The sequence below is a fragment of the Eurosta solidaginis genome, chromosome 2, assembly GCF_040869045.1.
Source record: "Eurosta solidaginis isolate ZX-2024a chromosome 2, ASM4086904v1, whole genome shotgun sequence".
Taxonomy (NCBI): domain Eukaryota; kingdom Metazoa; phylum Arthropoda; class Insecta; order Diptera; family Tephritidae; genus Eurosta; species Eurosta solidaginis.
This window is the reverse complement of record NC_090320.1, coordinates 82,065,634-82,307,504: the sequence shown is the minus strand read 5'-3', so window position 1 is coordinate 82,307,504 and position 241,871 is coordinate 82,065,634. Positions and strand designations below refer to the sequence as shown.

The following is a 241,871-nucleotide window of genomic DNA, read 5'->3' as shown; positions in this document are numbered from 1 at the left end:
GATGCTCCGGCCAAGAAAGTGTTTCTATCGGAACCCGCCTATGGAAGCAGAGGTAGAGGGCGGTCCCACTCCGTTGGAAGGACCAGATGGAAAACGATTTAAACACCCTTGGTGTGACCAATTAGCGCCGGTTGGCGGAGCGAAGAAGCGACTGGCGCGCCTTGTTGGACGGCCATAACCGTTTAGACGGTTAAGCGCCAATTAAGTAAGTAAGTAAGAATTTAATAACTTTTTGTAGATTTTATTCATTGTTTTGGATACGTTATGACTAGCATACTTAGTTTTTGTGGAATATGTTTAAAATTTTTTGCGTTTTATTAATTTTTATGAAAATTTCACGATTTTTACGTTAAGGCACCATTAATCGATAACAATGTATCGTATATGGTTACGTTAGGGATACGACTACAGCGATACGACAAACGGCATCAATGACTCCGCCATTGTGAATGATAACTAAGTGTGATAACTTCTGCATAGACGTTAAAATTCTAAAGTGATTGGATCACCTGATTTGTAATTGACTATCGCTGTCTCATTCTGTATCTCTTTCTATCACCCGCTGAAGATAGGCGCCGCCATATTGAACACCCTGTCAAAACGCTAAAAAGTAGCCATATTGAACATCCTGTCAGGCAGTTGACAGATAAGATATCACACTTAGTCATCATTCACAATGGACTCCGCTTTAAGGTCGTAATCACGGTTGCTCCTTTGCGTCCATTTGGACCAAAAATGGTCCCTTCCAACCCCATTTAGTCCGCTGGTCCCTTTTTCAATTTTTGATCCTTCTTAGGCAGTAGCCACGATTTTGGTACTTTTCTTCTTTTTTCACTGAGGTTGAAATTCACAATTCTGCCCGCAACATTTAGCATACTTTCGTTACACATATAATTGTCAATTTACTTATGTATATGGAAATCTTACCACAAAAATTGTTCAGTCAATAAAATGTACCAGACCAATGGCATTTCATAGGAGATATTTTAGGCGAGGCATTAATAAGAAAAGTGATGGGTTTAAGGCCAAACACATTACACGGACTTATCAGAAAAAAAGTCTTGTTTTAGTATTCAGATATTTCGATCGGTTATCAAACACTTTTCGTGATAGATCTTTTTCATTAGTTGAGCTAAGAAAATTTTTCTCAAATGCACGTGTAAGAAATTTGGCAGGACTTTCCACTTACGGAGCCATTACGATGGCCGTCGAGTTAAGATTTGAATTGAAAACTAAGCAAAATAATGAAACTAATTGGTTTTATTTTTGGTAACACTTCAAAAATCCCACTTACTAAATCTAGGCTTTGGTATGAAGTTTCAACGTTCAGGGGAAAAAGTAAGCATCATTTATGATTTACTGTGTTTGCTCATAGTTCGGCTACACCAAAACGCGAATTATTGAGCCTTTTCTTACTAAAACCTAACTGCGCTATATATTTTATTTATTTCCACTTAACAACATATTGCTGGAACTAAGAACTTTGCCAGCAAAACTACATTCAAAACGTATAGTTAGTGAAGGCAAAGACTTATCTTAGAATTTTGAAAATATAATACCTAAAAGTGGTGTTTTTGTTTGCGCAGTTTGAATTAAGTCCCATATTCGCTAAGTTTATTAAAATTTTGTATAGGAAACCATGGAAACATCCTGAAATTTTATATTTAACAACGACTACGACACTTTTGTGAATTGCTTATATCACAATCAAATAAAACAAAAATTTGGTCCTTTTTTCTGAAATTTGGTCCTTTTTTTGGAGATTTCGTCCTTTATTCGATGAATTTTGGTCCCAAATGAAAACATGGTATGGCAAGCGTGGTCGTAATCGTATCCATGATACAAAAAATGGAGGTAGTTCCATTTCGTGTGACATTAGCCACTTGACTTTTGCGGGGACTATGACAATTCCATAAAAGTCTAGTTACCAGATTGAAAAATGTTATAATTTTTTGTGATTTTGATGGATTTGAAATCAACATATACTAGTCAAATATTTTAATTGTTTAAAATGAGCTGTGTGCTTTGGAAATGCGCAAATACAAAATACCACTGCAAAAAAAAAAGTTATTTCGTTTTTCAAGTTCCCAAAAATTCCGTTTATAAAACAACAATGGCTCGAAGCATGTGAAGTAAGAGAAGAAACGCTTCCTAAATGTCCTTACGTTTGCTTCGAACATTTTGGTTCAACGGACATAAGTAATAGTGGGAATAAAATTGTTGTTTCAAAAAGTGCAGTACCGCGGAATAAACGGTAAGGAAAACATTCCTTTATGGTTTGAAATGTTAAGTGTACATGTGTACATTCTTTTCCAGTCAAGACTGTGGCGAAGTTTTCGAACAGGAAGAATATTTAAATGAGTATATTGAGTTTATGGAAAGGTAAGTCTTTGAACAGTTTCAATTATATACATACACATGTTTTAACATTTGCATTATTATTTCAAGGCAAAACAAGACAACAACATGCGATGCAACAAATGGTATCTCATGGAAGGTGAAGCGGAAATATAATACTTCTATCAGCACACAAACAGCTCATATTTGAACCTGCCTTTAAAAATATGAAATATATATATATATATATACTTATTTATAGCGAGCCCCGCAGTAAATGCAAGTCGACTATGAATGTAGAGAAAAGTCTTGAAAACAATTCAAAATATCCGCGCTGCAACTTGGAGCAGATCTCATCTGCAATGTGCATGTATTCTGCAGGTCCTCGCTGTTATCGACTTTTAAGAAAGAAAGAAACTCTTCCCTTACCATCTACATCAACTTTGCGCAGGTGGGCGTCGAAGTTATGTGTAGAACCGGGGTTGCAAGTGCAAATGCTATCGCATATGAAGTTATGTGATATACCATCCGAAGAAAAGCTGTGTGTTTTGTCATTTGACGAGATGAAAGTCCGGGAAGAATGGGTTTTGATCGAAAAGTTACGTAATTTTGCCCCCATCGCGAGAGGGAGAACATTTTTTCGTCTTCGTCATTTAAATTTACATCAAAAAAACTAACATTTATTATGGAAATAACAAAATGAGAAAAATCACAACTTGATGGTATATTTGTCAAGTATTTAACTTATTGAATAAAAAGGTCATAAAGACGCACCTACGAGTACATATGTACATGTATTTTTTTTCCAAATTTAGGGTCAGGCTGCCATGAAAGTAAGTATATAAAACATATTTATGAATCATTATCCATTTTTTTCTAAATAAAATTACATGTTTTACTGCATTTTCAATATATATATATGTAGATAAATCGTGCTATAGCATATTATTATTGTCTCAGATGACCATTGCGTTTTCATACTGAAGGAAATTTCCATCCCGAAAATCCACAATTTCGCCTTAAATTGTAACGGTATGACAACGCTTCTAGCAAAACAACAAACATTTTAAAACTTCAAAAGTCCCCAAATACGTCAAAAATTTTTGAGTGGAACTACCTTCTTTTTTGTATCATGATCGTATCGTCATTGTGAATCAAACTAAGTGTGATATCTTCTGCATAGACGTCAAAATTACAAAGTGATTGGATCACCTGATTTGTAATTGACTATCACTGTCTCACACTTTGTTTGATTCACAATGTGTATCATAGCCAACCAATTGGTTTTTGGTTTTTCGCCATATCCATAACCTAAAAATATTTGAGTTGGTGAATTTAATAACTTTTTTGTAGATTTTATTCATTGTTTAGGATACGTTATGACTAGGAGACTTATTTTTTGTGGAATATGTTTGCAATTTTTTGCGTTTTCTTCATTTTTATGAAATTTTCACGTTTTTTGGGTTAATGCGGCAGTTACCCACCGACGTGTGCCGTACGTACGGACGTTTGTCGTACGAAGCACGTTTGACCGAATTCTCAAACCCGTAGAAATCAATGTGTGCGTCTGTGTACATGTACATAACATATTTGTGTGTGTATTGTTTACAACAAAGCACTGTTGCCATTGGCCAGTTTTCATGCATGCTTATGGAAACATCAACTTTTTCCAATTTAATTTTTGATATTGTAAAAGGCCGGAATAAATATTAAATAAGTATAAATAGATTACATATTTATAATCTGCACTTGTACATAATTATTTCGAATTATTTTCACAATTTTTCAAACTTTAATTATGTGTTTTTGCATAAAAGTGCAAACGGTCAAAAATTACCGCACAAAAGTTTACTAGGCAACTCTGTCTAGTGAGAGAGCGATCAGCTGACACGTTCTTACGGAAAAAATTAAAATTGTTTTGATTTCTACGTTCCGGCTACGTACGTACGGGCGTTGCACGTCGGTGAGTTTTCGTTTACATTGCACACTCATAAGATAGGTCGTGTCAGCTGACACGTTTTTGGTACATACGTTCGTGAGTAACTGCCGCATAAGGCAATATTAATCGATAACAATGTATCGTATAGGGTTACGACCACAGCGATATGACAAGCGCCACCAATAGCCACCATCCGGTGGCAAAGATCCTAAGCCAGATAAATAATTTTGCATGTAAATGCTTCCCTAATACGCCAATTACACTGCTCAAGTTTCTTTGTGTCAATTACCAATTTGCACAAGGATTTGCCTGGTGTGTGTACTGGTTGCGCTATTTCCGCAGAGAACTGCGCTAAAATCAAAACGATTTTGATATTTACGCATGGCTGCAAATATTGCACATGCTTTTTTCTTCATGTGTGGTGAATTTTACACAGTTTACCTGTGGTTCCTGATAATATAACATCAGTAATTATTGCTTAAAAATGTTAATATCGAAGGCGTAAGGACCATCTCTAGCTTGTAACAGGAATTCACACAAATTCAATAATACATAATAATTTTTTATACAATTAGAACAAATGTTTCATTTGTTGCGCTAGTGGAAAGATGAATATTGCGCAGTGCTGCAATGAGTTGAGCTGGTCTTGCAATTAAAATATATATTTTATAAAAACAATGGAAAATAAACGCTTCGGGTGCGAGTTTTTCGACTTATACCGTGAATTACCAGCACTGTGGAAAATAAATAATGATTTTTTATACAATTAGTGCCTTTTTTAAACAATTAAAACACATGTTTCATTTGTTCCGCTCTTTTAAAAATGAATATTGTGCAGTGTTTTTGAGCCGTGTATGTCAAAATTTTCATTTGCACAAATTTCGTCGTTTTATATTTGCGCATGGTTTTTGTCATGTATGGGCCGTCTAACCCTTCTTGACCACTCTAAAGCCTTTGACTCTGTTGACCATACCCTACTATGTAAAAAGATGGAAAACATGTTTAATTTTTCCAGTCATGCAACCAACCTAATCAGATCTTATCTAGACGGCAGAACGCAGGCAGTATGTGTAGATAATAGAAAGTCAACCTTGTTAGACGTTTCTCGTGGTGTACCCCAAGGGTCAATCCTTGGTCCTTTGTTGTATGTATTGTACATTAATGACCTGCCTCGTGTTCTTAAATATTGTGACGTCCACATCTATGCTGACGATGTTCAATTGTATACGTGCTGTCCTGTCGATTGTATGAGTTTATGTATAAGTAACTTGAATCAAGACCTTAGTCAAATAGGTGTATGGGCTTCCATGAATGGTTTATGTCTAAATCCTAGAAAGTCGAAGTGCATTGTTATCCGTAGAAAGCCGCTAGCTACAAATGGCTTAAACAATATTATGTTAGAAAATTCTGTTATAGAATATGTTGACACGGCAAGAAATCTTGGCATAGTTTTTAACAAAACATTGTCCTGGAGAGACCATATCTTTAGAACCGTAGGAAAAGTGTACGGTATGCTCCGTACACTGTGGTTGACACAGTATTTCACTCCGCTATATATTCGACTATTTTTATCCAAAGCGTACTTAATACCTACGCTCCTCTACGGCTGTGAGATATTTTCTAACTGTGACGCTGTGAGTAAAAAGAAGCTTAATGTTGCCTACAATAACATTGCTAGATACGTTTACGGGCTGAATAGACTTGATCACGTTTCCTGTTATTCTGCAAAGTTGCTAGACATTTCTTTTGACAATCTTTTAAAGTTTAGAACACTTATTACCTTGCATAAGATAATCTGCACGAAGGAGCCTTATTACCTATATCGAAGGCTTCAATTTCTTCATTCTATGAAGACAATGGTTCTTGCCCATGTTAAACACCGTATGCTAATTTCTGAACGCCAATTCTTCGTTACTTCGTTCCGTCTTTGAAACTCCCTTCCAGCCAGAATAAAACAAATAAATAATGCACTGCATTTCAAAAAAGAATTAATCTTGTTCTTTAATTGACTCACCTCTCCTTCTTCAACTGACTCTCTTTACTGATCTTCTATCCGTTTTTCTTTCCACCTCCTATTTCCTCAAAGGATAGAACCTAATATTATTACTGTACTACCTACCCTTGCAATGTCCCCTTTATTCTTATTTCTGTTCTGCGTCCCTAGGCTAAGCTCTTTAAAATTTATTGTGACCATTAAGTCTTATTTTACAAATTATCTATAGTTTATTCTAAGTTATTGAAACATTTTTTGAATTTTCGCATTTGTTCTGTCACTGTTCTGACTAGCACTATGAAATAATTTTCTCAAATTGTTGTCTTAGGAAAAAATTTAATAAAATACAAATACAAATACAACGATTTGAGCCAGATAAATCCAGATAATTTGTTAATTACTTGTCTTTAGTTTGGCAACGCTGCCTTTAATAAACCTACATTTTCAAATATAGATGTCGCTGCTTAGCCTTTCGCCGTATGAGTTAAATGAAAAACAGCGGCGACATCCGCCTAACACGTTTCGCGAAAATATCACGACCTCTGCTTCTCAAGTCTCTCAATGATCCAAAGCATTCCCGTGAGAGTTGAGCGTGATCCTGAGCTGTAAAACTCACTGGATGACGGGTAATGAATCCGCTTTAATATTTTATAGAATCGCATGAAATTTAAAGTGAAAATTTTGTGTGCAAATGAGTTTTTAATAAGTGTAGTTTTTCACAGTTAGGGAATTGACCCCCAGGAATCCCGCAAAATTCTTTACAATATGGATACTTCAAGTTTGCCCCGAGCTTTTGCCATTTGCTGCGATTCGCATTGCCTCAGGTGTAGACGTGCAGTATGGGACGATTATAACAGTTTTTCGAGATGTGTTTCGTTGATAAAACTTATTAAAATTTTTAAAATTTGGCAATCATGGGCGGGAAAAGCATTCATACAAGCTTTCGATTTGAACGTGCGTCCATCCGCCATTTGTCCGTTGAAGTTAAAGCGTGTTTTTATAGTTGATGTGAATAAGTGCACATTTTTGCAATAGTAATTTTTTTCTATTGATAAATTATAAGGTAAGTGTAAATATTAGTGACACTTGTATACAATTACTTCAGTTCATGTGTTCTTTCGGCACACCTACGGTTAACGGTTCTTCACGTAAATATGTATGTAATTTGGGATTGTTACTAAGCGGACATAAAAGTTCCCACAATGTTGAAAAGTGTGTTTATTTTGACTGAAAAAGCATATAGCATATATCAATTGTCGATGTCTTAGCAGGTTAAATTTTTTGGTTTTAGCCACAGAAGCTTATATTGTTCTTTTAAATATAATACGGATGGATATGCCAAAGTTATTTTCGGTGACTTTTTATAAGACGGTGCACCACCCAATTCAATTATCAAAGGTGGTATTAAACGACGCGTCTGGACATCCGTTTTTAGAATCCGAAAGCGGAAATAAAAAATTTTTATTTCTCGAAAGTTATTTACAAAAAACCCGTAAAATTACCCCAAGAGCGTCTGAAATATGGAGCCCGATCCATAGTTTTTTTGTTTTTTTTTTGCATAGAACACCTTTCTGCGTTGGCGGCCTTTGGCCCCGCTTCTTAAAAATTACCCTGGGTGGATCCGACACCGGTTTAGGGATCAAAAATTAATTTCGCTTGAGCGAGGGAAATAATTGATATTTCAAGTGTGTAGAATTATGTAACTTTTATGACAGAACTAGTAAATACTAATAGGTTGCGACCTTGGCAGGATTCGTAACCGGTTGCGCGAAGTGCAAACTGGAGAACATTGTGTTAAAGTCCACAACAGGAGTGGATTGCTAATGCGGGTCCAAAAATACTGGACGGATGTAAAAATACACGTCTTGACCTTATCCAAATAATCCGAAGGCGAATTTTTATTTTTTTTTTTTTTCTAGACACACATGCAGAAATTGCGTTTTGCGAGGAAATACTTAGGCGAATGCCACGAGAGGCAATGCTGTCTCGACCACGATCAATATTGACCGGGATTCAAGGGGTTGTGTAGCGCAATATATAGCTTCTCCAACCCAATTGTCAACCTCACCTTCGAGCGGCGAATCCCGTTTCACTAACAGACGAGGCTCTGGCGCCCCAAGCTACTCATGGAACTTGGGGGTGGGGAGGGAGGGATGGCCTGAAGGTTTAATGTGGCCATATAAATCGTTCCCGAGATGGTCGGGCCAGCACCTTAATGGTGCTGTGTTACCGGAGCGTATCGGATCTGTATCCGACAAAGGACCATCACATCGATAACACTCCCCAAAACCTTCGGGGAGTAACTAATCGCTACAACAACATCAACATCAATATTGACCGATTTCAAGATGTTCTGCAATCCGGACCACGATCCATCAGTTTTTTCATTCTTAAAGTACAGCTTGATCTACTGTTGGATCGTAGTCCGGCTCGCAAAATATATAGACATTTTGAAATCGTCAATATAGATCGTAATCCAGCGTTGCCTCATCATGTGACATTCGCCTTGGGATTGCGTTCCAGGATTTTTTTGGTAATAGAACAACGGCAGACTGCTACACGCGCCCAAAAATATCGCAAGGGGTGTCTAAAAATGTGGTTTGACTCTATATCATTTAACCAAAGGTGAAATAAAAATGTTGCGTCTATCACAAGATATTCACAAAAAACCCCTAGCGGGTTAGGGGGCTTAGAATTTACCCGCTGCAGGTATGCCTGTCTAAGAGGTGACTAAAATAACAAACTGATTCAAGGGGTTGTGTAGCGCAACCCTTTCAAAATGTTGCCAGCGCAAAATATAGCTTCTCCAACCCAATTGTCAACTTCACCTCCAGTGGCGAATTCTGTTACTTTAAGAGCCGAGGCTCTGGCGACCCCAAGTTCCTCATGGATCTAGGGGGTGGGATGGCCCTGAAGGTTTCATGTGGTCATACTGAATCGTACCCGAGATGGTCGGGTGCCTTAATGGTGCTTGTTACCGGAACGTACCGGATCTGCATCCGACAAAGGACCATCAACACCGATAAAACTGGGGTTACACTCCATAGCACTACCTCCGCGCTAAATGCCATCAGCACCCAGATAAATTGCGGTTTAAATCAAAACCCCCACCATAGAACAGTACTCGTAGCGCTAGACCTATCAAAAGCTTTTGATACGGTCAACCATGGCTCGTTACTGCAAGACCTGGAAGGGTCTACCCTTCCCCCATGTCTTAAAAGGTGGACCGCAAATTATCTGGGTGGTCGGCAGGCATCGGTGCTATTTAGAAACGAAACATCAAAGCCAAGGAGAATTAAACAAGGGGTGCCACAGGGTGGTGTCCTATCCCCACTTTTGTTTAATTTCTACATATCTAAGCTACCTTCACCACCGGAAGGAGTCACAATCGTTTCCTACGCCGATGACTGCACAGTAATGGCCACAGGCCCAGGCCCACAGATCGATGAGCTATGCAATAAAATAAACGGCTACCTCCCTGATCTCTCCAGTTTTTTCGCCTCGCGAAACCTGGCATTATCACCGACTAAATCTTCCGCGACCTTATTTACAACATGGACGTCCCAAATGTCGACCATTTTGAACATCCACGTCGATGGCTCTACGCTACCGACTGTCCTACACCCCAAAATCTTGGGTGTGACGTTTGATCAGGATCTACATTTTGGTGAGCACGCAGCCGCAATTGTTCCGAGAATTCAGAGCCGTAACAAAATCCTCAAATCCCTTGCTGGCAGTACCTGGGGAAAAGATAAAGAAACGCTCATGACTACATACAAAGCAATTAGCCAGCCGATTACGTGCTACGCGTCACCCATATGGTCGCCAAGCCTAAAAATTACCCACTGGAAGAAGCTACAGGCCTGCCAAAATACTGCTCTCAGAATTGCCACGGGCTGTCTTCTTATGTCCCCAGAACACCATCTACATAATGAGGCGAGAATACTCCCCATCAGGGAAAGAAACGAGATGCTGACCAAACAGTTCCTGTTGAATACCCAGAAACCTGGGCATCCCAACAGACATCTGATTGACGAGCCAGCACCGCCTAGGAGCTTAAGGAGTCATCTCCGTAAGCATTTTGAGGAAATACGGCATCTGAGAACACAGCCGTATGAAGCGAAAAAACATAAGCAGGTCCTTGGTGAACTCCACAAACAGGCGTCGGACCTTTATGCCGGGAATTGCCCGGTGAACCCAGTACTCAAAGTAAAGTATCCAAAACTTGCGGAAGAGGAACGCATACTCCCCAGGGAAACGCGTGTCACTCTGGCTCAACTTCGTTCTGGATACTGTAACAGGTTAAACTCTTACCTATCCAGAATCAACCCCGACATACAAAATGTATGCCCCGCTTGCAATGTGTCCCCACATGACACCAACCATCTCTTTAATTGTAATGTGGAACCAACGCCTCTAACACCCCTTTCCCTATGGTCCACCCCTGTTGAAACAGCAAGTTTCCTTGGACTCCCGTTAGAGGATATTGATGACAGTTTGTGATCGGTCGCGTCTGTTAGGTGGGGCGAAGCACTGCTACAACAACAACAACAACAACCGATAAAACTGCCCTAGGCCCTTATCTCTACAACAACAACAACGAAAAACCGAAAAATTGCCTCACCAACGGAAATCGGGGTGGGATCCATAGTATATTTGCGCAAAATATCTGTGCATTGGGTCCTTCGTCCACGATTACGAAAAAGTACCCTGGCCGGTCCAACATAGTTCGGGATAGAAATCTTTTTTGTCGTTTTTTCCTTACAACAAATAATTCAATAACCACATGAATATGTTCAACTTCAGTCACAAATATTCGACAGCATCTACCGATATTTTTGGGCGCGTATTAGCGGTCGACCGATGCTCTAGACTTTTACTATTTTCTTTATAACGGTGCAGAAAGCAGCCCCACTGCAAGGTATACGCGATTGTGTGGGATTTCACACCCAGTTTTTGAGCGGTCGATTTTCCTCTTTTTGGGAATATCTCTTGGTAGATGAAGAATTTTTTATTTACATCTTCGGATTATTGATACTAAAAACGCGCCCTTTTGACACCTTTCACGAGACTTTTTTGGACAGTGGAACTTCCCTACAGTGAATTCGCACGGGACCTGAAAATCAATTCACTATATAGAAACTTCATTATATAGAAACTTTAATTTTTTGTTTGTAATTTTATTTAAAATAATCAGTAAGATTGGATTCAGTTTTCAATTTTCCATTTTCAATGAAAGCTTACAAATCATGTAAAGAGTTAAAAACATTAATCGGCACGTCACTCCTCATCTCCACAAAGGTAATGCTTCCTCGGCTTCTGCCAATTCTTCAACGGTCAAATCGTCTTCACCGTTATCTGAATATGTACAAGTGGAAATAATATTTACATATTAAATTATTATTTTTGACTAAAAAAATAAATGCTTACCAGGTTCAGCTGGAACTCCCCGACTTTCTAAAACGCTGATGAGAATATCTTCTTCGGATGGGTTGTCCCAGGTCTGCACACCATTATCAACATTTACGTAGTCCTCAAACGATGATTCAGGCTTTGCGACCTTTTTAAATGAAGACTGTAATTCAGCCAAATCCGATATTGAAAGAATATCCTCTTCATCCCAATGCTCCAATGGAATGTGTTTAGCGTCTTTTGACAATCCAGCCTTTCTAAAACAGTTGGCATTTGCTTCTCGCTTAACATAGACATTCCATACAGTGCTTAGATTTCGAATCGCTTGCAGCAAGTCTATGACCATAATAGAACTTCCCTCATCGTCTGAGTCAATATATTCGTTAAAATTCGTTTTCTGTAATGTTGTTTGATGTTATAGATGATGTCTGGGTCCATTGGTTGCAGTAGCGAAGTCATGTTGGGAGGAAAATAAGTTAGATTAATGTTTTTCAACCTGTCTTTTTCATCCTTAGCATGGAGGCAAAACACGTATTTTGACACCTCTCTAGTAAATTTGGACGCGTATTAGATTAGTTCCGAACTAATGAAGTTGACCACGGTTAGAAGCGTTTCCCGTCCAAAAGCTGCAATTTCAGTGAAATCCCATTTAATTCATTGCGTCCCTCAAAAGATATTGTCATATTGTCAAGGACCTGTTAAAACTGCTGGTTTCTTTTGACTCTCGTTATAGGGCTTTGGTGAAAATTTGTGAGCGGTCGCACCTATGGAATGGGGCGAAGCACTGCTAACCCAATCACAACCAGGATTGTAAGCAAGATCACGTTTTATTTCGGTATACCCGCCCGATTACGAAGTAGTGAATGTAAAGTAATACAATCGAACTGCTCTCAGAATCTCCACGGGCTGTCTTCTTATGTCCCCAGAACACCATCTGCATAATGAGGCGAGAATACTCCCCATCAGGGAGAGAAATGAGATGCTGACCAAACAGTTTCTGTTGAATACCCAGAAACCTGGGCATCCCAACAGACATCTGATTGACGAACCAGCATCGCCTAGGGGCCTAAGGAGTCATCTCCGTAAGCATTTTGAGGAAATACGGCACCTGAGAACCCAGCCGTATGAAGCGGAAAAACACAAGCAGGTCCTTGGTGAACTCCATAGACAGGCGTCGGACCTTTATGTCGGGAATTGCCCGGCGAATCCAGTACTTGAAGTAAAATATCCAGAACTCGCAGAAGAGGAACGCATACTCCCCAGGGAAACGCTTGTCACTCTTGCTCAACTTCGTTCTGGATACTGTAACAGGTTTAACTCTTACCTATCCAGAATCAACCCCGACATACAAATGTATGCCCTGCTTGCAATGTGTCCCCACATGACACCAACCATCTCTAATTGTAATGTGGAACCAACGCCTCTAACACCCCTTTCCTTATGGTCCACCCCTGTTGAAACGGCAAGTTTCCTTGGACTCCCGTTAGAGGATATTGATGACAATTTGTGATCGGTCGCGGCTATTAGGTGGGGCGAGCATTGCTACAACAACAACAACAACAACCGCGAGACGTCCCTGAACGCAAACAGCAGAGAGCCACAAAGGTTTTGTGTTGCCAGAACATTCTTTATCTGCACAGAAGTGATACAAAAAAGCAAATTTAACAATTCCAAATGCTTTGCATGTGGAAGAGTGGGCCACATCGCCAAAGTGTGTAAGACCAATTTAGATCAGATTTCAGAGGATGAATGTGAATCAGTTCAAAAACTAAACAGTGTTAATGCATGCAATGCAGTAGATAGAAAAATGGTTCCTATATATATATAGATGGGAAACAAATTCAGATGGAATTAGATACGGGTGCACCATGTGCAGTAATGAATTGCAAAACGTTGCGTTCGATTAAACCAAAATTTAGGCTGTTAAAGACAGATCGCCGATTTACAAGCTATACGGGGCACAAGGTGAACTGCATGGGACGGGTCGTAGTAACTGCGACAATGGGGAAAACTTCACGACGACTTAATTTGTATGTCGTTCAAGGAGATTGTGATACACTTTGCGGCCGAGAATGGATATCGCAATTCGCCCGAGAAATAAACTTCACTGAACTGTTTTCATCGTCTAACCGAATCAATACTATAAATTCAACAGCACCAAAACTATCAGTAAACCAACAAACGCACTGCAACATCTCATTACACATTTTGAGGACATATTCAGTACGATAGCTGGGAAGTTGAGTGGGCCACCTGCAAAAGTAGAGCTCAAAGCTGGAGCAACACCAGTTTTCGCGCGAGCGCGCGATGTACCGATGGCGGAGAGGAGTATGCCCAGGAAATAGATCGTAAAATTCAGTCAGGTTTTTACCAGAGAGTGAAGCATTCAGAATGGGCCTCAACAACACACGTAGTAGCAAAAAAGAATGGGGGTTATTCGCATTACCGGTAATTATAAGCCCACTGTCAATCCAAAAATGATCATCGACGAACACCCGATTCCAAAAGCAGAAGATTTGTTTAATAAAATGAAAAACGCTACAATATTTTGTCACTTAGATATAACAGATGCATATACGCATTTAACAATTGACGATGAGTTTGCGCAAGTATTGACATTAAATACAGTGACGCATGGGTTAATACGACCTAATCGTGCGGTCGGTATATGGAGCAGCAAATATTCCAGCTCTCTGGCAAAGAAAAATGGAGACTGTGTTACAGGCAGTCCCAAATGTTTTAAATTTTTTTGATGATATCTTGGTGTTTGCTGAAAACTTCGAGCAGCTACTGATAGTTTTGGAAACGACACTAAATAGCAATAAATCACATGGTTTGCATTTGAATAAGTCAAAGTGTGTCTTTGCGACACCATCGGTGGAGTTCCTTGGCCACCGCATCGACGAGCAGGGCATACATAAATCCGAAAAACACATTGAAGCGGTACTAAACGCTCCAAAGCCAACGACTTTCGAAAAGTTACAGTTGTTTTTAGGAAAAACCACGTATTATAGCGCATTTATTCCAGATTTGGCCACAAGTGCACGGCCATTGCGGGATATGCTGAAAAGAGAGAAATTTTACTGGACTAAGGAGGCAAACGCAGCGTTTGCCCTATTGAAAGAGACGTTGGTTTCACCTCAAGTGTTGATGCCATACGACCCAAAGAGGCATTGGCAATTGTGTGGGCGGTTCAGAAATTTTTCAAATATTTATACGCGCGTCATTGGACACTAATCACCGATCATAAGCAATTGTCACAAATATTGCAACCTGACAAATCGCTTCCAGTATAATGCATAAGTAGAATGGCGAACTACGCAGACTTTTTAAGCAGATTTGATTTCGAGGTAGTGTACAAGAGCTCAAAGGCGAACGCGAATGCCGACTATCTTTCACGCCCCCACTTTCAGCCACCGAAATCATTACAAATTAAGCAGTTGGAACAGACAGCCATGACGAATCTAGACGAATATGATGAGTTCGACCACTTCATGATTTGCCAAATCAACCAATTACCACTAAGTTCAGAACACATAGCAAGAGAGTCCAGAAAAGATGAACGAATGGGTAAAATAATAAAACTACTGGAAAGTGGCCAGTGCTTGAAAAGGGCAGGGTACAAATCCCCAGAAGTCAATTATAACGTTCGAACATCGTGTTGTTGTTCCACCAAAATATCGAAACAAACTGCTTGACAATTTACACACGGGCCATTTAGGAATTGTTAAGATGAAAGGGATTGCTCGCTCATTCATATACTGGCCGGGCATAGACAATGATATCGAGAATATTGCGAACCAATGTGATGCATGTGCAAGACAAGCAAACAAACCGGCAAAAAGTGAGGATCATCATTGGGAATACCCCAAGGGACCATGGGAACGTATTCATATCGACTATGCGGGACCTTTCGAGGGAGCGATGTTGCTGGTAATCTCGGACGCATACAGTAAGTGGTTAGAAGTGAGATTTACTAAATCTATAACAGCAACGGCGACAATTGCGTTGTTGGACGAAGTGTTTGCGGCTTACGGCGTGCCGATAACTGTCGTTTCTAACAATGGAACAAATTTCACTTCTGCAGAATTTAACAATTTTCTGACAGCAGCTGGTGTTAAATATCACAAATATTCAGCGCCGTATCACCCAGCAACTAACGGACAAGCAGAGCGTAGCGTACAAACAGTCAAGAAAGCATTGAACGCGATGGGTACTACGAGTAGTTCATTAAAGACAAATTTGAATGAATTTTTGAGGCAATACAAAAACGCACCGCATGCAACCACAGGGCCATCACCAGCACTACTATTTATGGGGCGACAGTTGCGCACAAGGTTGAATCTGATTCGACCAGAGGAAATTTCAAAGAAGGTAGAAGAGAAGCAATACGTAAAGTCCAAGAAAACTATTAGAGAGTTTGAACCAAATCAAAATGTTTACTTTTTGTCTGGAAATCCACGAATTTGTAAGTGGCTCAGGGGAACCATAAACGCACGTCTAGGTGATCTGCAGTATGAAATACTCTTCAATGGGAAAAGTGTAAAACGGCATGTGGACCAAACACGCAAAGCCCCGGTTGGACTTGATAAAACAGCTCGGGAAGTTGATTATTACAAGGCGAGGCTGCCAACCGAAGACAACACTAATGAAACCGAGGCATCAGCTGAAGTAGATAGACTGAAGCAATAACGCAACCGGTGGTTACTGAAACGGCGCAAAACGAATCGTGGGGATCGGAAGATTTTGAAGGCTTTGCTTCGGCCAATAGTACAATAGCGCAAAATCCTACATCGACACCGCATACAACACCCGAAACAAGTAGGATACCACAAATTCCACGGAGATCAACCAGACAGAGAAGGGCACCTGTCGGATACTCACCTTAGCCCTTGCAGAGGAGGGAAAAATGTTATGTATGAAACGACATGGCAGCGCCACGACAATAAATTATTTATATATACATCTGGCAACTGTGTTGCCAGAACATTCTTTATCTTCTTCTTTATTACTTTTTTATCTTTCAAAAACGCATTAACTTTAAAATGTAACAATTAACTTATTTCATTAATTAAATAAACACTCATATATAAAATATTTGTATTTATTAGGCAATTCATCCCAGCACAACAATTTGGCAAAAATTAATTTATAGTGCTAGTCGGTAAAAGGGATAAAATAGGAACAATTTCAACTTGTAACTTAAAGCTAATGACTATGACTAAGAAAAGGATACAATAAATAATCTATTTAATAAATAATAAATAAATAAATAAACTAATGATAGAGTACATTTGCTTAAAAGAAATCAGTATTTTAATTGTCTAGGTTATTATAGAAACTTGTTAATTCTTTATTGAAGAGCAGAGCATTGCTTACAAGCCTAAGTCTAGAAGGGAGCGAGTTCCAAAGACGTATGGAAGTAATAAAGAACTGGCGATCAGATATTAGCATACGCTGTCTGAAGTGGGTAAGGAGAACAGATCTAGACGACTGGAGAAAATTTAGCCTCCGATACAGATAGTCAGGTTCCTTCATATATATTAATTTATGTAGCGTAGTAAGCGTAAAAGTTCAATAAGGTTATCGAAAGAAATTTTTAGCAACCTGTAAGCATGATGAGAGACGTGGTCAATTCTTTTCAACCCATAGACGTATCTAGCAATGTTGTTATAAACAACATTAAGTTTCCTATTACATACATAGTCACAATTAGAGTAAATCTCACAACCATAAAGGAGCGTAGGTATTAAGTACGCTTTTGCTATAAGTAGACGAATATGTAATGGAGTAAAATATTGTGTAAGTCAGAGTGTACGAAGCATCCCATACACTTTTCCCACTGTGCGGAAGATGTGATCTTTCCATGTCAAAGTTTTGTTTAAAACTACACCTAGATTTTTTGCCGTGTCAACGTATTCTATAATAGTGTTGTCTAAAATTAAATTTTCCATACCACTTTTATCTAGTGACCTTCTATGAATGACTATACATTTCGACTTCTTAGGGTTAGGACATAAGCCGTTAATAGAAGCCCACGTACCAATTTGACACAAATCGTAATTTAAGTTATTAATGCACGAACTGGTACGATCACTAGGACCCCAGCGGGTCGGGATCGGAATATACCCGCGGTAGGTATGCCTGTCGTAAGAGGCGACTAAAATACCAGATTCAAGAAGTTGAGTAGCGCAACCCTTCAGGTTGCCAGCGCAATATATAGCTTCTCCAAACCCAATTGTCAACCTCACCTATCCGCGGCGAATCCTGTTTCACTAAAACACGAGGCGCTGGCGACCCCAAGCTCCTCATGGAACTTGGGGGTGGGGAGGGAGGGAATGGCCTAAAGGTTTAATGTGGCCACATAAATCGTTCCCGAGATGGTCGGGCTAGCACCTTAATGGTGCTATGGTACCGGAGCTTACCGGATCTGTATCCGGCAAAGGACCATCACATCGATAACACTCCCGAAAGCCTTCGGGGAGCAACCTTATCGCTACAACAACAATAACATCACTAGGACAGCACATATACAATTGTACATCGTCAGCATAAATGTGAATATTACAATACTTGAGAACACCAGGCAAATCGTTTATATACAAAACAAATAGCAGGGGACCAAGGATTGAGCCTTGTGGGACGCCTCTTAAAACACTGACGAAGTCAGACTTTCTGCTACAAACACTTACTGCCTGAGTTCGGTCGGCCAAATACGATCTGATGAGGGCTGTTGCACAGTTGGAGAAATTAAATAGGTTGTCCAGCTTGCAGAGAACGGTGTGGTAAACCGAGTCAAACGCTTTTGAATGGTCGAGAAGAGTTAGCAAAGTGGTAAAATTTGTGTCAACTTGGTCTCGAATATCCTCTATCACCGATAGGACCGCCATTTTACAGCTACGATTTGACCTGAATCCAGACTGGGAATCTGTGAGAAGTTTATTATCCTGCACACAAGTATTTATCTGGCAGTGCAAAATTCGTTCGACGACCTTGGAAAGGAAAGGCAGAATAGCTAGCTATAGGTCTATACTCCTGGTTTTGCTTGGGGATTGGGATTACCTTAGCAACTTTCCAACATTTAGGAAATACACAGGACTTCAGCACAGAGTTAAACAAGTAGGTTAAGTGAGGAAGGATTTTAGGAAGAATTATTTTTAAAAATTTCGGACATATACCATCAAACCCCATAGCATTAGACGTTACTGAAAGAATGGCTTGAACGACATCACAATTATCGACACTAGCAAACTCAAGAGGACCAAAATCAACATTAGCGCGAATACAATAATTGTTAGCACATATATTGTCAGTTGAGATTGACAGATTTACAAAATTTATATTTATCTCGTTAATGTCTACATCAGGGAGGACAGAAATATCACATTTGGATTTTCCGATACCAATATCTTTATTCGACTTCCAGGTTTCCTTCGAACTCAAAGCAGCACTAAACTTGTTATTATAAAATTTCTGCTTAGCTGACCTAATGGCTTTGTTTGCAGCGATCCTATCTGCTTTGAAGCAGTTGTGAGCCTCCAGGGTTTTTTATCTTTTCCATGAGTAAGCAAGGTTACGCTGGCATTGAACCAAGGGATATTATTGTGTGTAGCAGCTTTGAATTTCACTGGCACATGGTTGTCGAAAAGCCTAATAATATGGTTCTGTAGGAATGATGCCTGATCATCGATCATGTCAGCGTACGAACCACGCTCCATTCGACCGACTTCACCGCTGCATTAAGGGAACTGTAATCTAAAACATTGGATAAACATTGGATGTGTGACGTTTGAAAGTTGTAACTAAGAAACATCAGATCGTGTTTTGAAAAGCAAGATGCAGATAATTGATAGTAGTGGAGCAATTTCAGGGGATCATTCACAAAAAATACATCCAACAAAGAAGAATTTGAGTCAGTAAAGTGTGTAGGTGAAGTTAAATTGGTGAGAAAAAGTCCAAGAGACTCCATACTTAGCTTTAGAGTTGAGTCGACGAGAAGATTGGAGTTGAAATCCCCAGCGATGATTATATTTTCATAGCTTATAAGTAGAGGCTCGAGAAATTCAATAAAGCCAGAGAAGTCAACTCCACGATTAGGTCTGTATGCACAGCCGATAAGAAGCCCTTCATTATTTACAGAGAACACGTCTACGAACACATATTCGACAGAATCACTTGGACTAGTACTACAGCAAAGCTTACAGGATAAACTACTTTTAACATATATAGTAACACCACCACCATGACCACGTCTATCAGCCCTGAAAAGTTGATATCCATTTAGTTGCACCAAATCATTTTTGTGACATGAAGAAAACCAGGTTTCGGAAATACATATAACATCCATATCAGAACCTTCAGATATGAATCTCAATTGTTGTTGTTGTTGTAGCAATGCTCGCCCCACCTAATAGCCGCGACCGATCACAAATTGTCATCAATATCCTCTAACGGGAGTCCAAGGAAACTTGCCGTTTCAACAGGGGTGGACCATAAGGAAAGGGGTGTTAGAGGCGTTGGTTCCACATTACAATTAAAGAGATGGTTGGTGTCATGTGGGGACACATTGCAAGCAGGGCATACATTTTGTATGTCGGGGTTGATTCTGGATAGGTAAGAGTTTAACCTGTTACAGTATCCAGAACGAAGTTGAGCAAGAGTGACACGCGTTTCCCTGGGGAGTATGCGTTCCTCTTCTGCGAGTTCTGGATATTTTTCTTCAAGTACTGGATTCACCGGGCAATTCCCGGCATAAAGGTCCGACGCCTGTATGGAGTTCACCAAGGACCTGCTTGTGTTTTTCCGCTTCATACGGCTGGGTTCTCAGGTGCCGTATTTCCTCAAAATGCTTACGAAGATGACTCCTTAGGCCCCTAGGCGGTGCTGGTTCGTCAATCAGATGTCTGTTGGGATGCCCAGGTTTCTGGGTATTCAACAGAAACTGTTTGGTCAGCATCTCATTTCTCTCCCTGATGGGGAGTATTCTCGCCTCATTATGCAGATGGTGTTCTGGGGACATAAGAAGACAGCCCGTGGCGATTCTGAGAGCAGTATTTTGGCAGGCCTGTAGTTTCTTCCAGTGGGTGGTTTTTAGGCTTGGCGACCATATGGGTGACGCGTAGCACGTAATCGGCTGGCTAATTGCTTTGTATGTGGTCAAGAGCGTTTCTTTATCTTTTCCCCAGGTACTGCCAGCAAGGGATTTGAGGATTTTATTACGGCTCTGAATTCTTGGAACAATTGCGGTTGCGTGCGCACCAAAATGTAGATCCTGATCAAACGTCACACCCAAGATTTTGGGGTGTAGGACAGTCGGTAGCGTAGTGCCATCGACGTGGATGTTCAATATGGTCGACATTTGGGGCGTCCATGTTGTAAACAAGGTCGCGGAAGATTTAGTCGGTGACAATGCCAGGTTTCGCGAGGCGAAAAAACTGGAGAGATCAGGGAGATAGCCGTTTATTTTATTGCATAGCTCATCGATCTTTGGGCCTGGGCCTGTGGCCATTATTGTGCAGTCATCGGCGTAGGAAACGATTGTGACTCCTTCCGGTGGTGAAGGTAGCTTAGATATGTAGAAATTAAACAAAAGCGGGGATAGGACACCACCCTGTGGCACCCCTTGTTTAATTCTCCTTTGTTTTGATGTTTCGTTTCTGAATTGCACCGATGCCTGCCGACCACCCAGATAATTTGCGGTCCACCTTTTAAGACATGGGGGAAGGGTGGACCCTTCCAGGTCTTGCAGTAACGAGCCATGGTTGACCGTATCAAAAGCTTTTGATAGGTCTAACGCTACGAGTACTGTTCTATGGTGGGGATATTGATTCAAACCGCAATTTATCAGGGTGCTAATGACATTTAGCATTCATTCAGTTTTTTATATAGGCTTTGCGCATTGAGATGGGTGACTTTGAGCCCTTTAGTACGTTTGCTGAATACACACAACAGTGTATGTAAGCAGTCTTTGGAACTAGATAATCTATATTCTAGGACCATCACTATCTATGACATGATGGAATTATAGAAGACGGCGGATGAAGCAGTTTCTCGCTCTAACGCCGCCATCTTGAACGCCCTTAGAAATAAAATATTGTCGCTTTATAAAACTACTTTTTTATTCAGAGGAAAAAATGTATGTAAAACTAAACAAATAGTTATACAACGGCATCACTTTTTTTCTCAAGTTCCATTTGTGTTGACTTTTATAGGATTCAAACGTGTGACAATTCTCATTTAATAATTTTGTTTATTTGAACAAAGTTATTAAAACTAGAATATTTTCTTAATTAAATTATGGTAAGATGTTGCAATATTAATATAAAATCGATAATAAATGTTTTAAATATATTTTTGCAGGTTTCCTTGTAGGTTTTGCGGTAATTCTTCTTACAACTGGTAAAACTGGGAAGTGGTGTCTTCATTTTTTCTATGCTCAGCTTTAGCGGATTTTTTTCTTGGATGAATGCCCTCTACTCTTTCGTGTGAATATTACAAATATTTCCATTTTCTTTTCGTGAAGGAATGCCCACATGTTAGCAGTCCAACATAGCCTTTAGAAATTGTCTTGAGGCATTTCATTAACATTGAAATATCAACGACCAGCTTCCGTATCTTATTAGCGGACAGCCTTTGTTGTAAGGGTTTTTGAAGTTCAGGTCATTGGATTCTTCTACAGTGGTATACTCCCAAGGTTGCCCAAATTTCATATATAAACATTTATCTTGTTTGGTCCAGTCCTACTCACCTTAATGGGAAACTGTTGCGAGAAAGATTTCCAATGATGAAACCTCCAGTCATACCGAGATATGTATATCAAGCTCAGGGCTCAATCAAGGCCAACATATGTACCCTGTTGACAATTTGCAATTTGCATTCACGTATATATACACACGAGGACACATATCGATCACTTGTATCACCACCTTCGCAAATTCGATAATAAATGTTTTTAATATATGTTTTAAGTATATTTTTGCAGCTTTCCTTGTAGGTTTTGGGGTAATTCTTCCCCCAACTTCTTAAACTCGTTCCAAAATATCGGAAGTGGTGTTCAAAGACGCGCTTTGGACCCAGGACCACGAATCCGAAAGCGGAAATTGAAAATTTGATTTCTTTCGAGAGTTATTTGCAAACCGTGACGTATCTCATTCACCACCATTCTGAGACGAACTCTGCGCCTTTCTTTGTTCCATCTATCGCATCTATTGTATGCCGATGTTATCATCGCTTTCCTTGGCACAGACGCCGGACAATGGCACCACTGCCCTCAATGGACCGGACACCAACCATCTCTTTAATTGTAATGTGGAACCAACACCTCTAACACCCATTTCCTTATGGGCCACCCCTGTTGAAACAGCAAGTTTCCTTGGACTCTCGTTAGAGGATATTGATGACAATTTGTGATCGGTCGCGGCTGTTAGGTGGGGCGAAGCATTGCTACAACAACAACAACAACATGGACCGGAAGTTAATGACCTCAAATCATTGGGGTTAAAACTTTTGTCATGGTCAGCATCAAAAGTGGCAGTAGCCGGGGCTCTTGTGGTTGTTTGGTTGTGTTGGAGTTTAATATAGTGTAACGAATTTGCTACAATTCCCCTTATTTGCAATCTTCTGCCAACGTTCGTATCGCTAAATTGTTGAATGAAAAATGGCCTTTATTAAAGTACTTCACAATAACACTCAAACTGTGCAACGAATAGCTTGCTTAATAGCCAAACTGGTTGATAGCTCAAATGAAACTCTACTATTCAAAATAATACTGCTCTTGCTTGCTAGATAGCGTCTTAGTCGAAACTGCTTGACAACTCAAATCAAACTGAATTCCAGCGCCTCTACAATTGCTGCCTTTTATACTCTTTGATTTCAACCTGCGCATCTTCTAGGCGCTTCCAGAATCTACTAGTCCAGCAGCTCTCAAACTTCTCAGCTGTAACTACAATTGCACAATTTTATAGTTTTTCTCATTGCATACTTATAGGAGATCTCAGATATATGCATGTGTTTGTGCATTGACTCTCCGCTGCTCGTATACGTACATGTACATATGTGTAGACGCAATTATTGTTTCGTTTATGTAGATACATAATGATTGATCTATGGATGTGAATTCTCGTCACTGCTTAGCATCGGCTTAGAGATGGCAGCACTCCTTACTTACTTACTTAATTGGCGCTTAACCGTCTAAACGGTTATGGCCGTCCAACAAGGCGCGCCAGTCGCTCCTTCGCTCCGCCAACCGGCAGCACTCCTTAGTTTTGCTAATATTCGTAACACTGCCCTCCACCCAAGTCTGATCGTCCCGATTAGACAAATCTCCCGATCTAAACGTTGTCAGCCTTTCCAAATGGACCACTTTCATTTTGGTTCGTGGTTTACCGATGGTTTGTATGCGGTGCACTACATCGTTGATCCGTTTTACAACTTTGTATGGGCCTTCCCAATTACACTGCAATTTCGGGGACAAACCTTTTTTACGTTGTGGGTTGTATAACAGCACCAAATCTCCCTCCTGAAAACCTTTTGAATTAATTGCTTTATCGTATCTGGCTTTCATCTTGTCACTCATAATCTTTGTTCGTTGCCTTATCAGATCATGTATTTCTCTTAGCTCTTCTTCCAAATCACTAGTGGATTTCTTGACATTTCTCTCCGCATTGGCATCTATCCCAAACTTCAAATCAGCTGGCAGTCTAAGGTCATTGCCAAAAATTACTTTTGCAGGGGTTTGGCCCGTTCTCTCATGCACTGCTGATGGGTAAGCCATCAAGAATAATGGTATGCGGGTATCCCACTCTTTATGGTATTTGTCTACTACTTTCCTTAAGTGCTCCTCCAATGTTCTATTGAATCGTTCTACCATACCATCGGATTGAGGATGCAATGCAGTTGCTCGTGTTTTTCGAATGCCCAATGATTTACACAATTCCTGGAACACAGCTGATTCGAAATTCCTGCCTTGGTCAGAATGTAACTCCATTGGTACACCATACCTTGCAACCCATTCGTTTTTAACCACTTCTGCTACTGTTTCTGCTTCTTGGTTTGGGATTGGGTATACCTCTGGCCATTTACTGAAATAATCCATAACCACAGTACGTATTTGTTTCCGCGGTTGCTAATAGGAAATGGACCTGCGACATCCATAGCGATCCTTTCAAATGGTGCACCTGAAATATACTGCTTCATCTGGCCATGACTTCGGGTTTTGGGCCCTTTCGCTCTGCTGCATACCTCGCAGTTGGCAATCCACTCGGTGACCGACTGACAGCAACCAACCCAATAGAATCTGCTTAATTTTCTCGAGTGTCAAGATGACCTCCACTTGGACCATTGTGCAGCTCGCTGAGCACGTCAGGAATCCTCTTTCCGGGAACAACTATCAGTTTCTTCTTGCATTGACCATCCTCACTCTCCCATACTCGATGCAAGCAACCCGATATCAATTCTAAACTGTTCCACTGTGCCCAATATGACTTCGCAATGGGACTCTCTGCTGACATCTCCTCTCTGCTTGGTCTTTCGTTTCGTTCGAGCCCTTGCATAACATGTGACAGATCTGTATCTTCTATGTCGTAAATCTATATATTCTATGCTGGCAGACGGTGCAAACGGAGGTAGGGACTAAGAGTGTTTCCCTGACCTGTGAAAGGTGTCCATCTTGGACACCAAAAATGTTCTGCACTACACACACACTTACGTTTCGTTGGTTTCCTTTTTTAAATAAATGTTTGTTTAGATTTTTTTTAAGTTTAATTGTTTTATTTAAAACTTTGTTTTTTCTTTTACACGTTTTAGTTTTTCAGTAGTGCACTTAGTTTTAGTTTCTAGGTTTTAATTTCTACTCTTACTTTAGATTTTACAGTTTATTCGCGTGTGTCATTTGCCGGTTCTCTAACAACTCTAAGCATGTATCCACGCTGCGTTGCCATTTTTCCCTATAGCTGAATGCAATTGCCACTGCTGAGTGCAATTGGCATTGCTGTTCAGCAACAGCTGACGACGATGCCACTTGCACGAAGGCAAAGACGGGCAACGCAGTGCGGTTATACCACCCTTCCTTAGAAAAAGAAGAATCTGACAAGTTGATCAGATTTGTCATATTCTTCTTGTTCTCATGACTTTCAAATTGTTTTGGTTGAATGAATGTATGATATTAGGGTGTTCCTCCCCTTTTTTCTCATTCGTTCAATCAGAACAATTTTTTCTTTTACATATGAAATTTTGTTAACATTAATTCAATTACTTACATATAATTTGTTTTCTAATTTCTATTGCACTAAATTAATGTATTATATATGTGGGAAATTTTCTTACCACTGTTCAATTTAGTGTTCTTGCCTGACGAAACACTTAGGGAGATAATTTTCCGGTAAATAAAAAAGTCGGTTTAATATTGATAACCTTAACTTTAATTACTTGAAAGTTTTCTTTAAAGGAAAATTAGCGCGTGTTCTACAGCTTGAGTACAAAAATCGTATAATCAAAAAATGTTCAGTTTTGCTAACTGTAAGGAAAATACTTGTAATTTTTTCGATCAGTTCGAATTAAGATTTATATGAATTATTTCAGGCTTGGCTGATCCATTTATTTTGGTGCAAATGAAAGAATTCAATTCACCATTCTGGCAGAAATAATTCATATAAGGAAAATATTTTATTTTGGTAAAAGGACTTGGCTGTTGATAACGGACGCACCGCTTTATTAAAAAGATCTCAATATGTTTGTGCTATTACGGACGCACCGTTTTTATTAAAATTGTATGGTTTTATTTTTATAGATACGGGCGCACCGCATCTTTTCAAATGTGTAATATGAATGTCCTCGGACGCACCGGGATTAAAAAAATTTCATTGGTTTTGTACGGAACCACCGTTTACGCAAAAAAAAATCTTTTTGGTTAATTACGGAACCGCCGCTTTATGCAAAAAAATATTAATAATGTTTTTTTTGTTTGTATTGTTTTTGATGGAGCTCACTGTAGGGCAGAGTGGGATTAAAACCGAAAAATTGATAAAAGTTATTTAATTTGTTGTTTTTTTTTTGAAGATGGCAACTGCTTTTAATTTTTTTCAGAAAATTTACCAGTTGAACTGGTTAAAGGAAACTCAAAAAAAAAAAATTTTGGTGTTTTTCCAACTCTGTCCCACTGTGCCTACCCGTAAGTTCACACATATACATATATGTGGGGTTCAAAAGGGATTAACACGCTCTTTTCTTTAAAATTACGTCAAATTGTTTGTATTTCGTTTATTTTGGTTTTACAATTAACATTTCAAGTTCGTATTGTTTTGCGTTGTACGCTACTATTTTAAGTTACATAGACACGTTTAGTTCACATTTACACATGTATTAGTTCAAATTTATTTATTTAGTTAAACATTTTTACTTTGCACTTATGCTTCGGCATATACAAAAAAGAAGTTATTTTTACTTGCCGTGGCTGAGTGCAATTGGCATTGCTGTTCAGCAACAGCTGACGGCGATGCCACTTGCACGCAGGGGTGTGTTTTGTTGCGTAAAGGCGGGTAACGCAGTGCGGTTATACCTGCACGATTGCTGCCGGAAAAGAGGGGGGGGGGGGGGGGGGGAGAAGACGGGGGCAGGGGCTGATGCTCAGCATTGCTACCAACTCTACTACGAAGGTAGTAGTTATGAGTGGTATCAGCTGTTTGAGTTGTTGGCGCCGTGGGGCGCGAGCAGCAGCGGGTCGCTTCCCAAGGCAGTCGGTTCTATGTACCGGAGCGACTCGGGATTTTCCCGACCAAGTACTATCATTTCAGTGTGACCCCATCTAATTTGTTTTGTCCCTCCCACAAATTGTCATCCTCCCAGCAGCTCCTTGCAGCAGGACTGCTCCATATTCTCTTACTCCGGGAAAGCATCGAATCCAATCCGGGTCCGTCTCCTGACCCCGGTCCTAATGGTTTTGCTGCATCTGCCGGAAAAGAATCTTTTTAGGACGGTCATACTCTGTTCAGTGTGTCTCGTGCACGGGATGGTTGCATCGGACAGGTTGTTCTGGGCTTGATCCCAAAATCCGACGTCCACGTAACTTTTATAAATCTTTTGTGGCTCCTTGCTGTTCGCGCCCAAGGGCGTCCCGTAGTCTACGCCTAAAGCTTTTGATACGGTCAACCATGGCTCGTTACTGCAAGACCTGGAAGGGTCTACCCTTCCACCATGGCTGGCAGTACTTGGGGAAAAGATAAAGAAACGCTCATGACTACATACAAAGCAATCAGCCAGCCGATTACGTGCTACGCGTCACCCATATGGTCGCCAAGCCTAAAAATCACCCACTGGAAGAAACTACAGGCCTGCCAAAATACTGCTCTCAGAATCGCCACGGGTTGTCTTCTTATGTACCCAGAACACCATCTGCATAATGAGGCGAGAATACTCCCCATCAGGGAGAGAAATGATATGCTGACCAAACAGTTCCTGTTGAATACCCAGAAACCTGGGCATCCCAACAGACATCTGATTTATGAACCAGCACCGCCTAGGGGCTTAAGGAGTCATCTCCGTAAGCATTTTGAGGAAATACGGCACCTGAGAACCCAGCCGTATGAAGTGAAAAAACAAGCAGCAGGTCCTTGGTGAACTCCATAAACAGGCGTCGGACCTTTATGCCGGGAATTGCCCGGTGAATCCAGTGCTTAACAAAAATTATCCAAAACTCGCGGAAGAGGAACGCATACTCCCCAGGGAAACGCGTGTCACTCTTGCTCAACTTCGTTCTGGATACTGTAACAGGTTAAACTCTTACCTATGTCGATTTCTTGGCATTCTCGCCTTTGCCCAGTACCTCACACACTCTCCCTACTCCACATCTGGTTACCACTCCTGCTAATAAACCTGTTAACACCGATCCTAAAATTAATGCTGCTACAAATACAGACAATACTAATACTGCCGCGATCAGTAGTGCGCTGTCAATTAACCATGCTACTAATACGGTTGAATCTATTTCTGCTGCTCCGTCTGCAGGGCCTGCTGCTGTTTCTACTGACGGCTGCCCTGTCTCTCCGGCTGCGTCCCGACGAATATACTCTGCAAACATCATTGGCATAACTGCTGCTGGCATTTTAGGCCAAGATCTTAATCATTTGGCCTCCATTTCAACACAGCCTGCTGTTTTTCAGAATGTTCGAAGAGAAGTGACAGCCGTTCCGCCTCGTAAAGTGATCTTTGTATCAAGGTTGCATGCATCACTATCGGAAGAAGACATTTCTAATTATATCTGCACTAAGCTTGGAGTTGAAAATAGAGGCATCAATGTCTTCAAGTTTACTTTTAAATATGCGAGAGATATATCTTCCTTCAAAATATCGGTTCCTGATAAATATTTTGATAAGGTACGTCAAAAAACTAAGAGTCCTGTGCTGTGAGAGCAGCACATACCTTGATAGCTGTCTACCGTCCTGTTCAAAAGGTCAAGGAGTTGATAATATTTCCATAAATGGCACCCAAAAGCAATTGAGTGTACTTTCAAAATGTCTCTGGAATGCGAACTAAGTCTAACGTAATGTACAATATGAGTTCGCTTGTCGACTATGACGTGTTTGTTCTTATTGAAACCTGGCTAAATCCTGAGTTCCTTGATGCTGAGTTTTTGACTCTAATCTGTACACTGTCTATCGCAAGGATCGCGATTTTTCCAAAACTGGACTCTAGAGGCGGCGGAGTTTTAATTGCCATACGCCGGCACATCAACTCGTCGCTTGTGGAGCTGAAGGATCAAGACTCGCTTTTGGACCAACTGTGTGTCTCAGTTCGCGGCATCTCTGAAATTTTTATCTGTGTGTCATACATTCCACCGTCTAGTCTAGACTCACTTTATAAGTCTCATATAGATAATATTACTGATTTAGTTCGTTCTTGTGATAGTGGTAACTTTTGCATATTGGGTGACTTTAATTTACCTAATATTGAATGGTCTTACGTCGATAATAACTACTCATTAGTTCCGAACAATGTAAACACCACGTCTGAGATTTACCTTATTGACAGTTTCTCAAGTGTTAGTCTTTCTCAGATCAACGGCTTCACCAATCAACTGTCGAGAATTCTTGATCTTGTCTTTCTTAATGATAATTTTAGCTGTACGGTCACCGAATGCTTGGAACCGTTGTCGTGCTCTGGTTTGCACCACATTCCGCTTATCCTCGAAGTAGAATTCTATAACTTCGAAAGTATTGGAACTCTGAATGAGGATCCTACTTTTTCATTTAGACGTGGAAATTATGACTGTATATATCAGGAAGTTTCTTCCGTTGATTGGGAAGCCCTGTTTTGGGGATGTGATCTTGCTCGATGCTTCAACTTATTTAAAAACGTTGTAAATTAAATCTGCATGAACAATATACCTCAGAAAATGAAGCGGTGTTACAGAATACCATGGTATACTAGAAAACTAAAGAGGCTTAAGAATCAGAGGAATAGGTTTTACAAAAATTCAAGGCCACTAAGCTAATGGCGTATAAAGAAAAATACCTGCGTTATTCCAAATCGTTCAAAGCGTTAGGCAAGAGGCTCCATGGTAACTATGTTCGTAATTTTGAATCCGACATTAAGGAAAACCCTAGGGCATTCTGGACTTATGTAAAGTCCAAAAAACGATGCTCAAGTATCCCTGCCTCAGTCATCTATAATTCTGAGCATGCTTCATCAACAGCTGGAGCGGCCAACCTTTTTGCAGCCTTCTTCTGCTCCAATTTCGTGACACCACCGGAAGACCCGCAGGAGTTGCCCACTGTGGTTGACAGTCCCATTAACTTTGGTGCGCTGACTCTATCAATTGAAGATATGGTCGATGGAATCCAGAATATTAAATCATCTACCCATACTGATATTGACGGCTTATCGTCTTATCTTTTGAAAAATTGTTTGGCTCTGGCATTTCCCCTCCTTTTAATTTTCAACAAATCTTTAGAGTGCGGCGAATTTATTGATGCGTGGAAGATAACCTTCATCAGCCCTATTTTCAAGTGTGGTAGCAAGAACAATGTCGCGAATTATAGGCCCATTGCAAAATTATCATCTGTTTCAAAATTATTCGAGTACATTGTGAAACAAAAAATGTACTTTGCTGTTAAACCTCTAATCACTGAAAATCAGCATGGTTTTATCGCCGGTAGATCCACTGTAACAAACCTATCTATCTTCTCTGATTTTTGCATATCTTCTTTTAATGACCGTTGTCAAGTTGATACTGTGTACACCGACTTCTCAAAAGCATTTGATAAAGTTAGTCATTCTATCCTGATTTCTAAATTGAGTCGCGTGGGCTTCCACTCGATGTTTTTATCATGGATTAAATCATACCTCCACCAGCGTAGCTGTGTTGTGGTTATTGACATAACTCTTCAAACACATTCACAGCCACCTCCGGGGTGCCTCAAGGTAGCATACTTGGCCCATTACTTTTTGTAATTTTTATAAACGATATTTCCACCTGCTTCCAGCACTCTAATTTTCTATTATACGCTGATGACCTAAAGGTTTTTAATACCATCGCAAACTCAGACGACGTGAGTAAAATACAATCTGATTTAGACAACGTTGCTGTTTGGTGTCGTGCCAATAACTTGCCACTAAATGTTGGCAAATGCTTTCTTGTAAGCTTTTCTAAATCACGTGGCCTCATTCCCACTTCCTACTTTCTCGATGGTATCCACCTCTCAACTCTTAACGAGATAAAGGACTTGGGGGTTGTCTTCCATTCGAAATTTTCTTTCACGACTCATATAAATTCTACTATTGCTAAGGCGTATTCACTTCTGGCTTTTATTAGGCGTTCCTGCACAGACTTCACGGATCCCTACACCCTCAAGTTATTGTTCACTGCACTAGTTCGTTCGAAGCTGGAATATGCCTGTTTTATTTGGAGGCCGTATCATGAATGCCATATTGTTAGGCTTGAACGTGTGCAGAAAGCGTTTGTTCGGTTCGCGCTGCGCTCGATGAACTTTTCTGAACCGATTCCATCTTATGAATCCAGGTGCTCACTTATCAAATTAGAGTCCCTGGAATGCAGAAGAACTGTCCTATCGCTCACGTTTGTTTATGACATCATTAATGGTGTAGTTGATGCACCTTGTCCCCTCAGGAGTCCCCAATTCCATATCCCTATAAGGCCTCTTCGCAATATACCGATTTTCTATACGGATTGTGTCCGAACCCTCTATGCCTCAAACGCACCTTTGCTTAGAGCTATGACCGACTTTAATCGCATCTCTGATTCTTCAGCTATTGATTTTGCTCTTTCTAAGTTTACTTTTAAAACTATACTTACTGATATCTTTTCAAACAGATAAATGTACTGGTCAATCTCGTTATAGCATGTAAGTTTTATTGTGTCTATACTCAACTTATGTACTATACTATTAAATAATTATCTAATTTTAATTCAACATTGTTATCTAGTCTGTAAGGGCTTTAAATGCCATAGACTGAAATAAAGAAATATGAATCAACCCCGACATACAAAATGTATGCCCCGCTTGCAATGTGTCCCCACATGACACCAACCATCTCTTCAATTGTAATGTGGAACCAACGCCTCTAACACCCCTTTCCTTATGGTCCACCCCTGTTGAAACGGCAAGTTTCCTTGGACTCCCGTTAGAGGATATTGATGACAATTTGTGATTGGTTGCGGGTATTAGGTGGGGCGAGAATAGCTACAACAACAACAACAACAACAACAACAACAGCAGCAGCGGGTACTTGTTGTGGCTTGCTGAGCAGCGGGGCTGCTGGAAGGTAGTGGGGTGGGGGGCGCTTAGGCGTAGACTACGGGACGCCCTTGGGCGTGAACAGCAAGGAGCCACAAAAGATTTATAAAAGTTACGTGGACGTCGGGTTTTGAGATCAAGCCCAGAACAACCTGTCCGATGCAACCATCCCTTGCACGAGACACACTGAACAGAGTATGACCGTCCTAAAAAGATTCTTTTCCGGCAGATGCAGCAAAACCATTTCTCAGGACCGGATTAAATGGGGTCACACTGAAATGACAGTCCTTGGTCGGGAAAAATCCCGAGTCGCTCCGGTACATAGAACCGACTGCCTTAGGAAGCCGACGGGAAACCGACTGCCATTGGAATGCCAGAGATGGGGGTGAGGGGTGAAATCGCCGAGGATAAGACGGTTTTCGCCACAGAGTAGCGTACTGATATCAGGGCGATAGCCACTTGGACAGCAGGTGGCTGGGGGAATATAAATGTTAATTATTTCTAGGTCAACATCGCCTGATCGGATAGTTATGCTGACCTTAACCTCCAGCATGAAATGCTGAAACAATTACCATACTCAGTGAGAGCCAGGCCGCACTCAAATCAATTTCGTCGTTTGCAATAAAAGAGCACACAACGTAGAACTGTTGTGGGATCCCAGGCTACAGGGGAGTGGAGGATAATGAGCATGCGGACAACCTCTGGGCAGAGAGCCAGCAACTGCACAACCCATCAGTCTCGAGCCGTTCCTGCCACTTGGTCCACAGGAAATTAGGGGGCATATATTATTATAAGAGAAGGAATAGAGAGTAGAATACTGGCACAATACGTCAGGTTTGAGGCAATCTAAGATACTGTAAGGAGGTTATAGCACAAATCGCTATAGGGCAATAATAGGCCTCTGAAAGATAACCTAACATAAGAATCCTAACTGCTATTCTTTCAGAACCTTGTGGAACACATGTCGATTTTGTGATCGATGAGCGGAGACGGCGGACCATATCCTATTTGAAATCTCAAGACGGAGAGTTTATAGGCTTCCCATGGCCAGAGCATTCCCACATTCAATCCCTAAAGCCAAGAGAACTGCTAGGGTTCATCAAGTAAGTCGGCTTGGATGAGGTGCTGTGAAGGCGATGAGGGCATAATTGATCAAAGGTCGCAGTGCAATCCTCAATAAATTATCTTCCTTGTTTTGACACGAGCTTCATTTTCACGAAACATTTAGATTATGTTATTCCTAAGGCATGGCATACTCGTCTCTTGCTTTTATTAAAAAAAAAATAGCCGCGAGTTTAACGACCCGTATACAAAAAATGGATTATAATGCTTTTGATAGATTGAAATTGGAATCGCCGCCTTGGTTTTGAACCCGCTAAACGGTATCCGTTTATCGCATTTAAACTTTAATTTACCTACACCCACCCTCATTAATTTCTCGCTGTAAACTAATTTATTTGCACACTCTCACGAGTAGATGGTTAGTTGGTAGTCTGTTGTCCTTGCAGGGTTTGCTATTTGGGAGGATTGATTCCCCCCTTGCTACAACTCATAACATTGAATGTTCCAAGTCGATCTTTACGTCAAGCAGATCTTTTTGATATTGATTGTTGTAGGAGTACTTACTCTCTAAATGAACATAAAAAATAAATAAATAAATGTAAGGCGCGATAACCTCCGAAGAGATCTAAGGCCGAGCTTCTCTACCAATTTGCGTCGTGCTCCTCTTGATTTTCCCTACAAATTGGCCGGAAGGGACCTACATGTTTTATGCCGACTCCGAACGGCATCTGCAAGGCAGATGAGTTTTCCCTGAGAGCTTTTCATGGCAAAAATACACCCGGAGCGTTTGCCAAACACTGCCGAGGGGCGACCCCGCTTAGAAAAATTTTCTTCTAATTGAAAAACCTTATTTCTAAAATTTTGATGTTGCTTTGCGCGGGGTGTGATCTCGGGGTATACGGTGTGGTAGGCGGAGCACGCTACCATCACACCAAGGTGGCCGCCAAAATGAACATATAGTGACGAATACTAGCAACACTAAGGGATACTATCATCTCTTAATCCGATACTAAGTACTGACTTGTATGCACATAAACAAATCAATCATTATGTCTACACATATGTCCATACAAGCAGCGGAGAGAAACGCACAGACACATGCATATTATATCTGAGATACTCCCAAAAGAAGGCAATCAACGCTGGAAGTATCACTCACATATACACGCGCATATGGCTATGTGAGAAGCTATAATCGTGCATCTGTAGTTATAGCTGAGAAATTTATAGCTGGTAAACAAGTAGTAAATTCTAGAAATAGAAACGCCTAGAAATATGCCAACGAGGAAACCTAAGAGTATAAAAGCAGTACCAGCTGAGGCACAATCAATCAGTTTGTTTTAAACACGCTATCAGTTGCGAAGTGAAGTTTAATTGTGCAGTACTTTCAAATAGTATAATAAAGACCATTTTGGGTTGTTGAATATTGGAGTTATTTATTCAACAGCATAGCGATACGAACGTTAGCAGAAGGTTGCAAATAAGCGGAATTGCACTAAATTCGTTACAATATTACTCGAATCATTTTTGATTTTTGATGGCCTTGTTTATTTAAAAAATGTCGGGTTTTGTGAGCTCGAGGCCTTGCTTTGAATAAAACACTGTTAATATTCATACATTTATTTGGTCGATATTTCGACTTCAATCTGAAGTCATTTTCAAGATTGCATGTAAATGCCTGATCGACATTCGACAGTCGAAATATCTACCAAATAAATGTATGAATATTAATATAGTGTTTTATTTAAAGCAAGGCCTCGAGCTCACAAAACCCCATATATTGCTAGAATGTTAAGGATTGTTAGTTTTAGTCGACAATATTAAATTATTTTTTATTTCGTTATCAAATGATGTAAGGTCTTAGGTTAGGTTAGGTGGTAGCTGCCCTGATAAGAATAGCTCACTTGGACAACACGAAGGTCCGTTGTGATACCACATACACCAAAAATAACGGTGACTTAGATCTAGCTACTTAGAGAATCATTGGGTAGCAACGATAAAGCTCCGAATGATACCGATCTCAACTTTGGATAAATCCTCGGGAGATCCAGGTGAGTCGCGACGGAACTACTTTCGCCTAGTTCTGGCAAAAGCTGGGCAATCAAGCATAAAGTGATTTGGTGATTCCACCTCATCATCCTCCATACAGCTGCAACAGGATGGAGTTTCCAGTATATTGAGACGTACCGCATGGATACCCATGGGGCAGTGCCCTGTCAAAACCCCAATGACCATTGATAGGTGAGCCTTAGTGAGGTCTTAGTACAAAGCCAAATTTTCAATTGGAATTTTAAGTAAGACAATTATTCATATACTTTTTATGAAAAGTCTGGACGATACTGTAAATTATAATATGGTTATATAAAAATCCGAAAAAAATTATACATATATACACTTAGTGCGTTTAAAAAAAAAATTCCTCACTTCTTGTCTAATCATTGACATTTTGTCACACAGTCTGTAAGGTTTCTTTTAACAAGGTTACGAATTGATGCCATTATTATTGCAGTTCAATTCTTTGAATTCTGCTTTTGTTTGTTACCAGGACCGACCGTCACCTTTAAATTATTCCAGTAAACTAAAACTGCCTTCTTAAATTTTATCAAATAGGTTTTTATTTAAACGATTTTTCGAACTTCCTTGGGTCAAAATACATTTCAAAAACTTTTTTTCATACTTTACGCCTAAATTGTAAGCACTCTGCTTGGATGGTTTTTGTAAACTAGTTAAAGAATAAATACAAATTAAAATCTTCATTTTAATATTAAATCTTTCTTTGTATCATGCTACAGCTACTGTCGTAGTTTTTTTCAAGTGTTTAATTTGTATGGCTAGAAAAACGATTATTTTTGAATAGGCATACAATACTACGCGCCTATACCGTTTAGATTAATAAGCTTTTTTGACCTTTAATAGTAGTGTGAACTTTTATTTGCCTTTAAATTATATTTGGTAATACAATTAGGAAAGTTACAATAAAATGATATTTGCTTTGCATGAGTGTGATGATAATGATGGTTCATATATTTGCTCCACTGCATGGGTATCTTAATTCATGTGATATCAAATACATTTTTTTAATTTTTTTTGATTTTGCTTTAACAAACTTCCTAACGTAGTTTGCGGATTGGTTATTTTGTTTTAACTGCTAGAATTTTGCAAAACTTGAAATCGTTTTGAGAACATTAGAAAGTGCATGTGCTCCCACTTTCGCTATCATTTTGTAATAAACAAAACTTTTAATTTAATCACAACAAAAATATACACAATTTATTAGCAGTAAGACTACTAAATTTTATATAAACGACAAGTGCTTTTGCATTGGCTATGCTGGTGTGGCTCTTGAATTAACTGATTTATACTCTTTGTATTGAAATCAATTGCTTTTTGTTTTACTTGTTCGTACGCTTTGACGTTGTTAGGCTCCGTTACTAATATAAGATATTAATAAAACGGTACTGAAAACAAGTAATAATATATATTATATATATGTTGGTCGCTCTTGTAATTCATTAACTTGTTTTAAGTTTTTTCATCGGTTTCTGTTATTTTTCTTTAATGTATGGTCATTAAATTTTATGAAGTTTTAAACTTTTTTAATTTGTAATTGTTTATTATTTGCTCTGTATTTCCATTTGTTTAATATTTAAGTATATCTTTTCGATATTAGATCTGTTTCATATAATACAGAGTTTTTAAGCCAATGTTGGGAATTGACTTTCGTCGTTGACTTTTGGTGCAACATTTTGTTGTCGAAGACCACCGAAACCACGTTTTCCGCCTCGACCGGCATTGACACTACCACCACGCCCACCTACAACTGGCCGTTCCGAACTATTAAAATTAGTGTTGGCGTTGGGGACACCACCACCAGGACGAGGACCACGTCCACGCCCACGTCCACCGAAACCAGCCCCACGGCGACCGTCATTAAAATTGAATTGTATATCAAGTACACGTTGTTGGCGTCCAACTCTTTGTGGATACATGGCAGGATCATATTCAAGTTCCTCTTCGCTTTCGTTGTCCTTTTTCTTATTGTTATTTAAGACAATCATTTTCTTCCATTGAGTTGTGTCTTCGCCTAAAATAAAAATCACAGTTTAAGAAATTAATATTTCTGTATGTATAAGGGTATTATTACACTAACTCACCTTCACCGGCTTTACGTATATTAAAAGTTGGCTTAGCTCGTTGTTGTTTTTGCGCCTTCCATTCATCGAGTGTTAATTCTTTGGTTTCCTCTTCTGCCAGCGTTTGGTCAGCTTGTTCGTTACCGGATTCTTCAGCCTTATCAGTTACATTACCAGCTTCGACATCGCTTTTATTAACATCATCAATCGCTTCTTTCACTGATCCCCAGTTGTGTGCACCAGCACCATCACGCTTGTCAACAGCTTTCACACCTGAATATGTATTTGTTTTGGAATATAACATGTTTTGTTTAGAATTCATTAAATATCTATGCAGTTGTAGTGAATGAGGTTTGCATACACGTCGCTAAAAGTTGACATTTAGGACTATAAAGTGTTAAAGCAATAGTAACCCAATTCTAGCCACTGTTCCACCGTACCTGTCACATGTGGGACATACTTCTTTAGTATTAAGCTTTTTTTAACGGAATATCGGATATTAAAATAAAAAGTTTTCTACTAGGAACATTTTAACAAGGATTCCAAAATTTACAATTTCAACTTTTGTCTCTTAGCATGGGTGGGACAAACCTAAAAATTACCCCCGGAAGTTATAATTCTTATAATTCGTTTGGGTTATGAATCATAAATTGTTTCACAGCCTTTTCAAAACAAGCTATTTCAACCTCACCGAACTATATACATACTTAAATAGTACTTGATTTTAACTATAACAATACTTTGTACTTTATATTCTTTGGCTGATTATAAAGGTTTTTATCCACACACGAATAGGTACTTTGTTATAAATTTCCCCCATCAACATCATTTAAGTTTAATTTCTTATGAAGTTTTCCTAAATCTACTTCACAAAATAATTCGAATTTATTGTCTATATATTGTTTTTCCGCAGCGCTTCTATGTATATTATATTCTTTATATATAGGTGTGTATATTCATACGCAATAATTTTGATTAACACCAATACATAGATATTATTACAAATTAATATATATATCGCACACCTGGGTCAGGGTCAATAGTGAGCTAACTCAAAAATTAGAATTTTCGAAGCTAAGAATACAGATACGTCCGCTAATCAGCGAGAAGACTGTAAAAAGTAAAAATTGCTTTGCAGTCAGCTTTTGGCGTTTTCTGAACATTGCCATTTTTTGAGTTGATCGATGTTTTAATCTAGGTGTGCAATATGTATGTGTACACATATGTATATGCGTAGAACATGGGATTTAACTTACCAGTTTTATCAGATCCAGACTGGCGGTCGAACTCGCGTTTTCCGCCTCGGTTACCACCCTCAAAGTTTCGGTTACGAGGAGGACCCCGATTTTCTCGGTCCCGAAATTGTCGTGGCTGCTGCTGCTGGGATGATCCACCTTCAATTTGGGTTCCAAAATTACTAGAAAAGCCATTTTCTCGTACATTTCGTCGATTATTGCGTTGTTCACGAGTTTCGTCGTTTTGTTGTCTAAAATTTAAGTTCCGTGTTCCTTGTTGCTGCTGTCCACCTTGACCACCATCACTGGTGGGGCCAGTACGTTTACGATTTGATGAATTAGCTGCCGGAGCACCAGCTTGTTGCTTATTGTTTCTATCTGCAGCAGCACCTACCGTTTGCTTCTTATTCGATTCATTTTTGTTCAAGGCTGATGGCTTATTTTCTTTCTCGGCTTGATTAGGTTTTTTGTTCGATTGTGCTCTTGCAGCACCTTCGACATTTTGTTTATTCGATGACTTTGTGGAGGGTGCACTACCCCCACTGCCACCAGCAGTCTTAACCTGCTTTTTAGCTTTGCTCGCAACATTATCTAATGGATCACTAATATCATCGTCCATGAACAAAAGTTCATAACGATTGTTTCCAGAGCCATCCATATTCGGCGTTTTTTGTTAATTGTTTTTTATTCTTGGTTTTTTTGCCTTTGGTCAATTTTTTATGAATTTAAACTAACCTTAATTTCTGCTTTCTGCTGCACGATAGTCAAAAGTAAGAACACATGCCTAACATTGAAAATGCATGGTATACATATAAGAAGAAGAAGATTGCTGTCATTTTTGACATATATTAGATGTGTTTAATAAGCATTATAACAGCCGAAAGAAAATTCTAAAGCTAAAGATAACTCAAATATAGATGACGCACAAGCTTGGAAGAAGAACCGCTAATAGATAAAAAAGATTTACCGTTTAAAAGAAATATTTTGAGAAAATTTTTAACATTTTTTTCAACATTTCTGATTCTTGAATTTTAAGGTAAGGTGTTCATATAACAATCTGCGCAAGATAATTTGCCATGTTTTTATTATGTGTGCAGGGAATAACATCGCTAGTAAATAGAAAATAAGATGTAAGGCGAGGTAAAACAAATCTTTGGGCAAGTGTTCTTGGCCCCCCTACTGGAATATATCCATAAAATTATTGTGTTGTACATATAGGACAATATTAGTAATGTTTTACAACACGGTGCACCAACTGCTAAAACTCGCCCAAAAATATCGGAAGAGGTGTCAAAAGACCGTTTTGATCACTGTATTAATGCGGCGGAAAAAAATTTCGAGTCGGTGAGAAGACATTTACAAAAAACCGAAAAATAGCCCCGAGTCCCTCCGAAACCGGGGTGGGATCCATACTGTTATGGCGTACAACACTTCTGCTTTGGCGGCCATGTTGTTGTTGGTGTTGTTGTTTCTGTGTTCAACAAAATTACAACAACCACGTGAAAATTGGCAACTTCATCTGCAAATATCTCCAGAGAACGTATGTCGGGGTTGATTCTGGCCAAGTAAGAGTTTAACTTGTTGCAGTATCCAGAACGATGTTGGGCCAAGGTGACTCGTGTCTCCCTTGGTGCTTTCTTGTTGTTGTTGTAGCGATTAGTTACTCCCCGAAGGCTTTGGGGAGTGTTATCGATGTGATGGTCCTTTGTCGGATACAGATCCGATACGCTCCGGTAACACAGCACCATTAAGGTGCTGCCCGACCATCTCTGGAACGATTTATATGGCCACATTAAACCTTCAGGCCATCCCTCCCTCCCCACCCCCAAGTTCCATGAGGAGCTTGGGGTCGCCAGAGCCTCGTCTGTTAGTGAAACGGGATTCGCCGCTCGAAGGTGAGGTTGACAATTGGGTTGGAGAAGCTATATATTGCGATACAACCCCTTGAATCCCTTTCTTCTCAAAGGGTGCTTTCTTCTTCTGAAAGGGTAGGATATTGCATATTAATAACGGGGTTCACCAGGCGCGTCCTGACAAAGGCGTTTACCGATTCTGTGTGGATTTGGTTAAGGGCCTGCTTATGCTTGCCTGGATCTAACGACTGTGTTGGCAGGTGCCGGATCTCGTCATAGTTCTTTAGGAGATGCTCTCGCTTCCCACGGCAGCCGGTTCTCCGTACCGGAGCGACGCGGGATTTTTTTCCCCAACCAAGGGCTGTCATTGCAGTGTAAGCCCATTTAATTGGTTTGTTTAGTCTTCTTTTTCGCTTTCGAATACCTCATCGCGCGAGCGCCTCTTTTCTTATTTGTGCGAAAACTAGAAGCATCCGGAAGATAAATAAATTTGTTTTGCCATATAGAAGGGGATCCCACTTACCAGCTTTTATTTATATTTGCTGTCAAAGCGGGTGCACCAATAAAAACTACAAAATTACAACAACCACATGAAAGTCTGACATCAAAAACTTTACTTTTCTGCCTTTGGATTCATAATAATCATATTGTACTTATATATATTTTTGATAAACGAAATGAAATGACACCTCGTAATGTGTAGCTTGATACTCCCATCGACAATTTTTGAGACAAGTTAGGCGATGGATGCACTGTCTTGTAAAGCGTTACGAATAATTTAAAGAAAGACCTGGTCTTGCGTCCACCACTGTATGCTCACATGTGTTTTGTGACATTTCAGCACTTTGAAGTGCATTTGTTTACAAACTAAAAAGCGAACGCTAAAACAATTGGCGGTTTATTAAAAATGAGGTTTCATATTACAAACCTAAAATGCAGCGTTATCGTGAACACAGAATACTAAAAAATTGTTGTCGCCAAGTTACTAACCAAGCTTTTAACCCATTTACAGAAAATTCGAAGACAATGTCGGACTGGGGTGATGAAGAAGTAAGATTGAATGTTACTTAAATGTCGAAATTTTTCATAATGCACACTTTTTCCTTGTACAATAGGAGACTGGCCGTGGCTTTAGCAGCAGTGGTAATCAATACAAAGGAAATAATGACTTCGGCGACGGAGAAAATGGTGATAATGGTTTCAACGATGAGAACGTGGACGATAACAATCGAGGATTTGGCAATAGAGGACGAGGCAGGGGTGGTGGAAGAGGTGGAATATTACACATGTATATATACTTATAGCGATATTTACTAGAACTCTCAAATATATTTTAGGTCGTGGTGGTAGAGGTGGTTATGGCGGTGGGCGTCGAAACAATGATGATGATAGTAATGGTGAGTACTACTCATAAGTATGTGTAGTTAGTTATAGAATGTGAAATACTTAATTCTATGTGATTCAATTGCAAAAAGATGAATATGTATATTTTTCCTTTACATGTTTAAGAGCGTAAAATAATGTTGTCCTTGTTGTTGTTGTAGCGATGAGAACACTCTCCGAAGGCCTTAGGGAGTGTTATCGAGCCGAATGCAGATCCGGTACGTTCCGGTAACAACCACCATTACGTTATTAGCCCGGCCAACTCGGGAACGATTAGATATGATCACATGAAACCTAGGGCATCGCTCTCCCACCCCCTAGATCCATGAGGGATTTGGGGTCACCAGAGCCTCGGCTATTAAAGAAACAGGATTCTCCACGGGTAGGCGAGGTTGACAATTAAGCTATTTATTATGATGGCAACCCCGAGAAATGTTTGCGCTATACCGCCCCTGGAATCAATTTGGTATTTAAGCTTCCTCTTACGACAGGATTACTTGTACCCCAGCGAATTAGGGGGTTAGAATATAACCGCGGTAGGTATGTGTGGTGATTGAAACCACGTTTTAATTTAAAAAAACTTTAAACTATATTTTTCAATACGCTTATATATATGCGTATGTTTGATTTTAAATTCACAATAATCAAAGTTTTTGAAAATTGAAAATTAAAATATTGATAAAACATTTTAAAATTACAAAGTTCAAAGTAACTAAAATACAAAGTTAAATATGGAAATTTAAACCACGTTTTGCGTATATATGATTTTAAATTTTTCACAATAATCAAAATTTTTGAAAATTGAAAAATCAATATTGAAAATTAAAATATTGATAAAACATTTTAAAGTTACAAAGTTCAAAGTAACTAAAATACAAAGTTAAATAAAAATAATAAGAACCCTACAGTATGCCTACCATAAGCGGTGGCTAAAATACCAGATACAAGGGGTGGTGTATCGCAACCCTTTCAGGTTGCCAGCGCAATATATAGCTTATCCTAACCCAATTGTCAACCTCACCTATCCGTGGCGAATCCTGTTTCATTAACAGCCGAGGCTCTGGCGACACCGAACTCCTCATGGATCGTGGTCATACTAAATCGTTCCCGAGATGGTCAGGTTAGTACTTTTGGAACTTGTTACCGAAACATACCGGATCTGCGTCCGGCAAAGGACCATCAACATCGATAACACTCCCAACGCTTCCCAAGGCAGCCGGTTCTATGTACCGGAGCGGTCGATAACACTCCCCAACGCTTCCCAAGGCAGCCGGTTCTATGTACCGGAGCGACTCGAGTTTTTTCCAGACCAAGGGCTGTCATTTTAGTGTAACCCCATTTAATTTGTTGCGTCCCTACCACAAATTGTTATCCTCCCAGAAGATCCTTGCAGCGGGACTGAGCCATACTCTCCTGTTCAGGGAATGTATCGAACCCAATGCGGGACCTATACCTGATCCCGGTCCGGAGAAATGATTTTGCTGCGTCTGCCGGAAAATAATCTTTTTAGGACGGTCACACTCTTGTCAGTGTGTCACGTGCAAGGGATGTTCTGTGCTAGACCCCAAAACCCGACGTCCTCGTAACTTTTATAAATCTTTTCTGGCTCCTTGCTCCTCACGCCCAAGGGCACCTTAGAGTCCCCTACTACCTTCTAGCAGCCACGCTGCTCAGCAAGCCACAAGTACCCGCTTCTACTCGCGCCCTATGGCGCCATCAGCTCATAAAGCCGCGCCCACTCATGACTAAATTCTGCGTAGTAGAGTCGGTAGCAATGCCGAGCATCATCCCCCGTCTTCTCCCCCTCTTTCCGGCAGCAATCGCGTAGGTCAGGGAAATATACTCTTAGTCCCTACCGTTTGCCAGCATACAATATATACGTTTCCGTCATCTGCCCAATGCAGCTCCTGTCTTGGACGGTGCCACTTTCCTAGATGGTGTGGTCTCCTCGACGGCAATCCCCCGACGGGTTTCATTGCACCATGCTGCCAGGCCGCAAACCCAACTACACCGGGTATCCCAATGCTTACCCAGGGACGTCCAGTCCCAGGACCACAACATCAATTGCGTCCTGGCCTCCCTCAACTCAGGCGTAGTCACCCGTCACTTACCCCTAGAGTGACGACGTCCCCCTTTGCACTTCAGAATTCTGCAATTAAACTGTAATGGATTAACTGGGAAGATCACGGAGATAGTTGATTTCATGAAGCATCGATCCAAGAGACCAAACTCAGGCACTGGAAGAAGCTACAGGTCTGCCATAATACTGCGCTCAGAACCGCCACGGGCTGTCTTCTTATGTCCCCAGAACACCATCTACATAATGAGGCGAGAATACTCCCCATCAGGGAGAGAAATGAGATGCTAACCAAACAGTTCCTGTTGAATACCCAGAAACCTGGGCATCCCAACAGACATCTGATTGATGAGCCAGCACCGCCTAGGGGCTTAAGGAGTCATCTCCGTAAGCATTTTGAGGAAATACGGCACCTGAGAACTCAGCCGTATGAAGCAAAAAAACACAAGCAGGTCCTTGGTGAACTCCACAAACAGGCGTCGGACCTTTATGCCGGGAATTGCAGGAGCTGCATTGGGCGGATGTCGCAAACATATATATTCTGTGCTGACAAACGGTGCAAACGGAGGTAGGGACTAAGAGTCTTTCCCTGACCTACACGATTGCTGCCGGAAAAGAGGGGGGGGGGAGGCGGAGGCAGGGGCTGATGCTCAGCATTGCTACCGACTCTACTGCGAAGGTAGTAGTTATGAGTGGTATCAGCTGTTTGAGTTGTTGGCGCCGTGGGGCGCGAGCAGCAGTAGGTCTGCAGGAAGGTAGTGGGGGGGGGGGGGCGTTTAGGCGTAGACTACGGGAAGCCCTTGGGCGTGAACAGCAAGGAGCCACAAAAGATTTATAAAAGTTACGTGGACGTCGGGTTTTGAGATCAAGCCCAGAACAACCTGTCCGATGCAACCATCCCTTACACGAGACACACTGAACAGAGTATGACCGTCCTAAAAAGATTCTTTTCCGGCAGATGCAGCAAAACCATTTCTCAGGACCGGGGTCAGGAGACGGACCCGGATTGGTTTCGATGCCTTCCCGGAGTAAGAGAGTATGGAGCAGTCCTGCTGCAAGGAGCTGCTGGGAGGATGACAATTTGTGGGAGGGACATAACAAATTAAATGGGGTTACAATGAAATGACAGTCCATGGTCGGGAAAAATCCCGAGTCGCTCCGGTACATAGAACCGACTGCCTTGGGAAGTTTTCAATATCTTCGCTACGTGTGGAAGGAGTGATATCGGTCGATTTTTCTCGCCTTCGTTTGCTGGTTTCCCAGGCTTTAGCAGTGTAATTTTCAATGTTCGGGAATGACAAAAGACTTCAACGGCAGGTTGAAAACGTGCGTTAGGTAGTTTATTTCCGGACATCGATGGGAACCGGAAGAGCAGCAAAATATTGTAGGTGTCTTCGGACATTTTTGCCTTTTTACTTTATACTTTTAGTATCTATAGTACTTTATAGTTTTAGTATCTTTTAATACCTTTGTATCTAGTCTTTAAGATTATTTTTGATCATAGACTGAATAAACTAAACTAAATAAAACAAAAAAAAAAAACAATAACAAAGCTTTTGACAGTCAACCACGACATGCTACTGCAAAACAGAAGGTTCCTTCCCCCTTATCTAAAAATATGGACCGCGAATTATCTGAATGGTGACAAGCATCGGTTAAATTTAAGAGCGAAACCTCAAAGGCGAATTAAACAGGGGGACCGCAGGGTGGTGTCCTATCCCCGCTTTTGTTTAATTTTTACATATTAAAACTCCCTTTCCACCAAAAGGGGTTACTATTATTTCCTACGCCGATAATGGCAACGGGATTTGGCCCTTCAATAGACGAACTAATTTCTACAATAAGCAGCTATCTCTCCTCTCTAGTTTCCTCACCTTTCGCGACCTGGCTTTACCACCGACCATATCCCAGCTCAGACGTGGAAGGTACAAATGACGCAAATATAATACTCTCACCGTCAAAACGCATGCCATCGAAATTGTATCAAAAGTACAAAGCCGCAACAAAATCCTCAAGTTGCTTGCCCGCAGCACCTGGGGAAAAGATAAAGAAACGTTGCTAACCACGTATAAAGCAATTGGTCGTCCGCTCATGAGCTACTCACTAGTCTGGTCGCTTGGTCTAAAAAAACACATACTGGAAAAGGATGCAGGCCTGTCAAAATACTGCAATCACAACTGCCACGTGATGTCTCCTTATGACCCCTGAACATCACCTAAAAGTGAGGCCAAAGAGCTCAACATTAATGAGCACATCGATATGCTGAACAGGCAGTTTTTGCTAAACTAACACAAACTGGGACACCCTAGCAAACAACTTCTTGATATAGTCTTGCCTCCACAGGGGGTTAAGGGATCAACTCCATAAGCCATATGATGAGATCCGGCACCTGCCGTTTGATCGAGACAAGCATTAGGAGGCGCTAGGCAGAATTCACACAGAATCGGTAAACGCCTTTGCCAGGGTGCGCCCGGGAGACACGAATTACCCTGGTCCAACTTTGTTCTGGATACTGTAACAGGTTAAACTCTTAGAACTAACCCCGACATACGTAATGTGGAACCTATGCCCCTAACACCAATCTCCCTCTATGGTCCGCCCCTGTTGAAACTGCCTTGGACTCCCGTGGTTTTGACGAAAATTTGTGAGTGATTGTGCCCATTGAATGGGACGAAGAGGGTTAGGGGGTAGAATATACCCGCGGTAGATATGCCTGTCGTAAGAGGCGACTAAAATACCGGATTCAAGGGGTTGTGTAGCGCCGCCCTTTCAGGTTGCCAGCGCAATACATAGCTTCTCCAAACCCAGTTGTCAACCTCAGCTATCCGTGGCGAATCCTGCTTCATTGACAGCCGAGGCTCTGGCGTCCCCGAACTCCTCATGGATCTAGGGGGTGGGAAGGCGGGATGGGTTAGAAGGCAGCATGTGGTCCCGAGATGGTCGGGCTTGGTACCGGAACGTACGGGATCTGCATCCGGCAAAGGACCGTCAACTCGATAACACTCCCCAAGGCCTTCGGGGAGTGTCCTTGTCGCACAACAACAACAAGCACTGTTAGCACAACAACAACCAACTTCTTCTCATTTGATTATTCTAAAGCGAATTTTGTTGACTTCAGTAATTTGTCTTTTTGAAAACTAATCAACCCACTAAATAACTAAATATATAAAAGTTTACCAAGTTATGTGCATATTAATTTTATGTTCTCTGTAATCACAGTTTGAGCATGCTTCACTTTTCTGTTTTAACACGCTTATATTAGCTTCACTTGTATGTATGCTTGTTTGTGACTCGCTTCCCAAGGCAGTCGGTTCTGTGTACCGGAGCGACTCGGGTTTTTTCCCGACCAAGGACTGTCATTTCAGTGTGACCCCATTTAATTTGTTTCGTCCCTCCCACAAATTGTCATCCTCCCAGCAGCTCCTTGCAGCAGGACTGCTACATATTCTCTTACTCCGGGAAGGTATCGAACCCAATCCGGGTCCGTCTCCTGACACCGGTCATGAGAAATGGTTTTGCTGCATCTGCCAGAAAAGAATCTTTTTAGGACGGTCATACTCTGTTCAGTGTGTCTCGTGCAAGGGATGGTTGCATCGGACAGGTTGTTCTGGGCTTGATCCCAAAACCCGACGTCCACGTAACTTTTATAAATCTTTTGTGGCTCCTTGCTGCTCACGCCCAAGGGCGTCCCGTAGTCTACGCCTAAGCGTATCCCCACTACCTTCCAGCAGCTTCGCTGCTCAGCAAGCCACAACAAGTACCCGCTGCTGCTCGCGCCCCACGGCGCCAACAACTCAAACAGCTGATACCACTCATAACTACTACCTTCGTAGTAGAGCTGGTAGCAATGCTGAGCATCAGCCCCTGCCCCCGTCTTCTTCTCCCCCTCTATTTTCTGGCAGCAATCGTGCAGGTCAGGGAAACAGACTCTTAGTCCCTGCCTCCGTTTGCACCGTCTGCCAGCACAGAATATATAGGTTTGCGACATCCGCTCAATGCAGCTCCTGCCTTGGGTGGTGCCACTTTCCTAGATGTTCTGGTCTCCGCGACGGCAACCCCTCGACGGGTTTCATCGCGCCATGTTGCTAGGTCGCAAACCCAAATCATCCGGGTACCCCAATGCTTGCCCAAGGGCGCCCAGTCCCAAGGCCACAACAGCAATTGCGTCCTGGCCTTCCACAACCTAGGCGTAGTCACCCCTCACTTACCCCTAGAGTGGCGGCGTCACCCCTCATGCACTTCAGAATTCTGCAGTTCAACTGTAATGGACTAACTGGGAAGATTACGGAGATAGTCGATTTCATGAAGCGGCACAACATCCGCATTGCTGCGATTCAAGAGACTAAACTCACAGCAAGATCTGCATTGCAGACCTGCTCTGGTTATAATGTCCACAGGAAAGACCACGAGAGCGGAAATGGAGGCGGCCTCGCGTTTATCATACACCACTCTGTGCAATATCATATATTTGATCCTGGCATCGACCGCAGTGACAATGTCTTAGAACGTCAAGGCCTATCTGTCCGGTCAGGCGATGCAAATCTAGAAATCATCAACATCTACATCCCTCCTGTCACATGTTGCCCCAGTGGATACCGCCCTAATATCGAGGCCTTACTCACTGGCAACAATCGCATTATCTTAGGCGATTTCAATGCTCATCACGACCTATGGCATTCAAACTTGCTGGCGGACAGTAGGGGTGAGATGTTGGCGGATCAAATAGACGAAACGACGTTCTGCACAATAAACGGAGACGCCCCCACACGTATGGTAGGAAGCTGTCACAGTTCGCCGGATATTTCAATCGTGAGCGCAGAACTCGTAAACTGCGTCAACTGGCAGCCGATGGTAACATTGGCATCCGACCACCTGCCCATACTTATTTCGTTCGAGCATACCGCCGACTTCATCGTCACCGAAAAACGCACTTTCATAAACTTCAAAAAAGGAAAGTGGGAAGAATATAAATCTGCAACAGACAGCAGCTTTGCTGCCCTCCCTATCCCGACTGATGCCCGCCAAGGGGAGCGTGCCTTCCGTAAGGTCATTGAATCCGCCTCGGCACATTTCGTTCCCGCCGGGAGAATTCCCGAAATCCGGCCCCACTTCCCGGCGGAGGCCGCGAGCTTAGCGAGGGAACGCGACCTTATAAGACAGCTTAATCCAGGCGACCCCCAAATAAGGGATATAAACCAACGCATCAGATTGCTTGTGGACGAACACAAGCGGGCGAAATGGGAAGAGCACCTAAGAGGTTGTAACCTCTCTACCGGTGTAGGTAAACTTTGGTCCACCGTAAAGTCCCTATCGAATCCGACTAAGCACAAAGACAAAGTTTCCATCGCCTTTGGCGATAAGGTGCTGTCGGATGCGAAAAAATGCGCGAGCGCTTTCTGCCGACAATATATAATGCATCCTACGGTCGACAAAGATAGACGGAGAGCCAATAGACACGCACATAAACACAAACTCAGCGCGTCACCAATTACCATCACCGCTAGAGAGGTTGAGGACGCCATTGGTCGCGCTAAACCATCCAAAGCAGTGGGCCCAGACGGCATAGCCATGTCGATGCTTAAAAACCTAGGGAAAGAGGGTTTCAAATATTTAGCGCATGTCTTCAACCTGTCTCTTTCCACCTTTGTCATACCCGAGAAATGGAAAATGGCCAAGGTGGTCCCGCTACTAAAGCCTGGGAAACCAGCTAACGTAGGTGAGTCATATCGTCCGATATCTCTCCTATCGCCAGTGGCAAAGACGCTTGAAGCCATTTTGCTCCCTTATTTCCAAGCACATTTGCAGCTAGCCCCTCATCAGCATGGCTTCAGAAAACTCCATAGCACTACCTCCGCGCTAAATGTCATCAGCACCCAGATAAATTGCGGTTTGAATCAATATCCCCACCATAGAACAGTACTCGTAGCGTTAGACCTATCAAAAGCTTTTGATACGGTCAACCATGGTTCGTTACTGCAAGACCTGGAAGGGTCCACCCTTCCCCCATGTCTTAAAAGGTGGACCGCAAATTATGTGGGTGGTCGGCAGGTATCGGTGCAATTCAGAAACGAAACATCAAAACAAAGGAGAATTAAACAAGGGGTGCCACAGGGTGGTGTCCTATCCCCGCTTTTGTTTAATTTCTACATATCTAAGCTACCTTCACCACCGGAAGGAGTCACAATCGTTTCCTACGCCGATGACTGCACAATAATGGCCACAGGCCCAGGCCCAAGGATCGATGAGCTATGCAATAAAATAAACGGCTATCTCCCTGATCTCTCCGGTTTTTTCGCCTCGCGAAACCTGGCATTGTCACCGACTAAATCTTCCGCGACCTTGTTTACAACATGGACGCCCCAAATGTCGACCATATTGAACATCCACGTCGATGGCACTACGCTACCGACTGTCCTACACCCCAAAATCTTGGGTGTGACGTTTGATCAGGATCTACATTTTGGTGCGCGCGCACCCGCAATTGTTCCAAGAATTCAGAGCCGTAATAAAATCCTCAAATCCCTTGCTGGCAGTACCTGGGGAAAAGATAAAGAAACGCTCTTGACCACATACAAAGCAATTAGCCAGCCGATTACGTGCTACGCGTCACCCATATGGTCGCCAAGCCTAAAAACCACCCACTGGAAGAAACTACAGGCCTGCCAAAATACTGCTCTCAGAATCGCCACGGGCTGTCTTCTTATGTCCCCAGAACACCATCTGCATAATGAGGCGAGAATACTCCCCATCAGGGAGAGAAATGAGATGCTGACCAAACAATTTCTGTTGAATACCCAGAAACCTGGGCATCCCAACAGACATCTGATTGACAAACCAGCACCGCCTAGGGGCCTAAGGAGTCATCTCCGTAAGCATTTTGAGGAAATACGGCACCTGAGAACCCAGCCGTATGAAGCGGAAAAACACAAGCAGGTCCTTGGTGAACTCCATAGACAGGCGTCGGACCTTTATGTCGGGAATTGCCCGGTGAATCCAGTACTTGAAGAAAAATATCCAGAACTCGCAGAAGAGGAACGCATACTCCCCAGGGAAACGCGTGTCACTCTTGCTCAACTTCGTTCTGGATACTGTAACAGGTTAAACTCTTACCTATCCAGAATCAACCCCGACATACAAAATGTATGCCCTGCTTGCAATGTGTCCCCACATGACACCAACCATCTCTTTAATTGTAATGTGGAACCAACGCCTCTAACACCCCTTTCCTTATGGTCCACCCCTGTTGAAACGGCAAGTTTCCTTGGACTCCCGTTAGAGGATATTGATGACAATTTGTGATCGGTCGCGGCTATTAGGTGGGGCGAGCATTGCTACAACAACAACTCTAGGCTAGGCGCGCAAAGGAAGTTAGACCCGTCTAGATATTACATTGCTGAGCTTTACTTGTCAAGGATGAACGCCGATCGTTTAATAAAAATTATTTGTTGAACTAAATAAGGCTGGGTGCGAATTCACCCAAATTTTAGGTACCTAAACTAATATTCCAATGGATCTTTCCAGCACTGCAACAATTTAGGTAAAAAGCTGTCATAACTTTGGGAGTTCTTTTGACAATCTAAATTGTTTTTATGCTGAAAAATAAAACAAATAACAAAAACCTGTATTGTATTTGCAATGTGCAGACATATATGCTTCAAATAGACATGGGCCACGGAGGATCCACGGTAGGAATTCCGAGACCGAAAACAAACATGGAAATGCTGCCGGCGACAATTAGAGGTGCTGATTGATTTAACGCCTCCACACATAATAATTGAGCAGCCAGCCAGGAGTACTTTAGTAAACATAGCTAAAGAGGGATGTGGATGATGCAAAGTGATACAGTCATGGAACACTCATCCAACTTCTCAGGGATGACACGAGGAAGCTAATTAAGTTTCAGAAGCGCTTCAAAATAGAGCTGAGGAACAAGTGTACGTGGGACACCTCCAGAATTGAAGCGCTTCACCAGGAACACTATAATATGGTACACCGATGGCTCGAAGACACCGGAGGGCATAGGAGCGGAGCTCTTGGCCCCCGAACCAAAATGTCAGTACCACTCTGAAAATATCGGAGTATCTTCCAAGCCGAAGTTTTCGCCATAAGCCGGTGTGCAGAGATAAATTTACAGCGTGGATATACCTACGAGAGAATCGCTATACTAAGCGACAGTCAGGATGCGCGAAAGGCCCCCTGTTGATACAGCAAGTTTCCTTGGACTCCCGTTAGAGGATATTGATGACAATCTGTGATCGGTCGCGGCTGTTAGGTGGGGCGAAGCACTGCTACAACAACAACAACAACATGCGCGAAAGGCACTATCTAGATTAAATCATCAACAGTCTAGGGGCCAAAAACACCATCGGTTTACCTGGACACAGAGGAGTGGATGGTAACGAGCAAGCGGACGAACTTGCCAGGTTGGCAGCGGCCGAAAACCCAATAAAACGGAGCCCATCATGCCGATTAGGGTCACACACAATAAGGGAAGAGTTCAGCCAAAGGGAGGCGTGCCTCAGAGAACAACACCGGCGCAAAAGTCCAGGACTGCGGCAGGCAAAGGCACTAATAGGAGGGTACACCTCAAAGCGATATAAAGCTATGATAAACCTCCCAAAAAGTAGCCTCAGAATTTTAACAGGAATACTCACAGGTCACTGCAGACTAAAGAGCCACATGCATAAACTGGGCATATCATCTAGTAGCCTTTGCCGATTCTATGATCGCGAAGATGAGACTGCAGAACACATCCTGATGAAATGCGATGCAGTCACGAGAGGAAGGCTTAGGATCCTAGGATCACCAAAAGTAGAAAGTAGTCACATACATGAAGCCGAGAACCATTCTGGACTTTCTCAGAGAACTCGGTTTGGACGAGGTGTTGTGAAGATAATGAGGGCACAATAGACTAATAGGTCGCAGGGTTTAACCTAACAACTTACATATCTATCTATCTATCTACCGATAGTTTCCAGTGATTTAGGTTTTTTGTGTATTTAGGTAAGGAAGAAACCTGTTAATCCAAGAAATTTCCTTACCTGGGTAACAGTCATCGGCTGAGGAAACTCTTCAACACATATAGTCTTCATTTTCCTGGGAGCTATACCTGCTTTATATACCTCGTGACCCAAGAAAATTACATCGTTCGCAAAGAATTGGCACTTTGATGGTCGTGACGTAAGACCATCTATCTTAATCGTTTCCAACACCTCTCGTAAAACTATTATTCCTTCCTGGACTGACGGGGTAGCTATGATCACTTCATCCACGTAACTGTTACATTATTTCTGTGCTTCAATGACGACATTACTCGTACTACCATTTCTTGAAATACCATCGGTGCATTTACTAAGCCAAAAGGCATCAAGTTATGTTCATACAATCCCTCATGAGTCAGAAATGCTACCCCAGCGGGTTAGGGGGTCAGAATATACCCGCGGTAGGTATGCCTGTCGTACGAGGCGACTAAAATACCATAATCAAGGGGCTGTGTAGCGCAACCCTTCAGGTTGCCAGGGCAATATATACATAACTTCTCCAAACCCAATTGTCAACCTCACCTATCCGCGGCGAATCCTGTTTCACTAACAGACGAGGCGAGTTGCAGAGCAGACGAGCGCAGAGCAGACGAGCTGGCCAGAAGAGGCACCACCGACTATATCCTTCCGGGAAATGATTCGGTAGGAATACCCATGGCCACTTTCAGGCTTCGTGTGAACACAAGCACTATAAAAATCGCAAATGGACTATGGTCAGTCATATCATCGTGTGAGACATCCAGGCAAACCTGGCCCTCATATGACAAGGGGCGCACAAAAGCGCTTATGATTTTAAACAAATCAGTTCTATCGTCCCTGATAAGGGTTCTAACAGGGCATTGCTTAATAGGCACGCATGGTGCTAGAATGGGGGTAACGACCTTCGACTATTGTCGCAGCTGCAGATGTACAGAAGAGGAAGAGACTGTCCAGCACCTTCTCTGTCATTGTCCAGCGCTTAGTAGGTTGGCCATCCTTGGTAAACCTTTTCTACATGACCTCGCTGAGGTTTCTAGCTATGAAGTAAAGGCTCTAGCAAAATTTATAATTTCCACGAGGTGGTTAGACCCGCTTTAGGCAGGGTAGGGGTCCTCTTTGAGACCGTATAGGGTATTACAATGGGCCCATTGGTGGCCTAAGTAGTGAGCTGTTACCATAGTGTCCAGCTCAGCCCTTGAAACCTAACCTAACCTAACAGACGAGGCTCTGGCGACCCTAAGCTCCTCATGGAAGTTGTGGTTGGGGAGGGAGGGGATGACCTGAAGGTTTAATGTGGCCACATAAATCGTTCCCGAGATGGTCGGGCTAGCACCTCAATGGTGCTGTGGTAACGGAGCGTACCGGATCTGTATCCGTCAAAGGACCATCACATCGATAACACTCCCCAAAGCCTTCGGGGAGCAACCTTATCGCTACAACAACAACAACAACAACAACAGTCAGAATTGCTGAAAATTTCTTGCAATCTTCTTGAATCGGGACTTGATAATATCCGCTAGTCATATCCAAAGTTGTAAAAAATTGTCCGCAACTTAACTGCTCCTCAACCACTGACATTGGACTTTGTTATCAACACTAAAGACGCGGCGTGTGGATAAGAACTGTGTCGAAAGTTCACATTGTTTTGCAAATGGTACCTGGTATCGTTTACCCAGTATAGGGCTCTGAGTCATAACATGTATGTCCATTGATGTAGTTTTGGATCTTCCCAGAGTAGATATGCCAGGCCCGACGTTTCTGAGGGGCCCGCGATTTAGATGTACTAACACATTTTATTTAATTCAGGAGAGTCTTTAGTTGTTCCATGTGCAAATTTTAAGCCGAATTTGAAAAGCAACGAATATTGATAATGATTTTTTGCCTGGGCCTTCGAACAGTGAGTAGACAATAAAAACATCAAACAAAAATGTATGTTTACATGAATCCGAAATCGTAAAGTTTCGTAGTGACACTGAAGAAGGTTCATCTTCAAAAAGTCTTCCAACAATACCACCAACTCTGTATCAAAATCCAGATTATATCGATATCAGTACCGTGAATAATGAGTTTTTGCGATCTGAAGAAGTCAACGAAATAATTCGTCGAGGTCATCAAAAGTGTCCTGTTATTTTTCCACATGATCGTCATGACGACGCATTTCCCACCTCGTTGTTAAACAGAATCTTGCCAAATGGAGAGAAAGTGGAGCGTGACTGGTTGGTGTGGAGTGTCAGTAGCAACGCTTTTTATTGCCACCATGTCGTCTATTAAGCACCAATACTTTAAATTGACCTAAACTTTCTTATCCTGGCGGATATTCGAAATTGCAGGTGTGGAAGAAGCTATACGATAAACTGCCACCACACGAAAATACTCAAGATCACATTAAATGTTATATTCAATGGCGATCTTTACAAAATCTAATTCAAAAGGAGGCTACAATTGATACACTTATCAATGAAGAGCTAATCACTTAATCGCTGAAACTAAAAAGTGGAAAGACACTATTTATTTTTGGGTGAAAGAGGCCTAGCTTTCAGAGGCGAAAGTATATACATTAGACTGGGTCGATTTATTAACATATATCGCGCCATCGATTTTTCGATAGGATTTGGGCTCTGGAAAAAAAAATTCCACTACGCATAACCAAAAAATAATTTTCGAGCCTGCAAAAAAGAAAAAGTGGCGTAAGGGTAAATTTTTCGACCAAAACACTCCCCAAAACCCAAAAAATAATTTTTTTTTCTCCTGTTATCGCCAACGTTCTTACAACAGTTTTTTGAAAAAAAAAAAAAAAAAAAATATTTTTTGGGTTTTGGGGAGTGTTTTGGTCGAAAAATTTACCCTTTCGCCATTTTTTTTTTGCAGGCTCGAACATTTTTTTTTGGGTATGCGTAGTGGAACTTTTTTTTCCTGAGACCAAATCCTATCGAAAAATCGATGGCGCGATATAGGTTAACTTTCGTCCATACAAATCGACCCAGGTTAATATACATATCTTGGTGAACGAAACAATGGAAATTTTTTGGGCATTAGAACTCATAAGCCATTATGATCCGATACTTAGAGATCATTTGGGGAAAGTTGTGATTTCACAACAGCAGCACAAACTTTTACGAGTTCACTATCTTTCCCCAGACATTCAGAACGAGTTTATAGAAATTTGTGCAATACACGTGAGCGAAACTATATTAGATCAACGCAAGAAAGCCAAGTATTTTGCTATTATCGGTGGTGCTACGCCTGATGCTAGTCACGTTGAGCAGACTACGATCATTTTGCGCTACCTCCATTTCAATTCGAAAGCAACAAATTTTACAATTTAAGAACGGTTTTTGGCTTTCGTGGATTGTAACCAAAAAACTGGTAAGGAAATGGCGGATTTAATTTGCTATACTCTAGGTAAACATGAAATCCCATTAAAAGATTGTCGTGCACAGGGGTACGATAACGGCGCCAATATGAAAGGAGTTAAGAACGGAGCACAACGTCACATTCTCGACAAAAACTCGAATGCTGATTACTCGCCTTGTGCAACCCACAGTCTCAATTTATGTGGTGTTGATGCTGCAGAATGTACGACTGCAATTACTTTCTTCGGAGTTGTACAAAAATGTTTTACTATTTTCAGCAGTAGTCCACAACGATGGGACATCCTAAAAAAAATGTACCGGGCTCTGTTCACAGTCTTTCAAACACTAGGTGGTCGGCTAGAATTAAGGCAATCAGACCATTCGCAAACCATGTTTCAGGACTAACACGCGCACTAAACGCATTATTTAAGCTAAATTTGACTACACAAGCATACGGAGATGTTACCGGCATTCTAAAGTACATCAACAAGTTCGAATGTATCTTGCTGTCCTCAATTTGGTTCAAAATACTGACAACCATTAATGAAAGAAACGTCGTACTCCATCCAAGCTAGAGACGCCACCATAGATGTTGAGGTGCGACGCTAGATGCCTTATTAGCTGATTTGAAGTTGATCAGGAACCAATGGGAAACAATTTCAAACGAATGCAAAACAGTGGCTATTCAATTGAACATCTCGCCAAAATTTCCGGACATTCGAAAGAGAAAACCCAAAAGACGTCTTGAAGATAATGGAAATGAGATAATTACGGATGATCCAGAGTCTGATTTTAAAAACAATACCTTCCTGGTGATCGTTGATTCGGTAATCACTGGCATTACTGAACGATTTGGAGCTATGACAAATTTGGGCGATACGTTTTCCTTTTTGTGAGAATTTGAAGACGTGGTGAAACTACGGTTCGGGCGAGCGCAGCAAAATTGGTCGAAAAATACGTACATTTCTCAAATCTTAGAATGCGAAATAATTCTCTTTAAATACAATTACGAAGCAAATTTTGATAAAGGTCTGTCACGATTGGACCCCCCAGCGGTTTAGGGGATCAGAATATACCCGCGGTAGGTATGCCTGTCGTAAGAGGCGACTAAAATACCAGATTCAAGGGGCTGTGTAGCGCAACCGTTCAGGTTGCCAGCGCAATATATAGCTTCTCCAAACCCAATTGTCAACCTCACCTATCCGCGGCGAATCCTGTTTCACTAACAGACGAGGCTCTGGCGACCCCAAGCTCCTCATGGAACTTGGGGGTAGGGAGGGAGGGAATGGCCTGAAGGTTTAATGTGGCCACACAAATCGTTCCCGAGATGGTCGGGCTAGTACCTTAATGGTGATATGGTACCGGAGCGTGCCGGATTTGTATCCCGCAAAGGACCATCACATCGATGACACTCCCCAAAGCCTTCGGGGAGCAACTTTATCGCTACAACAACAACAACAACGATTGGAATTGCTAAATGCCATCTATGTTCAAAATCTGTATACAATTTTCCCCAACGGTTGTGTTGTTTTACGTATCTTTTGCACTATACACTGTAGCTAGTGCAGAAAGTTCTTTCAGCGTCTGTTCAAGAATCAAAAACTTTCACAGATCGTGTTCATCTCAAGAGCGAGTTTCAGGACTTGCCCCGCTTTGTGTTGAATCCGTTTTGGCAAGACAGTTAAATTTTGATATTATTATAAAAAATTTTGCAGCAAAAAAAAGCAAGAAAAGCCACTTTTTGATATCCGAACCTTCTATATTGAATAATTAATATTTTTAATCATCATTATATTTATCAGAAATGTACTATATTGTTACAAAATAACTAAAAAGATTATTTAAAACAATACGTGGCTGTTAAAAGGGAATTTTATTTCTACGATAGAACAGTATAAATAGTAAATATTCTGTGTTAATTATTGTCAGCTCTTAGTCCAAAAATCCTTTAGTTGATGTTGCAAAAAATTTGTTTGATGTAACCGTAATCCATCAATATTGATTAATGACTTGAGACGCCATTAAATCAAATTAAGCGAATGTATTAGTGGATTTTTTTTATAGGGGGCCCGTAAATTGTTTAGTCCCGGGCCCGGATTTTCTCTCTACGGCTCTGAGATATGCCTTCTGCAAAACATTCGTCATAATAATTTAATAATGTGAGTACTTCCTGCTGATGTTTCTGAACTAAATTCTTGTTTGCATTGAACTGTTCCGCTTTTAATTTCCAATACTATTGATCCGGAATCAATTATCAAATCACGATATTGATCGCATAGCACATCCCTTCCCAGCAAAAAGTTCCAACTCTATGATTGCGTTTTTCTGTTCGGCTTTATTGAAAGATTTTGATGCAAAGCAAATCGGTAAATCATTATCTCCATGTTTTTGGCTTAATATAGCGCCACAACCACTCTTAGATGCATCTACAGTGATAATAAATTCTTTTGAAAAATCAGGGTATTGTAATAGTTGAAGAGACATTAATGATAATATTAATTTTTCGAAAGCTTTTTCGCAAGCATCATCCCAAACAAATTCAACTTTTTCCGATTTAGACGATTTAAAGGGGCTGCCAGGGACGCAAAGTTAGGTATAAAACGCCTATAATAATTGCAAATGCAACGAATCGCCTAACAGCGTCTTTGTCTTTAGGCTTATTATATTTTTTAATTGCGTCTATTTTTGAGTCATCTGGCAGCAGGCCTTTTGAGGTGCATTTATGGCCTAAAAAAGTTACTTCAGAACGAAGGAAATTGCATTTGTTGGGATTTAACTTTAGATTGAATTTTCTACAAGTTTCGAAAACTTTTTCTAAATTTTTGAGGTGATGTGTCTCGCTACAACCGATGACGATAACATCGTCAATGTACATAAAAGCTTGATTTGGCGAAATGCCTGAAAATGCTAATGACATCATACGTGAAAAAGAGTTTGGTGCTATATTTAAACCGAAAGGTAAAACTTTCCAACGAAAAGCTCCTCGATCTGTACTGAAAGATGTAACGTCTCTAGAATTGACATGAAGTGGTATTTGGTGAAAACCAGAAAAAAGATCTAAAGTCGAAAAATATTTGGCTCTGCCAAGATTGTCGAGAATGTCGTCTACACGTGCCAACGGAAATTTGTCTGCGATAAGCTTTTTGTTGACTGCTCTGAAATCAACGCACATACGATAAGACTTTTGGCCTGAAGGATCTTTTTTCGGTACCAGAATTAAAGGACTGTTATAATTAGAAAAGCTGGGTTCTATTAAATCATTTCGCATTAAATTTTCGACTTGTTTATTAATTTCTTCGCGTTGTGTATATGGTAAACGATAATTTTTTATATATACTAGATTTTTAACAGTTAAACGTAGTTTTTGTTCGTAAAAGTTATTTAAAGTCATACGATCAGTTTTTAAAGCGAATACATCGGCATATTTTAAGCATAAGTCTAGCAATTGTTTTTGAGCATAACCTGGCATTTGATTTTTCAAAATTTTCGTTAATTCCTCTAAGCGTTTTTGATCTTTAGAAGTTTCATTAATTTTGTAGACATTGTAGTTGGTGATATCTTCTGTTACGATATTGCAATTGTTGACATGTTTTACTTCGTCAGTAACATTTAAAATTTTTAGAACTGGATCATTTGTGTCAACAATGCACTTTGCCGTAAAAACACCACTACAGATTTCTTGTGAGTCTACAAAAACAGAATTGTCGCATTTATTAATTTAAATAAACGATAAACTTCACATCTCGGAGGAATAACTAAAGAATCGGTACTTGTACCGTGCAAAATTGGAATATTTTGAGTTTTTAAGCCGGTATTAATAGTTATGCTATCGCTTGCGTAATTAATAATGCATTTATTTAATTTTAAAAAGTCTTTGCCGAGTATTCCGTTTGAAGGTATATTGAAATCGTCGTTAACTACATGTAAAGTATGCGGTATTAAAAAATTATATGCAATTAAGTTAGTTTTTAAGGTTCCTAAAGTTGAAATTGTTTCTGCTGTTACGCCTGTTATATTATTAATTTCATTACTATTAAAGTTACAATTTTGAGATAAACTTGAAATTTTGATTAAAGAAATGTCTGCTTGAGAATCTACTAGAAAAGTACAAGGTTTGTAGGAATCGCTACATTGAAGTTTAATAAAATCTGAATAATTAAGGTTCAAGCAGTAGAAGATGGATTTTAATATTTTTGAAGAAGATTCGTTTAATTGTCTAAATCGTGATTGTTGTTGTTGTTGTAGCAATGCTCGCCCCACCTAATAGCCGCGACCGATCACAAATTGTCATCAATATCCTCTAACGGGAGTCCAAAAAAACTTGCCGTTTCAACAGGGGTGGACCATAAGGAAAGGGGTGTTAGAGGCGTTGGTTCCACATTACAATTAAAGAGATGGTTGGTGTCATGTGGGGACACATTGCAAGCGGGGCATACATTTTGTATGTCGGGGTTGATTCTGGATAGGTAAGAGTTTAACCTGTTACAGTATCCAGAACGAAGTTGAGCAAGAGTGACACGCGTTTTCCTGGGGAGTATGCGTTCCTCTTCCGCGAGTTCTGGATATTTTTCTTCAAGTACTGGATTCACCGGGCAATTCCCGACATAAAGGTCCGACGCCTGTCTATGGAGTTCACCAAGGACCTGCTTGTGTTTTTCCGCTTCATACGGCTGGGTTCTCAGGTGCCGTATTTCCTCAAAATGCTTACGGAGATGACTCCTTAGGCCCCTAGGCGGTGCTGGTTCGTCAATCAGATGTCTGTTGGGATGCCCAGGTTTCTGGGTATTCAACAGAAACTGTTTGGTCAGCATCTCATTTCTCTCCCTGATGGGGAGTATTCTCGCCTCATTATGCAGATGGTGTTCTGGGGACATAAGAAGACAGCCCGTGGCGATTATGAGAGCAGTATTTTGGCAGGCCTGTAGTTTCTTCCAGTGGGTAGTTTTTAGGCTTGGCGACCATATGGGTGACGCGTAGCACGTAATCGGCTGGCTAATTGCTTTGTATGTGGTCATGAGCGTTTCTTTATCTTTTCCCAGGTACTGCCAGCAAGGGATTTGAGGATTTTATTACGGCTCTGAATTCTCGGAACAATTGCGGTTGCGTGCGCACCAAAATGTAGATCCTGATCAAACGTCACACCCAAGATCTTGGGGTGTAGGACAGTCGGTAGCGTAGTGCCATCGACGTGGATGTTCAATATGGTCGACATTTGGGGCGTCCATGTTGTAAATAAGATCGCGGAAGATTTAGTCGGTGACAATGCCAGGTTTCGCGAGGCGAAAAAACTGGAGAGATCAGGGAGATAGCCGTTTATTTTATTGCATAGCTCATCGATCTCTGGGCCTGGGCCTGTGGCCATTATTGTGCAGTCATCGGCGTAGGAAACGATTGTGACTCCTTCCGGTGGTGAAGGTAGCTTAGATATGTAGAAATTAAACAAAAGTGGGGATAGGACACCACCCTGTGGCACCCCTTGTTTAATTCTCCTTGGTTTTGATGTTTCGTTTCTGAATTGCACCGATGCCTGCCGACCACCCAGATAATTTGCGGTCCACCTTTTAAGACATGGGGGAAGGGTAGACCCTTCCAGGTCTTGCAGTAATGAGCCATGGTTGACCGTATCAAAGGCTTTTGATAGGTCTAGCGCTACGAGTACTGTTCTATGGTGGGGGTTTTGATTCAAACCGCAATTTATCTGGGTGCTAATGACATTTAGCGCGGAGGTAGTGTTATAGAGTTTTCTGAAGCCATGCTGATGAGGGGCTAGCTGCAAATGTGCTTGGAAATAAGGGAGCAAAATGGCTTCAAGCGTCTTTGCCACTGGCGATAGGAGAGATATCGGACGATATGACTCACCTACGTTAGCTGGTTTCCCAGGCTTTAGTAGCGGGACCACCTTGGCCATTTTCCATTTCTCGGGTATGGCAAAGGTGGAGAGAGACAGGTTGAAGACATGCGCTAAATATTTGAAACCCTCTTTCCCTAGGTTTTTAAGCATCGGCATGGCTATGCCGTCTGGGCCCACTGCTTTGGATGGTTTAGCGCGACCAATGGCGTCCTCAACCTCTCTAGCGGTGATGGTGATTGGTGACGCGCTGAATTTGTGTTTATGTGCGTGTCTGTTGGCTCTCCGTCTATCTTTGTCGACCGTAGGATGCATTATATATTGTCGGCAGAAAGCGCTCGCGCATTTTTCCGCATCCGACAGCACCTTATCGCCAAAGGCGATGGAAACTTTGTCTTTGTGCTTAGTCGGATTCGATAGGGACTTTACGGTGGACCAAAGTGTTCGCTCCTGAGGGTCGTTCACGTTTAAAGAGCGTACATTGGCATTACTTCGCGAATTTGAACGTCTATTATTATTATTAGCATTATTGTTACTACTACTAGGCTGATTGTTTCTATTAGTGCTATATCTGTCATTATTACTTCGATTAGAATTATTGTACCTGTAATTATTATTGTTGTAGTTATTTCTATTGTTATTGTTGAATCTTGTGTTTGGATTGTTGTACCTACTATTGAAATTAGTACCTCTATAATTTCCTCGAAAACTACTTTGCCAATTACCACGAGAACGAAATGCTAGTACTTGTCTTTCTTTTACCTCATTATTACGTTCAACTATCATTTTTGCAACTACGTCTTTTGAATCACTGAAGGTAGTTGAAGCCAGAATGGATTTGACCAATTCTGAACGAGTGTTCCACCTGCACACATTCACTGTTTGCTCTACGGCCATTTCATGTGCCTTGGCTTGTGTCATACCTTCAATAATCAAAGAACGTTTCAATGCGTCGGATAGTTCTTCAACGCGCTTAGCAAAGTCCGAGTAGTTATTATTGATGACATGTAAGGACGCGATTTTACCAGAAACAACTTTCGAGTTGTCCGGTTTTATTCTATTTCTCAAGGCATTCTTTATGTCATCAACTGAGTTTATCTCGGTTGGCAATGCTTCGCGTGCTTTTCCCTCAAGTTTGGATTTCAAAAATGCAATAAAAGTGCTATTTAAATTTTGATCTGAGAAGACTTCAATTAATTTTATTTTGTCGATAAAAGATTCTAATGCCAGCGGGTCCCTAATAATTGAGGCGCAACTGGTAATGAACAACTTTTTCTGTTCTGAGGTTACCATGATAGAAATATTGTTATTCGATTGTAAATCTGAAGAATTATTTAAAAATAAATGTAAGGCGCGATAACCTCCGAAGAGATCTAAGGCCGAGCTTCTCTTCCAATTTGCGTCGTGCTCCTCTTGATTTTCCCTACAAATTGGCCGGACGGGACCTACATGATTTTATGCCGACTCCGAATGGCATCTGCAAGGCAGATGAGTTTTCACTAAGAGCTTTTCATGGCAGAAATACACCCGGAGCGCTTGCCAAACACTGCCGAGGGGCGACCCCGCTTAGACAAATTTTCTTCTAATTGAAAAACTTTCTTTCTAAAAGTTTTGATGTTGCTTTGCCCGGGGTTTGAAACCAGGGCATCCGGTGTGGTAGGCGGAGCACGCTACCATCACACCACGTTGGCCGCCAGAATTAAGAAGAATTATTTGTCGAAGGTAAATTAGAAGAATTCGAAGTAGAATGAGAATTGAAAAAGTCAGCTTCTGACTGAAAATTGGAAGTGCTAGTTAGTAGGTTGTCTGAATTATTAGACGAATCTGCTGAAGGCTGAGTGTTTATATATTAGTTACTGACTGAAAATTTGAATTATTATTTTCTGCGATATCTGAGTCATTAAATCCTAAAAAATCTTCTTGACGAGCTAGTGAGCACCTTCCTTTAGAGCTTGATTTATCGCTGGAATTGCCCTCAGAATCGGACATGTGCTTGAAACAGGGTAATTTTATTGAAAATTATTTTAAAAGAAAAATTTTGTAAATCAGGTAAATATTTTGTAAATCAGAGTATTATTTGAAAATCCGGTTAATATTTTTTGCGTTGGGTATTATATTTTTTTTGAATATACGGTAGTGTTTACGTTTACGGCCACACCGCTTTATATCGGAATTATAGAAAAGGTATTTTGTTTCATGGACGCACCGCTTTATATCAAAAAAATCTTCTATAATATCATGACCTTAAATAAAATTTCAAAACTGTTTCTCTAATGTCTATAGCAACCGAGAAAATATTTTAATTTCCCATATCAAATTCACTTGTTTTATATAAAGGCAAAAATTTCATTTAATGGCATATCAGAAAATTAGGGGAGCTCAGGATTTTGTGCAAATGGTCAGTGTGGTTACAACCTGGTGTAGCACTGTTACACGAAACGCCAAAAATTTATATGGCTATGCATTAGCAACATCAAAACCGAAACTGCACAAAACTCAGAACTGCCTTAATGTAATTTTAATTACTTAAATTTTTATTTATTTTTTCGTATTTACAAAATATGTTACATTCCAGCAGTAATTTCTCAAAAATGTTGTTGTTTTTTTTTTTTTTTTAATAAATAAACAAATGTAAGGCGCGATAACCTCCGAAGAGATCTAAGGTCGAGCTTCTCTTCCAATTTGCGTCGTGCTCCTCTTGATTTTCCCTACAAGATGGCCGGACGGGGCCTACATGTTTTATGCCGACTCCGAATGGCATCTGCAAGGCAGATGAGTTTTCACTAAGAGCTTTTCATGGCAGAAATACACCCGGAGCGCTTGCCAAACACTGCCGAGGGGCGACCCCGCTTAGACAAATTTTCTTCTAATTTAAAAACTTTATTTCTAAAATTTTGATGCTGCTTTTTCTGGGTTGCGAACCCAGGGCATACGGTGTGGTAGGTGGAGCACGCTACCATCACACCACGGTGGCCGGCCTAGAGACCTAGAAAATTGGCTGTGATAAACGATTAATTCAGTAAATTCAATTTTAATACATTTTAATTTAATTTAAATGTTGATAAGTATTTAAGCTGTACAATGTAAATTGTAAATGTTTACAAAAATTACGATAATTTCTTTTTCTGACTTGGAAATTTAAAAATTTGGAAATGGCAATAATTGAATTAAATACAAAATTCATTATTTAAAAGCATTAGAAAAATATTTGCAGAAAACTGTAGAGAACGAGAAGTTCAATATTAAATTTTTAATATATTTTGATTTTTTTCAAAAGCGTTTTGTATTGATGGTAAATGTACAAATAGAAAAGTTTACCGCTTTGAAAAGCATGCAAAAAATATGTATAAAAAAATCTTTATTTTAGCAAAAAATGTTTTCGCTTACGATTAAAATAAGATATGTTTTTAAAATATAATATATACTTTGCATTAACTTCACTTCGCCAGTTTCGTTGGTATAAGATGTGCTGAGTGCTGGTTAAAAATTCCGTTTATAGATCTGGTCTGGAAAGCTTCTTCTCCTAGTTCCTCGTGGTTCATCTCCCAATTCATATGCTCACCATTACCTTGTCTTTGATTGTAACATAGCTGTTGCATTGTATCCACGCTGTTCGCAGCGCGATGATAGTACTGCCTTTAATTTCCATGCCAAAATATGTATTTTATTTGATTTATATTGTTCACAGGCTAAATTATTCATAATGGGCGTAGGTTGACGCACCCATAGTCTAACAATAGCATCGATATTTGCACCATTTTGTAATTGTAATTTTTCACACAAATTAGAATGCAAATGCGTCGGCTTTATGACAAATGTTTTTGTACGTCACAAAATATATGAATATGTTTTAATGATAATTAAGAATTCGGCATTTTATTTCTATAATTTTTAGCTCAAGGACGAATGTCACGGTCGCCATGTAAAGTGCCATTTCGATGCTACTTATTTTTGGGCTTGCAGCCCCCAGCGCACGCACACTCACAAACAATAAAAACTAATTTTAATTTCTTTCGATTTAGTTAAGTTTTATTTAAATTTCTTTATTTGTATTTTAACGCCCGATTCTAGTGTGGTAACAATATTCTTCACCACGGTAACGAAATCATGTGGCAACTTTTACAACCTTTAGATATTCTACCCGCGAAAGTAGCCGGATAATTTTTTACCCACAAAAGTAGGTGGTTACATCGAAATAACCACACAACAGCTGTTGTTTAGAAAAAGTCAAAACTCAAAAATAAAGAATTGTAAGCGCAAATAAGTAAAGATAATAGTAAAAAAGTCTTGCCCCTTGCTATACATATTTGTTTACATTATGTACTTTCACAGAATAACTTACAATATACTTTTGTAGAAACTTATCATGCATAATATGCATATACACATCCTCCCGTTTATTCGTTTACCTCGTATCTACAAGTGAGACATTTTCGGTAAAGCGAACACGGTAGCCACACTCATGTTTTCATTTGGGACCAAAATTCATCGAAAAAAAGGACCAAATTTTGTTTTATTTTATTAGTATACAATACAAAATTTTAGGATGTTTCCATATAAAATTTTACTAAACATAGTGAAGACTTTCCTTTAATTCAAGCTGAACAAACAAATATATGTGCACGCAACCAAAAATGGTACTATATTTTGACATAGGAAAAGTCTATGTCTTCCACCAACCAAACGTTGTGAACCTAGTTTTGGTCACAAAGCTTTTGGTTCTAGCATTATGTTGTTGATTGCAATGAAATAAAATTTATAGTGCAGTTAGGTTTTAGCATATACATATGTGTTTGGGAATGTACCTAGCCTTTTGCAGCAATATATGAGTATTACATATATGGGTTTTAGTAAGAAACGGTTCAAAATTTGTGTTCAGGTGTTGCCGAACTATGTATGTGGAAAACTCAGTAAATCATAAATGAAACTATGCAATTTTGTTAGTGCTATTTTTATAGGTGCTTTCTTTTTCCCTTAACGTTTAAACTTCATATCAGAGCCTCAGACGTCCTGCTAGCACCTACGGGAATAATTTTATACAAAACATTTTTTCCGAAATCAAATCTCTTTTGTATTTGCTTCCTTCTGTCTTTGAGTTAAAATATTTCTTGTGGCAAGATACTTAGTTTTCAATTACCTTGCGTGGCTTAACACCACAGTAGTCCTGGAATTCCTTGAACTCATTGAGCTGGGTGAGAAAGATTTAAATATCAACGTGCCAAACGAGAAGTAATGCATAGAATTTCTTTGTATAAGGTTCGAAAGTGTTAGGCTTTTGGTAGAGTGCTCGCTATAAGCTATGCTAGGCGAGAAGCAATTTTTATTTTCATATATTTTACATAGTGTTGTGTAACCGATCGAAATATCTAGCCGTTATTAATATTATTATAAAACAAGAGTGTTTTTTGATTAATTGGTTATTTTGTCAACAATTAACGACAATGTGTTTGCAAACACTTTTATTTTTAATATCTGGCATAAATTATATCCTAGGTGAAATGTAATTTTTCTGGTACATTTTATTGACTAAGCACTTTTTATGGTGAGAGTTCCATTGAAGTAAATTCAAAATTATATGGCGGCTAACGAAAGTGTGGTGAATTTTTGGGCAATATTGTGAATTTTTACCTGAATGAAAAAGAAAGAAAAGTACCAATCGTGGCTAAAAGGACCAAAATTGAAGAAAAGGGACCAGCGGACCAAATGGGGTTGGAAGGGACCATTTTGGGTCCAAATGGACCAAAGTGGCAACCGTGAAAGCGAAGAAAACTACCTTTCAAATTTCTCCACAGACACTGGTGAGTTTTTCGGTAATGACAGCGTAACCACTTGGGCCAGAATCGCGGATAAAAGAACTGGTAACGATATTCGGTTACATAATGTTCTGGGTACTATTTTACCGGTAACGCTCAGAATCGGGGCGTAAGTGACATTTAGTGTGAAAACAATACTCTTCACCACGGTAACGAAATCATGTGGCAACTTTTACACCCTTTTGGTATTCTACCAGCGAAAGTATCCGGATAATTTTTTACCCACAAAAGTAGGTGGTTACATCGAAATAACCACACAACAGCTGTTGTATAGAAAAAGGCAAAACTGAAAAATAAAGAATTGTAAGCGAAAATAAGTAAAGATAATAGTGTAACGATTTTTACTTGCAAATCCTCTTATTTGCAATCCTCTGCTAAGTTCGAATCACTAAACTGTTGAATAAATAACTCCAATTTGTAATAATGCAAAATGGCCTTTATTAAAGTACTTCACAATAACACTCAAACTGTGCAACGAATAGCTTGCTTAATAACCAAACTGATTGATAGCTCAAATCAAACTCTACTATTCAAAGTAATACTGCTATAGCTCGCTAGATAGCGCTTAATCGAAACTGCTTGCCCGCTCAAATCAAACTGAATTCCAGCGCCTCTACATCTGTCGCCTTTTATACTCTTTAATTTTAACATTCGCATCTTCTAGGCGCTTCCAGAATCTACTAGTCCATTAGCTCTCAAACATCTCAGCTGTAACTACAATTGCACAATTTTATAGTTTTTCTCATTGCATACTTTTAGGAGTATCTCAGATATATGCATGTGTTTGTGCATTGACTCTCCGCTGCTCGTATACGTACATGGTACGTATGCAGAAACGATATAATATAGAGACATTGCATAGACGAAAAATCGTGTGAGGCAAGCTTCACAAAATTCTAGTAGGTCACATTCACCACTTACCACAGCAGAATTTGTTAAACTACCACTGTCTGTATTTGTTATTTAATAATTATTTGTACACTTTTTAGTCAGCTAATGTGTTCAGAATTTTAACTTTTACTCACTAAAACTCCAATCAGTGTATATCTGTGCTTAAATTATGTTAAAAATTGTGTTAAAGTTTTTGGTGTTGTGTAAGTGACCTACTAGAATTTTGTTACGCTCCGCTGCTTTCCACCGAAGTTCGCGCATGCAATATCTTTATACTCAAAAATCTTTGACATATGTGTAGACGCAATTATTTATTCGTTTATGTAGATACGTAATGATTGAATTATTGATGTGAATGTTTGTAGTTTACAGTCTCTCGCGCACACATAGGCGTATAGCAAAAAATTTTTAATATAAAGATATTGCATGCGCGAACTTCGGTGGAAAGCAGCGGAGCGTAACAAAATTGTAGTAGGTCACTTTCACCACACCAAAAACTTTAACACAATTTTTAACATAATTTAAGCATAGAAATACACTGATTGAAGTTTTAGTGAGTAAAAGTTAAAATTCTGAACACATTAGATGAATAAAAAGTGTACAAATAATTATTAAATAACAAATACAGACAGTGGTAGTTTAACAAATTCTGCTGTGGTAAGTGGTGAATGTGACCTACTAGAATATTGCTATACATATTTGTTTACATTATGTACTTTCACAGAATAAATTACAATATACCTATGTAGAAACTTATCATGCATAATATGCATATACACATCGTCCCGTTTATTCGTTAACCTCGTATCTACAAGACATTTTCTGTAAAGCGAACACGCCACACCATGTTTTCATTTGGGACCAAAATTCATCGAAAAAAAGGACCAAATTTTTGTTTTATTTTATTAGTATAAAATATAAAACTTTAGGATGTTTCCATATGAAATTTTACTAAACATAGTGAAGACTTTCCTTTAATTCAAGCTGAACAATGTGCATGCAACCAAAAATGGTACTATATTTGGACATAGGATCAGTCTATCAGCCCAGTTCTAAACGAAAATTCCGTGCAAGTTTTTTTCCCTTCTCCCATTCCTCGTATTCTAAATAAAAATTCCTTGTGAGTTTTTTCACTTCTCCCTTTCCTCATATTCTGAACAATGTTCGAAAAAGCGGAAACCGGTTATGGGAGAAAAGTAGGTATTATGAATGTGAGGGAGAGGGAGATTTCTCTGCCATTTCATAGGAGTTTTTTCACTAGTTAAATTAAAGGGAATTCATCAAAATAGTTAAAGGAAATTGGTTATTTTAAGAAAGAACACTTATTTGTACAAATTTGTGCTAAAATATGTATTTACATTCTACCACAAACTCACTGTTAATACAACAACAACAACCACAATATTCTTTATTTTAAGTCGAAAAGTATATCATAAGCAACGGAAGAGCTCTTCGCATATTTGATGCAGCCATCCAGAAATTGCGCAAGGATTTTTTAAGAAGCCTTAAATAGATTTTGGCATATGGCGAAAGGCGAACTAAACTCGACTTGGCCGCCAGAAAATTGCTTTGCGTAATGAATGCAGGCAACTCCGGCGGATTTGTGTTATCCCGCCGGCCTTCTTCTTATGCTACTCTGTTGATGTTGCTGTGGCACCAATTCATTACTCATTTCAGTGAATACCACATGAAATGCAATAATGTGCATTGTTTATACCTTATTTCTTAATTTCAAACAAATTGGCAACAATAATTAAACTTTACAATTTTTTAAACAAAATAAGAAATGCGCAACGAAATTTCAATTGACAAAACAGCTGACTTCGAAAATTCGAGATTTCTATTCCCCAATTATTTTTCTCCCTAGAAAAAAATGGGAGGAATTTTTCCGCGGGAATAAAAAAAAAATCCGCGAGAATATTTACAATTGGTCTGTATTATGTCTTTCACCAACCAAACATTGTGAATCTAGTTTTGGTAACAAAGCTCTTGGTTATAGCATTGTGTTGTTGATTGCAATGAAATAAAATGTATAGTGCAGTTAGGTTTTAGTAAGAAACGGTTAAAAATTTGCGTTCTGGTGTTGCCGAACTATGTATGTGGAAAACTCAGTAAATCATAAATGAAATTAGGCAATTTTGTTAGTGCTATTTTTATAGATGCTTACTTTTCCCCTTAACGTTTAAGCTTCATATCAGAGCCTAGTAGATTCAGTAAGTGTGAGTTTTGATCCCAGGCTTTAGAGGTTCTGCTAGCACCTACGGGAATAATTTTATACAAAACATTTCTTCCGAAATCAAATCTCTTCCTTCTGTTTTCGAGTTAAAATATTTCTTGTGCCAAGATACTTAGTTTTCAATTACCTTGCGTGGCTTAACACCACAATAGTCCTGGAATTCCTTGAACTGTGGTTGTTGTTGGAGCGATAAGGTTGCTCCCCGAAGGCATTGGGGAGTGTTATCGATGTGACGGTCCTTTGCCGGATACAGATCCGGTACGCTCCGGTAACACAACGCCATTAAGGTGCTAGCCCGACCATCTCGGGAACGATTTATATGGCCACATTAAACCTTCAGGCCATCCCTCCCTCCCCACCCCCAAGTTCCATGAGGAGCTTTGGGTCGCCAGAGCCTCGTCTGTTAGTGAAACAGGATTCGCCGCTGATAGGTGAGGTTGACAATTGAGAAGCTATATATTGCGCTGGCAACCTGAAAGGGCTGCGCTACACAGCCCCTTGAATCTGGTATTTTAGTCGCCTCTTACGGCAGGCATACCTACCGCGGGTATATTCTGACCCCCTAACCCGCTGGGTGCTGGAGAAAGATTTAAATATCAACGTGCCAAACGAGAAGTAATGCATAGAATTTCTTTGTATAAGTTTTGAAAATGTTAGGCTCACGGCAGAGTCCTCGCTATAACTATGCTAGGCGAGAAGCAATGTTTATTTTCATATATTTTACATAGTTTGTATAACCGATAGAAATATCTAGCCGTTATTAATGTTATTATAAAACGAGTTTTTTTTTGATTAGTTGGTTATTTCATCAACAATTAACGACAATGTGTTTGCCAACACTTTTCTTTTTAATGCCTGGCATACATTATATCTTAGGTGAAATGTTATTGTTCTGGTACATTTTATTGACTGAGCAATTTTTTATGGTGAGAGTTCCATTGAAGTAAATTCAAAATTATATGGGGGCTAACGAAAGTGTGGCGAATTTTTGGGCAATATTGTGAATTTTTACCTGAATGAAAAAGAAAGAAAAGTACCAATCGTGGCTAAAGGACCAAAATTGAAGAAAGGGACCAGCGGACCAAATGGGGTTGGAAGGGACCATTTTTGGTCCAAATGGACCAAAGTGGCAACCGTGAAAGCGAAGAAAACTACCTTTCAAATTTCTCCACAGACACTGGTGAGTTTTTCGGTAATGACATCTTAACCACTTTGGCCAGAATCGCGGATAAAAGAACTGGTAACGATATTCGGTTACATAATGTTCTGGGTACTATTTTACCGGTAACGCTGAGATCGGGGCATTAGTCTTTTAAGTTTTCTTTAATGAACGTATGTAGAGTTTTTATTAGTTGCGGTTACAATAACCGAGCGCAATTTAACACAATATCGCGTCGTTGACTAGGTGCCGGTTCACTTCAAACTGAAAACTAAAAACTTAACTGCGCTTTCAGCAGCAACCATCTCGGTATGCATTTTTGCGCATAACGGGAAAATCGTATGATGCGATGGTGAGATAGATTCGAGTAACGGGAGATTCAACCAATGGGGTTGAATCTCCGCGTCCTTCCACTCTAACATTTTAAGTGATGCCAAGTGTTAATATGAGCGTTGCATCTTTTTATTTATTAGAGGGGGAGTTGCCTGATTTAAATGCAGTGACCCAATTTGACACTACAAATTTGCCAAACTCCATACTAACTCCTGCAGCTGATTTAATGGTTGCTCTCATGGCTCCGCAAAAGAAATCTCCTCAATCTCTACCTCATCTGAACTCAACTCTTCCAATAAATCCGTAACTTTATGTGACTTACGCCCGGGTTTTCAGTACAAGTTCAACTCAGTTTGTCAGTTAAACTACGCTTAAATTTATTCTGCAGTTTTTCAGTCTACTTTAACTGAAGTTTAAGCTGAGCTTTAAGCGGCCAATCTAGCAGGGTTAAACTCTAGTTAACCTATCAGTTATTTGCGTTCGTTCGAAATTGCGTCGAATATACCCAACAAGCATTTGGGCTTGAGTACTATTAGAGCTCATGTTGATAACTGGGCATACTTCTAAAATCTCAAGAGTTGTTTCGAAACAGTGGCTCAACGCGAGATTCATAGTGTACCCAGCAAAAGAGGGAATTTTTTATAAAGCGAAAAATGCTATTACTTAAGTTGAAAAAATGTAATTAGCAACTTGTGTTTCTCTAACTGGACTCCATACTATTCACGTATTTTCACGAAAATAAAATGAAATATTTATAATTTACAAAATAAATAAATGTGAGGCGCGATAGCCTCCGAAGAGATTTTAGGCCGAGTTTCTCTTCCAATTGGCGTCGTGCTGCTTTTAATTTTTCATGGCAGAAATACACTCGGAGTGCTTGCCAAACACTGCCGAGGGGCGGCCCCGCTTAAAAAAATTTTGTACGAATTGAAAAATCTTGTTCTTAAAATTTTGATGTTGCTTTGCCCCGGGCGTGAACCCAGGATTTTGGATGTGGTAGGCGGAGCACCCTACCATCACACCACGGCGGCCGTCTATATAATTTATTTTTTATTAACTACGCTTCATTACTGCTATCAACCAGGTGTTTAATTCTCACAATAAACAGCTGTTGGTTTTGGTGGTAACACTTAGGAGATTTGTTTCAACTCACCCGAACTCGATTTGCAATGTAGGATATCAACGGGAGAAATGTGTTGAATATTCATTTGAAAACTGTACATTTCTCAAGATATCTCGAAATTCGGATAATAATTGGAAAATATTAATGACATTGGAGATCAACTCGAAAACTTAATTTTACAAAATTTTTCAAAAGTTGGATAGTATTGGATAATGAAGTTGGATATCAACTCGAGAACTATCTGGTTTAAGAATAATTAAATAATGATGATGGATATCACTTCCGGAACTAGTAATACATATATTTCGCTTGAGAATTTTTTTCCGTGTTTGTTGGGTAAACAAAATCCAGCTGATGTCGTATCTACAAATTATCTAGATAATAAAAAAACCAATGTTGTCGCATAAAAAAGCATACCCCAAATGCGGCCTTCAACTGTGACTGTAAAACTGCTCAGTAGTTTGACTGGAGTTTATTTATTTATTTTAATAGAGTTTAAGCAAACTTAGTTTAAGCTTAGCTTAACCAACTACTGAAAAACCGGGCCTTAGTGCCACTAATCGCGATATCGTTTTGACGCAATAGTGCGTTTAATTGAGCTACATTTAGGATGGATAATTTCACCATCATTCTATACCGTTTAAATTGTATTAATGTTTAATGTGCGATGCATGCACAATGTTTCAAATTCTATGAATTATTCTTTTGAATACGCTGCTAATGTTCTGTTTCACTATTTTATCAAATCCTGTGACACAGTATCTTACATATGTAATGCACGATCAGATATGCATTAAAAACATATACCATACATTTTCTGCGGAAATCGGTAATAAAACAGTGCAAGTGCGGCAGAGGAGGTGAAAGTGGCGAATTTCAAAATCAAGAACTTGAATATTTTTTTAATGTGTCGTAATGAAGTTTCCAAGTCAATTAACGAAAGTGTAAAAATTGCTGAGGAAATAGATCTGTTTACTTTACGTCAAACAAACAAACCGATTTGTCGGAATTGTTGTTTTTGTCGACAATTTAAAATGCATCCTTTAGTAGGTTAAGCGCAGACGTCGTGCAAACAGACTGGCACATAAACCCGACGTGTCACCCATTACAGTCACCCGTACAGATGTCACCTCTACAGAGGTTGAAGAAGCCATCTAAAAGGCCAAGATCTCTAAATCAATAGGCCCATACCGAATAGCCATACCAATGCTAAAAAACTTTGGTGCTGTGGGAATAAACTACCTAACGCACGATTACAAAAAAAATCGTTATCGGGTTAGGGAATTAGAATATACCCGCGGTAGGTATGCCTGTCGTAAAAGGCGACTACAATACCAAACACATTCATGGAGTTGTGTAGCGCAACCCTTCAGGTTGCCAGCGCAATATGTAGCTTCTCCGAACCCAACTGTCGACCTCAGCCGAGGCTCTGGCGACCCCGAACTCATGAATGGGTGGGAGGGCGGTACGGTCAAGAAGGTCGCATGTGGTCATAACAAATTCCCGAGATAGTCGGGCATGGTACCGGAACGTACCGGATCGGCATCCGGCAAAGGACCATCAACATCGATAACACTCCCCAAGGCCTTCGGGGAGTGTCCTTATCGCTACAACAACAACAACGCACGATTTCAACCTGCCGTTGAAGTCGTTTGTCATTCCCGAATACTAAAAATGGCAAGGAAAATTTCACCACTAAAGCCTGGGAAACCAGCTAACGAAGGCGAGTCATATCGATCGATCACTCCTTTCGCCAGTAGCGAAGACATTGGAAACCGTCTTGCTCCCTCATTTCACGGCAAACCTTGCCTTCGCCTAGCCACCCACCAACATGGCTTCCACAAAATGCCCTAAACACTTACATAAATTACGGACTAAATCAGGAAAAACCCCATCATAGGACGGTGCTCGTGGCACTCGACATGTGAAACGCTTTTGTCACAGTCAACCACGGCACACTACTCCAAGACACAGAAGGCTCACAACATCCCCTTGTCTAAAATGAAGGATCGCAAATTATCTGAATTGTCGGCAAGCGTCGGTTCAATTTAGGAAAAAAAACCGCAAAGCCTAGGAGAATTAAACAGGGTTGGTGTCCTTTCTCCGTTTATCTTTAATTTCTACATATCAAAGCTCCTTTCCCCACCAGAGAAGGTGTTTCAATCATTTCCCATGCCGACTGCATGATTATAGTAACAGGACCTGGCCGTTCAATAGATATATTAGTTTCTAAAATATACAGCTGTCTACCCGGTTGTTTCTAGTTTCTTCACCTCGAGCAACCTGGCATTATCACCGACAAAGTCCACGGCCACTCTGTCTACTACGTGGAAGGAACAGATGACGCAAATATTGGACGTTCACGTCGATGGTGTCACGCTACCGACTGTCAGTCACCCAAAGATCTTAGGGGTAACGTTCGATAATACTCTCAACTCAAGGTGCATGCCACCGAAATTGTATCTAAAGTATAAAGCCGCAACAGTACTTCAGTATTTTGTCTTTTTGAAAACTTGTCAACTCACTAAATAACTATAAATATATAAAAGTTTACCAAGTTATGGGCATATTAATTTCATGTTATCTTTTTTTGTAATCACAGTTTGAGCATGCTTCACTTTTCTTTTTTAACTCGTTCGTTCATACTCGTATTTTCTAGCACATCTCACAAATGAAATCGAATTAGCCGCTAGCTGTTTTGTACCCGATAATTTTATGATATCAACTGTTCGTAAATTCATACTCGACGTGCCAAGCCGTATACATGAAACAAATAATATTGCTGAGCTTTACTGCATTGTCAGATATGTATTAGAAACATATAAAATTTATTTGTCTGCGGAAATCGATAATAAAATCACTGCAAGTGCGGCAGAGGGAGGTGAAAGTCACGAATTTCAACATGAAGAACTTGACTTTGATCAAGAATATTTTTTTAATGTGGTTCGTAACGAAGTTTCCAAGTCAATGAACGAGAGTGTTCAAATTTCTGAGAAAATAGATCTGTTTACTTCACGCCAAACAAAGCAAACCGATTTGTCGGAATTGTTTACAGACACACAAGAAATTTCAAAAACCGCACCGAAACAGAAAACAATTAAAAGCAAGTCCAACGACAGTGTTGACTGCCAATATGCTGCTCCTAGAGTAAGAAGCACGAAAGTTGTTTCAAATATGATGCCACATGTAACCGAACTAGAATACGCCTTAAGAAAGCGATTACCGATGCGTAAATTTCTTAAAATTGTGGAAAAGCAAAAACAAATAGATGAAACCGCTTGCAAGACCGCATACAGTTTATTTCCGTTAGAAAACACTTGGACAAACAACATAATAGGCTTTGATGAATTGGTGCTTTGTAATGATGATCATACCCAATCGGAGGATTTGAGTGCTGGAACGTCATCAAGTATTAATGTTGCCCGACATCATGTCTCCGCAACGTCAGCTTCGGCACTCCCAGCCGTGCAATACGCTCAATCACAATCAGATGGCCAATCGACACAAGTTTTTGAAGATAATATTGATACGCTTCAAGAGATTAGGGATGCTACGCAGCACCATACAGAAAATACGGGGTATATCACTTTAATTAAATTAGGACCTAAGTGAAGATGAAACAATTCAGATACTACTTAGGAGGAGGATTTTTTCTATACTTTAGGTTTAGCTCAAAATACGTCAGCCTTTGTCAAACCTGATTTATTCAAATAGTATTTTTGAACCGATTTTGTCTGCCAGGCGATTAGTTCGTCTATTTGTATTGTGTAAGTAAACGTTCGTCTGGCCACACGAAAACAGATGATCGTTATATGATTTTCTTTTAGGTAGGTAGTTAGTAACTCGAATACAAGACGAAAGATAGACGATAATTGTTCAAAATTGATGAAAGGCTATTAGTGATCGTCATAATGTTGGTAGAAGACTTTCGTAGTTTTGGGGAAAATCACAGCATGCAAAGCATTACATTTTTTTTTGTATTTTTGGATCTTTAACATATATGTAATACTCCTATGTATATTGCTAATAGAAAATGCTCGCAATGTGTTTTAAATTCGAAATCAAAACGACAGCGTATACGATTTTTGTGATTGTAGCAGCATAAGTGTGACAAGAAAAAATTAAAATTTAGGTACATTCGATTATTGAATACAAAAACGAAAACGTTCAAACAGTAATATATCAACAATCTGATGTTTGGGAATGTACCTAGCCTTTTGTAGCAATATAGGAGTATTACATATATGCTTTTAACAATTATATCAATGTGATTCAGTGTTAATAGAGATGAGAATTGAATTGCATGTTCCAGTTTACTATAAAAAGTTGATAAGTAGCATTGTAAACCTTAACAAGTAGCGCTCAAAATTAGCACACATACACAGACATGACTGGCCTAGCCACAAATTGTGATAATTTTGGAATATCGTCACCCGCTTGCCAGAAGCATGAATGTACCAAAATGAAAATATTGGGAAATCGAGTTTCAAAGTTTATTGCTGCCTTAAAATTAGAAGTATTAGTTTTTAATGTAAAAATTTATCAACAATTTATTCTCACAATATGCTCTTTCAACTGAGATAACTGTTTTGCTCGCATCCTTTTTATTCTCCGAGATTTAGCACATTCACTTTTCTGGCACAACAAAAGTTTTAAAAACTGATCTAATTTTTTGTTAACACAGCTATACAAAAAAAAAATCAAAGTAGTCGGATCACGTAATGCGGCTCATGTTTTCTGTGCCTCTTTATGCGCTGAGTCCGAAACCGCTATAAGAATTGGTCCAACTGGTCATGGTATGGCTATGGCCTTACCTTCAAAAGAAGTAAAAAATTCCTGCAGGCCAATTCCGTTGGCGGATTCGGGTTCAGAGCATCACAATACTTTGGAAAACATCCGTGGCTGTTACTAATAGAAAGTATGTAAATGAAGATATTATTACAAACGTAGAACTAGTTCTCATTTTCGGAATCAGAATCTTCTGAAATGTTGCATTCGGATAAAGCGTCACGAACCTCACTGGTGCCCTTTACATTTTTATAAAAAGAATGATATTCTTTTAGTATAACTAGTTTTTCGCACATTTTTCTCAAGTCTTTTAGTTTTACATTGGCGATAGGCAACGGCTTCAAATAAACCGGCTTGCCTTCAATTAAACAACGACGACCTTTTTTTCAGATAGCGTTGCTATAGCACAGTAATTATCAGCATTTTTTTTTAATTATTATAGAAATAATTAAATATTTAAAATAATTAAAATTATTAGTAAATATTGTAACGAATTTACTGCAATTCCCCTTACTTGCAACCTTCTGCTAACGTTCGAATCACTAAACTGTTGAATAAATAACTCCACTATTCAATAATGCAAAATGTCCTTTATTAAAGTACTTCAGAATAACATGACTATTGCTCGCTAGATAGCGTCTTAAATCAAACTGATTGTCGTGCCTCTACTGTTGCTGCCTTTTATACTCTGTAATTTCTCATTCGCATACTTCCAGGCGCTTCCATTTCTATAATTTACCAGTTGGTTATCAGCTATAAAATTACTACGTTTATAGCTTCTCATATGCGCGTGTATATGTGAGCACAATTATAATTGCATACTTTTGGGAGCATCTCAGATAAGATATCTGCATGTGTTTGTGCGTCTCTTCTCCGCTGCGTGTACGTACATACATACATATGTATGTGTAGACATAATGATTGATTTATTGATGTGCATGCAAGTCACTGCGTAACATCGGCTTAGAGATGATAGTATCCCTTAGTGTTGCTAATTTTCGTCACACTGCCTTCCACCTAAGTCTGATCGTCCCGAGGGTTTGTCCATTAGGGTTTGTCAATGCCAGTGTTTTTCTCGGAGGTACCTTTGGTGTTGATTTGTTTGGCCCATTCGTTCCATCAACCCTTGCCCCATCTGCTGCCTTTGACTTTTGTGTTTTTGTCGAATCTCTTTCACCAGCACTCGATTACTGCTGAACCCTTTTTCCAAACTGAAGTTAAGTGGCACATCCAGGTTCTCATAACGCATCACTCTTCTCTGCATATCGATCTTGATGTCATGGTCAACCAAGAAGTCCACTCCCAATATGACTTCATCAACGATATCCGCCACAACGAATTTGTGTAGAACTGTGACCTTTCCCATTAAGACTTCACATATCACTTCTCCCTTGACTTGGTTATACTCGCCAGTGACCGTACGCAACCTTGCTCCAGGTAACGGTTTTACTCTCCTGTTGACCAAGTCAGATCGGATTAAAGAATGAGATGCGCCCGTATCTACAGTCAGTACACGTTCTTTGCCATCCACATTCCATCTGACGGTGAGACTGCTCTATTTTCTACCAATTTGCGACACAGATATCACAGGACATTCAATAGATGGAGCTATCTCGATCTCTACACCTTACTCGCACTTGCTCATCCCCTCCAGCTTTGTTAATAAGACCACCCATGCTGTTGAAACCACTAGGATCAAGATCGCAATGACGTGCAATGTGACCGGGTTTCCCGCATTTGAAGCATTTGATAACTCTTTCACTCCGCTTTTGCGATCCTTTCAGCGCCTCCAATATTGCGCCTACCCACTCTGGCCTTTTTACTTCCACACGGCGTGCTTTGAAAACTGGCTTACACAGAAGCGACGCTGTTTCCTTAATCAGAGCATGTGATACCGTTTCTGCGAATGTTGGCTTTGGGTTTGCGTATGTAGCTCGCTTTGTTTCGACGTCCCGTATGCCATTTATAAAGCTCTTAATCTTTACCCTTTCAGTGTATTCCACGGGTGCGTCCGCATTCGCTAAATGTGCCAGCCTTTCAACATCCGGCGCAAACTTTTGCAATGTTTCACCAGGCCTCTGGAAGCGGTTCAGTAACTCCATTTGGTATATCTGTCTCCTATGCTCAGTTCCGTATCGTCTCTCTAGAGCGCCCATCAATGCTCCATAACAGTTCCGTTCGCCCTCTGGAATTGTTTGTAAAATCTCAGTTGCAGGCCCTTTCAACGCCATGAACAGTGCAGCAACTTTATCTTCAACATTCCAGTTGTTCACTGCTGCGGTTGTTGTTGTAGCAATGTTTCGCCCCACCTAATAGCTGCGACCGATCACAAATTGTTATCAATATCCTCTAACGGGAGTCCAAGGAAACTTGCTGTTTCGACAGGGGTGGACCATAATGAAAGGTGCGTTAGAGGCCTTGGTTCCACATTACAATTAAAGAGATGGTTGGTGTGATGGGGGACACATTGCAAGCGGGGCATACATTTTGTATGTCGGGTTGATTCTGGATATGTAAGAGTTTAACCTGTTATAGTATCCAGAACGAAGTTGAGCCAGAGTGAATCGCGTTTCCCTGCGGAGTGTGCGTTCCTCTTCCGCAAGTTTTGGGTATTGTTCCCTGAGTACTAGATTCACCGGGCAATTCCCGGCATAAAGGTCCGACGTCTGTTTGTGGAGTTCACCAAGGACCTGCTTGTGTTTTTTTGCTTCATACGGCTGAGTTCTCAGGTGCCGTATTTCCTCAAAATGCTTACGGAGATGACTCCTTAAGTCCCTAGGCGGTGTTGGCTCATCAATCAGATGTCTGTTGGGATGCCCAGGTTTCTGGGTATTCAACAGGAACTGTTTGGTTAGCATCGCGTGTTCTGGGGACATAAGAAGACAGCCCGTGGCGGTTCTGAGCGCAGTATTTTGGCAGGCCTGTAGCTTCTTCCAGTGGGTAGTTTTTAGGCTTGGCGACCATATAGGGGACGCCTAGCATGCAAACGGCTGACCAATTACTTTGTTTGTGGTAATGAGCGTTTCTTTGTCTTTTCCCCAAGTACTGCCAGCAAGGGATTTGAGGATTTTATTACGGCTCTGGATTTTCGGAACAATTGCGGCTGCGTGCTCACCAAAATGTAGATCCTGATCAAACGTCACACCTAAGATTTTGGGGTGTAGGACAGTCGGTAGTGTAGTGCCATCGACGTGGATGTTCAAAATGGTCGACATTTGGGACGTCCATGTTGTAAATAAGGTCGCGGAGGATTTAGTCGGTGATAAAGCCAGGTTTCGCGAGGCGAAAAAACTGGAGAGATCAGGGAGGTAGCCGTTTGTTCTGTTGCAAAGCTCATCGATCCCTGGGCCTGGGCCTGTGGCCGTTATTGTGCAGTCATCGGCGTAGGAAACGATAGTAACTCCTTCTGGTGGCGAAGGTAGCTTAGATATGTAGAAATTAAACAAAAGTGGGGATAGGACACCACCCTGTGGCACCCCCTGTTTAATTCTTCTTGGTTTTGATGTTTCATTTCTAAATTGCACCGATGCCTTCCGACCACCCAGATAATTTGCGGTCCACCTTTTATGACGTGGGGGAAGGGTAGACCCTTCCAGGTCTTGCAGTAACGAGCCATGGTTGACCGTATCAAAAGCTTTTGATAGGTCTAGCACTACGAGTACTGTTCTTTGGTGGGGGTTTTGATTTAAACCGCAATTTATCTGGGTGCTAATGGCATTTAGCGCGGTGGTGGTGCTATGGAGTTTTCTGAAGCCATGCTGATGGCAGGCTAGCTGCAAATTTGCTTTGAAGTAGGGAAGCAAAATGGCTTCAAGCGTCTTGGCTACTGGCGATAGGAGAGATATCGGGCGATATGACTCTCCTATGTTAGCTGGTTTCCCAGGCTTTAGTAGCGGGACCACCTTGACCAATTTCCATTTTTCGGGTATGACAACGGTGGAAAGAGACAGGTTGAAGACATGTGCTAAATATTTGAAACCCTCTTTCCCTAGGCTTTTAAGCATCGGCATGGCTATGCCGTCTGGGCCCTCTCCTTTGGATGGTTTAGCATGACCGATGGCATCCTCAACCTATTTGGCGGTGATGGTAATTGGTGACACGCTGAACTTATGTTTACGTGCGTGTCTGTTGGCCCTTCGTCTATTTTTGTCGTCCGTAGAATGTGTTATCTATTGTCGGCAGAAAGCGGTCGCGCATTTTTTCGCATCCGACAGCACTTTGTCGCCAAAGGCGATGGAAACTTTGTCATTGTGCCTAGACGGATTCGATAGGGACTTTACAGTGGACGAAAGTTTACCTACACCGGCAGAGAGGTTACAACCGCTTAGGTGCTCCTCCCATTTCGCCCGCTTGTGTTCATCCACAAGCAATCTGATGCGTTGGTTTATATATCTTATTTGGGGGTCGCCGGGATCGAGCTGTCTTATAAGGTCACGTTCTCTCGCTAAACTTGCGGCCTCTGCTGGGAAGTGGGGCCGAATTTCGGGATTCTATCGGCGGGAATGAAACGAGCCGAGGCGGATTCAATGACCTTGCGGAAAGCACGCTCCCTTTGGCGGGCATCAGTTGGGATAGGGAGGGCAGCAAAGCGGTTGTCTGTAAAGGATTTGTATTCGTCCCATTTTCCTTTTTTAAAGTTAATTAAAGTGCGTTTTTCTGCGACGATGAAGTCGGCGGAACGCTCGAGCGAAATAAGTATCGGCAGGTGGTCGGATGCCAATGTTACCATCGGCTGCCAGTTGACGCAGTTTACGAGTTCTGCGCTCACGATTGAAATATTCGGCGAACTGTGACAGCTTCCTACCATACGTGTGGGGGCGTCTCCGTTTATTGTGCAGAACGTCGTTTCTTCTATTTGATCCGCTAACATCTCACCCCTACTGTCCACCCGCAAGTTTGAATGCCATAGATCGTGATGGGCATTGAAATCGCCAAGATAATGCGATTGTTTCCAGTGAGTACGGCGCTGATATCAGGGCGGTATCCACTGGGGCAACAGGTGACAGGAGGGATGTTGATGATTTCTAGGTTTGCATCGCCCGACCGGACAGATAATCCTTGACGTTCTAAGACACTGTCCCTGCGGTCGATGACGGGATCAAATATATGATATTGGATAGTGTGGTGTATGATAAACGCTGGTGTATGATTTCCGCTCTCGCGATCTTTTCTGTGGACATTATACCCAGAACAGGTCTGCAATGCAGATCTTGTTGTGAGTTTAGTCTCTTGAATCGCAGCAATGCGGATGTTGTGCCGCTTCATGAAGTCGACTATCTCCGTGATCTTTCCAGTTAATCCATTACAGTTTAACTGCAGAATTCTGAAGTGCATATGGGGAGACGTCGTCACTCTGGGAGTAAGTGACGGGTGACTACGCCTGGCTTGTGAAAGGCCAGAACGCGATTGCTGTTGTGGCCCTGGGACTAGACGTCCTTGGGTAAGCATTGGGGTACCCGGTGTATTTGGGTATGCGGCCTGGCAACATGGCGCAATGAAACCCGTCGGGGGTTGCCGTCGCGGAGACCAGAACATCTAGGAAAGTAACACCGTCCATGGCAGGAGCTGCATTGGCGGATGTCGCATACGTATATATTCTGTGCTGGCAAACGGTGCAAAGGGAGGTAGGGACTAAGAGTCTGTTTCCCTGACCTACACAATTGCTGCCGGAAAAGAGGGGGACGCGGGCAGGAGCTGATGCTCGGCATTGCTCCCAACTCTACTACGGAGATTATAGGTATGAGTGGGAGCAGCCGTGTGAGTTGGTGGCGCCGTGGGGCGCGAGCAACAGCGGGTACTTGTTGTGGCTTGCTGAGCAGCGGGGCTGCCGGAAGGTAGCGGGGGCGCTAAGGCGCAGACTACGGGACGTCCTAGGACATGAACAGCAAGGAGCCACAAAAGATTTATAGAAGTTACGTGGACGTCTGGTTTTGGGGTCTATCCCAGAACAACCTGTCCCATGCAACCGTCCCTTACACGAGACACACTGACAAGAGTATGACCGTCCTAAAAAAACTTTTCGGGCAGATGCAGCATAACCATTTCTCAGGACCGGGATCAGGAGACGGACCCGGATTGGGTTCGATACCTTCCCGGAGCAAGAGAATATGGAGCAGTCCCGCTGCAAGGAGCTGCTGGGAGGATGACAATTTGTGGGAAGGGACGCAACAAATTAAATGGGGTTACACTGAGTTGGCAGTCCTTGGTCGGGAAAAATCCCGAGTCGCTCCGGTACATAGAACCGACGGCCTTGGGAAGCGAAACACTGCTGCGGTCTTCTCAAACTGTAGCTGAAAAGGAACAGAACCTATTCCTGGAAAGGAACAGAACCGTCAAAGGATGGTGTTTTTACCTTTGGATTACTCGCTGAAACTGTTGGCTGATTTAGTTGCAACTGCTCCATACGACCTTTTAAATCATCGACTTCTGCCTGAAATTGAGCGATTTTTGCATCCTGCGCTTCCAGCTTTGATGTTACCCTTGCTTCCTGTGCTTCTAACTGCGAAGACATTTGTGCCAGCTGCAATGATAAGCGCTCCTCTAGTTCTTCTATCGTGGATGTTATACGTGTCTCTTGCGATTCCAGTTGGGATGCTATACTTGTCTTCTGTTCTTCCATCTTGGATGTTATACGGTTCTCCTGCGGTTCCATATATGTCTTCTGTTCTGCCAGTTGAGATGACACCGTCGATGCTTGAGCAGATATTGCAGCTAAAATCATGTTCAAGTCTGTGCTCGTAACTGTCTGCGATGTTTCGTTTTTCTCTTCAATTTTTGTTGTTGTCTCGTCGACATCAAGATGAAAGACATACTCTTCCACGTTAATTCCTTCTGCTTCCATTGCATCTCGTAGCCGTGCCTGAAGTTCGAGTTTAACGCCGCTTGTATTCAATCCACGGCTCTTCAACTCCTTCTTCAGTTGCTGGATCTTCAATTCACTCCACTTTGCAATGTCCAAGTTGTATTCGAAGTCTTCGGAATTTATTCAACAATTCCTCTTCTGACACCAATTGTAACGAATTTACTGCAATTCCCCTTATTTGCAACCTTCTGCTAACGTTCGAATCACTAAACTGTTGAATAAATAACTCCACTATTCAATAATGCAAAATGGTCTTTATTGAAGTACTTCAGAATAACACTACTATTGCTCGCTAGATAGCGTCTTAAATCAAACTGATTGTCGTGCCTCTACTGTTGCTGCCTTTTATACGCTGCGATTTCTCATTCGCATACTTCTAGGCGCTTCCATTTCTAGAATTTACTAGTTGGTTATCAGCTATAAAATTACTACGTTTATAGCTTCTCATATGCGCGTGTATATGTGAGCACAATTATAATGCATATTGGGAGCATCTGAGATAAGATATCTGCATGTTTTTGTGCGTCTCTTCTCCGCTGCGTGTACGTACATATATGTGTAGACATAATGATTGATTTATTGATTTTCATACAAGTCACTGCTTAGCATCGGCTTAGAGATGATAGTATCCCTTAGTGTTGAATATTCGTCACAATATGAATGAGTACGAATGTGTGCTATTCTTACATTTTTCAAACATTATACATTCATGACAACGACATTGCAAATTACTGGGTTTCCATGTAAGGTGGGAAGCTGTAGATTTAAGTAGAACCTAAAGAATCTAAAGGGTAATCCAACGAAGCTTCTAACACAAAATCGGAAAATTTGCACATTCAGGCTTCTGGCTAGCGAGCGACGATATATAGCTTTAAGGACACCTTAATTGCAGTAATAATTGTCAAAAATTGTATAATGTTGATACACATGTCCTTGAAGTATGGTAAAATTTTCAGCTGAATTCATTGTTTACTTCGTCAGTGACAGCTGCTAAGGTTAGACGTATTTTTATGAGGTCGGCGATATTCGCTTGTTTAAAAAAATGGATCAAGGGATTTGTATCAAATTTTGCGGAAAGAATGAAATAAAGTGTAACAAAGTGTGCGAAACGTTAACAAAGGCCTACGGTGAGTCTGCAATGAGTAAAACAGTGGAGGCCTTTTGGATCGCCAAGACCGAAAAAGGTTCGACAAATGCGGTCGAACGTGAAGGTTATGTTCACAGTATTCTTCGATTTTAATGGCATAGTGCATCATGAATTCTTGCCACGAGGTCAAACGGTCAATAAGGAGTACTACCTACAAGGTCAACGCCGTTTACGTGAAGCAATCCGAAAGAAACGCCCGAATTTGTGGCAAAACAATTCATGGCTTTTGCACCACGATAATACACCTGCTCACACTTCATTGCTTGTTCGTGAATTTTTGGCGAACAATACTCTAACGATGCCCCAGCTTCCATATTCGCCAGACATGGCTCCATGTGACTTTATCCTATTTCCAAAAATAAAGAGAACCTTGAAGGGCCGTCGTTTTACAAGTATAGAATGCGTTTGTAACCATTTCAACTATCGTAGGAGTGCGGGTTTGAATCCCTCTCCCGGGAGAAAAGGCTTTGAAGAGATTTACAAGGTATAATCGAAACAGCTGTCGCCTTGTCCGTCCTGATGTCACGTTGTTTAAATTTTTCCCAAATTATTAAATAAATAAATAAATTATAAAATTAAAAATTACTTGAAATAAATGTTTTCATACAGTTAAAGCAATACGGCCAATCCCCGATTAACTCATACAAAGCATAGATGAAATTAAAAGCGCATCGCTGAAAGAGCTGAAGGCTATCCTAAAATACGCATGATATAGAACTACTTGAAGATGCAACTAAAACATTTTTGGTACTTTTATTGGCATTCGAATTTTTGCTCACCTGGTTACTTGTCGATTGTGTTACCTTAGCATTTTGCAGATTTTCCATCATGCGCCATCGCTTCTCCAAAAACGATGTAAATGAAGTCACGTTGGGCAATGTTTGTGTAGGCAAGTCTTCCTCCCACTTTTCCTGCGTCTTTTGATCAAACTTTCTAGCGACAAGATGTATGAGTAATCCATCCAAGGTGTTGAGAGCGCGAAGATGTGAATTGAATTCACGCTCAATTCCCGCAAATCAGTAGTAGAGCTTTTATCAACCATCTTGTATCCAAACATCGCCTTTATATGCGCCTGAAGAATAAGTAATTTGTTATCAAACCTCTTTTTTAGAAGAGACAGGACCTTTTCATAATTTTCTTCCACTGGTTCGAGTGAGCATATTGTTTCTAAAGCAGCTCCTTGCAAGCTGGCGCGTATATGTCAAAGCTTTTCCACTTTGTTCAATTCAAGATCGAGTTTGAGAAGTGTTTCGAGGATTGGAAGAAGCGCTGGCACAAGTGCATAATATCTAAAGGGGACTATTTTAAAGGCGACAACATTAATGTAGATGAAGAAATAAATATCTTTTTCAAAACACGAAAATTCCCGTTATTTTTTGAACACACCTCCGTTCATTAATATTGATACAAAGATTGGAGGTATATTGATGCAATGCAACACTGCTCTTCCTGCCGTTCTTCATTCCACTCCTTTCGACTGCCGTCCACTTTTTTCGCAATATAACCTCAATTTAAGCTGCCCAACTATATAGTAAACAATGATAACTAGTTTTGTTGTTTGTTCTGAAATTCGCTACATATTTAAAAAGAGTTCTTCTTAGCAGAAAACTTAATGGGTCGTGTGAATCAAAAAAACCGAAATTTTTATCTCTTATCCTCTTTCCGGCATTAGCACTCGAGTAGGTCAGGGAAACAGACTCTTAGTCCCTACCAAATTTTGCACCGTTTGCCAGCATGCGACATCTGTCCAATGCAGCTCCTGCCTTGGACGGTGCCACTTTCCTAGATGTTCTGGTCTCAGCGACGGCAACCCCCATGGGTTTCTTCGCACCATGCTGCCAGGCCGCAAACCCAACTACACCGGGTACCCCAGTGCTTACCCAGGGACGTCCATTCCCAGGGCCACAACAGCATTTGCCTCTTGGCCTCCCTCAATCCAGGCATAGTAACCCGTCACTTACCCCTAGAGTGACGACGTCTCCCCCGTTGCACTTCAGAATACTGCAACTGTAATGGGTTAACTGGGAAGAACACGGAGAGAGTTGATTTCATCAAGCATCGATCCAAGAGACCAAACTCAGCAAGATCTGCTTTGCAGACCTGCCCTGGGTATAAGGTCACCAGAAAAGATCGCGAGAACGGAAACGGAGGCGGTCTCGCATTTATCACCCACCAATATAATATATTTGATCCAGACATCGGCCGCAGGGACAGTGTCCTGGAACGTCAAGGCATATCCTTCCGGTTAGGCGTAGTAAATTTAGAAATCACCAACATCTACCTCCCTCCTGTCCCTGCTGCCCCAGTGGATACTGCCCTGACATAAGCCTCACTGGCGATAATCGCATTATCTTAGACGATTTCACTGCCCATCACGATCTATGGCATTTTAACCTACAGGCAGACAGCAGGGGTGAGATGTTGGCGGACCAAATGTAGGAAACGACGTTCTGCACAGATGAAAATTGCTATCTAAAAGTGGAAATATTTTTCTACTAAGTGTATGTACCCAATAGGTACTACTGCCTTCCGAGCAACGCAAGGCTCCAAAAGTATGATTTAAATTGTGTTCACCACATCATTAGCAGCCTCACACGTTAGGCGCCAAAATTTTTTGTAACAACCTACAAGGAGGTAGGTGGTGATGAATGAGTAGGTTAGCTGGTTCCTAGGTGGTAAAAATAGGAAAGGGTATAAACCCACGGACAGTTGATGGGTCCCGACAGTCGAAATCTTCTGGTGCCTCAGCTCTTTCTGCGTGGGGTGGGTTTTTGCCATACCTCAACTGCATTACCATAAATTTTATTTAATTGGATTCCTAATGGAAAGTAACAGGGCATACTAAAAGAATTGCAAAATTTTGAAAGAAATTTTAAAAAGGAAAAGGAGAACGCCCTAGTGTACGTCATATTAATTGATCAGCGATGTCTATGATGTTAATTGACATTCGCTACCCAACTAAGATCTTCGCAATAAAAATATTAAAGAAGATGCCTAGAGAAAGCAACTTTTCCTACCTCCCTGTCCCACCGTATAGCGCCAAGAAAACTAATAAATTTAACACATTTTGTATGCGAAACAAACTCACATTAGATTATGTTTATTAAATTTCCAGAAATAATTATAAAAAAAAAAAAATAAAAGTAAAACTTATTGATAATGATTCAAATACAAATTGACTATCATCGAATATCTATGCGTATATACTTGTTCACTTTGGATCATTATAACATTTTCTAACCCACTCGTATGGTAGGAAGCTGTCACAGTTATACAGATTTATCCATCGTGAGCGCAGAACTCATAAACTGCGTCAACTGGTAACATTGGCGTCCGACCACCTACCCATACTCCTTTCGCTCGAGCAATCTGCAGACTTCATCATCACTGAAAAACGCACTCTCGTCAATTTTAAGACAGGAAAGTGGGATGATTACAAATCCTTCTCAGAGAGGCAATCGCTTTGCTGTCCCTATCCCGACTAATGACCGCCAAGGGGAACGTGCTTTCCGCAAGGTCATCGAATCTGCTCGGCTCGTTTAATTCCCGCCGGATGAATTCCGGAAATCCAACCACATTTTCCGGCGGAGGCCGCAAATTTAGCGAGAGAACGTGACCTCATAAGGCAGCACGACCCCGGCGCCCCCCAAATAAGGGATATTTTATACAGTATTGTAGACTTAAATTACATCTATGAGATCTCTATGTTATTGCTAATTGATTTTTTGGTTTACATCATTAAATTATCTAAAATGCATTGTTTTGCAGCAGTTGAACAATAATTTCTTAAATTGATTGATATTTCGACATTGTTTTATATCATTTGGTAGCTCGTGGTATTCTCTTATTCCATCGCAATATATATTTTTTTGTGTCGAATTCGGACAGCTGGCAAATGAAAATTGTTTCTGTTTCTCGTATGATAAACATGAACCTCATTATTATATAACACGCGGTCGTTCAAATATGTCGGCAGGTTGCCTAGTTTCATATTATGTATAAATTTTAAAGTGTAGTACACAGTGAGTTGCTTCACACTCAGCCAATTTAGGCTATTAAGCATTTCGTGTATTGGAGTGTCGTATCGTTTTTTGAGGATGAACCGCATATCTTTATTTTGCTTCACGTGTAGTGTTGTAATGCTGGAGTCCGCTTACGTAAATTAAATTGTAGGGCAATATATGAAGTGCGGTTCAACAATAGACCTATAGACCATTATTTTGTAATATTTGCTCGCGTGCTTGCACGTTCCGAACATACAGTGGCTCCCAGCTTATTTCGTGCAGCTATAGAACATAACAAAACTTGGCGGCCACCGCGGTGTGATGGTAGCGTGCTCCGCCTACCACACCGTATGCCCTGGGTTCACACCCCGGGCAAAGCAACAACAAAATTTTAGAAATAAGGTTTTTCAATTAGAAGAAAATTTTTCTAAGCAGGGTCGCCCCTCGGCAATGTTTAGCAAGCGCTCCGGGTGTATTTCTGCCATGAAAAGCTCTCAGTGAAAACTCATCTGCCTTGCAGATGCCGTTCGGAGTCGGCATAAAACATGTAGGTCCCGTCCGGCCGATTTGTAGGGAAAATCAATAGGAGCACGACGCAAATTGGAAGAAAAGCTCGGCCTTAGATCTCTTCGGAGGTTATCGCGCCTTACATTTTTTTTTTATAGAACAAAACTGGTGAGCTATATAGAAAGGAAACTAGTGACGGTGTCACAAAAATTCAAATGCACAGTTTTAATAAAAATATGCTTTTATTTGAACAAATACCTAATTTTCATCTGTTTACACGTTTGTGCTAATTATTTAATAAAAACTAAAACTATCTCAAAAACTAAGGTCAAAGCTTATTTCGTGCACTGCGGCCTGCCCTAGAAAAAACTACTTTTTCTTTATTTTAGTACCTCGTATGACTACCTTTTTGTTAAATAACATCTTCAAGATGATTTTCCATAGATGCAATTAGTTTTTGAGCGTCTTCGGGCGGCACCTCTTGGCTTTTTTCGACAAGAGTAGTTTTTAAACCGCTAATCTTACTAATCTACCTTTGCCGTGTAGCCGATTCCAAAATTGACCACACATTTTCAATGGCATTTAAGGCGAGAGATTGTGGAAGTGGATTCATGAGGTGTGGACAGTTCAATATTACCCATGCCTGCCCAATCCCGAATTTGTGTTGAAAGGTATTTGTCTTGGTTATTACGAAATCGATTACGTACACCTAAATTAGGGGCGATTCGCAACAAATTGCCTTTCGTAAGGTTAAATGGAAATTTTTGTCGATTGTGGCATCAAAGAAAGTTATTTTGCCAACTCCAGAAGCAGCCAAGTAGGCCCAAACCCATCACACTTCCACCGCCATACACTACAGTTGGCCTTCAAAATTTTATTTTTGAGCTCTTAAATTGCTTCACACCGCACCTATCATCTCTGAATCAATATTTTTATATATTTGGCTAATATAGCATGATTAAAGCGAGGTGTAAAGCAAATACAGAGCTCAAAAATAAAAAATTGAAGGCAACTGTATGGTATGGCGGTGGAAGTGTGATGGGTTTGGGCCTACTTGGCTGCCTCTGGAGTTGGAAAAATAACTTCCTTTGATGGTACAATGGACAACATTTTTATTTAACCTTACCAGAACATAATTTGTTGCAAATTGTCCCTAATTTAGGTGTACGTGATCGATTTCGCAATAACCAATACAAATACCTTTAACACATATCCAGGATTGTGCCGATATTGTGCAGGCATGGGTAATATGGAACTGTCCACACCTCATGAATCCACTTCCACAATCTCTCGCCTTAAATGCCATTGAAAATTTGTGGTCAATTTTGGAATCGGCTACACGGCAAAGGCAAATTAGTAAGATTAGCGGTTTAAAAACTACTCTTGTCGAAAAAAGCCAAGAGGTGCCGCCCGAAGACGCTCAAAAACTAATTGCATCTATGGAAAATCATCTTGAAGATGTTATTTAACAAAAAGGTAGTCATACGAGGTACTAAAATAAATAAAAAGTAGTTTTTTCTGAGGCAGGGCGCAGTGTACGAAATAAGCTGTGACCTTAGATTTTGAGATAATTTTAGTTTTTATTAAATAATTAGCACAAACGTGTAAACGCGAAAATTAAGTATTTGTTCAAATAAAAGCATATTTTTATTAAAATTGTGCATTTGAATTTTTTTGACACCGTCACTAGTTTCCTTTCTATATAGCTCAACAGTTTTGTTCTATAGCTGCACGAAATAAGCTGTGAGCCACTGTAAATCCAATTTTTTTTATATTTTTGCCTCTTTATATTTCAGATGCCCATCGAACTTGAGTTTCTCATCAATTATTTTTTCAATATCTAGTTTTAACTTATTTTGGCACAACCACATATACATACATACATATAAAGCATCCAAATCCGCTTGCATTTTGGGTACAGCTTTTATCTCCGTTGGACAGCTTATGGTCAATAATGCATCATCTGCGAAAAGTCTTATGTTGCAATGGCTAAGACAGTTTTTAATATCGTTTGTCAATAATGAACAAAATTGCTGCAAGTACAGATCCCTGCGGTAGACCTATTTCAATATCAATTTCCGGCGACTGTACATTTCTGATTAATGTTTTTTGTTTTCTTCTAGTAAGGTAGGTTTTATACTAATATCAAGAGCTCAATAGGATGACCCTGTCAATTGTTTTAAATGCTCTTTTTAGGTCTAGGAAGACGGGAACTGTTATTAGTTTTTTTGACATGGCTTCTTTCCATTCCGCTATTACCAGGTTAAGGCAGTGCTCATTTATTATAATTTTCTGTTTGTTCAGGTACCCTAGAAGCTGGTCCTTCACAATTTTCTCTATAATTTTTTCATCGCTATGTGAATCACATCTAATATGATTATAGCCAACCATATTTATTTCTGACTCACTTATATTCAATGTGGTATGGGTCTCGGCACATAAAATAATATTTGGCATTTCTTCTTCAATCATTCTTTGTACTTCATTTTTGTTGGGCGTAAGGATATTGAGATTGAGGTATATACAATTTATATATGTTTTATTTTGTTGCTTATTTTTTACTTTGAAATTAATATCTTCATTATCTTTTAACTGCTAATACACGAGTCTTTGTTTTTTTATTTGTAACTTATTTACATAGCATGGACACTGTCAAATGTTTCATGATTAATGTCTATTTGTAAACTCAACTTTTCTTTTGTCTTTATGCAATTTAAGCACTTGTTTATCGGAGTTTCATTTCATGTTTTCGAGCTATGTTTCCCGTGGCATTTATGACACGCTTCATTGTTTTTGCACTCTGAGGCTTTATGACTGAAACCTTTAGATTTGTAGTACATCAGTACGTTTATCGCATCATACACTCTGCATCTTTCCCATCCAATGCTTATACGCTCAGCAGCAAGGATCTTAGTAAAGCTTTCTTCGTCAATTTCCATAATTACATCTTAAACCGTTGTGTTACTTCGCTTTCTCTCAATTTTTTTAAACAATTTTTAGGGAACTATTGCTTATATTTGTATTTTGTTTTTTTTTTTTTTTATTGTGTCAATTAGCATATAATTATCATACTCGCAATTCAAGCGAGTGACGAATCGACTCAGGTACTTTTATTTCATATTCCCTACCAATATTATTTTCAACAGCTACTTTTATTTTTTCACGTTCATCAATATTTTCACTACGGATCACCATCACTCCATTACTTTTTGTTGCGATATTCGATATCTTTAGATTTTTTGGAGCAACCTTATTATTTAAATCTTGCTGTATTTTTTCAATTGTTTGTTTTGCTTTGGGTTTCACTATTATTGCAACGTCTTTTTATACTCAGTTGAGCAGAGCTCACAGAGTATATTAACTTTGATTGGATAACGTTTGGTTGTACAGGTATAAAGGAATCGAGATAGATATAGACTTCCATATATAAAAATCATCAGTATCGAAAACAATTTTGATGGAGCCATGTCCGTCCGTCCGTTAACACAATAACTTGAGTAAATTTTGAGGTATCTTGATGAAATTTGGTATGTAGGTTCCTGGGCACTCATATCAGATCGCTATTTAAAATGAACAATATCGGACTATAACCCCGCCCACTTTTTCGATATCGAAAATTTCGAAAAACCGAAAAAGTGCGATAAGTCATTACCAAAGACGGATAAAGCGATGAAACTTGGTAGGTGAGTTGAACTTATGACGCAGAATAGAAAATTAGTAAAATTTTGGACAATGGGAGTGGCACCGCCCACCTTTAAAAGAAGATAATTTAAAAGTTTTACAAGCTGTAATTTGGCAGTCGTTGAAGGTATCATGATGAAATTTGGCAGGAAAGTTACTCCTAATACTATATGTATGCTTAATAAAAATTATCCAAACCAGCCCGCTTAAAAATTTTTTTTTTTAAAGCAAATTTTAACAAAAAATTGATTATCTTTACAGTAAATAATGTCAACATTCAACTCCAGTAATGATATGGTGCAACAAAATACAAAAATAAAAGAAAATTTCAATATCGGCGTGGCTCCGCCCTTTTTCATTTAATTTGTCCAGAATACTCTTAATGCCATAAGTCGAACAAAAATTTACCAATCCTTGTGAAATTTGGTAGGGGCATAGATTCTATGACGATGTTGTTGTTGTTGTAGCGATAAGGTTGCTCCCCGAAGGCTTTAGGGAGTGTTATCGATGTGATGGTCCTTTGCCGGATACATATCCGGTACGCTCCGGTAACAACCATTAAGATGTTAGCCCGACCATCTCAGGATTGATTTATATGACCACATTAAACCTTCAGGCCATTCCTGATTGGGTTTGGGGAAGCTGTATATGGCGCTGGCAACCTGAAGGGTTGCGCTACACAGCCCCTTGAATCTGGTATTTTAGTCGCCTCTTACGACAGGCATACCTACCGCGGGTATATTCTGACCCCCTAACCCGCCGGTGGTTATGACGATAACTGTTTTCTGTGAAAATGGGCGAAAACCGGTTGAAGCCGCGCCCAGTTTTTATACACAGTCGACCGTCTGTCCTTTCGCTCGGCCGTTAACACGATAACTTGAGCAAAAATAGATATATCTTTACTAAACGCAAGTTCACGTACTTATCTGAACTCACTTTGTATTGTTATAAAAAATGGCCGAAATCCGACTATGACCACGTCCACTTTTTCGATATCGAAAATTACGAAAAATTTAAAAAATGCCATAATTCTATACCAAATACGAAAAAAGGGATGAAACATGGTAATTGGATTGGTTTATTGACGCAAAATATAACTTTAGAAAAAAACTTTGTAAAATGGGTGTGACGCCTACCATATTAAGTAAAAGAAAATGAAAAGGTTCTGCGGGGCGAAATGAAAGTATTACATATATAAATAAATTAGCGGTACTCGACAGATGATGTTCTGGGTCACCCTGCTCCACATTTTGGTCGATATCTCGAAAACGCCTTCACATATACAACTACCACCACTCTCTTTTAAAACCCTTATTAATACCTTTAATTTGTTACCCATATCGTACAAACACATTATAGAGTTACCCCTGGTCCACCTTTATGGCGATATCTCGAAAAGTCGCCCATCTATAGAACTAAGCCCACGCCCTTTTAAAATACTCATTAACACCTTTCATTTGATACCCATATCGTACAAATAAATTCTAGAGTCACCCCTGGTCCACCTTTATGGCGATATCTCCAACCTATAGAACTAAAGCCCACTCCCTTTTAAAATACTCATTAACACCTTTCATTTGATACCCATATCGTGCAAACAAATTCTAGAGTCAGCCCTGGTCCACCTTTATGGCGATATCCCTAAATGGCGTCCACCTATAGAACTATGCCCCACTCCCTCTTGAAATACTCTTTATTATCTTCCATTTGATACACATTTCATACAAACACATTCCAGCGTTACCCTAGGTTCATTTTCCTACATGGTGGTTTTCCCTTATTTTGTCTCCATAGCTCTCAGACCTGTTAAATTTGAATTAGCATTAGTAATCAATTAACTAGATGCATATTTTAATGGCCAATGATGATTTCAATTGTTTTCCGAAAAAAGCAATTACTATTTGATTACCATTAGAAAAAAATCAAGATTTTTTCAAATTATTGAAAAAAATCAAAAATAATCAAAGTGAGTACTTTTGATTATTTTTGATTTTTTCGATTATTTTTGATTATTTTTTTTTTTAATTTTTCTTGATTTTTTAAAATTATTTTTGATTATTTTTCCGCTTTGTTGAAAGAAAAATTTTCGTTTGTTGCATGCACGGGATAATTTCTACATACCAAGTACATTTTAGGATGCAATAGTAAAGCGTAAGCGCTTATCGAGGCGAATATATTCATACATGCAACATATTGGGCGAATAGTATATGAGCGTTGATTCAAACATATTCTCCGGTAAGTATACACACATCTGCATATTTTACTACACTCATTTTATAAAATAATGTGGGATCGAAAACGGCGATTTTTCTAATTACCCAGACAATATGTAAAAAAATGTTGGGTTCATAGTGTAACGAATTTACTGCAATTCCCCTTATTTGCAATCTTCTGCTAACGTTCGAATCACTAAACTGTTGAATAAATAACTCCAATATTTAATAATGCAAAATGGCCTTTATTCAAGTACTTTCAAAATAACACTTCTATTGCTCGACAGATAGCGTGCTTAATCGAAACTGATTCTCGCGCTTCTAATGTTGCTGCTTTTATACTGTGTGATTTCCTCGTTGCATCTTCTAGGCGCTCTCATATGCGCGTGTATTTGTGAGCGACACTTCCACAATTATAATTGCATACTTTAGGGAGCATCTCAGATAAGATATCTGCATGTGTTTGTGCGTTGTTTCTCCCTGCGTGTACGTACATATGTGTAGACATAATGACTGAATTCGTTATGTGCATCAAGTCACTGCTTAGCATCGGTTTACAGATGACAGTACCCCTTAGTGTAGCTAATATTCGTAACACTGCCCTCCACCTAAGTCTGATCGTCCCGATCAGACAAATCTCTCGATCTAAACGCCCTAGCATCTCCAATGGTATCACTCTTCTACTTCGTGGTTTCCCAATTGTTTGTATGCGGTAGATGGTATCACTGATGTTCTTCACAGCTTTGTACGGGCCTTCCCAACTGTACCGAAATTTGGATGGAACACCTTTCCGCCGGTGAGGGTTGTATAACAGTACCAAATCTTCCGCCAAGAAACTTTCCGAATTATTGTTCTCATCGTACCTGCGTTTCATCTTACTACTCATTATCCTGGATCGTTCTCTCGCACTCTGTTGTTTGGCCAATGAACTACTTCGCAGAGCTAGCGCTTGACGGATTGGCTTCGCATCATCAGTATCGTTCCCACGTTTCACAACAGTGGTGCGCCCTGGCTTGAAACTACCGTCGCATTCCTTCTGGGAATTTCTTTCCTTCGATTTCGAGTGTTTCTCTCGCAGGTACTTTTGATTTCGCTTTATTTGGCCCATTCGATCCATCAACCTTTACCGTTGACTTCCGTGGCCTTTGTCGAGTCTTCTCCACCAGTACTCGATTACTGCTGAACCCCTCCTCCAAACTAAAGTTAAGTGGTACATCCTGGTTCTCATAACGCATAACCCTTCTCTGCATATAGATCTTGATGTGATGGTCAACTAAGAAGTCCACTCCCAATATGACTTCATCAACAATCTCCGCCACAATGAATTTGTGTAGAACCATGACCTTCCCAATTAAGACTTCACATATCACTTCTCCCTGGACTTGGTTATACTCGCCTGTGACCGTACGCAACCTTGCTCCAGTTAATGGCTTTTCTCTCCTATTGACCAAATCATAAGGAGTGAGACGCGCCCGTATCTACAGTCAGTACACGCTCCTTGTCATCCAGCTTTCCTTTGACGGCAAGACTGCTCGATTTTCTTCCAATTTGCGAGATATATATCACAGGACATTCAACAGCTGGAGCTAGCTCTTGATCTTTACATCTGGCACGCTCTTGCTCATCTCCTCCAGCTTTGTTATTAAGACCACTCATGCTGTTGCAACCACTAGGATCAAGATCGCAATGACGTGCAGTGTGACCGGGCTTCCCGCATTTGAAGCATTTGATAACTCTCTCACTCCGCTTTTGCGATCCTTTCAGCGCCTCCAATATTGCGTCTACCCACTCTGGCCTTTCTACTTCCACACGGCGTGCTTTGAAAACTGGCTTACACAGAAGCGACGCTGTTTCCTTAATCAGTGCATGGGATACTGTTTCAGCGAATGTTTGCTTTGGGTTCGCGTATGTGGCTCGCTTCGTTTCGACATCCTGTATCCCGTTTATAAAGCTTTGAATCTTTACCCTTTCAGTGTATTCCGCAGGTGCGTCCGCATTTGCAAGATGAGCCAATCTTTCAACATCCGAAGCAAACTCCTGCAATGTCTCATTTGCTTTTTGGTAACGGTTTTGCAACTCAATTTGGCATATCTGTTTTCTGTGTTCGTTTCCGTATCGCCGTTCTACAGCAGCCATTAATGCTTCATAACTGTTACGTTCGTGGGATGGTCTGTAATATCTCAGCAGCTGGTCCTTTTAAAGCCACGAACAATGCAGCAACTTTGTCTTCAGCATTCCAGTTGTTCACTGCTGCGGTCTTCTCAAACTATAGCTTAAAGACCTGGAAAGGAACAGAACCGTCAAAGGATGGTGGCGATTTATTTGCAACTCCTGTATACGACCTCTCAAAGCATCCACCTCTGCCTCGAATTTTTCTTCAAACTGCATTATTTTTTCGTCCATGCGCTCTTCGTGTTTTGATGATATACGCGCCTCTTGTGCTTCTAGTTGTACTGTTATGCGTGTCTCTTGTTCTTTCAGTTGAGTTGCCATATATGTCTTTTGTTCTTCCAGCTGTGATGACATATTTGTGGATATTTGTGATGACATTTCTGTTATACGTACCTCTTGCGCTTCCAGTTGGGATGCCAATTGCGACGACATTGATGCTACTGTCGATGTTTGTGCAGATATTGCAGCCAGTATTATGTTCAAGTCTGTGCTCGTTACTGTCTGCGATGTTTCGTTTTTCTCAATTCAAAATCTTCAATTTTTGTTGTCTCGTCGACATCAAGATGCCTCTCGTAGTCGTGCCTGAAGTTCGAGTTAAATGCCGGTTGTATTCAATCCACGGCTCTCTAACTCCTTCTTCAGTTGCTGGATCTTCAATTCACTGAACTTTGCCATGTCCTTGTTGTCCTCTGGAATTTATTCAACAATTCCTCTTCTGACACCAATTGTAACGAATTTACTGCAATTCCCCTTGTTTGCAATCTTCTGCTAACGTTCGAATCACTAAACTGTTGAATAAATAACTCCAATATCACTGGTCGACGGCCAAAATTTACCAGAGACGCCGTTATGAAATTCGTATGTAAAACCACCCCCTGATTTCGAAAATCGAGTTCATTTTTGATTCTATGGTACCGTTTTTGAGATATTTGCAATTTACGGTTATTCGAAAAAACCAAAAAGATTGCTCCCTTTAATTACGTATATCTCACGAACAGGTCAATCAATTGCAAAAAAATTGCAGAATCGGAAAGACGATAAAATTTGCTATAAATGCATCATACCTTGTTTTTGCTCAACCAGATAGTTTTCGAGATATTAGCTTATCATTTCAGATTTTTGTTTTTTTTTTTTTATGAAAAAATATGATATGAAAAAAATTACTCTGCGAGGGCAGCATTCCAAAACTACAACTTTTTTTCCAGATATTTTTTCTTTACGTAAAGCTCTGTTTAATTAGAAAAAAGATAAGCTATCATCGAAGAAAATCGATGCAAAACTACGTAAGTTATAAAATTTGCTATAAATGCATCATACCTTGTTTTTTGCTCAACCAGATAGTTTTAGAGATATTAGCTTATCATTTCAAATTTTTGTTTTTTTTTTTATGAAAAAAATGTGAAAAAAACTACTCTTTGCGAGGGCAGCATTCCAAAACCACAACTTTTTTCCACATATTTTTTCTTTACGTAAAGCTCTTTAATTAGAAAAAAGATAAGCTATCATCGAAGAAAATCGATGCAAAACTACGTAAGTTATAAGCGATCAAATAAAAATACCCAGGTTGCGCAATTTCAACGTATACCTCAAAGCGTATGTATGGTATAAAGAAGAGTGAAATATCTAGCTATGCTCTGTTTCTATTTAGTTAAAAGTTCAATTTATGAATGAAATTACCCATATTTTTAACTTTTTTTTAATTTATTTACGTTTATACTATATTCTAACAATCTTTATCTTAATTTGATTTTACTATGTAGTCGAAATAATTATGTGTTCTACTTTGACGCTTATTCAGTTTAGGATCGGTTTCTCTTATGAGAAACCAGCAGTACTCACCCATCATTGCGACGTCCCAGAATCCTTGATATCGATTCTCAATTAATTTCATTTGCTGATGAAACCTTTCGCCAAGTTCGTCACTTTCGTCGCCAAGATTTGCCGGAAAAAAGCTCAAATGTGAGTGCAGAAAGTGAATTTTTAAGGACATATTTACGCCTGGAAAGAAAATATTAGTTAGGTAAACAAGTTATAGAATTTTGGGGAATTAATTTTAATAAGCCGTTAATATTTACCCATTTTCGCATAATTATTGATTAAGTCGTTCACTATCTGCTCGTAGTTGGGGCTTTTGTGTCTACCGAGAAAAGAAGCAACGACCTTTTCAAAGGATTCACACGCTGCTGCCTCAACTGATGAGAGTAGTCCTTTGAATTGATTATTGTTGATCAACTTTTTTATTTGTGATCCAACAAAAATACCGTCTTTTATCTTGGCTTGAGAAATATCTGGAAAAATTGTTTTCAAATAGTCGATTGCTTCGCCTTCTTTGTTCAAAGCCTTAACAAAGTTTTTAATGAGACCGAGCTTGATGTGTAAGGGTGGAAGTATGATTTTCTCTTTCTTGACAAGAGGGGTGTATTTGATGTTATCCACACCAACGGTAAACTCGACTCTTTCCGGCCAATCCTTTCTGACGTAGTGGTCCTTACGAGCTCGGCTATCCCACTTGCAGAGGAAGCAGCAGTGCTTGATGTAGCCACTTTGTAGGCCGCATAGCATTGCAACGACTTTGAGATCAGAACATATTTTCCAATCATGCTCTTCATATTTGATAAATTCGCGTAGTTTTTGCATTTCCTCGTAGGTTTCCTTTGTATTTACTGCATGTGCGATCGGGATAGAAGGCTTTTTGTTACCAATATGCAATAATACAGCCTTCAAACTCAGTTTATTGCTGTCTATGAACAATCGCCACTCTTTTGAATCATATGTTTGACCAAAATCTTTGAATAAACCAGGAATGTCGTTGCAGTAGCATTGGTATAGTGTTTGGAAAATGGTTCGTGATGAGTTCTACAATATATCACCTTAACATCGGATGACACAAATTTAAATTTTTGCATACTAGAAGTGTGGATCTCGGCCTTTTCCTTAGATAGTTCCAAATCTCTTATGCAATCATTAAGTTGTGCTTGTGACAGAACGTTTCTCTCGTTTCCCTTGCGAAATTCAGTACAACTTGATTCTACGCACTCAGATATTACTGTTGACAATTGAACTGGATCCGCAACTGCCGTTGAATGTAGTACTGGTAATGTCACTGTAGGTACGCTGGCATAGGTTACTCTTCTTGATCTTCCAACGCCAAGTACTTTTGTTTGACAAATATAACACTCTATTGAATGGCAAGTAGGTTCTCTCCATATCATTGGTGTATCAAATTTTATTTGTTGTCCTGATTCCGACTGAATCAATTCTACTCGACACGATGTACACAAAGTGTTCGGTGTCCATGGTTTTTCAGCATTTTTAGGCTCAATGCCAAAATACTTGGAGTATAAAGTTTTCATATGATCTGAGAACACTCGTCGACGCCTTATGATAGTATATTGGCCACACATGAAACAGAACATATCTGGATCGTTATTACACTCAAATTCTCGCGTCCTTTTACTCATGTTATTTTCTTTAATAAATCACGGTTTTGAAATTTGACTTATGAACTAAACTATCTCCGGCGAGCCTTGCAGATGTTATGAAGTTTCAAGGCGCATTAACTCATATTTATACTCGGAACAAGAAAAAAATTGAAAAAATCAAATCTTACCTAGACAGAAAGGTTCCTTTTTATACGAAGCCGGGAAAAGAAAATACTACGTGCTTTAGATGTAGGCTTTAAAAATTTTCTGTGTCTTATAATTTTGAAAATCTACCTGCATACTTACCCATAAGTGACGGAAATACATGTTTATAACTACATGCCTGCGGCAGGTTTCGAACCCAACCACTCTTCCTTTCGATACAACCACTCTACCTACTATAAAACAATTCGAGTATTAAAAGTACTATTTGATTTATTTAAAGAAAAAGTATTATCATTGTTATGGTGTTATTCGTTTATCCGGATAATATCCCATTTGCACTTTATACCTTTAATGTATGTATACATTCATTGAAGTTGCGCAACCTGGGTATATTTATTTGATCATTTTCTTCGATGATAGCTTATCTTTTTTCTAATTAAACAGAGCTTTACGTAAAGAAAAAATATCTGGAAAAAAAGTTGTGGTTTTGGAATGCTGCCCTCGCAAAGAGTAATTTTTTTCATATTTTTTCATAAAAAAAAACAAATATCTGAAATGATAAGCTAATATCTCGAAAACTATCTGGTTGAGCAAAAAACAATGTATGATGCATTTATAGCAAATTTTATCACCTTTCCGATTCTGATTTTGCAATTGCTTGACCCGTTCGTGAGATATATGTACGTAATTAAAGGGAGCCATCTTTTTGGTTTTTTCGAATAACGGTAAATTGCAAATATCTCAAAAACGGTACCATAGAATCAAAAATGAACTCAATTTTCGAAATCAGGGGGTGATTTTACATACGAATTTCATAACGGCGTTTCTGGTAAAGAGAAAAAGTTGAAATTCGTGGTCCAGTGTATTTAATAATGCAAAATGGCCTTTATTCAAGTACTTTCAAAATAACACATCTACTGCTCGACAAATAGCGTGCTTAATCGAAACTGATTCTCGCGCCTCTACTGTTGCTGCTTTTATACTGTGTGATGTCCTCGTTGCATCTTCTAGGCGCTTCCAGAATTTACTTAGTTATTGGTATATAATTATAACTACAGATGCACGTGTGTAGCTCTCATATGCGCGTGTATTTGTGAGCGGCACTTCCCCAATTATAATTGCATACTTTAGGGAGCATCTCAGATAAGATATCTGCATGTGTTTGTGCGTTGCTTCTCCGCTGCGTGTACGTACATATGTGTAGACATAATGACTGAATTAGTGATGTGCCTCAAGTCACTGCTTAGCATCGGTTTAGAAATGACAGTACCCCTTAATGTAGCTAATATTCGTAACAATAGGTTGGCGTCCAAAAGATTTCATTTAGCAACGATCTTTTATGGTTTGATTAAGTCTAGCCAATTGTATATATCCAAAATATATATACATATATCCACTATTTTGGATTACGTTATAGCTATGCACTGATTATTTTGTACATACAAGTACGTCGGTGGATGTAACGGTATGTCGTGAGCGCTTATCTAGGCATATGGGTACATACATACCCACCTACATATTATCGTGTCTCTAGATGTAACCGCGTATTGTTTTACGACAAAACAATATGCTCAAACAATATGTATGAGTAATACTACTTAGGTTGAGCGATCCTCTAAGTTGTCATTCATCATCATGATCAGTTGTCTAACCAAAAGTTTGTATATCCCAGATATTGTTATTAACCTATGTCCATGTACATTAGGTTGAGACTTGTTTTTTGATTTCCTATGATTACTTCTAGAATCTATAAAATTTTATGGTTTGCAAAGTGAGCCATATTTTTAGTACTAACAATGGAAATTCCAAACACATTCTTTTGGACATGGTTGGATATTTTCCAAGAATATATATATATATACTAGAAGACCCGGCAGACGTTGTCCTGCCCTAAATTTGGCCAATCTGCATACATTTTAATAAGCTTTTTCCGTCTAACTCTGCCCTCCTCCCCTCTTCACTTTTTCCTAATCCTTTTATTCACTCCTCCGGGTTTTTCGTTTCATCTATCTCCATCTTCGTCTCATTCTATCTCTTTCTCAATCTCCTTCTCTCTTTTCTCTCAATTTCTTCTCATTCTTCTGCATCCCTTAATGCCTGTCCCAGAAGGTGGTATGTATTTTATTCCAGTCCCGGTCCCAGTCCTAGTGCTAATCCCAGTCCTAGTCCGTCTCTGGATAATATATTACTCTGTACTAAAGCACTCATCAACAGCTTTCATTTGATATCCATATTGCATAAACACTGTCTAGGCATTCACTGGCCCACGTTTTGGCCTATATCTCGAGACCCTAGTCACCCAGGGGTATGAAAATTACCCTCTACCAAAGTACTCATCACTCTGCTAAAGCACTCATCCACAGCTTTCATTTGATATCCATATTCTATAAACACATTCTAGGGGTACCCGGGTCCACGTTTCGGCCTATATCTCGAGACCCTAGTCACCCAGGGGTATGAAAATTACCCTCTACCAAAGCACTCATCAACAGCTTTCATTTGATATTAATATTCTATAAACACATTCTAGGGGTACCCGGGTCCACTTTTTGGCCTATAGCTCGAGACCCTAGTCACCCAGGGGTATGAAAATTACCCTCTACTAAAGCTTTCATCAACAGCTTTCATTTAATATCCATATTCTATACACACATTCTAGGTGTACCCAGGTCCACGTTTTGGTCTATATCTCGAGACCCGAGTCACCCAGGGGTATGAAAATTACCCTCTAACAAAGCACTCAACAGCTTTCATTTGACATCCATATTCTATAAACACACTCTAGGGGTACCCGGGTCCACGTTTTGGCCTATATCTCGAGACCATAGTCACCCAGGGGTATGAAAATGACCCTCTGCTAAAGCACTCATCCACAGCTTTCATTTGATATCCATATTCTATAAACACATTCTAGGGGTACCCGGGTCCACGCTTTGGCCTATATCTCGAGACCCTAGTCACCCAGGGGTATGAAAATTACCCTCTACCAAAGCACTCATTAACAGCTTTCATTTGATATCAATATTCTATAAACACATTCTAGGGGTACCCGGGTCCACTTTTTGGCCTATAGCTCGAGACCCTAGTCACCCAGGGGTATGAAAATTACCCTCTACTAAAGCACTCATCAACAGCTTTCATTTGATATCCATATTCTATACATACATTCTAGGGGTACCCAGGTCCACTCGAGGGTCCCTCGAGACCCGAGTCACCCAGGGGTATGAAAATTACCCTCTAATAAATGGGACGAAGCCCACTCACATAGTGGGGGTGATACGAAACTAATAACGAACAATATGATAAACTTTGATAGCCATAACTTAATCCAAAATAGCGGATATATTAATTTTAGATACAAAACAAAATTAGCTTGACTTAAGGATGAAACCATTATTATTTTATATAATGAATGTAATAATGCGCATATGTATATATGTACTTACCTGAGAATATGTTTCAATCAACGCTCATATACTATTCACCCTATATGTTGCATGTATGTATATATTCGCCTCGATTTACTATTACATCCTAAAATGTACTTGTATGCATGCAACAAACGAAAATTTTTCTTTCAATAAAGCGGAAAAAAAAATCAAAAATAATCATTACTTTTGATTATTTCTGTTTTTTTTTTATTTTTTATTTTTTTTTTAATCAATTCAAAAGTAATAATTAAAAATAGAAAATAATGGCAAGTAATCATTAAATGGCGTTTCAAGAAAATAATCAATGGAACGGCTAATCATTACCATTAGTAATCATTATTTAACAGGTCTGCTCTCAGCTGAGTATGTAATGTTCGGTTACACCCGAACTTAGCCTTCCTTAGTTGTTTCAACTGTGGTACTTCGATTTTTGCATTTTTATTTTTTATAGCCCCCGCATATGGGCCTTGCTTTTCATTATTGTTGCTTATTTTTTTTATTTCACTATGCACTTTTTCATTACCTTTACCAATAATCTCTGCCTCTTTTTTTTACTTCTTCAACTATATTTTGCTCTTTTTCACTGTCTTTGCCAATTAGATCAGTTTTGTTTTTTAAACGGTTTTATTTAGCTTGACTTCACAGGCAGGCCGCATGCACGGCCTTTGTGGACGAATTTTGTAATTGAAATTTAAGTAACTTCCCGATATGCTACAAGCTATAGTTCAGAACCCGATGACAATGCAATAATAAGAAAATAGGTGGCGCAAGGATCGAGATACTCACAAAAATCGTATTTGTGGTCCGATTTGACTCATATTTGGAACACATAATACGTACAAGAATAGAAAGCGACCTATGAAAAAAATTACCGATATGGCTCATATTTGGAACACATAATACATACAAGAATAAAAAGCGACCGATTTGGCTCATATTTGAACAAATATTACATACAGTCCGGTAGAACATCAAAATATTTTGGAGTTGGAGGAGGGACAAGCATACGTGGCGCAGAGTCGAGCAAAGGCTTTGGAAGGATTATGTATTGAGGACTTAGATTGTAACAAATTGTCAGGAAACAGTCCTTGTAATAACGAGTCACTAAATGAACTAAATAGAATGACAAATAATAGGCGATTAAATAAAGACTAAAAACTTGAAAATAAAATAATTAAAAAAATTTTTTTAAGTTAAATGGTTTTATTGAAAGCAATACTTACATGAAGTAATAATAATACTAAAAGCTAGAAAATAATTAGGCAGGTCCTAGGTACTAGTCATCACACTCCTCATCAATCTAGGGCGTTGATCAGACAATTAAATAAAAGCGTTGGACGCGTCAAATTTCTATTGATAGTCATATATAAGACCAACTGAACCTTAATCAGGTTATGCTACGCCTTACATTTTTAGAAATTTCATGCGCCCAACGCTTTTACTTAACCCTTTCGACCCCAAAGTTGCTTAAAAGCAACTTTGACTTTTTGTACCGTTTCATATGAACCAAACAAAACTAACTCTTCAAGTCATGCATCGAGCTGGTTATTAGAAAAGAAAACCAACAAAAAAGTGTAATTTGTGTGGTCATTAACGTAACGGTGATGTTTTATTCGGAGTTTAGTCGATCATATCGAGCATGCTGAAGTTTTAGTGCAAAACAAAAAAAATTATTAAAAATACTTATAATTAGTTAATTAAAAAATTAAATACGCAGTTGTAACACTAAAAGGTGAAATAAAAAGTAAGCATTAAAATATTTAAAAACAAGTTGCATAGTTGGAATCTATAATTTTTTCTTTTCTTAAGTTGCTTGTAAGCAACTTCGGGCAACGGTGATAGCAAAAACATTAGAATCGAAGATATGAATGAACAAGCCACGCAAAGAACTTTCTGAAGCAGATATAAAAGCAGCTCTGGAGTTTGATTGGGACGAGTCTTCTGATGAAGAGTGCGAAGTTGATGAGGCTGAGATTTTAGAAAAAAATTTGAGCGAAATTTTGGAAAAAGGTGAGGAACTTTTTAGGAGCATCAGCATTCAAGCAATATAATTCCGCCAAACCCCATAAATGGGGTATGAAAATGTTTACACGTGCAGGTTCATCTGGAATTATATATGGCTTCACCCTCTACGTTGGTGATGGAACTTCATATGGTCTTGGAATATCATCTGACATCGTTTTATATTTGGAATCCTTGGTCCCGAAGTTCAAAAACTACAAGCTGTACTTCGATAATTGGTTCACTTCAGTCAGTCTTCTTGTGTCGTTGAAAGAAATGGGAATATTTAGCCCCCTTCAAGCTCTTTGCAAAGAAAAACAGGAAGGCCCAGTGGAAATAACGTGGAACTATAGAAAATGGATTCGGTACCATCACCTCCGTCTCCTTTTGCACCCAGTTCTAGTTCCAAACGACGCACAGTGTTTCGTGTAGAACAAGCTAGCTGGACAAAATTATTTTATGAGATTTTCTGTTTCATATGCAGTCATTTATTACAACTACGCCATTTTTTTCAGCCATATGTTCTTTTTTTTTATTTTTTTCCAAAATTTTACTTCATATGCATACATTTGCTTATTTCATATACAGTAACTCATGTGAATAAGTGACATAGATCCAAAAAAATTTTAAGGACTCAAGAATATTACTTTTTGTACTTAAATTGAATGGACTACAAATCTCAATACTCTAAAAAATTATAAAAATTCGGAAAAAAAAATAAAATTTTTTACGAAAATTCGTCGAATTTTTCCAGGCATGCTTAACCAACGAACCGATATCATTTCGTTACGATAATTAACGCTAATAAACGAAACAAATTCATTTCGTTTCGTTTATTAACGTTAAAAACGTCAAATTAACGAAATGATTTTGCTTCGTTTTCTGCCATATCAAAACGAAATCAAATCGTTTATTTTGATTATTAATTTCAAACTATGCTGGCAAAGCTGATTGATGGCGGAGTCATTAAAGGTGAAAGCATTAGCCAAGCTGATTTCAACTTTGCTCACGAATTTTGACAGTACGAACATTTCTCAGAGTATTTTTGACATTACCACCAACGAATTACACAAACAAATTACATGGAGTTTGTGTGTGTATGTCCGCTCGCTGTTACCACCTTACGGCTTCACCATGGCTATAGCATTGCCAGCACAATTCAAACATAAAGTATCACGTTTTTGTTAACGTTTTTAACGTTAACGAAAGCTTTTCGTTTCGGCTAAAAACGAGATACAATTTATCTTGATAATTTCTTTATCGGTAATATTTCGAAGTGTTTCAACGGAAACGGTGGAAATTTTTTGATAAACGATTAGCTTAACGTTAAGATGCATCCCTGAATTTTTCAAACATTTTTTAAATATAATTTAGGTTTTTTTATAGATCGTGACAAATTTTCTTATGGGAAATTAGTTAAAATATGAAAATTCGTCGAATTTTTCAAACATTTTTAAATATAATTTAGTTTTTGTTATAGATCGAGACAAATTTTCTTATGGGAAATTAGTTAAAAAAATTTGCGAAAGCGAAAATTGTAAGAATTGTCCAAAAAGGGGTGTCTACTTATTTATGTGAGTGACTGTACATATGTACTACATAGATAATTTGCATTTTTTTGAGTATTTGTCCTGGCACTACAAAATTATTTTATAGTACCAGTCAGGAATGTAAAAGTAAATTACAATAATAATAATAATGTAAATAATTAAATTAATTATGTGAAAATTACTTATTACAAAAACTTAAAAGTAAAATATCATACAAAGTAGAAAAGACTCTATAGTCTTAAATTAAATAAAACCTGATCCAACAAAAAGTTATAGGGTAGGTTATCTTTTATAATTATGTTATTATTCGCTATCATCACTTTCATTCGATGAGTCACTTGTGGAATAGTCATGAGCATCAGCAACACTACTGTGAAAGCTTGAAACAACTGCGGTATTTATTGACTCCTCAACATTATCGGGGGACAGTAAATTTAAGACTTCTGAATTCAGACTTGCATTTTTTCTTAGGTATCTCCCTAAAACTGTTAACTAAAGGATCCGATGTTATAAGCAACATATTCATAAGATCTCTATAGTGGCTTCAAGCGACTGCTTTTGTGTGTTATCATCCCTGAATCGTCTCAAATCTTTGTTACGGGCTTCCTGTGCTTCCTCAGAAAGTTGACCAATAGGTAAAATTGCTGATTTTATAATATCAGTACTATGCACTAAGATTTTATGAACTGTAACAGGCATATTAAACCATGGATAGAGATCTATGTATAGTTTTTTAGTCTCGACCGCAAATTTTTCAAATCTTTGGATATTTATATTGTAACCAGATGCTAATGCGCGAAGGAGAGTGTTGAATCTTTTGATGAGCGTAACAATCCCGTAATCTCAGCACTAGCCTCAGAATTTTCGAAAAACCTACGAAACCTGGTTTTGGTTTATCTACTATCAATACAAGTTGTGCAGTATTTATATTACATTCAGGTATTGGCGTAGATGCTACCAAATGGGGTTGTTTTGTGTAGCGTTCCTGTGTGGTTATACCTGCATTAGGATTGCTTTGTATGTACCTGTTTGTATGCCTTGATGACTGGTGCGGTAGGTTGTGGCAGGTTGAAGTCAGTGATCTTCGCCTTTTTGCTTTTGGTGCGCTCTTGTTGACCTTGCGCGTTTATTTTTGTGCGTTTTATGGCTACGTGTTTGTTCCCTGTACCTGGGAATTGGTTTTGCCGTTTGTAGATCAGCTTTAATGGTTCAAATATCTCGTCGGAGCTGGTACGTACATACATCCTATTTTATATGTAGAGATAACTAAATCTGCAAAAAAAAAATTAAAAATGGATGTGCAAAGAATTCGCAATGGTTTTTCTTTCTACTATTAGAGAATACTTGCGACTATAACATATGTAAAATTTAGCCCGGATGTCCGCGGATGTATGTAACTTTTTTGTCCCTAAATTTAAAAATATAGAGAAAAAAAGCTTTTCTTCTTAATAACGGAATGTTAAATATATTGAAAATACTCTAATTGCGAAAGAATTACTATTAAAAAATTTTGCTTACCTTCGAGCTTAGAATCCACCAAAAAAATTATATAAAAGTATTCACTTAAAATAAATATGAAGCTTAATATTCAACAAGAATTTTGCAAATTAATCAATGCATTTTACGGCCACTCCTACCTTCTTACTTCAATTACTCAATATATATGTGCAAAAATATCAAAAAACAAGTAAGGAAGGTTAAGTTCGGGTGTAACCGAACATTACATACTCAGTTGAGAGCTATGGTGACAACATAAGGGAAAATAACCATGTAGGAAAATGAACCGAGGGAAACCCTGGAATGTGTTTGTATGACATGTGTATCAAATGAAAGGCATTAAAGAGTATTTTATGAGGGAGTGGGCCATAGTTCTATAGGTGGACGCCATTTAGGGATATAGCCATAAAGGTGGATCAGGGTTGACTCTAGAATGCGTTTGTACGATATGGGTATCAAATGAAAGGTATAAATGAGTATTTTAAAAGGGCGTGGACCTAAGTTCTATAGATGGACGCCTTTTCGAGATATCGCCGTAAAGATGGAACAGGGGTGAATCTAGAATGCGTTTGTACGATATGGGTATCAAATGAAAGGTGTTAATGAGCATTTTAAAAGGGAGTAATCCTTAGTTCCATAGGTGGACGCCGTTTCGAGATATCGCCATAAAGGTGGACCAGGGGTGACCCTAGAATTTGTTTGCACAATATGGGCATCAAACGAAAGGTGTTAATGAGTATTTTAAAAGGGAGTGAGCCTTAGTTCTATAGGTGGACGCCGTTTCGAGATTTCGGCATAAAGGTGGGCTAGGGGTGACTCTAGAATTCGTTTGTGCAATATAGGGATACAAACGAAAGGAGTTAATGAGTATTTTAAGAGGGAGTGGGCCTTAGTTCTATAGGTGGACGCATTTTCGAGTTATCGCAATAAAGGTGGACCAGGGGTGACTCTAGACTTTGTTTGTACGATATGGGTATCAAATGAAAGGTGTTAATGAGTAGTTTTAAAAGGGAGTGGGCCTCCGTTTTATAGGTGTTCGCCTTTTCGAGATATCGCCATAAAGGTGGACCAGGGGTGACTTTAGAATTTGTTTGTATGATATGGGTATCAAATGAAAGGTGTTAATGATTATTTTAAAAGGGCGTGGGGCTTAGTTCTATAGGTGGACCCCTTTTCGAGATATCGCCATAAAGGTGGACCAGGGGTGACTCTAGAATTCGTTTGTGCAATATGGGTATCAAACGAAAGGAGTTAATGAGTATTTTAAGAGGGAGTGGGCCTTTCTGGACCAGGGGTGACTCTAGACTTTGTTTGTACGATATGGGTATCAAATGAAAGGTGTTAATGAGTATTTTCAAAAGGGAGTGGGCCTTCGTTCTATAGGTGTTCGCCTTTTCGAAATATCGCCATAAAGGTGGACCAGGGGTGACTCTAGAATGAGTTTGTACGATATGGGTATCAAATTAAAGGTATTAATGAGAGTTTTAAAAGGGAGTGGTGGTAGTTGTATATGTGAAGGCGTTTTCCAGATATCGACCAAAATGTGGACCGTGGACCAGGGTGACCCAGAACATCATCTGTTGGATACCGCTAATTTATTTATATATGTAATACCTGCCAAGATTTTAAGGGTTTTTTATTTCGCCCTGCAGAACTTTTTCATTTTCTTCTACTTAATATGGTAGGTGTCACAACCATTTTATAAAGTTTTTTCTAAAGTTCTATTTCGCGTCAATAAAACAATCCAATTACCTTAACATATTTCATCCCTTTTTTCGTATTTGGTATAGAATTATGGCATTTTTTTCATTTTTCGTAATTTTCGATATCGAAAAAGTGGGCGTGGTCATAGTCGGATTTCGTTCATTTTTCATACCAAGATAAAGTGAGTTCAGGTAAGTACGTGAACTGAGTTTAGTAAAGATATATCGATTTTTGCTCAAGTTATCGTGTTAACGGCCATGCGGAAGGACAGACGGACGACTGTGTATAAAAACTGGGCGTGACATCAACCGATTTCGCCCATTTTCACAGAAAACAGTTAACGCCATAAAATCTATGCCCCTACCGAATTTCAAAAGGATTGGTTAATTTTTGTTCGACTTATGGCGTTAAAAGTATCCTAGACAAATTAAATGATTGTTGCACCATATCATTACTGGAGTTGAATCTTGACATAATTTACTAATATACTGTAAAGATATTAAATTTTTTCTTAAAATTTTAGTTTAAAAAAATTTTTTTTTTAAAAGTGGGCGTGATCCTTCTCCGATTTTGCTAATTTTTATTAAGCGTACATATAGTAATAAGAGTAACGTTCCTGCCAAATTTCATCATGATATCTTCAACGACTCCCAAATTACAGCTTGCAAAAGTTTTAAATTACCTTCTTTTAAAAGTGGGCGGTGCCACATCCATTGTCCAAAATTTTACTAATTTTCTATTTTGCGTCATAAGTTCAACTCATCTACCAAGTTTCGTCGCTTTATCGGTCTTTTGTAATGAATTATCGCACTTTTTCGGTTTTTCGAAATTTTCGATATCGAAAAAGTGGGCGTGGTTATAGTCCGATATCGTTCATTTTAAATAGAGATCTGAGATGAGTGCTCAGGAACCTACATACCAAATTTCATCAAGATACCTCAAAATTTACTCAAGTTATCGTGTTAACGGACGGACGGACGGACGGACATGGCTCAATCAAATTTTTTTTCGATCCTGATTATTTTGATATATGGAAGTCTATATCTATCTCGATTCCTTTATACCTGTACAACCAACCGTTATCCAATCAAACTTAATATACTCTTTGAGCTCTGCTCAACTGAGTATAAAAAGCAAAAATCCCGTTATTTTGTTTGTTTTCTTTCATTTCTCATTACACTTTTCTTGGAATAGGAACTTTGTTTTTGTCCAGCTAGCGTGTTCTACACGAAACACTGTGCGACGTAAAGTTACATATGATCCACCGAAATCGAAGAGATGTGATGGAAATGAACATTGGAGTGTATGGGGAGATAAAGGTCGATGCCGTCTTTGTAAGGCAGGAACACACTTATCAAAATGTGAAAAAAGTGGTATCCACCTATGTTGTAATAAAAGTAAAAATGTTTTCTAGCGTATCATAAGTAAGTGATTATACTACCAAACAATATTCTTAAAAAATAAAGGATTAAAAGATAGTTTTCAAAACCTCGCTTTCATTTCTAATGGCATGAAATACTTCTTCAACGGCCCAAAGTTGCTTATAAGCAACTTTCAATATCTAGTGATCCGGTTAATTGTCTGATCAACGCCCTAGATTGATGAGGAGCGTGATGACTAGTACCTAGGACCTACCTAATTATTTTCTAGCTTTGAGTATTATTATTACTTCATGTAAGTATTGTTTTCAATAAAACCGTTTAACTTAAAAAAATTTGTTTTAATTATTTTATTACCTCTTCAACCATAATATATAAATTCTTCTTTTCAAATTGTTTTTGTGACTTCTATCATCGCAGCGCGTTGAGTGTATCGACTCTCTCTACTGCTTCTAATAATGCTTTTATTTCATTTTGACTTTTTTTTCATCACATTTTCAAATTCAAGCTTATACTCATTTTGTATTGAGTAATTTTTTTTCACATTCATCTGTATATCTTGTGTTCGCATATATGTGTATCGTATCCCATTGTCTTTTTGACCAATAATTCTCACGCTGCATTTGTCCACTCCAGAGCAATTCATGTTCTCATGGTATACTTAGTCGCACATATTATGCTTGAAACACAATGCCCTGACGCCGTGAAATAAACGCGACGAGCTTCGCTTAGTCAAAAATAGAAGCCCCGTAATTACATGAAGGTGAACACAATGAAGAGTGAGATTTGCGCGACGTCATTTTCATATTTCTGGGTAGCTTTTAGGCACTAGTGCATCTGCTATTTTAGAAAGTTTTTCGACTCGACAACCCATAAACTTTTACTTCAAGTCTGAAAACAAATTATTAAGGGCATAAAAGAATTAAAAATAAATATAATTTATAATAATAATGATAGAAAAACTATACAGTTTTTATTTGAAAAATGCAAGAACCACAACATAATGTGTAACAGCTTTTTGCAGAAGTAGAATTTTTAATATCAGCCTTGTGACGATTGTTATGCAGATCAAAACGTTTTTTGGTACCTCTCCCGATATTTTTGGACGTGTTTGAACCTACCCTTTTGTTAATCAATAGTACTTTAGTTTGATAATTTGTTTTAACTTTTTAAATAACATTTTATGGAGCGTTTTAGGAAAAAACTGTGAGAATAACAGGCACCATGCTGTTGTTGTTGTTGTTGTTGTTGTTGTAGCAGTGCCTCGTCCCACCTAATAGGTGCGACCGATCCTAAATTGTCATCAATGTCCTCTAACGGGAGTCCAAGGAAACTTGCTGTTTCAACAGGGGTGTACCATAATGAAAGGGGTGTTAGATGCGTTGGTTCCACATTACAATTAAAGAGATGGTTGGTGTCATGTGTAGACACATTGCAAGCGGGGCATACATTTTGTATGTCGGGGTTGATTCTGGATAGGTATGAGTTTAGCCTGTTACAGTATCCAGAACGAAGTAGAGCTAGAGTGACTCGCATTTCCCTGGGGAGTATGCGTTCCTCTTCCGCAAGTTTTGGGTACTGTTGTTTGAGTACTGGATTCACCGGGCAATTCCTGGCATAAAGGTCCGACGCCTGTTTGTGGACTTCACTGAGGACTGTTTTTTTGCTTCACACGGCTGAGTTCTCAGGTGCCGTATTTCCTCATAATGCTTACGGAGATGACTCCTTAAGCCCCTAGGCGGTGTTGGCTCATCAATCAGATGTCTGTTGGGATGCTCAGGTTTCTGGGTATTCAACAGGAACTGTTTGGTTAGCATCTCACTTCTCTCCCTGATGGGGATTATTCTCGCCTCATTATGTAGATGGTGTTCTGGGGAAATAAGAAGACAGCCCGTGGCGGTTCTGAGAGCAGTATTTTGGCAGGCCTGTAGCTTCTTCCAGTGAGTAGTTTTTAGGCTTGGTGACCATATAGGGGACGCGTAGCATGCAATCAGCTGGCCAATTGCTTTGTATGTAGTAATGAGCGTTTCTTTGTCTTTTCCCCAAGTACTGCCAGCAAGGGATTTGAGGATTTTATTATGGCTCTGGATTTTCGGTACAATTGCGGCTGCATGCTCACCAAAATGTAGATCCTGATGAAACGTCACACCCAAGATTTTGGGGTGTAGGACAGTCGCTAGTGTAGTGCCATCGACGTGGATGTTCAAAATGGTCGACATTTGGGACGTCCATGTTGTAAATAAGGATTTAGCCGGTGATAATGCCAGGTTTCGCGAGGCGAAAAAACTGGAGAGATCATGGAGGTAGCCGTTTATTCTGTTGCAAAGTCATGGATCTGTGAGCCTGGGCCTGTGGCCATTATTGTGCAGTCATCGGCGTAGGAAACGATAGTAACTCCTTCTGGTGGCGAAGGTAGATTAGATATGTAGGAATTAAACAAAAGTGGGGATTGGACCCCACCCTGTGGCCCCCGTTGTTTAATTCTTGTTCGTTTTGATGTTTCGTTTCTAAATTGCTCCGATGCTTGCCGATCACCCAGATAATTTGCGGTCCACGTTTTAAGATATGGGAGAAAGGTAGACCCTTCCAGGTCTTGCAGTAACGTGCCATGGTTGACCGTATCAAAGGCTTTTGAGAGGTATAGCGCCACGAGTACTGTTCTATGGAGGGTTTTGATTTAAACCGCAATTTATCTGGGTCCTAATGGCATTTAGCGCGGTGGTGGTGCTATGGAGTTTTCTGAAGCCATGCTGATGACAGGCTAGCTGCAAATTTGCTTTGAAGTAGGGGAGCAAAATGGCTTAAGCGTCTTGGCTACTGGCGATAGGAGAGATATCGGGCGATATGACTCTCCTATGTTAGCTGGTTTCCCAGGCTTTAGTAGCGGAACCACCTTGGCCATTTTCCATTTTTCGGGAATGACAAAGGTGGAAAGAGACAGGTTGAAGACATGTGCTAAATATTTGAAACCCTCTTTCCCTAGGCTTTTAAGCATCGGCATGGCTATGCCGTCTGGGCCCACTGCTTTGGATGGTTTAGCATGACCGGTGGCATCCTCAACCTCGTTTGCGGTGATGGTAATTGATGACGCGCTGAATTTATGTTTATGAGCGTGTCTGTTGGCCCTCCGTCTATCTTTTTCGACCGTAGAATGCATTATATATTGTTGGCAGAAAGCGCTCGCGCACTTTTTCGCATCCGACAGCACTATCGCCATAGGCGATGGAAACTTTGTCATTGTGTCTAGACGGATTCGATAGGGACTTTACGGTGGACCAAAGTTTACCTACATCGTCAGAGAGGTTACAACCGCTTAGGTACTCCTCCCATTTCGCCCGCTTGTGTTCATCCACAAGCAATCTGATGCGTTGGTTTATATCCCTTATTTGGGGGGTCGCCGGGATCAAGCTGTCTTATAAGGTCACGTTCTCTCGCTAAATTTGCGGCCTCCGCCGGGAAGTGGGGCCGAATTTCGGGAATTCTACCGGCGGGAATGAAACAAGCCGAGGCGGATTCAATGACCTTGCGGAAAGCACACTCCCCTTGGCAGGCATCAGTTGGGATAGGGAGGGCAGCAAAGCGGTGTTTGTAAAGGATTTATATTCGTCAATCTTTCCTTTTTTAAAGTTAATTAAAGTGCGTTTTTCTGCGACGATGAAGACAGATAATCCTTGACGTTCTAAGACACTGTCCCTGCGGCCGATGTCGGGATCAAATATATGATATTGCACAGAGTGGTGTATGATAAACGCGAGGCCGCCTCCATTTCCACTCTCGCGATCTTTTTTGTGGGCATTATACCCAGAACAGGTCTGCAGAGCAGATCTTGCTGTGAGTTTAGTCTCTTGAATCGTAGCAAAGCGGATGTTGTGCCGCTTCATGAAATCGACTATCTCCGTGATCTTCCCAGTTAATCCATTACAGTTTAACTGCAGAACTCTGAAGTGCATGGGGGGCGACGTTGTCACTCTGGGAGTAAGTGACGGGTGACTATGCCTGGGTTGTGGAAGGCTAGGACGCAACTGCTGTTGTGGCCCTGGGACTGGACGTCCTTGGGTTAGCATTGGGGTACCCGGTGTATTTGCGTATGCGGCCTGGCAACATGGTGCAATGAAACCCTTGGGGGTTGCCGTCGCAGAGACCAGAACATCTAGGAAAGTGGCACCGTCCATAGCAGGAGCTGCATTGGGCGGATGTCGCAATCATATATATTCTGTGCTGGCAAACGGTGCAAAGGGTGGTAGGGACTAAGAGTCTGTTTCCCTGACCTACACAATTGCTGCAGGAAAAGAGGGGGAGGGGGGGGGGGGGGAAGTCGGTGGCAGGGGCTGATGCTCGGCATTGCTCCCGACTCTACTACGGAGATTGTAGGTATGAGTGGGAGCAGCGGGGCTGCTGGAAGGGTGTAGGGGGGCGTTAAGGCGTAGATTACGGGACGCCCCAGGGCGAGAACAGCAAGGAGCCACAAAAGATTTATAGAAGTTACGTGGACGTCTGGTTTTGGGATCTAGCCCAGACCAACCTGTCCGATGCAACCGGAGCAAGAGAATATGGAGCAGTCCCGCTGCAAGGAGCTGCTGGGAGGATGACAATTTGTGGGAGGGACGCAACAAATTAAATGGGATTACACTGAAATGACAGTCCTTGGTCGGGAAAAATCCCGGTTCGCTATTCGTTGATTGCTGCCAACTCCCATAGTACTGATACGGGTCGTTCCAATGAGATTTGATCATGATCCAGAGCTGGATGGCTTATTGGGACGCCCTAATAAAAGATATGTAGGAAATTAAAAAGGTCTCCTATTCACCATATGTGTTACAATTTTCACCATATGTTTAAATTTTGTATTGAAAACCATGGAAGCAACTGATCTTATAATTTTACATGAATACGACACTCTTGTGAATTGCCCAATAATATTGCAAAAATAAAATAATTAAAGAATTTTTTTAGTTAAACGGTTTTATTGAAAACAATACTTACATTAAGTAGTAATAATACTAAAAGCTAGAAAATAATTAGGTAGGTCCTAGGTACTAGTCATCACACTCCTCAGTGATCATAAAACTAAATAAATGCGTTGAACGCGTAAAATTTCTATTCATAGTCATAATTAAGACCAACTAGACCTTAATCAGGTTATGCTACGCCTCACATTTTTATAATTTTTTTTTTCATATGTCGCTTTGTGTGTTCCAAATATGAGCCAAATCGGACCACAAATACGATTTTTTTTTTTTGAATATCTCGATACTTGCGCCACCTAACGGCGATTTTTTTCATAGGTCGCATTCTATTCATGTATGTATTATGTGTTCCAAATATGAGGCCAAATCGAACCAAAAATTCGATTTTTTGATTTATTTCGATCCATGCGCCACCTATTTTGAACCCGCACTCCTACGATGTTTTGTTTATGTAAAATTTTTGAAATCTTAAAGATAAAGCTTTTGCTTTTTTTTTATTCACACGACTCATTAAGTGTGAAGTATCATTTTTAGGTAAGTAGCGAATTTCAGAACAAGCAACAAAACTAGTTATCAACTTTTTTATATTATCTATTAACACTAAATCATATTATCATAATTGTTAAAAGAACCCAAAAAAAAAACAATTAATACTGTAACGAATTTACTGCAATTCCCCTTTTTTGCAATCTTCTGCCAACGTTCTATCGCTAAACTGTTGAATAAATAACTCCAATATTGAATAATGGAAAAATGGCCTTTATTAAAGTACTTCACAATAACACTTATACTTTGCAACGAATAGCTTGCTTAATAACCAAACTGATTGATAGCTCAAATGAAACTGATTCTCGCCTCAACTGTTGTCGCCCTTTTATACTGTCCGACCTCCTCATTGCATATTTCTAGGCTTTTCTAATTCCAGAACTTACTAGTTAGTTATAAATTTCTCAGCTAGAACTACAGATGTATAATTTTTATAGCTTCTCTCATACCCCATGCGCTTGTATATGTGAGCGACACAATTGTAATTGCATACCTTTAGGAGCATCTCAGATAAGATATCTGCATGTGGTTGTGCGTTGCTTCTCAGCTGCGTATACGTACATATGTGTAGACATAATGATTGATTCGTTTATGTAGATACAAGTGACTGTCTGCTTTATTGTTATTGCGACTTTATTTACTTAGCATCAGACTAGGGATGTGAGTATCACTAGTGTCACTCATATTCGTCACACTGCCCTCCACTTAAGTCTGATCGTCCCGATCAGACAAATCTCCCGATCTAAACGCTGCCAGCATTTCCAAATGAACCACTTTCATTTTGGTTCCTGGTTTGCCAATGGTTTGTATGCGGTACACTACATCGTTGGTCCGTTTTACAACTTTGTATGGGCCTTCCCAATTACACTGCAATTTCGGGAACAAACCTTTTTTTCATAGCTTTGTAGTCGCTCGATCCACCGTGCCAATTGTCCTTCCGGATTACGGAACTGCAGAAGCCATTTCAATGCTGCGTGATCTGTCCTGACGCGGAATCGCTGGCCGTAGAGGAATTTGGGGAAATTTTTAATACACTCTACCAATGCCAACAGCTCTCTCCGTGTAACGCAATAGTTCCTCTCTGGTTTTCCAATAGAACGGCTGTAATATGCAACTACCTTCTCCTGTCCATCGACCAGTTGTGATAAAACGCCTCCTATAGCATATCCGATCGCATCTGTATCTAGAATAAACGTTGCTCCTGGAATCGGATATGCCAACATTGGGGCAGTGCACAAACGCTCTTTCAATGTTTGGAAAGCTTTATTTTTTCTTGTTAGCTCGTGGAGACTATGGGTTACGCTGGCAAAATTTGGTACAAATCGGCGGTAATATGTGCACAGCCCAAGGAAACTTCTCAATTCATGCAGATTCTGTGGTCTTGGCCAATCCTTTACTGCCTCTATCTTTTCATTCGCTGTACGGATACCTTCTGTCGTTACCTTGTGACCCAGATAATTTACTTCCTTTTTAAACAGCGCACACTTTTTGGAACTTAACTTAAACCAGCGCCAGCTATTCTCTGGAAAACTTCCTCTAAGTATTTAAGATGTTCATCAAAATTCTTGCCCAATACGATGATGTCGTCCAGGTACACCAAGCATGTTTTCCAATGTAGTCCTTTCAATGCCTGATCCATGAGTCTCTCGAAAGTAGCTGGTGCATTACATAGTCCAAAGGGCATTACTGTAAATTGCCAAAGACCATCTCCGACGCTGAAGGCTGTTTTATTTTTGTCTTCCTCCTTCACCTCCACTTACCAGTAGCCGCTTTTCAAGTCCAGTGTGGAAAACCATTTCGTACCAGATAGCGAGTCCAGAGTGTCGTCAATTCTTGGCAATGGGTAGCTATCCTTTTTCGTAACGTCATTCAACTTCCGGTAGTCCACGCAAAACTTCATTTTTCCATCCTTCTTCTTTACAAGTACTACCGGTGAGCTCCAGGGACTAGCTGATGGTTCGATGACGCCGCTGTCGCCCATTTCTTGTATAATTTGACTCACAACTTCCCGCTTCGCCGGTGGAACACTACGTGGAGCTTGACGTATCGGCCCGCGTCTCCAGTGTCAATTTGATGTTTCACAACATTGGTGCGGCCTGGTTTGGAACCATCCTGGTCAAATATGTTTGCTTACTTTAGGAGCAGTTGCTTTGCCTTACTCTGATAATCTTTCTCTAGCCCCTCCGTCCATGCCGTGATGTCATTTGAAAGATCAGTATTACTAGATGAAACGTGTTCCTGGAGCTGTTCACTGTTAATAATTACTTCAGCCTCTTGGCATCTTCCCAAAATAGCTCCTTTGGTCAGTTTGAGTGGTGACTTGAACTCATTGAGTACTCTTACCGGAATACGTCCATCTTGTTTTGTCATAGCCAGGGTTTTTCCTACAAGTATGTTCGGTGCTGATTTGTTTGCTGCTTCGACAACCCACAATTTGTTTGTCCCACAACCTCCATCAACCTTTGCCCAGATGACTGCTTCGGATTTTGGTGGTATTTGCTGACTCTCTTCCACCAGTACTCGTTTACTGCTGTAGCCTCTCTCGTAGCCGAAATTAAGTGGCACATCCATGTTCTTATATCGCATCGTCTTGCTTTGCATATCGATCTTGATGCCTTGGTCGATTAAGAAGTCCACTCCAATTATGATTTCATCAACAATCTCTGCCACTATAAAATTGTGTACAACCGTCACGTTCCCAATTGCGACTTCACATGATACTTCTCCTAGAACCGTGCTATCTTCTCCAGTGGCTGTACGCAATCTTGCTCCATGCAATGGTTTTATCTTCTTGTTGACTAAATCCGTTCGAATAATGGAATTCACCCGTATCTACAGTCAGTAAACGTTCCTTTCCATCCACATGTCCTCCAACAGTAAGATTGCTTGACCTTCTTCCAATTTGTGAGATAGAGATTATGGGGTATTCAATTGAGGGAGCCAGCTGTCGCCCCTTGCGGCTGACTCGCTTTAGTTTAACGATTGATTGGTCTTGGAGATCTGCTCATCTCCTTCAGCTCTGCGTTTACGACCACCCACATTGTTGGAACTGTTAGGGTTGGTGTTGCAATAACGCGCAATGTGGCCTGGCTTTCCACACTTAAAGCATTTGACTGCATCATTATTCTTCTGCTGCGTACCCTTCAATGCTTCCAAATTGTGTCTACCCAGTCTGGCCGTTCCACTTCCACGTGATGAGCTTTGTATGCGGGCTTACTCAAAAGCGACGCTGTTTCTTGAGTCAGTGCATAGGATACCGTTTCTGCGAATGTGGGTTTTGGGTTTGCATATGTCGCTCGCTTCGTTTCTACGTCCCGTGTGCCATTTATAAAACTCTGGATTTTTACCCTCTCGGTGTACTCCACGGGTGCGTCCGCATTTGCCAAATGTGCCAACCTTTCAACATCCGAGGCAAACTCCTGCAAAGTCTCATTCGCTCTTTGGTGGCGGTTTTGCAACTCAATTTGGAATATCTGTTTTCTATGCTCGCTTCCATAACGTCTCTCGACAGCGGCCATCAATGCTTCATAGCTGTTCCGTTCTGTAACAGCAGCCTTATGATCTTACCCTGTTTCCCACTAGGTGCAACCCTGTTGTCTATTGTGAATGGACAACAGGTGTTGAAACAGGTTGGAAACGGGGAGGTCGGCAAATGAAAAAGGCGGCCATCATTATAATTTTGGACATGTTAAGAAAAACACGAAGTAAGTGTCTGGAGAACTAAAACATTTTAATTGAAGTGTACAAACTAAAATACAAATTTTAAAAAACTCAAAAACATTTATTGTACTACAAACGAAAACTGAATAAAACAAAAGTACATAGAGTTAAACTTAAACTACGTGTTTGGTTTTCGATAAGTGCGTGTGTGCATTAGAGTTCGCACAAAAACAATTTTTCTGAAGGAGTTCCATAAGGAACGCCACAGTTCGTACTCTGGAATAGTCTGTAAGATTTCGGCAGCTGGTCCTTTCAATGCTATGAAGAGTGCAGCAACTTTATCTTCAGCATTCCAGTTGTTCACTGTTGCGGTCTTCTCAAACTGTAGCTTAAAGACCTGGAAAGGAACAGACCCGTCAAAGGATGGTGTTTTTACCTTTGGATTACTCGCTGAAAAAGCTGGGCGATTTAATTGTAACTGCTCCATACGACCCTTCAAATCATCGGCTTCTGCCTGAAATTGACCGATTTTTGCATCCTGCGCTTCCAGCTTTGATGTTACCCTTGCATCCTGTGCTTCTAACTGTGAAGACATTTGTGCCACCTGCAATGATAAGCGCTCCTCTTGTTCTTCCATCTTGGATGTTATGCGTGTCTCCTGCGATTCCAGTTGGGATGCCATATATGTCTTCTGTTCTTCCAGTTGACTTTCCATCTTGGATGTAATCTGTGTCGACATTTTTGACATACGCGTTTCTTGTGCTTCAATCTTCGATGTTATTTCTGACGACATTTCTTTTACTGTCGATGTTTGTGCAGATATTGCAGCCAAAATCATGTTCAAGTCTGTGCTCGTAACTGTCTGCAATGTTTCGTTTTCCTCTTCAATTTTTGTTGTTGTCTCGTCCTCATCAGGATAAAAGACATATTCATCCACATCAATCCTTTCTGCTTCCATTGCCTCTCGTAGCCGTGCCTGAAGTTCGAGTTTAACGCCGCTTGTATTCAATTCACGGCTCTCCAACTCCTTCAGTTGCTAGATCTTCAATTCACTGAACTTTGCCATGTCCTTGTTTTCCTCTGGAATGTATTCAACAATTCCTCTTCTGACACCAATTGTAACGAATTTACTGCAATTCCCCTTATTTGCAATCTTCTGCCAACGTTCGTATCGCTAAACTGTTGAATAAATAACTCCAGTATTGAATAATGGAAAAATGGCCTTTATTAAAGTACTTCACAATAACACTTATACTGTGCAACGAATAGTTTGCTTAATAACCAAACTGATTGAAAGCTCAAATGAAACTGATTCTCGCCTCCACTGTTGTCGCCCTTTTATACTGTCCGGCCTCCTCATTGCATATTTCTAGGCTTTTCTAATTCCAGAACTTACTAGTTAGTTATAAATTTCTCAGCTACAACTACAGATTTATAATTTTTATAGCTTCTCTCAAACCCCATGCGCTTGAATGTGTGAGCGACACTTCCACAATTGTAATTGCATACCTTAAGAAGCATCTCAGATAAGATATCTGCATGTGGTTGTGCGTTGCTTCTCAGGTGCGTATACGTACATATGTGTAGACATAATGATTGATTCGTTTATGTAGATACAAGTGACTGTCGGCTTTATTGTTGTTGTGACTATTTACTTAGCATCAAACTAGGGATGTGAGTATCACTTAGTGTCACTCATATTCGTCACAATACTTTACATGCTGTGCCTTTCCTAAAAACAACGAACATTTTCCACCAACATCATGACTATCACTAATAGCCTTTCATCTATTTTGGACGGTTATCGTCTATTTTCGTCTTGTATTCGAGTTACAAAACACCTACCTAAACGAAAGCAACGTAACGATCTGCTGTTTTAGTGTGACCAGACGAACTTTCACTTACACAATACAAATATACGAACGAATCATCTGGCAGACGAATCGATCGTTCGCTTCGAGATACGCAATAAGCTGATAAATATTTTCAAACAGAATACGAAAAGTCGCTTTTTTTTTTTGGTAACCGGTTAGAAAAATGCTTTTGTCAGTCTAGGATTAAGGCGTTGATGACGTATTGCCTTTATGGCTACAACCACAACAACAACAACAACGTAGTTGGAAAATATTGCGAGCCACTCTAAATAGTGATCTCTTTCTGAAAAAAAAAATTACTTGGTTGGTCTTCAGTAGAGCTGCAAAAGTATCGATATTCGGTATAATCGATATTTAAGGAGGGTATCGATATATCGCGATATATATCGAATTTTTTGTTATAGTGAAAAGCGCTTACTCAATTTAAAAGCAATATCAGGTATATATCAGACATTTATGTAAATATAATATATACATGTACATATATATATATGTAATATTGTCTTCATAACTTCGAAACGATCATAAAACACATTCTGCAAAGTTGTCCGCGATGGTAGCTTATACAGCGAAGCGCGGGTATATACAAAGTTACGACACCCTTTGTCATCCACTATGGGAAAAAGTCGAACGTCTGCGGTGGCTAAACCCCAGTAGGGTGCTGGCAAAAGCCTTTTACGTGATGATGGATCTTCATATGTTTTTTCGTATAAAAATTAATCTTATTTGGCGAGCTATGTGAATTTGCAGTTGTATGCGATCGTTCTAGATGGTGAAACAAATTGGACGTATTACCACTAGTTGTATAACATTTTTTGCAATAGTATTACTGATTTTGTCAAAATGTGTCCAAATGCTTGACTTTGTACTTCTAGATATACGAATACATGTATATATGTGTATATAATATGAAAAAAAAAAAATAACGTAACTTTCACATTGAACTTTTGTAAGAATTTTTCAATATTCAGAGCCACCAACTTGTTAGGTATTCATCTAAAATAAACACAAATCTGGCATAATGTATGTAATTTTATTTATTCATGTTTTATTTGTCTTACCAAGGCTTAAGACGATGGTAATTCTGTCGCTAGAAAAAGGAATAAGAAATGAGAATAAAGTACTCGATATTTAGAAAAAAACATCGATAATCGCACCACGAACCTGGTATCGATGTATCGATATTTATATCGATACTTTTGCAGCTCTAGTCTTTAGTGGCAAAAATTGTTTTCGGGGTTTCTTATCTAGAAGTGAAGATTTTTTGAATCACACGAAAATAGCGCTTTACACTTCTCAGTAAAAGAAGATAATTCGCAGAAAATAAATATTGTATCAGTAATCAATTTATCATATAAACTACTACTATATGCGTATGTGACGGACGTGTCCACGGAATGTGTCCATAGTGTTACTGGAATTTGTTTGCCGACCAAACGGGGAACCCCAATATATTATAAAATACCTCCATTCTCTTGGTAGAAACTAGAAGTTTTCTAGTAATTGGCTTAATTTCTAACTCGAGAACTGATAGCTATGTCATTTCTAACAGTTGGAGTCTAATATAGCGCGGGACATGAGCCTAGTACGCGCTAGATCATTGCCCCTGCAGCTCGCACTTCCAATATCTATATTACAATGCGTATGTCGGGGTTGATTCTGGATAAATAGGAGTTTAACTTATTGCAGTATCAACGACCAGTTTCGGGTATTGGGCACAGAGGACTTTGACGTTTCCTTATGTCGATTTCTTCATAGTGCTTACGGAGAAGTCTCGTTGTAGTCCTTGGGGGCGTGGCCCATACATTAGTTGTCTGTAAGGATCCCCATGTTTTAACGGAAACACTTTTTCGGGGAATGTTTTACCTCCTAACTGTGTAGATATGTTCTGGCGACATAAGAAGAACCCGTTCCTGTTCTGAATGAATAGCCATGAAACTTCCCGTAGTGTGTTTAATTTAAGCATGTTGACTATATTGAAGACGCGTATCGCCTCTGCCCCTTGCTGCCAGCGCGCTTCGATGCACCCCTTTTCTGCTCCACTAATGCAACTCCGTGGTTCGTTGTTGAAGTTGTAGCGATAAAAATACTCTCCGAAGATTTTGGGGAATGTTATCGATGTTGATGGTCCATTTCCGGATATAGATCCGGTACGTTCAGGTAACAAACACCATTAAGGCACAAGCCTGATCTCGTGAACGATTTAAGACCACATTGAACCTTCAGGCCATGTCGCCCCCCACCCCTATTTATTTTTTCTATGTTAGCCCTCGTTTTCGAGCTTTTGACCAAAGAATGACCTTAAGCTATCTTACGGCAACATCAGTGCCACACGGAAGGTGTTTAGGCTATCAATATGGGACGTATTTAATGTATATAGCAACCTGTTGTGGATACATCGATCAAAATGCACTAAAAACTAACCATGTCACTATCGTTACATTTTAAAATGCTTATTAATCAAAACGCAGTATCAATAGAAAAAATGTAAAGATTAGATATGGTAGGGCGATTTTAGTGAGATTAGTGGGTAAATTTTGCAGTGTATGGTATGGAAATTTGTTTCAAGCAATTTATCAATTATATAACGGCCGTTAAGCTCTTCTTGGTTCTTCGCTGGGCATTACCTAGTTAATTTTTTTAATTGTAACTAATCAGACTATATTTCTTAATTCTTGTTGTGTTTTTTTTTTTTGCATATAATAAACCAACAATTTTTCGACAGTTTTCTTTAAAAGTTGTACATCAAAAGTTTTTCGACCGTTCCACCTTACAAAGATTCCTTAGGCTTGACAATTGCAGTAAATACCCAATAAGAAAGTACAGAGTATAGAGCCCCATGTGAATGCTAGCATCCTCTTGCATACATATAGTGCCGCGGGAGACTTCTTCACTCTTCCACAACAATTTACTAACTAGTATAATTGCTAGATATTTTGCGCTGTGCTTCTGTTGTAGGGTTACTCCTCCCTACTTATGCCGAGTCCAGTTGGGGACGTTATACTCTCTGGTAAGCACAACCTCCATTTTTTAAAAGACAGAGCGAGAAAAATTCAAAAATAACACAACTACAGAGGTAGATAGTATCTTGCCAAATTCATATTTTTAATTTTTCAGAAGTGTTTTGGAAGTTAAAAAAGTAGACTAAATGAAATCAAGCGTTTGGGTCCTAAGTTAAAAACTTTTAATTGTTTTTTAGATCTGCGTACGGAGAATGCGATGATGTCGGTGACAACTCAGATCCGTCCATCTTCTCGTAGCAGTGGTTGGGGAAAAACTCGGTCCCGTTTCTGTGACCGTCAATTTCGACCTAACTGGACTTTGTTATTGCTTGTTGTCACATATTTATTTATTTTGTTTGTACATAGACAAAGATGAACTTTTAAATTTCCTTCACTTAGGTCACTATTAATTTTATATAAAATACAGAAAAACACATGTTGTCTGCAGTTGTTATAACTGATACACATAACAACTTTGTCACTAATACAGTAATATAGGGAGCAACGTAGTATCGGGATTAAACATAGATAACTCTTTTCTCACTCCGGGTCGTATTGAAATGCCATCAAATATATCATCAAATTCTGGAGAGAATCCATTGAAAATTCAGCAGAAGAAGTTATCTTCCATACGCGAGGAGGAACTTCGAGGTAAATTATTACGAAGTACACGAGAACGAGAAACTATTCCCTCTTCAACGCCATTGCGCCATTCGGAGGAAGCAATTGATGAATCAAGATCAATAAGAGTTCAACGTAAAAATTGGCTTGAGGTGCTTCGGTCCCCAAACTTGAACCTCCACTATGTAGATCATGGTAGGAGGGTACAACTACGACGGAAGAAGCGACGTCATATACCGACGGAATCAATTATTGAAACGTTAGTTAGTAATAATGAAAATACTCGGAATGAGATTACTGAAATATTCCAAGCACTGTCTCCAGTGAGCAATCAAACGCCGATTGGTGATTTGCGTGATAACATTACTGCAGATGTTCAACTACAACGAGAGCCAATACAAGATTTGACGTTCACTTCCAAACACGTGTTGGAAACACGAGACACGAATTCCCCAAGAAACGTAAATAACGAGATAAGAACTGAGGATATTAAAATGAAACAACAAAACGAACAACATATTTACGAGGATATCGAATCAATTTCCACAATTTCAGATAATTTATTGGAATGGAAACGTGTAATAAGATTATTTAATCGAGAGATTTGTCAAACTTCGTCAGTTGGCATATTACGAGCAACTTTTGCATTTGACGTGAATATCATTCTTGAGGCTAAGGTTGAACGATTGCAAATAAAACTAGATGTATTGAAAGATATTATTTGTAATGTATCTTTTAATATCTTTAAAACTAATTTACTACGAAGCAGGAGCCTTGCAGCAGTGACTTATAATTTTTTAAAAGAACTTGAATCCGCTGACATATTACGAATAAAAGATAATGGACATTTTGTGGAATTAACCTAATTCACTCCATATAAAATAATTTTGAGCTAATAACACAAACTATTTTGTATAGCTCTGACAGTATTGATGCATTTTTTGTTGTTTTGTCAAGTTTTGAAATGTTTTTGACTTTTTAATTCTTATATTTTTTTCTTTTAGCCCTATGTAGTATGAATTGTACTAAATAGTATTTCCACATATGCGTGATATGCGCCAAGTACTTTTACCCTTATTTTTGGCAAATGCTAGGAAAGCCAAACTATGTTTTTATACGCAAACTAAACGTCCAGTTTATATTATTTGAGTCCATATATTATCAAATTTTGCCTTCCAATCCGGGCCCATGTCGTGTTATACGATCACGGATAAAAAACCAAAGTAACTCAAATCAAACTATTTATAAAAATTTAAATAAAACCTGTATCTAATGAGTAAGTATGGTCACAAGTAAACATTTGTTATTCAAAGGATTTACCATTTCAAACCAAACAAATGGATTTCGATCACGGAACGTATAACATGATACGGTCTACGGTTTGAAAAGTAATCTTTTTCGATTCGATAATCAGTAAATTATTATTTTTTTTTTGTCATTTAAAAAAGTGCGTAAAATTCAGGAAAAAAACTGTACAACTTTCGAACGAATAGGGACAGCCATTTTTTTTCAACTTATCTAACTATGACTTGCCTAACTGATCACAAGATTGAATATTTATACATAAGTATATGTTATTTAATTCGCCGTACTAACCAAAAAAGGCGTCAGCAAAAATCAGAAATAAGGAACACCTTTACAGCGCTGTTTGCACCTATGATCTTTAAACCTTATAATAAGGTAATTCATGTTATTATATTGAAGACTATAATATTGTATACTTTCTTTTAAAGCAGCTATTTATCAAATTTTCGATCAAAGGAATATTTAAAAACTGCTATTATGATTGCCTGCCAACCCAACTAGGTAGCTTCTCAAAAATTAAAATGTTAAGTATTTTAAACCTAAAACAATTATTCGAGCGTTCTGGTTTGTGCTGATTAAACTTACCAAAAATAAAAGTATTAAAAACTTGAAAATAATAAAACTATAGAGGTTTCTTTTTGGTTATCTTTTTGGACTACGAATAATTTATAATTTCTGTTTTTTGCATAGTTCCAGGCGGAAAATTACCTTTTTCTTTTCCCGTGGTCTTCCCCGTTCTTTGTACAAAGACTCTCTGAGAGCACTCCTAATACAATTTTCCGATAAATAATTTTCTGGAGAATATTAACCCAAAAGCAACCTCTTAAATAGTATTGTACCGATTTTACTGAAATTCCCCTTATTTGCAATCTTCTGCCAACGTTCGTATCGCTAAACTGTTGAATAAATAACTCCAATATTGAATAATGGAAAAAATGGCCTTTATTAAAGTACTTCACAAAAACACTTATACTTTGCAACGAATAGCTTGCTTAATAACCAAACTGATTGATAGCTCAAATGAAACTCTACTATTGGCCGCCAGATCGCGTGCTTAATCAATAACTGATGGATAGCTCAACTCAAACTGAATTACTTCTTACTCACCTGCCCCGCTTTTATAGTTTACGCTGCATACTTCTGGGCTCTTCGATTTCCAGAACTTACTAGTTTGTTTCGGCTACAAAGTCGCCAGCCACAACTACGTGCACAAATTATTGCTCTCTCTTGTGACAACTCAGATAAGATATATGCATGTGTTTGTGCATTGCCGCTCCGCTGCTCTTATACGTACATATGTGTAGACGCAATTATTTATTCGTTTATGTAGATACATAATGATTAGGGGGACTCATGTAACCGTATAAATGCCTTATAAAGTGTGTAAACGTATAAATTTATTTAGTTTACGCACGAGCTGTCAAATTTTGTATGAAAAATCATTTACACAATTTGTATAAATTTACGCGCACACTTCATTGTGTAAACGCGGTAAACTCAAAGGAATGCAACCTTGCAGACATTACAGACGGAATTTTCATCAAAAATCTCCAACATCAGCAAGTAAAGGCGTTTTAGTTTTGATTTTTCACTTAATCTTGGTATTTTTTAATTTGTATAACAATCAAAAAAATTTTTTTGGAAATAATACAGCTGAAAAACAATCAAGTTTATAAAGAGTATTACTAGGTGCGTTCATATAACCGCGTGTGTAAATGAATATAATTTTACACCTTATAAGTTTATATGCTATCATGAGTCCCCCTATTGAATTATTGATGTGAATGTTTTTAGTTTACAGTCTCTCGCGCATGTATAGGCGTATAAGTAAATGCATCTGTGTGTGACTTATTTCGGCTGCCTTATATATGTGTATACATGATTTGATTATTGACGTAAATACTGCTTATCGTGGCCTTAGCATCGCCTTAGTGATGCTAATATCCGTGACAGTATTTTCCGAATTTTTTAAAAAGGGAGCCAAACAGACAAATCGCACGTTTTATTGTAAACAGAAGTAATCAAACATTTAAATTTTTTGGGAAAACCCAAACAAAGATTGATTTTTAGAGAGGGTTCTAGTAAAAAAATGAGATTCAAAGGCATCTATGGCCGCTATTGTGGTATTTTTGGGTATTCAATAAACGTCAGCATAATCTCTTCAGGTGATTATCTTCGTAAGCCATGATCTCTAAAAACAAAAAAAATTCGATATGAATTAGTTTACAATAAGACGTGCGAAATGACGATAGCAAAATAAAATTGACAGAATTTGGCAGAGCAGGGCAGGTATTAGCTAAGGGTCTTGATCTGGATCTTTTGCACTGTGCAATAATTGTTCATCAATTTTTACTTTTCGTCATGAGGCAATTTCGTAACGCGTGCTATTTTTCAGATGATTTATCCAGGATACTATGATTTAAAAATGCTCTCCCTACCATAAGACCAAGCTACTGCTTTTGTTTGCTCGTTCAGTTCTCATCTTTATACCAACACAAAATGAAGAATGAGTTTTTTTTATCTCTATACTACTTTCAGTTTCTATTCAGGAATTTGCAAGTAATATGCATAAGATTGCAAATCATATTCAGAATTTCTATTTCATATTCAGAAAATGATAATTTATTTTCATAAAGTTGCAACTCATATTCAGAAAACCACAATTAATATTAAGAAAATTACAATTCATATTTAGAAAGATGTTCACGTATTTTTGTAAACCTAGTAGGTTAAGTACATAAAATATATATGCGCATACGTAGAAGAGTGGTTAAGGAATGCATTTCATTTGGAATAATTTATCAGAAAAAAAGAATATTGACAAATATTCCTTTTATTATTCACTGGATTGCATTTATTGGATTGTAATACTGAAAGGAATGCCTTCCGCAATTCTCTCCTTTTTATGATAACATTACATTTGCTCTTTTCTCAAATACATTTGTAGAGGTACAAAAACTAAACATTTGTATATGACTTCCCTTCTATAAAAAAGTGTCGTTTTGGTGTGGATCTCCACTTTTGGCCTTTTTTCAAACACATTTTCCCTTTTCTCAAATTCATTTGCTCATTTCTCAAAAACATTTGAACTTTTTCTAAATATAGTTTAAACAGGTGTAGTTTACCAATTTCAGTCGTGGTTTTTAAAAGGAAATAAATTGAGTTAAATTCATATCCGTTTTATGTCAAAAAAATTATTTTCGCAGTTACAACCTTTTTAACCGGCCTCTTAAGATATGACATTATTACCACAATGTCTGAGATACGTCCCTGCAGTCACATTTTGTTTGCTTTTACAAATAAAAAAATCTTAACATTTTTGTTTTAAACATTTGACCTTTACATTTAGCTCGAAAAAATTCAAAATTTTCTATTTTGCACTTCCTTACCGACAGTTTCCAATAATTTAGATTTTTCCCAATTTAGGTACAATTTAGACATTCTCGCACCTAGAATAAATAACATAAAAAAAAAAAAAAAGTAAAAAAACACGCCGTAGCTATTAAGCACAACTCGTTTTGTAGCTAGTTATTTAACCACTGCCGCGAGTCTTCAATAATTACCGCTAGATGGGTCTAACTCTCCTTTGCGCGTCTAGCCTAGAGAGTTACAAACAAGCACACATACAAGTGAAGCTAATATAAGCGTGTTTAAAGCTTCCCTATTTGGTACATGTGCTCTACATCTAGGTATTCAGTGCTTCAGGAAACTTTTTTGCAGTCCTCGACGCACGTTTTGTGTCGATATTAAAGTAACATAAATGATTCCAGATATCTTTTACCTTCTATAGAGTGGTGTTAAAAGAATTTCATCTTTTCAATTTGCCAATGGACTTATCAAGAGGTAAATAATGGAAATATGAATTTTCAAATCCCAACACCACTTGTACATGCATTTCTTATTATATATTTCGGATTATTATGATCTTTCCTTGGGAAGGATTTGTGCTTCAGGTCTTACCCATCGTGAAAAAGATGTAATAAGTAGCGTAGTAATTATGTGAGCAGTTACAATATGCATCTCTGCGAAACAAACATTTTTAACATAAAGGGAGATGCAACCTGGAACTTTATTAATTCGTTTTAATTGACACAGCACGGTTTTTGTATAATGCAAATTAAAACTATTATACTGCTATGCTACTTCGTTTAATGAAATTTTAATTGATGTCTTATTTCTGTTGAGCACAAATGTAGGGGTGCGTTCGAGCTGCAATTGATGCAGCAGTGTTACTTTTGACGGAAGAACATCACGTTCTGCTGCAAGGTTTGAGCAGCTATGGCAGCGTCACACGTTCAATGAATAAATTTTGAGAATCATCACTAGCTAATTATAGACAACATAAAAAATTTCACTGTTCTATTGCAGCACATTATCATCTTGAGCAACAGCAATATTCCATCAATTAAGGAGCATTTCAGGAATGTCGCTGTTATTATCTGGCGGCTCGAACACACCCTATGCTAAATAATACAATCCTTGCAAACATTCGGAGCCATAAAAGAGTCAGAAAGGAATCGTAAATTGGAGCGTGTACGTATACACCAATTTTGGAGTCCGAAATACGCATATCCGTGCCTTCTTGTGATGATCGGCCGATATCAACCTAATATCACCCCCTGATTTCGAAAATCAAGGTTCTTTTTAATACTATGGTAACATTTTTGAGATAGATATTTACGAATAACGGTTTTTTCCAACAACAAAAAAAAAATTGGGTCCACTTAATATATATCTCAAGAACGAATTGAGCAATTCCAAAACGGTTTGAAGCTTTTAAAAGGTAATAAAATTTGCTATAAATTGTTTTTTCAGTAGATTTACACTTGCTAGGCCCTGCAGATTCAAAGATAACTAACAATAATTACGGATTTTTTCCATTTTTTTTTATAAAGATATAAAAAAAATTTTATTTTCCGAGGAAGGATCTCGAAAACTTTGTATTTCTTTGCAGATTTGTTGTTTCTCTCTGAGCTCTGTTTTATTACAAAAAAATAAGCTTTCATTCAACAAAATCGATGGACTAAAACAAAAGTTATAAGCATTCATGTAAATATTCCCATTTAATACTTAAGTACCCTACTGGTACATATGTGTTAGTATTCGTATATCAGTTAGTTAGTTTTTGCAGATTTTTTTGTTTTCTCTCTAAGCTCTGTTTAATTACAAAAAAAATTAGCTTTCACTCAACAAATACGATGGACTAATACAAAAGTTATAAGCATTCAAATAAATATATCCGTTTAATACTTAAGTACCCTACTGGTGCATATGTGTTAGTATTCGTATATCAGTTAGTTAGCTTAGAGAGAAAAAAACAAATCTGCAAAAAAATAAAAAGTTTTCGAGATCCTTCCTCGCAAAGTACAAACTATTTTTATATTTTTACAAAAAAATGGAAAAAATCCGTAATGATTGTTCGTTATCTTTGAATCTGCAGTGCCTAGCAAAAAGTGTTGTATGCACAGTTTATAGCAAATTTTATTACCTAAAGCTACAACCCGTTTTGGAATTGCTCAATTCGTTCTTGAGATATATATATGATTAAGTGGACCCAATTTTTTTTTTTTTTTTTGGAAAAAAACGTTATTCGTAAATATCTCAAAAACCGTTACCATAGAATTAAAAATAACCTTGATTTTCGAAATCAGGGGGTGATTTTACATAGGAATTTTATAATGGCGTCTCTGGTTGAGAAAAAAATTGGAATTTGTGATCCAGTGTATTCAGAAACATAAGTACGTAGCACCATCAACTTCATATATGTACATACGTATATGCGTTCAACGCAATCTCATGCATGATGAGGAGTAGATTGCACGTATTTTTATGGATAATGGCAGATCGAGCGACATTAGCGCCGCTGACATACCAATGTTGCCACTCCTCAACTTTTGCTACATGGAAAGCATAATAAGTAGAACTCGACATTTGCTTTGGCTATGAGTGCGAAGTGTGAGCAGGTTCAATTTGGCACATTTTTCACAATAAAAAACTGCATTTTAACAAAAGTATAATGGAGAAAATATGTACCCCCAGAGGGTTAGGGGGTTTGGAATATACCCGCGGCAGGTATGCCTGTCGTAAGAGGCGACTAAAATACCAAACTGGTTCAAGGGGTTGTGTAGCGCAATACTTTCAAAAGGTATCCAGCGCAATTTATAGCTTCTCCAACCCAATTGTCAACCTCACCTACCCGTGGTGTTGACAATCCTGTTTCTTTAGCTGCCGAGGCTCTGACGACCCCAAGTTCCTCTTGGATTTAGGGGGTGGGAGGGCGCTATGACCGAGAAGGCTTCACGTGGTCATACTAAATCGTCCCCGAGACGGTCGGGCTAGTACCTTAATGGTGCTTGTGATCGGAACGTACCGGTTCTATATCCAGCAAAGGACCATCAACATCGATAACTCTCCCTCGTTATCGCTACAACAACATAAATATGCTATGTTGTATTTTTATTGTTTGTATAGCGAGCATGTTTATAACAGTGCTTCGCGAAATATTTTATGTGAATGGGCAAGGCAAAATAAGTTTCAATTGTCTGTTCCTTTCTATTTAGAAACGCAACATCTTCCGTGATTGTGACGATGTTACTGTCATGCATAAGTTTGCGTTGAACGCACTTATGTATATAAAAAAGTTCATCCTGAAGTAGCCATTGCTTATGACGATTATATATTTTTCGCATTGCAATTTGAGAATCAACACCGAGTGGATTCATGCATGCGTAAGTGGGAGACATGCATAAAGGGCGGCCTACACAGCAGGGCATACCACGGAAAAAATTTTGTGGTCCCAAAATGTTGCCTATACATGGACTTTGAAGATGCAAATTATTAAAGACTTCCAACGGCAATAAAAAAATAAGCTTCCAAGCCAATATAAAAAACAGCAAGATAACATATTGTAAAGAATTTTGGGAAATTCCGCTTATTTGAAACCTGCTAACGTTCGAATCGCTAAACTGTTGAATAAATCACTCCAATATTCTGTATTGCAAAATGGGCTTTATTAGACTACTTTGGGAGTACTTCACAATACTTCACAACTCATTGCGTGTCTAAATCAAACTGATTACTCAGCTTGCGCTGTTTTTATACTCTCCGTTGCTTCATTCGCATATTTCTACTAAATTCTAGACGTTTCGCCTTCTAGAACTGCTGTATCTCCTGCTTAGTAATTGAGCTACATATATGCGTGTGTATGTGTGAGCAACTACTCTGTCTGATGACTACAAGTGTGTGCGTGTGTAATTGGATTAAAATGGATTAAATTCATGTATTCATGTACCCAAGAGTGGCAGCTTGCTTTATTGTTGTTGTGCCTTTATTTACTAACAGCTTAGTGATACTAAAATTCTCCACAACGAATTTTGGGAAATCCCTGTTATTATACACCTTCTGCAAACGTTAGAATCGCTAAATTGTTCAAAAAATAAGTCCAATATTCAGTAATGCAAAATGGTCTTTATTATACTAATTTGAGAGCAGTTCACAATAACACATACTTCAAACTAATTGTGTGTTTAATAAAAGTGATTACTGATTACTCAGCTTGCCCTGCTTTTCTAATCTCGTTTGCTTCATTCGCATATTTCTACTAAAGTCTAGACGTTCCGCCTTCTAGAATCTCTTGCTTAGTTACCAGCGATATACATGTATATTTGTAGTTTATGCGTTTCCCATAGTCATATGCGTGTATATGTGTGAGCACTACTTCGGCCGATGACTACATGCGCTTGTGAGTATCTCTCCGTCGCCTTGTATGTACATATGTTTGTAAATGATGATTGAATTGTTTACGTACATACAAGTCACTGCTTAGTATAAGCTTAGTGATACTAGTATCATAATATTCTTTACAATATATAAAAAAAATTTGTTGATTCGGATAAAATATTGTAACGAATTTAGTGAAACTCCGCTTATTTCACACCTTCTACTAACGTTCGTATCGCTAAATTGCTGAATAAATAACTCCAATATTCAATTATGCAAAATGGTCTTTATTAGACTACTTTCACAATAACACTTCTACTTCTCAACAGATAGCGTGCTTAAATCAAACTAATTCCTGATTCTCAGCTTTACCTCCTTTTATACTCTGTGTAATTTCCTCATTCGCATACTCCTAGGCGTTTCTAGAATTTAACTTAGTTACCAGCTATAAAATTATCAGCTGTAGTTATAGCTGCACGTTATAGCTTCTCATATGCGCGTGTATATGTGAGTGATACTTGCACAAATGATTGCCTACTCTTGTGAGCATCTCAGATAAGATATATGCATGTGTTTGTGCGTTTCTCTCCGCTGCGTGTACGTACATATGTGTAGACATAATGATTGATTCGTTTATGTAGATACAAGTGACTGCTTGCTTTATTGTTTTTGTGGCTTTATTTACTTATTAGATTACAGATTAGTGATGTGAGTATCACTTAGTGTCACTAATATTCGTCACAATATGAATATTTGTTCGGAAGTGGACGGACTACTTTCTGACTCTTAAATTATGTGGGCTCCAAAAATGTTTGAGGCGATTGTACACATGTGTATGGATATATGTATATACGAGATACTTTAATTTATCATCACAAATTTAATTAAGAAAATGGAGAACGCAACGGTGGAGGTTTTCGTGGAGGTCGTGGCGGACGTGGTGGTGGAGGTCGTGGAGGCCGAGGCAATCGGAATGGTTTTGGCGATCGTAATGACTTTAATGGTGGTGATAGTGAAGATCATGGTTTCAACAATAATAAAGGCGAAAATGATAGCGAACAAAAGCAACGAGAATTTTACATCCCACCTGAACCTACGGATAATGAAAATGAAATTTTTAATAGTGGGATATCCTCAGGAATCAATTTTTCAAAATATGATAATATTCCAGTTCGGGTAAGGACAATCTCAATCACATTCTGATGGGCGAAATGACAGTCGTTCGATGAAAAGTAAAAAAAAAACACTGTTGTTTTACCTTATTTCATATAGTAGTATTTCCCTTTTTTATGATATCGTGAAATTGCACATGCCTATATAGAGAAATTTGAACAAGCACCAGCATGCAAAATCGTCGTAAACGAACTCGTAATTAAAAGTTTTTTTTTTTTAAATATAAGATACAAATACGTTTGCGAAACCCTATGCATTCGTCTGCAAGTGCCCATTTTAGAAATTGGTTAGCAATTACGAGCTCTTGTGACAAACATAATACTTTTGTGATAATAGCTTTTCACATGTGACACATAGTAAAATTTTGTATTGAAAAATACTTGCGAAAATAATTTGCAAATCTTTTTTCTTAATTGATTGTTTTTTGTTTTTAATAAGAATAGAAAAAAGAAAAATTTTCAGACAACTGCCATAGCTGGTTGTATATAGATAGACGTTTCGAGGGCTTCTAAATACCAAAGCTCATCAGCAGGGCAGCCAAAGTTATAAAAATGTACGCATTCTATAATCATTAATGTACTCAATAGACAGAATCAACAAACAGAGGGAGCTTTTTGTTTTTATGAAAACTTAGTAGATTATGGAAAATAGCTGTGATAGCCGAATGGTTAGCAAATCGGCATCCAAAGCGGATAAAATTATCGCTAAATACTGTAAGCTATGATTTAGCGCTAAAAACTAGTTTATGTATTCACAAAAAAAATAAAATAAAAATACAACTCATGTTATTTATGGCAAGACTTTTTTATTTTTCATTTGTTTGTGTGCTTAATTTCTGCTGCTATGTGTACTATGGGATATACATTTATGACTTTTTAAGAACGACTCATTTCGCGATCAGACCGAATATATCGAATAAATTGGAATTGATTGAATATTGTGCATTTTTATATAATTTTTATCCGTTTAAAATAGGTATCTGGCGAGAATGCTCCACCACCAATTCAGTCTTTTGACACTGCAGGTTTGCGCGAACTTATAATGAATAATGTTAGTAAGTCTGGGTATAAGGTGCCAACGCCTATCCAAAAAGCAGCTATCCCAGTGATTATGGATGGTAGAGATTTAATGGCTTGTGCGCAAACAGGATCAGGAAAAACAGTAAGTGTTTACAGAGAGTATTTATTGATTCGCCTCCATTTTAGATTTTCTGATGCATTTCATTTCAGGCTGCATTTTTGCTGCCCATTATAAATGGAATTCTTGGTGAGAGCTGCGATTTGTCAATCGGTAAACCGCAGGCGGTTATTGTATCTCCAACTCGCGAATTGGCTATACAAATTTTCTCTGAAGCTCGAAAGTTTGCATTGGGCTCTTACTTAAAAATAAGTATAGTGTATGGTGGCACGTCAAGTAAACATCAAGGTGAAAACGTTGCCAAAGGATGTCACATTTTGATTTGCACGCCCGGTCGTTTATTAGACTTTGTTGAAAAAGGATTTATTACTTTTGAAGAGACACGGTATGTAGTACTCGATGAAGCAGATCGGATGTTGGACATGGGCTTTAAAGATAGTGTAAACACTGTTATGAATCATCCGACAATGCGTCCAATGGAGGAACGTCAAAATTTGATGTTTTCTGCTACATTTCCTGAGGAGATACAACGGCTAGCCGGAGCATATTTGTCAAACTATATATTTATTACTATTGGAGTTGTTGGTGGTGCGTGTTCTGATGTTACACAAGAGATTATTGAAGTTAAAAAGTTCCAGAAAAGGTCAAAATTAATGGTGAGATATGGAATATAGAGTTAAGTTTTTTTAAATGCATTTTTCAAATACAGTTTCCCAAGTGTTCAGCTTATAGGCTGTTCATGCTCAGCTCGCATTATAGCATTTAGCCCAAAATTCGAAATTTTGACAGCAATGCGGACGCATTTTAGCCTTAGTATTATGAATGTCAAAAAGCAACCTTGCATTCTTCGAAAAATTTCAGAAAAAGTTGTTAATGCTGATTATTTTGCTTTTCATTTTGTAATATTGTATTGTAAAACACTTTGAAATATTGTATACAAGTTTTGGAATTTAGACACGGAAAGCTTTGTATATCTTGGGGGATTCGTTTCAATTTGTTTGGAAAAAAGCTAGACGTTTTTAATAAAGAATAAAAATATATAATTGGATCTGATTGTAGTCTTTACAATTCAGAAGTGGGGTTTGATACATTTTCACGGCCTTTACCATAATTTGTAATTGTCTTTATTTGATTAACGCGAAATAAAAATGCCTTTACGATCGGAGACACGCCATGAAATGGTGAAGGAGTTGCTGAATGCCGGCGTTGAGCCTCCGGAGAGTGCTTCTATATCTCAAATACGTACATTATATGAGAACACTTTTGGCCAAACGGGACAGTCAAACGGAGAACCAGTTGAAAATTCTTCGGAGAGACCTCGTCACAGGTCATACAACGTATATTACAAAAATATTTCTGCCACCGCTGATGTAAACGAAAGCGATAATTCAACATGTGCTGATGTGCCGGCTGTTAACAACAACGTTATGTTTGATGATAATGTTACAATCATGACCGCTCCAGCACCTAGTAAGCCTGATGCTATTACCACTGCTGTTGTTTCCAACACTACTGTTCATAACGTTGCTGCTGCAAATTACTCAACTTCTGTTATGCCCGCTGCTAACACTGGTTGTTTAACCGCTGCTGAAAACACTGCTGCTAGTTTGTCTATAACCCCACTGCTGTCAATTCTGCATCAGGTACTTCTAATGTAAGTTGCCTGACAATGGAAGCTATGTTAGCGGAAAGCGATCGTTTAAAAATGCAACGAGAGCTGCTTTTATTGAGAAAAGAGGTGGAGTCACCTCAGACCAAGGGACAGGGAGTTCCGCCTGTAGATATGGTAGCTATTAACGCTATGGCGGTCAAATATACCGAAGATGTGGGTTTTGATGTTTATATGTAGTTTAGTGATTTGGAGGATATATTTGAGCTGTTGCTGACGAGCGTAATAAGTTAGTTTGCACACGACGTTTATTGGATGGCACTGCTAAACTTTTTGAGCGTACTATCACCGCCACCCCGTACATATGTAGTTTTGAAGAGGGCAATTTGTGATGAATTCTGGCGAAAACATACTCTATTTGAAGTTTACGAGCAGTTGAAGAACAGGAAACGTAAACCAAATGAGAGTGCTCAGCGATATTTTATTAAAATGAGGGTAATCGCTAGTAAGGCAAACATTCCGGAACGCGATTTGGTGGATGCTATCATATCTGGATTGAATGAAAGAAATTCTTTAATATCTATTTTATATCAAGCAACTACTGTGGATCAATTGAAAATACAATTTGAACGTTATGACAAACTTAGAGGCAAATCGCAGCCGAACATAGTCAAACCGCAGACGGCGATTCGTCGAGAAAAATCAAATTCTTCTGATGAAGTTATACGGTGCTTTAAATGTTCACAGCTAGGCCATTATCAATCAAAATGTACAAAACCTCTACGTAAGCCAGGTACGTGTTTTAAGTGTGGTGAACTTGGTCATTTTCACCAAACTTGTCCTAAAAAGAAAGTGGTAGTTGCAGCTATTGACAATAACGTGAAGTCGAAGGACGCAGATTTGGCTGAGGCGGTTGATGCAATGCAAATGGTAAGTGTCACTGTGCTAGGAAAACAAAGCGAACGCACTGTTCATATTCTTTCTCTTCTTGATTCTGGTAGTCCGAGGAGTTTTATTAAACGTTCAATCGTACCTTTCAACATGGGCAACAAATTAAAGCCAACTGAGTATCGAGGTGTTGGTGATAAGCAACTTTATACGTGCGGAGAAGTTTTATGCAAACTTAAGTTAAAGGGACAGAAAATAGCCCATCGATTTTTAGTTTTAAACGATTCGGATCTTTCTATTCCTATGTTGATTGGGCGAGAACTGTTAAGTAAATTTCGTATATTTTTGTGTAAGGTTAGATCTAAAATTCAGTACTCAAAGAAAATGTTAATGGATCTAAAAAATGAAATAAAATTTAACCATACATATTGTTCAAAGAAGAGTGCGCTTGATTTGTTTTGCCTCAGGAGAAATTGTATTGCATGCTTGGTGTATCCGATTGAGGGTGTGGTGTCTTCCACGGACGATTCGATTCAACCAAGTCCCCTAATAGATTTGAAAAGAGGAAGTATTTTAACGGAATACACAATGCACATTTGTGGAGTGGAAGTAAACAAACAAATTTTGTCAGGTCAGTTAGGTACCCATACTGGTAACAAGGATATTGATCTTGTCTCACAAGTAAAGTCTTTAAGTGAGCTTGATGTTAGTTCTGAACTTAATGCACAACAATTCGGTATATTAAGAAGGGTTAGTTATACTAACTGTTATTTGGAGCCTGAAACAGAAACACGGATTGTTCCCCTTGACTATAGAATGAAAATAAATTTAACGGACGATACTCCTTTTCTTCGTGCACCACGGAGACTTTCTTATTCGGAGAAGGCTGAAGTGCAGGCAATTATTAATAAACTTCTTTCTGAAGGTGTTGTAAGGCACAGCAATTCTCCGTATGCCTCTGCTACGGTTTTGGTAAAAAAAAAAGAGTGGTGAGGGAAGATTATGTATTGATTATAGGTTTTTGAATAAAAAACCATTCGGGATAATTTTCCAATGCCACTGATAGAAGACTGTTTAGAATATTTGTCGGGTAAGACAATTTTTACGGTTTTGGATCTTAAAAGTGGATTCCATCAGGTTCAAATCGATAATGATTCTATTAAATATACCTCATTTGTAATCCCTGGAGGACAATATGAGTACACAAAAATGCCCTTTGGTTTAAGAAAGGCGCCAGCGGTGTTTCAACGTTTTGTTTGCGAAATTTTTAGAGATTTATTACAGTCCGGAAAAATAGTAATTTTTATGGATGATATTCTCGTTGCTACATCTGATTTTGAAACTCATGTAAAAATTTTAAGTTGTGTGTTAAGTCGGGTTATATATGAGAGGTCTTGAGTTGAATATGAAAAAATGTAAATTTGGCTATTCAGAAGTAAATTTCTTAGGATATCATGTGAGCAGTGAAGGTATCCGTCCGAATGAAACACATATTGAGAAAATAAAGAATTTTCCAAAGCCACGAAATTTTAAAACGCTTCAGCAATGTCTGGGTTTATTTTCTTATTTTAGAAAATTTGTTCCTTCTTTTTCATCAGTTGCAAAGCCTTTAACCAATTTACTTAAGAAGAATGTTTCTTTTAATTTTTGTGAGCAGTGTGATAGAGCTTTTGAATCTCTTAAGAGTTGTTTGATGTCAGCCCCGGTACTTGCCATTTATAATCCCAGTAAAGAAACAGAGTTGCACACCGATGCTAGTATGATAGGGTTCGGGGCTGTGTTTATGCAAAAGCAAGATGATGGAAAATTTCATCCCGTGTCTTACTTTTCCAAAACAGCGTCCGAGTCTGAATCAAAATTGCATAGTTTTGAGCTAGAAACGTTAGCCATTGTTTACTCGCTCGAAAGATTTAAGACCGAATCGAAGGGTATTGCTTTTGTCATAGTCACTGATTGTAGTGCTCTTGCCTCTTGTTCAGGCAATGGACAAAAAACAAATAAATCAGCGCATAGCGAGATGGGTGTTCAATTTTGAAAACTTTAATTTTAAAATAAGGCATCGTAGCGGTTGTTCTATGGGCCATGTTGATGCTTTAAGCCGTTGTCATTTAAATATTCAATCACTCAAAATAGAGATATTGGTATAAAAACTTTAAGAGGAAAATTAGAGGAGGGTCCTGTACAGCATTACGAGCTTAAAGATGGTCTTGTTTTCAAATCCGATCCAAAGTCATCTCACCTTCAGTTGTATGTGCCTATGGAAATGGAAACTAATATCATCAGGATAATGCATGAAAAAATTGGACATATGAGTGACGCAAAACAATAGATCAGATAAAAAAGAATTATTGGTTTCCAAAACTTAGAAAGAAGGTTGAACATTATATCATAAACTGTATTAAATGTATAGTATACTCACCTGCTGCACGTTCAAATGAACATAATTTATATAACATTCCTAGGACACAAGTCACTTTTGATCCGTACACATAGACCACTTCGGTCCACTTCCTTCAATTCGCACGACTAGAAAACACATTTTAGTGGTTGTAGACAGTTTCACGAAGTTTACTAAGTTGTATGCAGTAAAAACCACTAGCACCAAAGAGGTATGTGCATCTCTGCAAAAATACTTTGACAGTTATAGTCGACGAAAAGAAAGAGGGTTTCAAATATTTGGCGCATGTCTTCAATCTGTCTCTTTCCACCTTTGTCATACCTGATAAATGGAAAATGGCCACGGTGGTCCCGCTACTAAAGCCTGGGAAACCAGCTAACATAGGTGAGTCGTATCGTCCGATATCTCTCCTATCGCCAGTGGCAAAGACGCTTGAAGCCATTTTGCTCCCTTATTTCCAAGCAAATTTGCAGCTAGCCCCTCATCAGCATGGCTTCAGAAAACTGCATAGCACTACCAACGCGCTAAATGCCATTAGCACCCAGATAAATTGCGGTTTAAATCAATACCCCTACCATAGAACAGTACTCGTAGCGCTAGACCTATCAAAAGCTTTCGATACGGTCAACCATGGCTCGTTACTCCAGGACCTGGAAGGGTCTACCCTTCCCCCATGTCTTAAAAGGTGGACCGCAAATTATCTGGGTGGTCGGCAGGCATCGGTGCAATTTAGAAACGAAGCATCAAAACCAAGGAGAATTAAACAAGGGGTGCCACAGGGTGGTGTCCTATCCCCACTTTTGTTTAATTTCTACATATCTAAGCTACCTTCACCACCGGAAGGAGTCACAATCGTTTCCTACGCCGATGACTGCACAATAATGGCCACAGGCCCAGGCCCAAAGATCGATGCGCTATGCAATAAAATAAACGGCTACCTCTCTGATCTCTCCAGTTTTTTCGCCTCGCGAAACCTGGCATTATCACCGACTAAATCTTCCGCGACCTTATTTACAACATGGACGCCCCAAATGTCGACCATTTTGAACATCCACGTCGATGGCACTACGCTACCGACTGTCCTACACCCCAAAATCTTGGGTGTGACGCTTGATCAGGATCTACATTTTGGTGAGCACGCAGCCGCAATTGTTCCGAGAATTCAGAGTCGTAAGAAAATCCTCAAATTCCTCGCTGGCAGTACTTGGGGAAAAGATAAAGAAATGCTCATGACTACATACAAAGCAATTAGCCAGCCGATTACGTGATACGCGTCACCCATATGGTCGCCAAGCCTAAAAATCACCCACTGGAAGAAACTACAGGCCTGCCAAAATACTGCTCTCAGAATCGCCACGGGCTGTCTTCTTATGTCCCCAGAACACCATCTGCATAATGAGGCGAGAATACTCCCCATCAGGGAGAGAAATGAGATGCTGACCAAACAGTTCCTGTTGAATACCCAGAAACTTGGGCATCCCAACAGACATCTGATTGATGAACCAGCATCGCCTAAGGGCTTAAGGAGTCATCTCCGTAAGCATTTTGAGGAAATACGGCACCTGAGAACCCAGCCGTATGAAGTGAAAAAACACAAGCAGGTCCTTGGTCGTCGGACCTTTATGTCGGGAATTGCCCGGTGAATCCAGTGCTTAACGAAAATTATCCAAAACTTGCGGAAGAGGAACGCATACTCCCCAGGGAAACGCGTGTCACTCTTGCTCAACTTCGTTCTGGATACTGTAACAGGTTAAACTCTGACCTATCCAGAATCAACCCCGACATACAAAATGTATGCCCCGCTTGCAACGTGTCCCCACATGACACCAACCATCTCTTCAATTATAATGTGGAACCAACGCCTCTAACACCCCTTTCCTTATGGTCCACCCCTGTTGAAACGGCAAGTTTCCTTGGACTCCCGTTAGAGGATATTGATGACAATTTGTGATCGGTCGCGGCTATTAGGTGGGGCGAGCATTGCTACACCAACAACAACAACCCCGTCGTATTATAAGTGATCGGGGAACATGCTTCACTTCAAATGACTTCTTGGAATTCCTTAAAAGTAACAATGTACAGCATGTAAAGATTGCCGTCGCTTCGCCGCATGCAAACGGACAGGTAGAAAGGGTGAACAGAGTTTTAAAGGTTATGCTAGCAAAGCTTACAGATCCAATCGGTCATTCAGATTGGTTGGGCAAACTTATCCAAGTAGAGTACGCAATAAATAACTCTGTTCACGCCTCGACTCAGGAATCACCGAGTAAATTATTGTTTGGAGTGGAACAGAGAGGGCGAATCATCGATGACTGAATATTTACAAGAAAGCCGGGTGTAGTTGAATCACCGAATTTAGAGAAAATTCGAACAAAAGCATTGAATTATATTGAAAGGTCTCAGGAATATAATAAGAATTATTTTTTAAAACATAGTGTTCCAGCAAAGGTTTTTAATGAAGAGGATTATGTAGTGATGAAAAATGTTGACACTACTGTTGGGACTAAAAAAAAATGTATCGCTAAGTACAAAGGCCCTTATGAGATTTCCAAAAAATTGCCAAATGATCGGTATGTTTTGAAGGACATCGAAAATTTTCAGGTAACGCAAATACCATATAATGGTGTATGTAGTTGAATCGAATCGATTGCGTATGTGGATAACACCAGATATTGCATCGGATCCTTTGGCTGCGAAGAAGCACAGTGACACGTAGAAGGTGACGGAAGTGGTCCCGATCGAGTCGATCGAGATGTCAGGAAGGCCGAGTTGTAATACTGTATTGTAAAACACTTTGAAATATTGTATACAAGTTTTGGAATCTAGACACAGAAAGCTTTGTATATTAGGGGATTCTTTTCAATTTGTTTGGAAAAAAGCTAGACGTTTTTAATAAAGAATAAAAATATATAATCGGATCTGATTGTCGTCTTTACAATTTCTTTCACCCACTGCCATTCGTTGTTCATTTACTTACTTGCAACGCGCTAGTTTGTTTTAATTTTTTACAATAATTTGTGTTTAAAGAAATTACTGTTATATTTGTGGAAGTTTGTGTGATCCCACATAGTGAAAAAATATACATTTTCCTTAAAATTTAAGGATAGTCAAGGTTCGATTCGAGCTCAAGGCCAGAACAATAATTTTTTTCTAATGATAATTATTGTTATTTTTTAATTTTTCTAAATTTGAAAAATTGTATTTTTGTTTTTGGAATAGTAAGTAGAAAATTTTTCAGACAACCTGCCATAGCTGCGCAGATAGATCCATTTCGAAGGGTGCTAAGCCTTCATCATCAGTACGCTTTAGGCATGCTGTGCTAACCATTTAGCTATACAGCGGTGGTGTGTTTGACTGGCAAATTTGCTACTTCTATTCCTTTTTACCAACCATATTTATTCAGCGTTGCGCCATCTGGTGCAAATCACTGATAATGTTGGATTTTTGTTTATTGTCAATTACTTTGTTTGACATTCCCAAGTGCTCATGGTTTATTAACAATTGTTTTTGTTTTTATCGGCCTGTTGATAAATGAGTCAAGGTTCGATTCGAGCTCAAGGCCAGAACAATAATTTTTTTCTAATGATAATTATTGTTATTTTTTAATTTTTCTAAATTTGAAAAATTGTATTTTTGTTTTTGGAATAGTAAGTAGAAAATTTTTCAGACAACCTGCCATAGCTGCGCAGATAGATCCATTTCGAAGGGTGCTAAGCCTTCATCATCAGTACGCTTTAGGCATGCTGTGCTAACCTTTTAGCTATACAGCGGTGGTGTGTTTGACTGGCAAATTTGCTACTTCTATTCCTTTTTACCAACCATATTTATTCAGCGTTGCGCCATCTGGTGCAAATCACTGATAATGTTGGATTTTTGTTTATTGTCAATTACTTTGTTTGACATTCCCAAGTGCTCATGGTTTATTAACAATTGTTTTTGTTTTTATCGGCCTGTTGATAAATGAGTCAAGGTTCGATTCGAGCTCAAGGCCAGAACAATAATTTTTTTCTAATGATAATTATTGTTATTTTTTAATTTTTCTAAATTTGAAAAATTGTATTTTTGTTTTTGGAATAGTAAGTAGAAAATTTTTCAGACAACCTGCCATAGCTGCGCAGATAGATCCATTTCGAAGGGTGCTAAGCCTTCATCATCAGTACGCTTTAGGCATGCTGTGCTAACCATTTAGCTATACAGCGGTGGTGTGTTTGACTGGCAAATTTGCTACTTCTATTCCTTTTTACCAACCATATTTATTCAGCGTTGCGCCATCTGGTGCAAATCACTGATAATGTTGGATTTTTGTTTATTGTCAATTACTTTGTTTGACATTCCCAAGTGCTCATGGTTTATTAACAATTGTTTTTGTTTTTATCGGCCTGTTGATAAATGAGTCAAGGTTCGATTCGAGCTCAAGGCCAGAACAATAATTTTTTTCTAATGATAATTATTGTTATTTTTTAATTTTTCTAAATTTGAAAAATTGTATTTTTGTTTTTGGAATAGTAAGTAGAAAATTTTTCAGACAACCTGCCATAGCTGCGCAGATAGATCCATTTCGAAGGGTGCTAAGCCTTCATCATCAGTACGCTTTAGGCATGCTGTGCTAACCATTTAGCTATACAGCGGTGGTGTGTTTGACTGGCAAATTTGCTACTTCTATTCCTTTTTACCAACCATATTTATTCAGCGTTGCGCCATCTGGTGCAAATCACTGATAATGTTGGATTTTTGTTTATTGTCAATTACTTTGTTTGACATTCCCAAGTGCTCATGGTTTATTAACAATTGTTTTTGTTTTTATCGGCCTGTTGATAAATGAGTCAAGGTTCGATTCGAGCTCAAGGCCAGAACAATAATTTTTTTCTAATGATAATTATTGTTATTTTTTAATTTTTCTAAATTTGAAAAATTGTATTTTTGTTTTTGGAATAGTAAGTAGAAAATTTTTCAGACAACCTGCCATAGCTGCGCAGATAGATCCATTTCGAAGGGTGCTAAGCCTTCATCATCAGTACGCTTTAGGCATGCTGTGCTAACCATTTAGCTATACAGCGGTGGTGTGTTTGACTGGCAAATTTGCTACTTCTATTCCTTTTTACCAACCATATTTATTCAGCGTTGCGCCATCTGGTGCAAATCACTGATAATGTTGGATTTTTGTTTATTGTCAATTACTTTGTTTGACATTCCCAAGTGCTCATGGTTTATTAACAATTGTTTTTGTTTTTATCGGCCTGTTGATAAATGAGTCAAGGTTCGATTCGAGCTCAAGGACAGAACAATAATTTTTTTCTAATGATAATTATTGTTATTTTTTAATTTTTCTAAATTTGAAAAATTGTATTTTTGTTTTTGGAATAGTAAGTAGAAAATTTTTCAGACAACCTGCCATAGCTGCGCAGATAGATCCATTTCGAAGGGTGCTAAGCCTTCATCATCAACAAAAACAATTGTTAATAAACCATGAGCACTTGGGAATGTCAAACAAAGTAATTGACAATAAACAAAAATCCAACATTATCAGTGATTTGCACCAGATGGCGCAACGCTGAATAAATATGGTTGGTAAAAAGGAATAGAAGTAGCAAATTTGCCAGTCAAACACACCACCGCTGTATAGCTAAATGGTTAGCACAGCATGCCTAAAGCGTACTGATGATGAAGGCTTAGCACCCTTCGAAATGGATCTATCTGCGCAGCTATGGCAGGTTGTCTGAAAAATTTTCTACTTACTATTCCAAAAACAAAAATACAATTTTTCAAATTTAGAAAAATTAAAAAATAACAATAATTATCATTAGAAAAAAATTATTGTTCTGGCCTTGAGCTCGAATCGAACCTTGACTCATTTATCAACAGGCCGATAAAAACAAAAACAATTGTTAATAAACCATGAGCACTTGGGAATGTCAAACAAAGTAATTGACAATAAACAAAAATCCAACATTATCAGTGATTTGCACCAGATGGCGCAACGCTGAATAAATATGGTTGGTAAAAAGGAATAGAAGTAGCAAATTTGCCAGTCAAACACACCACCGCTGTATAGCTAAATGGTTAGCACAGCATGCCTAAAGCGTACTGATGATGAAGGCTTAGCACCCTTCGAAATGGATCTATCTGCGCAGCTATGGCAGGTTGTCTGAAAAATTTTCTACTTACTATTCCAAAAACAAAAATACAATTTTTCAAATTTAGAAAAATTAAAAAATAACAATAATTATCATTAGAAAAAAATTATTGTTCTGGCCTTGAGCTCGAATCGAACCTTGACTCATTTATCAACAGGCCGATAAAAACAAAAACAATTGTTAATAAACCATGAGCACTTGGGAATGTCAAACAAAGTAATTGACAATAAACAAAAATCCAACATTATCAGTGATTTGCACCAGATGGCGCAACGCTGAATAAATATGGTTGGTAAAAAGGAATAGAAGTAGCAAATTTGCCAGTCAAACACACCACCGCTGTATAGCTAAATGGTTAGCACAGCATGCCTAAAGCGTACTGATGATGAAGGCTTAGCACCCTTCGAAATGGATCTATCTGCGCAGCTATGGCAGGTTGTCTGAAAAATTTTCTACTTACTATTCCAAAAACAAAAATACAATTTTTCAAATTTAGAAAAATTAAAAAATAACAATAATTATCATTAGAAAAAAATTATTGTTCTGGCCTTGAGCTCGAATCGAACCTTGACTCATTTATCAACAGGCCGATAAAAACAAAAACAATTTAAGGATAGTTATTTCATTTGACAGTTAGCTCAAGTCTCCGTTCATAAAATAATTTGTTGTTGTTGTTGTTGGTGTTGTTGTATTAACGATAAAGACACCCCGAAGGTTTTGGGGAGTGTTATCGATGTTGATGGTCCTTTGCCGGATATAGATCCGTTAACAAAGTCACTGATCGTAAAACGTAATACTGGCCCTGTATATACCAATCTAGAGGTGGCTTCCACCGGAGTGTACCAACATCACCTATCCAGCAAAGCCTTCGAAATCTCGTTTGTTCTGTTTTGCACAGTTTGAGGTATACCGATTAATAAGAAGGCCGTTTTCGGGCTCTTGAGAGTTATTTTGGAAAAGATGGCGAATGCTCTCAAAGATTCTGAGAATGGTGAAAATATGGCGGAATGAGCTCATATATGTTCGGCTCAGTCTTTTCAATAACCTAGGCTATTTGAGAGCTTACGTAACGTAAAGTCACTATACAAAGATATTTTGGGTAGATATTTTGCTCCATTGAGATAAGTTTATGGTTGATTGTATATCTTTTTTTTTATTAAAAAGGTGTCTTCACTGTTAGAGTAGTTGTGATCCAAAAAAATACGTTAGTGTAACAGGATATGTTTTACAGTACTAAAAGTTCGAATTGGGGTAAAAATACGAACATTGTCAAGACGGTTAAAATTATCTGAATATTGAGAAGATGCATTTTATGTACATATGATAATTTTTTTTTTTTTTTTTGTAATATAATTTTAATAGTATTCTTAAATATAATCACACTAGCCGAATCCCGAAATGACAACGACGCGATCCTAGACGGATCCAGAGAAACACACAGTGTGTTCCAAATATCAATAGAAAGCGCAGTGGTCGTAAAGGAAAACAACGTACCTCCTGCTCGCTGGTTCCTCGCAAAAATAATTGAGACATACCCGGGTAACGGGTGCAGGATAGTTCCATTTGTGTTGAACAGGGAAAATAATAATTTTCTTACAAACTAATGTAGGTTAAGGATATTTTATTATGAAATGCAGAAGGCTCCCATCTAAAAGGGCTTTGATATATGATACCTCAATTAGGTCAGTAATTGTTGTATTTGTAGGCGTACCTCAAAAATATGTTTTACATCTTCTGAGTTTAGTATCAGGGGATTTGTGATTCCTATCTTTGCAAGGGTTACGGTTGAGATTAAAGTCTCGATTTCGGTTATATAGATTCTATTTCTTACAAATGATTAGTATCGATCTGTACAGCCTTTGAGTTGTTAATAATTTGTTAACTGTTTCCGTTAGCTGGTTTATTTCTTCCTGTCTCCTTGTGTTTATTTCTATCTGATGTCCCTCTGATTCTATTAGCTCTTGCTGTCGAAATTTTAAGTTTTCAAAGTCTTCGAAATCGGGTGTTTCTGTAATCACTTTTAGAGCAGTACATAAAATGTTAATGCTCGTAGCCTGTTATGGTGAATGTCCAGTGTTTTTAAAAGTACTTTTATGAGTCGAGTAGCATTCTCATATGGCATAAAGCGAAATGTGTTGTTAGTCCTTTCGTTTCTTCTGCTATTTCTTTGTATACCGTAATGGAAAGTGGCATGCTGATGCCACTCAACTTTGGGCTTGCAGCCCCCAGCGCACCGACACACCCACAATAAAACTATTTTTAATTTCTTTCGGTTTAGTGTGTTTTATTTAAAATTTCTTTAGTTATCGTTTCTTTAGTTAAACACGCACTCTTTTCTTTCTTTAGTCAATTATAAAAAAACCACTTTTACTTGTAATTTCTTTTTAGTTCAAACTATTTTCAATATTTTATTTCTACCTTCACTTATTTCTTTAATGCGCGCTTAAGTGACACGTTCACCGGCTCATTTCAAACTCTCCTCTCTCCTCAAAAACTGCTGACGCTTCAAAGCAGCCCTGCCGCTATGCCAAAAGTGCATAGCGGTAAAATCGCATGATGCAATGGCGTGATAGAGTCGAGTAATGGAAGATTCAGCCAATCAGAATTCTCTCCGTCATTCGACTTTCACCCAGTAACGCCAAGTGCATACATGCATGGTTGCATGTGGGGGGTGATGCCAGCTATTTTAGTTTTTAGTTTTATTTTTAGTTTTTAGTTGGCTGGCACTACATGACACTACATCATCCCCCTTTAGAAAAGAAGAATTTGGCAAGGTGATCAGTCCTGCCACATTCTTCTTTAGGCTTTACTAGGATTAAGATTTAAATTTATAAGAAAATGAAATATGTAAAAGATAATGTTTTAGTTTGAAGTGAGCCGTTACTATTTATATGCTTATTATTAAATTGAGTATATATTAAGTATTTCAATTTAACATTTGAATTTTGTACATTGGGCCGTATTAAGAATTAACATTAATAGTTTGTTTAGTTTGGCCTTCATTGGCGTGTTCTTAAAGTAGGTTTATATTTAAAGATTATTTTCGGCTATCAATTAAATTAATTTTTTGTATACGATTTTTGTGTACAATTTTTTCAATTTTATTAATTTCATCAAAAATTTTTACATTTGGTCCATCGATATTCTTTATTATGTAGGGACCTTGATATATATTTCTATGTTTATTTCTCGGTTCTGTTTCTACTAAAACCCTATCATTAATTTTAATTTCTAAAGGCTTAGCCGTTTTATCATATAATTTTTTATTTCTAATTTTATGTTTATTAATCAAATTTGTTGCCATTTTATGAAATTTTTGCATTCTATATTTTAGCTCTTTTGTATAATTTTCTACATTATAGATCGGATCGATTTGTTCCTTTTGTAATTTATGTGGCAATGTAGATTTCCTGCCAAATATTAATTCGAACGGAGTAAATTTATTATTGAAAACCGAACTACTTGTAGTATTATGTAAAAATGTAAAATACTTCAAATACGTATCCCAATCTGAATACGTTTCATCTAGATATGCACGTAAATATTCGTTAAAGACTCTATGGTTTCTTTCAACAGTACCAACAGTTTCGTGGTGATAAGCTGTTGAGAAATCATGATTAATTTTTAAAAGTTTTGTTAATTCCGAGAATAATTCATTTTTGTATTCCGTCCCTAAATCGGATCTAATGGCTTTCATTGTACCATATGTTAGTATAAAGGTTTCAAAAATGGCACATGCGATGGTTTTTGCTGATTTATCTGGTACAGCTACTGTTACCAGGTATTTAGAAAAGTCACAAATCATAGTAACAGCGAACTTGTTACCATAGTTTAATTCTGGAAGTGGACCTATTGTATCGATAATTACTATGTCAAATGGTTTACAGGGTGTTGGGGTAAGGACAAGATTTTCTTTTGTTTTTGGTCTCACTTTATTTAAAAGACATTTATTGCAATTTTTCACAAATTTCGCTATATCACGTGTCATGTTTTTCCAGTAATATTTAGTTCTTAATTTGGCATATAACCTTTTTGTTCCGCAATGACCTCCTAACACTGGATCTTCGTGATAAATTGTCATAAGTTTTTGTTTCTGTCCATTGTCTGTTACGGTCTCTACAGGGTCCGTCAATATTATTTGTAATGATTTTAAATTTTCATTTCCGCGGATTTTAAAATTCGTAATTGAAAAATTATTGAAAAAGATACCATTTTTTGGCCATTCTAATTGTTTAATATTGTGATTGTCGGCTGCTTTTTCCAGCCTCGAAAGTAAGTCATCTAAATTCGTTATTTCGTTAACAGTCACGATATTAAGTAAATTATATTTTTTATGCTTTAAATGCGCATAAATTTGTAAATTGGAGATCTCCTTATTTTTATTATATTGTATATTCGATTTTACTCGCGGTATCTTTTTTGAAAAATCGTATGAAAATTTATCATACTTGTACTTTATTATCATTAGAAGTCGTATCATTTAAACTTATTTTTTCGTTTTGTAATTCTTGTTTAGTCTGTGATCGCGTTTTAACGGCTAAAACGTGTTTTGTCGAATCTTTAATCTCGTCTATACTTATACGCGAAAGAGCATCAGCCACAACATTCGATTTTCCTTTAATATATTCAATTGTAAAATTGTATTCTGATAAATCTAATCTGATTCTAGAGAGTTTCGAGGAAAGATCTTTCATATTAAATAGATAAACTAATGGTCTTTGGTCTGATTTTACCGTGAAATGTGTACCGTAAACATACGGGCGAAAATGTTTTATAGCAAAATATATTGCTAAAAGTTCTAATTCTATGATTGCATTTTTCTGTTCGGCTTTATTGAAAGATTTTGATGCAAAGCAAATCGGTAAATCATTATCTCCATGCTTTTGGCTTAATATAGCGCCACAACCACTCTTAGATGCATCTACAGTGATAATAAATTCTTTTGAAAAATCAGGGTATTGTAATAATTGAGGAGACATTAATGATAATCTTAATTTTTCGAAAGCATTTTCGCAAGCATCATCCCAAACAAATTCAACTTTTTTCCGATTTAGACGATTTAAAGGGGCTGCCAGTGACGCAAAGTTAGGTATAAAACGCCTATAATAATTTGCAAATGCAACGAATCGCCTAACAGCGTCTTTGTCTTTTGGCTTATTGTATTTCTTAATTGCGTCTATTTTTGAGTCATCTGGCAGTAGGCCTTTTGCGGTGCATTTATGGCCTAAAAAAGTTACTTCAGAACGAAGGAAATTGCATTTGTTGGGGTTTAATTTTAAATTGAATTTTCTACAAGTTTCGAAAACTTTTTCTAAATTTTTGAGGTGATGTGTCTCGCTACATCCGATGAAGATAACATCGTCAATGTACATAAAAGCTTGATTTGGCGAAATGCCTGAAAATGCTAATGACATCATACGTGAAAAAGAGTTTGGTGCTATATTTAAACCGAAAGGTAAAACTTTCCAACGAAAAGCTCCTCGATCTGTACTGAAAGATGTAACGTCTCTAGAATTAACATGAAGTGGTATTTGGTGAAAACCAGAAAAAAGATCTAAAGTTGAAAAGTATTTGGCTCTGCCAAGATTGTCGAGTATGTCGTCTACGCGTGCCAACGGAAATTTGTCTGCGATAAGCTTTTTGTTGACTGCTCTGAAATCAACGCACATACGATAAGACTTTTGGCCTGAAGGATCTTTTTTCGGTACCAAAATTAAAGGACTGTTATAATTAGAAAAGCTGGGTTCTATTAAATCATTTCGCATTAAATTTTCGACTTGTTTATTAATTTCTTCACGTTGTGTATATGGTAAACGATAATTTTTTATATAGACTGGATTTTTATCAGTTAAACGTAGCTTTTGTTCGTAAAAATTATTTAAGGTCATACGATCAGTTTTTAAAGCGAATACATCGGCATATTTTAAGCATAAATCTAGTAATTGTTTTTGAGCATAACCCGGCATTTGATTTTTCAAAATTTTCGTCAATTCCTCTAAGCGTTTTTGATCTTTAGAAGTTTCATTGATTTTGTAGACATTGTAGTTGGTGATATCTTCCGTTACGATATTGCAATTGTTGGCATGTTTTACTTCGTCAGTAATATTTAAAATTTTTAGAACTGGATTATTTGTGTCAACAATGCACTTTGCCGTAAAAACACCGCTACAGATTTCTTGTGAGTCTACAAAAACAGGATTTTCGTATTTTGGTAATTTAAATAACCGATAAACTTCACATCTCGGAGGAATAACTAAAGAATCGGTACTTGTGCCGTGTAAAATTGGTATATTTGTGTTATCTAATCCGGTATTAATAGTTATGCTATCGCTTGCATAATTAATAATGCATTTATTTAATTTTAAAAAGTCTTTGCCGAGTATTCCGTCTGAAGGTATATTGAAATCGTCGTTAACTACATGTAAAGTATGCGGTATTGAAAATTTATATGCAAATAAGTTGGTTTTTAAGGTTCTTAAAGTTGAAATTGTTTCAGGTGTTACGCCTGTTATGTTTGTTATTTCGTTACTATTAAAGTTACAATTTTGCGATAAACTTGAAATTTTGATTAAGGAAATATCTGCTTGAGAATCTACTAGAAAAGTACATGGTTTGTAGGAATCGCTACATTGAAGTTCAATAAAATCCGAATAATTAAGGTTAAAGCAGTAGATGGATTTTAATATTTTTGAAGAAGATTCGGTTAATTGTCTAAATCGTGATCCTGATCCCCCAGTGTTCGCTCCTGAGGGTCGTTCACGTTTAAAGCGCGTACATTGGCATTACTTCGCGAATTTGAACGTCTATTATTATTATTAGCATTATTGTTACTACTACTAGGCTGATTGTTTCTATTAGTGCTATATCTGTCATTATTACCTCTATTAGAATTATTGTACCCGTAATTATTATTGTTGTAGTTATTTCTATTGTTATTGTTGAATCTTGCATTTGGATTGTTGTACCTATTATTGAAATTATTACCTCTATAATTTCCTCGAAAACTACTTTGCCAATTACCACGAGTACGGAATGCTAGTACTTGTCTTTCTTTAACTTCATTATTACGTTCAACAATCATTTTTGCAACTACGTCTTTTGAATCACTGAAAGTAGTTGAAGCCAGGATGGATTTGACCAATTCTGAACGAGTGTTCAACCTGCACACATTCACTGTTTGCTCTACGGCCATTTCATGTGCCTTGGCTTGTGTCATACCTTCAATAATCAAAGAACGTTCCAATGCGTCGGATAGTTCTTCAACGCGCTTAGCAAAGTCTGAGTAGTTATTATTGATGACATGTAAAGACGCGATTTTACTAGAAACAACTTTCGAGTTGTCGGGTTTTATTCTATTTCTCAAGGCAGTCTTTATGTCATCGACTGAATTTATTACGGTTGGTAATGCTTCGCGTGCTTTTCCCTCAAGTTTGGATTTCAAAAATGCAATAAAAGTGCTATTTAAATTTTCATCTGAGAAGACTTCAATTAATTTTATTTTGTCGATAAAAGATTCTAATGCCAGTGGATCGCCGCTGTAGTTGTCCCTAATAATTGAGGCGCAACTGGTAATGAACACCTTTTTCTGTTCTGAGGTTGCCACGATTAAAATATTGTTATTCGATTGTAAATCTGAAGAATTATTTGTTGAAGGCAAAGTAGAAGAATTTGAAGTAGAGTGAGAATTGGAAAAGTCAGCTCCTGACTGAAAATTGGAAGTGCTAGTTAGTAGGTTGTCTGAATTATTAGACGAATTTGCTGAAGGCTGAGTGTTTATAATATTAGTTACTGACTGAAAATTTGAATTATTATTTTCTGCGATATCTGAGTCATTAAATCCTAAAAAATCTTCTTGACGAGCTAGTGAACACCTTCCTTTAGAGCTTGATTTATCGCTGGAATTGCCCTCAGAATCGGACATGTGTTTGAAACAGGGTAATTTTATTGAAAATTATTTTAAAAGAAAAAATTTTGTAAATCAGGTAAATATTTTGTAAATCCGAGTATTATTTGAAAATCCGGTTAATATTTGTCGCGTTTGGTATAAATTTTATAAAATGGTAAGTCTGGTTAAGAAAATTATATAATTTGTTTTTTTTTTAAAACAAAGGAACATCCGGTCTGCGGATTTTCTCTAAATTATAGGCTAGAGAAATGCCTACCCCCTTCCGTGCCGAACTTAGTCGAACTTACCGACTGTCCCCCACTAGGTTAGCCCCGCTAGCTAACCAATGGACAGGCTGTCCTAAAAAGGACACTTGGTCTGTGGTTTCTCGCCCCACAGAATGGGCTTTGCAAAAGGAAATAGGCAAGCGTGTTCCGGTTTTCTTTTATTTTGTGAAAAGCCGAAACAGGCTGGTATATTTTTTTTTCGGACTATTGGAAAAAAATATAAAAAAACCGCACTTGTTTTCACAAGCCTAACCAAAATTTTTCCGAATATACGGCGATGTTTACGACCACATCGCTTTATATTGAAGGTATGAAAAGTATAACGTATATTATATCACGGACGCACCGCTTTTAATAAAATTTCCAAAATGTTTCTATAATTCCTATAGCAATCGAACGAAATGAATGAAAATATTTTATTGTTTCCAAGTTAAATTCAATTTTTGTATATGAAGGCAAAAATTTCATTTCCTGGCATGTCAGAGGACGATTTTATTATAAAAATAATAAAATTTTTTTGATTTAAAGAGGCTTAGAAACAGATTTGCTGTGATAATAATATAATAGCGTTAATTTTATGTAATAATGTTTCATATATTTTAATTTTCCCAAAAAACAATTTTATAAGCGTTGGAAGAACTGTTTATGAATATCTTAACTGTGAAATTACGAAAAATACGAAAAACTATTGCAACTTTTTGACTTGGAAAAACAGAAGTTTAGAATTTTTAGTTTTTATATGAAATTATTTAAAATATTATTTAGCTAAATGAAGTTACATGAAATTGTTGTCCTGTCACGGTCGCCATGTAAAGTGGCATGTTGATGCCACTCATCTTTGGGCTTGCAGCCCCCAGCGCACCGACACACACCCGCAATAAAACTATTTTTAATTTCTTTCGGTTTAGTGTGTTTTATTTAAAATTTCTTTAGTTATCGTTTCTTTAGTTAAACACGCACTCTTTTCTTTCTTTAGTCAATTATAAAAAACCACTTTTACTTGTAATTTCTTTTTAGTTCAAACTATTTTCAATATTTTATTTCTACCTTCACTTATTTCTTTAATGCGCGCTTAACTGACGCGTTCACCGGCTCATTTCAAACTCTCCTCTCTCAAAAACTGCTGACGCTTCAAAGCAGCCCTGCCGCTATGCCAAAAGTGCATAGCGGTAAAATCGCATGATGCAATGGCGTGATAGAGTCGAGTAACGGAAAATTCAGCCAATCGGAATTCTCTCCGTCATTCGACTCTTTCACCCAGTAACGCCAAGTGAATACATGCATGGTTGCATGTGGGGGTGATGCCAGCTATTTTAGTTTTTAGTTTTATTTTTAGTTTTTAGTTGGCTGGCACTACATGACACTACAGTAAGATTGGTGCTATGCTTAAGGTAGCCGAAGCATGTCCAAACTGTTACGTCGCCATCCTGAATCGGTATATAATCGGAAGTCGAGTAGTCCGTCATGCCGTTTGAATGGAGACCATCACAATGGCGATCCTGAAAGATGGGGGAAAATAACCTTCTTTTAATTTAACTTATAATATTGAAAGACACTCCACGGTTTTCATCTCAGGTTGTCCTTATGGACCACCATCCCTTTTATGAGAACCGTGGTTCCTAAATCTGCTTCAACCCTTTCTTTGACATATAAAGGGGACAATTTATTTCCCAGTCGTCTATTCGTCTTTACCAATACGCGCTCCCCTACGTCGAACATCCTATTCTGTCTCGAAGGGTTATTTCTCTCCATTTGTGCCTGTTGGGCTTTCATTATTTTCATGGTTATCTCATTTCTCATGTCGGTCGGTGTAGCGTGAACTATATCAATCGGGTTTTCGTTGGTCACGTCACCGAATGAATCTTTCGGTTGTATTCAATTGTTGCCAGTAATATAAGGTCTGTCGTTTCGCAAATTTTTCTGTCCAATTTCAGACATCTGGCTATCTTTAAAAGTATACTATGGAGGCGTTCAACCTGCCCATTCGAGGTGATATGAAGAGGTGGCGCGTTGACGATGTCAACATTGAAGCTAGTTTTTAGTAACGAGGTTATCGTTTCAAAATTAAAAGAGTCCTCGGTATCACAATAAACAGTCGTTGTCCCTGGAAATATAGTCATTAGTTGAATAATTGGGTATTTTATATCTAAGATTGTTCGAGATAATATAGGCTGTACCACAGCAAATTTCGAAAACTTGTCGAGACAGGTCAAAAAGTATTTTTTATCTGTTGAGAATATGTCAATGTGCAGAATTTCTCCGGTATGGGATGGGACCGGTGTTACACCATACTCCTGCCTTCGTGGGTGCTTACCGTATTTGGCCTTACTGCAGATCTTACAATTCGCGACCACTTCGTTTGCCAGTTTGGTCATTTTTGGGAAATAATAGTCACAAAGGATTTGCTTGACATTCTCCTGGGCAACTCTGTGAGCTCGATTATGTTCAGCAACAACAATCTCCCTCTGTTCGTCTTTATTTACAATGTCGGTCACTATATTCTTACATTGCCAGAAATTTGTTGCCGGAAAGCACCATATAAGTTCATGTTGTATGCTGGCCATTATTGGCAAATCGCAATGTATGGCGTTTACCACAGCTATTTTAATTTCTTCAATGAGATTATCTTTATTTATGAATTGAATAACATGACGAGTTCTCTCGCCGAAATATATAAAACTCCGTTTTAGGTTCAAGTTGGCTTCCTCCAAAGCAATTTGTTTCGGAAACAGTTTAGCGGTTTTTCGGATGCTTCCACCGTATAAGATAGCGATATTTCGCTATGAAATGTAGCTAAATCTGATTGACCCTCCTCTTCTAGAGTGTGGATGTTCTGTCGTGACAGAGCATCGGCAACAGGGTTTTCTTTACCGGGTTTGTAAAAGATTTGAGCGTTGTGCTTGTCGATAAACGCTTTCGATCGTTTAATTTTCGCATTTAGGTTTCGGTCTAAAATCGCAAATGTCAGTTGATGATGATCTGTAAAAATATTTAAATTCTTTACGCCATAGAGATAATTTCTAAGACTTTTTAAGGCCCAGACTATGGCGAGTATCTCGCGTTCGTTAGTTGCGAAGTTTTGTTCACGATCTTTCAAAGTTCGTGAAATAAAAGTAATTGACCTACCGTCCTGCGACAACACTGCCCCCAAACCCAAAGATTAGGCATCCGTCGTTAGATCAAATGGCCTCTTAAAATCTGGGTAGAGTAACATGACGTCCTCTGATGTGAGGACCTCTTTTAATTTATTAAAAGCTCGTGATTGTTTTTCGTCCAATTCCACTTTTATTTTATTTTATTTTATTTTTTTGATTGTGTGCCATTGTCTCCCTTCAAAATATACGTTAGTGGTTTCGCTATTGAAGCAAAATCCTTTATAAAGCAACGGTAATAGCTTGCCAGACCCAGAAATGATCTGACGTTGAAAAGAGAGGAGGGTTTCTCATATTTTTGAATAGCGTCTACCTTGCTAGGGCTTGTTTTAATGCCTACTCTAGATACTACAAAGCCCATGTATTCAACTTCCTCTTTAAAAAATTGCGATTTTCCGCGAGAAACCCTCATATGAGCCTCATGTAACCTTTTTAAGACCCACTCAATATGTTCGAATGTTCCTCTTCGGTTTCTGAAAATATAATAACGGTCGTCGATCGCCTTTGAATAATGCTGGGTGCATTATTCAGACCCAAGGGAAGCCTGCAGAACTCATATTTCTTGTTACTTACTGAGAAAGCGGTATTTTCCCTATCGGATTCCGCCAACGTTATTTGATGAAATCCTGATTTTAGGTCAAGTGTTGTAAAATACCTGGCCTTTCCTAGATTTGATAGTATAACCGTTACGTACGGGATGGGATATTTGTCGTCGATAGTTTTTTTGTTCAGTTTTCTGAAGTCTTTTACAAGTCGTTTTTTTACATTTTCTTGTGCGTCCCTTCCTTTTTTATCTACAACCCAGAGTGGGTTTTTATATGGTGATCAAGACGGGCTGAAGATACTGTTCTTCTGTAAATCGCGAATTTCAGTATTCTGCTACGCCCATGGGATAGGGGTATAGCTTGGAATAAACCGGATCGTCACTCTCGGTGCGAATAGTGGCGACTCTGTTTGTGTTAAATGGGAGTGGCTCGTTGGGGTCAGAGCAAGCTTTTAATAAATTTTTTACCGTTATCTGAAATTTCTCCCTTACAATATCAGGAACTTCTATGTCCTCTACTCGTGCGAAATTTACATTAGCACATTTTAAAAAATTTATACTTTCTGAACCAATATTTGTTATTATTTTGTTTTTTTACTTTAAATCTATAGTCGCGTCTGACAGCGTAAGCAAATCCAGACCTATTATTCCGTCGAACGTTGAAAGAGAAGGAAGAATAGAGAAGATACTATTTATGTTAAAAAGGTTGATCGCACATTTTTCTTTAATGTTAGTAAAGCCATGAATTGACTTTACCAAGAAAGACTTTTCGACCGGTGTAAAGTGCATAAGGAATTTTAAGGGTTTTATATAATTTTTTGATGCATCCGTATATATTAGTAATTTTATTTTCTTCCCTTGAAGCTTGCTCCGTAGAGGTCCCAATTAGACTGGGCGAGATTAAACGAAGGCGAGAGGTGCACATGATCGACCAAGCGGGAATGGCGTGGGTTCAAGCGCGGGGCTGTAAAGTGTCGAAGATTATGTGTAGGTCTTACATCCTTAGACTAACAAAGTTGCTTCTATCATTAAAAAGAGAGGACTGTAGACTCATGAAGGGTATTCTGACTGGACACTGCCTTCTGGCGTCGCATGCCTTTATATTAGGCTTGGTCAGTGATAGCATATGTGGGAAGGGCGGGTTGGAGGAGGAAACGATCGAGCACGTTCTGTGCTCGTGCCCTGCACTTGCCAGGCTAAGACTCCAGCTATTAGGAGTGATACAGCTGTCTGATCTAGAAGCAGCAAGCGGCTTAAATCCGAGGAAGCTTCTAGTATTTGCCAAGAGGACGGAGTTATTTTATAACATAGGTCCTGGTTTTTGATAGGGGATTTCAGTTTGGTCGTTAAAACAAACTTCTGGTAACACTACGGACTCAATCAGTTTATGTGAGGACCTCATGGATCAGCCAGCTCAACCTAACCTAACCTCCCTGCAATTATTCTTTCAATGAACGGTAGCAGGGAGTTTTGTTTAAAAAATTTATCTGGTCGGGATCGTTAGTGTCGCCCTCGATTGTTGATGTTTCCGCGTTTGCCACATCATTGTAGGTGGAATTTTCTTTATTAGAAGAGGATTTTCCGCTTGAAAGGCAGTTTATTCGTTGTTGCTTTGATCCTGTAAATTTTCCAGAGCCATTCAGCCTTATTTTAAACTTCGCGTGAATGCAATTCCCAATGGAAAAATTCCCACATTTCTTCTGTTCTCATTGTGAACTTCACATGTGAAAAATTTCCCATTTTCGAAAAATTACCCTAACCATCAACAAATTTTTTTCCACGTGAATGTATAGAATTTGTTCACAAAACTGAAAGTGGGGAACAGCACTCGATAAAATGTAAAAAAAAAAAAAATAAAAAAAGGCCGTTAATTAAAGACAAAAACTAAGTTTTTCCTTGTTCTCCTACACGTTTCGATGTTTTTACGTATTCTTCAGGGAGCCTGGTTTATTTAACATAAAACAAAACAAAAATGACAATTATTAATATTTTCACAACAACCAACATTCATCAATATTTCACTTACATTAATTTGTATAATTACACACATTAAAATATAATTTAATTGTGAATACAACAATAATAATAAATAACACAACATTCTGCACATTTAAAAAGAACCACTGTGTCCATTGCCTCGTACACTGTAATTGATTGCAGTCGCGTAGGCGCAGTTTATGTTATCCACATCTTCTTTGAAATTCATCGTTTTGTTTACTTTTTGTTGTATGCGCAGCCCTTCTAATGTTAATCTCGTTTTCTCTCTTCTCTCAATATCTATAATTTTCGTGTTTTCAAAATCTGCTGTATGGCCTGTGCTAGTCAGGTACTCAGCAAGCGCTGTAGTGGTTTTTTTGTTTTTCGCGTCGGTTTTATGTTCATTTATTCTTATGTTTAACAATCTCTTCGTGGTTCCAATATATATTTTATCACATTCTTCTCCTATTGCTCCATTGCACTTTATTTCATACACTACGTCGTGTTGTTGGTATTTGCTTATCTTGTCCTTTGTTTGTGTAAATATTGTGCTAAGTGTTTGGTTTGGTTTGTGTGCAATTTTTATGTTGTTGTTCTTTGTTAAGCTTTGCATTGATTTGTTGTCTGTTAGGCCTGGTATGTATTTGACGCCTGTGTATATTTTCTTTTCGTTTTCAGTTCTTAAGCTTACATTATTTCGCGCATTGTTAGGTATGTTTGCCTTGGTTGTTGTAATCCATGCGTCTATGAGTTTATTAGGGTACGCATTTTTGTATAAAATGTTTTTAATTCGTCGTTCGTTTTCTTTCATGAACTCCTGTTCGCTTAAGTTTAGAACTTTCTTAATAAAGTTAATTGTCGTATTTTTCTTCTGCACCCATGGGTGGTTGGAGTGATAGTTTATCATCCTTGATGATGCTACGGCCTTGGAGTACCAATTAGTTTTAATTTTATTGTTTGATTTTATTATTTCAACGTCTAGGAAGGCTATTTTGTTTTCTTTCTCCTTTTCTATTGTAAATTGGATTTTATTATGTTGTCTGTTTAGAGTTTTTAGTATTTCTTCCGCGTCCTTGGTTTTTATTATTGCGAATATATCATCTACATACTTATTTATGTATTTGATATATATGTCCTTAGTTTTTAATTCGGCAATGCTGTCGTCAAGAATCTTATCCAGCACTATATCAGCTACAGTTGGTGACAGTGGGTTGCCCATTGGCATTCCGTAAACCTGTTGGTAGAATTTTCCATCGTATGTAAAGTAATTATTATCCCTCAAACAAAATTCCAAGCAGGTTTGAAATTGTTTGTTTGTTAACGTCGTGTGATCTTTTAACGTTGCCCATTGTCTCATAATTGTGCAAATAGCCAATTATACCGGAATGTTGGTAAAGAGGGATGTTACATCGAACGATATTAGCATTTCGTCATCTTCCACCGTCACATCTCTAAGGTTGTTCTTTAGTTGTACAGAATTACTTATGTTTAGGGTATCACTAATTATGTTTTTCATTATTAGTCCTATGTGTCTAGAGAGTTTATAGCATGGCACACCTACGGAAGATGATATTGGTCTCAGAGGGCTGTTCTCTTTATGGATCTTTGGAAGTCCGTATAGCCTTGGTGCAGTGGCCGCTGTGCAAGTGAGCTGTTTTTTAATTTTAAGATTAATATTTTTCTGTTTATAGATGTTGTTTATTATATTATTGTTTTTCCTTAATAAATGTTGCGTGGGATCACTTCTTATTGTTTTGTATGTGTTTTTGTCATTGAGTAATTGTTCCATTTTTTGTTCATAATCCATTTTGTACATCATTACGGTTTTGTTTCCTTTGTCTGCGTTTGTAACGATTATTGTATCTTTAAGTTTTTTAAGAAAGTTTCTGGTGTTTTCAAATATTTTTAAAATAAATTAACTTTATTAAGAAAGTTCTCAACTTAAGCGAACAGGAGTTCATGAAAGAAGACGAACGACGAATTAAAAACATTTTATACAAAAATGCGTACCCTAATAAACTCATAGACGCATGGATTACAACAACCAAGGCAAACATACCTAACAATGCGCGAAATAATGTAAGCTTAAGAACTGAAAACGAAAAGAAAATATACACAGGCGTCAAATACATACCAGGCCTAACAGACAATAAATCAATGCAAAGCTTAACAAAGAACAACAACATAAAAATTGTACACAAACCAAACCAAACACGACGCAGTGTATGAAATAAAGTGCAATGGAGCAATAGGAGAAGAATGTGATAAAATATATATTGGAACCACGAAGAGATCGTTAAACATAAGAATAAATGAACATAAAACCGACGCGAAAAACAAAAAAACCACTACAGCGCTTGCTGAGCACCTGACTAGCACAGGCCATACAGCAGATTTTGAAAACACGAAAATTATAGATATTGAGAGAAGAGAGAAAACGAGATTAACATTAGAAGGGCTGCGCATACAACAAAAAATAAAACAAAACGATGAATTTCAAAGAAGATGTGGATAACATAAACTGCGCCTACGCGACTGCAATCAATTACAGTGTACGAGGCAATGGACACAGTGGTTCTTTTTAAATGTGCAGAATGTTGTGTTATTTATTATTATTGTTGTAGTCACAATTAAATTATATTTTAATGTGTGTAATTATACAAATTAATGTAAGTGAAATATTGATGAATGTTGGTTGTTGTGAAAATATTAATAATTGTCATTTTTGTTTTATGTTTTATGTTAATAAACCAGGCTCCCTGAAGAAGATGTAAAAACATCGAAACGCGTAGGAGAACAAGGAAAAACTTAGTTTTTGTCTTTAATTAACGGCCTTAAAGCTCTGAAAATCAAAATATTTACATTTCAACAATTGGCCCAAAAATTATTAAAGTTAAGAATTATTTTATATCACATGAGGTCTATAAACAAAACTCAGTTGACTTTCTTGGTAAGCACTATGGCCGAAAATCCTGAAATAGGAAAGGGCTTCCAAAAAAAAATAAAGATAAAGTGCTGGCTTTTTGGAAGAAATTGAACAATTCCCTCAATAGCATGGGCCCACCACCAAAATCAATCTCCGAATGGAAAAAGGCGACTATCAATGCAATGCGGCTATGGAATGTGCCATAATTTATATAGCCATTGCTTACAGGTTTGGATTGATCAAAAACGATAAGTACGAAACAAGGCTGTCGAAAATACCAAAAATAGGAAAGACCGGTGGAGGACCTTGCAAGCAACATGTTTTTTCTTTATTAGAACACTCAATTTTAGATATAACTGCGTCAGTAGCAGCTGCGGAAGGTGTCTAAGATGGCAAGCCTTTTGGTTTGAATGCAACGAAATCAACTGGTAAGCAACGTGAAAATAACAGTAGTGATGAAGACAACAGCTTTAGTGAGGACTCTGAAGTGGAACTTAGTTGCATGGACAATAACTTGGACGAAAATAGCACCGAAACTGCCGGTGACACGCAAAGGGAAAGTGCTTTGCCTGCACAAAAAACCAGCCAGCAAACTCGCAAAAAAATTAACCCTTCGGAGATATTAAACATTGAACTAGATGCTCAAAAAGAAATGAATTACGTCAGAAAGGGCTTGGAAATCCAGAGTCATCTCTATACTGAAATAGAAGGCCACTTAAAGGGATTAAACCAAGGCCTCGAAAACTTTCAAAACAGTTTACTAAAGGAAACAAAACGCCACAATTCGGAAATTGAACGGCTCAGAAAAATTGAAGTTGGCCGTAAACTCATACTTATAAACAGCCAAATCGAGGTTCAAAATTTGAAAATACTAGCTGCAAAGAAAAGCTTAGGCATTAATTAGAATGTTTCGAACGTTTTTGTAAAAAAAAAATGAATTTTATGTACTTTATTTTTTCAAATTGGTAAAGCAGGATTAACAATAAAGCTGCTTTTGAGCTAATACAAATCAGACATTTCTTTGAAGAGTGTCATTCAATTATAAAAACATTTTGTCATAAATTTACATAAGGCAATTGCCCATATTTGCTCTAATACGCATAGCCTCATTGAGGTATGATGAATGCGATTCAGATTCTTCAAACTGCACGTGTCCAGAAATTTCCGGTTGATAAGCTCTATTTGAAATAAAAGGTGTGTCATCGCACCGATACTTTAAGCATATATTGTGCAACGCGCAACAGTGCCTAGCAAGTAATCCTGCTCCATTGAAACCCTCAATTCACTTGTATTCCAAATTAATGAGTTATTGCAGGCTCCAGCGTGTGTAGCATCGACGTATCTTATTGCCATTTTTTTTTTTATCAAATACCTGCAGATAAAATTATTAACATTCGTAAAAGCATACACAAATTTTACTAATCTACCAGCAAAACATTCATACTATAGTAACCCTTTCTGTTATAATATAAGTGTTTATTATTCCTAGGGCCTATAATTCCAACGTGTGTGCCATCAATGCAGCCAATAATGCCTGGGATATTAAATTGTTGATGAAAATCCAAAGCAATTTCACGCATTTCGTCTTAAATAGGCCATTTTATCCACTGATTGCAAAGGCACTCCTCAAAAACATTCAATACTTCAGACAAGACGTGGCTAAAACTTGACTGCGATAAGCCAACATCCACTTGTCTCCCTACTCATTTTTGATATGCTCCTTCACCATAACGATACGAATTTTTTGTTCATGGGAAATAAAAAATTCATGGGATTGATTTATTCACATGAAGTTTACAATAAGGCTGATTGTTTGGCCTTTTCACTGCCTACGAATATTTTTGATTTGGATTACTTTGGTATCGATAAGAGGCAGTGTTTTCCTGCCTTGCAGTAGGTTGACGGAAGCGTTGTGACGTGTCGACGTCCATCGATTCTACGTTATCCAGTTTCTGGGTAGTCTTGTTTTTGAAGTCCCGAGTTCTGTTAAAGTAAGGGTTTTTTGAGTGATTCATATCGTTTGTTTGGTATCTTCCCCCTGTAACTTTCTCCCAAGAGTGTGGTTTTGAGACTAGCCCTTGCGTCTTACCTCCTGTGCCAGTGCTAAGGCCGAAGGCAGATCTTTAGGCCGGTCTGAGAATAGTACATCGCTAAGCGGTTTCTGGTTCCCTGATATAAATACGCGCAATGCGTCTTATCTGTATTTCTTATTAAGTTAAGCAGTTATTGACTTTTCGTAAGTCATTATGGTTTTGTTGGTCAGAAGCGTCAATTTCTTTTCTACTTCGTCGTAGTATTGGAGAAGAGATAAATTTCCCTGCCGGAGGGTTGACATTTCCTGCTCGATCAAGTAAATTGGTCGTTTGTCGGAATAGCTAAAGACGGTTAATTATCGCTTTGAAGTTAAAAACGGTGTTAAATGAGGCCAAACCATGTTCGTATTCCTGAAAAACTTTGTAGGCGGTGTGTGCTGCCTGTCTCCATGATACGTAGTTTTCTTATTTACCATCGAAATCTGGTCGAGTTTTAACGATGTCGAGGGGTTCCTCACATTTGATACCTGGAACAATTTGTGCTTCAGAATATGTTTCTATTGTGGGTGCACTAATGCTAACGTCGTTTAGACGCTGGTTTATGGCCGCCAGTCTTTGTTCGAAACTTTCTCTTTGTACTGCAAGTGCATGAGCCACTGCAGTGTCCACAAGAGCTTTTAATTGATCTGGTTCTATAGCCATTTTTCGTTCTTCAGTCATCACTATTATTCGCCCGCCAATTTTCCTGACCACTGTTACGCTGTCTTCTGTTTACCACTATGTTCTCAAATAGTTGATCCGAAACTGAAACAGGTAACCTGATAAATTTGGTCCACGAAACACATCTAATTCTACCTAACCCGTGCAATGAGCGCCAGTTTTACTGATTCATGTAATCCATTAAAAGTCATTTGCAGTTTAAAGTTTATTAGAATAATACGTTTTATTCATTGTCATACCAAAAACTAACTGAACTTACTCTCTAAAGTGCCTACTTAAAAAAATCCTGCACTTTTGTATCGAAGGCAGCGAAAGCGACACAGTAGCTTGCGTTCTTAATTGCTGTCAGCGCTGAGCTTCACCTGCTAGCGTGTGAATGGATATTCGCTGGCACAGGCCATGCGCGGACAAAGTTATTGAGAAGCAGTACCTTGTGTTAACCTATATATAGCTAAATCGGTTGCGATGCATGGTGGCAACACACCATTTGTTGAGGTGATAATAGAATTAATGTAGAAGTGAAACATAGGCACATATTTCAGTTACATAAGAGGAGTACTTAAAATTTGACGCTTAGCAGTCCATATAAAGTTTAAGCGTAAACGTTTATAAATGTAAAAGAAAACAGAATAGAAATATTTCCTATTTCCGACTCCCCAAACTGGAAGAGTTCTTTTCTTCTATTTATTTCTTCAAGGCTTATGATATTATCATTGATTAACCCGAGCAGAATATTGCACACATAATATGAACAAATGCCTTCATAAACGTCGTGCATTATATCATTTCCGTGACATGAAAATATTCTAAGGTGTCAAAAATACATTTATTTTTAATCCCGGTTTCGTGAACGTTGTTTTTTAACAAATCTTCTGCATAGTTATGTATGTTCCTTTGCGAGAAACAGCTGTTCACAGCTGTTCACAGCTGTTTTTTTTTTTTTTTAGTCATAAGCCACCTTTTCATAGACCGGGTCACATATGTTATTAACGGCTAAGTTATCCCCAACTATTACACCCAAAACAAAGTGAATCTTGCGTGTTTTTCCGTCTGTAACTATCCCCAGTGGATTATTTATTTGAAAATCTTCAAAATAAAGGGTGTACGGAATGTCTAAATCGGATTGAAACTGCTGTTTTTTTTTCTTTTGAATATAGTTCCACTTGAATTTTAGAATATTCTTTCGTACATGACAATGTGGCGTCTAAAAGTGCAGGGATCTCAAAAATTCCCTTAAAATTTAATTTCAATGGCATAATATAAATATCAGTATATTTCGGTCCAAAAGTTCGATTACTATGATAAGTAATCTCGGTAATCGACTTGGTTGATATAAAGTGCCTTGGGTGATTGACCATTTCCATCCATAACCTTTTCAATTTTATATTGTTTTTCTAAACGAACACGGAAATATGTAAAATTTGAAAATGTTTGGTTACAATTGTTTTGTACGCAACGAAGTTTTAGAAATTTGGTAGGCATTAAGTGGTCAACCTTGAAATGGCAAATTAGGTTTTTGGGTTCAGAAAAGACTTCGAGGCAACGAAAGCGAGAATACATTACCTATTCGCTCTTCGAATTGTTATTCTTTTTACTTTGTAAACAAGTTTTGTCTTTTATAAATATTTATTCATATAATAGAAAACAGTTTATAAGTTTAATTTCGTATTAAATCTTTACACAGTGCAATATACATAGTGGCTTTTTGTGCAATTTAAACATTCAGTCTGTGTGTTCATATATCATAGATTTTCACGAAAATTTGTGATAACTGCATACCTTTTTGTTGGTAGCTGCTATTAGCAAGTCATTGTGTGCCCTTTTTGCTTTGTGTTGTGTTCGCTGCTAGCTATACGCTGTCTTGCGATTTGCATCCAGTGCTCCAAAATAACTCTTGCCCATAATTTTTGAACAGCTGTTCAATTTATCTTATACTTATAGTTTCTTTTGCCTATTTTTCTTTTGGGTTTGTTTAACTTTGCAATTATGTTGGATTGCTGTGTCAAGAAGTGCACCAATCAAAAGAAAATTTCCCGTGGTGATACTTATGTTAGTTGTTGGCTCTGTGATAATATGGCTCATGTTATCTGTGCCGGTTTCTCTCACATAGGTGGTCGGGTGGTTGACCTAATATCTAGCAAAATTGGACTGAACTGGACATGTCATGATTGTCGTTCCGTAGAAAATGACATGCGAGCTTTTATGAGGCAAACTCAGAAAGAGTTCAACAACATTTTTATTGGGTTTCGTGACCTTAACGAAAGATTCAAAACGATGGAGGCTCACTTTAAAAAATTGAAAGTGATATCTGAATCCCCAAAACGAAAGAAATGTATGCCCAACAATGACTCCAACTTGTCTTCGAGTCAGGGGCAAAGCTGTCCTCCTACGAATGTCCCTTCAACCGCGTTGACTAATACGAACAGGCTAACCAAAGACGTTATGAACAATGCAGCTCAGGAGTCTCCACAAGAATCTACACAAGGTTGTGTCGAGACTTCCAGTGAGACGATCTATGGCAAATTAAACGATGCACGAACTAATAGTGGTACTTTTGCGGCTGTTTGTTCTACGTCACCAATGTTGATTTCGCTGGACTCCCCAATTCATCCTACACCTCCACCGGTATCTTTAGCTCCAACAATAACAGTTACCGATACTGGGGTTGTTGCTAGCGATACAAGTGTACCTGAAAAAAATAGTACGGGCTCGATAACCAACGCTATAACGGCCGCACCTTCCCAGCTCTCTGGTGCGCTATCCGCTACTCCTTTGCAGGTGACTGCCGTGCCACCTCGTAGGGCTGTATTTGTGTCCCGATTACACGCCTCGCTTACCGAAAATGACATTGCTCATTACGTTTGCTCTAAACTTGGTGTTGCACCCACTAGTAACATCAATGTGTATAAATTTAACTTTAAATATGAGAGAGACATCTCCTCATTTAAAATATCCCTTTCAGATGAATATTTCGATAAGGTACTTGATTCCTCTTTTTGGCCCAAGCATACTGTGGTTCACTTGTTCACGAGAAAGGCGAGGGCCGAACCTGTTTTATTACAGCCAAAAAACGGTATGACGAACCCAGTAATAACAACACAAAGGTAATTGCTGATCTGTCCCGTCTTCTCATTAATTATCAAAATGTTCGTGGTTTACGATCAAAACTTGTTCCATTCTTCCTTAATTCTTTCAACTTTTCTGCACAAGTTGTAGCTTTTACGGAGACCTGGCTAAAGCCTGATAATTACAATTCTGAGGTTTTTTCAAATAAATATGCTGTTTATCGGAGTGATCGCATCTCTAGAGCGGGAGGTGTCCTTATTGCTGTTGAATCTAACCTATCGTCTGAGTTGATTTCGCTGGACAATATCTCTCATATCGAATTCATAGCAGTTAGGCTTTCATTCGGTAGCTATAGCGTAATTGTTTGCTGTTCGTATATACCACCTCGTTCGGATATGGATGTTTATGCTAGTCATAGCTCGGCCATCTGTGATTTGCATTCGCAGTTGGGAGATAACGATCGACTTGTTGTTGTTGGTGACTAACTTGCCAACAGTTAGTTGGGTTAATATAAGTGATTCAAACTTTTTAACTCCCACTGCTCAACATGAGTTTCTCAATTGCTTGTTAGACTCATCTCTTTTACAGAGTAACAATGTTCCAAATAGTGGAAATAAAATGCTGGATTTAGTATTTGTGGATGGCTCGGTGGGTACTGCCCTTACGCAAATACCACCTTTATCCCTTCCAGAAGACCCTCTTCACCCTACGCTAGAGATATCACTTGATATCAGCCTACCCCGTAGGATTCAAGTACAGTCTCTTCCCCGATCTAGATGCTTCTACAAAGCGAATTTCATTATGCTCAATGATCTGTTGGCTTCCCATGATTGGTCGGATCTCTATGCTTGCACTGATGTCGATTCGGCTATCTCTATATTTTACAGTACGCTTGATAGCTTCTTTTATACCTGCATTCCTACTAGCTATACCCTATGTTCGAATAAGCCCCCTTGGTTTTCAAGGCAACTTATCAGACTTAATAACATCAAATCTAGGCTTTATAAGAGGTTCAAGAAATCTGGAGCATCTGCAGACCTCTCTAAATATCTAATAGCTCGTTCTAAATTTCACCGTCTTAATCAGCTTTGTTATAAAAATTACTTGAGTTGTTGTAAAGCCCAATTTTTTAGAAATCCAAAAAAGTTTTACAGTTTCGTAAATTCAAAGCGGAAAACTTCTGGGTATCCTTCCTCATTAACCTTTGGAGGTAAAAAAGCTTGCACTGATGACGACGTTGCTGAACTATTTTCTGAGTTCTTTAAGTCCACGTATTCATCCAGTGGTTTTCATTCTGGTCAATATCCCTATCGCTTAGATAGCTCGAATTACATTAGGAATCCTGCTATTGATGGTAATATTGTTCTTCAGAGTCTTCAATCTTTGAAGCCCACCTTTTCTCCGGGACCGGACGGTGTTCCTAGTTGCGTGCTTAGGTACTGCGCCGAAAACATGAATGAGCATATTTTAAAATTATTTGAGCTATCTCTGGGATCTGCGTCATTCCCGGCACTTTGGAAACAGTCTTTTATTATACCCCTGCATAAAAAAGGTAGTAGGTCAAAAGTTGAAAACTACAGGGGTATTGCTAAACTTTCAGTCATTCCTAAAGTCTTTGAACAGATTGTCACCAATCAACTGCAATATCAGTGTTCTAGTCTTTTATCTCCATGTCAACACGGTTTTATTCGTCAAAGGTCTACCACTACAAATTTGCTTGTATTCACCTCTATAGTTATGGAAGGATTTTTAGCGAACAAGCAAACGGATGTCATCTACACGGACTTCAGCAAAGCATTTGATACCGTCAACCACGAGTTGCTTATTCATAAGCTTGATTTACTGGGCTTTCCGTTTCACCTATTAATTTGGCTGAAAAGCTATCTTTCTAACCGGACCCAAAAAGTCCTGTTCAAGTGCAATCTGTCGGAATCGTTCGGAGTTTCCTCCGGCGTACCCCAGGGAAGTCATCTAGGCCCTTTGCTCTTTGCCCTTTTCATTAATGACTTGCCACAGACAATATTATATTCCCATACTATAATGTATGCGGATGATGTAAAACTTTGCTACACTTACTGTCCTACCGATTTGAGTTCCTTGGATCTTCTTCAGGCCGACTTGGACTCGTTCCAATGTTGGTGCACAACAAATTTACTAGCTTTAAATTGCTCTAAATGTAAGCATATGACATTTCACCGAGTGAAGCCAGCATTGAAATCTTATGTAATAGATGGTACGCCTTTGGAGCGTATATCTATTGCAAATGATCTAGGTGTCCTTTTTGATCCGAAATTGAATTTTAACATGCATATTTCATCTATAGCCAACAAAGCGTTGGGTTTACTTGGATTTGTTAAAAGATGGGCTAAAGAGTTCGATGATCCGTACCTCACTAAGGTTCTTTACACATCGCTGGTTCGTCCAATACTCGAGTATTGCTCATGCGTTTGGTCCCCTGTTTCTCAAAAGCATATAAAGCGTCTTGAGTCAGTTCAAAAGCAATTTTTGATATTTGCATTGCGCGGCCTTAATTGGGACTCAAGTCTCCACCTTCCTCCATACAGAAGTAGACTTCTTCTTATTAACTTACCCACTCTGGAAAATCGGAGAATATTACTGGGGGTATTGTTCATCCATAAATTGGAGAAATTGATTCCGCGGACCTCCTCAGCCGCTTGTTTTTTGCGGTTCCCCCTAGAGTATCCAGACACTACGTTCCTTTCTATTTACCCCTTTGTCGACGAAACTTTGCTAAAAATAATCCTCTTCTTATCTGGTGCGCGCACTACAATGACTTGTATAGCTGCATCAGTCTTGAATGTACTTTTGCCACTATACGTAATGCAATACTTGCCTATCTAATTTAAGAGATACAAGCTAATTTAATTTGCCGGCATTTTATTCCTTCGATAAAAAACAGGAACTATCTCGCTTAAGGATGGAGGAACATTTATCAACATGTATCATTAAGAAGGAACAAGACAGTACTGTGTTGATTGGAATCTGGTGCATTCCAACAACGTAAAAAACATCCTTTTTCATGAGTCACTGACCGGAATCGTATGCATTCCGGCAGTATAATCTTATGGGTCAGGCATCGAGCTGATTGGAATCCGGTGCATTCCAACAACACAGGTCATGTTACTTTTTTATGCCTTGTGATGGCGTATCCTCATTACACTACTCTTAGCACTGCCGGATTCCCATGACATGCTGATTGGAATCTTGTTGCATTCCAACAGGGAGATTGGAATCCACTGCATTCCGAAATCATGCTGAGCGGAATCTGATGCATTCCGCCAGTATAAGATTTCGGCATAAGATCTTATTTCTGCTCATATTTCTTATTATTATTATATTCTGAAATTAAATAGTAATGTTCATTAATATTTCTTTGTTTGTAATATAACATTGTTGAAAGCTCGATATATCTTAAATTTTATCTTTTGAGTTGTATATTTATATATCTTTTATATTATGCAGTCGACCATAGTTTGTCGTCGACTTTAAATAATAAATAAATAAATAAATATTATTTTTCAATTAACTTACAAGATGAGTGATATCTGGTGACTTTGTATCATAAGTGGTGTTAATTTCGAAAAAATATTGTTGTATAAAAGTCCACGGATACTGACACGTTTTGGGGTATTTCAGTGAAAATATTTGAAAAATTTTAAAACAAAAGTCCAAGCTTTCTATGAATAAGCTAAGTTTCTATAAAATGCTATCAAAATAAATATATTAACCCTTAAAATCTGTTTCAACTGAACCCTCAACTATAAGAAACGGCTGCAAAGTTAACCCAGCTGAAAAATATTTGTTGATAATATTTGTATTCTATTCGAAAATTTGTTCCTAGCACAACAATTCTGACAAATTATTTAACAGTGCTAGTCATGAATAGCATGAGCTATACAAATTGAACATTTATAATAATAAATTAGATTAATCAAATTAAATTAAATATAACAGATAATAGTTAAATATTTATAAATTTTTAGATATAATAATATAATATAACTAAAGAAAAGTAATTAATAAATATTAAAAGACAGCAGTAGTGATGATAACCCTTGGCTGATTATAGATAGAATAGTATTTAACAAATAAAGAAAGAAGACTCAGAGAAAGGAAAAGGGACTTAGAAATGAACATTTTAACAAAAAGTTGAGATTAAGTTTAACCCATTTTCTCCCGATACTAGATTCCGTGAAGGAAATCGCATGAAATTTTGTGTGCTTGCTATTATAGGACTACTGAACGCTATTACAAGTTTTTAGGCTGATAGGTCTCCTGGATGCGACAGGAGAGATTGTTGCGAAAACGCAACGTTGGGAGAAACGCTGTAAAATGTAATGCACTTAAATAATCAAATAAATTCCGAAGTCTAGTCAATAATGATTTTGAAAATGTTTTTAGTTCAAGTACTTTATTTTATAAAGTTAAAAATATTTTTATTTTGTAATAATTAACCTTGTTATAATTAACATAGCCTTTTCTTACTGTCCAATTTTGTATGATATTCATCACAACATTTTGGGTGTAATCTCAAATTGCATTTTTTATATTCAAAAACAGTTTGCGAATCGCACATTGCACATCTTTTACGTTTGTTGCCTGAAGGTTTCCATACTACATAATCACGGACGTTAGTTCGAGGAAGATGAAGTGGTCTCTCTGCTTTTTCAATGTCTGATGTGTATCACTACTCTCTCGATAAACTTCTTCGCAATATAAAAGCAGAGATAGTGCTATTTCCGTTTTAAAGCAATTTGATCTACTAACCAAGCAATGAATTTTCCATGCATTAACAGTAACAGTTGTACTTTTCACTGAATTAGTCCATAGGGGCCACTACCATTTTTTCCACGAATGCCAACACGGTAGTTAGCTACTGCATTATCATGGAGATCTAATCCCCCCCCCTTATGTTGATTATAGTCCTTATAAGTCCATGTTTTTTAGCAGTTTTAGACCAACGGTGTGATTCTATTACAGGATCAGTTAAGCATTATCTTGCCATGGAGCTACAAAAAGCTTGTTATTTATTTCGGAACAGTAGTCAAATTCATGTTTCTTAAGGTTTCTGCCAGTTTTGAGAATTTTTTCAGCACCTCTAAGACGACTTGCCCTGACAGTTCCAGTCGCTCTAAAACGTTTTTCGTTCAATAAGCAAAACAAATAATATGACGAAAAGAAATTATGAAAATAAATTGCATGATGATCTGGATTTGTAACATTTTCCAGCAATGATAGCGCGACAGATGCTAAACCTACTTTCTTGTCATATGGTACCATCCGAAATGAAATTCAATACGTTTGGTTTCCTTCCATTTGGGTGCACCGAAATCTTTTTCTGCAGTATGCGTGATGTTTTTTCCAGAACAAGATGGTCCGTCGTCAGGTGTTTCAGATAAATATGGTGGCGGTGACCCAAAATCTTCCACATCTGATTCAACCTCGACTTCTAGCTCTCCACATACATCCGTCATAGCCGGTACATCTGTTAGCAACTCATTATCATCAATAAGTTCTTCATCACTCACTCAACATCTGCTGGGGGAATGTAAACAACAGAAGTTATTTTTTTCGAAACAACTTTATCAATTTTCCTTCGTTTAGCAGAAACCGATGTTTACTCACCTTCATCCTCACTGATGTATTAGTATAGGATTCAATTTGCCCAATTGTTGAAAAAAGCTGACGATTCATTGTTTTCTAATAAATATATTAAAAATCTAACCAAAATACAAGTAAAAAAAAAAAAAACTAAATACCCACAATATTTACTAAAAACGATGAAAAAGATCTCCGAAGTGTCTTTCCTTAAATTTTCCTTTGCATAATAGGATAATGTTATATCAAACTGATATAAAAATCAATTTTCGCGCCAAATAAAATGTCATAAAAGGCTAAATGTCAAATGCATCGTTTTAGCCAGCGTTGCGTTTTCGCTACACCTACTTTTAACAGCTGATTTTAAATAGAAAACAAAGGCTGAATGGGCAGAAGTTTGACAAACATAAAAATTTCATGTTTTCTTGTATAAAAACTTGAAACAAAACTAGATTTTTATTTTTTCTCTTTACTCAGCCAACAACATAAAAAATTCATTATTTTTAAGACATTTTTCAAACATGTGGTAAATCGATACAAGACCAAGGTAATACAAATTTAAGCCATATCTGTAAACATAAAATTCCAAATTTTATTGTAAAGCTGAAAAACTAACAAAGACCTTTTATTTCATAAGAGTTTTAAAGTCTCGAAGTTGCTGTTGCGAAAACGCAACAGCGGTAGAAAAATGATGTTAGCTCTTTTTTGAAGTGTAGAGTATTACTTAAGAGTCGGAGACTTGTATGTAGGGAGTTCCAAAGACGTATTACAGTAACACAGAATTGGCGTTCAGAGGTTAGCGTGCGGTATCTAATGTGCGTAAGAAGAAGCACCGATCTGATTGCAGAAAAATAAGCTTACAATATAGATAGTCAGGTTCCTTCGTGTGTATCAATTTATGGAGGAAGGACAGTGTTTTGACTGTTAAAAGATTTTCGAAAGAAATGTTTAGCATCCTTTCAGCATCTTGTAATACGTGATCAAGTCTTTTCAACCCATAAACATATCTAGCAATGTTGTTGTAAACAACATTTAGTTTGTTCTTGCACGCATAGTCACAGTTTGAGTAAATCTCACAACCATACAGTAGCGTAGCTATTAAGTACGCTTTAGCCAGAAGTAGTCTTATGTGCCAATGCGTGAAATACTGTGTTAACCATAGTGTACGAAGCATTCCATACACTTTTCCAACCGTTCTAAAAATATGGTCTTTCCATGTCAAAGTTTTGTTAAAAATTATACCTAAGTTTTTCGCCGTATCTACGTATTCTATAACGGAATTGTCAAACACTACATTCTCTAAATCATTAGTGGGAAAAGACCTTTTATGAATAACAATACATATTGACTTATTCGGGTTTATACATAAGCCATTCATAGTAGCCCATGAAATTATTTGATTCAAATCGTGGTTTAAGTTACTTATGCACAAACTAGTTTGATCACGAGGACAACACGTAAACAACTGCACATCATCAGCGTAGATATGAACATTACAATACTTAAGGACATCGGGTAAGTCATTGATATACAGAACAAATAACAGAGGACCCAGGATAGAGCCTTGGGGAACGCCTCTTAAGCAGGGACGGAAAATAATATTTTTTTTCGGAGCCAAAAAAGTCCGGGTCAAAAAATTGTCCTAGGTGAAAATGTTTGAGTTCTCAGGTATCCAATATATATACTATATAGCAGTATAGGTATAGCAATATCATGTCGAATCATGCATCCTTTTTATTTTTCGAACTTTTTCCATAAAAGTCCACATATAAAAGTAAAATCTGTATTTTTATTTTTTGAGTCCGATAGAACTAGTTAGGCACGGATTTTAAAGATAAAAGTCCGAAAGTAAAAGTTAAATCCGGACTTTTATTTGTTAAGGCCAAAATAAAAGTCCGGCTTGATAAAAAAGAAACGGCTTATCCGAATTAAAAAAAATTTATTTCGGATAAGTCGTTTCTTTGTTATCAAGCCGGACTTTAATTTTGGCCTTAAAAAATAAAAGTCCGGATTTAACTTTTATTTCCGGACTTTTATTTTTAAAAGTTCGAGTTAAACTGGTTCCATCGGACTTAGGTAAGTAATAAAAATCCGAAAATAACTTTTATCTTGACCCAAATAAATTAAAAGTTCAATATTAATAGTTTTGCAAGGAATTACATATATTATAAAAGGAATAGAGTAAGTTAGGGTATTGTGATATAGGTTGGTAAAGTGATATACCCGCGTGTTTTCTAAAGTATGCACATCTGTACAAGAATCTCTTCGGTAACAGAATAGTAACGGTTAAAAACCGTTACTGCAAAGGAATGGCTGGCGTTGATCGCTTAGATTGCTATCGGTGTGCTAAAATATTTTATCGCGTGTAGACGTCAACAATTTTGCGTGCGTTTCAAAAAGGGATATTTCCAAAGTTTGCGAAAATTTTCCACTTTTTATATTTTATTTTGCTTTCTTGTGGATATATTCAACAATACTTAAGGTAATTACTTATAATTTATTAATAATATTCTGTGAAAAAAATTTTCGTTCTTGAAAGCTCTAGTTTGGTTAATGTGATATGTTAAAAGTTGTTTAATGTGATATGTATATCACATTTTACACACATTATATTACATTAAACAAATAAAGGAACCTATTTATAAAAGTAAAAGGCAGCTCCAATTATACCCGCAGGCCATGCCAAAAAAGGGAGAAATTCGTAAGTGGAATGCAGAAAACATGAAAAAAGCCATCCAAGCTGTTAGGGGTGAAAAGATGGGAATATTGTTGGCGTCGAAAACGTATGGTGTTCCATTTGCAACTTTGCAAAGAGCTGCGCGTAGTACTAAAGAAATCAATGATATACCAGCCACCCCATTGGGTCGAAGACCAGGTTTTACGAAAGACAGGGAATTAGAACTGGTAAGGTATTTAAAAGATATGGAGGCAAAATTTTGGGGACTCACGTCTCGTGATGTCCGCTCGCTTGCATTTCAAATTGCAAAGCGGAACAATATTGAGAACACATTTTCTGTAATGAAAGAATGTGCTGGAAGGGATTGGCTGCGCGCATTTCTACGCAGGCATAAGACTGAAATAAGCCTTCGCAGTGCTACCGGGACTTCATTGAATAGAATAAAAGGCTTCAATGAGGAGAACGTTAACAAGTTTTACAGTTTGTTGGAACAGGAGTACGAAAAGTATAACTTCAGCCCGACTAGGATTTGGAACGTTGATGAGACAGGAGTGTCTATCGTTCAAAGCAAGCAGCCAAAAATTTTAGCTGCCAAAGGCAAAAGGCAAATTGGATGCATGACATCAGCAGAAAGAGGATCTCTCATAACGGTTGTTAGCTGCATGAGTGCTGCTGGTGCTTTCGTTCCACCCTTTTTCATATTTCCAAGGAAAAAACCCTCTCTACTTTTGATGAAACATGCTCCTCCTGGCTCCGATTCAGCTTGTCACATATCTGGATGGATACAAATTCCCATATTTACAATGTGGTTTGATCATTTTATGCGGTTCGCACATTCTTCAAAGGAGGACCCAGTTCTGTTCATTTTAGATGGTCACTACAGCCATACAAGAAATATTGAAGTTCTTGATAAAGCTCGTGAAAATGGCGTTGTGATAATATCATTGCCACCACATTGTACCCACAAGATGCAACCTTTGGACAAAACATTTATGGGCCCTCTGAAGACATACTACAATGAAGAAATAAGACGATTTATGCGCGAAGAAGGTGGAAAAGTGACTCAGTTCGATGCTATAGAACTTTTTGCTAAAGCTTATGTTAAAGTTCAAAATGCACAGATAACGATTAACGGATTCAAGTGCACTCGTATTTATCCGTTTGATAAGAACAAGTTTCAAGAAAGCGATTTTATCCTTCAAAGCCAAGAAAATGTCCTTGAAAACGCACAACTCAGAGACGAAAGCGTATCAGACGAACCAATAGCTAGCACGAGTAGAACAGCCTTGATGAATTCCATCACACCATGGGAGATTTCTCCGCCACCTAAGCTAAAACAGACAACCAGCTCTAGAGGCAGACGTTCAGAAGCAACAGTACTAACAACATCTCCGTACAAGGCATCTTTGGCAGCAAGCATCAAAAATGTTGATAACCGAAAAGAAAAACATCGATCAAGCGAGACATCGAAACCCCGTAAAACTGCAAAAGTACCAAGGATTAAGCAAGCTAGGAAAAGCTCATCAAGCGAGTCGGAAAAAAGTTTGCTTCTGCCAAGTTCAGATGAAGAATGTTGGGCCGAAACACCACCTTCTAAGGATACGCTGTGCGCTTTTTCCAACAAATCATTTGGGGCAGATGAGGAAACAAAAACTTGGATACCATGTTTGCAGTGCGACTTAGTTTGGGCACATAGCAAATGCCTGCCTAAACGTCAAGCAATATTTGTTTGCGAGTCTTGTGACTAAACCTGTAAAACAACTACTATATTTATGTATTTTATTTTTATTTATTTATGCTGTAAGAGTATTTTGTTTTGTTTGTTTTTTACTGAATTATTTTTGAAAAAATATTAAATATGTTTTTGTTTTAAATAAATGAGCTAGACAGCAATCATTCCATTAATGTAACCTGTCATTTTAAACATTTAAAAGTTATTTTTCTCTACGCAGAGCTTGTGGGTAATGTGGTATGGTATATCACATTAGCTCATATAGTATATCACATTACCTCCCCAATTTGACAAAACGACTTTTTTGACTTTTAATGGTTTTATAGAAATATCTTCCGAAATACTTAATATAATGTAATCTTGTTTCAGGATATGGTGCATAATGCTTGAATTTATTGAATTTCATTATTTTTTATCAGGTCGCTCAATGAAACGTTGAGTAGTAGTCAAAGAAATTATACCCATATCACAATACCCCAACTTACTCTAACAGTTTCCGCCCCTGCTCTTAAGACATTTAGGAAGTCAGACTTTTTCCATCTATACATACTGCTTGAGTCCTATCGCCAAGATATGATCTTATAAAGGTAACTGCATGACCAGAGAAGTTAAATAAGTTTTCCAGCTTCCTACAGAGCACAGTGTGGTCTACAGAATCAAAAGCTTTAGAGTGGTCAAGAAGTGTTAAGAAGGCAATGTAACTTTCATCCACTCGCTCACGAATTTCTTCTGTCACAGATAACAGTGCCGTTGTACAGCTTCGCTTTGACCTGAAACCGGACTGACTGTCTGACGACAGGAGCTTGTATTCATGTACATATGATACGATTTGCCCATGTAGAATACGTTCAACGACCTTAGAGAGTAAAGAGAGTATGGCTATTGGTCGATACTCATTATTTTGTTTACGGATTGGAATAACTTTTGCAGCTTTCCAGTATATTGGGAAGAAACCGGTCGTCAAAATTGAGTTGACCATGTAAGCAATGTGGGGAAAGATTTTGGGAAGAATGACTTAAATACTTTGAAAATATACCATCCAACCATTGCGTTAGACTTCACAGAAATTATGGCTTGGACAACGTCACAATTATCGACACAAACAAACTCAAAAGGGCTGGTGTCAACATTAACACGCACGGAGTAGTTATCAATACACACATTGTCGGCTGAGTTTGGTAGTCTTACAAAAGTATTATTTATTTCGTTGATGTCAACATCAGGGAGATGAGACAGGCCACTTTTGGGCTTTCCAATTCCTATTTGTTTGATTTTGTTCCACTTTTCTTTTGTATCCAAAGCAGAACTAAACTTATACTTAAAATAATTTGCCTTGGCCAACCTTATGGCTTTGTTTGCAGTAATCCGAGCTGTTTTAAAGCAGCTATGCGCTTCGACTGTTTTGTACCTTTTCCACCGTGAGTAGTATTATTATTGTACTAACGTGTTTTTATTTTTAGTGGAACGTGACCATCGAATAACTTAATAATGTTATCCTGCAGAAACTTTATCTGGTCATCAACCGATGTTAACGTGTGAATCAAGCTCCATTCAATCGACTCTACGGACTCAGCAAGAGAATAATAATATATAGTTCTGTAGTCGCGATACGTGAATGAACTTGGCCTACATGATGTTTGCAAGTTGTAATTTAGGAATATCAGGTCGTGTTTTGAGAAGCTGGAGGCGGATAGTTGCGTGTAGTGAATTATTTTGTGAAGATCATTGACAAAAAATAAATCTAATAGGGAAGAGTTAGTATTTGTGAAATGCGTTGATATTGCACAGTTTGTGGGAAAAACTTCCAGAGATTCCATGCTCTGTTTTAAACTGGCATCCATTAACTTTAATTTAGTAGTCATCTGCAAAACAAAGCTTTCTTGGGAATCTATTATTGTGACTTTCTTACTGCGCTTACCGTCCTCGTTTTTAAATCGTGCTGGTGATGGGAAAACCGCATTAAGTAATATCGCACATAGGTAATCCTGGACGTCTAATAGAATAAAAATTTTAAAATTTTTATTACAAAAGTATTTGTATTTAATAGTACCCTTATTCGTTGACGTCTTTACTTGCTGAAGTAACTGTTTACAAAATTCATTATGGATATTATTGGCTTTATAGATAAAACTATATATTTAAAAGAAAAACAGTAGTTCCGTGTTTAAAAGAATTTTTAATAATAATAAAATATATTTTTCTTTGAGAAGACAAAATTTAAAAAGATAGAAGTGTAAAAAAAGAATTTTTAAAACAAAGTAAAAATTGGTAAGAGTGTTTGCCACATTACACCCTTCCTAATTTAACATAAATTAAACTAAACAGATTTAAACTTTGTATTTGTACAAACTGATAATGAACTTAAAAAATTAGTATTGTTTACCGACAAAGATTCTAAAAAACTGGTTTTAATCTGTCGATGGAAATTGTATATTCTTTTTGACCAGCTTGAATTTTAAAATATTTGGAATTCCGCTCAACAACTTTGAAAGGTCCATTATATCGAAAATCTAACCCCTTTTGATGCTCTGATCTCACCCACACATATGTGCAATCTTGTAAATCTTTATAAACAAAAGACTTGGGACTTGAATGGTTACTTGCTGGAATAGGTTTCTTTTCTGCCATGAAACGTCGTAAATTGCTGAGAACTTCACCTTGCATATCTAATCGTTCAGATAGTGTATCAGTAAAAAATCACGAGGCAAATGAATCGTCTGACCATAGACCAGTTCTGCTGCTGTTGCTTGAATGTCCTCTTTAAAAGAAGTGCGTAATCCCAACAACACTATTGATAATGCTTTCGTCCATTGTACATTTTCATGTGAAATAAGAGCTGCTTTTAAGGGTCGATGTAGACGTTCTACCATTCCATTTGATTGCGGATGAAAAGACGTGGTGTGGTAAAGCTTACAGCCTATAATTTTAGCAAATTGGAGAAAACATTAGACGTAAATTGTCTACCTCTATCCGTATGAATAGTACTTGGACAACCAAAGCGTGCGATCCAATTATCATAAAATGCGCGACAAATTTCCTCTGCAGTAATTGTACTAAGTGGGATTACTTCCATCCAACGGCTGAAACGATCTCCCATAGTAAGCAAATATCTTTTACCTTCGGAAGGAGGTAAAAGAACAACTAAATCCAAATGTATACTAGAAAATCGATGTGTTGGCACTGGAAAAATACCATGAGGTGACTTAGTATGTCGATAAACTTTTGTTGCTAGACATTTTGAAAAAAATTTAACCCATTGATTACTTACTTGCTCGTGGGTCTGGTGCCTAGGGTATCAAAACTTTATAAAGCGTATTAAGTCAGTACAGAAGCAATTCATTATATTTGCACTACGTGGTCTTAACTGGGATTCTAGTGTGCATTTGCCACCATATAGAAATAGGCTTCTCCTTATAAATCTGCCAACTTTAGAAAATCGAAGAACTATACTCGGGGTAATGTTCATTCACAAGCTCATTATGGGCGAGATCGACTCACCTGATCTTGTTAGTCGACTAAATTTTGCTGTTCCTGGTAGAACGTCCAGGCACTTTGTGCCTTTTTATTTACCACTTTGCCAGCAAAATTTTGCCAAAAATAATCCACTGCGAAGCTGGTGTTCGCACTACAACAACTTGTGTAACTGCATCAGTTTTGAATGTTCGTTTTCCGAGTTACATAATTCAATACTGTCACGTCTGGCCTGGTATTTTGTACTTTCTTTCATATGTATGGTTGAATTTAATTATTTTTAATTGTAACGTTAATTTTATATTTTGTATATCTTAGTAGTCGACCGCATTGTGTCTGTGTCGACTTTAATCCAAATAAATTAAATTAATTGGCGCTTAACCGTCTAAACGGTTATAGCCGTCCAACAAGGCACGTCAGTCGCTCCTTCGTTCCGCCAACCGGCGCCAATTGGTCACACCAAGGGAGTTTAAATCGTTTTCCACCTGGTCCTTCCAACGGAGTGGGGGCCGCCCTCTACCTCTGCTTCCATAGGCGGATTCCGATAGAAACACTTTCTTGGCCGGAGCATCATATTTTATTCGCATAACATGGCCTAGCCAGCGCAGCCGCTGCGTTTTAATTCGCTGGACTATGTTGATGTCTGCGTATAGCTCGTACAGCTCATCATTAAATCTTCTTCGGTACTCGCCAACGCGTAGAGGTCCATAAATCTTTTGAAGAACTTTTCTCTCGAACACTCCCAAAGCCGCTTCATCTGCTGTTGCCCTCCAGTATCCCTCTTCTTGTGGGCTGGGCAAAGAACACTTAGATTCCAACCGTCGGGCATACACTCGTCAGCCAATATTTTGCTAAGAAGCTGATGCATGCACTTTACCAACTCCTCGCCCCCGTACTTGAATAGCTCCGCAGGCAATCCATCAGCGCCCACGGCCTTGTTGTTTTTCAATCTGGTAATTGCTATTCTAACTTCGTCATAATCGGGCGGGGGGACATATATTCCATCATCATCGATTGCGGGATCGGGTTCTTCATCTCTGCGCGGTGAATTGCTGCCTCCATTTAGGAGAGCAGAGAAGTGTTCCCTCCATAATCTGAGCACTCTGTGGACATCAGTTACAAGGTCGCCGTTTTGTTCCTACAGGAGTTTGCCCCAGTCTTAAAACCTTCCGTCTGTCGCCGTATTTTTTGGTAAAATTTTCGGGCGTAATTCCTGGTGGCTAGCAGCTCAAGCTCCTCGCACTCGCGCTTTCTGCTTCTGCTTTTTTTCTTCCTGAAAAGGCGTCTCGCTTCCCTTTTCAACTCACGATAGCGTTCACACACTCCTCTTGTCGCGCTCGCTTTTAACGTAGCCCTGGCAGCGTATTTTCTTTCGGTTGCAACGCGGCATTCTTCATCGTACCAGTTGTTTTTTCGTGGCCGCCGGTAACCAATTTTTTCCTCGGCGGCAGTACGAAGTGCTTTGGAGATATGCTTTCACTGCTCCTGTATTCCTTCAGGATGAGTTCCGCTCTCAGAGAGCAGGTGTGAGAGTCGAGTTGCGAAATCATTGGCAGTCTGCTGTGATTGAAGCTTTTCGACGTCTAGCTTTCCTTGTGTTTTTTGTTCCTTGGTTTTAGCCGCGCTGAGACGGGTGCGTATTTTGGCTGCAAAGAGATAATGGTCCGAGTCGATGTTAGGTTCTCGGCTCGTGCGCACATCTAAAACACTGGAGGCATGCCGTCCGTCTATCACAACGTGATCGATCTGATTGCGAGTATTTCGATCAGGAGACAGCCATGTATCTTTTTATGCATGAATCTCGTGCTGAATATGACCATGTTTTGAGCACCAGCAAAGTCAATCAGCATCAGTCCGTTAGGAGAAGTTTTATTGTGTTGGCTGAACTTTCCGTCTGTAGGGCCAAAAGCACCTTCTTTTTGCCCACCCTGGTGTTAAAGTCACCATGCACGACTTTTATATCGTGACGGGGGCAACGCTCGTATGTGCGTTCTAATTGTTCATAAAAAGTGTCTTTCACTTCATCGTCTTTCTCCTCTGTCGGCGCATGGGCGCAGATTAATGCTATATTAAAAAATTTTGCTCTTATTCGGATAGCGGCGAGACGTTCGTCCACAGGTGTGAACGCCAGAACTTGGCGACAAAGTCTCTCTCCCACCATGAATCCGACGCCGAAACTGCGCTTATTCGTATGGCCACTCCAATAGATGTCACAATTTTTGATCTTCTTTCTTCCTTGCTTCGTCCAACGCATTTCTTGAATGGCGATGATTTCAGATTTTGCTTTGACGAGAACATCAACCAGCCGGGCATCTGCACCAATCCCATTCAGGGAGCGGACGTTCCAGGTGCATGTCCTCAATTCATTGTCCTTCAAACGTTTGCCATGGTCGTCATCAATGGAGAGTGTATTTATCCGAGGCTTGTTGTTATATTTCATTGGAGTATGGTTTTAAGTGGCGGGTCCCAAGCCCAGCGCACAACCCGCTCAGCGGGGGTGAAAATATTACTTGCACGTTTATATAGCAAGCCGCTTGCTCTAAGACAGACGCCCACTTGCAGCCCCACCTAGAGGTGTACAGACGCTGCCGATGAGATCTCCCCCCGGCTGGCCCTTAAACCGACTATGTCAGAGCGGCCTAGCCAGGGTGTCGCCTTCTCACATTACCTCATACTTGGCCGCAAGCGACCGGCAGTAGTGAGCTGCTTGAACCGCATGCAAAAGAATCGCTCTGGCCATTCCCAGGTGAATGGCTGTCAGAAGCTTTCCCCCACTTTCGTGGACTTCTACACACGGCTCCACCCCAACCCATTGATTGCAATTCTTATTTATAGAAGGCCATAAGGATCTTTGAGTCAACAAGTGTTGTGTTGCTTTTATTCCAGGGTGCGATAAACTATGTAAGTTTTCGAAAATGACTTCTAAATTCCATTGGGATATAAGGTCTTACGTGTTGAGTTGACACATCACAAAATATTTCCACTTCCGATTCGGGAATTTTCAGAAGTTTAAGTTGAAGTCCTCTTGGATTTTGTAATAACAACTGTAATTCCTTGTCACTATTCCGAGCTTGTGCGATATGTTGATAGTTAATTACTGTTATTTCACCAATTCTAGACAACGCATCCGCCACAACATTATCTTTTCCTGAAATGTGACGCACATCCGTTGTGAATTGAGCAATGAAATCCAAATGTCGAAATCGACGTGGAGTTGCATTTTCAGACTTCCTTTGCTTACACGCAAAAGTTAAGGGCTTGTGATCCGTATATAAAACAAAATTTCTTGCTTCCAACATATGACGAAAATATTTTATTCCACAATATGCTGACAAAAGCTCTCTGTCATAAGTGCCGTAGTTACATTCAGCATGCGACAACTTTCGAGAGAAAAAACCTAACGGCCTCCAGTTCTTACCTTCTTTTTGTTCAAGGACTGTCCCTATAACGATATTTGAGGCGTCAGCTTTAAGACATATTTCTAGTTCTGGATTAGGATGCACTAATATTACTGCATTTGCAATACTTTTCTTACAATAGTCAAAAGCATCATTTAACTCTTCAGTCCAATACATTTTCGTCTTATCATTTTTAATTGCACCTTTCCTTAAATTATTAAGCTTTAAGGCGTGGCATATTATTTAAGAGCACATACGTTAAATGACGAACACTTTTGTCTATATGTGTAGACAAAACTATGTATTTAAAAGAAAAACAGTAGTTCCGTGTTTAAAAGAATTTTTAATAATAATAATTTTTCTTTGAGAATACAAAATTTAAAAAGATAGAAGTGTAATAAAAGAATTTTTAAAACAAAGTAAAAATTGGTAAGAGTGTTTCATAAAATATCAGCACTCGTTCTTTACATAGTACTAAAATCAATTTTTATCTAAACTTTATAGATTTTAAAATTGTTTTGGCAATTTTACAAAATCAAGAGCCCTCGAATCCATAACTTTCGGCCATGACTGCAAAAATTCATTACTTTTCATTGACCTCAAATCTATTTGTCGAATAAGAAAGGTTTTCTTCCACTTGTCGCATATTTCGGTCCAGTCAGCACTATCTCTATTTAACGAAGTTTTTAAGCCCATAGCTATAGATCCGTCAATTTCCAAATCTTCTAAAATTGTTTCTTCAGATTCTATTTGTTGCTTAACTTAAAGTTGGACGGCACACTTTCGCATATAGAGCCTCCAAGTTTCTTTTTCTTGGTCCCTTGGTTCCTGTATTTCGCATACAACTTTCCCCCTGGGTTATTTTTTCCCTTTCGCGGTATGAAATACTAATCCTATAGACAATTTTGGTTTAGCATGTAATAATAAAATTCATAAATTTCGGTAAAAATTGAAATCAATTAAACGAAGAATAAATTAGCCTCAGAAATTCTTTCGGTAGGAAAAATTGTGCAAATTTCATTTACCAAAGTTGAAAAACCATAGGCTTTAAGCGTAATATTGTTGACAACAGTTTCTTCAACAATTATGTTGATAATTTCATCTCTGAAGGGACTTATTAGGGTGTTGTTCACTTTGTAGTACTCCATTATATTGATTACTTTAGATGTCTGCGTCAGTTTATCAGTTATATCCTAAATAAATATTTAAAAAGTTGTTTCAGTAAAAATAAAAATTATAAATAACAATACCGGCAAACAAAAAATGGTATAAATATTTAACCGGGCACACATGTATTTCAACATGACATGTTGAGACCGAATCTGGGCCCGTATTACGTGTTACGATCCGTGATCGAAACTCATTTTTTAAATCACAATAGTTCTGAAATGGTGGATCGGATTAATGGCATATTTGAACTAGCGACAAATAGTACTCGTTAGATCCATAAAAAAGAAAAAGTTTGACGGTTGCATAGTTATCGCTTAAATGAAAATGGTTTTCAGTCACTGATCGTAACACGTAATACGGCCCCCGGGTAGATGTGTGTTGTGGATGAAATGAGGGTAAATGGGTTTGGTGAAATGTCCAGGCGAATTTTGTGTCTGTGTGATTAGTACGTTCTAACCTTATTAAAAAGTCGTGTGGACATAATGGTGAGCTTGTTGATGATAGGCAAGCAGTTTTACTATGACCATCTGCGCAGCCTTTGAATCAGTCATGTATTTTCGATGGCACCGACATTGTTTCGTCTTCAATTCCAAACTTTAAAAATATACCATAATTATTATACTCAGTTGAGCAGAGCTCACAGAGTATATTAAGTTTGATTGGATAACGGTTGGTTGTACATATATAAAGGAATCGAGATAGATATAGACTTCCATATATCAAAATAATCAGGATCGAAAAAAAATTTGATTGAGCCATGTCCGTCCGTCCGTCCGTCCGTCCGTTAACACGATAACTTGAGTAAATTTTGAGGTATCTTGATGAAATTTGGTATGTAGGTTCCTGAGCACTCATCTCAGATCGCTATTTAAAATGAACGATATCGGACTATAACCACGCCTACTTTTTCGATATCGAAAATTTCGAAAAACCGAAAAAATGCGATAATTCATTGCCAAAGGTGGTTAAAGCGATGAAACTTGGTAGATGGGTTGACGTTATGACGCAGAATAGAAAATTAGTAAGATTTTGGACAATGGGCGTGGCACCGCCCACTTTTACAAGAAGGTAATTTAAAAGTTTTGCAAGCTGTAATTTAGCAGTCGTTGAAGATATCATGATGAAATTTGGCAGGAACGTTACTACTATTACTATATATGTGCTAAATAAAAATTAGCAAAATTGGATGAAGAACACGCCCACTTTTTAAAAAAAAATTTTTTTAAATTCAAATTTTAACAAAAAATTTAATATCTTTACTGTATATAAGTAAATTAAGTCAAAATTCAACTCCAGTAATGACATGATGCAACAAAATACAAAAATAAAAGAAAATTTCAAAATGGGCGTGGCTCCGCCCATTTTCATTTAGTTTGTCTAGAATACTTTTAATGCTATAAGTCGAACAAAAATTTACCAATCCTTCTCAAATTTGGTAGAAGCATAGATTCTGTGACGGTAGCTGTTCTCTGTGAAAATGGGCGAAATCGGTGGAAGCCACGCCCAGTTTTTATACACAGTCCACCGTCTGTCCTTCCGCTCGGCCGTTAACACAATAACTTGAGCAAAAACCGATATATCTTTACTAAACTTAGCCCACATACTTATCTGAACTCACTTTATCTTGGTATAAAAAATGGCCGAAATCCGACCATAACCACGCCCACTTTATCGATATCGAAAATTACGAAAAATGAAAAAAATGCCATAATTCTATACCAACTACGAAAAAAGGGATGAAACATGGTAACTGGATTGGTTTATTGACGCAAAATATAACTTTGGAAAAAACTTTGTAAAATGGGTGTGACACCTACCATATTAAGTAGAAGAAAATGAAAAAGTTCTACAAGGCGAAATCAACAGCCCTTGGAATCTTGGCAGGAATACTGTTAGTGGTATTGCATATATAAATAAATTAGCAGTACCCGACAGATGATTTTCTGGATCACCTGGTCCACATTTTGGTCGATATCGCGAGAACGCCTTCACATATACATCTAAGGGCCAGTCGCTTTTAAAACCCTCACTAATACCTTTAATTTGATATCCATATCGTACAAATACATTCTAAAGTCACCCTGGCCCACCCTAATGGCGATATATCGAAAAGGCGTCCACCTATAGACCTAATGCCCACTCCCTCTTAAAATGCTCAGTAACACCTTTCGTTTGATACCCATATCGTACAAACATTCTAGAGTCACCTTTGGTCCACCTTTATGGCGATATCTCGAAAAGTCGTCCACCTATAGAACTAAGGATTACTCCCTTTTAAAATACTCATTACCACCTTTCATTTGATACCCATATCGTACAAACACATTCTAGAGTCACCCTGGCCCACACTAATGGCGATATCTCGAAAAGGCGTCCACCTATAGACCTAATGCCCACTCCCTCTTAAAATGCTCAGTAACACCTTTCGTTTGATACCCATATCGTACAAACATTCTAGAGTCACCCCTGGCCCAGCCTAATGGCGATATCTCGAAAAGGCGTCCACCTATAGACCTAATGTCCACTCCCTCTTAAAATGCTCAGTAACACCTTTCGTTTGATACCCATATCGTACAAACATTCTAGAGTCACCCCTGGCCCACCCTAATGGCGATATCTCGAAAAGGCGTCCACCTATAGACCTAATGCCCACTCCCTCTTAAAATGCTCAGTAACACCTTTCGTTTGATACCCATATCGTACAATCATTCTAGAGTCACCCCTGGCCCACCCTAAAGGCGATATCTCGAAAAGGCGTCCACCTATAGACCTAATGCCCACTCCCTCTTAAAATGCTCAGTAACACCTTTCGTTTGATACCCATATCGTACAAACATTCTAGAGTCACCCCTGGCCCACCCTAATGGCGATATCTCGAAAAGGCGTCCACCTATAGACCTAATGCCCACTCCCTCTTAAAATGCTCAGTAACACCTTTCGTTTGATACCCATATCGTACAAACATTCTAGAGTCACCCTTGGTCCACCTTTATGGCGATATCTCGAAAAGGCGTCCACCTATAGAACTAAGGATTATTCCCTTTTAAAATACTCATTACCACCTTTCATTTGATACCCATATCGTACAAAAACATTCTAGAGTCACCCCTGGCCCACCCTAATGGCGATATCTCGAAAAGGCGTCCACCTATAGACCTAATGCCCACTCCCTCTTAAAATGCTCAGTAACACCTTTCGTTTGATACCCATATCGCACAAACACATTCTAGAGTCACCCTTGGCCCACCCTAATGACGATATCTCGAAAAGGCGTCCACCTATAGACCTCATGCCCACTCCCTCTTAAAATGCTCAGTAACACCTTTCGTTTGATACCCATATCGTACAAACATTCTAGAGTCACCCTTGGTCCACCTTTATGGCGATATCTCGAAAAGGCTTCCACCTATAGACCTCATGCCCACTCCCTTTTAAAATACTCATTACCATATTTAATTTGATACCCATATCATACAAACACATTCTAGAGTCACCCCTGGCCCACCCTAATGGCGACATTTCGAAAAGGCGTCCACCTATAGACCTAATGCCCACTCCCTCTTAAAATGCTCAGTAACACCTTTCATTTGATTCCCATATCGTACAACTAGAGACACCCCTGGTCCACCTTTATGGCGATATCTCGAAACGGCGTCCACCTATGGAACTAAGGATCACTCCTTTTCAAAATACTCATTAACAGCTTTCATTTGATACCCATATCGTACAAACATATTCTAGAGTCACCCCTGGTCCACCTTTATGGCGATTTCTCGAAAAGGCGTGCACCTATAGAACTAAAGCCCATTCCCTTTTAAATACTCATTATCACCTTTCATTTGATACCCATATCGTAACACATTCTAGAGTCAGCCCTGGTCCACCTTTATGGCGATATCCCTAAATGGCGTCCATCCATAGAACTATGGCCTACTCTCTCTTAAAATACTCTTTAATACCTTCCATTTGATACACATGTCATACAACCACATTCCAGGGTTACCCTAGGTTCATTTTCCTACATGGTGATTTTCCTTATTTTGTCTCCATAGCTCTCAACTGAGTATGTAATGTTCGGTTACACCCGAACTTAGCTTTCCTTACTTGTTTTTTCATACATTTGTACATCACAAATATTGTTCTATTTTTCTTTTGCTTTCTCCAAGCGAATAACTTTTCACGAAACTGTATGCGTAGGCCGAAATGTGGGACTGCAACCTTCAAATCCTGGTTTCGAATATATTGCAGGCATCTATACGTGATTTGTGCAGCTAAAAAACATTTATTACGTTCGACTCTTCATGTATCTATGTACATGTATCACCAAATTAAGATAACTTTTCAAGTTCTCAAAATACATTCCAGATTGAATTCCTTCAGCAAAGTTTTAAGATTTACACCATTTTCGATATTTGAACTTTCATCTTTAGCTGTATTTAATCCACTTTCGTTGTTTTTTGTAAAAACCGAGCTTCCTGCAGTTTCCTGGTGCTTGTGCTTTTTTCAGAGGTAACTGGTTGCTCCGTCGTTATGAAAACCCAATCGCATTATTTGAATAAACACTATAGTTTTCCATTTTTGTACTTATTTAATTCGAGTAAGATGCGCAATAACTAAAAAAATGTCACAAAAAGAAAAGGACAGCACAAAGTAAATTAAAGTTATTTATAACATCACATTTTCAAAATCCAAACCCAACTGAGATGCGGGATAGTTTTAAGCTCTATCGTTCATAGTTTAATATTGTAGCGTTCTTTTATTAAGAACGCGGTATAAATTCAAGAACGTATAGACCATATTTAAGAACGGGTATTCTCAAAATAAGATTATATGTTTTATTGCCACATATGTGCACGTAAATAAACTTTTAACGGACCATCAGTCTGGTTTCAGACCAAAAAGAAGCTGTACTACGGCACTTATTTCTGTGGTAGAAGATATACGGGAGCGCATAGATGATAACTATACGGCTTTCCTAACCCTTCTTGACCACTCCAAAGCCTTTGACTCTGTTGACCATACCCTACTATGTAAAAAGCTGGAAAACATGTTCAACTTTTCCAGTCATACAACCAACCTAATCAGATCTTATCTAGACGGCAGAACGCAGGCAGTATGTGTAGATAGTAGAAAGTCAAACTTGTTAGACGTTTCGCGGGGTGTACCCCAAGGGTCAATCCTCGTGTCCTTACGTATTGTGACGTCCACATTTATGCTGACGATGTTCAATTGTATACATGATGTCCTGTCGATTTTATGAGTTTATGTATAAGTAATATGAATCATGATCTTAGTCTAATAGGTGTATGGGCTTCTATGAACGGTTTATGTCTAAATCCTAGAAAGTCGAAGTGTATTGTCGTCCGTAGAAAGCCGCTAGCTACAAATGGCTTAGACAATATTATGTTTGAAAATACTGTTATAGAATATGTTGACACGGCAAGAAATCTTGGCATAGTTTTTAACAAAACATTGACCTGGAAAACCCATATCTTTAGCAGCGTAGGAAAAGTGTACGGCATAATCGAATGAGCCAAGATCCCGCATTCCGGAATTGTTGTATTTGTAATCAAATTTGAAAAAAAAGTTTGATGACGTAGCGCTTTTGAAATTTTTCGATTTATTACATTTCTCTCATGTTTCGCTACCAGTGTTCGGAGTATTTAAAACTGTTACCTGAGTAAACGACTACGCCGGAGTAAAAATTAAATTTTCGGAGTATATTTTTTCTTAATTTTTGAAAGCGGACGAACAACTAACATCAAATTGATTTGGTGGCTTGGCAAACCTTTCCATTGTGTTTTTGCCATGAAATGTTTCTCAGCAAAAAAGTTATCTGCCTTATCATACCTGTACATGGAGTCGGCCTAAACGTGTAGGATGACAAATTAATGCTCCCTTTAATACACCTCATTCTATCTCCCCGGATATTTATCGCGAAAAAATATTATTATTATTAGTTTCGGTTTACCATACATATTTCATGCTCTTTTAATGACAGAAGGTTTCAAGACCGGTGCAGATTCCTGTAGGCCCGATAATGGCGGCCTGGGGGTCTTGCAGTGAATTTGGACAAGACGAAGTACTGTTGACGGATATAAATTCGAGACTGTGAAGAAACTTCAAGAAGTGCTGGCAGGATTTACAGATCGCGCCCGGAAGCATCGTTTGCTTACATTCTACTTCTTCTTTTCTCATTCCGTACGAAAAAAAGTATAAAAACTGTGAGTAAAATGTGAACAAAAATGTCTCAAGACACAAACAATGAATTCACGGCATTTAATCTAATCTTCACTTGTAAACAATCAGCTTTTCATACGTATACAATAAAGACTTCAACCAAGAGATATTTCGTAGTAATACTATTTAGTTTTCAACTCGACCCAAATAAACCTTTGGGATAAAAAATGTAGTAGGAGTTAAGAGCGGAGAAAAATATTCCGATTGGAATAAAGTGTGAACACTGCGTCAGCAATAAAAGATGTTGTCAAAAGCGTGACGTCACGCCGAGAAAATTTATTTCACAGATAACTACGATTTTTTGCTCTCTCATTTTTTAATGCGGGATCTGTTTATTGGTTCATGAGTGTACGGTATGCTCCGTACACTGTGGTTGACACAGTATTTCACTCCACTACATATTCGACTAGTTTTGTCCAAAGCGTACTTAATACCTACGCTCCTCTACGGCTGTGAGATTTTTTCCAATTGTGACGCTGTGAGTAAAACGAAGCTTAATGTTGCCTATAATAACATTGCTAGATACGTTTACGGGCTGAATAGACTTGATCACGTTTCCTGTTATTCTGCAAAGTTGCTAAATATTTCTTTTGACAACCTTTTAAAGGTTAGAACACTTATTACCTTACATAAGATAATCTACACGAAGGATCCTTATTACCTATATCTAAGGCTTCAATTTCTGCATTCTACGAGGACAATGGCGCTTCTACATGTTAAACACCGTATGCTAATTTCTGAATGACAATTCTTCGTTACTTCCATCCGTCTTTGGAACTCTCTTCCAGCAAGAATAAGACAAATAAGTAATGCACTGCATTTCAAAAAAGAATTCAACTTATTTTATAATTGACTCACCTCTCCTTCAACTGACTCTCTTTACTGATCTTCTATCCGTTTTTCTTGTCACCTCCTATTTTCTCTAAGGATAGAACCAAATAATTATTACTGTACTACCATTGCAAAGTCCCCTTTATTATTATTTCTGTTCTGCGTCCCTAGACCAAGCTCTATAAAATTTATTGTAACCATTATGTCTTAGTTTACAAATTATCTATTGTTATCTAAGTTATTGAAATGTTTTTGAATTTTCGCTTTTGTTCTCTGTCACTGTTCTGACTAGCACTATAAAACAATTTTGCCAAATTGTTGTGTTAGGAAAAATTTAATAAAATACAAATACAACAGGAATTTTGTTCTTAATGCTAGAACTGAGGTCTTATATTAAGAATTCTCTCTTAGATTAAGAACATTTTGAGCTCTTATTAAGACCGTTTCCTACCGAAACAGAACAATATTAATTTAAGCCCAATAGCCTTATTTAATTGGCGGCCACCGTGGTGTGATGGTAGCGTGCTCCGCCTATCACACCGTATGCCCTGGGTTCAACTCCCGGGCAAAGCAACATCAAAATTTTAGAAATAAGATTTTTCAATTAGAAGAAAATTTTTCTAAGCGGGGTCGCCCCTCGGCAGTGTCTGGCAAGCGCTCCGATTGTATTTCTGCCATGAAAAGCTCTCAGTGAAAACTCATCTGCCTTGCAGATGCCGTTCGGAGTCGGCATAAAACATGTAGGTCCCGTCCGGCCAATTTGTAGGGAAAAATCAAGAGGAGCACGACGCAAATTGGAAGAGAAGCTCGGCCTTAGATCTCTTCGGAGGTTATCGCGCCTTAAATTTTTTTTTTTTTTTTTAGGCTTAAATTTAGACCGCCATTTTTCTTTGAGTGTATGCATAACGTCAATGTGTGTAAATGTCTGGTGTGTTGTGAAATTGGTCGATGTCATGACGTTGAGAACTATCAACTTTTTGATAACAGATAGTTTTCAACCATTTCACCTACTAGTAACAGATTTCAGTTTGCTGATATGCCGAAAAGATCTTTTGCGAGAAATGGTTGTTGAGGGCGATATAAGCGGAAATGGTGGTGAATTTGAAGTTAAAGTTTAGCTCGATAGCAATAGTCATTAGAGACCAGGCATGCTTAACCAACGAAACGATATCATTTCGTTACGATAATCAACGTTAATAAACGAAACAGTCATTTCGTTTCGTTTATTAACGTTGATTATCGTAACGAAATGATATCGTTTCGTTGGTTAAGCATGCCTGTTAGATGATTGCAAATCTACGCGTTTGTGAGGTATATCATGACGGCCCTTGGTTGTTTCTTAAATTTTGTGGTAAGTTGTGAAAGTATGTAGTGTAATAGTTAGATATTGGAGCAGTTTTTGCAACAGTTATAGTGGTTTCATTTGCTCATATTTGTTGGAATTCATTTGTTAGCTTACTATTATTACTATATTTTTTTATACCTTTAATGAAAATGAAATGGTATATTAACTTCGTCACGAATCTTAAAATTGTAAGTCCTTAAAGAAAAAGAGACCCACCAACAAGTATACGGAAATGATCAGGCTGAAGAGCTGAGTTGATTTAGCCATGTCCGTCTGTCTGTTTGTATGCAAACTAGTCCCTAAATTTTTGAGATATCCGATTAGACATTTGTCAGAATCGGCCGGATCGAAGCACTATACTGTTACGAATATTAGCAACACTAAGGGGTGCTGCCATCTCTAAGCCGATGCCAAGCAGTGACGTGAATTTACATCAATAATTCAATAATTATGTATCTGCATAAACGAATCAATAATTGCGTCTACACATATGTACCATGTACGTATACGAGCAGCGGAGAATCAATGCACAAACACATGCATATATCTGAGATGCTCCTGAAAGTATGCAATGATAGAAGCTATAAATCGTGCAATTGTAGTTACAGCTGAGAAGTTTGAGAGCTGATGGACTAGTAGATTCTGGAAGCGCCTAGAAGATGCAAGCGTTGAAGTCGGAGAGTATAAAAGGCAACAAATGTAGAGGCGCTGGAATTCAGTTTGATTTGAGCTATAAAGCAGTTTCTATTAAGACGCTATTTAGCGAGCCATAGCAGTATTATTTTGAAAGTCAGTTTTCATTTAAGATATCAGTCAGTTTGGTTATTAAGCAAGCTAGTTGCAAAGTATAAGTGTTATTGTGAAGTACTTTAATAAAGGACATTTTTCCATTATTCAATATTGGAGTTATTTATTCAACAGTTTAGCGATACGAACGTTAGCAGAAGATTGCAAATAAGGGGAATTGCAGTAAATTCGTTACAATTGGTGTCAGAAGAGGAATTGTTGAATAAATTCCGAAGATTGGGAATACAACTTGGACATGGCAAAGTTGGGTGAATTGAGGATCCAGCAACTGAAAAAGGAGTTGGAAAACCGTGGATTGAATACAACCGGCAATAAGATCGAACTTCAAGCACGGCTACGAGAGGTAATGGAGTCGCAAGGAATTGATGTGGACGAGTATGTCTTTTATCATGATAGGGACGAGACAACAACAAAAATTGAAGAGAAAAACGAAACATCGCAGACAGTTACGAGCACAGACTTGAACATGATTTTGGCTGCAATATCTGCACAAACATCGACAGTAACATCAATGTCGTCCCAAATGTCAGAAATGTCGTCACAAATGTTATCCCAACTGGAATCGCAGGAGAACGGCATAACGTCAAAGATTGAAGCACAAGAAACGCGTATGTCAGAAATGTCGACACAGATTACATCCAAGATGGAAACTCAGCTGGAATCGCAGGAGAACCGTATAACAGCGAAAATTGAAGCACAAGAGGCACGAATATCTGGAATGTCGACAAAAATTTCGGAACAGGTATCATCGCAGCTCTTTGCAAAACTGGAAGAGCAGGATGCACAAATTTTACAACTCGAGGACAAAATTGATGCCGAGGTAGAAGCGTTGAAAGGTCTTACGCAACAGTTACAACTAAATCGCCCAGCTGTTCCAGCGAGCAATCCGAAGATAAAAACTCCATCTTTTGACGGCTCTGTTCCTTTCGAGGTATTCAAGCTTCAATTTGAGAAGACGTCAGCAGTGAACAACTGGAATGCTGAAAATAAAGTTGCTGCTCTATTCGTAGCATTGAAGGTCCAGCAGCCGAAATCCTACAGACGATTCCCGAGGGAGAGCGGAACAACTATGAAGCATTGATGACCGCTGTCGAGAGACGTTATGGAAGCGAGCATAGAAAACAGATATACCAAATTGAGTTGAAAAACCGTTACCAAAAAGCAAATGAGACATTACAGGAGTTTGCTTCGGATGTTGAAAGATTGGCTCATCTTGCAAATGCGGACGCCCCCGTGGAATACACTGAAAGGGTAAAGATTCAGAGCTTTATTAACGGCATACGGGACGTCGAAACGAAGCGAGCCACATACGCGAACCCAAAGCCAACATTTGCTGAAACGGTATCCCACGCACTGACTCAGGAAACAGCGTCACTTTTGAGTAGGCTCGCATACAAAGCTAATCGCGTGGGTGTGGAAAGGCCAGATTGGGTAGACACAATTTTGGAAGCACTGAAGGGATTACAACAAAACAATACCGGATTTATGAAGTGTTCCAAGTGCGGTAACCCAAGTCACATTGTACGTCATTGCAGCACCGGTCATGGTAGTTCCAACTTGGGTGGTCGTAAACGCAAAGCTGGAGGAGATAAACAAGGGCGAGTTAAATGTAAAAATCGAGAACTTGCCCCAGCTATTGAATGTCGTGTGATACCTATCCCGCAAACTGGAAGGAAATCGAGCAGTCTTACCGTCAAAGGCCCTGCTACACACGCATTTTCCGGGTGCCTCTCCGCAAGTACCGGAACCTGTGTTCCCCAGAGTGAAACCAACCCCATCAGACTGGCAACTGGCCAACTCCCTCTTCAGTGAGACCAGAGTAAGATGGGCACTGGAATCCTTTGAGAAATACAAATCTCCGGGGGTGGATGGCATCTACCCGGTGCTAATGCAGCAAGGGACACAGATTATCCCACATCTGGCCAGGATCATGAGAGATAGCCTGGCACTGGGATACATACCCATGATGTGGAGAAGAGCAAAAGTGGTTTTCATACCAAAAGTAGGAAAAAAGGACTTCACAGGCAAAGTCCTTCAGACCAATAAGTCTAACTTCCTTTGTCTTGAAGGCAATGGAAAAGATATTGGACCAAGAAATCAGGTCGAGCGCCCTCAAGAGCTGGCCCTTATATCATAGCCAGCGTGCGTACAGAGCGGGTAGGTCCACGGACACAGCTCTGTACCAATTAACATCTGAAATACAGAGGGCGTTCGAAACAGAGGAAACAGTGATTTGCGCTTTCCTTGACATTGAGGGTGCCTTTGACAACACATCTCATGAAAGCGTAAACATAGCACTGTAGAGAAGAGGAATTCAGATGCCTATCCAAAGATGGATTGACAATCTACTCCGCACAAGAATCGCTGAAGTCCATGTAGACAACAGCGCAGTTAAGGTTAATACCACGAGGGGGTACCCTCAAGGAGGTGTTCTATCACCCCTTCTGTGGAGCCTAGTAGTGGACGAACTCCTGCAAAAGCTATCTGACAGTGGCATAAGATGCCAGGGATATGCTGACGACATCGTCATAGCTGCAAGGGGTAAATTCGAGAGTACGCTCTGTGACATAATACAGAGAGCATTGAACATTACGAAGGGATGGTGTGCCAGTGTGGGGCTTAACATCAACCCATCTAAAACGACCATCATCCCTTTTACCAGAAGAAGGGCCTACCAGCCCTGAGAGCAATTACAATAGATGGCGTGGCACTAGAACATGGAACCGCGGTGAAATACTTGGGGGTCACTTTTGACACCAAGCTCCTATGGAAACAGCACTTCGACTCCATGAGAGCTAAGGCCACGAGGTCCATCATGATATGCAAACGTTTAGCAGGCAAATCATGGGGCGGGCTGTAGCCCGCATGTGCTAAGATGGATGTATACCATGATAGTAAAACCTATGATAACATACGGTTCGATAGCCTGGGCATCGAAAACAACTCGGGCGACGACGAGGCAAGCGCTGTCACAACTTCAGCGAATGGCATGTGTATGCATCACGGGAGCTATGCGTACATGCCCTACAGCAGCGCTGGAGGCTATCCTCGATCTGACCCCGCTGCATATATCAATAGAGTAGTCAGCCAAGCGAACCCTCCTGAATATTGCTAAGGAGGGCTCGGGCATAGGTAAAGTCATATCGTCCCGAAACATGGAGGAATTGAGAGAGAAGATCCCAATCTCTCAACTCCCGAGGGATGATAGTCTATGAGAGAAGGTACAAAGTAGAACTGGGAGACAAGGGTACGTGGGAGGAAAGCAGAATTGTGTACATTCATCAGCTAAATAGAATAGTATGGTACACAGATGGCTCGAAGACGCCAGAGGGGATTGGATCTGGAGTCATTGGACCCAGAGCCAACGCCTCTGGGAGCACACCCGAGCATTTTTCAAGCGGAAGTATTCGCTATAAGCCAGTGTGTTGACCTGAACCTTCAGCGCGAATACTCCAACGAGACAATTGACATACTCAGTGACAGTCAGGCCGCCCTCAAGGCGATCTCGGCGTCTGAAATAAAATCAGCACTAGTACTTGAGTGCGTTGAAAAGCTAAATCAACTAGGAGCACACAACAAACTGTTGGCCTGGGTTCCTGGCCAAAGGGGAGTGGAGGGCAATGAGCGGGCGGACAGCCTGGCAAGGGAGGCAGCAACGACACGACCTATTGGTCCTGAGCCGTTCCTGCCAGTAGGCCCGCAGGAAATCAGAGGGCATCTACTATTAGAAGAAAGGGAAAAGAGGGAAGAACACTGGCGCAATATGCCAGGCTTGAGGCTTGGGGGGCTACAACACAACTCGATATAGGGCATTAATGGGCCTGTCGAAAGATAGCCTGAGGATCCTAACAGCTATTCTTACAGGACACTGCAGACTGAACAGCCACATGCAGAAGCTGGGCATACTATCGAACAACACATGCCGATTTTGTGATCGATCAGCGGAGACGGCGGAACATATACTCCTGGAATGTGACGCAATCTTAAGACGTAGGGCCAAGTTTTTGGGCTCACCATGGCCAGAGCACTCTCACATCAAATCCCTCAAGCCAGGTGAACTGCTAGGGTTCATCAGAGAAGTCGGCTTGGATGAGGTGCTGTGAAGCAGTTGAGGGCACAATAGACCAATGGTCGCAGTGCGATCCTCAATTAATTATCTATCTATCTTTCTACCGTCAAAGGAAATGTGGATGGCAAGGAGCGTGTACTGACTGTAGATACGGGCGCATTTCATTCCTTGATCCGATCTGATTTGGTTAACAGGAAAGTAAAGCCATTACCTGGAGCAAGATTGCGTACGATTACTGGCGAGTATAACCAAGTCCAGGGAGAAGTGGTATGTGAAGTCTTAATTGGAGAGGTCATGGTTCTACACAAATTCGTTGTGGCAGAGATCGTTGATGAAGTCATATTGGGAGTGGATTTCTTGGTTGAGCATGACATCAAGATCGATATGCAGAGAAGGGTGATGCGTTATAAGAACCAGAAAACCGAAAGTCAAGGAAAGCAGATCGAGCAAAGGTTGATGGATCGAATGGGCCAAATAAAGCGAAATCAAAAATACCTGCGAGAGAAACACTGGCATTGACAAAACCTGATGGACGCACTAAAATGACTAAAAGAATTTTCCAGAAAGCATGCAAGGATGGTTTCAAGCCAGCGCGCACTTCTGTTGGGAAACGTCGGAACGATACTGAGTATGTGAAGCCAATCCGTCAAGAACAAGCTCTACAAAGTAGTTGTTCATTGGCCAAGCAACAGAGTGCGAGGGAACGATCCAGAATAATGAGTAGTAAGATGGAACCCAGGTACGACAAGGAAAATAATTCGGAAGGTTTCCAGGAGGGAGATTTGGTACTGCTATACAACCCTCACCGGCGGAAAGGTGTTCCATCCAAATATCGGTGCAGTTGTGAAGACCCGTACAGAGTTGTGAAGACGATCAGTGATGTCATCTACCGCATGCAAGCAATTGGGAAATCACGAAATAGAAGAGTGGTACATTTGACGATGCTAGCAGCGTTTAGATCGAGAGATTTGTCTGATCGGGACGATCAGACTTAGGTGGAGGGCAGTGTTAAGAATATTAGCAACACTAAGGGGTGCTGCCATCTCTAAGCCGATGCTAAGCAGTGACGTGAATTCTCATCAATAATTCAATCATTATGTATCTGCATAAACGAATCAATATTTGCGTCTACACATATGTACCAATAATAAAGGCCATTTTTCCATTATTCAATATTGGAGTTATTTATTCAAAAGTTTAGCGATACGAACGTTAGCAGACGATTGCAAATAAGGGGAATTGCAGTAAATTCGTTACAATACCTTATATCCATATCCCCCATACAACCGATTTTTCAGAAAAAAAATTGTCATATCTTCCTCAATTTATCACATTGAAGCTTCAAACTTCACCATATGCGTTCGTATATTGCACATATTGTTGTCTGAAGAAGTGGATGAGATCGGACGTACATATATATAGCATATATCCCCCACAACCGATTGTTCAGATAAAAAGCTCTTCGTAATTACTGCCCCATTTTAACAGCTAGAAGCTTAAAATTTCGCCGAATGCTTACGTATAAGACATTCGTTGTTGTCTGAAAAAACTGTGTAGATACATATGTGGTATATATAGTATTGTAACGAATTTAGTGCAATTCCTCTTATTTGCAACCTTCTACTAACGTTCGAATCACTAAACTGTTGAATAAATAACTCCACTATTCAATAATGCAAAATGGCCTTTATAAGACTACTTTCAAAGTAACACTTCTATTGCTCGCCAGATAGCGTCTTAAATCAAACTGATTGTCGTGCCTCTACTGTTGCTGCCTTTTATACTGTCTGGTTTCCTCGTTGCATATTTCTAGGCTTTTCTATTCTAGAATTTACTAGTTATCAGCTATAAAACTACCAGCTATAACTACGTTTATAGCTTCTCATATGCGCGTGTATATATGAGTGACACTTGCACAAATTATTGCCTTATTTTGTGAGCATCTCAGATAAGATATATGCATGTGTTTGTGCATTTTTTCTCCGCTGCTCGTATGGACATATGGGTAGACATAATGATTGACTTAGTGATGTGCATACAAGTCACTGCTTAGCATTGGCTTAGAGATGATAGTATCCCTTAGCGTTGCTAATATTCGTCACAGTATATATCCCATACCACCCATTGTTCAGATAAGAAATTTTTCGTAATTTCTGCCACATTTTAACAGCTAGAAGCTTCAAATTGCACCAAATGCTTAGGCATATTTTGTTGTTGTTGCAGCGATAAGGACACTCCCCGAAGGCCTTGGAAAGTGTTATCGATTTTCATTGCCGGATGCAGATCCGGTACCAAGCCCGACCTTCTCGGGAACGATTTGTTATGACCACATGCGATCTTCTTGGCCATCCCGCCCTCCCACCTCCTAGATCCACGAGGAGTTCGGGGTCGCCAGAGCCCCGGCTGTTAATGAAACAGGATTCGCCACGGATAGGTGAGGTTGACAATTGGGTTTGGAGAAGCTATATATTGCGCTGGCAACCTGAAAGGATTGCGCTACACAGCCCCTTGAATCTGGTATTTTAGTCGCTTCTTACGACAGGATACCTACCGCGTGTATATTCAGACCCCCTAACCCGCTGGGGGATGCTTAGGCATTAGGGCATTATCGCTCATTGCTATGTGAAAATCGTATTCTAGGGATCAAAATAAGAAACTTTGCCGAAGGAACCATACCTCTAAAACGAATTCTGGTGTCCCCCAATTTGGGTCGAACTTTTGGGTAGGGGCAAATTTTGAAAAATCCCACTTTGACCCATTTAGAGTGCTCCAATCGAGTCCAAATGTATGACCGACCCCCACTAACTTTGGAGGCCCGACCCACCGATGCCAGTGGCACACCCCCTGGAACCCCCTGGGGGTGCACCATACAAACATTTCAAAAAATCGCCGGTTTTGCACTTTACATGAAAAAATCAGCTAAATGGCTATGTTTTTTCTTTATTTTTATTTATTTATTTATAATAATATTTATTATTTATTTATAATAATATCTATTTTTTCTCTTAAGAAATTTATTTAGCCAGAACATATGTAAATGAAAAAATTAATTTAAGTGAGTTATAGAAAAGAAACTAAAAAAAATTATTGTTTGAAGTCTTTTTTACTTTCAAGTCTGTGCAATTTCGCTCGGCTCTCTAGTGTCGTCGCCATAACAGCCTCTACATTTTCTGGTATAACCCGTTTGGAAACGCTAGCTAGCAATTGAACATGTCGTTCCGTTCCTTGTATGTGTGATGGAATTTTTGGATCATTAAACGGTGAATCATCTTGATTTAAATATTCTTTCAATGTATCGTACGGAATGCTTCGCGTGAATGGTGGTTAAAATATGATATTTATATCATTCAAATTGATCATTTCCGTATAACTTGTGCTCAGTTTTCCGGTTGCCGATCTCGGTCCAGTGCTGGTTGATTTATCCAAAGCTTCAAACAAATGCCGAAACGGAAGTTCGTTGAAGTGTAGCAGGCAAACGAACCAATGCAATGGTCTTTTTAACAGCAATTCGAATCGTCGTATAATTCCACCCTGTGGGCCAGTGTTTGTTGGCTCACCGTCAGTGCATATTCCAATTAATGCATCCAGTGATATATTTTTATCGTTGAAAAACCCATTTAATTTGGTTGTTTTGTATTCAGCGGTTTCATGTTCCAGTCTTACGTAAGCAATCAATTCAGAATTGGGTTCTCTCAAAATAACAAGATGAGGTTATTTTACCATCCTAGTATGATACTTCTCATCAATTTTATCTATCGTTAAAGTATCATCTTTTCTGCCATCGAATGAAAACGCTAACAAATTGGTATCATCTAACCGTTTGCGAAGCACTTCTTGTCTGCATTTCTCTTTTTCGCTGCGAACTTTCGATTTATCCATGATGAGAGGTTTCCCATGCTTATCTTTAATTTTAAAATCTTGCAAAAGAGAGGTTCCCAATGCTGTTGCTACTCTGTCAGGCACACCAAATCTGTCACATACCAAGGCAAAGTTAAAAAAATCGTACCTCTCTGTGTATTGTGAACTTGTGCTTCTATCCATATCTTCTTGAACCGGTGGCGGTGCGTATGTTGAATCATCGGGATCTTGGTATGTTGGCATTGATGACATAGACGTTGCTCCTTGCTCTTCAGTTTCCATCATAAATGCATCCATTGTTAATCTTCTCTGATTATGTTGATCGTGCATGAACTCTTTGAGGCGTTCGGGAACCCAGCCGCATGCACATGGAGCTGCCTTCAAATCGCATTTACATGTTTCAATGTAAAAAAATTGTTTCCAGAGATTTTACATACTCTGTAAATTGTTGGGTGTTGTTTCTTCTCTTGATTTGCTCTTGATACTTGTCAAGGAATTTATTCAATTTATTAAATACACTTTTTTTCAGCATTATTTCCATACCAAGTTTTTCCCAAATTCCAATCAACTTATCTTGTACTTGAATATTTAATGATTTATGGGAAAACTTTTTTGTTCTGTTTTAGCACATTCGCTTAAGTAAAAATAATATCTCAAGATATCCAGATGGGTTGGTAAATTAAGATCAGTTAAATCAGTAGACACACCAAAAACAGTAACATCATGCTTGGGTATATGACTCATTAGGTTAATCGATAGTTGTTGATGTAGTTGCTTCATCTTGCGGTGTAGAGGATGGTGGATTCATTGTAAACTTTTTGATTTGGAATGGTCACTTCACTTATTATTTTTTTTTGAAATATTTTTTTATTTGAAATTAGCACTTCACACTTTGAGTTCTTCACAGCGACTTAATGCATTCACAAAAACTGCTCGCTTCCCAAGGCAGTCGGTTCTATGTACCGGAGCGACTCGGGATTTTTCCCGACCAAGGACTGTCATTTCAGTGTGACCCCATTTAATTTGTTTCGTCCCTCCCACAAATTGTCATCCTCCCAGCAGCTCCTTGCAGCAGGACTGCTACATATTCTCTTACTCCGGGAAGGTATCGAACCCAATCCGGGTCCGTCTCCTCACCCCGGTCCTGAGAAATGGTTTTGCTGCATTTGCCAGAAAAGAATCTTTTTAGGACGGTCATACTCTGTTCAGTGTGTCTCGTGCAAGGGATGGTTGCATCGGACAGGTTGTTCTGGGCTTGATCCCAAAACCCGACGTCCACGTAACTTTTATAAATCTTTTGTGGCTCCTTGCTGCTCACGCCCAAGGGCGTCCCGTAGTTTACGCCTAAGCGTATCCCCACTACCTTCCAGCAGCTTCGCTGCTCAGCAAGCCACAACAAGTACCCGCTGCTGCTCGCGCCCCACGGCGCCAACAACTCAAACAGCTGATACCACTCATAACTACTACCTTCGTAGTAGAGCTGGTAGCAATGCTGAGCATCAGCCCCTGCCCCCGTCTTCTTCTCCTCCCCTCTTTTCTGGCAGCAATCGTGCAGGTCAGGGAAACAGACTCTTAGTCCCTGCCTCCGTTTGCACCGTCTGCCAGCACAGAATATATAGGTTTGCGACATCCGCTCAATGCAGCTCCTGCCTTGGGTGGTGCCACTTTCCTAGATGTTCTGGTCTCCGCGACGGCAACCCCTCGACGGGTTTCATCGCGCCATGTTGCCAGGTCGCAAACCCAAATCATCCGGGTACCCCAATGCTTGCCCAAGGGCGCCCAGTCCCAAGGCCACAACATCAATTGCGTCCTGGCCTTCTACAACCTAGGCGTAGTCACCCCTCACTTACCCCTAGAGTGGCGGCGTCACCCCTCATGCACTTCAGAATTCTGCAGTTCAACTGTAATGGACTAACTGGGAAGATTACGGAGATAGTCGATTTCATGAAGCGGCACAACATCCGCATTGCTGCGATTCAAGAGACTAAACTCACAGCAAGATCTGCATTTCAGACCTGCTCTGGTTATAATGTCCACAGGAAAGACCGCGAGAGCGGAAATGGAGGCGGCCTCGCGTTTATTATACACCACTCTGTGCAATATCATATATTTGATCCTGGCATCGACCGCAGTGACAATGTCTTAGAACGTCAAGGCCTATCTGTCCGGTCAGGCGATGCAAATCTAGAAATCATCAACATCTACATCCCTCCTGTCACCTGTTGCCCCAGTGGATACCGCCCTAATATCGAGGCCTTACTCACTGGCAACAATCGCATTATCTTAGGCGATTTCAATGCCCATCACGACCTATGGCATTCAAACTTGCGGGCGGACAGTAGGGGTGAGATGTTGGCGGATCAAATAGACGAAACGACGTTCTGCACAATTAACGGAGACGCCCCCACACGTATGGTAGGAAGCTGTCATAGCTCGCCAGATATCTCAATCGTGAGCGCAGAACTCGTAAACTGCGTCAACTGGCAGCCGATGGTAACATTGGCATCCGACCACCTGCCCATACTTATTTCGTTCGAGCGTACCGCCGACTTCATCGTCACCGAAAAACGCACTTTCATAAACTTCAAAAAAGGAAAGTGGGAAGAATATAAATCTGCAACAGACAGCAGCACCTCACAGACAGCACGCCTCGGCACATTTCATTCCCGCCGGGAGAATTCCCGAAATCCGGCCCCACTTCCCGGCGGAGGCCGCGAGCTTAGCGAGGAAACGCGACCTTATAAGACAGCTTGATCCAGGCGACCCCCAAATAAGGGATATAAACCAACGCATCAGATTGCTTGTGGACGAACACAAGCGGGCGAAATGGGAAGAGCACCTAAGAGGTTGTAACCTCTCTACCGGTGTAGGTAAACTTTGGTCCACCGTAAAGTCCCTATCGAATCCGACTAAGCACAAAGACAAAATTTCCATCGCCTTTGGCGATAAGGTGCTGTCGGATGCGAAAAAATGCGCGAGCGCTTTCTGCCGACAATATATAATGCATCCTACGGTCGACAAAGATAGACGGAGAGCCAATAGACGTGCACATAAACACAAACTCAGCGCGTCACCAATTACCATCACCGCTAGAGAGGTTGAGGACGCCATTGGTCGCGCTAAACCATCCAAAGCAGTGGGCCCAGACGGCATAGCCATGCCGATGCTTAAAAACCTAGGGAAAGAGGGTTTCAAATATTTAGCGCATGTCTTCAACCTGTCTCTTTCCACCTTTGTCATACCCGAGAAATGGAAAATGGCCAAGGTGGTCCCGCTACTAAAGCCTGGGAAACCAGCTAACGTAGGTGAGTCATATCGTCCGATATCTCTCCTATCGCCAGTGGCAAAGACGCTTGAAGCCATTTTGCTCCCTCATTTCCAAGCACATTTGCAGCTAGCCCCTCATCAGCATGGCTTCAGAAAACTCCATAGCACTACCTCCGCGCTAAATGTCATTAGCACCCAGATAAATTGCGGTTTGAATCAATATCCCCACCATAGAACAGTACTCGTAGCGTTAGACCTATCAAAAGCTTTTGATACGGTCAACCATGGCTCGTTACTGGAAGACCTGGAAGGGTCTACCCTTCCCCCATGTCTTAAAAGGTGGACCGCAAATTATCTGGGTGGTCGGCAGGCATCGGTGCAATTCAGAAACGAAACATCAAAACAAAGGAGAATTAAACAAGGGGTGCCACAGGGTGGTGTCCTATCCCCGCTTTTGTTTAATTTCTACATATCTAAGCTACCTTCACCACCGGAAGGAGTCACAATCGTTTCCTACGCCGATGACTGCACAATAATGGCCACAGGTGCAGGCCCAAAGATCGATGAGCTATGCAATAAAATAAACGGCTATCTCCCTGATCTCTCCAGTTTTTTCGCCTTGCGAAACCTGTCATTGTCACCGACTAAATCTTCCGCGACCTTATTTACAACATGGACGCCCCAAATGTCGACCATATTGAACATCCACGTCGATGGCACTACGCTTCCGACTGTCCCACACCCCAAAATCTTGGGTGTGACGTTTGATCAGGATCTACATTTTGGTGCGCACGCAACCGCAATTGTTCCAAGAATTCAGAGCCGTAATAAAATCCTCAAATCCCTTGCTGGCAGTACCTGGGGAAAAGATAAAGAAACGCTCTTGACCACATACAAAGCAATTAGCCAGCCGATTACGTGCTACGCGTCACCCATATGGTCGCCAAGCCTAAAAACCACCCACTGGAAGAAACTACAGGCCTGCCAAAATACTGCTCTCAGAATCGCCACGGGCTGTCTTCTTATGTCCCCAGAACACCATCTGCATAATGAGGCGAGAATACTCCCCATCAGGGAGAGAAATGAGATGCTGACCAAACAGTTTCTGTTGAATACCCAGAAACCTGGGCATCCCAACAGCCTAGGGGCCTAGGGGCCTAAGGAGTCATCTCCGTAAGCATTTTGAGGAAATACGGCACCTGAGAACCCAGCCGTACGAAGCGGAAAAACACAAGCAGGTCCTTGGTGAACTCCATAGACAGGTGTCGGACCTTTATGTCGGGAATTGCCCGGTGAATCCAGTACTTGAAGAAAAATATCCAGAACTCGCAGAAGAGGAACGCATACTCCCCAGGGAAACGCGTGTCACTCTTGCTCAACTTCGTTCTGGATACTGTAACAGGTTAAACTCTTACCTATCCAGAATCAACCCCGACATACAAAATGTATGCCCTGCTTGTAATGTGTCCCCACATGACACCAACCATCTCTTTAATTGTAATGTGGAACCAACGCCTCTAACACCCCTTTCCTTATGGTCCACCCCTGTTGAAACGGCAAGTTTCCTTGGACTCCCGTTAGAGGATATTGATGACAATTTGTGATCGGTCGCGGCTATTAGGTGGGGCGAGCATTGCTACAACAACAACAACAACAAAAACTGCTGCGGTATATATGGTCTACGAGACGAGATAATAAGAATGAAATGGTAATTTCAATTTTACCTGCTGTGTCTTGTGGTGGCTTAAAAAAAACAACACAAGCAATTTTACGATCTGCAATTGTGTCACAGTGATACATTCATTTTTTAAAACGGTTGAATAAAAAACCCACACAACTATGTTTACGACATGCAAGTGCATCACAGTGATGCCTTGGTTTTAAAAGGGTTGTAAAAACGCTAATTTCTAATAATTTTTTTTAATTTCTTTTCTATTACTAAGTTAACCTCATTTTTTCATTCACATATGTTCTGACTAAATAAATTTCTAAAGAGAAAAATAAACTCCAAAAAGAAAAAACAGGCATTTCGCTTATTTTTTCATGTAAAGTGCAAAACCGGCGATTTTTTGAAATGTTTGTATGGTGAACCCCCAGGGGGTGTGCCACTGGCATCGGTGGGTCGGGCCTCCAAAGTTAGTGGGGGTTGGTCATACATTTGGACTCGATTGGGACACTCTAAATGGGTCAAAGTGGGATTTTTCAAAATTTGCCCCTACCTAAAAGTTCGACACAAATTGGGGGACACCAGAATTCGTTTTAGAGGTATGGGCAAAGAGTCTTATTTTGATCCCTAGAATATGATTTTCACAGAGTAATGGGCGATTTTTTTGCCTCCCCACAAATCGACCCGACCTATTAGGCATACATCATATATTCTTGTCTTAAAAAGTCATAGAGATCGGTCGTATATATGGTGCGTATCCATACTAATCTCTGCTCCATTTTAACAGCTAGAAGCTTCAAATTTCACCGCATGCTTACGTGAAAAATCATAGTGATCGGTGGTATATATAGTATATACCCCATATAAACTGTCATTTCTGCCCCCTTTTACGGCTAGAAGCTTCAAATTTCATCAAATATTACGATTACGTCCTATATTGTTGAGATATGTGATTGATGGTCATAGCTATTTCATGCAGACCACAAAAACGTGAAACTTTGCATCCTCACACAAAGTACCTATATACCAATTTTTTATTTTTATTTATCTTAAAAGTCGCTTAGGTATGTACATCTGTTCACTATATATTTCATATCGATTATTTGGATATTACGAATGGGATAAGATTATTGTTCAGCCCCATTCATGAAAGGTATGAAGTCTTCGGCACAGTTGCAGACAGTCCCGTCCTTAATTGGTTTTATTGTGGTAAGTTCATTTTTGCTGGGTTAGACTGCCCCAGCGAAAGAGTGTAGGTGAAACTATAGGAAATCGAGTTGACTTCTGTAGCTTTCATGGTACATTTTCGTTGCATTTTGATTTTAGGAGCTTCCTTCTGCTGAAGAGACTTCGAATTTTGTACGCAAACATTTATCTTGGTGATCTTCTTACCTTTCTTGAGATCTTCCCACCATTGCTCGCTCATTACAGCTTCCGAGGTGGGGTGACACGCATTTTGTCCAATTTTTAAAATTCCTTTTTTTATAATTCGTCTGCATGTTTGAATGTCTTTTGTGTCCTTATAACTCGACTCACCCTAGAGAGAGAGACCTGTAAGCGTAAGGTTATTCCGACGAAATATGTGCACCATGATAAAATTAGCTAATTAATTACATGATTTGAAATGCTTCAAAAAGCACAAAGTATCGAAAGAAAGTAAAAAAGCGGTTGACATTATGGTAACGGGTACCACCATAATCTAGGAACGTTTGGTGGTAAAGCATTTTAGTGCATTAAAACTATAAAAAATCTTATGTTAGTTCCAGTATTGCAAAAAACTTACGGTTTTTACTGTGAACCATCCAGTGTCACCAATTTAATAGCACAGTTTGGTAAAAACTCCTTTTATGGGGACATATTTGCACTGAATGCTTTAGAACAACCTGTGCCTGTCATGAGGGCTCTATATTCAAGAAAAGGAGGGTTTGAGGTAACGTCTAACACCTTTGTATTGCAGCACATTGTGTCAACGTTATTTTGACCCAATTTGGTCTCAGCACATTTCATCCGATTTACGAAAATTTAGAGACACATTTTTTTTTTTGCCTCCTCTAATTATAAACTAGTATAGGTATGTCTCTTTCCGATGAAGAAAATTGAGAAGAAAAGTGCAAACTCCTCCAGTTACAAGCAAAATAAATGCAATCCATTGTAAAACTTCTTTTACTGCCATCCACTCTATTCGTAACATAACCTCAATTTAAGCTGCCAAACTATATAGTAAACAATGATGTAATCCTTCGTAATAACTTTTTTAATATTTATATGTTTGTACGCCAAATGGTGTGTTCAATTTTACTTAAAATTTTTAAGAATTAATGAGCTTAACATTAATCAATTCTTGAAAAAATAATTAAATTGTTTTTTGAAAAATGATTTTGTCGTATATTGTTTTTAGCAAATTGTATTTAGTTCCGTGAAGTCGTACAGTAAAAAAAGTGATATATACATTGACCATATTTTTGTGTCCATTTTATTTTTATTGTTTCATTTTATCAGCACAGAGCTTCGATTTCCCAAAAAGGACTTCTTTAATTCATTTTCGTTTCGTTTGTCTTGTTAAACGAAAACTTGCAAATATTGTTGGTGTTATAGCGATAAGGACACTCTGAAGGTTTTGGGGAGTTTTATCGATGTTGATGGTCCTTTACCGGATGCAGATCCGGTACGTTCCGGTAACAAGCACATTTAAGGTGCTAGACCGACCATCTCGAGATTTAGTAGTCATAGCCTCGGCTGATAAAGAAATAGGGTTCGCCACGGGTAGCCTCGCCTAAATTGGGTTGGAGAAGCTGTAAATTGCGCTGGCAACTCCTTGAAAGGGTTGCGCTAAACAACCCCTTGAATCTATTTGGTATTTTAGTCGCCGCTTAGGAAAAGCATACCTGCTGGGGGGATATTTTCAGCCCCTTAACCCGCTGGGATGTGACACCTCCCGGACGAAATGGTTGGCCGCATCCCTTGATTGTGACAACACAATTCTGAAATTATAGAATGGTTTTTAAATGAAAATCAATCCGAAAAACGCTTTCGAGAATTGTTAAAAAATCTTCAGGAAAATTTGGGCATGTTTACTTAGCACTTTAACAAACTTTGCTTCAATAAAGTCAAAGATATTTTAGATGAGTTAAAAGTAGTGTTTGCTAAGTAAAAAGTTTTTATTTTTAATTCTTCTGCAAATTTTAGAGAAAAGTTTTGAATTACACGAACTACTCTGACGCTCTAATCCGTTATCGTTTTAGGAATTACTGACTGAAAGCAGCGACGGTACCATTGTATTTGTCGAAACAAAGCGCGGCGCTGACTTTTTGGCATCGCTACTATCAGAAACTGAGTTTCCTACAACTTCCATTCATGGTGATAGATTGCAAAGTCAACGAGAAATGGCTCTAGCAGATTTTAAATCCGGAAAAATGAAAGTGCTGATAGCTACTTCAGTCGCTGCTCGCGGTCTAGGTAAACGTTACATATGTATATATTTCAATTTATACTTCACATATATAAACTGTTTTTTTTTTTTTGTTTTAGATATTAAAAATATCAAACATGTCATCAACTATGATCTGCCGAAATCTATTGATGAATACGTGCATCGTATTGGCCGCACTGGTCGAGTTGGCAATAATGGTCGTGCTACAAGTTTCTTTGATCCAGATCAAGACTCAGCTATAGCAAGTGATTTGGTAAAAATACTTGAAGGTGCGTCCCAGGAAGTGCCAGATTTTCTGCGAACTTGTGGCGGAGGTGGTGGCGGTGGTGGTGGAGGCAACTCACAAAGCAGGTTTGGCGGCCGGGATGTACGGAAAAACATACAGGTAAACTCCTTTATTTAAATATAACGCTAGTTTACCAAAGAATAGTTCTACTGTATTACGTGTATTTAGGATGATTTGTAATCGCTTACTTAACCAGATGGTGTTTAATTTTCTATTTCTATCTATAGACTGATTTTTCTTATATGTATGTATAATCATAATAAAAAAAGCCAGGGTTCAGAAAAATTCTTATTCAAAGAATTAAAATTCATTCATCTCATTATACCGTCTGTGAATCAATTTAAAACAAACATTTGCTTTTGATAACTACTGACGAATAGTTAAATATTATATAAACATTTTTTTTTACATTCATTAATGTCCTTACACAATTCCGACATATATTCTGCTTCCATTCCATTTATACAACTGAATGATTTTTTATATGTTCTTTAAAGCAAACAATCCCCCCTATTTATCATAGATATTTCAGCAGATATGTGTGTTGCATGATCAATCCCGAATATTGCGTTCTCGATCCTGCGCTTTGAGGAACATAAGCAACCTATTTTTAAGGTGTGAAGATTCTGATTTCAGCGGAACTTCAATGAGTGCACTCCGAAATATTCGCCTACTGTCAACCACGATAGACAGGCGATGGGTTAGCTCATAAGTGGTTTGCTGTATAAAGTGAAGCAAAAAACCTTGTATGAGCCCACCGCTATGACAAGCATATGAAGCGGCCGGCCCTTAATAGGAAAGGTTTCGATGCCGATGATATGGCATCGTTAACTTTCAAGTGGAAACAAAGGCTGATATCACCCTTTTATCGCAGTGTCCATGCTAATGAGAGCATTTCTGGTGCTGTATTTGTGGTGGGATAGAGGTTTGCAGACAAGTACTTCGGTTCTCGCCTTGTCACGATACCGCACATCTGCACAAAGCGATCATAAACTGTTCCTATGCGCGATTAGATGACAATTTCTGTACTTGTGAACTATGTAAGAAACACTTTTCTTCATTTTAAGGTAACAAAGGAGAAGATAATGTACGCAAAAACGTACGACCGAATTTTGGCTTCGTCAACCGACTTTATTTATAGCCGCTACAATTAGTTGTGAAGCATAATAATTACGAAGACATATACTGGGTCGATTTGTATGGACGAAAGTTAACCGGTATCGCGCCGTCGATTTTTCGATAGGATTTGGGGTCAGGAAAAAAGTTCCACTACGCATACCCAAAAAAATAATTTTCGAGCCTGCGATTTTTTTTTTGTTTTTAAAGTTTTTTTCATGACCTTTTAAAAAAAATGTTCATTTGATTGTAAAATTTTCATTATACCCTGTCCGACCCAAAAATGTACGCTAAAAACGTTGGCGATAACAGTTTTTTGAAAAAAAAAAAAAAAATATTAACGATAATTTAATAATAAAATAATTTAATAAAATGTTAAATAATAAATAAACTGTTATTGCCAACGTTTTTAGTGGGTCGGATATACATATGAAAATATTTTTAGTAGGTCATGAAAAAAATCTTAAAAATCAAAGTCGAAAAAAGTCAAAGAAATGAAATTTCGCAGTCTCGAAAATTATTTTTTTGGGTATGCGTAGTGGAACTTTTTTCCTGAGCCAAAATCCTATCGAAAAATCGATGGCGCGATATCGGTTAACTTTAGTTCATACAAATCGACCCACCCTAATGGGCATAACTCCGAAACTAATATAAACAAAATAAATACAGCCCTAAATAATTGTTTTAAAAAAGCAGCTGGCATTTTGAAAGCCACACCTACAATAGCCGCAAAAATCTAAGCACGCTACAACGACTTTCAGTGGCTTCTCCATAGTCGTTCAGCAAAATTAGCTGCCAAAGTCATATTTATCTCTTTAGATCGCTCAAAACTAGAACACGTCTCAGTTGTCTGGAATCCTATCTATAGCGGTCACTCCGCCAGAACAGAAAGGGTTGAAAGAAAATTTATTAGATTTTGTTAATTTTATATTAACTTTGACGGTCCAATTCTTTAATTTATATTTATTTAATTGTTTAGCTTATTTCATGTTACTTATGTTAAGTTATATAGTTTTAATACCTTTGTAACTTGTTTGTAAGAGTAACTCGGCCTCTAAAATATATTTTTCAAATTTATTTGTAAAATATAAATTTAAATATATAAATATTATGGATCTAGTGGGTACTAATGGCGTTGTCCCTTCACAAATTTCATTAATCCGATACACCATTTCAGAGCTGTTGTGATTTAAAAACAGCATTCGATCATAGGCGCATATTTTTCATATATCGTCCGACGCTTTTTTCATAATAATACTAGTATTTTACCTTCATTATTGTTTCAAGATTTTTTCTCGTAAAAGTTATAATTAGTCAATTTATTTAAAAGTATACATGCATATTAACTTTTGTAATTTTTATTTTTAGTCCGATGACAATTTTATTACCTCGGCCGGACCAACACCATTGGAAGACGACGAAAATTGGGATTGAATGCATCAACACTTAAACGATTATTGATTGGAAAACTTTCAACCCCTACGACGTTGTACATACGCACTAAAATTTGTTTTTTTACTTTGAATTACTTTTTTTTTTTTATCTAGTGTTGCTATTAATTTTTAAACACTATTTTAAGAATCTCATTTGTAACATGAATTCCGCTTTTCTTTGCTTATACAAAAATACAAGCTACAAAATGACGAACTAAATGAATTTGACACAAAGAGTAATTGTTTTATTGTACATTGTGGGATTACAGGTAGATCTTCCAAATTTTTGTTATAATTTTTATTTCCGTGGAAAGTGACTTCCAACGTCTAGCTGTTTCATGGATCGGGCGCTAGCGCCTTCGCCGTACATTTGTAATGCATCCTTCAGTAGACAAGGGCAGAAGGGCACACAAACATATGCCCCTATTTCGGTTTACAACTCAACTCTTTCAGGGGAAATTTTGCAATTTGGTATTACAGATTACAACTCAACCTTTCAAAAGCAATGTCGGTTGAAGTTGCCCAGTCAAACAACTTTTTGTGGCATTACTGTTTACAACCTTGTGTTGGTGTAGTTGTCAAAAACATCAAAATCTGACAACTGATTACAAGCAGTTGCTCAAAAAATTTTGCAGTTGTTTGGAAAAAAGGTAACGTTTTACAAGGCGATGCACCACCTAATTTTTATCAAAGGTGATATCAGAAGACGCGTTTCGGCCTCCGATTTTAGAATGCGAAAGCGAAAACTAAAAATTGTATTTCTGTCAAAAGATATAAGCAAAAAATCGGTTCAAATTTGCATATGGTTGTTGTATTTTGCGGGATTTGTTGTACACATACGCACACACACATGTAGAAAGGTGTTGAACCCACCCAGGGTTATACAACAAAATATGGATCAGGCCCCATATTTCGGACCCTCTCGGGGTCATTTAAGGGGTTTTTGTAAATATCTTCCGACAAAAATAAAATTTTTAATATCCGCTTTCTGATTCTTAAAACGGCGGTTGAAGCGCGTCTTTTGATACCTTTGATAAAAATGGTGCACCGTCTTGTAAAACGTTACCGAAAAAAAAAAAATATGTAAAGCGGGTAATTAAACCTTTTTTAAATTAATTTTAACAAACTTTATAAACATCACATTTATAGAAAAAACAAGGTTTCAACGAAGGGTTGCATTGAAAAACTTGTTGGCCTTATGGAATGACATCCCGATTTTGGACTAGACAAGCCACAGTTCGGATGCAGCCAAAATAGGTAAGGTTGAGCGAACGTGAGTCCCATCGATACTACCCACTACTCCTGGGAATCCTGTTTTAGAGTAAAATACAATTTTTGGAGCTCTTTGTTCCTCTTGTTGCCAACGAAAACAATCACCCTTATCGCGAGTTTTATTTTCACCCGAAAATATTCACAGTTTTTGTTCACCCTATCGCAGAGGGTGGCGAAACAAATTTTCATGTTCGAAAAAGATTTCACCTTATCGGCAACTATTTGTTCGGGCGAAATGAACAGCCGGAAAACCAAAATTTGTTCACTTATATTTTACAGGCGAACGAGAGGAAAACAAAATGTAATTTTTTTTTTGAAATTTGATACTCTTATAATTATATGTACTTCTATTATTAGAAATAAGTCAGTAAATAATGCACAATCGGAAGCTGAGTTGAAAAAAGTGAAATTCCTGTATTGCTAAGTATGTAAATTCTATTTTTTATGACAACGTATCCAAACGGTTCCAAAATGTTGATCACCTCACTGAGACAAGATTACCTAAGACCCACTTCATCTTTCCTTTTCCTTTCCAACGCTTTTTCCCTATGCGAAGAAAACGAAGATATTTACCCAACTTTACAATTGGTGGAACTCCAAATGTTTGGTTCAATGGTGGCAAGGAGTTGGTAAGAATAACTAGCAAATATTAGAATGCCAGCTTGTTTAGCCTGTAATATTGGCGAAAGCTAATTGAAAAAAATTAACTTGTTATTCAAAAGTGCTGAAAATAGTAATTTTTAGCTTACAGTGAATCATTTAGCTAAAGGGTTAGAACTGTCCCTTAATTGCCTCCGAATCGCTTTCACGTATATATTTGCCTCGCGCTCAATCAATACCAACCTAAGTGCAATACTAAACATTATTTTATTAATTTTTTATTTATATTATTGTTGTATTTTAAGGAAATATATGCTTGCTTACAAAATTTACACAATTGTAAGTAAATCGTTTGTTCACTGCCAATTCGCAATAGAGCATCAGCTGTTTCGAAGTGAACTTTTGTTCGCCCGAAATTGCCGATAGGCGGAAAAAGTTCACCCGAAGAAAAGTGAAGGCGAACACTTTTCCGCGTGAACTTCGCGATAAGGGTGAATATTTATTGCGTTTTGAGATTTTCGTGTTTTAAACATTTGAGGTGATATGGCATTTTTGTTGTAGTATTAGAACCATTTTCTTAAATACATAGGTATAGTATATTTCATATATAATCTTTCCAATATATACATATGTATTTTGACAAAATCCATTTTTCGCAATTTTCGCCGAAAGTGGCGAAATAAATTGGGGCAGATGTTACCTTTTTACATATAAGGGAACGTACCCAAACTACGTGACCCATTTTCTACAACTTTTTATTCCCCTTTGTGAGAGTTTTAATTAAATAATGATATTAATAATGCGTTGTGCTGTGTTTGGGTGTAATAAAAATAACAAGAAAATTAGTGAAAACAAATGGAGATTTTTCCATTTTCCGAAGGATACAGTAGTGGCTAAGAAATAGCTTTCCATTCCAGTGGAAGTGACTCAGCTTCGAGTAAATTACTAAGAGATTCTTTATTTTAATTTAAAAAAATAACTAAACAAGTTTAAATACATTTATTCAAATAAATAGTCTTATTGTATAATTTATTTTTAATGTTAATATTTTTATCATAGATATCTTATAGGGTCCAAACACGATGCGTCACGAGTAATGTTTGATGTGGTATGTAAATTCATTAGTTGTGGCGGAGGAAATACGTCCACGACATATTGTTTAACGCTTCTCCTAATAGTCGGCTGAATAATGTTCAGGCAACTCTTCCCGTGGTATAACTTCGTTGTCTTTGAACAAAAAAAAAATTCCGTATAAGGCACAGCTCCTAATAGCGTCAATTGTATGACAAACTTTTGTGAATCCGCATAACCTTTCGAAGCACTGGTTTTATTCAAGAGTAGCGTCAGAGCTTGGCCGCCACGTACCTCTGTTTTTAAAATATCCGAAGCTGCACCAGCCAAAACTTTCATTGTATTTAGATTGGGTCGGATGTAGAATAATATTTTATGTGGCATCAAATTCCCAGCATTCAGTTCTGATTGCATCAGGGCTAATAGTAGATAATAATCCTGTATTAAGCTCCTTAATGCTTCACTGAATACTTGCTCACATGTGTAGTATGATGAAAAGGGCAACTTTTTTGTATTCCCTATCCTCGCGTTCTCGTTGTTGTTGTTGTTTTTGTTGTTGTTGGTGTTGGTGGTGGTGGTGGTGGTGGTGGCGTTGTTGTTGGTGTTGTTGTTGGTGTTGGTGGTGTTGTTGGTGTTGTTGTAGCGATAAGGTTGCTCCCCGAAGGCTTTGGGGAGTGCTGTCGATGTGATGGTCCTTTGCCGCATACAGATCCGGTACCACAGCACCATTAAGGTGCTAGCCCGACCATCTCGGGAACGATTCATGTGGCCACATTAAACCTTCAGGCCATCCCCTCCCTCCCCACCCCCAAGTTCCATGAGGAGCCAGCCTTTCCAAATGAACCACTTTCATTTTGTTTCGTGGTTTGTATGCGGTAAGCTACATCGTTGATTCCTTTTATAACTTTGTATGGACCTTCCCAATTACACTGCAATTTCGGTGACAAACCTTTTTTTCGTTGTGGGTTGTATAGCAGCACTAAACCTCCTTCCCGAAAACCTTTCGAATTAATTGCTTTATCATATCTGGCTTTCATCTTGACACTCATAATATTGGTTCGTAAGATCGTGTATTTCCCTCAGCTCTTCCTCCAAGATACCAGTGGATTGCTTGGCATTTCTCTCCGCATCGGCATTTGTCCCAAACTCCAAATCAGCTGGCAGTCGAAGGTCATTGCCAAAAATTACTTTCACGGGAGTTTTGCCCGTTGTATCACGCACTGCCGATCGGTAAGCCATCAAGAATAATGGTATGCGTGTATCCCACTCTTTATGGAACTTGTCCACTACTTTCCTTAGATGCTCCTCCAATGTTATATTGAATCGTTCCACCATACCATCGGACTGAGGATGCAATGCAGTTGCCCGTTTTTTCGAATGGCCAATGTTTTACACATTTCTTGGAACACAGCTGATTCAAAATTTCTCCCTTGGTCAGAATGTAACTCCATTGGTACACCATACCTCGCAACGCAATTGCTTAGGGATTCAAGGGGTTGTGTAGCGCAATATATAGCTTCTCCTACCCAATTGTCAACCTCACCTTCGAGCGGCGAATCCCGTTTCACTAACAGACGAGGCTCTGGCGACCCCAAGCTCCTCATGCAACTTGGGGGTGGGGAGGGAGGGATGGCCTGAAGGTTTAATATGGCCATATAAATCGTTCCCGAGATGGTCGGGCCAGCACCTTAATGGTGCTGTGTTACCGGAGCGTATCGGATCTGTATCCGACAAAGGACCATCACATCGATAACACTCCCCAAAACCTTCGGGGAGTAACTAATCGCTACAACAACAACAACAACAACAACGCAATTGCTTATGAACACTTCTGCTACTGTTTCCGCTTCTTGATTTGGGATTGGGTATACCTCTGGCCATTTGCTGAAATAATCCATAACCACCAGTACATATTTGTTTCGGCAGTTGCTAGTATGAAATGGACCTGCGACATCCATAGCGATCCTTTCAAATGGCGCACCTGAGTTATATTGCTTCATCTGGCCATGACTTCGAGTTTAGGGCCCTTTCACTCTGCTCGCAGTTCGAAATCCACTCAGTGACCGACCGACGGCAACCAACCCAATAGAATCTCTGCTTAATCTTCTCGAGCGTCTTCGTGATTCCCAGATGACCTCCACTTGGACCATTAAGCAGCTCGTTGAGAACGCCAGGAAGACTTTTCCTGGGAACAACTATCAGGTTACTCTTACACTGACCATCTTCACTATCCCATACTCGATGCAAGCAACCGGATATCAACTCTAAACTGTTCCACTGTGCCCAACTGACTTCGCAATGGCACTCTCAGCTGACATCTCTCTATTTGGTATTTCGTTTCGTTCGAGCCCTTGCTTAACATGTGACAGATCTGCATCTTCTAGCTGACACTTCCTTAGTTGTTCCTTGTCCCATTGATCCGTACATGCTACAGTCATTAGCCGGACATCTATAATGTCTTCTTTAGCCTCGACCTTTGAACAGTGCTTGCATTCCAAACTACATGGTCTTCGTGACATTGCATCAGCATTTCCATGGGTACTACCTTTTCGATGCTCAATGGAAAAGTAATAACTTTGTAGCCGCTTGATCCACCGTGCCAATTGTCCTTCTGGATTACGGAACTGCAGGAGTCATTTAACGCTGCGTGATCTGTCCTGACGCGGAATCGCTGCCCGTAGAGGTACTTGTGAAAATGTTTAATGGACTCTACAAATGCCAACAGCTCTCTCCGTGTAACGCAATAGTTCCTCTCTAGTTTTCCAATTGATCAGCTGTAATAGGCAACTACCTTCTCCTGTCCATCGACCAGTTGTGATAAAACGCCTATAGCATATCCGCTCGCATCTGTATCTAGAATAACCGTTGATTTTGGAATCGGATATGCCAACATTGGGGCAGTGCTCAACGCTCTTTCAATGTTTGGAAAGCCACTTCTTGCTCCTTAACAGCGAACACTTTTTGGAACTTGGTTTCAGATCAGCGCCAGCTATTCTGTGGAAAACTTCCTCCAAGTTCTTAAGATGTTCATCAAGGTTCTTGTCCAATACGGTGATGTCGTCCAGGTACACCAAGCATATTTTCCAATGTAGTCCTTTCAGTACCTGGTCCATGAGTCAAAAGTAGCTGGTGCATTACAAAGTCCAAAAGGCATCACTGTAAATTGCCAAAGACCATCACCGACACTGAAGGCTGTTTTCTCTTTGTCTTCCTCCTTCACCTCCCAGTAGCCGCTTTTCAAGTCCAGTGTGGAAAACCATTTCGTACCAGACAGCGAGTCCAGAGCATCGTCAATTCTTGGCTAGCTACCCACTATCCTTTTTCGTAACCTCGTTCAACTTGTGGTAGTTCACGCAAAACCTCATTTTGCCATCATTCTTCACAAGTGCCACCGGTGAGCTCCATGGACTAGCTGATGGTTCGATCACACCGCTGTCGCTCATTTCTTGTACGATTTTACTCACAACTTCCCCCCGCTTCGCCAGTGGAACACTACCAGGAGCTTGACGGATCGGCCTCGCATCTCCAGTGTCAATTTGCTGTTTCACGACGTTGGTGTGGCCTGGTTTGGAGCCATCTTGGTCAAATATGTTCGCGTACTTTAGGAGTTCTCCAACTCCTTTTTCAGTTGCTGGATCCTTAATTCACTTAACTTTACCATGCCCAAGTTGTATTGGAAATCTTCAGAATTTATTCAACAATTCCTCTTCTGAAACCAATTGTAAAGAATTTAGTGAAATTACGCTTATTCCAAATCTGCTAACGTTCGAATCGCTAAACTGTTGAATAAATAACTCCAATATTCAATAATGCAAAAATTGTCTTTATTGGACTACTTTGAAAGTACTTCACAATAACACTTTACTTCACAACCAATAGCGTGCTTAAATCAAACTGATTACTGACTACTCAGCTTGCTCTGCTTTTATACTCTCTGTTGCCTTGTCCAAATGTCTAGACGATTACTCTTCTACAATCCTCTACCTGGTCGCCAGCCATACGCGCGTGTCACAATATTTTAAAATTAGAGTGGACCGATAAGAACGATACATTTACGGTTAAAACACTTTTAGTTAAACAATTATTCATTAAAATAAAAGATATTTACACAAAACATACTCTTGTATTTTGTATGTAACACTATAGAACAGCATGTCAGCTATTCGCTCAAGGGTCAACTGTGACGTAGATGCGCTGAACGAAGCAAATTTGAACTCGTGAATGCTCAATCTGGGTAGGTGGTTTGTGGTGGCGCATAGTGCCGGCTATCTTCAACGGGTGATAAACAGAGATACAGAATGAGACAGCGATAGTGAATTAAAAATTAGGTGATCCATTCTATTTGTTATTTTGACGTCTGATGCAGATGTTATCACACTTGTATTATCCACCATGCAAATAAATTTCGCTCTTCGCTTTCATTGTATTCGCCCTCATGTAGGTACGCGTTTATTTCGCGACGGCAGGGCTTTTCGTTTACAGCTTTACTCTGCTAGCTTGGTATGTTTTTTCTTCTATTAAATATAAAAAAAAAACATTTTTTTTTTTCAATTAATAATTACTTAGCGAGATTTACCTCCAAGGAGATTTGAGTCGAGCTTCTCTTCGAATTTGCGTCGAGCTCCTTTTAATTTTCTCTACAAATTGGCGAGGCGGGACCTCCATATTGTAACGAATTTAGGGTAATTCCGCTTATTTGCAACCTTCTGCTAACGTTCGAATCACTAAACTGCTGAATAAATAACTCCAATATTCGATAATGTAAAATGGTCTTTATTAGACTACTTTCAAAATAGCACTTCTACTTCTCAACAGATAGCGTGCTTAAATCAAACTGATTCCTGATTCTCAGCTTTACCTCCCTTTATACTCTGTGATTTCCTCGTTCGCATACTTCTAGGCGTTTCTAGAATTTAACGTAGTTACCAGGTATAACTACAGATGCACGTTATAGCTTCTCATATGCGCGCGCATATGTGAGTGATACTTGCACAAATGATTGCCTACTTTTGTGAGCATCTCAGATAAGATATGTGCATGTGTTTGTGTGTTTTTCTCCGCTGCTTGTATGGACATATGTGTAGACATAATGATTAATTTGTTTACGTACGTACAAGTGTGGCAGCTTCGTTTTATTGTTGTTGTGGCTTTATATACTTAGTATCAGATTAGTGATGTGAGTATCACTTAGTGTCACCAATATTCGTCACAATATTTTATACCGGCTCCGAACGTCATCTGCAAGGCAGATGAATTTTCACTGAGAACCTTTTCATGACAGAAGTACACTCAGAGTATTTGCCCAATCCCTTCCAAGGGGCGAGAAAAACTTTTTTCTAATTAAAGACTTTCAAAATTGTTGATGCTACTTTGCCGGGAGTTGACCCCAGGACCCTCGAGGTGGTAGGCGGAGCACGCTACCACCACACCACGGCGGCGGCCTGGCAAAGAAACTAGAAAACAATGAGTGTATATATGTAGCGGTCGGAATAAAGCGGCACCGATTTTGGAGGAAACTAAGCCTTTACAGCATTATTCCAGGTTTAAACCTCTGAAAGGTTACACTTTAAATCTTACAAGTTTTATCATACAAAATCCAATCTCGAAACGGTGACGAGTTAAATCCTCATCTTCGTCTTTTTTGTTTTCAAGTCTAGGGAACTTTTCATGGTTTTTTAAGGCCATTGGGATATGTAATTGTTCTAAAACTAGTTGGAACACGCAAGCAAGCATATGAACGTGTCTTTCTGTTCATTTTACGTATCATGGTATAAATATTACCAGGTAAAACCATTTACTCTTCTTGACGGCCATAATGGTTTTTAGATTTTTAAACAAATTTTAAAATCACTCTTAAATTTGTGGAAATGCCAAACCAAAGTAAACGAAAAAAAAATTGTTGGCTTGACTTTTTCATTTTCTTTAATACCAAAAAAATAAAATGATTATGAAATAAGTGAAAGAATATTTCGAAAAGTTTTGAAATCGGTTTTTTATGTATGTATATGGCAAAAAAAATGAATTACCAATATAATGGATGTCTCAAAACGTGTTATTTTTGCAAAGGGACAAAAGAAAAACCCTTACTCCTTAACCTCTTCTAATTAAGAAGCGAATGTTGGAGACCACCCCTACCGATTTTACATTCATCCTTCTTCACTTGGTTGAGACGTCTTTAACCCTTAAATATGCTGAAACTTCACTTTATAACACATCACCGGTCTGAAGTCTCCTCGCTACTGCGGAAAAAAATGATCTTGAAGATATTCTTTGGTTTGTTTTGGTCATTTTCCTCGCGGTTGGAAGATACATTTTTTAATTGGCGCTTAACCGTTTAGCAGATGCTGGTCGTTGCGTAACAAGTAACTCCAGCTAACCCTGTTTCGCGATAACTGACGCCAACAGGGGGCACCAAGAGAGATCAAAGTCTTCCCCCACCTGCTTCTCCCAACCCAGTGGAGATCTTCCCATAACTTGCCCACGCCAGCAAAAATGCTGTAGCTCTTCGCAGCTTAGCTAAACATCATCGTCCAGTTCGAGTATTATAGTTCGTGGAGGCTGAATTTACCGGCGGAACGGTCAAAGTCTGCCGCCGTGGTGTAGAGCTAGTGTGTTGACCTATCCATTAAAAATATTTAAGAAAATTTGTATAAATGTTATTCATTACACAATACAATATTAATGTTAGAACGCAAAAATATATGGTACTTCTATACGACAGCATGACACTGGTAATACGCGTCCAAAAATACCGAGAGAGGTGTCAAAAGGCTCGTATTGACCTTGACAACAATAATCCGAAGGTGGAAAATAAAAATTGTAGATCGTTCAAAAGATATTAACAAAAAACCGAAAAATTACCTCGGAGTGCTCCGAAACCGAGGATGGGATCCATAGTATTTTTGCGCAAAATACCTTTCTGCATTCGCGGCCTTTGGCCGCGCTTATAAAAAATTACCTTGGGTGGGCCCAACACCAGTTTGGGGACCAAAACTTTATCCGCGGAAAACACTTATGTTCACAATTTTTTTTGTGGGTACCACAAAATTACAACAACCACATGAAAATTTTCAAAATTTCTTTTGCAAATATCTCTTGACATACCCAAAATTTTTTACCCCCGCTTTCGGATTTGCCATCCTGGATCCAAAACGCGTCTTTTGATACCCCTCTTGATATTTTTGGACGTGTATTAAGAGTGTCATGCTGTCGTATAGAATTACCAAATATATTACAGTTTGTTATATTTTTGTTATGAAAATAACACCAAAATAAAAAAAATAAAAATGTGAGAGCAGTGAGAATTTTAAAATTTTTTTAAACGTCATTTTGGCTCTCACCGGTTTTACCATGTAATATTTATACCATAGTACGTATGCATAATCGAATGAGCCAAGATCCCGCATTCCGGAATTGTTGTATTTGTAACCGAATTTGAAAAAAAAGTTTGATGACGTAGCGCTTTTGAAATTTTTCGATTTATTACATTTCTCTTATGTTTCGCTACCAGTGTTCGGAGTATTTAAAACTGTTACCTTAGTAAACGACTACGCCGGAGTGAAAATTAAATTTTCGGAGTATATTTTTTCTTAATTTTTGAAAGCGGACGAACAACTAACATCAAATTGATTTGGTGGCTTGGCAAACCTTTCCATTTGTGTTTTTGCCATGAAATGTTTCTCAGCAAAAAAGTTATCTGCCTTATCATACCTGTACATGGAGTCGGCCTAAACGTGTAGGATGACAAATTAATGCTCCCATTAATACACCTCATTCTATCTCCCCGGATATTTATCGCGAAAAAATATTATTATTATTAGTTTCGGTTTACCATACATATTTCATGCTCTTTTAATGACAGAAGGTTTCAAGACCGGTGCAGATTCCTGTAGGCCCGATAATGGCGGCCTGGGGGTCTTGCAGTGAATATGGACAAGACGAAGTACTGTTGACGGATATAAATTCGAGACTGTGAAGAAACTTCAAGAAGCGCTGGCAGGATTTACAGATCGCGCCCGGAAGCATCTTTTGCTTACATTCTACTTCTTCTTTTCTCATTCCGTACGAAAAAAGTATAAAAACTGTGAGTAAAATGTGAACAAAAATGTCTCAAGACACAAACAATGAATTCACGGCATTTCATCTAATCTTCACTTGTAAACAATCAGCTTTTCATACGTATACAATAAAGACTTCAACCAAGAGATATTACGTAGTAATACTATTTAGTTTTCAACTCGACCCAAATAAACATTTGGGATAAAAAATGTAGTAGGAGGTAAGAGCGGAGAAAAATGTTCCGATTGGAATAAAGTCTGAACACTACGTCAGCAATAAAACATGTTGTCAAAAGCGTGACGTCACGCCGAGAAAATTTATTTCACAGCTAAATACGATTTTTTGCTCTCTCATTTTTTAATCCTTGATCTGTTTATTGGTTCATGGTACGTAGGCATGGTTCAATTATGTACAGGTTGGCTCATCTCATCAGCTGATTTTATTTATGTCATTGCATGGTCGAAGGGATTGTCAAAAGGAGATGGCAAACTCAAAAAGAAACCAACACATTGGCAACATTTTACTTACACATACAAAAACTGCTAAGTTTTATGTTTCCATTCCATAACATTCGCACCAACACCAATACACAGATTCTGACAATTTGAACAGACATATTTTGTTGCTTTACAGATGAGCCAACATGTATATAGTTGAACCATGGTACGTATGTATATGAAACCGAATTTTTAGATCAATTATATTAAAATAAGAAAAAAAAACACTTATTTTGGAACATTCAGAAAATAAACGAAAAAAAAAAACATTTTTTGTCCTAAATTCCTCTTTTCCCCTCATTTTCAACGCCACTTAAAATTTTTAGCTGCACTATGAAAAAGTCAAGTTTTTGCAAGAGAGCTGTCGATCTTAGGAAAAAATACGGCACCTGAGAACCCAGCCGTATGAAGCGGAAAAACACAAGCAGGTCCTTGGTGAACTCCATAGACAGGCGTCGGACCTTTATGTCGGGAATTGCCCGGTGAATCCAGTACTTGAAGAAAAATATCCAGAACTTGCGGAAGAGGAACGCATACTCCCCAGGGAAACGCGTGTCACTCTTGCTCAACTTCGTTCTGGATACTGTAACAGGTTAAACTCTTACCTATCCAGAATCAACCCCGACATACAAAATGTATGCCCCGCTTGCAATGTGTCCCCACATGACACCAACCATCTCTTTAATTGTAATGTGGAACCAACGCCTCTAACACCCCTTTCCTTATGGTCCACCCCTGTTGAAACGGCAAGTTTCCTTGGACTCGCGTTAGAGGATATTGATGACAATTTGTTATCGGTCGCGGCTATTAGGTGGGGCGAGCATTTCTACAACAACAACAACAACATCTTAGGAAAAAATGCATTAGAATCTAAAAAATAAAGTATTTTTATTAATTACACCACTCGACAAAAAAAATCTCCAAAAATAAAATAGTCCTTCCTAAAGTAAAATTTTCTCCTGATTCCGAATATGACTTCCATTTTCCTGTGGCAGATCTAGTTTCCGGGATATCGGCGAAAATATGAAAATTCCCATTTTTGCAGAACACTACTTCATATTGGTAGGGCAAAAATTTTTAGTTTTCATTTTTTCGTTTTAAACTGTTGAATTATACATTATACTAAATCCCATAAACATTTCTTGCCCTCACATCCTTTCAGTATCTTCAGTAGTTTGGCCACTATGCCAAAAAACGTTGAAAAAAATTTGAGAAAAAAGGAATTTTTTACAAAATCGGAAAAATTCTATGAACGAAAAAAAGTTAGCCCTCCTATGGTGTAGGTAATTTAACTACGAAAACTTTAAGAATACCAGTACAACAATCGGACGTGCCGTTGAGACTATAGCCCAGTTAACTTGCAGGCGTCTATCCTAAAATTTTAGTATTACTTTGATAACATTTGCAAGACATTTCATTTGGTCACTGTACCTTACACGTCAAGTATTTAATTGTTACTACTGTTTGTTGTAAATTTTGTTTTGCAAATTGTAGTGCAAATTTTTACATACTATATCGGTAGATGTGTTTACGAAATGGCTTGTTGCAAAAGAGATTTTAAATGTAAAAATAATCCGGGTGATTTTTGCTTTATTTGCGGACATTATATTTTCGGAAACTCAGCTCGGAAAATAACTAATTCTGTCAAAGATGCATACTTTCATTATTTCGGTTACAGTGTAAAAAATCTCGATAAATCTTGGACACCTCATTTTATTTGCGCCTCCTGTAGATTAACTTTAATGAGATAGGTATCGGGTAAAGGTCATAACATGAAGTTTGGTGTTCCAATGATGTGGACTGAACCCTTTAACCACGACCAGTGCTATTTTTGCGTGATAGACCTTAAAGCTAAAACGAGAAAAAGGAGGAAATTAATAAGTTATCCAAATGTGGCATCAGCTAAAAAATTAAAACTACATGACCATACCTTACCATACCTAAGCCGCCTATAAGTTTTGAAACCTCAAGCGAAAGTAACTCCGAAGCAGATAATTCAGACAGTGAACAAGAAGGAGTGGTCCCACATCGAGTCTCACAAGCCGAACTTAATGACTTGGCCAGAGATTTGAAATTTGATATCGGAGTTCTAGGATCTCGTTTGCAGCAATGGGACAGCCTGGGCCCTTCGACAAGTACTTCCAAATTTCGAAACAGACACAAAACTTTCTCTTCTTTTTTTACTAAAAGTGAAAATATTTGCTACTGCAATGATGTTCAAGGTTTATTTGAAGCACTAAAATTAGAAAATAAAGTGGATGATTGGCGCTTGTTTATACAAGTTAACAAATGTATTAGTTAACCTAGTCCCGAACGTTTAACTTTCATATCGGCTAACAGATTTGCCACGGCTAAGTTAGCAGCAGCTAACATAGTCACAAGCCGAGTTCAAACTTCTACTGGGCTTATTATGTTAGAATACTTGATACAAAAACAAGTACATATCTTCATCATATGATCTGATCAGTGAAAAACATCCACCAACAGTATAGCTATAACAATAGACTAAAGTTACGGTACAACATATTTGCTATTGCATCGACTGTGCGAAGGTCTAAATCAAAAGCTAATTGGTGATAGCAGAACAGTTCCTACCAACAACATCACAGTAGATTGAAAAGAGTTTTGCTGAACTATGACTTTGGCTTAGGTTTAACAATGTCATACAAATCAATTGTAAATTGTACTCAAATCGATTAACATCGGTAAAATAAAATTAAATATTTTCATATGAAAATTAACGTGTTTAACTGGCGCCCAACTTGAAGGACTAAAGACCTACTAATTAAAAGGACATCCGAATCCTGGAGGACCAAGGACCAATAAAATCGAGAGGACATACGAATCCTTGAGGATCACGAGCCAACTTATTTAATTAAAAATTGTAAGTGATTATTCAATAAATTTTCTAAGTGGCTAAGAATACAACAAATCTATAAATCGCGGAAAAGTGATATTTCTAATAATAATCAAAAGTTTATATGTTAAAATCCGTGTTTTAAATGTGAGTTTAGCTTTTGATTAAATTGAGTTTAGTTGTCGAACTATATTTTTTGTTCAAACTTATTGAAGTTTTTAATATTCTTTAAAATTCTGAGAGTTCCCTTGTTTATGTGAGTGTTTAAAACACATAAAGGTAAATCTTAAAATCGTAAAATCTTTGAAAACTATATGCTTCAAACTGCAGTAATTTTCAATTAATGCACTTACATGTCTTCATTCCAATAAATAATATAGAGTTTTCTTTACAACAACGTTTTCTGCTACTCTAAAGAATAAAGTGCCACGGTTTATAGCGATACGACAATTCTTTGTCGATTTAAAAATTATTCTTAGAAGACAACCGACTAAATATTGTCATTAAAGCATTTCGATATTCAACTTCGAAAAATTTACACCGTTATTAAATTTTTCTACCAAGCTTTTTAATCAGTGAGTGCGGAAAAATGTTTCCTAATAGAGATGAGGTAGTAGCAATTGTTGAAGAAGTTAATGAGCGCACAAGGCAGGAATTATCTGACCAGCTTAACCGTTTGACCTTGGCAATTAATCAATTGCAGCCACGTGGTGTTGAGCAACATTTACCCGTATCTATTAACCCAACGGTTGTAGAAAATAGTTCAAGTCTAGACTTAATAAAGTCACTCCCTGAATTCAGTGGTGATTCTGCTTCCTACCCAGCCTGGCGAAGCGCAGCTGAATTCGCCATCAAATATTATACAGAGGGATCTGAAAAATACTACATTGCTATGGGTATTTTCCGAAACCGAATTACTGGTTCTGCAAATGCCACTCTTGCATCTTTTAGTACAGTGCTTAATTTCAAAGCAATCATAGCTAGGCTAGATCAGGAATACGCAGACAAACGGCCACTTTATGTTCTGGAGAATGAATTAAGCATTCTCAAACAGGGTAATCAATCTATTACTGAGTACTACAACGAAGTAGATAGAAAATTGTGCCAAATAATTAATAAACAAATTATGACATATAGTGGAAGAAGTGATATCGTTGCTACATTTAACGAGCGTGCTAGAGAGAACGCCTTACGGGTTTTTATATCTTCGCCGCCCACTATGCGATATCCTTTTCTCCGCCAGACCTAAAGACCTTCCTACTGCCCTTGCAGTTGCTCAAGAGCTACAAATAAGCCATAGACGACATGATTTTGCAGAAGCTTTCGCTGTCGGAAACACCAATAAATTCGATAGGCCGATAATGTCGCAGTATAAGCCAACAGATCACAATCATGCTAGTAATCGTTTTAACCCCAATCGCCCCAATAGACCAACCCCAATGGACGTTGATAACTCTACAAGTTATTACAGACAAGGTAATAGAGTTTTAAGTCCACCTGTCCAACAGCATCAGCAAATTAAAAATACTCCTTATAATGCCCCTAATCCGCATAACCCAAATTCCACCTTCCCAGTTGCATATAAGAGAAATCGCGAACAATTACATTCCAATCGTTCACCTTTTCATAAATTACAGAAGGTAAATTGTATGCCAGTAGAACCGGAAAATTGTTCAAATGACGAAGAAAATTTTATCCAGAATAACCATTTTGAAAACGAGCACCATTACGGAAGTCCTGAATATGACTACAATAACTACAATGATGATGTTGTGGGGGAATATGGAGATGAAACAAATTTTTTAAACTAAAATCGCTCCTTCCGTTTATTACAAAAACGTGCGCAAATGGTAAGGAGCTTCGCATTTTGTTTGACACAGGCACATCAAAAAACTATATTCGGAACTGATGTATATTGGAACGATTTTCCGTCATCCCTTGTCAAATTTGGTTTAGAGACAAACCGGTTTCGGCGTTGTGCCATCATCAGTGTCGATTTTCGTTCTGATCTGTTGTTGTCGTTTGTCCTGTATTTATAGTTCGTAGGTATATGAGCAGGTATTGTCAAATTGATGCTTGTGTATATTTAGTTATGTGTATGTGCTGTGTGTTCATTCAGAACCGAGGGTGGTTTACTAACCGATTTGTGTGGCTGACTGGGGTAGGTAGAAATCTGTGATTCTAGTCGTTTGACCTTCTTTGTCGGTTTTTTGTTTTGGTGTGTTAATTGTTTTGTGTTTATTTGTTGTTGTGTGTTTGTCTGTTGTACCTGTGTGATTAAGTTGTTTCCTGTAAACAAGTTTTAAATGCTCGAATATTGTGTCAGAAATTGTGTTTATCTGTTCGTTTATTATTCTACCGTCGAATGTTTTCTGTTTGTAGATTTCCATGTTTTCGAGTACGTTGAGACGTCGGCCCTTTTCTTGTATGTGAAGAACCCTAACTATTTTATTGACGTTTGCTGGGGAACATTCATTCTCGACCATGTGATTCGCGAAGTTAGACTCGGGTATAATGTTTGAATTCCATATTTTTTTGTTGTAATCTCTAATATGTTCTCTGAACCTCGTTCTTATTTGCCGTCCTGTTTGTCCTATGTAACTATGCTGGCATCCGCAGGTAAGCTTGTATACGCCGTGGCTGCTAAACGGATCCTCTGAGTTAATGTTAGTTCTTAGTTTTCGCCCTAGATTGTTCGATGTTTTGAATGCTGTGTTAATGTTGTATTTTTTAAAGAAGTTTGCCAATTTATATGTTGCTTTTCCAGTATATGTCATAGTCGTCGAGCTATTATTTTCCTTTTCATTATTTCTTTTTGGTTCTCCATCTGCCCTTCTGAGCTTATCTACTAGTGCTTTTCTATTTCCGTTGTTTGCAGCGATATTATATATGACCTCAAGTTCTCTCTTATATGCCTCTTGTGTAAGAGGTGTTCTTTCAAGTCTATGTACCAAGTGCCTTAATGCTGCATTTTTATGTAGATGCGGAGATCGCAATATCATTGATACCACAGGAAGAACAGGAGGACGCAAGACACATGTGCAGGGAAATCATAAAAAAGGAGGTGAAAGCACAGGAAGGAAAAAAATCGAATACAGAGGAGAAAACAATAAAGAATCTACAGCATAAACTAAGGAAAAACAATATTGTCACAACGAAACAACCACTGTGCTAATCGAAAAAGAGCAATATATATCCAAAACCGAGGATGTCATAGAGGAAATGAAATGCCGTAGAATGAGAGAGGATCCCACAGATGAATACCAAAAACAAATCAAAGTTGCTCTAAAAAATGCAACAAATATAGTAGATTCTAACATGGCGCATAGATTGGTCCAAATGAACCCTTCGGCTCCTCCACTGGTTGCGCTACCAAAAATCCACAAGCCGGACACGCCAATGAGGCCCATCATTAATTTTAAATCGGCACCATGTTACAAACTATCCAAATATTTAAAAACGATATTGATAGATACTCTGGAGCTAAGGAACGAATATGCAATAGCTAACACAAGAGAACTAATAGAGAGACTCGAGACCGTAGAGCTAACAAGAAACAGCAAATTGGTATCTTTTGACATAAAAGATGTATACCCATCTATACCACTATCGGAGACTTTGGACATAGTTAGCTCAACAATAGTTCATAACACAAAAAACAAAGTGAAAAGTATGCAAATCACAAATACGCTAAGAACCACTTTACGTCAAAACTATTTTCAATTCAACAATAAAATATTTAGACAAACAAACGGTCTTGGAATGGGAAGCCCCACATCAGCAATTCTTATGGAAGTGTTCATGCAAAATCTAGAAGAAAAGTACATACAGGAGCTGAAGTCCAAATTAGGCGTGTCATTTTATGCTAGATACGTGGATGACATAATATGCTTTTTAACTACTAATAACGAAGAGCTTGTACTGGAGTACCTCAACAAGCAGCACGGAAATATAAAATTTACAATGGAAACCGAAAAAGACGGAGGAATCAACCATCTAGACCTCACGATAAATATTGATAAAGAAGCCAAAAGATTTACCTATGACATATATAGAAAATCAACGGCCACCGACACAATAATACACAATACCTCAAATCACCCTCAACAGCATAAAAATGCAGCATTAAGGCACTTGGTACATAGACTTGAAAGAACACCTCTTACACAAGAGGCATATAAGAGAGAACTTGAGGTCATATATAATATCGCTGCAAACAACGGATATAAAAAAGCACTAGTAGATAAGCTCAGAAGGGCAAATGGAGAACCAAAAAGAAATAATGAAAAGGAAAATAATAGCTGGACGACTATGACATATATTGGAAAAGCAACATATAAATTGGCAAACTTCTTTAAAAAATACAACATTAATACAGCATTCAAAACATCGAACAATCTAGGGCGAAAACTAAGAATAACATTAACTCAGAGGATCCGTTTAGCAGCCACGGCGTATACAAGCTTACCTGCGGATGCCAGCATAGTTACATAGGACAAACAGGACGGCAAATAAGAACGAGGTTCAGAGAACATATTATAGATTACAACAAAAAATACGGAATTCAAACATTATACCCGAGTCTAACTTCGCGAATCACATGGTCGAGAATGAATGTTCCCCAGCAAACATCAATAAAACAGTTAGGGTTCTTCACATACAAGAAAAGGGCCGACGTCTCAACGTACTCGAAAACATGGAAATCTACAAACAGAAAACATTCGACGGTAGAATAATAAACGAACAGATAAACACAATTTCTGACACAATATTCGAGCCTTTAAAACTTGTTTACAGGAAACAACTTAATCACACAGGTACAACAGACAAACACACAACAACAAATAAACACAAAACAATTAACACACCAAAACAAAAAACCGAAAAAGAAGGTCAAACGACTAGAATCACAGATTTCTACCTATCCCAGTCAGCCACACAAATCGATTAGTAAACCACCCTCGGTTCTGAATGAACACACAGCACATACACATAACTAAATATACACAAGCATCAATTTGACAATACCTGCTCATATACCTACGAACTATAAATACAGGACAAACGACAACAACAGATCAGAACGAAAATCGACACTGATGATGGCACAACGCCGAAACCGGTTTGTCTCAAAACCAAATTTGACAAGGGATGACGGAAAATCGTTCCAATATACATCATTTATCCACCCTGTCGGAAAATCAACCAAACAAGATATTCGGAACTTTTCATTTTTCAAGGAGTCAAACCTGTTGGTAAACCTTTTGTTTTAAGTCAGTAAACGGTAAAAATTTAATAAACGAAAAGTGTTCTGTAAATGTGTTAGGAAATACCTCAACGTTTTTTCTGCTTTCAAGCTTAAGTACGTTCGATGGTATAATAGGCTACGATTTCTTAAGGCAAATTGACGCAACAATTGACACAGTTCAAGGCTATTTAATTCATCGTAATGGTAAGGAAAAGCTACAATATTTTGCATGCGAACAAGTAAATTTAATTACATTAGAGGAAGATTCAGTTCCCTCAGTATTCCAATCACAGTTTCGCGAGGTAATAAATAGGAATATTAATGCGTTTGCTGATCCTAATAGAGCATTACCATACAACACGACTGTAAAAGGGAAATTTCGTACAAATACGGATGAACCGATATACAGCAAGAGTTACCCATATCCAATTTCTGTAGCTCCCTTCATAAATAATGAAATAAAAACCCTACTTAGGGAAGGAATTATAAGGCCATCTTGCTCGCCGTACAATTCGCCAGTTCACGTTGTGTCTAAAAAAGGTTTCGATCAAGATGGAAAGCCAAAACTGCGAATGGTGATAGATTTTCGGAAACTTAACGAGAGAACGATTCCTGATCGATATCCCATTCCAGATACACCAGTAATCCTGGCTAACTTAGGAAGTTCAAAATATTTTACCACATTAGACCTTAAGTCAGGTTTTCATCAAATCATCATGAATGAGGAAGATCGACAGAAAACGGCGTTTAGCGTCAACAATGAAAAATACGAGTTCTGTCGATTACCCTTTGGGTTAAGAAATGCACCCAGTATTTTCCAAAGGGCAATTGATGATGTTTTGCGTGAGTTTATAGGGAAATATTGTCATGTTTATGTTGATGACATAATCATATATTCTTCAGATGAGGAGTCTCATCTAGAACACATCAACCACATACTACTAAAACTTCAAAATGCGGGAATGAGAGTTTCTCCTGAAAAGTCGAAATTTTTTAAAACTCAAGTAGAGTTTCTTGGGTTTCTCGTTTCTAATACAGGAATCAAAACTTGCCCGGATAAGGTTCATGATATAATTAATTACCAACCTCCACAACCCTTAGGGCTTTGCGTTCATTTCTTGGTCTCTCGGGATATTACCGGCGTTTTATAAAAGATTACGCTGCCATCGTTAAACCTCTGACTGTTTACCTTCGCGGAGAAAACGGGCATGTTGTAGCACGCAGTTCGAAAAATGTGAAAGTCGAATTTAACTCTGAAGCCTATCAAGCTTTTGAACGTGTTAAACAAATATTGGCCTCAGAAGATGTTTTACTTCAATACCCTGACTATAACCAACCCTTTGAGCTTACCACGGATGCTTCTTCAATAGCTTTAGGTGCGGTTTTGTCACAAAAAGGTCAGCCAATCACTATGATTTCACGAACGCTTTCTGCAACCGAGCAAAATTATGCAACAAACGAGCGTGAGCTACTCGCAATTGTGTGGGCACTAAAAAAACTTCGTCATTATTTGTATGGAACCAAAGACATAAAAATCTTTACTGACCACCAACCGCTAATTTTCGCAATGTCTGAGAAGAACCCAAATGCGAAAATGAAACGGTGGCGGGCATTCATAGAAGAATTCGCTCCCAGCTTTCATTTTAAACCTGGAAAAGATAACACAGTCGCAGATGCGCTTTCTAGGCAGTTTTCGCATAATTTAAGCGAAGTCGCGTCAGATGAAACTGTACATAGCGAAGAATCTTTAAGCAAAGTA

At 38.8% G+C, this 241,871-nt stretch overlaps 3 protein-coding genes across 8 annotated transcripts; 1 reads left to right on the top strand and 2 right to left on the bottom strand.

Annotated features, from left to right (window-relative positions):
• Positions 1-6,926: 6,926 nt before the first annotated feature.
• LOC137240033 (ATP-dependent RNA helicase vasa-like) lies at positions 6,927-220,745 on the top strand. 6 transcript variants are annotated; one of them, XM_067765928.1, is made up of 10 exons: positions 7,206-7,332; positions 41,724-41,761; positions 41,827-41,983; positions 42,049-42,108; positions 139,055-139,341; positions 140,314-140,499; positions 140,568-141,131; positions 217,487-217,700; positions 217,773-218,059; positions 220,445-220,745. In XM_067765928.1, the coding sequence occupies exons 2-10, from the start codon at positions 41,738-41,740 to the stop codon at positions 220,508-220,510; spliced, it is 1,845 nt and encodes a 614-aa protein (XP_067622029.1). In that variant the 5' UTR covers positions 7,206-7,332; positions 41,724-41,737; the 3' UTR covers positions 220,511-220,745. The 6 variants fall into 6 exon arrangements, 2 of the variants coding, with proteins under 2 accessions (XP_067622028.1, XP_067622029.1); XR_010949586.1 differs by lacking the exons at positions 7,206-7,332; positions 139,055-139,341; positions 140,314-140,499; ... (2 more) ...; positions 217,773-218,059; positions 220,445-220,745 and adding exons at positions 39,737-39,894; positions 39,956-39,988; positions 76,607-77,525; positions 129,011-130,821; positions 130,878-131,187; XR_010949585.1 differs by lacking the exons at positions 7,206-7,332; positions 139,055-139,341; positions 140,314-140,499; ... (2 more) ...; positions 217,773-218,059; positions 220,445-220,745 and adding exons at positions 39,738-39,894; positions 39,956-39,998; positions 76,607-77,525; positions 129,011-130,821; positions 130,878-131,187.
• LOC137240036 (uncharacterized) lies at positions 11,545-27,159 on the bottom strand. The gene is made up of 3 exons (XM_067765930.1): positions 26,004-27,159; positions 11,700-12,109; positions 11,545-11,627 (listed from the first exon to the last, which is right to left on the bottom strand). Exons 2-3 carry the CDS (start codon positions 12,025-12,027, stop codon positions 11,557-11,559), a joined length of 399 nt encoding a protein of 132 aa, XP_067622031.1. The 5' UTR covers positions 12,028-12,109; positions 26,004-27,159; the 3' UTR covers positions 11,545-11,556.
• Positions 36,080-39,653, bottom strand: vig (vasa intronic gene). Its single transcript, XM_067765929.1, has 3 exons — positions 38,880-39,653; positions 37,645-37,896; positions 36,080-37,574 (listed from the first exon to the last, which is right to left on the bottom strand). Exons 1-3 carry the CDS (start codon positions 39,514-39,516, stop codon positions 37,186-37,188), a joined length of 1,278 nt encoding a protein of 425 aa, XP_067622030.1. The 5' UTR covers positions 39,517-39,653; the 3' UTR covers positions 36,080-37,185.
• Positions 220,746-241,871: the final 21,126 nt, after the last annotated feature.

What these genes read in the sequence shown, in the direction of transcription:
- LOC137240036 (XM_067765930.1), bottom strand. Translation starts at nt 12,027, where the DNA reads ATGGTCATAGACTTGCTGCAAGCGATTCGAAATCTAAGCACTGTATGG. An exon ending in GGGAGTTCCAGCTGAACCTG is followed by an intron (nt 11,628 to 11,699) that starts GTAAGCATTTAT and finishes GTACATATTCAG; the next exon opens with ATAACGGTGAAGACGATTTG.
- vig (XM_067765929.1), bottom strand. Translation starts at nt 39,516, where the DNA reads ATGGATGGCTCTGGAAACAATCGTTATGAACTTTTGTTCATGGACGAT. An exon ending in GTCTGGATCTGATAAAACTG is followed by an intron (nt 37,897 to 38,879) that starts GTAAGTTAAATC and finishes ATACATATTCAG; the next exon opens with GTGTGAAAGCTGTTGACAAG. An exon ending in TATACGTAAAGCCGGTGAAG is followed by an intron (nt 37,575 to 37,644) that starts GTGAGTTAGTGT and finishes TTTTTATTTTAG; the next exon opens with GCGAAGACACAACTCAATGG.
- LOC137240033 (XM_067765927.1), top strand. Translation starts at nt 41,738, where the DNA reads ATGTCGGACTGGGGTGATGAAGAA. An exon ending in CGGACTGGGGTGATGAAGAA is followed by an intron (nt 41,762 to 41,826) that starts GTAAGATTGAAT and finishes CTTGTACAATAG; the next exon opens with GAGACTGGCCGTGGCTTTAG. An exon ending in CAATGATGATGATAGTAATG is followed by an intron (nt 42,109 to 76,606) that starts GTGAGTACTACT and finishes CGTATTTTCTAG; the next exon opens with CACATCTCACAAATGAAATC.